Source organism: Rhinatrema bivittatum, chromosome 10 (genome assembly GCF_901001135.1).
Source record: "Rhinatrema bivittatum chromosome 10, aRhiBiv1.1, whole genome shotgun sequence".
NCBI classification, from domain to species: Eukaryota; Metazoa; Chordata; class Amphibia; order Gymnophiona; family Rhinatrematidae; genus Rhinatrema; species Rhinatrema bivittatum.
The window spans coordinates 775434-1063791 of NC_042624.1; the positions used below are offsets into that span (position 1 = coordinate 775434).

General features: G+C 41.9%; 1 protein-coding gene across 3 annotated transcripts; it reads left to right on the forward strand.

Annotated features, from left to right (window-relative positions):
* The first annotated feature begins 41397 nt into the window (after window positions 1-41397).
* Window positions 41398-208730, forward strand: PLA2G4A (phospholipase A2 group IVA). Of its 3 annotated transcripts, XM_029618209.1 has the most exons (18): window positions 41398-41673; window positions 85592-85731; window positions 87649-87730; window positions 97463-97611; window positions 101213-101326; window positions 118619-118656; window positions 121023-121167; window positions 125527-125663; window positions 130364-130586; window positions 135466-135580; window positions 147602-147739; window positions 148903-148995; window positions 166218-166289; window positions 176433-176675; window positions 191465-191649; window positions 196367-196562; window positions 200308-200465; window positions 208063-208730. In XM_029618209.1, the coding sequence occupies exons 2-18, from the start codon at window positions 85699-85701 to the stop codon at window positions 208192-208194; spliced, it is 2253 nt and encodes a 750-aa protein (XP_029474069.1). In that variant the 5' UTR covers window positions 41398-41673; window positions 85592-85698; the 3' UTR covers window positions 208195-208730. The 3 variants fall into 3 exon arrangements, with proteins under 3 accessions (XP_029474069.1, XP_029474070.1, XP_029474071.1); XM_029618210.1 differs by lacking the exons at window positions 41398-41673; window positions 87649-87730 and having other exon boundaries at window positions 85606-85731; XM_029618211.1 differs by lacking the exons at window positions 41398-41673; window positions 85592-85731; window positions 87649-87730; window positions 97463-97611 and adding an exon at window positions 117515-117553 and having other exon boundaries at window positions 101226-101326.
* Window positions 208731-288358: the final 79628 nt, after the last annotated feature.

Sequence of the window (288358 nt, forward strand, 5' to 3'; positions counted from 1 at the left end):
TTCTTCTTAAAGGTGTAAACTCCAGAATAAGGCTGAAGCACAGGAAGTGAATACTGAACATAAGAACATGCCATACTGGGTCAGACCAAGGGTCCATCAAGCCCAGCATCCTGTTTCCAACAGTGGCCAATCCAGGCCATAAGAACCTGGCAAGTACCCAAAAACTAAGTCTATTCCATGTTACTGTTGCTAGTAATAGCGGTGGTTATTTCCTAAGTCAACTTAATAGCAGGTAATGGATTTCTCCTCCAAGAACTTATCCAATCCTTTTTTAAACCCAGCTACACTAACTGCGCTAACCACATCCTCTGGCAACAAATTCCAGAGTTCAATTTGTTAATGCTAGGATTGCCTGAATGCACAAGAGTCCTCCAATTACTGCAGAACTCGGCTGCTCAGGTATTGATGGGATGTTCAAATTAAAATATGACCACATCATTCCAATATTATCTTCATTGCACTGGTTACTACTTCATTTTTAAATAAAATACAAACTATAACCTTCATTCATAAAATAATCTTCAATAAGGACATACGATGGTTGGGCACTTCCCTTCATGTCTATACACCTCAAAGAGTACTTAGATCTGCCAACAAGGTCCTATTAATTGTACCAACTGTATACCAGATACACTTAGGAGAGGTTCGAGACTGTATGATAATATCAGTACCTGGGCCCATACTGTGCAATTCCATGACTGAAGAATTGCGATTATTGTCTGATACAAAGGAGTTCAAAAAGAATTTAAAGACCTGGCTCTTTAAACAAGCATTCTTGAGCTGACTGCAAATTTCCTTTCTCCTTTATAATCCAAGTTATTGCAGAACAATAATTGTGCCGTGTCGAATGAAGTTCATTTGTATTGTAACTCAGTTTTGATTGTACCATTTTATATTTGTTTTTATTATTGTAACTCGCCATGATCATTGGAGTAGTGAGTAAGAAATACGATAGTCGCAACAGTAGGATGGCTACTAAAATAGTCAGGGGTCTTCCTTCTAATGCATATAGAAGACTTAAAGATCAAAACATGTATACACTAGAAGAAAGGAAGATAGAGAGATATGATAGACATTTAAACATCTCTAAAGTTTCCATGCACAACAGGTGAGACTCTTTCAATGGAAAGGAAGCTCTAGAATGAGGGGTCATGGGATGAGGGTGAATGGGGTTAGATTCAGGAATAATCTAAGGAAATATTTCTTTACAGAGAGGGTAGCGAATGTGTGGAACAATCTCCCAATGGAGGTTGTGAAGACAAGAACAGTATCTGAATTAAAGAAAGTATGGAATAGGATCTCTGAGGGAGTGGTAGGAATTATAAAGCTGAATAAGTTGGGTATTTATTTATTTATTTATTTGGAGATTTTTATATACCGCGGTACGTATAGAAATACATCACCTCGGTTTACAGATAACAATAACTTAGCAACAGGCTTTACATATAACAGGTTATTCAGTAAGTAAACAATAAGTTAGCAACAGGCTTTACATATAACAGTTTATACATTAGGTAAACGATCAAGAGCTTCAGGTTTTATATCAATAACAGTCTCCAGAGACTGCTATAGCTTCTGTCATAAGATGGGCAGACTAGATAGGCAGATGGGTAGATGGGCAGATAGGTAGATAGCTAGATAGCTATCTACCAGATAGCTAGATAGGCTATCTGGTATCCAGCTATCTATCAGATAGCTAGATATCTGGTAGATAGCTATCCAGCTATCTCCCAGATAGCTAGATAGGCAGATAGGTAGATGGGCAGACTAGATAGGCCGTATGATCATTTACTGCTGTCATGCTTTTGTGTTCTCTGTTGCAGCATTCCAACTTGGTCAAACCAGGGAGCAGAAGACAGGACCCAAGAATCAAACCCAGGTCCTCCTCCAGGCATTGCACAGCACTTCCCACAGATCCACCCATTTTTTTTAGGTTTCGGAAATAATATGCACTATTTTGGAAATAGTGTGCATTATTTTTGCAAAAAGTGCAAATTATTCCGAAGACTGCTCCCTAAAAATGAAAGAAGGAAAAATACAAAATTCTATGGTTTTTCCTATCATTTCATTTTGAAAATGACTTGAAATGACGTACATAATGTCATTGACATTGTCTATGTCATTTCAAATGAATGCCTTTCCCTACATATAAATATATACTTTTAAAAGAACATACTATTCATTTTCATGACTTGAGATAATTTCAAACCACCTTTAGCAGTTAGAATGTGGATGTCCTTTATAATTGTTCAACAAATCAGCCTGCAGGCCCCTAGATAACAGGAAAACTCTTTAACATTTGGTTGACTAATCAGAAAAAAAAAACAGATTCTAAAACACATCTGAGCAAAATGCAATAAAACAGAACAAACTGAGATGATGGGAATTATAGGTGCAGTACTTTGTATATGAAGAGTTCAGCCAGAAGCCTTCTATTACCCAAGAAGTTCAATTATCCTCATAAATGCTGATCCTGGAACATTGCATTGCTATTAAAAAGTTGTTTTTGGAAAATAAAACTACAATAAGAAGGAATTAAAAAGCCCTTTCCTGTTTATTGGTTATTCTGAGTTAAACAGAATGGTTTGTTAGTTTCTGAGTAAACTGATTGACACAGGATGTTAACACTTTAGACATATCACTCAACATAAAGAGTCTCTCAAACTGAACGCAAAGTAGAACAAATACAGTATTAAAAGCATTCAAATTATAATTTGTTATGATGTTATACCAAATATTTGTGCAGTACTGAAACGGGACCTTCATAACACCTAGCAAAGGCTTTTAATCCAATCCTGGAATCTTTCTTTACTTTTTAAAAACGTTATCGTTGATGCAATGAAAATGAAAAACAGTATTTGCCTTGAATTTAAAAGCACCTTAAATGTTAAACACCAGACATGATTCATTGTTTTGTCTCCTACATCAGGGGGCACATATGACACTTTCACCAACCTTGAATGCCACCAATTATAATTGTGTTTGTAGATGCCTGAAAAGCACAAATGATGGGTTAGTGAAAAGCTATAATAAATTTATTTTATTTTATTTTATCCTATGGTAAAAAATTCAAACCTCAACAGCAAGAGATAATGTCAGCATAAACAAGGGCCCTGACTTTTACAGTTTGAGAAACTAAGTAAGTGGGTGACTTGTACGGTGTGGCGGGTGCTGCCGTGGGCTTGCTGGGCAGACTGGATAGAACATTTGGTCTTTTTCTGCCATCATTTATTTTCTTTTTTTTGTCAAAATAATTTTTATTCGTAACAAAGGAACAGCGGCCACAAATAATACATTAAAGAAACACAGCCAAAAGTACACGAATAGGAATCTTGCCACAATAGCCAGTAAGCAGATCTCCTCATAATTCGTGGCAGCATGTACCCCCATTATTTTATATAAGGGATAAACTTCCCCCTCCCCCTCACTACCCACCCCCTTGTTTTCAGTATTGAAATATTCCAGGTTCTCAATGCATGGAACAAATCATAGTGGCAATCTTGCTATCATCAGTGCACTATAATGGACTTTAAATACCACTGATGACATCACACAGGGATGTCTGGGATGGCATAGAGTCCAACAGGATAAAGATCCTGCATGAGACTAAATGTACAATCAAATCTTTATGGGTAGAAATTCCTTGTGTGCTGGGTAAGAGAGTAGTGATAGGAGTATACTACCGTCCACCTGGCCAAAATGGTGAGACGGACAGTGAAATGCTAAGAGAAATTAGGGAAGCTAACCAAATTGGTAGTGCAGTATAAACTTCAGGGCATGCTAGAGAGATAAAGTTCCTGGATGGAATAAAAGAGTTTTATGGAGCAACTGGATCAGGAACCGATCAGAGAGGGAGCAATTTTAGATCTAATTCTCAATGGAGCACAGGATTTGGTGAGAGAGGTAATGGTGGTGGGGCCGCATGGCAATAGTGATCATAATATGATCAAATTTGAATTAATGACTGGAAGGGGTCAGTAAGCAAATCCACAGCTCTAGCGCTAAACTTTCAAAAGGGAAACTTTGATAAAATCACCATAGACAAAGATCTTTCATTCAAAACCCACATAACCAACAAAATTAAGGAAGGATACCACAAACGACTGACGCTCAGACGTCTCAAACCCTTCCTTGCACATGATGACTTCAGAACAGTCCTACAACTACTCATCTTCTCCAACCTAGACTACTGCAACGCTTTACTCCTTGGCCTACCACTTGCTACCATCTATCCTCTCCAGATCCTACAGAACACAGCCGCCAGAATTCTGACTGGATCGAAAAAACATGAGCACATTACACCAACCCTCATCTCTTTACACTGGCTCCCAATAAAATACCGCATAGAATACAAAGTACTTACAATCCTACATAAAATAATCCAAGGACACCAAAACAACTGGCTAAGCAAATCCATCATAATCCACGCTCCAAAACAGAACCTACGCTCAACAAACAAAGACCTCCTCAAAATACCTCACGCCAGAACCACAAAACTAAACACAACCCGCGAAAGAGCGATATCCATCGCCAGCCGCACGGTATGGAACTCAATACCAATGGAAATAAGAAATCAACCAAATATCAAAATTTTCAAAAAAGACCTGAAAACCTGGCTTTTCACCAGAGCATATTCAAACTCACTCAATCAACAAGACCACCATCCAACCATGCAACCCAACACCAAGAAAAACGCTCCATTCCTCAATCAATCAAATAACTCCTACCATTTAAACACCTAAGTCAAGGTGCAACTGACCTCACTCACTACCCCTAGCCTATATGTAACAACATTTTCTTTTTATATGTATCAACATTACCAAATGTATGAACATTGCTGCAATATTAGATTGTTAATATATAACAATTATTTTATATGTAATCAATTAACAATCAAACCCCAAAACCTTCCTTCTTTTTGACATTTTGCTGCATTGACTTTTGTAACCAAGTTTATTTCACGAGCGCTGTAAACCATTCTGATGGCAAAACCGAATGACGGTAGACAAAACTCGTCAAATAAATAAATAGATAAATACATAAATAAATAAAAAAATAAATAAATGAAATGAGAAAAAATAGAAAAAAACTGAAAGGAGCAGCTACAAAGGTAAAAGGTGTGCATCAGGCATGGACATTGTTAAAAAAAATACCATCCTAGAAGACAGTCCAGATGTATTCCACACATTAAGAAAGGTGGAAGGAAGGCAAAACGATTACCAGCATGGTTAAAAGGTGAGGTGAAAGAGGCTATTTTAGCCAAAAGATCTTCATTCAAAAAGAAAATAGAAGAAAATAGGATAAAGCATAAGCATTGGGAAGTTAAATGTAAGACATTGATAAGATAGGCTAAGAAAAAATTTGTAAAGAAGTTGGCCATAGAGACAAAAACTCATAATAAAAACTTTAAAGAATATATCCAAAGCAGAAAGCCTGCAAGGGAGTCAGTTGGACTGTTGAATGATCAAGAGGTTAAAGGGGCACTTAGAGAAGATAAGGCCATCATGGAAAAATTAAACAATTTCTTTGCTTTGGTGTTAACTGAAGGGTATGTTTGTTGCGCTTGGAGGTGGACCCTTGCCCTGAAGCAGTGTCTGAATGCTCCCTAGTTGGACCCAGGAAGCTCCTGCCACCAGGAGGCAGAGCACAGGAGGAGACAGAGGCTAGCTGGAGCTTCACCACTGGAAGCCCGTGATGCTTGGACTTAGGTGGGCCTCGCAGGGTCTCCCTGAAAGGAAGTTCAATGGTGTGTCCACCAGGATCAAGGGTGTGCGGTCGACGTCAAAGGTGGAGGTCTGTGGAATCGGATAAGGCCAGAACAGGGTCTGAAATGACAAGGCTAGGAGCAAGGCCAGAATCAAGGAAGCAAGGTCAGTAGTAGCAGAGGTCAAATTCCAAAGGTCAGTCCGAGAGTAGTCAGCCAAAGCAGAGGTCAAATTCCAAAGGTCATTCCGAGAGTAGTCAGCCAAAGCAGAGGTCAGGTTCCAGAAGTCAGATGTGGTCGAGTAGACAGGCAAGGTCAGTATCCAGGCAGCGATCAGCGTAGTCACAAGCAGGCAGAGGTCAGTATTCGGGCAGCGATCAAACGTAGTCAAGAGCAGGCAGAGGTCAGTACCAGAGAATCAGTTCAAGAGGTACTATCTGGGGAACGTAGAACAGAGAAACACTGGAACAGAGGGATGTTGGACAGAAGGACACCAGAACAGGACTGGTACAAGGCTGGAACAAGGCTGGAACAACGATGAGACATGGAGGCAAACTAGTACACACACGGTGTCGACCCGATTGCCAAGGCAAGGAAGTGCAGGCAGGCACTTCCTTTACTACTGTGTTCAATCAGGGTGTGCCATGGAGCTAGGACCTGCCCTTGGCCCTATAAGGGCCCGGGCGGTCCGTGCGCACCTAAGGGCGGGGCTGATGCCATGGAGGACACCGAACCCCGCCGTGAGGCCTGGTGCGCTGAGGAAGGCCCAGCAACTGCCGCCATGGGACGCCGAAGCCTGGAAGAGCTTGCGGCTGCTGCTGGGGAGGCCGACCCAGGACCTGCAGGAGAGTTGGAGAGGTGAGCAGGCCCGTGCACGGGCCGAGCTCGGATGGGGCGCGCAACAATGTTGGATACCGTTCCGGAGAAGATTTTCATGGGTGATGATTCTGATCAACTGAACCAAATCACGGTGAACCTAGAAGATGTGATAGGCCTGTTGAAGAGTAGTAAATCACCTGGACCAGATAGTTCTGAAAGAACTAAAAAATGAAATTTCAGAACTATTAATACAAATTTGTAACCTATCATTAAAATCATCTGATGTACCTGAAGATTGGAAGATGGCCAATTTAACCCTATATTTAAAAAGGGATCCAGAGGTGATCTAGGAAACTATAGACCACTGAGCCTGACATCAGTGCTGGGAAAACTTGTGGAAATTGTTATAAAAAATAAAATCACAAAACATTTAGAAAGTCATGGTTTGATGGGACACAGCCAACATGGATTTACCCAAGAGAAGTCTTGCCTCACAAATCTACATTTTATTTGAAGAGGTGAATAAACATGTGGAGAAACGTTAAATGTGTTATATTTGGATTTCCAGAAGGCATTCGATAAAGTCTCACATGAGAGGCTTCTAAGAAAACTAAAAAGTCATGGGATAGGAGGCAATGTCCTTTAATGAATTGCAAGTTGGTTAAAATACAAGATGTATGAATATGCACTAGAATATGTATTTGCTGCAATGCTAAATGAATGTACAACCAGAATGCAAATGTCGATCAAGAATATGAATACAGATTTTATAAATTGATGTGATCTTCTTTTGGAACAACGGTATATAAAACAACTAACTAACTAACTAACTAACTAACTAAATAAATAAATATCCCCTGCTTAAGAAACACTGCTGACATTGGATATCCCTTGCTTAAGAAATGATTGGATATAACTTTGGCCTGATATCTAAGTTTACAGATGTCAGAGCATAGACATCTAATTCACAGGAATTTCCCACACAGGAAGATTCTTTTCGGAATGTTGATGGATGAAAGCTCTGCTACAACAATAAGTTGTTTCTTTCATTAGGTTTCCTGGAAATGCTCATTAACAGCTGACATTGATTTTTTTATGATAATATTTCTTCTCAATGGTAATTTATTGTAAATCTTAAGCAAAAACACTGCTTATTCGGCAGGATATGAAAGGCCTGAAGGGATCCTTCCCAAATGATTAATATATTATCAATATACCTGTTATGTTTTAACTTGGTTTGTGAGCCCTTGGGTCATGGAGAGAGCTGACTCCACCCACAGGGAGGAGCCCCATGGGGACTCTCCATGACAGGTGGGGTCTCAGCAGTGATGGACACAAGAGTCAGAGAATATTTATTATACCACAAAGAGAAACCAGAAAAGCGGGTTGTAAACTCAGTCCTGGAATTAGAAGACCTGAGATGGATTCTCCAGTGATGGTCCGCAGGGAAGGGTAACCCGGGGAATCCTTACTTCTTGAAACCTTGTGAGTGGTAGCTCCAGTAGTGAACCGTAGTGCGGGGTAGGCCGGAGGCAGATATGAGTAACTGGTACAAGACAGTGTAAATCCATTAGTGGTCAGCAGAGCGGGGTAACCCAGAAAGTACTTGCTTCTGATAGCTTGTGCGATGTAACACTGGTAGTGGTCCGCAGCATGGAGTAGGCCAGAGGTAGACACAAGACAGCGTGGATCTGGTAGTGGTCCACAGAGTGGGGTAACCCAAGGATCCCACACAGCTGAATAGATGAGATAATGAAGACTAGGTCTTTTACTCACAATGCAGCAGAGAATACGTGGTAGCAGCAGCGGAGGTCCAATGCAGAAGAACTCACTTGCTGGAGAAGGAGAGACAGACAGCGGAGGCTCTCCAAGGAACGGATATCCCTGAGTGCAGCAAGGCCCCTGAGGAGCGGATACCTGAGTCACTCAGCCAGGAATGCCGGTATAGCGATGCGAAGCGTCTCAGAGAAAGGAATAGCAAGATGGAATCCTTGCTAACTCATAGGTAGGAAAGTCCGGTTAGCTTAAGTACACGTAGGCAGTAATGTCATGCGGAGGGGACGTCCCCGAGGTTCCCGCCATGACGTGCACAAGAGAGAGGCAGGTGCAAACATGCGTGCCCTAGGTCACTCCGGGCAAGATGGCGACTGGGATCGCCCTTGCCATCCTGGGAATGCCACGGAGGTTTGTGTGTAGAGGCAAAGACGGCCATCTTAGCCAGAATCAAGGCTACTGGGCAAAATGAGGTGAGCAGCAAAGGTCGCAGCCGTCTGCGACTGACGAGCGCAACAATACCTTTTCCAACAGACCATATAATCCTCCCACACACTGCCATAGATATGCTTATCCTTGAAGGAAGTAGCAAAACTATTTGCTACATCAGGAGCCATCGTGGCACCCATTGCATAGCCTTAATTTACATCTAATATTAGCCCTTAAAGGTAAAGTAGTTTTTATTCAATGCTATTTATGCCAACTCTAAAACATATGCTGTAGATAATCTTTAAATCTGAGCTCGCTGTAATAAAACCTGCTCAATCACCTCTAAGGCCCGATTTTGAGGTAGCGATTCAATATCAAGTGTAGTCAAAATAATTTCTGTTGAAATATGTATTTGACTCAAAAAGACAAGCACATTCATACTATCTTTAACATAAGATTTGGCCTGAAGAGCATATGGTTTCAATATTCTATCTAGAAAATAGACAATGGCTCTAGCTCTGAATCTTCAGCCGATACAATTAGTCTTCTTGGTGGTGTATTCAATGATTTATGCACTTTAGGTATGTTACACACAATGGGAGTTTTTGGATATTCTTTATCAAAATGTGTTTTTCCTTTATCTGTAAGGTAACCAACTTCAAATCTATGTTGAACAGTTTTTAACAGAGCTGATATTTGTTCTGTGGGATCTTCCAATAAAGACAAGTAATACTGTGCATTATTTAACTGACACTGAAAGACATACTGATCATGACTCATCACAGCAATCCTGCCCCCTTTATCAGCAGGTTATACCACAATGTCTGTTCAAGTCCCAAGTTCTCAGGTATCTCCTTTATACCAAATGTGAGATGTTAAAATAGGTTTTAAAGATATTGCAGGTCTGTTCCAGTTTTTCCATGTCCTGTAAAACTAAATGCTGAAATGTCGACTCCATTTCTATTTAGGTTTTACCAATGATCTATTCAAGGAAGACAGTGGATTATTGTTAAAGAGCACTTTACTTTGTAGCTGTCAGATGAACTTAAAATAATCACAATGAAAAACAAATGGGTTATGGACCTCTGTAGAAACAAAGGATAAGCCCTTATAAGAAAATTCTCTTGTGCACAGGTCAAACTTTGCTCTGGGATATTGATAACAGCTGATTGGACACTAATTGCACATGATAAATGTATAACCATATTCCTACATTGACGACCAATCTTATCATCCACTATGTTTGCATCTGTGATGTGGTCCACGGGCACTCCACATTGTTCTGTAAATGTGACGACCTACGTCAGCCTCTCACCAGATGACCCCTCCAAAACTGTCAACCTATCTGTGGTTGAATAAATCCATAATAGAGAAGAAAGTAACCTTTGACCTACCAACTGATATCTCTTTGGGTAGTGACAAAGATTTCACCATATTCCATAATAATCTAGACATAGTAAATCATGTTTCATAGCATTTGTCCTACATGCTTCTAGATCCATAAGCTCTCGTCATTCTTCATATTGAAATTCCTACATTCTCACATTACATTTTAATCCTCATGCTTCAAATTAATATCTCTCATCCTTCATGATATTGTAGTTCTCTTACACTCTGATGATTTTAAGTTAGGATATATGCATTTTTGAATAGCCATATTTTTAGCTCACATTTAAATTTCTTTCTATCTGGTATCAAATGTAACACCTCCGGTAGTGAATTCCAAAGCTTTGGACCGGCTGTAGAAAACACACAATCTCTTATGGGTTAAATGTGTACTCCTTATTGTCAGAATAGTAAGTAGTCCTTTATTTTGAGATCTTAGTGCTCGCTGAAGTGTATATAGCTGTAGTGTCACGCCAATTTAGACCAGAATTACTGGAATGAATGATTTTGTATATTAACAATAACACTTTGTAATAGATTTGAGATTGTTCTGGCAGCCAGAGCAGTGAAATCAGCGAATGTGTAATGTGATCAAATTTCCTAGTTCCTAATAAAAGTCTAGCTGAGGCATTTTGTAATAATGAAGTGGCTTTAAGAGATATGTGGGAAGACCAAGTAATAGAGAGTTACAATAGTCTAGGTTTGAGACAATAAGAGTTTGCAGTATAGTACGGAAGTCCTCAAAAGTTAATAAAGATTTCAACCGATGTAATATGCACAACTTGGAGTAACCTGTATTAACTAATATATTGATGTGCTTTTTTATATTAAGATTTTCATCTAACTGGATATCTAAATCCTGTACTTGATTTGAGGGAGTAATTTGAAAAGTATCTAAGTCTAGAACCAGTGTTTTAACTGTAGAAGAATTTCTACTTTACCAAATAAATTCAGTCTTATTAGGGTTTAATGTTAGTTTAAGCTGAGCTAGTTCTTGCTGTATTGATTTCATATAGGTTGATAGTGTTGATATTGTATGTTCAAATTGTTATGTTTTTGTAAGGATGTGAACCCTGGGCCGAGATGAGGTGTCTCCACCCACAGGGAGGAGCCCTGTGAACCTCACCGTCAGTAGGAGCGGTCTCAGCATTGTAGGACACAGCTGTATGTTAGAGACTTTATTATGAAGGAAGGAAAAGCAGAGCTCGCAGAGTGAGAGTTGCAAATAGTACAGTTCTGAGCAATGGGGTATAGCCAGGGTGATACCACTGATGTGAAGATCCGATAGTGGCCTGCAGTGGGGTACGCCAGGATGTCCCTTCAGACGAGTAGAGATTACCTCAGAAGTGCAAATACGGTAGTGGCCCGCAGAGCAGGGTACGCCGAGGATGTCTGTACTAAAGATAATGATGAAATAGTCTGAGGTGCAGGAACCCAGAAGTAGCTGGTGCGGCAATACCATGCAGCACAGGGTATCCTGGAACAACTTCACTGAAGAGGAACAGTAGTGGCCCAAGGCACGGGGTACACAGAGACGCTACAGCAAGGCTAGTATCGTTGAAGTCTGTAGTAAGTACGCACAAGTGGTAGTTCCAGGATAGAGTCCGGAGAAGCCAGTCAGGTAGTAGTCCAAGGCAGGAAGGCCCTCCGAGGAGCAGATAGCCAGGAACATGGGGGGCCCCCCAAGGAGTGGGTACCCAGAGTCTCCACACACCAAGAGAGGAATCTGGAACCAGAAGTGCAAGAATGGAGCTGATTCAGCAACGAGAAAACAAAGGAGGCCCTTGCGCACGCATGCCTTAGGTGATTCCGGAAACAAGATGGCAGTCAGCAGCGCCCACGCCATCCCGGGGACGCTGGGGAGGTCGGTGGTGGTTGGCGGAGGCCACCATTCTTCCTAGGATTGATGGTGCAGGGAAAAAGGAGGTGAGCATGTGGTCGCAGCTGTCTGCGACCGACGGGCATAACACAAATGATTTAGAGAATGGAATGTAAATCTGTATGTCATCAGCATACAAGAAGAAAGAAATTCCTAGATCAGCCAGTAATTTACCCAGTGGAAGCATATAAATATTGTATAATATTGCTGAGAGGGATGAACCTTGAGAGACACCTGAATCAATATGGAAAGTATCAGAAATGTGATTGCCCAGTTTGACTTGGAAAGACCTATTAGATAGAAAGGAAGAGAACCATCTGAGAACGTTACCGTCGATCCCAATGTTGCTCAGCTGATGGCATAACAAGGTATGATCCACAGTGTGAAAGGCAGTTGTTAAATCAATTAACACAAGGAAATAAGATTCATCAGAATCAAAACCTTGTAAAACAGAGTCCATTAAAAAGAGGAGTAAGGTCTCAGTTGAATGATGTTTCCTAAATCCAAATTGATTTGGGAAAAGAATATCTTGGTCTTGCAAATGATTCATAAGTTGGGATAATAGAACTTTGTCAAGTACTTTTGAAAGAAAAGACAAATTGAATATGAGAAAATAGTTGTCCCAATCGTCGATTCTACCAGATTTATATTTTAGAATTGGCTTTATCACAGCTTGTTTTAAACCAGGTGGAACAATTCCTTCTGAGAGAGAACGATTAATTAAGATAGTGATTGTAGGAGTGATAACACAGTGTCCTTGCTTCAAAGAGCTGGCTGGAATTGGATCAAGTGGGTGAACAACAGGATTAGTTTTAGAAATAATTTGACTTGATTTCAAGATTAGTTACTCTGTTGAACGTAATCCATTTAACCAGGCTATGGGAATCTTCAGGTGCTTTTGTGAGAGAACAGACAGGGAAATGATTTGTTAACTTATTAATTTTCTTTAAGAAAGATATAGCATATTCACTGTAAGCGGCCTTTGAAAAGTTATAATTTCTCAAGAAGAAAGATGGCAGGTTCTTAATTAAATTTTAATAACATCAAAGAGTAATTTAAAATTAAATATTACTCTATGAATCTGTTTAGAATAGTAATCCTAACAAAGGCATTTCTTTTGCATATAGACAGGTCATAACCTATTTGTTTTTCATTGTGATTTTTTAAGCTACAATGTAAAGTATTCTTTAACAATAATCCATCATCCTCCTTACATAGGTCATTAGTAAAACCTAAATCAAGTGGAGTCTTCTGGGTCGAATATACAGCTTGGTTTGTTATGTGAATTTAGGACAGCTGGCTCACAAATTTTGAAAACAATTGTGATGTGGGCATTGCAGAGGGAGCAGCATGCTGAGAGGATGGTATTCAAGGTAGGGATGTGCAGAGGGACTCCATACATTACATTCGGGATTCGGATTCGTCGGGGGGCGGATATGTTGCATTCGGCAGTATGGCGCCCCAATTCGCTAATACGTCCATTTCGATTCATTCCCCTGCTAAAATTAAATTAACTACAACCCCCACCCTCCTGACCCCCCCCAAGACTTACCAAAACTCCCTGGTAGTCCAGTAGGGGGGTCCGGGAGCCATCCCCCTGCACTCACACCCTCGGTACCGGTTTCAAAATGGCGCCGATAGCCTTTCACCTACAATGTCACAGGGGCTACCGGTGCTATTGGTCAGTCCCTGTCACATGGCCAAAAAGTCAAACACTTCAACTGTAATCCAAACCCTCCAAAATACCAGTTAGAGGTTCAAAAGTCTAAATCCTTCTCTTCATCCAACCTGTTAACTGGTCGAATGGATCAAAGGATCTTTGTCACAGCCTTTGGGATAACGGAGATATACCCTTCCCTCAGGCACTAGTCAATCAAAATCCAAAAAATCTTCTAAAAAATCTCTTCCTCAATACCTCTTGAATTGCTTTCTGTGATATCCAGGGGGACTTTCCAGCTCTCCATCCACCTTGCTTTAAGATCTTGGGGAAATCTCTTGCACTCCATTTCTCTCTCTCTCTCTCTCTTGAAACCCAGGGAAGGTTTCAGCTCCCTCTCATCATTCTTGCTTGGGATCTTGGGGAAATCTCTTGCTCTCCATTTCTCTCTCTCTCTCTCTTGAAACCCAGGGAAGGTTTCAGCTCCCTCTCATCATTCTTGCTTGGGATCTTGGGGAAATCTCTTGCTCTCCAATTCTCTCTCTCTCTCTCTCTTGAAACCCAGGGAAGGTTTCAGCTCCCTCTCATCATTCTTGCTTGGGATCTTGGGGAAATCTCTTGCTCTCCAATTCTCTCTCTCTCTCTCTCTCTCTCTTGAAACCCAGGGAAGGTTTCAGCTCCCTTTCATCATTCTTGCTTGGGATCCTGGGGGAATCTCTGTACCCCCTAGCTTTGATATCCTGCTTCTTTCTTTCTTCTTAGCTCCTGACCCATTTAAGTACTGGGCATACTCCATATGACTTTATGCCCCAAAGAGCATATCTCCCCAAAAGGTAGGGTTTTAAAAATGGGAGGAATAAAAAAATGTGAAAACCCTTTCTACTGCCCCTAGATATAAAAAAAATCACATAGAAATAATTTTAGTGACTGGGGGAGACTCATCACATATGCAAAAGTCTACCTCAAAATCACAGATATCTGAAACAAATCTAAAGAAATCCACATGGAGTGCATGGGAAATCCAAAATAGGCTTTTGCACTTGCAGCTGGGCAAACATCTGTGGATCCAGTGAGAATTTGAATAAATCTTCAGGGAAAACATCTGACAAATGTTTCTTGCAAAGCTGGAGGAAATTCATTGATTTTCTTTTGAACACGAACCAGGCTGAAATCTGCCGTGGGACAAATTCAAGACAAATCAGTTTGCAGTTTATCAAAGCTCATCCTACTTACTTAGCCACTACCATTTCAATGAAGCAAAATAAATTGAGCTTTATTAATATACTGCTATGCTATGCTATTATAAATTATGATTGCAGCACAGGCAGTAGAAGAATGACCAGAGGGAAGGAACCTATTACAAACAGGGGAGAAGGCCATCATAATACTTTACTCTCTAAAAAATGTAACCTATATCTTTAGATAGAAAGTGAATCAGACGTCAGGGAAAAGATCAACAGAGGAAGAAAGAGAGAGAGCAAGAAGAAAGAAAAAATGCTAGGCAATGTAGGTAGCTCAGTTACTTACACATCTTGGGGTACTTTTGCTAACCTGCATACTTGTAAGGAATGTAAGTCCCTTTATTTTATTTATTTATTTATTTATTTATTTATTTGTCGAGTTTTATATACCGTCGTTCAGTTTCGCCATCATAATGGTTTACAAAGTTTCGATGTTTAACAGAGTTTCCAAAAGATTCATGTGATTGTTAATATAGATATTGTAGGCTTTATAAACGTAGTTCGGATGTCAAACTATACAGTTTCAGTTATGTGTTGTATAACGTGCTTGCACTGGTTCCACATGTTTGCATAGGGCCAGTAGGAGGGAAGTAGTATCTGAGAATCATTGGGTGTTTTGGTAGGCTTTGGTGAACATCCAGGTTTTTAGTTCTTTTTTGAAGGTTTTTAAATTTTGCTGTGTTCTAAGTTCGGTTGGGAGGGTAGAGTTTGGGACTTCCTAGGGATATGGCTATCTTCCGAGTTGAGGTGAGTTGTTTAGAACGAGCAGGTGGCATCTTTAATAGACCTTTGCTAACTGAGCGGAGGTTTCTGTTTGGGGAGTGTAGTTTTATAGATGTACTTAGCCAGTTTGTTTGTTTTTCATATATTATTTTGTGTAATATGGTTAGTATTTTGTATTCTATCCTAAATTTTATTGGGAGCCAGTGTAGTGATATAAGTATAGAAGTAATTTGATCGTGTTTTTTAGTTCCAGTGAGTATTCTGACGGCTGTATTTTGGAGGATTTGGAGTGGTCGGATGGTGTTAAGGGGTAAGTTGAATAGCAGCGAGTTGCAGTAGTCCAGGTTGGAGAAGATGAGTAGTTGAAGGACTGTTCTGAAGTCGTTGGGGGAAAGGAAAGTTTTTAGGCAGCATAGGGTTAGGAGTTTGTGATATCCATCTTTGATTTTAGTAGTGATGTGGTTCTTGAAGGATAGTTCATTGTCACTTATGACTCCTAGGTTGAGGGCATGAGTGACAGGGGAGATTGCAGCTTTTTGGCTCATTAAGTTGAGAGGTAGTAATTAATAGGGATGTGAATCGTTTTAGGACGATTAAAATTATCGTCCGATAATTTTAATATCGTCTTAAACCGTTATGGAACACAATACAATACAGATTCTAACGATTTATCGTTATAAATCGTTAGAATCGTGAGCCGGCACACTAAAACCCCCTAAAACCCACCCCCGACCCTTTAAATTAAATCCCCCACCCTCCCGAACCCCCCCCCAATAACTTAAATAACCTGCGGGTCCAGCGGCGGTCCGGAACGGCAGCGGTCCGGAACGGGCTCCTGCTCCTGAATCTTGTCGTCTTCAGCCGGCGCCATTTTCCAAAATGGTACCGAAAAATGGCGGCGGCCATAGACGAAAAAGATTGGACGGCAGGAGGTCCTTCCGGACCCCCGCTGGACTTTTGGCAAGTCTCGTGGGGGTCAGGAGGCCCCCCACAAGCTGGCCAAAAGTTCCTGGAGGTCCAGCGGGGGTCAGGGAGCGATTTCCCGCCGCGAATCGTTTTCGTACGGAAAATGGCGCCGGCAGGAGATCGACTGCAGGAGGTCGTTCAGCGAGGGTTCCGGCGCCTCGCTGAACGACCTCCTGCAGTCGATCTCCTGCCGGCGCCATTTTCCGTACGAAAACGATTCGCGGCGGGAAATCGCTCCCTGACCCCCGCTGGACCTCCAGGAACTTTTGGCCAGCTTGTGGGGGGCCTCCTGACCCCCACGAGACTTGCCAAAAGTCCAGCGGGGGTCCGGAAGGACCTCCTGCCGTCCAATCTTTTTCGTCTATGGCCGCCGCCATTTTTCGGCGCCATTTTGGAAAATGGCGCCGGCTGAAGACGACAAGATTCAGGAGCAGGAGCCCGTTCCGGACCGCTGCCGTTCCGGACCGCTGCTGGACCCGCAGGTTATTTAAGTTATTGGGTGGGGGATTTAATTTAAAGGGTCGGGGGTGGGTTTTAGGGGGTTTTAATGTGCCGGTTTTTCGATTTTTCGATTTTTAACGATTTTTAACGATTTTTTCACGATATTTTACCCCCCCAAACGGCAACAATACGATTCCCTCCCCCTCCCAGCCGAAATCGATCGTTAAGACGATCGAGGACACGATTCACATCCCTAGTAATTAAGGAGCGTTGTTCTTTCTATCCAATATGATTATTTCTGTCTTATCGAAGTTTAGAATGAGTTTCATGTTGGTGTACTTTGTAGCTAGTTTTCAAAGAGAACATCTGGGTAATTTCTTTTTGAAAATTAAGTAGCATAAGTTAAACATGTGTAGGGAACCTTTGGTTTCCCTAGCTAAGAGGAGTGAACCAATTTTCTGGGGAACTTCTGTGAAGGTTTGGGTTTTGCTCCCTCATGTGAGAAGAGCAGATGGTGTGTTCTAGCTGTTTATCGTCCAAATGCACTGCTGTCTATCCTCTTGGATGTTAGTTCAGCTTTTGTTCAAACTGATTGTGGATTTTTAGTTACCGTTTCAAGGAAGCTGGAGCTCTGTCTCTCTTGCGTTGCAATTTTTTCTTAATTTATGGAAAAGGAGTAAGGAAATCTTCCCATTTAGGGGTCACCTGCCTGTTGACTCGTCTATCCAGCCATTAAGTTTGCTTTGGACTCCTTAAGCCATTTTTGAAAATTCCCTGTTAGAGGCAATCCCCCTTGTTGCAGGGGATTGGGGTGCCCCAATATTAAAGGCTGGATTTGGGTTAAGGAAGACCTGAAGGGAGCTATCTCTCTTTCCGAGGACTGCCATACTAAGTGTTACAGGAAGCGAGTGAGAAGTGCCCACAGGCCCTGTATAAGGAGTTAAAGAGAATTCAGGATTAAATCTGGGACTAAGTTCTGATAAGGTATCGGGACTATATTCTAACCACCTTCAGTAGGACGAGCTGAGAAAGAAATTGGGGATTTAAGAAGGATTGAACAAATTTCACTCTGATGGACTTGGCTAATTTGGAGGAATTTGAAAACAGAAGGAATTCACTGTAAATAGAGGGCTTCCAGTAGAAGAAACTTTGCTAGAGAAATGGAGTCATAAGTTTATTCTGTCTTTCTGCGGTCTTATTATTTATTGACTATAATCAGGAAACAAACTGAAGCTGTAAATATTATTCAGTCATCATTTCAACTATCAGTAAAGAAGTTGGAATCCACCATTCTTCACATGTGCGTTTAATGGATTCAGAGACAGTGTTAAGTGTCAGTGCTGTGTACAGAGGACGGAGAAAGGGTTGGTCTTGCAAAGAGCAGGGTATAAGAACTCTTGTTCATCCCCACATTGGAATCCTGGAATGGGGTGAAGGAAAGACTGAGAGACAGTGAAGGAGGGGTGTGCAGAAAGGGTCCATCTCTTTTTCCAATGTGCCCGGGGTGCATGTAAAAGGATCCATCCCACCCAGGGGTTACACATGCAAACACTGCCCAGTTATTTACACCTGCCATTTATGTGTGTGGCCAGGGATGGGACGGGATTGTAAAACAAAATTGAAAATCCCATGTCTGCATGCTGCTTTAGTTCCCTCCTCCCCCCAAAAAAGCCTCTTTTTAATCTGGCTGAAAGAATGCAACCCGTACCTTTAGACACTCTGAGGAGGCCCGTTTTCCGACAAGCCAATGCACCTGTGTAGGGACCCCGTGGGGATTTTCATTAGGGATTCTGGCCTAGTGTGTGGGCCAAGCCATGTAGGGTAGAGGAATGCACCGTTCTGGCACAGCACCTCCAGTGGCGGCTGCTGCAGTGGTAGTTTCCTGCCTGCAGAGGAGCAGGTGACCTTTAGATTCAGTTTGACAGTTTTTGGTTTGAAGTTGGACGCATAGGATCTGAATCTTTGGAGTTCCCCTATTGTTACCCAGTAGTGGCTATAACCCTGTGCTGAGCAGGTTAGGGAGTGAGTAAACCCGCATTTTCTGACCAGCTCCCAGTGATTAGGAAGTTAATTGCTGTGATGGAAATGGGGGTTTTTATTTGGGAGGATATTTTCCTGCCTGAGAGAGAAGAGGGGGGGGAAGAGGAAGGATTTTTCCCCTTGTGCAGAATGTTTTGGATCCTTCACAGAAAGCTCCCTGTGCCCTTTAAGAGAGCCGTGAAGAAAAGGAGTGGATAAGGACTGGACTCCGGAGCTGGGAGGAGAGAGGAGAAAACTGGAACCTTGCATTGGACTTTCAGCCGGGAGAGCAGGAAAGGACTTTTGAAGAAGCGAGGATCAAGCGGTGGACCCCAGGTATTGTGCAAGGGAGATCCTTAACAGATAGAAGACCCCATTTCAGTCCCCGCCTCCAGGCAGCCTGCTTTCCATGCAAAGGAAGATAGGAGACTCGGGGAGACCCAGATCATATCGAACTTTGCTACTGCTGTGACTATGGAAGTGAGAAGAAGGAATTTCCACTGAATAAATGAACTAGTAAATGTTTTGTACTGGAACACCCTACTTGCGTGTCCAGCTTGTTTCCTGGCACTGGGAAGTTTCAGAGGAAGACTTTGAGCTTATATCCACTTACACGACAACTTGGAGATTTAGCCACCCCTCCCCCTTTTGGAGAATCCATGCCAGGGATTTTGCTGTGTGACCTCTGCCTTCACAGCTTCAACTAGAAAGTTGGGTTACAGCTGGATAAATCATATTTAGCTGGGTAAATGGCTTTGAAAATTGTCCTCTTTAAATCAAAACATTTAATTTTTATCAAGGAGAAACGTGGAGATCAGAGTTGGCTCAGCAAACCTGGAAACTCCGCATCTAATCTGGCAAGTTGCCAGCATAGAAACAATGATCTTGGATAAATGCAGAATGAACATTATTGTTTCTAAACTGTGAGAAATCTCATCTCTTGCAAATTATTCTCTCCAACTTGATTTCTGGTCCCAGAGAGCAGTTTCTCCTTGCAATTAGTCCAGTTCTGCCCCTTGGTGTGGGAACGAGGGCAGGAAACCAATAGAAATCGTGCAAGGGAAATGGACAATTCCATGCTGAGTTATACTCCATGTGCAACATCTCTGTTAATAAAGAGGAAGTAGTGCCCTTGTGTAAGTCTGTGTGAAGGAAACAGCTCGGGCGCCCTCAGCAGACGTCCCACTGCGTTATGCAATATAAGGCAGGATATGATTATAGAGGCTGGAGTTCTGTTATTGTTTGACCTCGAATAAATCATATTGCTTCCTTATTTTTCAGTTTATGCAGCTGTAACTCGATAAAACAGGTATTAACGTAATTTACTGCACTCTTGTCTATCGAGTATCTACATGGTCATGCCATGTGAAAAACAGTAGGGTTGATTTTGAGCTTTCACTTGGCATACAGTGGCAGATATTTGGATTTTTCCTGAATAGCAAGGATTTGTTTGGGTTATCTGAATACCTGTTCAATACAACAGGAAAAACATATTCCTTGCGTACAGGAGGCAAAGATGTTCTCTGCTTCACTTCCTATCCCACCCACCAGGGGTTGTTTACCAAAAATGTATCCGACATTCATTAGCCTAGTGGATCCCTTGACCCAATAAAACCTTAAGAAATACCATGCTGGGTCACACGAAAAGTCCATAGAGCTTAGCATTGAAGCATCTTATCTCTCACAATGACCAATCCAGGTCACTGGGAATGACCCATCAGATCCCAATGAGTGAATACAATTCCTTAAGAACATAAGAGCATAGAACTATGGATTATGTGGCCTATAAATATTTAAAATAAATAAATAAGCGTAAGATATCCATGCTGGGTCAGAACAAGGTCCATCAACTCCAGCATCTTGTCTCTGATAGTAGCCATTCAGGTAACAAATATACCCAACAGATTCCATACATTTTTTTCTGTTACTCACTTCGAGAATTAACAATAGCTTTCCTTACTCTACCTGGCTAATGTTTTATGGACTTATCCAAATCTTTTTTAAACCCCGCTATGCCTGTTCCCTTGTATTGGAAACGTGGACCCTTGAGCCGGCTCGAGAGTTGGAGGGTCCACTGAAGGGAGGCCTACAGAGGCACTCGTAGCCGGGAGGCGGACCTGGACCAGGAGACCTGACAGGAGCTTCACCTATACCAGCCCTCGTTCCCCGCAGGTTGAGCCCTTGGGTGCTGGGGCCGGCAGGACTTAGGCGAAGGTCTCCTGGCGGAGGAAGTCCGGGGGCTGTCCGAGTCGGGGCTGGCTGAAGTCTGAAGAGGTGGCGATGGTCCAGGAGTCGTGGCGGGCAGCAGAGGTGCAAAATGAAGAACCAGGCCAGAGGTTGGGGCAGGCAGAAGACAAGCGGAAGCTGGAGAACACGCCAGAGGTCAGGACGGGCAGAAGACAGAGGAATTCAGATACCAGGCCGGTCAAAACCGAAGAGGCAACTGAAGGCAGGAGCGGGAGCAGGAGCGGAACCACAGGAACAGGAACGGAGCTGGAACAAGCAGGAACACTGGAATGGAGTCAGGAACAAGCAGGAACACTGGAATGGAGTCAGGAACAAGCAACTAGCTACTCAGGAGAGTCGACCTGTTGCCAAGGCAAAGCAGAGAAGTCTGAAGTGGCCTTATATAGGCCTCAGCTGGTGACGTCAGGTTTGGGGTCGTGCCGAGGTTCCTGCCGCGGCCCCTTTAAATTACGGGCTTCTGCGTGCGTGCCTAAGGGGGCGGTGCCCTTGAAGATTTTGGCGGCATCTCCCTCATGGGGAAAAGGCCGTGGTAAGGCCCTGGAGCAGCCTGCCCCGGAGCGAGGAAGGCAGCGGAGAGATCCGGCGACTATGGGTAAGGGAATGGAGGCCCGGTTGCGGGTTTCCCAACACCTTGACCATGTCCTTTGGCAACATATTCCACAGCTTGATTGTGCACTGAGTGAAAAAGCACTTTCTGTGATTTGTTTTAAATGTGGTACCTGCTGGTTTACAAGGAGTTTAAAGATGGTACTCTTCCGAACTGCATTCACTATGTCACAATAGGTAATGAATCCTTGATCATTTCTGTGTATGATTGTTTGTTCTGAAATGTGTGAAATGTATATTTTTTTATTCTACTTCTGCCCCAAACCATAGGAAGGGGGCAGGTAATAAATCATTCTCAATCATTGATTGAGAATGATTGAGAATGCCTCTCCTGCTGCTACCGGCCTCCTGCTATCTTCGGGCGTCGGGCTGTACTGCCCGCCGATCTTCCTGCTTGGGGGGGGGGGGGAGGGAGGAAGCGGACGCTTCCGCTACCCCCCCCTACAGGAAGTTCGGCAGGCCATACCGCCCGACGCCCGAAGATAGCAGGAGTCCGGTGGCAGCAGGAGAGGCAGCTGATCTTCCTGCTTTGGGGGAGAAAGCGGAAGCTGTGCACGTGCTTGAATGTGTATGTGTGGATGAGAATGGGAGTGTGTGTGGGTGAAAACTGGAGCCTGGGTGTGTATGTGGGTGAGAATGGAAGCTTGAATATGTGGGTGAATGGGAGCTCGAATGTGTGTATGTGTGGTTGAGAATGGGAGCCTGGGTTTGTGGGTGGGTGAGAATGGGAGCTTGAATGTGTGTATATATGGGTGAGAATGAGAGCCTGGGTTTGTGTGGGTGGGTGAGAATGGAAGCTTGAATATGTGGATAAGAATGGGTGCTTGAATGTGTGTATGTGTGGGTGAGAATAGGACCTTAAATGTGTATATGTGTGGATGAGAATGGGAGCTTGAATATGTGTGGGTGAGACTGGGAGCATGGGTTTGTGGGTGAGAATGAGAGTCTGGGTTTATGTGTGTGGGTGAGAATGGGTGCCTGGATGTGCGTCTGTGTGTGCATAAGAATATAAGCCTGGGGAGGGGTGAGAAAGTGAGAACTTGAATGTGAGCTTGTGGGGGGGGGGGGGGAGAGCATGTGAGAGCTTGAGTGTGTGAGAGGGAGTCTGTGAGAGAAAGCGTGTATGTGGAAGGGAAGAAGACAGTAATAGAAGAAAGACACTGAAAAGGAATTAGGAAATGAGCTATAAGGGAAAAAATGGGAAAAAGAGACCAGGACCAACTGATTAGAAAAATACAAAGATCAGACAACAAAGGTAAAAATATATATCTATATTTTGAGATGTTTGCAATTTAAATATAAGCAACACAACCGCTCTCTCAAAATTTATGGACAGGTAGGAGCCGTGTATAAAATCGTAATAATAAGAAGGCTAAAGTACCACAAATCACCGTGAATTATGTTTGTATCATTAAGTAAACCTCATACTTAGGCGTAGATGTGAATGCTATGCTGCATAATTTGGCATTATTTATCAGTAAAAAAACAACTAGTAGACCTGCATGCCTACAGCCCACCCATGTTAACCTTGTGCCCACCCAAAAAATCAATTCTGGCTACGCCACTGATATTGAGAGTGGCAGAGCAGCACCAATTACTATGGCACGCTCCTCTAGACGTCTTTGGTAGGGTTAGAAGAGTCCAAGCAGATTCTAGTGAGAAGGAAGGGCTTGCAGGAAGAGAGAATTCCAGCCTCTCGTTTCCCGATGAGCATGTGATGTTTGGGAATAGGTAAAAACCTGCCTTCCTCCCTGTTTGCTCCATAGTTTGTAACTATAATGGGCCAGACAGATAGCTCCAGTGGGGGGGCTTCTTATACTATAAGTATATATTTCTATGGCATAACCTAGTCTTATAATTAGCAACTATATATTTCTATGGCATATATATTTCTATGGCATAACCTAGTCTTATAATTAGCAACTGTTTATTTAACTTAGGCCTCCCCTTATAATTAGCAACTGTTTATTTAACCTACATTAGGCACTGTATCTTTTACTTATACCTATATTAGGCAATGTATCTTTACTGGTTAACCCCATATTTACTTATCCAAGTTATATCGACCTGTTCTTTGTAAGACATTTACTTGTCAATGTTATTGTTCTGTTAAAATGTAAACCGAATTGATCAGTAATTCTGTTATTGGAAAGTCGGTATATAAAAATGCTAAATAAATAAATAAGTAGAGACCTTCGTTTTCAGTTTTTATCTTATTTTTCCTGAGGATTTCGATGTGCATAAAAAAAATTAGTGGAAAAATAACTTTTTCCACAGATTTTTTTCCTTTGTGCTTTATAATAAAGTAATTTTTCCACAGATTTTTTTTAACACATTAAAATTCCCAGGCAATATAAAATAAAAATGAAGGACCCTGACTTACTGTAAGTAACTGTGCTTGGGGGAATCCAGCCGTGAACTGGGGAATATGCCCACTTTGAGGGCAGCAGGCTGGCTGCAGATTTGCTGCATTCCAGCTGTGCTTCTGCTTCCTGATCCAGCCCCTCCCAACCCAAGTAGCATGCAGGGGACAGGAGGAGAAGGGATGAGCTTGCAGCATACACAGTAAAGGGGGAGATCATTTTGGAAAGGTTAGGAGGGGCTGAGGGCTGAGGGGGTATAATGAATGGTAAGGAGAGAGGATTAGCTGGGGTGGCGTCTTGTATGTGTGTGAGAGAGGATATTTATTTATTTATTTATTTAAGTTTTTTATATACCAACATTCAAGACAGTGGTCCCATCATGCTGGTTCACAAGAAACAGGGGTGAAATTATAATAAACTTTACCATTTAAACAATAGTGCAGAAAAGCAGTTACATATAACAAGGAAAACAATAACTTGGAATGAGAAGGGAAATGAAGATTAGAAAGTTATATATATGTATAAATAACATTGTGAGAGGTGGCTATTAACGCTAATACTAGCGGAGCTTGTTGCATGAAGGGAGTTAGATGGGGTTGGAGTTAGGAAAGGCCTGCGTGAACAGCCACGTTTTGAGTCTTTTCTTGAATGTTGAGATGTTGGGTTCCATTCTAAGATCCGGGGGAATGGAGTTCCATAATGTTGGACCGGCTGTGGAGAATGCCCGATCTCTAAGCGTGATGTGTCTGGTAGTCTTGGCTGGAGGTACTTGAAGTGATCCTTTGTAAGCATCTCTTGTCGGTCTTGTGGAATGGTGTAATCGGAGGGGAATATGGAGATCGATTGGGGCTAATTGATGGATGTTTTTGAAAATGGTGAGAATGGCCTTGTAGATTATTCTGAAGTGGATGGGCAGCCAATGGAGGTCCATCAAGATAGGTGTTATGTGTTCTCTTCTCCTGGTGTTGGTGAGTATACGGGCGGAGGCGTTTTGTACCATTTGTAATGGTTTGGTGTGTGATGAAGGGAGACCAAGCATGATGGTGTTGCAATAGTCCAGCTTTGCGAAAATGATTGATTGTAGGATCGTTCTGAAGTCATGGATAAAGTCATGGATAAAGGGGGAAAGAGGGTGAAGTCTTTGTTTGTGTGAGAGAGAAGGAACTGGTGCTAAGCAGAGCATTTTGTGAGCCAGATGGGGATGTGAGGGGAAGTTGAAATGGTGTATGGTAGGACACATGCCTCCTCTCCCTTCCCCCATGTGCAATTCAGATCCTCTCTCACGTGATCTTGGATTCTATCCTCCAGGTCCTGGAACTCCCCCAATTCCAAACTTCTCCCTTTCCCCCTTCCTCAATTCCAGAACCTCCCACTCTCTTCCTCCTCTTCCCCATATCCTGACAGGCTCGGCGCGACTGGGTGTGCAAACTATGCAATTGCACGGGGCGGCACACCCAGTAGGATGGCAGCTGCAAAGGAAGGGGGCCCGGGAAAGGGATTAGCCAAAGGCTGGGCGGTCACCGGAGGCAGCAGCAGAAGAAAACAGGGAACTCATTCTACGATCCCTCCTTTGTGCTGGCTGGCCCCCCAATACTCAATGCTCATGGTGCTACCACTTCCTGTACTGTCATCTCACAATGCATGAGATGATCAACACACAATCAAGCTGTGGAATTTGTTGGCAGACGTGGTGAAGGTATCTAGCATAGCTGATTTTAAAAGGGTGTTGGTCACATTCCTAGAGGAATAGTAAATAAATGGCTATTAACCAAATAAACTTAGGAAAGCTACCACTTATCCATGGAAGTGAACAACAAGGAATGGATCTACACTTTGGGATCTGCTGAATAATTCCTAATGACCCAGACCGCACACTGTCAGAGACAAGATAGTGGGCTCAATGAACATTTGGTCTGACCTAACATCTTATGCTGTTATATGTTCTTATAAAAAGAAACAAATTAACGTACATATGGCCATAGAAAGGTATAATGCATAAAATAGAAGACATAAAATGTAACAAAAGACGGAACAGGTTGTAGCTCCATGACAAACACTATTCAGTATGCAACAGGGAACTGAGCCAAGAGAAATAAAATGATGCCCCAGCACATACATAGAATCACAAGCAACAGAAGTGCACTGTTGTAAACCTGTACATTTATTTATATTCTGCTTTTCAGGCACTTCAAAGTGGATTACATTCAGATATTAAGTCCTGAGGGCTTACAATTTAAGTGGTACCTAAGGAAATGGAAAGTGAAATAATTTGCACAAGGTCACAATGAGTAGTAGTAGTGGGATTTAAACTGAGGCTTCCCTGAGTTCTTAGCTTGCTACTCTAACCACTATCTATTGAGTACATAAAAGTCACCACAATAGAACACCTGCCACACCAGAATGTCACGCAGACACAGCAATCACATGATATCACACTTTTTGCCTCATGCAAACAGCTAGACATGCAAAATAAAATATTGACAGGATAGCTATCCATGATCTGACAGAGCTAATTCTCTGGGCTCTTATACCCCGTGCATTTTCCAGATGCCATTAGGGGCCCCCCACAATTTAACCATCTGGCTCTCCTGGTAATTATGAGAGAGTGCCCATCTCTGAATTCCAGATCAGAAGCAAGATGATGATGGGACCAGGATGGTCAGAAAAAATATAAGAAAAGAAAATACACTATTTACTTCCTGCAATACAAATAGTTCCCAGAAAACTACTAATCCATAGTAACATAGTAAATGATGGCAGATAAATGCCAAATTGACCCATATAATCTCTCCTGTTGAGTTTCTTAGTAGATGTGCATATACATTTCCATATAAATCCCAGCACCAACTTTTTCCACCTATGTCTTTTACATGACCCATGTCCTTTATATGATTTTCTAACGACTGCCCTCAATATCTATTCCAAACATGCCCAAAATCTGTTACAGTGATGGCCTCTACCATCTCCAGTAGTAGGCTCTTAAAGGCTTTGCCATCTTCAACTTTGCTTCTTACAAAACTGATATTTATTTAATCCAATATTGGTGTCCCCGTCTGTGTCTTATTGTCAAATTTTGTAATAATCCTCACAGTCAACAGGGTTAGTGAAGTTATTGTAAAAATCCATTAAAATTACTCACTCTCACCTTGATGGCACATATTAGACCAATGATCACTGTGTGAAAACCTTACATATCTCACTCACAAAATAGAAGAATATATAGACACTTACCCAAGGTAAGATGTAACGATGATCCACCCAGGCTAATCGTGTGGATCCCAGTTGACGAGCTGTAGAAAGGCTGGCAGAAGAGGGATGAGTGCAGTGGAAGTGGCAGCTCTTCGAGATGCTATTGTGGCTCTCGTTTGGTCCAATGAGCCGTGTCTGGTACCATATCAAGGGTGGTGCATTAGAGTCCTGGGGACCCCACAGCCATTTGGCTTTTCAGAATATCCTCTATGAATATGCATGAGATACATTTGCATACACTAGAGACTCAGTGTATCTCGTGCATATTCACAGGGAATTTCTTGAAAACCTGACTCCCTGTTGGGTCCTAAGAACAGGTTTGGGGAGACCTGCTTTAAAGGGATCCCTTGGCATGCTGCTGTGCTCCCTTTGAGGTCGATTTTAAAAGCATTGCTTGCGCAGCCATTCCCATATATGCACTTAAGTGGGCTGTGCACGAGCAATGTGTATTTAAAAAAAAACATAAAATATGCATGTATGAACCCATCCATGCATAAAGAATAAGAGGTGGAAAAGCGGTGGGGCACGGGGATTCTAGGGAGAGGCCAAGACTTACATATATAACTCCAAATTTTAAAACTGAAAATCGCAGCGCACATATGCTAGATATCCATGCAACTTTACTGCTGCTCCTGATGGGGAGCAAATCTGTAAATCTTTACTTTTAGGGCTTATAGAATGGGGAGAGGGTCAACTGGGGGGAGGGGAGGAGGGCAAGTGTGGGATGAAGAACCAGAGAGATCTGAAAGACCTCACGATTAACTGGAAGGGAATGGTGAATAAAACGGAAAATGCCATAATGCCTCTGTATCGCTCCATGGTGAGATCGCACCTTGAATACTGTGTACAATTCTGGTCGCCGCATCTCAAAAAAGATATAATTGCGATGGAGAAGGTACAGAGAAGAGCTACCAAAATGATAAGGGGAATGGAACAGCTCCCCTATGAGGAAAGGCTGAAGAGGTTAGGGCTGTTCAGCTTGGAAAAGAGACGACTGAGGGGAGATATGATAGAGGGTCTTTAAGATTATGAGAGGTCTTGAATGAGTAGATGTGACTCGGTTATTTACACTTTCGAATAATGGAAGGACTAGGGGGCATTCCATGAAGTTAGCAAGTCGCTCATTTAAGACTAATCGGAGAAATTTCTTTTTTCACTCAACGCACAATAAAGCTCTGGAATGTGTTGCCAGAGGATGTGGTTAGTGCAGTTAGTGTAGCTGGGTTCAAAAAAGGTTTGGATAAGTTCTTGGAGGAGAAGTCCATTAACTGTTATTAATCAAGTTTACTTAGGGAATAGCCGCTGCTATTAATTGCATCAGTAGCATGGGATCTTCTTGGTGTTCGGGTACTTACCAAGGGTCCATCAAGCCCAGCATCCTGTCTCCAACAGAGGCCAAACCAGGCCACAAGAACCTGGCAATTACCCAAACACTAAGAAGATCCCATGCTACTGATGCAATTAATAGCAGTGGCTATTCCCTAAGTAAACTTGATTAATAGCCATTAATGGACTTCTCCTCCAAGAACTTATCCAACCTGTTTTTGAACCCAGCTACACTAACTGCACTAACCACATCCTCTGGCAACAAATTCCAGAGCTTTATTGTGCGTTTGGTGAAAAAGAATTTTCTCCGATTAGTCTTAAATGTGCCCCATGCTAACTTCATGGAATGCCCCCTAGTCCTTCTATTATTCAAAAGTGTAAATAACCGAGTCACATCTACCCGTTCTAGACCTCTCATGATCTTAAACACCTCTATCATATCCCCCCTCAGCCGTCTCTTCTCCAAGCTGAACAGTCCTAACCCTGACTTCCCCCATGTCCCAGCCAGTGAATGGTGTGTAGGTGAGGGGGGGGGGGGAGGATGGTGAAGTCTGAGACAGCTCCCTCCCTGCATTACTAGTGAGAGGCTGGCTTCACAGACAGGGGGGAGCTGCCTGACCCTCACTCCTCCGGGGTATTGTGATCTTCCTGCACACAGTGCCCTATCCCTGATACCAGGGGTGTTGTGATCTTCCTGCATGCAGTGCCCTATCCCTATTAATACCAGGAGTGTTGTGATCTTCCTGCACGCAGTGCCCTATCCCTAATACCAGGGGTGTTGTGATCTTCCTGCACACAGTGCCCTATTCCTGATACCAGGAGTGTTGTGATCTTCCTGCATGCAGTGCCCTATCCCTGATACCGGGATGTGTGCAAGAAGATCACAACACCCCCGGTATCAGGAATAGGGCACTGTGTGCAGGAAGATCACAACACCCCTGGTATTAGGGATAGGCCACTGTGTGCAGGAAGATCACAACACTCCTGGTATTAATAGGGATAGGGCACTGTGTACATGAAGATCACAACACCCCTGGTGCCAGGGTTAGGGCACTGTGTGCAAGAAGATCACAACACTCCTGGTATTAATAGGGATAGGGCACTGTGTGCAGGAAGATCATAACACCCCTGGTGTCAGGGTTAGGGCACTGTGTGCAGGAAGATCACAACACTCCTGGTATTAATAGGGATAGGGCACTGTGTGCAGGAAGATCACAATACCCCTGGTGCCAGGGTTAGGGCACTGTGTGCAGGAAGATCACAACACTCCTGGTGTTAATAGGGATAGGGCACTGTGTGCAGGAAGATCACAATACCCCTGGTATCAGGGTTAGGGCACAAGTTCTAGTCACATTGACTGATCACATTACTTGTTTTGTCAAGCTACCAACTGTTTCCATTTCTCATCCCCCATATACTGTCAGTGGGAACCTTGGTAACATGAATAAATAAGAGGGCAGCCAATAGGAATACATATTCATTCCTAAACTGACCTTAACTGACCTGAAAAGTGTCAAATTGTATCATTTTCAGTTAGTGCGCACTAACTCCCAGTTAGTGCGCACTAACTCGAGTTAGTGCGCACTAACTCGAGTTAGTGCGCACTAATCGGAAAAAACGAATTTTAACGATTTTTAAACTAAAAAATCGTGCCTAACACGATTTTCTTGCCCTGCCACACGATTTCTATTGTTAAGACGATATGGAAAACGATTCACATCCCTAGTTATTTATGCTTTGCAGCTTGCTAAATCATTGGCTAGATTTTTGGGAATAGTAAGAAGGGAGTTTACATATGCATGTGACTGGTGCTTTCTCCCACTGATTCTCAATAGGTTGAGCCAAGGTGAATAAGAGTTTGAGAAAGTGCGTATATGAGCCAGGGTGGAGACTGGACAGTCTTTTTTGACTTCTTGTCCTTTATTTGCTATACCACCTCATAGAATTCTCTCAGAGGTTTGCAATAAAATAACATACACAATACGCATTGATGACATTCAGCTGGCATGCTCTCTGCTTCTTCAGTTTTTCTAAAGAGCACCAACGTCATCAGAAAAGCTTATATATCCATAAAAGGATAATGAATCTCATGCATAATGTGATTCAGAGTCAGTCTGCCACAAAAGATACATTTTCTGCTCAATATTGGCCTATTCACCAATATTATTCACTCCATTCTCCAACTCAGAATAATATTTCATCTATTTGCTTGACTCTCCCAAATAGCTATTCATCACGGTCCCTTTTCTGGACTCAAATTAAGGGGGTCATAATCTAAAGGGATCGCGTGCGATAACTAAATCGGGGCGGAGTCAGGGCAGCGTCCAAACTGGAAGGGGAGGAGTCGGGGCGACTTCAGGGCGGACTCCGCAATGACTTCGCTGACAGCGAAAAGGTAGGACACCTTATCGCTGCCAATAGTGCGCCCAATAGCACCTTTCACGGTGGCGCTATTGGGTGCGAAAGCCGGCAGCGATAGCACTGCGGAGGTGCAATCGCACAGAGCCGCGATAGTTTAGAAAATCCGGCCCTAAGTGACTCAAACTCAGTGTATATGGCCATAGATGAAGGAGGAGGCTACATGCACAGTCTATATCTGAAGTGCATGTCTGGACCTGTGGCTGAAATTGCATGATTGAATTTGGTTCCAAATAGGGATGTGGAATCCAAAACTCCCAAAAACATTTTTGATTTGGTTCATTTCCAATGAAACAGATACCAGGTGCCTCCAAAAAACCGCCAGAATATTGTTTCAACAAATAGGGGTAGATTTTCAGAGGGTTACGTGCATTACGCGCGTAACCCCCAAAAACCTACCCCAAGCCCCCCCTGCGCGCGCCGAGCCTATCTTGCATAGGCTTCCGGTGCACGCAAAGCCCCAGGATGAGCGTAAGTCCCGGGGTTTTCCTGGGGGAGGCGTGTCGGGGGGCGTTTTGCGACTGGCGCGTCATCAGGGGGCGTGACATAGCCGGCGCGTCATCCGGGGGCGGGGCCTCGGGCGTGGTTCCGGCCCACAGGTGTTCTGGGGGCTTGGCTGCGGCCTCTGGACCAGCGCGTGCAGGTGTTCCAGGAGCGTGACCGTGGCAGGGGGGTGTAGATAGGGCCGGGGGGGCGGGGGGGGTGGGTTAGGTAGGGGAAGGGAGGGGTAGGTGGGGGGAGGCCTAAGGAAAGTTCCCTCCGAGGCCGCTTCAATTTCGGAGCGGCCTCGGAGGGAATGGAGGCAGACTGAGCGGCTCGGTGCGCGCAGGCTGCCGATTTTGGGCAGCCTTGCACGCGCCGACCCCGGATTTTAATGGATACACATGGCTACGCACGTATCTATTGAAATCCCGCGTACTCTTGTTCACGCCTGGTGCGCGAACAAAAGTACGCGTGTGCGCAAATTTATAAAATCTATCCCAGTGCGTGTGCTTTTTGCAAAAAAAATGTATAAAAACATTTCCCCCTTCGAGGTCTCCCACTGTTGCCTTACCCCTTTCGTGGTTCTCTGAGAATGAAAGAAACAAGAGCAATCCCCAGTTGCTGCTGGCCCCGCAGGTTCCTATTTAAAAATGGTACTGGTCTGAGGGCCGGCTGGAGCCAGCTTCTTTTGTGGCTATAAAGCAATACAAGAGAACATGTCTACACAATAACAGAGCCCAACTTTGATAGGATAAACAAATGCAGTTACTGTATTCTTTCTGGAGGATTTTATATTTTTGGACATTAGGAAAGAGCTCTCTAAAGAGAGAAGGAGTGGCCTAGTGGTTAGAGCAATGGGCTGAGAACCAGGGGTCAAATCCCCTTTCCTCCACTGATGCTCTTTGTGACCTTGGGCAAGTCACTTTATCTCCCATTGCCTCAAGTACCCGCTTGAAGGTGAATTTTAAAAGCTCGACGCGCGCATTAATAAGGGGATGCATGAATGTCGGGCTCGCGTGTGCCGAGGTACGTAAGTGTCTCCCGGAGCACGACATCTCAAACGTTTTCAAAAAAGGGAGGGGTGGGGCACGGTCTGGGTGGGGCACGGGTGTTTTGGGGGGTGAACCAGAGATGTGCAAATAAATACTTACAGGATCTGGCACGCACCGAGCCTCCCTGCCGTGCAACTTCTTCTGCTATGGAGGAGGTGGAAGTTAAAAAAATAAAGAAAGTTAAGCAGATCTGCAGGGCTTTAAGGGTCAGGGATAACTGAGGGGGGTGATGGCTATTAAAGTAGGAACGTTTGGAGGACCTATCTCTTTAACTGGGTGAACTGGTAAACGTGGGAAAAGCATCACGTGCACCCCTTTTAAAATCTCCTGATTTATGCGGTAGAAGTGGCCCTTGCAAGCAAATGCACATGCCCACTTAAAATGTGACGCACATGTGCACATGCGGGCCAGGCTATTTAATAACATGCGGGCATATACGCACGTAAGTTATAAAATAGCTGCATTCCTGGGCACAGGCCGACGTACGTCAACACGTGTGTCAACCCGGGCACTGGTTGGAAAGTTACCGTCTCTGATTGCAAGCTCTTTGAGGAAAGGGACTTCCTGTACCTAAATTCTAATAATCTTGTAAACCTTATACATCATCTGGAAGGCTAGCCCAAAAAAAAAATAAAATAAAATAAACTGAAGTAAATGGAAGCCCTAGTGCACCTATTATATTTCAATATATTTTCTTGGGCCAGAATGAGGCACAGTACTGTCAGAGGAATTTGCATTGAGTCAATCAGACATTCAGGCCAAAAGGAAATGATTTGCGCTACAGATATATATATATATATATTTATAAATATATATATACATGACCAATAGACTGTAGTTATGCACAACTGAGAACAGAAGGCAGCAATGGTGAGATGATGCCATGATAAACATATCAGATTACAGCTTTCATTTGCCTGCGTAGTAGAAGTTTCCCAACTGATTCACACGGTTTCATCACGCAAAACCTAAAGTCAAGCATCCTTCTATCTGAAAGCAAAAGGAGCCGGATAAACATCGTTTGCATGACTCAGCGCCTTGTGAGCTCCATGGGCTGGGGATTGCTTTTCAGAGGGCTTCACTGACCGGTGACAACAATACTGACTACGTTGATGAGCAAGTTCCCCCGTCTGGGGAGCGATTCTAGCATTTCAGAACATGATGGTAGTCACCTGTCTGCAAGGCACATCAGCCCTGCTGCTCATGCACAACCTTTTATCCAATTCAGCTTCTACTGGGAAACAAGGGAAGAAGATCACGTAGGAAAAAGTCTGGCAGGTTTTAATGAAGCTGTCATCTACCAATATTTGGGGTTTTTTTTGTTACCAATGAAGTTTAACCGCCAGTCACTAATTCATAGTAAGACACATATCCTCTCCATTTTCCAATGCCAGCTTTTGAAAAATGCATTTACTTACAGAAAACACTATTCTCCGTCATTTTTCTACACAGTTTTTTTTTTTTACAGTTACAGGAGAGAGGGAAATATTACCTATTATCATTTCCTTCTAAAGACATTAAGCTGGCCCTTTGGTTTTCAGAGAAAGACGTTCAGAACGGGACCTATTCCTTTACAAGTCTCCCCTGCCTCTTATCCTTCTGAGGCTAGGAACTGGCATTCTAGCATTTCCAAGAATTCTTAGTAGCTGATCTTCATTTCATTGCTGCAGTGATCAATGCTAAGATAACACGCTGTCATTGGAATTAACACTATGTCATATGCTTGCATCTGCATGTATTGGGGGGGGGGGGAGGAGGGGCAGGAGTGCGTGTGATCATTTTCAGAACTTCAGGAGCTCAGCCTCTTTCTTTGAAGGTGCACTTTTGAATGGCAGAGAAGAGGCTAGGGCAGAGCTTTCCAAACTTTTCATGTTGGTGACACACTTTTTAGAGAAATATAATTTCACGACACAGTAATTCAGTCTACCAGCAAACCAGAGGTTAAAGGTTAAATGAACAAAATGTATTTAGACAATTTATGTGTATTTCCTTAAATATATACATAAATAACATGTTTCATGACACAACCTATCTCATATTAAATATTTGCGGGCTTCTGCTTCCTTCTTGCCGGTCTCGTACATTGCGAAATCAGCATAGAAAGTGCTACTCTTGCACATTCCCAAACATGTGCCAATCACTAAAATGTAATTTTTTTTTTTTACCTTTGCTGTCTGATCTTAGTTTTCTAATCGGTTGGTCACAGGCTTTTTTTTCCCACCTTCCCTTTCTTGTTTTTTTTTGCCAATTCCTTTTACAGGGTCTTTTTTTTTTCTATTTCTTTTCTCTCCATCTGTCTTCTTCCCTCAAACACACAATCAGGTTCTCATTCTCACATGCTGTCTATCTCACACACACACACACACACACACAGGCTCTCACACTCACATGCAGTCTCACCCATTCACAGCTCTCTCACATGCTCTCTCTCATACATACATACATACATACATACAAGCAAACAGTCTCTCACTGGCACATGCTGTCTCACTCTCACACACACAGGCTCTCTCGCTCCCACATGCTCTCTTGCTCAAGTACAGGCTATCACTGTCACATGCTGTCCCTCTGCGCGGGTTGCCAAAGGATGGGCTCTGCAGCGGCCCTGATCTTCTCTGGCCGTGACGTGGGATCCGCAGCGGCCCTGCTATCGGGTTTCCTTCTCTTCTCGGGCCACCGCAACGTGGGATATGCGGCTTCCCATTAACGCTGCTCTTCTTCTGTACACAGCAGATACTCCTCCTCCTTCCTGTCCTCGCGGCTCCAGCAACGTTTTTCTTCCGGGGCTGCGCAGGCAGGAAGGAGGCGGAGTGAACATGACCCTTTTCTTCGGGCCGTGGTGAGGTAAGCTCCACCATGGCCCTGCCGATCTTCCTGCTGTAGTTCCCTGCTTCCGCTGGCCCTGCGGACCGGGCGACATACCTGCACACTACAGGCAACACACTAATGTGTCGCGACACACACTTTGGAAAGCTCTGGGCTAGGGGATGGATCGGATATCAGGATCCTTGGAGAAATATTGGTCTCCCTTGTAAAGATGAGCAGCAATTGCAAATATGTATTATTTAGTATATCCGTAGCATTATTCACTTATTTGAAGTTAAGAGGATCATATCACTCAATGTTTTTAATTACAATAATTGTCGGTATGGTGTGATAGTAAAATTTATTAGGGGCATCTGTTTAGTCGAAATTTACCAGAAGGGTTCCAGGAGGCACTGCTAGTCTCTGAAACTATCTCACATTTAGATAACAGAAGAAATAATGTATCTCTTTGTATTTTTAGGCAACATAATGAAGAGTTATAAAATCAAGATTAGTTAGAGTTCTCAGGAACATACACTTAGGAATGTTAATGTCAGCAAATGTTTTCCGCCTTGTGATCTTAAATCAAAGGAGGGTTGTACTAATCTCCTGGGCAAAAGTGTATTTAAGTAAAGTCAATTGGATATCTGATTAAGTCAGTCTCTCAAACTTAGGAGCTGACTTCCTTATGCGCATAAGAAATAAAAACTTTTGATCATGAGAAATACACTGTCTATGTTGTCCTCTGTGTCCTTGGTAAACTTTTTCATTGCGATGGTTTCCAAAGGTTTCCATGCAGGGCTTGTCTTCAAAATGTAAAGTTTGCAGAGCCAAACATATAATAATGTTATTTCAAAAAATAATAAAAAGTTGCAAGTGATACTTTTTGGATAGGATAATTTCAGATATTTGAGAACCACTTTTAGGAGCTACACTTCCTCACCAGGTCAGTGCATGGGGCATAACTCTTGAAAGCTGATCACAAATGGATTAAGATACCCAATAAAAATACATCACCAATATGATTATTGACATTTGGTTCTCTCTCTCTATATATATATATCTTATAAAATCCACACCACAATGTGATACTTTTCACTGCTATTTTAGTGCTACATAATTTAAATTAATTTATATTCCGTCTCCTTTTTTGCTTTTTTTTCCTTGTAAAATGTCAGAATGTGTGGCTTTTCTGTGTCTCATCTTTTAGTGCTTTGCTTCTAAAATCAGGGCTTAAATATGAGTGCAATCAGTGATAAAATTAAAAAGGAAAAAATAAACTAATGAAATCAAACAATTTTTAAACCAATATCAATTTTTTAAAATAAAATGTTGTTATATATTTTTAAAACACTATTCTTAATGAGTATCTCTACATTCCTTATAAGACTGCACTAATTTTGAAAAGGAAAGAACTTCAGACAGCCCATAATGAAATCACAACTATTTTCAATGATTTATAATAAGGGTTTCAGCTTGCCACCATAGGGAAACCTTTTCATGTAAAGACTAAAGTCCAAATTTCCAAATCAAAACAATTTTTGTGCACCAGATAATTACAGATGACTGCAATGTTTTAATGTACCCAATGATTACTATATGCTCTAGCTCCAACCAAACGTTATGTGACACGTGCAGTACTTATCCGTAGAGAAGCCAGGCCATCGTCGCAACTCGCTATCATCAAGCTGCTTCATGGCCAAGGAACAAGATTAAAGTTCACAAGGGTGACTCATGTGTGTGCAGCGGTGAGATTTTAAAGTTCACAGTAGCAACTGGTGTTTGCAGTGGCATCTCGGTTCTGCTCAATCTTAGGCGGCCATCTTGAAACTCATTGGGTGAGGATGGGGGAGATAAGATGGGAGACCAGGAGCAGGTCAAACTCCTCCCGCTCAGTTCAAAGTCAGGTTAAGATTTCTGAATTCATGATTCAAAATGACTCAGATAAGCAGAGTCAGCTTTGCCCCTGTATGATTTTTCCTGCAAACTCCAGATATGAAATAAATTGCAGTTATGCAAATATTAACAGATTTGAAAGGCGGGTGATCTAAATGACAGTAGAATGAAAGGCAGTAACAAGTAAAGAGAAAGTAAAAGCAAACAATTCAAAATAAACAGAGAAAAATAAGAATACAACAAAAGAAACTGTAAAGGAGAGAGATGAGAAAAGAATTACAGAAACAAAAAGCAAAGATGATATCAGAGAGCAGGAGAACGATATATATTAAAAAACCAGGAAATGCAACAACACAGAATTAAGCTCTGGGATTTGTTGCCAGAGGATGTGGTTAGTGCAGTTAGTGTAGCTGGGTTCAAAAAAGGTTTGGATAAGTTCTTGGAGAAGTCCATTAACGGCTATTAATCAAGTTGACTTAGGGAATAGCCACTGCTATTAATTGCAGCAGTAGCATGGGATCTTCTTAGTGTTTGGGTAATTGCCAGGTTCTTGTGGCCTGGTTTGGCCTCTGTTGAAAACAGGATGCTGGGCTTGATGGACCTTTGGTCTGACCCAGTATGAAAATTTCTTTAGTTCTTATGACCTGATAAAGAGACCTGTGTAATAACAGTTTTCTCCCTCTTTGTATCTATTAGGGATATGCATTCATTTGAAATGACGTGGACATTGTCCTTATCATTTCTAGTTGTTTTCATAACAAAATGATAGAAAATGTTATGTTTCCACTTCTATCATTTTTAGTGTACACCATCTCTGAATAGTGCACACTATATGAAAAATAGTGCATAGTTTATAAAATGTTAAAACACAATAAAAACAGAAAACATTAACAACAAGGAAAATCAACCCCTAAACAACACGTCACAACACAACATTTTTTTGGCTTGCACTCCCCTAGTGTTTATTACTAAAAAACAATACATTGGGCCGAAAGTATTTGTAAAGAATGTGTTAGTGTGTTGTATTACAATATCAAACACAAGGGAGGCCAATGGGATTAAGGAGCAGGGATGCATCAGATGAAGAAGAAGAGTGATTATTTTGCTATGTTCTAGTGAAGCTCTGGACAAGATGGCTGAAAGGAATTGTCATATATATAGAGCCTTTTTTGATAGGTCACTGGTTCAAATATTGCTCAGATCAGCAAAGACTTTAAAAGGCTCATTTGAATTGAGCTGATGGTCTTTGTCAAGTTCCAGGGGCTATAATAAGATGTGTCGACATAACAGTCCCTGTCAGATTCCTACAAATCTGTGAATTCTGCTGCATTGCTTGGCACTGATGTGTGACAAGGACACAGTAGAGAGTGTAAATTGTTGTGAATGTATTTAATATGAGAGGCATAGATCATTTGCCTTTATTTGTGTAAGTCCCTTTGTCTAGTACAGTCCAGTGCACCCCTCTGGTGTAGTGTGATCCCGCTGGTGTGAGAACTGCTGGTTCTAGAGACTCTGGGGAGAGTCAGCATACAGAGGCCTGATTCAGCATGACTTCCTAACTTCCTTTTTTGTGCAGGAGACTCATCATCCACAGCCCTTGCAACGAGAAAGGCTGCCTGTAATACCAAGGATCAGATTTACCAGTACTTTTCATCACATTTCCAGGGGGATCTATGAATGGACTATACCTAGGGAGCGACACCTCTGACCCTGGACTTTCATCATGCTACAATGGGAGGGGAGTGAAAACCCCAGTGCTTTGGTATGGTGGTATGTTATTCCACATTTTGCAAAATATTAAAGGGCTCGTTATTTGCCCAAGCCTTCTTTTAATGTACTGTTTTCTTCTTAACTGTCTTTACATTTAATTGTTTATTGTATGGATATATTTATGTATTTATTCTTATGAACGTATCATAAGAACATAGGAACATAAGAAATTGCCATGCTGTGTCAGACCAAGGGTCCATCAAGCCCAGCATCCTGTTTCCAACAGAGGCCAAACCAGGCCACAAGAACCTGGTAATTACCCAAACACTAAGAAGATCCCATGCTACTGATGCAATTAATAGCAGTGGCTATTCCCTAAGTCAACTTGATTAATAGCCGTTAATGGACTTCTCCTCCAAGAACTTATCTATATTTATGTTGTACTTTACTGAGAACAGATTACTAGAGTGGTAATATATTAAAATAAAATAAACAATTAAATGAAATAATCTTTTCTGTCCCAAACAAAAAGATGTCCCCTGAGACCTGGGATATAAGAACATAAGCACATAAGACTTGCCATACTGGGGTCGATCAAGCCCGGTATCCTGTTTCCAACAGTGGCCAATTCCAAGTTGCTTATCCCAAGAATAAGCAGTAGATTTCTGCAACTGTACCTTAATAATGATTAATGGACTTTTCTTCCAGGAACTTTTCCAAAACCTTTTTAAACGCAACTACACTAATAGCTTTTACCACATCCTCTGGAAAAGAATTCCAGAGCTTATGTGTTGAGTAAAAAAAATATTTTCTCTTATTCGTTTTTATTACCTAGTAACTTCATTGTGTTTCCCCCCAGTCTTTGTACTTTTTGAAAGAGTAAACAACTGATTGTTTACTCGTTCTATTCCACTCATTATTTTATAAACCTCTATCATATCTCCCCTCAGCCATCTCTTCTCCAAGCTGAAGAGTCCTAACCTCTTTAGCCTTGCCTCATAGGGGAATCATTCCATCCCCTTTATCATTTTGGTTGCCCTTCTCTGTACCTTTTCTAATTCTGCTATATCTTTCTTGAGATGTGGTGACCAGAACTGCACACAGTACTCAAGATGAAGTCACTGCATGGAGTGATAAAGAGGCATTTTGATATTCTCTGTTTTATTCTCCATTTCTTTCCTAATCATTCCTAGCATTCTATTTGCCTTCTTAGCTACTGCTGCAAGCTGAGCAGTAGATTTCAACGTATTATCTAAGATGACCCCTAGATCCTTTTCCTAAAAGGTGACTCCTAATGTGGAACCTTGCACTGTGTAGCCATAATTTGGGTTACTCTCCCCTAAGTGCATACTTGTCCACATTAAATTTCATTTGCCATTTGCATTCTCAGTATCCCAGTTTTGCAAAGTCTTCTTGCAAATTCTCTCAATCCCTTGTGATTTAACAACTTTGGATAATGTTGTGTCATCTGCAAATGTGATCACCTCACTTGTTGTCCCCATTTCCAGGTCGTTTATAAATATATTTAAAAAAAACAGTGATCCCAGAGCAGATCCCTGGGGCACCCCACTGCCCAAAACTGCTCCCCAAGACTGGAATTAAACCTGCTGGGAAAACATAGAGGAGCAGGAGGCGAGGTGAAAGCACATGTTCAGCACCAATTGTAAATTCTGTCAGTGTCTTTGAGAACTGTGCTGCAATCATTGGTAGCACAGCTCCTCTGGATAGAAACTGGAAGTCACTGGGAACACCAAATGTCAGGGCGGAGCACCATTTGTGGCAAGGATAAAGTGCATAGGGCTAGAGGCCCAACTCAGCAGGTGCCAGTGCCTGCCCAGTACACAAAAGCAGGCACCAGCTACATTTGCATGCCAAAAGACTTTTGCAGGATGAGTTGTTATTGTATTTTTATTCTGCTGTTTATTATTCCAAGTATATTTGTATTAACTTTTGTGCTTGCACTTTGAGCTTGGATTTATAAATATAAGAAGCTGAATGACTTCAGAGCACTCTGTTGCACGATTGTGCAGCACTGCCATGTTTGCCTCTTCAGGTGGGGCTTTTCAAAGCTGGATTTGCAAACCCCACCCTGCCACGAGCTGTGCTTGCCGAGCTGGGCTACCCGGACTGAAAGGCTTCAGCCAGATCCAGTGCCGCGGATGGCCGGAGGGGGCCGCGCCCCCTTTCCCTGGCTTCAGCCGCCTGGACGGGGGGGGGGGACCAGGACCAGTCCAGGCAGCGCCGTGCGAGTCTCCGCCGGGAGGATTTCGCCAGCTCCCGGGCCCCGTTGCCAGGCGACCGGGCACGTGACCCTGGGCCGGAAGTGTCTCGTCTCGCGCCGCGCGTCAGGGCCGGAGCCTCCTCGCTGCCCCCCCTTCGCTCGCCCTTGGCGGGGCTCGCGCCGGCCGGGAGAGGAGGTCGCGCGGCAGGCAAAGCCCGCGAGCAGGTCCGCGAGGGAGGCCCGGGACGGCGCTCCTTGCTGTAAGTGGGGAGCTTTGCACTGCAGGGGGGGAGGATGCATGCAATCTTCAGCGGGGGGGATCGCGTCCATCGGGAAATCGGCGGCAGCTTTTCCCCTTTTCTGCTGCAGATAGAAAGCGAAATGAAAACCTTTAATCAGCTCTGATGGGACGAGCAGTGTCGGTTCACTGAAAGGCTAGGGGGCGAGACTTGCTTAGGTGCCGCGGCTTATACCAGCGCTGTACTACATGCACAGCCACTAACACGTTCTCTCCAATTAATGCGATCTGTGGCATTGCCCTGGATTATTCTCAGACTGCACTATACATGAGCACTAGATATTTTAACAGGCAGGTAGATGTAGAACTTTAAAATACTGTGATGTAAATGTTAGCAGTTTTACAGTAGGGCTCACATTTTGTAAAATACACTTGCACTTTACATTTGATGCCTGGAAATGTTTATCTCGCCACTTTTTTGTTTTTTTTACACAGCTGATAGCTTTTTGTGACAAGACATTAGCCTGTGAAACAAATAATTTCAGAGATCGCTATTCAAACATGCCAGAATTTATTGTCCCATGAGTTAGTAAAGGGTTACAAAATGTAATGCACTGTACAAAAAACAGAGGAGCCAATACTCAGCACCATTTATCCAGATAAATTCAGATTTATTTGGCTAAGTGGCACTGTTTCAATATTTGGCTGCATTCAGTGGCCACCACTTAGCCGGGTAACTTCTTATCTGGCTAAAATGTTATTTGGATTAATGTTTATTTATTTATAAACTTTTCTATACCGATATTTGTGGCAACATCATATCGGTTTATATTACATTATAACAGCAAGGAGGAAAATACATTGAACAGGGGAGGGGGATACATGGGATAAATAGGAACAATACAACTTAGTAAGGGAAGAAAGTGAACCAAGCAATAAAATCAACACTAAGAGATAACAGAGGCAATAGATGTTCAACAGTAATTGTGGTTGTAATTAAAATTGCAGCCACCATCACAATAGAAGTAGTTGTGAATGAGATTGCAACTACACTCAGAAACCAGTTAATAACAGAGGTTGTAACAGATATATGTACAGGTACTTCGAAGAGCTGGCATGTTGGGAATAAAAAGGGAAGCAGGGCAGAGGTTATTGGGGGTACGCTTGTTTGAATAGCCAGGCCTTGAGGTTAGCTTGGAGTTTGGATGGACATGTTTCCAGTCGTAGGTTAGCAGGTAGGGAGTTCCAATGAGTGGCTCCAGCTATAGAAATAGCTCGTTCCCTTGTGGATGTGAGGTCTGCGTGTTTTAGGGTGGGCCATGAAGAGTCCCATTCTTGGAGGCTCTAGTGAGTCGTTTAGAGCGTTTTGGTTGAAATGGTTCTTCCAGCCAATTGGAGTTGTGGATGTGTATGGCTTTGTGGATTATTGTGAGGGTTTTATAGAGAATGCGGGAGGGGATGGGGAGCCAGTGCAATTCTTTGAGGATAGGGGTAATATGGTCATATTTACGGGCATTAGATATAGTTCGTGCTATTGCATTCTGCAGTAGCTGAAGGGGTTTAAGAGAGGTGGAGGGGCCTAGAAAGAGTGAATTGCAGTAGTCAAGTTTTGACGTGAGGGTAGCTTGTATGACCGTGTGGAAGTCACTGGTATGCAGGAGTTTTAGTTTTTTCATGACGTTGAGCTTGTAGTAGCCTTCCTTTAGGATTTTGTTGATATGATTTTTTAGGTTCAGTTGCTGGTCAAGTTGCATACCAGTGTTTCGTGCGCAGGGCTCCATAAGGTAGGAGTTAAAGGTGGAATCGTTTGCAAGGTTGGGATTAGGGGGAATATTAAAGAACATAAGAATATGCCATACTGGATCAGACCAAGGGTCCATCAAGCCCAGCATCCTGTTTCCAACAGTGGCCAATCCAGGCCATAAGAACCTGGCAAGTACCCAAAAACTAAGTCTATTCCATGTTACCATTGCTAATGGCAGTGGCTATTCTCTAAGGGGCGGATTTTAAAAGCCCTGCTCCCGTAAATCCGCCTGGATTTACGCGAGCAGGGCCTTGCGCGCCGGTGCGACTATGTTCCAGAGGCGCACCGGCGCGCGCAGAGCCCCGGGACTCGCATAAGTCCCAGGGTTTTTCGAGGGGGGTGTGTCGGGGGCGGGGCCGATCGGCACAGTGTTTTGGGGGCGGGACGCGGCGTTTCGGGGGCGGGCCCGGGGGCGTGGTTTCGGCCCGGGGGCGTGGCCGCACCCTCCGGAACCGCCACCAGGTTGCGTCTCGGCGCGCTAGCGGCCCGCTGGCGCGCGGGGATTTACTTCTCCCTCCGGGAGGCGTAAATCCCCCGACAAAGGTAGGGGGGGGGTTTAGATAGGGCCGGGGGGGTGGGTTAGATAGAGGAAGGGAGGGGAAGGTGAGGGGAGGGCGAAAGCGAGTTCCCTCCGAGGCCGCTCTGATTTCGGAGCGGCCTTGGAGGGAACGGCGGCAGGCTGCGCGGCTCGGCGCGCGCCGGCTACACGAAATCGGCAGCCTTGCGTGCGCCGATCCAGGATTTTAGCAGATACACGCGGCTACGCGCGTATGTACTAAAATCCAGCGTACTTTTGTTTGCGCCTGATGCGCCAACAAAAGTACGCAAAGGCGCGCTTTTTTAAATCTACCCCTAAGTGAACTTAATAGCAGGTAATGGACTTCTCCTCCAAGAACTTATCCAATCCTTTTTTAAACACAGCTACACTAACTGCACTAACCACATCCTCTGGCAACAAATTCCAGAGTTTAATTGTGCGTTGAGTGAAAAAGAACTTTCTCCGATTAGTTTTAAATGTGCCACATGCTAACTTCATGGAGTGTCCCCTAGTCTTTCTACTATCCGAAAGAGTAAATAACAGAGTCACATCTACCCGTTCTAGACCTCTCATGATTTTAAACACTTCTATCATATCCCCCCTCAGCCGTCTCTTCTCCAAGCTGAACAGCCCTAACCTCTTTAGTCTTTCCTCATAGGGGAGCTGTTCCATTCCCCTTATCATTTTGGTTGCCCTTCTCTGTACCTTCTCCATCGCAATTATGAGAGCTGGTGGGTGGGACAGTAGCATTCTGGGGAGGAGCCATTTATCCAGCTTACTTACGGGCCGATACAGTACAGTGCGCTCCAATGGAGCGCATTGTTAACCCTCGATTGGACGCGCATTTTCGACACGCTAGTGTCACCCCTTATTCAGTAAGGGGCCGAAAACGAGCGTCCAACCCCCCGAACCTAATAGCGCCCACAACATGCAAATGCATGTTGTGGGCGCTATTAGGTATTCCGGCGAGATTCAGAAAGGAAAATGTGCAGCCAAGCCGCTCATTTTACTTTCAGAAATTAGCGCCTACCCAAAGGTAGGCGCTAATTTCTCTGGGCACCGGGAAAGTGCACAGAAAAGCAGTTTCTGTGCACTTCTGTGCGGGTTTGGAAACCAGACGCCGACAGCCGGCGTCTGGTTTCCAAACCCGTGGCTGTCAGCAGGCTCGAGAACCGATGCCGGCAAAATTTAGCGTCGGCTGTCAAACCCGCTGACAGCCGCTGCTCCTGTCCGAAAAGAGGCGCTAGGGATGCGGTAGTGTCCCTAGCGCCTCTTTTTACCGCCGGCCCTAATTTAAATAAATTAAATTACTGTATCGCGCGCACAGGAGAGTGTCCTGTGCGTGTGCTGGGAGAGCGGGCGTTCGCCTGCTCTCCCGCGATTTTTACTGTATCGGCCCGTTAATTGGATAAGTTCCGATATTCAGCATTATCGGGCTAAGTAACATCTGCTAGTCAGTTGGCCTTAAATTAGCTGAATAAACTTACTTGACTAATTATGGGATAGTTGAATATATTCAGTGGCCCAGCTGAGCCACTGAATATCTCAGCCAACTTAGCTGGACAAGTTTATGCAAAGGCATGCAAAGCAGCTCATTACTAGGCAATTAAATGTAAATAAAATGGCATGGCTTGCCAAAAAAATCTGACGTCGTGTTACATAGAAATACGATGTCAGAAAAAGTCCATATGGCCTATCTAGTCTGCCCATCCACCCAACAAATGTAACTTTACAGATACTGCTTTTCTTTCCACCCCGTGCACTGGGAGGGCATTCCATGCGTCCGCTGCCCTCTCTTTAAAGGAATATTTTCTGAGATTACGCCTCATCCCACGACCCCTTGTCATGGATATTCATTCTGGATATCCTGAAAACTTGGCTGGCTGGGAGTCTCCAGAATAAGTTTGTGACCCACTATTCTAGAGACCTTTTTCCCCATTGAAAATGGTTCACCTCCTGTGCATAGGACCCTTGAAGATATTTAAAAAGCTCTCTTGTATCTCCCCCATCTCGCCTTTCCTCTGGGGTGTACATGTTTAGATCTAAGTCTGTTCCCATAAGCTTTAGAGCAAAGAGCACTGATCATTTTAGCAGCCACTCTCTGTACCGACCCCAATCAGTTTATGTCCTTTTGCAGGTCTCACCAGGGACCCACACAGGGGCAATATCACCTCCCTTTCCTCTCCCTAGGCAGCCAGGCAGAGTTATTTTAGGTACAGCTCAGGAGCTGCTGACTTTCCCTGGCAGCATGGGGATGCTAATGCATGTCCCGATGCGCCCCAGACCTGAAATTTAAACAACTCTTCCTCCATCTGTTTTGTGAGTCCCCCGTCCCACCCCTCTGCTGCCTCTAGTGGTGGCCCACGGGGCTAAAAAAGAGAGAGAGAATTTCATAAATGTCACGTGGTGAAGGCCACTCCCCCCTCGCCCCTGTTACCTTTAACATCAAAGGCCTCCCCCAGATAGAGGGTACACTTTGATATGTGGCTGGCCGGAGCTGTTTTCATTTAGATGGAGCCTAGGGGGCGCTGCAGGTCCCAGTCGGCCACCATGGATGTTTAAGATTAGCCCGGGAGGGATCGGAGTTGGGTGGGTGATGGGGGGTGGGGGGAGTGGCCACACTTAACATTAATGAAACTGTTTTCCTCTTTCAAGCCTTACGCGTCATTTCAAGAGCTGGCAGGAAGGGGGGGGGGGGGATTGCTTATTGCTGCTGCTGGCCCTTTAACAAGATGGCGTCCTGGCAGAAGGGGCCACCGTCACTCGGCATATGGGGGGAGTGCTGAGCCACCGAGGAGACTCCCGTGGCTTAGTAAATGACCTCCTTGTTCTTATTCTTAGGCCCCTTTTCCTGTGCCTTTCTCATTGGAAGATGTTGATCTTTTTGTCAAGTTTTATTCTTGAATCTCACTTCAGAGCTGCAGTCAAACGTTTGCTGCATTAGGGTGGGTTCAGGAATGGGGTTCTGATAATGATGATGGCTACAAGAGAAAGTGCAACATTTATATTTATATATATATATATATATATACCAGAAAAAAGACCTCTTGCACTTCATTAAATTCATTTCAAGAAAGATATCTCCGTTTCCTTTCACCAATTTTCCCTGAGGCTTGCAGCTTGGCTGACGGCTGGTTTCGACCATCTCCTTCCAAGCCTTGCTGATCAGCCCAGTAACCACCCTGACCCTGGGAATGGCTACAGGAGGACATGTTTGTGAGAACTTGCAAACTGATGTTGCATCTCACCTCTATAATCCTGTCCCCCACAGTCTCTTCCCTGCCCACTCCCTCTGCAGCCCTCCGGTTCTTCTCTCTGCCTCTCGTCCCACACCTGTCAAAGGTCCGGGCGAGTTTCTTATCCAGGTTCCAGGGCAGCAGGTTTCTTTCCCTTGCTTGAGTTCTGCCTCGCCCTGCCAGTGGGCTCTCTTATTACAGAACGGGAATGCTCTTTTAAAAGGGTACCAGGCTGGGGGTGAAGCAGCGGCCCTCACCTCCCACTCTGGCTTATCCAGCTGAAATGGAGAAACCTTCTGCAGAGTGTAATGTGTAGCAGGGGACGACGAGGCTACAGGTAGCAGCAGTTCCCCCCTGGCTTTTTCACTGCACAGACTCAGTAAGTGCAAGTCTCCTTTCAGAATGATTTATTAACCTGAACAGAAACTCGGTCAAATGTATGCGTGCTGCTCAAGCAGCCCCAATATTGCCTCCTGCATTTTTGTAGATTGTGAGCCGAAAGGTCCTTCCTGCAGGGCTGGGGGGGAGGGCATTGAGTACTTCTCTCTCCTTCCTACTGCTCCCCTCCCTCCCCTCCCCTCCGCAGCCTACTGCCTCGCCAGAGGTCCATCGAGCCCAATATACACTGCTTCTGACAGTGGCCCCAGAGGCACCAGAGTCCATCTCCTTGTAGCCCTGTAAAAGTGCGAAGCAACGTGGCCTCCATCCATTCTTTCTAATATCTGTTTACGCTCTCTTCCAGGAATACATGTAAGGTCCCTCGTAGACCCGGCTGTGCCGCTTGCTGTGGCTTACATCTGGCAGCAGCAGATTCCACACTTTAACCATCCACCGATAGTTATATTTCCTCACGTTTGTTTTGAAACTGCTAGCATCCAGTCTCATTGGATGTCCTCCGGCCCTGCTATGTTTGGAAAGGGTAAACAGCCACTTGCTTGTGGTTTTTGTTCTCTTCCATTCATTAACTTGTAGGCCTCTGTAATAACACCCCTCAGTCTTCTCCCTTCCCAGTTACAGAGGCCTACGATTGTTTGTTTTTTACTATTTCTTCCTATGAGAGAGCCCCCGGTCCTCTCAGCATTCTGGTTGCCATTCGCTGTGACTTCTTGAGATCCTGCCGCTTTCTTTTCGAGATGGATTGTCCAGAAGGGCATTTAATGCTAGAGGTGTGGTTGCAGCAGAGCTCCGTGCAGGATAATATCCTCAGATTTGTCATTGATGCCTTTCCAAATTATTCCCAGCACGGCTACACACCGTGCCGATGGTTTCAGTGTGTGGTGCACAGTTATTCCAGGATCTCTCTCTCTCTCTCTTCATAGCAGTTTTTCACAGTGGACCTCAGCAGCGTGCACTAGCGGTTTGGATTTTTTTTTCTCCCTACATCATCAGTGCCTACATTAAATTCCATCTGCCGTTTAGATGCCCAAGGTCACCGTCTTCCCGGATCTTCCTGCAGCCTTACAGCTTGTGTTTTACCTACCCTGCACAGTTTGATATCATCTGCACATTTTGCAGCCTCACTTGTTACTCGTCTTGCAGATCGTTTGGAAACAAGTTGAATAATACTGGGCCTAACGCCGCCCTTGGGGCACATATCACCAGTTTAAGAAGCTGCCGGTCAGTCCCTGTAAGCAGTTACTGATCTATGAATGTCCATGGCCCCCGTCACACAGCCTGGCAGTTTCCAGAGGAATCAAATGCCTTTTAAAATCCAAATATTCTATGTCAGGGCTTTCCAACCTTTTCAGAAGCATGAACCCCCTTTTCAGCCTGCAAAGATTGTGTGGAACCCCCACATAAACATCTCTTTAATTTTCACATGCAGTGAAATACCATGTGGAAAATGAATGTTATAAAGAATAAAATGTAATATTACGTAAGGAATGGTTTCAGGTATAAGCTGTGCTCTCTCTTCTGCCCTCCCCTTCATGAGTGCTACTCCACACCTCCACCATGGCCCCCTCTCAAATACCCTCCCTCCTGCCTGCCCTCGTCTGCAGACCCTTCCTCAGGGCCCTCCCTGCAGTTCCTTCTCTGGTTGTGTCCCTCCTGCCTTCCTGACTGCTCACCTTCTTGCCCTCTTCCCTCCCCGAGTGCCTTCCCTCCTGCCCTGCTTGCACCCATCCTTCCCGAGTGCCTTCCCTCCTGTGCCCCTCCGCTCCATAGCCCCTTCCCTCCATCCTCCCCATGCCCCCTTCCTGAGTGCCTTACTTCCTGTCCTCTTCCCCTTGTGGCTCCTTCCCTGGTCCTCTCCCTCCTTCCCTCTATCCTTGGTCCCATCCCAGTTGTTCCTTTAGTTATTTATTTGCATTTACTACCTGTCGTTTTGCTTAGCAGAGGCCAGAAATGCCCCTCAGGGCTATCAGCCTGTTTGCTGTTGCCTCTGATCATTTGGCGAATGGGCTGTTGAAAGTGCACTTCCCATACTTTCAGATTCCTTGTGGTAGCAATCAGCCCCACGTTTCCCTACCTCCTCTCCACGCCGGTTTGGGCTTTTTGAGACTGCGATCTTCAACTCTTCCTCCCCTCGGCATGGGATCGGGCAGTTGGATTAGGCAGGAGGAGCCTTAGAGCAGAGCTCCTCAGAGGTGAGATCAGCCTAATCTGTTTCTCGGTGGTTGTACTTGTGTTGATTCTCCTCTGGTGGACCCTCCTGGAATGGTCTCACAGACCCCACCTTGGGGAATCCGTGTCCTATTCACCAGCATCCATGAGCCTAGTTACAGTTTCAAAGATTCGTCAGGCATGACTTGCCTTCCAAAAACTCATGCTGGCTGATCCCAGTTATACTATTCCCTTCTATGTGCTTGATTTTGTTCTTGATAATTGTCTCCACTATCTTGCCCGGTCTTGATGTTCGGCCTACAGATCTACATTGTTTCCTGGTTTCTCCTGGAGCTTTTCTTAAAAACTGTAGTCACACTGGCCATCTTCGTCTTCTGGTATAGCAGCCGTTAGTGACAAATTGGAAACTGGCGTTTGTGTGACTGCAGGTTCCAGTTTCAGTTCTTTCAGAACTTTGGGGTGGATGCCATCTGGCCCTGGGGACTTATTAAAACCTATCTATAATTTTTATCACTTCTTCCTGCTGCACGGTGATGTCTTTTTTAGTGTGCATCGCCCTTAAGGAAGGCTTCTGGTCTGTCCCCCCAAATGAATCATTCAGCTTCTCTTCTGTGGCCTTTTCTTGCCCTCTTGGTCACCTGGAGGGCTGACTGCGTTCCTGGCTGTCCTCTTACTTCAGATATATGGGAAAAGGCTTACTATTATTTCTCCCCTTCCTGGCGAGCTTCTTCTCAAAATCCCTTTTGACCTACCTTATTAATGATTTACACTTACTCTAGCATTGTTTGTGCTCTTTTCTATTTTTATTGCTTGGATCCACAGCTTACCCCACCTTCCCTTCAGCAGAATAGCTTTCAACTCACCAGCAGTTCCCTGCAAAATACCTTTTATGGTTTATGCAGTTCCCCACGAAGCTACTTTTACTAGACCCTAGCAAGTTCTCAGCAACCCCTCCCCCCTTGAAAATTTACAGGCCCTGTTGACTCTTTCAATGAATGGTCCTTTTGCTGTGCTTGGGATAGGGCAAGCCTGTTTGATTGGTCTATTTACTGTAGCTTAGCTATATGATATATTTCCAAGGGCATGAAAAGAGTAAAATAAGAAGCTTAGCTAAAGTCTGGAAAATCACAACAACTCTCTACCTGCAGGCCTATTTTGCTTCTGTCAGCAACACATACATTGATGTGCATTAATGACATGCATCTCTGACAGGTAAGAAATAACTAGGTTGTGATAGCTTGGGTGACAGTGGCATGGGAAACAGCCAGGAGGAATAAGGAGGCAGTCTCTAGCTGTGTTCTTCTGTACAGTTTTATAAAACAGAAAATAATGCCGTTCACCTTGAAGTTCTGGTAGATATCAAACATAGCAGGCCTTCGCATAGACTGGGTTCCTGCCTGTTCCCCGGGGCCTCTCCAACCCTTCTGAGCTCTGATTCCTTCCCATATGGGGAGCCTCCACCCAGAATTCCTTGTGGGGCTGGTCCTTGAGCTAGATTGCTGTGGTGTTTCCTTAAAGTGTTCTGAGGGAGTTTCCTGTGCATTCCCTCACATAGCTATTGAGCAAGCATTCAGATTCTTTCTCATTAGGTATGTTGAATTTGGATTTTAACCTCAGGAAAAAATTGGAATCATCATAGTGGATCTATCTGGGGAGATGGGATTCTTGTTGGTACAGCCAATTATCATCGTGCCATCCAATGCTTAATTTGCTTAACTCTGCTTAGCAACCAAAACTGCTTCTGGGTACTGACAATGCATTTCAGATTATTTATTTATTTTATTTATTTAGGCATTTTATATACCGTCGTTCCAAATGAAGACGGCAACGGTTTACAATATCACCATTCCTATTCTTGGTCTACAATCGTATATTGTGGGTTCACATTCACCTTTAGGATAAAATCACAATACATTTTGTTATGGTTCATATTCATAAAAGTTCTAGGTCATCATAATAGTGAGGATATAATCGAGTTCATATTTATACGTTTTTAGGTCGACACAACTCAACATATACCGTACATTCTAATTCTACTTACAAAGCACTTTACATTGTGCATTACTTATTGCTCTCTACACTAACATTATTTTCGGTCTTGACGCTTGTGGTATTAACATATTGGCATAACACATTTTATAGTAGTAAATTTAGACGTGAACAGTGCAGAAGTTTTCCAACCAACATCTCAACTAAATTCAACTTAGAGTTTTTATTAGAACAAATCTGTTACAGTCCAATGATGGCACACCTATATTATGTTAGCTACACTAATCAATTTTTACTTCTATTTGTGCCTTTTTGTAAACTGTTGGATGGTAATCTAACTTAATGACGGCATAGAAAAGTTTTTAAATAAATAAAATAAATAAATTTTTGTCCAAACAGACAGTCAAGTCATGATGCTTTACATGAACAAACAAGGAGGCACAGGATCTTATTTATTTATTTATTTATTTTTAATTTTTATATACCGAAGTTCTTGTAGGGACTACAAATCAATCCGGTTTACATAAAACGAAGAACTGCTCAACAGAGAGCGGAGCTTTACATGGAACCGAGGAACATATGGAACATATCTTGGACTCTTGTCCCAAGAAGCTATAAAAATATGGGATTGGGTATGCAGACATCAAGCTGTACTGCAAGTGATCTACCTTCCCAGAATCTCCAACACGTTGGCAGATTGCCTTGGCTGAATCTTTCATGCACATGAATGGCCCTGTTCAACAATCCACAGCCAACAGAATGTTCAGTCTTTGGGGATTTCCAGCAATGGACCTATTTGTATCAGAAGATAACAGAAAACTATAAACATTTTGCTCCATTCTTCCCAGCAGACTTATAACTGCTCAGGTCACTTTTCTGCTTGAATGGAATGTAGATTTCATGTACACTTTTCCATCGAGTCTATTAATAGTCAGAATGGTGTAAAAAGTATAAAGGACAGGGCCCATCTGATCCTCATAGCGCCAGTGTGGCTAAAATATGTTTGTTTTACATGTCTAGTACTGCTCTTCGGTCATTGTCCAATACCTCTTGAATCAGATCCATACTTATTAACTTAAGAAGAGGGACATCTGTTTCATCTGAACTTTCCCGCCCTCAACTTGACAGTTTGGATGTTGAATGATCTATGATAAGACTTGTCCTTACCTTTTGAACCAGTGCAGACAGCCTCATTCAAGTTTCTAGCATGGAAAGTAATATTCCTGTTCGCAGTATCTTCAGCAATAAGAATCCGTAGACTTCAGGCTTTAGTTCATTATCTTCCTTATATGCAATTTTTTCATAATGGGTTGGTGCTCCGCACCCACCCAAAGTTTCAACCAAAGATTGTGTCTGCTTTCCATATTAACCAAGCCATCATGCTATCTATGTTCTTCCGAAACCTTATACACATGAAGGCGAGAGAGTCCTCATACCTTAGATTGTAAACTGGTCTTGGCTTACTACAAGAGAAGAATTCCGCCTCATTGTCAGAATTCTCAACTTTTTTCCTCTTATGGTCCCAAAAGATTGGGAATAGCAGTGGCCAAACATACATTGTCCAACTGGCTGGCAAGACCGCATCACGCACTGCTATAAGCTTGCAGGCCTACAAACTAGACACTGTTAAGGCTCATCAAGTTAGAGCCATGATTTCATTAGTGGCTGATCTGTGAGCCATGCCTCTGAAAGACATCTGCAAAGCTGCAATGTGATCGTCAGAATAAACCTTCACGTCTCATTACTGTCTGGACAATCTCTCAAAGAGTGACAGTAAATATGTCCAAGCACTTTACTCTCCATGGTGGAGTCCAGGTTGCTTATTCAGTAAATGCTCCACTGCAACCCTCAACTTGGGATTCCCCACCTGTTATGGCTAATTCAGCCTTGCTTATTGTCAAAGTATGTTTGCTTATCGTAAGTGGTGTTTTCCATAGATAGCAGGATGAATTAGTCATACTAATTACCGGCTTGCCTTCTGGGAGAGTTGATTTAGCTAGACTTAGCTCTAAAATTAACTGAGGGGGCTGACGAGGCAACAGCTGAGCTGAAATTCCTGTACATGATCAGTAGAGCAAAATGTCTACCATCTATGAGAGCGGGGTCTGTTCAGTGCCACTGGATGATGGTCACCACATGTCATGGCTATTTCATCCTGCTATCTATGGAAAACACCATTTACGGTAAGCAAATTTGCTATCCTATGAGTTTCTTTCTTTCTGAGAAATCCCAGATCTACTTAGGTTTATTTATCTGAATTTATGCCAGCATTTTCCTGTTTGATCCATTGTTAGTGTGAATCTTTGGATACTGGAATATAAATACAGTTGTATGAATATCTGCATCCAGACTGGGTCTAAAAGATCCAGACCCACCACATGTGAAATCTGAATTAATCCATAAATTGCTTGGATATACTTGCTTTCTATCCTGTTCCAGCTCAGTTCTATTTCTTTATTGGCGAAGACTTCATCATTTTTCTTACTCTAGACTATCACTTTTTTAATTCATGATTTTTGTCTTCCAGTACATTTTGAGATGGAAAGTGCATAGCTCACATCTAGGGTCCTTCATTTTCAGTTTAAACTGATTTGGACCCCTAAATTCACGATTTTTCCAAAAATGAAAATCTGTTTAAACTGATTTCCCCTGCCTAATTTTAGGCTGATTAAAGAGCAGCTGCAGAGCTCCAGATGCAGGGTCTCAAGGAACCCAGGGTGGGCCAAAGCACCTACAGTGTTTCACGTTCCAGCCCTCCTGCACCAGCGGAAGCTTTGGCCCTCCGGTGCCGCTCGTGTGGCATTTCAGATCCTGCTTTCCCTTCCCTCTAGGCTCCCAAAGGACCACCAGTGCAGCATTTGAAGCAGGCACGTCCCAGCAGGCTCCCTGGCCCCGCACAGAAGCAGACGTGCAGGGCTGCGGAGCGCGGGAGCGGCTGAAGGAGAGAGAGACGCCTGGAGCCACCTCTAGTAAGGATGACTGCTGTTACAGTAGGGTGCGGGGGGAGAGGGAGATTCTCAGGGGATGGGAGCAGAGATAGGAATGTGGCTGAGAGGGAGAATCTGCTTAAAATGTTATTGTCCTGGCTTCTGTCCACCAAAATAAACTCCGAGAATTAGCCAGAAAAATGAGTCGTATTTTTCACTGATTTTCTTTTCTTGATAAATTCCCAGGCAAAATGTAAAAAAATAAAACCCCAAAATGAAGGTCCCTAATTTATATCTGAGGCAATTGAGGGTTAAGTGACTTGGCCATGCTCATATACAGTATTTGACCCCTGACCTCCCTGATTCGCAGTTTGGCTGCTCTAACCATTAGGTGGCCACTCTAAGGAGTCGCATGCCTGTTCCATACATTTCCTCTGTTGTGTAATTGATCTGGAATGTTTGTTATTTTTGTGAATCCAGAACCAAAATGCTATAACTATTGCCTACTCCTAGGTGTAACCCCACCAGACCATTCCAATTTAGCTGACTTTTGGGTCCGCAGTTTTAAAACACTGAAAGGAACCAAATATCGCATGAATGTATTTTGCTTTGGGGGTAGAGAAGTTTTTTTTTTAAAGAGGTGAACATTTCCATCAAGTTTAAATAAAATGTAAAAATTTGGTGAACATCTCTGTTTAGGCAAACGGTGATGAGATGGCGGAAAACTTGCAAAGCTTTGTGGGACTCCATGGGTGATGCTGGACCTTCTGCAGCAGCTTAATGACCTCGCTCCTCAGCATCCTACCTGCTTTGTTACAGAGACCTAGGCATGGCAGTGCTAGAGAGTCGCCACTCGTAAATTTGGTTATCTTCAGCGGCTACAACACACAGTTCTTGTCAGCTGGTTTACATCTATGTATTTACAAAAACCGAAATGTCCATCCATATATTGGGCATTTGGTAACAGCTACACAAAAGGGTTGAATTGTCAGAGCTTGAAACTTTAGAGCAGTAATGCCAGCCTTTTGTCAGCATTTGTAATCCAATTTCCCTAAAAACATACTAGTAAACATACTCAAAATGAAAATAGATATGATTTTAGAATCGCCCTTCAAGCCCTCATACTATCCAAAATAGATTACGCCAACGCATTACTCCTAGGTCTCCCAAAGAACAGCACTGCACCTCTCCAACTACTCCAGAACGCTGCAGCACGCATTTTAACTGGCTCCCGTAGAAACGAACACATAACACCTGTTCTTAAACAACTCCACTGGCTCCCCATCACTGCCAGAATTCAATTCAAAACCCTCACCCTTATACATAAGGCCATCCACAATCCCGAGATGCTTTGGTTCCCAGACAGCCTTATCATCCGTCCCTCCTCCAGACCCACCAGAACACCCTACACAGCATACATTCACACTCCTTCGCCCAAACTTTTTCACCTATCTTCCACCAAGCAACGTGCAATATCCCTAGCTGGACCCTCACTATGGAACTCCATGCCCACCCAACTACGCCTGGAAGCCTGCCCCAGAAAATTCCGACAAAACCTCAAGACCTGGCTCTTCTCCCGAGCCTTCACGTGAACACCCCACCCCCCCTCCAACCTTCTGCTCCCTCCCCACACCTCCCCCCCTTAACACACACCCTCTTCCCCCCTGCCTCCCCTCGTCCCCCTAAGTAATCATCCTATCCCTCCCTCTAAACGCCCCCCCCAGATAAATAAGTCTATAAATAAGTCTCCTGTACATAATGCCCTCCTTGTATATATACATCCCTACTACATCTCTTGTTAATTTGTACAGCTTACCCTTGTCTATAAATAAGTCTCCTGTACATAATGCCCTCCTTGTATATATACATCCCTACTACATCTCTTGTTAATTTGTACAGCTTACCCTTGTTCTCTTCCCCCCACCTTCCCTGATACCCAGTTCTCCTATCAGTTCATTGTAAAGCCCAGTTGGCTACTTTTATGTTATATGGAAACCGATATGATGTTCCCCGAACGAATGTCGGTATATAAAAATTGCAAATAAATAAATAAATAAATAAAAATGTCCCTCGTGCCATGCTTGGACTGAGATGACGAGCCTCAGATTGGAAGGCCAGCATTCACAACCGTTCTCAATCCAAGCCTGAGGTAACTGAATGAAAGATTGACTCTCACTTTCTTTGAATTTATATTAAAATCATGAATGTCCACGAAAGATGTGCGACTGGCCAGTGACTTTGATTAAAGCCTTAAGGGTAAATTTTAAAAGGCACGGGCGGGCGTCCATGTGCACGCAGTTCCCAGCATGCACACATGGATGCGCCGATTTTATAACATGCGCGCATCGCCGCATACATCGGTGTGCGCACGTTATAAAATCTGATACCCGTGCGCACGTGTGTGCCCAATTTTACATGGGTGCGTGCACGTTATAAAATCTGATACCTGTGCACACGTGTGCCCAATTTTACATGAGTGCGTGCACGTTATAAAATCTGATACCCGTGCGCACGTGTGTGCCCAATTTTACATCGGGGCGTGCACGTTATAAAATCTGATACCTATGCGCACGTGTGTGCCCAATTTTACATCGGGGCGTGCAAGTTATAAAATCTGATACCTGTGCGCACGTGTGTGCCCAATTTTACATCGCCGCGCGCACGTTATAAAATCTGATACCTGTGCGCACGTGTGTGCCCAATTTTACATCGGGGCACGCATGTTATAAAATCTGATACCTGTGCGCACGTGTGTGCCCAATTTTACATCGCCGCGCGCACGTTATAAAATCTGATACCTGTGCGCACGTGTGTGCCCAATTTTACATGGGTGCGCGCACGTTATAAAATCTGATACCTGTGCGCACGTGTGTGCCCAATTTTACATCGGTGTGCGCACGTTATAAAATCTGATACCCGTGCGCACGTGTGTGCCCAATTTTACATGGGTGCGTGCACGTTATAAAATCTGATACCTGTGCGCACGTGTGTGCCCAATTTTACATCGCCGCGCGCATGTTATAAAATCTGATACCTGTGCGCACGTGTGTGCCCAATTTTACATGGGTGCGTGCACGTTATAAAATCTGATACCTGTGCGCACGTGCGTGCCCAATTTTACATGGGTGCGTGCACGTTATAAAATCTGATACCTGTGCGCACGTGCGTGCCCAATTTTACATGGGTGCGTGCACGTTATAAAATCTGATACCTGTGCGCACGTGCGTGCCCAATTTTACATGGGTGCGTGCACGTTATAAAATCTGATACCTGTGCGCACGTGCGTGCCCAATTTTACATCGGTGTGCGCACGTTATAAAATCTGATACCTGTGCGCACGTGTGTGCCCAATTTTACATCGCCGCGCGCACGTTATAAAATCTGATACCAGTGTGCACGTGAGTGCCCAATTTTACATCGCCGCGCGCACGTTATAAAATCTGATACCTGTGCGCACGTGTGTGCCCAATTTTACATCGGTGCGCGCACGTTATAAAATCTGATACCTGTGCGCACGTGTGTGCCCAATTTTACATCGCCGTGCGCACGTTATAAAATCTGATACCTGTGCGCACGTGTGTGCCCAATTTTACATGGGTGCGCGCACGTTATAAAATCTGATACCTGTGCGCACGTGTGTGCCCAATTTTACATCGCCGTGCACACGTTATAAAATCTGATACCTGTGCGCACGTGTGTGCCCAATTTTACATGGGTGCGCGCACGTTATAAAATCTGATACCTGTGCGCACGTGTGTGCCCAATTTTACATCGCCGTGCACACGTTATAAAATCTGATACCTGTGCGCACGTGTGTGCCCAATTTTACATCGGTGTGCACACGTTATAAAATCTGATACCTGTGCGCACGTGTGTGCCCAATTTTACATCGCCGTGCACACGTTATAAAATCTGATACCTGTGCGCACGTGTGTGCCCAATTTTACATCGGTGTGCACACGTTATAAAATCTGATACCTGTGCGCACGTGTGTGCCCAATTTTACATTGACGCGCGCATGTGCGGGTGGGTACCAACTTTTGTGCGCAAGGAGGGGAAATGTTTTAAGCAACGTGCGCCGACCCGACTTGGCCTTTCCCCAGTTCCCCCCCAGTCCACTGTAGTAAAGGTGCGGACTGGGAGGGAACCTTCCTCCCTTTTCCACTCTCCACCCCAACCCCTAAACCTCCTCCAACTAACCTAATTTTAATTTTTAACTCACCGGTCTCCCGAGCAGCAGTAAGTTCTGCGCATCGGCTGGCTGCCGGCGCGTGCTTCGCTGGTTCAGGCCCCGCCCCCTTTTCCAAACCCGGCTCTTCCGTGCATACCGGGAGATATGTGCGTGGCTGGCCTGCTTTGAAAAAGCGCGCGCCAGGGTTTAAAAATGAGCCCTTTAATTAATGGCTGGTGCTACCGCTCACAGGATTCAGACTTGTGCAAATTCATCTTCATTCCGTGTGCATATCTGGGAGAGAACATTTCAGTATTAACCTACAGGAAAAAAAGAACCAGGCACAACTAGGAAAAGGTGTAACAGTGACCTGTATTGAAGTCAAAACAGACCCTAATGCGTGGTGACGATGATGGCATTTAACGAGAAAAGATAATCATAATCTTGTTTGTTTCAGAATTGAATTTCCTTCTGTATTTAATTTGACTTCAAAATGTTGGATGCAAAATCAATGGGTATGCCTTATCAACATGTCCTCTGCTTTTCCTATTACTGAGACTGTTTTGTTTAGCAGCAAGTCTTCCTGGATGATCAACTTATTTAACCATCTCGTTTCCTTCTTTTGCTATTGCACCATTCACCATAGCTTTATTGAAACGATGCAGTGGTCAGAGTGGTGTTGTTATTTGGGAGAGAGGAGTCTGAGGCTGATAGGGGTATTGGGTCAGGGTGAGGAAGTCAGAAACATGACTGAAAGGTGTTTTTGCTTGGGATGGTGAGCAGTTCATTGGTGATAATGCTGCTGATGCTTGGGGAGAGCTGTTTTTAACCTGTGTGCTACAGGTTCGGTCATTTAGATTGCTTTGGGCGATGTGAGCACTGGGGAAGTGATAGGGTACAAATTATATCACAGTTGGCCAATGCAACATGGACGTGCTGAAAACGTGCATCCAAACTGGGCATGTGGTTTGTTTTTTTAATGCGCCCACAGTCGCCTCTCCTAGGTGTCCGATGCAATAAGCAAGTGAGCTGCCACGCTGAAAAGGATGCGCCCAAGGGTAAATTGTGCATCCCTAGCACGTCCACGGAATCTGGCGCCCAGGAGACGTGGCTATGCGTGGGTTAGGGAAACGGACTCTCAGTTTATCCCGTGACAGCTGATTTACTAGCACAATACGCACACGCAGTATACACTGCCCGACGCGTGTATATTGTGCACTTCAAATTTTTTATTTTTTTTTTTTTACATTAAGACTTTTTTTTTTTGCATGGTGCTGTTTTCTGCGGCTCTTCCTGCTTAGTATTGTGATGCTGCTAAATAGGAGGAACCACAGAAAAGCAGGTTTTTTTTGTTTTTAAGTTGAGCCTTTGATATGCGTGAAGACTTTAGTAAACATTTTATGGGTTAAAAAGAGTGCCTTGGGCACGGGGATTTTTTGCATCGTGGGGTAATAGCTGATAGCCTCATCTACAGGGAATTTATACGTGATGAGCGCTATTATAATCACTCCCTTGTTCATTGTAAGACATATGTTGTCATTGTTTTCTACTTGTTATAATGTAAACCGGAGTGATAAGTAATTCTGTTACCTGAACTTCAGTATAAAAAAAGTTATAAATAAATAAATATTAGCTACGTGCGAGTTTGGATGCGCTGATCCCCTTATTGCATTGGGGGGTTATGGATTCACGTCCAAAACATGCGTCCAAACGCTCGTTAACCTGTGCGCTGGACTGGGCACACTTTATTGCATCGGCAATAAAGTGTGCGAATCAAATTAGTGGTAGTGATGTGTGTGTGTGTGTGTGGGGGGGGGGGGGGTTTGGGGGCGTTGTTGGTGGCAGCCTTCAGGGGCGTGGGGTGACTGCTGAAGCCGGTGGTGCACCAGGAAATGTGCTGCTGCTATGAGCCCTAGAACACAGTACTTCCTCCTTTATTACCCTGTGAGCACTACTTTCTTTGATGCAAAAAGCCTATCAAATTTATGCTCACAGCAACCCAGACCTTAGAGGGAACATTAGCTAATCCCTTAAAACAGGGGTGGCCAACTCCGGTTCTCAAGCTCCACAAACAGGCCAGGTTTTTAAGATATCCACAATGAATAAGCATGAGAGAGATTTGCATGCACTGAAGAATGCAATATGGATGTGCACTGAAGAATGCATGCAAATCTCTCTCATGCATATTCATTGTGGGTATCCTGAAAATCTGGCCTGTTTGTTGCTCGTGAGAACCGGGGTTGGCCACCCCTGCCTTAAAATAATCACCCAATCTACTAACAGAAGTTACAATAAAATATGGGGTAGATTTTCAAAAAGGGCGCCCTCGCGTACTTTTGTAGGCGCATCAGGCGCAAACAAAAGTACGCTGGATTTTAGTAGATACGCGCGTAGCCGCTAAAATCCTGGATCGGTGCGCGCAAGGCTGCCTATTCCTTGTAGCTGGCGCGCGCCAAGCCGCGCAGCCTGCCGCCGATCCCTCCAAGGCCGCTCCGAAATCGGAGCGGCCTCGGAGGGAATTCGCTAACGCCCTCCCCTCACCTTCTCCTCCCTTCCTCTACCTAACCCACCCCCCCGGCCCTGTCTAAACCCCCCCCCTACCTTTGTTGGGGGATTTACGCCTCCCAGAGGGAGAAGTAAATGCCCGCTGGCGCGCCTAGACGCGACCCCGGGGGCGGTTCCGGAGGGCGCGGCCACGCCCCCAGACCGCCCCGGGCCGAAACCACGCCCCCGGGCCCGCCCCCGAAACGCCGCGTCCCGCCCCGAAAACGGCACGCCGCTCGGCCCCGCCCCCGACACGCCCCCGAACGCCCCCCTCGGAAAACCCCGGGACTTACGCGAGTCCCGGGGCTCTGCGCGCGCCGGTAGGCCTATTGAACATAGGCGCACCGGTGCGCAGGGCCCTGCTCGCGTAAATCCGGGTGGATTTACGCGAGCAGGGCTCTTAAAATCCGCCCCTATGTGAATGAAAAAATATTTTCTGCAGGAACATTCAAAACTGCTTTCTGTATGCAAGTGAACTTTAGAAAGAGCAAACTTCTGTTTAAAATAGAAATGAGGAAGAGAGAGCCAGAATTTCGTAAAAGCCAGTGATAAGTACCATCATTTTCACAAGAATTAAAGTTACACAAGAACTGGACATTTAAAATACACAGACCCTCACCTAATACAGAATAGAAATGTGCCAACAAAAACTGAACTGGAAACCACAAGCCCATCTGTGTTATGCAGTGCAAAAATGGAAAAGCAAACATCATCATTCCTCTGAAAACATCAAGCGATAACATCGGAAATATAAAAAATCATTCATAATATTAAAACCATGCTAATAATAAAAAAAATATAAAATCAGCCGATGAACATCTAATAATTAAAAAAAACTTGCATAAAGTTGTTCTAAAATTTCCCAAACACCAATAAAATATTTCAAAATCTCTGAGTAAAACATCCAATAATTAAAAAATATTATAAATTTCCCAAAACAACAATAAAATATTTCAAAAAATCTTATGAATAAAACATCCAATAATTAATGTTCTAATATTAAAAACAAATATATTTCAAAACAATAGAAACATCAAATTACATCCAATAATTAAAACTAATAAGGATTAAAAAATCTCCTGCTGTCCATACCTGGCATCTTTTGATTTCCCTAATGCATGTGATATAATGCAAATTAGGGGGAGGGGAGGAGTTGGGGCAGGGAGGGGAGGAGTCAGGGCGGAGTCGGCGGTGTCTTCACTGCCGGGGATAATGTTAGTAACGTTATCATCGGCAGTAGCGCGCCGAATAGCAGCACCTTTCACGGTGGCGCCATTCGGTGCAAAAGCCGGCAGCTGGCGCATTGCTGCCGGCTTTCGCACCGAAGAATGCGAAGAATGATGAACCCAGGCCTTAATGTGCACAGCTGAAAAAGTGATACACATAGGGAAAAATAAATCCAAACTAGTTCCACAATGTTAGGTTCCATGTTAGGAATAAACACCCAGGCAAAGGAGCTAGGCATCATGGACGGTACATTGAAATCCTTGACTCAATGTGTGGCGGCAGTCAAAAACCCCCAGAATGTTAGGAATTATTAGGAAAGGAATGGAGTATAAAATGAAGATACCTCTCTAGTGCTCCATGGTGTGATGCCACCTAGAGTACTATGTGCAATTCTCGTCTCCACATCTCAAACAAGATATGAAAGAACTAGAAATGGTTCAGAGAAGGGCAACCAAAATGCTAATTGGTATGGAACGGCTCCCCTAGAGGAAGGCTAAAGAGGTCAGGGCTCTTCAGCTTGGAGAAGAGATGGCAGAGGGGGAGATGTGATTTGTAGACCTCTATTATGAGTGGAATGAAACAGATAAATAGGAATTAGTTGCTTACTCTTGCAAAAATAAAAAGACTAGAGGATACGCCATAAAGTTGCTCAGTAGCAAATTTAAAACAAAGCAGAGAAAATACGTTTTCACTCTGTGCAGAAATAAGCTCTGGAATTTGGTGCCAGAGGATGTGGTGAAAGCTATTAGTGTAGCTGTATTTAAAAAAAAAAAGGTTTGGACAAGTTCCTGAAGGGAAAATCCATAAATTGTTATTAACCTTGTGGATTTGGGGGAGAGTCAGGGCTTATCCCTGGGCGTAAACAGCGTGAGATCTGTCTCCTGTTTGGGATCTGGAGTAGCCACTGTTAGAAACAGAATATGGGCTTGTTGGATGTTTGGTCTGATCCAGTATGTCAGTTCTTCTTTTTTAAGCGGTCAATAAATATTGCATGGGATAGCTTCGGGAATGCTTTATAACTTAGAGGTGACGTAGTTCTTGCATTCATGCGTTTGAGTTTATGCTCTGCTTTGGTATGATTTGTTCTCTTGCAACATATTCCACTTGCTGGACCCCTGTGATAAGGGTTGAAAGAAGTGGCTAGAGCAGCTCGGAAAGCACCCGTGTGTCTGTCTCTCCTTATTTGCACGGGTGGCCTTAGGTAGCAGTTAAATGTTGGCAAGCTTTCCGTTCTGAACGCTTGTCCTCCCCCTACCCCTGCAGCTTGTCCCAGAGCAAAACTGATGCAGTATCTCGGTGTTCTCCGTTATTACAAAACATTGTTATAAATCCACCTTTTAAAAAGGAAGCAAGGAGAGGGCTCCATAAACAGATGTGCAGAGACGGACACACCTGCAGGAACCGTGCTACATTTTGGATGTGTGGATGGGGGAGGCTGGAAAGGTGCCTTTCGTTTGCCTTATCCAGCTGCTGCAGTTTTTCCTCCCTCTCTCTCTCAACATTCTGTAGCCCTTAATTACATCTCAATGAGGTTTTTTTTGGGCGTGTTTGTTCTCCGAAAATATTGAACCAAACTGATCTGAGAGAGTACCATTTTTTTTCCAGTCAACCAATTTGGTAACTTTTTGTTGCCTCTCTGGAGATTTAATTTGCCCTTAGGCACAGATGCCTTTCACATAATTCTTCTCTGTCAGCAAGCAGGGTTGCTGCTATCCGAGTGCACTGATGGAACCAGCTCTCCAAGCTGGTTCCATTCAGTGCACTCCATCTCAGATTCCTTTCAATGAGCATGTGCAGTGGTTCCCAGGTGTATGTTGCCTTGTGAGCTCCTCAGTCTGATTTTTGTCTGAACCTACGCGTGGATATATGTTCCTCTGTCAAACTTTCTTCTATATTTTCTTACCTGCCTCGTGGCAGTTCATTTTTTTTTTTCGTGTTTCATCTTTTTTATTCAATGAAAGAACAGGTAACACAAACATCTCCTCCAGCTACTGTGTTTTTTGAGTACCTAGAAGGCAAATAACACTGGTACATTAACATTTTTTTCCCTCCATTGAACATCCTCCCCACCCTTGCCAAAATAAAGCAATAAAATATAACATTTTTAACCCAACAGATAAGACTACAGGTAATTTTCTACAGACCAGTGCACTAATCAGAAAAATTGTTCATGGCCCACTATTATTTATTTATTTTTATATTCCACTTTTCACAGCACTTCAAAGTGGATTACATTCAGATACTGTAGGTATTTCCCTATCCACAGAGGGCAGGGAGAGAGAGAGAGAGGGGTGGACGCTCTACCTGGGTAACATCAAGCTAGGTTGAGAGAATATTGCACAAATCTCATTTTTGGCTCAGTTTTCTCACTCCGAAGGTCATCAAATCTTCACAAGAGAGCACTGTGCTGTTCGTATGTCTCACTTTGAATGTCAAAGTGGCCCCTAAACTCCTACACTATAACTTAAACCTCACCTCGAGTTACTAGGTGGGCTTCCCATTGAGATATAAATACCTATCTAGTGTGAGGGCATTATGGCTAGTCTCTCTCTCTCGCTCGCCCGAGGCAGGCGTAACTCGCGCGCACCGGCCCGAGAGCAGTTTCGGAGGCCTCGACCACGCCCCCGGGGCTGGAACCATGCCTCCGGAACGCCCCAGATGACGCGCCGGCCGCGACACGCCCCCCCCAGAAAAGCCCCGGCACTTACGCATGCCCGGGGGTTGTGCGCGTCGCCGAGCCTATGCAACATAAGCTCGGCGTGCGCAGGGGGTGGAAGGGGCAGCTTTTCGGGGATTATGCGCGTACCCCTTTGAAAATCTGCCCCATATTCTTTATGTGCCCTTTTAAACAATTTCTTCCTACTGCCAACTACAAAGTTATTTCCTCATCAAGATATAAAAGACTTTTTGTATAAAGTTTTCTCATCTATTTCCAACAATACTATCCTCTTATTACATTTCCTCTATGATGTTATTTCCTCATTTAATTCTTTTTCATTAAGGGTTATTTTCAAGTTCTTTTATCATGTCTGAATCGGGAATATAAAGAGGAATTTTTTTTTTTAAATTTTTAATTTATGCATTTTCACATTACAAATAAGATTGATTTGTATTCATGAGTTTAAATCTTTATCAAGGTAAATAGTAGACTTTTAAGGCTGTCTTAGTATTCATAGTTAATTGAAAAAGGTAGTATTAATGTTATCACATGAAGATTATGTAAAGGAGCACATCAGAGGAAAAAATAGTAGATTGAACCATACTATATGAACAATTGAAATAATTGAGAATACCAACAGACAATATTTCTTTTAAGCCACAAGATCTACTGTCGCATTTTCTTGAGGTCTAGAATCTAAAAATACTCGTAATTGTGAAACCCCAAAAAATACATTTTTCTGTTGTATTTCCACCTCACATTTACAGGGGAATTTCAACAGCATTTTCCCTCCTTTTCTTTCTACATCTGCTCTTAAATCTAGGAATTTTCTTCTTCTATCCTGAGTTTGTTTGGATAAATCTGGATAAATCCAAATTCTACTTCCATGAAATAAATTCATTCTGTTCCTCATATATGATCTAAACACATTATCTCTGTCTGTAGCAAAAGAAAATGATATATGTAATACAGACCTAGCAGATATAACTGTGTCTATAGTTGACTCTATCACTCCTGTTAGATCTAATGAGGATTCTGAATTGGGATTCTGCTGTAATACTAATCCTTTCGGTTCAACATAATAAATTTTAGAAATGGTAGGAATAACTTGTGGGATTTTCAAAATTTCTTTAAACATATCATAGGGGGAAATTAGATTATGTTTTGGGAAATTTAATATTCTTAAATTCAAATATTTAAACAAATTTTCCAAAATTTCCAGCTTTTTATCATAAACTATTTCTGCTCTAGCAAACTTTTGCTGCCACACTTCTAAATTTTCAAATCTCTTCTCTACACGTTCACATTGTAAATTAAACTTAGACATCTCTGTTTCTATTTTATTGAACCGTAGATTAGAGTCCATAGTTATCTTTGTCAAATTTAAAACAGCGACTTCTAATGCTTTGATGGCATCCCATAGACTTTCCATTGTTATTGAGGATGGTTTTTCCAAATGTAAAGATAATTTCACTGATGTTCCAGAGTCTAGCTCTCCAGATGTGGCAGATGCTCCTTCCCCTTGCCGCTGATTATCAAACTGTAATCTTAAAAAATCTGTGGAAATCTGTAATGGAGGAGGAGGAGAACTTGGGACACCGGGACTTAAAGTTGTTTCGGCCAGGGATGCAGGTATTTGCTCCATATCACTGCCTCCAGCGGCCCGTTCCACCGGTTCTATACCCGTTGCAGGGGCAAAGAAAGCTGGAATCCAAGGTTGGGAGTCATTCAGTACAGGGGACGACGTTGACATCTCCCTGACTCTTGCCTTCTGCTTGGTATGAGGTATTATGGAGGAAATTAATAAAAAGTTTACCTCGGATATACGCTCCTTGACCCAACTTCTCAAAGATATATTATTATTTTCTTCATGCAATGGAGGCGGGTGGAGGAATCAAAATTGGTTTTAGTTACTCACTTTTTAGGAATTTATATCCTTCTCTTGTTTTGTGGCTTCCTGTGGGACTAAGCCGCGCGCCCCTTTGGCGACATGACGTCAACGTGCCGTAGGGCATCGATCTTTATGCCCCTCATTGGTCCCTCCTCCTGACGTCAGGTACCCGGAAGTGTCTCACAGCTGTTCTCTCAGTGCAAAAAACCACTTGAAAATTTCTCAGTCCACAACGTTCAAGGAAAATGAATTCAGGAAATATAAGTACTCAAATAATTCTCAAGCAATCTTTCCTCCACCTATAAAGAGGAATTTATGTGAATACAAGAGCGACTGTGAGAGAGACACGGTTAGTTATTGAGGATGACCGGCTTCAAGCTCCAGCGGCCATTAGGAGGTCCTCTCAATGTCTTTCCCAAGTTTCTCCACACATACAAGGGCGCGTTTGGAGGACTGAGTACCAAAACTTGAAAAATAGGGAAGGGAACTTGCATTGGGAATCAATCTGTTCATACTCAATCCTGAAAGCTGACACATCTGTTGCAGCTTACCCGCGATCTGCGTATTTGGTACCGCCTTTGTCAGCATGTGGAGTGATAGTTGGAGGTCCAGGTGATTTGTATCGCAGACTAGGTTGACCACTTGGAGTCTCCAGTTCGTGCAGAGTTGTGTGTGTAGCCCTGGAAGAGACTTGGGAATGGTCATCCCACGTGGTCTCTATGTGCTGACGTCGTAGAAGTATTGTGCTCGTCAGAAGAGATGAAGACGGCAACGCCTAATATAGACTTTATTAAGCCCCTTTGGGTTGCGCACAATGGACAAAGTTAACGACTCATGAATTAACAACAAATACCCGATGGAATCAAACAGTGCCGCAACGAGGATCAGGTAAATGGAAAAGAATAAAGGTTTTAATTGTACATACGCGTAAGCTAGCTGCCCCATTTTTCAACTTAGATTCTTTCATGCCAGTCCGTCTAAGAAGGTTTGCGCAGTGGTTGGGTTCTCATGTGATTTGTGTTCTCATGCCAAATCTTTAGTTTAGCAGGAAATTGTATTGCAAATTTAATTTGTTTAGCGACAAGGACAGAGCAGCCCGGGTTAAATAGCTTGCAGCTCTGGGTCACTGTTGCTGAGTAGTCCTGAAACAGTCGTACTGAAGCTCCTTGGAACTGGAGGTTGCGTCGCTGATGGTATAATCTTAAAATTTCCTGCTTGTGGGCACTGTTGAGGAATTTAGCAATGATGATACGGGGTCTGGACTCCCCAGGCTTATGGATGCCCAACCTATGGGCTCTCTCAATCTGTAATGAGCAGCCCACGAGGGCAGCTCCAGTGCTTCAGGAAGCCATTTTTCCAGCATGGTAGTTAGATTGTTTCCTGGGATGGACTCTGGGAGACCCGTAAATCGTAAATTGTTTCATCTAGATCTGTTCTCCAGATCTTCAAGTTTATCACAGCAATTTTTGAGTTGAGATTCCAGGGTTGTTTTTGACTCGCGGTCGAGGTGGAGTCAACCTCCAGTACTGATACTCTCCCTTCTATGGCCTCTATTTGTGGTTGTATTTCTTCTAGCGAGGACTGGAGAATTCTTTAGATCTTTAACATGGCGTTTCCGCGTTCAAATGCCATGTTAAAGATCTGAAGAATTGAACTACAACGCTGTTATTGAGCCCTTGAAAAAGAATGGCTTCGTTTGAAACATGGACCCATGTCAGGCGTGTTGAAATTGTGAGGCTTCATTGTCAACTCAGAACAAACAGCGTGCATACTTAAGTTAAGTTGGAATCACTCTTAGCAAATATAAAAAACAAAAAAATATATGTTCACTCAAAATTGACCTATGATTATAAATAAGGCTGAGTCGTATAGCGATACTGCTCCTATGATGAAGCCTATTATGAATGGTCAATCGCATAACTAAGCATCTTTCACTAATGTACTGCTGGCACTTTTGGCAATCTTTGATATATGGTACAGTACTTACACAAATGTATTGATGAAACCTGTTACAGAGTCCCTACACCCTTTATTTATTTATTTATTTATTTATTTATTTATTATTTTTGTTATACCGAGTTTCATGATAGGGATCACATCAACCCGGTTTACAAATAACAATGTGTGCAAAGTATAGCGTAACGTAATAAATATTTCCAATACAAATTTGAACTTTAAATACAGAGAATCAATTAAAAGGTGTGAGAAAGTTACAATATAACAGGGAAAATTAACTTGGAACTGGAAGAGGGGAGAGGTTAAACAATGTAATATTTACATTTAACACAATTAATGTTAAGGGAATTAGTAAAGACCTTCTTGCAGTGGAATTGGGCTCCAACAATATCAGCCCTGTTCATCCTGGGATACTTGGCAGAAGCCATTCATGTCATCCCATTGACCCTGCTGCATATGAGAAACATTTGCAGCAGGGTCAGTGGGCCAGCTGTGGCAATCATTGGCCTTCAGTGCCAGCTGTGACAATCATTGGCCTTCAGTGCCAGCTGTGGCAATCATTGGCCTTCAGTGCCAGCTGTGGCAATCATTGGCGCACCGAATGAAGGCGACTGCCGGAATGAAGACTGCTCTTTGGTGGTGGTGATTGAAACCATTGGTTCAACCAAGTGTGTGTGATTTTGGCCAGACTGTGCCCATTCTTCTGCCCAGAAGACAAATGAATGCCCTATGATCTTTGCTGTTCGTCACTGCCAGCTAAAAGAAGGGAGGGAAGGTAGAAGAGACAAGATTAATTTTAAAGGAAGCCAAGGTTAACAGTCAACCTGTCTGACATAGAAGGCGTAAGCTCTAGAGCGCCAGTGGCCTATTTGCTGTATCCCGCAGCTCTGGATGCCACTTCAGTCCTAAGTGAGTGTGTGTGCCATACCTCCCAGTCTGTAGCCCTGTGTGCTTAAACTGGAACCTGCTCAGAGGGGAGGCATCAGCATGGACCTGAGAACTGCCACCCTCTCCCCCTAGGCTTAAAAAAAAAAAAGGTAATTTTTTTTTTTTTTTACATTGGAAACTGGGCAAGTGGCCAAACAGGGAATCTCAGAGAGCATTTTGACGCGTCCCCTCCCTAGCTGATCCATTTGGGTATATTTATGCTCTTTTGCACACGTACATCACAACCACAGCATTTTCTTATCGCTTTGCAAAGCAGCTCTGCAGAACTGTTTTGTGCTGTACGAGCCGTGATAAAGCATGCCGGCACTGCTGCTGAGAAACAGCCTTTGTGGTGAGGAGCGTTGGATAAACCCGTTATCGTGCAGAGCCGAGGATGGCAAAAGCAATTAGGATTTTCATTAGAATTTTTAAAATGAACATTTCTGCTGTACAGAATAGCATTGCAGATGCAGTATATTATGCTCTTCATGCAACATTTTTTTGCTTCTTTCATCAGCGATGGAGACGGCGAGCAGGGCTTTCTCACCAGCATGACTTGCTTGTTGGTTTGTGATGGAGGAAAACTGAGAAAAAAAATAAATGACAGCCTGTTGAAGGTGTGTTCAGAAATGCTTGTACTGTCATGCTGTGAAGTGTCTGAAAGGAGGAATATTAATCGTAAATAAATAAATGAGTGTTTGCTGTTACTTGCCGAGCACTCTGCCCACATAGCACAGGATTGGCCAGAAAAGCATTCTGATCCCCATGAGGGCTTTTAGCTCATTAACGGACGGACGGATGGAGGGCTTTATCTGTTTCTTCTTCGCCACGCCCTTCGCTGTATTTAACTCACCAACCAGCAATACTTTCCAGGAAGCCTCTCCATCAGTCGCACATCTCATAGAGAATAGAGCAGTCCTAGCCAGCACATGCTTAGTAATTAGAACTAAACGTCTGGGTCTGATTCCAGATGTGGCTGATGGCTTAGAGATAGCTGGGAGTTCTGCCCTCAGGCTCTCCTAAAAACCAAACCAAAACCTCACAAGCAAGCAGTGCCGATCTCGATGCAGTCACTCCCCTCCTGAAGAGAAAATGGGTTGCCTCGCGTGCCTTGGATCGTGCTGCCGCAACTTGTCGTTTTGCCAAAGCACTCCTTCTTGTAAATAGTTTTGCGGTCGTCCCTTGTTTTCCGCTGAGTTGTCACTCAAGCCTAGTCAGTGCTGTTCATTTATTTAAAGTTCAGTCCTCATTGTACACCTTGATGTTATTGAGCTGCTAATGGCTTTGGATTGTATGCCGCTGTCTAATATACAATACCCCACTTAAGGTGAATACTTTATTCACAAAGGCAGGAAATCAATTCAAATAATAAATAAAATGTCCACTTCTTTGCTGCTGTTGGCTCTCCCCTCCCCTTTAGAAAATTCATACCTCCATTAAAAAAAAACAAAACCCATGAAGAGGTTGATTCATTCTTAGAGGTTTGGCCTCAACTAGGCGAACAGCAGATGAAGAATGTCAAGTTTTCTGAGTATCTGCTGTCATAAGAGGGGATTTCCAGTCACCATTTGTGGGGTTTTTGCAAGAAAAAATGTTTGAAACACTCAGAAGTGGGTTTAGGGTTGTAAACTAATCCGGTCCTGGTTTTACCGGATTGCATTCATGAATTTGTACTGCTGCTTGTCCTATTGATTTCACAAAGAAAATCCATGCGTATGTTAGATAATCCCAGGACTGGGTTGCCCTCTCCCTTATGACATGGACCCAGTTGGCCACCCTAAAGGGGGAAACTCTCTCTATATCTCTTATTAAGAAGCTGAATTCAACAGATGGCACTTTGACCTGTTTTATTGCATTTCATTATTTTTTTATTGTTAGGGCGGTCCATATTCAAAAGCCATTAAGACAGAGATAAAGTAATAGTTATCCATCTAAATGATTTACCTGTCTATATTCAGGCCTTATCCAGCTATATTCTTACCAGCTAATAAGATAGGTGGCATAACTGGAAGTAGTTGTTAGCCGGCTAAGTTAACTGTCCATCTCCAATATTCAGAGTAAGCTGGATGACTTGTAGGGTCATTTTCCAAGGTGCGATAGCCCATTATCTCGGCAGTAAAATTAAAATTAGGGGAAGGGGGTGGAGTTAGGGAGGAGTTTGGGGAAATGGACAATATCGCCGGCAGTAGCGCGGGAAATGGCACCTCCTTTTAGCATGGTGCTAAGGGAGCGGTAATATGCGGCACGCGAAACTGCACCGCCGTGATGCGGCCGGCTGCACACTGGCGCCCTGCCCCCGCCCCCTTTACCACGGCAGCGCATCATTCTGCAGGAAGGATGAATCTAGGCCTTAGCCGGCTAAGTCTGGTCAAGTCAAAGGCCTATCCTAAAATTAGCCAGCTAACTAATTAACAAGTGAATTTTAAAAGTCCTACGTGCGACAAAACCGGGGAGAATATCTTGGGCCACTGCTCGCTGAGCGGATTTTAAAAGCTGCCCGAGTACGCACGTGTCTCCTGCTACGCACGCAAATACGTTTTGCCCAAAAAAGGGGGGTGGGATGTAGGCAGGGCATGGGCCTTCCTGGATTTATGAATGAAACCAGAACGTAAATACTTACGCACAGAAATGCAGTGTTGAATAGGCCTTCAAAGTTAGCCGGATAAGTTTATCTGGACTGTGTTTTAATATAGACCTCTTAATGCTCTTATTTGGTGATTCTTTTGTTTGTGCTGTTTTATGTATTTATTGTAAGTCGCCTAGAGTTTGTCGTCAGGCACCTAATAAATAAATAAATAAGCACAGGGTAGGTGATGCAGTGATGGACTTTTCCTGCACCTTAGATGAAGCTTCAGCCCCCAGTTCCATCTCTGCAGCTGTGGGAAAGAGGGTTGTATGTATGTGCGCGTGCCTGTATATGCGCGTGCCTGCATGTGTGTGTGCCTGCATGTTTGTGCCTGCAGCGCCTGCATGTGCGCGCGCCTGCATGTGCGCGCGCCTGCATGTTTGTGCCTGTATGTGCGCGCGCCTGTATGTGCGCGCGCCTGTATGTTTGTGCCTGCATGTGCGCGCGCCTGCATGTGCGCGCGCCTGCATGTTTGCGCGCCTGCGTGTGTTTGCGCGCCTGCGTGTGTGTGCGCCTGCGTGGGCGCGCGCCTGCGTGTGTGTGTGCCTGCAGGCCTGGATTTGTCAATAGGCACACCAGGGCAGCAGGAATCTGGGGGGCAGCGCCTTACCTCACTGAACGGAGAGCAGCCCTCTCCTCCCTGATCCAGCGCCTCCCCTCCAGGCAGCACGCAGGGAGCAGGAGAGGCTGCAGCAAACAGAGCAACGGGGGGAACATTTTGGGGCGGTTGGGAGGAGCTGTGTAGAGATCAATGGAGGGTGGGAATGAAAGGGGGATTGGCTGGGGGGGGGTGTCTGTGTGTAAGGGAGAAGGGGGAACAAGCGTTCATGTGTGGGAGAGGAGTATGAGTGTGTGTCATAGCGGGAGGAGCAGGACTGGAGCTTGGTAGGGTCCTCTCCCTCCACAGCAATTCACATCCTCTCTCCCTTGATCTTGTATTCTGTCTCCCAGATCCTGGAACCTCTCTTCCTTCCTATCTCTCCCTTCTCCCCAGATCCTGGAAGTCACTCCCCAACCCTTCCTACTCCCTCCTCCCCTTCCTCAATCCAAGAACCTCCCTCTCTCTCTCCTTTTCTTTCCTATCCCAGTCTCCCTTCCTCCCCATCCCTAGTCCTCTTTCCTTCTCACTCTCCTCTCCCTTTCTCCTCACCCCATTCCTGATCCTCCTCCCTTCCTGTCCCCATTCCTGAGCTCTTCTCCTTGTACGGATTCTTAATAATGTTTTTCTTCACCCAACAAAAATTAAATGAATAGTGCAAATAATTAGGGTGCCCGACTACCGTATTATTATGATGGAAATGTCTGCCAATTTGCTTCAGAATTTTTTATCGTTTGTCACAGGATCTACCCATGATGTCCAACCTGGGGGGAGAGGGGGGGCATTAGAGCGATGACAGGGGGTGCAGCACCAAGACGGCCTGCCTAGGGGCGCCAAAATCATAAATCTGTCACTGCCTGCGTGACGTGTGTGTTACGCTGAGGTGCGCTTTGACAAGGCAGCTTTGAGTGAAAGACGAAGAATAAAGAATGGTGCAGATTGTTTACAGTTTGGTGCTCGCTGATCTTGCATGCCAGCGTAACTTGCTAGGGCATTGGCAGTATTTCGTTCTCATTGCAGTAAGCAGTTTAGTATCTTCTAGTGAGTTTGTTTTACAGACACCGTGACAGGAATGAACCTCACTCAGAAGCCCCAGGGTGCATTGCATCCAGTCTCAATCGTTCGGTTTGTTCATTTATTTAAAATGGGAAATAGAGGCCGCAAACACAAAAGGAAAAATGGAACAAAATCCATAAAAGTGTGGGGTCTGGGGGCCGGCTGGCGCCATTTTGAACGGAAGAAATTAACACTGGGAGTCGGCTCGGTCTGCGCACGCTTCCCCGCGCACGTCCAGCGGGGCTGGGGGTGACCAGAGATATCTCATGCACTGCCAAGAAAATGAAAAACTACGGTAAGGAGGTTCAGGGAGAATGAGGGGAACCCGAGAGGATTTTGTTTTGGTCGATGGCAGCATTTTAAAAACAAAACGAGAGAAAACGAACCCCCTTTTTTTTAATGAGTCAAACAAAATGTGAAATGTTGTGAATTTGTTTTTGTAAATGATTGCATGTCCCTAGTGCTTACCACAATACTTGCATAGGCCAAGGAAAGCTTTCCTCCTGGAGTTCCTAGAATGTGATCTGCATGGTTGGAAGTTGGCAGGCCAGTGGCCCCCAGTATTTGGGACACTTTCTGTATCTGTCTGACACTCATTCTTAGCTTCTGATTGGCCGTATTGGTACTTCAAGATCTTCTCTCTCTCCACATGTTATATAGAGTAATTGCTTACTACTGACACTTTAGTTATCAGCACTGCTCTTGTGTCTTTCCTCTTTACCACAATATGTGGTTTTCATGCATTGAGCTTCTTATCGGTTGTAATGGGCATGCTTGGAGGCCTATTATAGCAGCTCTACATGTATTTATATTGTTTGCAGTGTATTTGTGATGTTTGTGTATTGTAACATGCCGTTAGGTACAAAGGAATCGTAGGATATCAAGTACAAATATTTCACCATGTGATCTAAACTTCTGCATTCTCTGCAGTTCTCTCTGGGTAATGATCCCAGTATTTTGTTTTTGGTACAGTGAAGTTAGTGTTCACACAGCTTCCAGTAGATCAGGCATGCCACTTCTATTGATCCTTCCTGTGTACAGGCTTTCTGATATCAACCCCGCACACCCAGTGACGAGATGTGCAACTGTTTCCAGCTCTGTTTCATAGAATCTGCAATCATCTGTTTTACTGATTTGTTTTTTCCGTCTTGTCCGTGGTCCACTGTCCTACGCTGTAGTTATCAATGCATCGTCTTTAGGTTTAAGTACACCTCCTTAGCGCTTCCTGTGTCTGGTTTTGATCTAAGTGTGATTGCTGAAGAAACTCATATTTCCTTCTGTAGTTACGATTTTATCAATTGTTTATCCTTGTTTGCTGGTTTAATTCTACAAAACATTTCTTGCTTGTTTTGCAAATTGCTCCCTCTTTCTCCATGTGCATCGGTAGATTCTCATTCCTTGTTCTCACTGGAATGCTTGCCTATGTTTAAGGATAGATTTTGGCTGTTCACGTTCATACTTCAGCACTTTTTGAACATTTGACTCTGAGGATGCCTGGAGGCCCATTATAGCAGCTCTACCTGTGTATTTATACCAACGTATTAGTTGATATAAATACACAGGTAGAGTTCTGTATTAGTTGTAAGTTCTTGTATACATAGTTATTGTTCCCTGTAAAGGCATTGCCGGAAAGTTTTAAGTTACTTGTAAACCGATACGATGTGCAAACGGTTGTCGGTATATAAAAAAATTCTAAATAAATAAATAAACGTCAGCTCTTGGGATGCACAATCTCAGCAGACTCTTGTTCTTTTAGATTACCTGTCAGGTAGGCATGGAGGAGTTTTCTTCTTACATCCAATTGTTCAAGATCTTAGTAAGGCCAATCTACAATTCTAAAACTATAGGAAGGTTCAGTGCTTGCAAGTTCATAATTTGATTCTTATTCTGTGCTGTTAAAAATGTTTTCAATATTAGTTTTGATCTCTGGTAGTATTCTTTGCTAATCTTTTTTCTCAGTAACTTGTCCTGGATTTTGCACCTTTTACTCTTAGATATTTATGTTCACCCTTATGTTCAAGTTTTTGTTAGTCTTCAGTCAAAGAGGTGTTCTCAGGACCTGGTGCAAGAGATGAAAGTGGTGGATCTGCTTGGCAATAGTGATCATAATGTAATACAATTTGACATAATCAGTAGAGGATGAATGCTAAGAAAAATGACTGCAGTATCATTTAACTATAAAATAGATATTATGATAAAATAAGGAAATTTTGTTAGAAAGAAACTGAGAGGAGCAGTCCAGAAGGTTAAAAACCTCCAGGAGGCGTGGACGCTGTTTAAAATTACCATCCTTGAGGCCCAGACAAAATGTATTCCGTGCATTAATAGTGAGGTGAAAGAGGCAATTAAAGCCAAAAGGGCATTATTCAGAAAATGGAAATCAGACCCAATGAGGACAGTAGGGGACGAGCATAGGTAATGGCAAATTAGATGAACAAAATAATTAAGTAGGCTAAGAGAGAATTTGAAAAGAAATTTGCCGTAGAGTAAAATCAAGTAATACAAATTTTTTCAAGTACATTTGAAGTAAAAAGCATGTGAGGGCATCAGTTGGGCTGCTTGGATGACTATGGGGTAAAAAGGGTAGTCAGGGAGGAAAAGGAAGTAACTGAAAAACCAAATGAATTATTTGTCTCTGTCTTTACTGAGGATGTTGGGGCCATACCCACACTGGAAACATTTTTTAATGGTGATGACTGCAAGAGATTAGATTGAATCACTGTGAAACTGGAGGATATAATAACTCAGATTGATAGACTAAACATTAATAAATCACCAGGACCAGATGGTATTCACTCCAGTTATGAAGGAACCGAAAAATGAAATTGCAGACCTGTTTCTGGCAATTTGCAACCTATCATTTAAAACATCCATGGTATCAGAAGACTGGAGGGTGGCCAATGTGAAACCAGTTTTTAAAAAGTTCTGGGATGATTCAGGAAACTGTAGACCAGTGAGCCCGACTTCAGTGCCAGCAAAATGATTGCAACTCTTCTTAAAAATTCTTTACTAAATTGTTGAATCAACAGTTTTTTACTCATTTGATATATCTTCTTTTTGCAATTCCCATTAAAAGTGATAGTACTCTTTTAGAGTTGATTAGCCATGATTTCACAAAATATAGGATTTAACGTTGTGTTCCAACAATCAAAACAACAAATGATCTTCAGCCGATTAGCTCCACAGCCCCATTTTTATCAATGCTCAGAACAGAAAAAGGTTTTAACTTCAGAGCTCAGTTGCAAGAACGAAGAATACTTTATACGTTCTAGTATGTGAAACTTATCCTGACATCTTTAAACAGCAAGGCACTTATCTCTCAACTTGCTCCATATTATTTGTTTTCCTTTGGCAAGTGCATGCCTTCCAAAATCACCGATTGTTTGTTTGGCCGCCGCCAATGTTGCCAACGTTTCGCTTTAACGCTGCATCACGGCGGACTCTACAATTCGAAAAACACACCAGTCAGATTTATTTTTACCTTTGTTCATTAAATAATGCTGCATTCGATTATACTCACAGTTCTTTCTCAACCCTCAGTCTTGTTGGTCGGGCTTAGTCTAAATGCTAAAACATGGCTGCTCAATTTAAACAGCAAACTTACTTCAGAAGTACACAGTTCTGAAACACATATTGATGTGTGTTACCATATGATGTAAAGTTTAAATGTCCCCTCCTGCTATTAACTTGGTGCATGCTCAAACCAGATGTTAGATTCCTTGCCTCTGCCATTCGATCTGCCATTCGATTTTGCAATTAAGTCCATTTGGTTCTTCAGAACGCAGCTTAAAAATCCATTCTTGTTCCTTTCTATACAGCCATTTCTCACGATTACCTCCTCTTGAATCCTGTGTATTGTGATCTATAGCAAACCAACGTCTTCTGCCGTGATGGAAGCGCTGGAATTGAGGTGTAAGTCCTGAGCTTCCCTTTGCGTTTCGGAGGCATTTTGTTTATTAGAAATTCTTTCAACGAGAAAAAATTCCGGAGCAGTATGCACCGTGCGACCGCTCTACCCCTCTCTGATTAGTTTTAAATGTGCCACATGCTAACTTCATGGAGTGCCCCCTAGTCTTTCTATTATCTGAAAGAGTAAATAACCAATTCACATTAACCTGTTCTAGACCTCTCATGATTTTAAGCACTTCTATCATATCCCCCCTCAGCCATCTCTTTTCCAAGCTGAAAAGTCCTAACCTCTTTAGTCTTTCCTTATAGGAGAGCTGTTCCATTCCCTTTATCATTTTGGTCGCCCTTCTCTGTACCTTTTCCATTGCAACTTTTTTGAGATATGGCGACCAGAATTGTACACAGGTGCGGTCTCACCATGGAGCAATACAGAGGCATTATGACATTTTCCGTTTTATTCACCATTCCCTTTCAAATAATTCCGAGCATTCTGTTTGCAGAACTGACCCAGTATGGCATGTTCTTATGTTCTTAAGGTTTTGGATTCACCTGTCATTACTAAAGAAAAGGAAATTATCAGGTAAGTAGTAATTTCTCCTTTGTCCAGGTCAAATATTATCCTTTTGTCATCTAAGAAGATCTTTACTATTCTGAGTTATTCCATTAAGTGACAATTATAGGAGCTGTAAAGCTTTAATTCATCCACAAATAGTTGGTGTGATGTTACCTGTAGATCATTAGCATCTCTAGGATTAAGGCTAAACCCATAGCTTAAGGAAATGTGTACTGTGTGCATTCATTGCGATGAGGAGAGCTGACGTAAGCTCCCTGGAATATTTCTTGCAGGATCTTGATGTTAGGAATGAAATACAGGATTATCCGGACTCATAATTCAGATGGAGTGTAGTCTACTAAATTCCAGGGTTTACATTGTACATTTTAAGGCAATTTATTAACCAAGAATGTGGGATAGTATCAAGCTTTTTTCTTTCAGTTAATCCATTCCCTATGTCAGTTGTCATCAGCATTGAGATTTATTGTTAAGGGATATATCCATAGGCGATATCATCCCATAAAGCTCCTTACAAATTTGTGTATCTAAATGAAGAGAGCTCATGATGGAACTAGCAGTCCATTGTGGAAGTGCATCTTTCCCACACTGGAGGGACACACTTCTAGTCTTAGACATATGAACATATTTAAAAAGTTACTCATTATACCCCCTTCTCTACTACATCTGAAATGGAACTGGATGTAAATGCAGGGGTCCTCAACTGGCCTCATGACACAGTGTTTGCTAGATCTTCAGTGGATGCTTTTATGCTTCATGTTGTTTTTATATGTTTGTTTTCTTCCTATTTAAAGCCAAATACTAATAGATAGTTTTTAAATCTTGCCTTCTTTATTATAGTACATTATATCATAGCTTTAGTGGTAACTGGACTACCTCAGACTCCAGAGCCAGACTCCAATTTTCTTGCTACTGGTGGACAGGAGACTGGATTCTGCCATGTTCTTGTTTATAAATACCACAGGATCAAATTGCTGTAGAGACTGAAGGTGTTTCCAAAATCCAAAGAAACCTGGAAAGCTTGGCGTGAGGGTCTTGCTTCTTACGGACATTGACTCCCATCGCTTTGCCTAGCTTGTCCAGGAATTTGGAGCACGAGAGTGGTGCTCTGGTGGATCAGGTAGGGGTCTAAGGACTCCTCAAAGAACTGAGAGGCAAAGGGACAGTAATCCGTGACCCCAGTGGTGATGAAGGCGATTAGGGCAGGATCCTCAGTCATCTTGGAGGGGCATGTGCCACATGGTGGTACCCCTGTGCCCTCCTTCGACTGGCTAGGTTCCTTTGCATAGAGGAATTATTGGGGGCTAGATCCTGCTACCAGGTCCTCTGCTGAGTACTCCCAATGCATGGAGGTGAGAGCAACACCCCTTTCTGGGTATTATTACTGCTTAGGTTTATTTTTTTCTAAATTACGTTTTTTAACAATTACAATTACAATCAAGAATATATATATATATATATATATCAAAATCTCCTAGATATCCCCTCTCCCAAACAAGCTAGATTAGACCTCACCAGAAAAAGGGCCTTTTCAATAGCCGGGCCAATACTTTGGAACTCTTTACCAAACCCCCTACGTTCAATATCTAACCCTTCTCATTTTAAAAAATCTCTCAAAACCCACCTTTTTCAACTTGCATTTAACATCTCATCTAATTAAACGATTACTCTAATGCCAAACTATAATTGCATAGTCATCTGCACCCTTTTTAACCCTCATTTTCCATTTTTTCAATTTGTCATTCTCCTCCCTACTCCCCCCCCCCCCTGCAATATTAATACAATCTTTATTTTTTCTATTATTTCCACCCCACCCCTCCACCTAGAAAAAATTAAGCCCATGGCATCAAATCTCTTATTTTATAAAAGTCTTTAATCCTAGCATTCTGACTAGTTATTGTTTATTTTATGTATATTTGAAACCTCATTTTATTTTTGATTATTTTATGTTTATTTTACTCTTGTAAACCGTTTTGATAAAATTTATTTTTAAAAAACAATATATAAATGCTTTTAAATAAATAAATAAATATATACTTGATATAGAAAAAGGCAATAGTCTAGATCAAGGAAAGATGGAAATCAGTTACTTACAGAGTTGGGCCCAAATTCTTACCTAGGGCTGCGCCCCCGCATGGCTTCTGCTGTGCGTCACGGGGCATCAGCTTTTGTAGATGATCCTGGCGCCGCTAGAAGTCAGCCACCACCCACAGGACTGGAGCTGAAGACTGCCTCTCAGTACTCGGGTAAGACCAGGAAATGGTCTCTCTCCATTACTGCTTAGGTTTAGACAAAAAGAGCAGAAGGGAAGGACTTGCCTTGCTCTTATTTTTTTTCTTTTCTTTTTTTTTTTACCTCTGGGTTTAGTAGGCCAAAGGGAAAGGTATTGTTTGAAGCCTTGGAATTCAGTGTTAATTGTATGTGTTAATTGTATCAGTGTTAATTGTATGTGTTAATTGTATCAGTTATGGTTTTCAGTGTAACATGTCTGTCTGACAGCCATTACATCCAAATCAGTTTCTTCCATGACTGCCTTTAGATCTAGGACTTCATATGAGCATTTAGAGTAGCTTTACAGATGTTGCTCTTTTTTCCCATTTCTATACAAGTATTTAATGTTTTACTTACCTTAGGTTTTGTTCACCCATCCCTGATGATCTTAGTTTAAAGTCCTCCTCAGAACATTTGCCTGTCTGTGTTGGAAGTGTGTTGCACCCCCTTTTAGACAGGTGGATACCCATCTCTGCTCAGAAGTCCTTGAAACATCATCCCATTTTCCAGGAAGCCAAAATGCTCTCATTGACACCATCTACTCAGCCATTCATTTATCTCCAGAATGTGAGCTTTCCTGCCTGGGCCCTTATCTTTGACTGGGAGGATGGAGGAGAATACCACCTATGCATCTATCTGCTTTTCCTCGCTCTCATAGCATTGAAGTCACTTTTGATATGATCTGTGTGGTATCTGGTAGTATCATTTATGCTAACATGGATGAGCAGCATCAGATAATAGTAAGTAGACTAGGATATTCGGCAATCTCTCCATAATGTCTTGGACATTTGGCACTCAGCAGACATTTCCCAGAACATGTCTATTGGCAGATGGATGCCTCAATGCCGCTCAGAAGCGAGTCACCTATCACTAGTACCCTCCACCTCCTAGATGCGGTGGTTGATGAGCTTCAAAACATTTCATCGGCATTATCCCGGATGCTTCTCAATTTTGCCAGCACCTGTCTGAGCTCTGTCACTTGTTTCTTTAGGGAGTCGATCTACAGACATCTTTCACATCGAACCAGTTCCTTACTGTGGATCAGGACAACATGTAGAAGTGGTAATAGCAGTGACAATTTAGGTGATACAAAGAAAGAAAGAGAAAGATCTGCCAAAGTCCCTGCCTTTTCCTCAACTGTCCTGCAAGTAAAATTAGTTTGCCTCTGGAATCTAACTTCTACCTCTACAGTCAGAATTCCTGCTTGTGGGAATAATTACTGTTTAGGTTTAGAAAGATCTACATTTTTCTTTTTTTTTCTTGCCTTTTCTGTTTGGTGCTCACTATGGAAGGGCCAGTATCTGGATCACATAAAATGAACACAAATAAGGTTGGAAATGAGGAAAACCTCAATTAATTTTCAGAAATGTGTTCTTGAGGAGCTAACTAATTAATGGAATTGCTGCTAAAATAGAGGTTAGTGTAGCTCTGGAATTTGTTGCCAGAAGATGTGGTTAGTGCAGTTAGTGTAGCCGGGTTCAAAAAAGGATTGGATAAGTTCTTGGAAGAGAAGTCCATTACCTGCTATTAATCAAGTTTACTTAGGGAATAGCCACTGCTATTAATTGCATCAGTAGCATGGGATCTTCTTAGTGTTTAGGTAATTGCCAGGTTCTTGTGGCCTGGTTTGGCCTCTATTGGAAACAGGATGCTGGGCTTGATGGACCCTTGGTCTGACCCAGCATGGCATGTTCTTATGGAATCCACTGACTTGCAACATCCGAAGCAGCATGTCTTTACAAGAGATAAATCTGAAAAATTTTTTGATTGGGTGACCAGAGAGTTGCAAGGGAGTATGCTATGGGGCGGATTTTAAAACGAGCGCGAATAGCCTACTTTTGTTTGCGCTCCAGGCGCAAACAAAAGTACGCTGGATTTTAGTAGATACGCGCAGAGCCGCGCGTATCTACTAAAATCCTGGATCGGTGCGCGCAAGGCTATCGATTTCGTATAGCCGGCAGCGCCGAGCCGCGCAGCCTACCCCCGTTCCCTCCAAGGCCGCTCCGAAATCGGAGCGGCCTCTGAGGGAACTTTCCTTTGCCCTCCCCTCACCTTCCCCTCCCTTCCCCTACCTAACCCACCCGCCCGGCCCTGTCTAAACCCCCCCCTTACCTTTGTCGGGGGATTTACGCCTCCCGGAGGGAGGCGTAAATCCCCGCGCGTCAGCGGGCCTCCTGCGCGCCGGGACGCGACCACGCCCCCGGGCCGCCCCGGGCCGTAGCCACGCCCCCAGAACGCTCCCGACACGCCCCGAAAACGCAGCGCGGTTCGGGCCCGCCCCCAACACGCCCCCCGACACGCCCCCTCCGAAAACCCCGGGACTTACGCGAGTCCCGGGGCTCTGCGCGCGCCGGTAGGCCTATGTAAAATAGGCCTACCGGCGAGCAGGGCTCTGAAAATCCGCCCCTATATGTAGTGTATTTAGATTTCAGTAAGGCCTTTGACACATTTCTGCATAGGTGACTTAAAAATAAATTGAGCAGCCTTGGCATTGAACCTAGAGTGATTGACTGGATTAGAAACTGGCTGAATGGGAGGTGACAAAGGGTAATGGTAAATGGAATTTATTCTCAGGAGTGGCTACTAAAATGGCCAGTGGTCTTTGTTCTAAAGCAAATGGGGATAGACTTAAAGATTGGAATATGTATACCCTAGATTAAAGGCAAGAAATGGGAGATATGATAGAGGCATTTAAATATTTCAAAGGTTTCCATGCACAGGAAGGGGGCCTCTTTCAAAAGTTAGGAGACTGTAGAATGAGGGGTCTTGGGATGAGAGTGAAATGAGGTAGACTAAGGAGTCTTCTTAGGAAATATTTCTTTGCAGAGAAGGTAGTGGATACATGAGCCTTCCAAAAGAGATGATAATGAAAAAAAAGGTTTCTGAATTCAAGAAAGCATGGGATAAATACAGAGTATCTCTGATAATGGTAATTTTAAAGCTAAATTAGTTGGGCAAGTGGGCCATAATGGTGTTTTTCTGCCATTATGTTTCTTGAGGGAACAAATCCTCTACTTTGGACAGGAGAGTTTAAAGAGTTCCCTCTTTATCACTTGCTGCCAGCAAGGCAAAGAGTTTTTGCCAATTTAGTCACCTGGTCTATGGGCTGTTGTGTTCTCTGAACTAGAGTTGGGAAAGAGAAATCCTCTTCTGCTTCCAGTATGGGGTCATCCTCCTGTGAATCTGCTAGTGGCCTCCATGAGGGGGCATCCTCCTGGGTTAACCGCACTGTTGATTTCAGATCCTCGGTTGAACTGGTGGGATGGATATAAGGACATCAACATGGAGGGAATTAAATGCAATGAAACATCTTTATAGCCTCTCAAAGTCTGTTCCTGACTCGTGCGTCGAGTTCACTGATGGGACTGGGGACTGGTGTGTCAACAGAGTAAATACTGTAGACGTGTCGCCTATATTGAGGCCCAATGTGCTGACAGGAGCTCAGGCCTGATGCATTAATGGTACTGAGGGCCTGTGCACCAACAGGCACATAATAATAATAATAATAATAATAATAAATAACCCATGTTATTTTCACATCGCACTGTAAAGTAGCAGTGTTTTATGTCAACAAGCAAAGGGTCTATAGATTAGCTTCAAGTATATATAACACCTAAATCCACCCTTGAAATGTTTAAACAGTGATGAGAAACCATTGAACTGTAATGATGAAAAAAAAGGCATTCATTAAGTACAAGGTGATCCTAATGGAGCACCTCTATAAGAATCTGTTTTTGTGTGGATATGTCATCATAAGACTGTCCTTTTCTCTGTTGCATATTTTTTTTTTTTGTCAAATTATCTCACTAGATGGTACTGATCACTGGGAAACCACTGCTGGTTATATCAAGTGGAAACATCCGCCTGAAAGTTACTTCATGGAGGAAAATAATCTGAAAACAATTCTTAAAATATTTTGTATGCTTTGCTTCTATTTATAGATTCATTTGAAACATATGCCCATATGAAGGATATCAAATGAATACATTATTATTATTATTAGTAATAGTTCATTCAGCCATTAAAAGACCCAGTGAAGACTTTTAAAGCTCAGTTGTAGAAAAGAAATGTTCTTTATAGTTAAGGTAAAATATTTCACCACTGTTTTTTAAAAATTGTTTTGTTGATCTGTCTTTTGACTCTGCTGCTCTCATTCATTCTGTATTCCTTTTCTTATAAGTCAGAAAAATCTGACGTGGGCTGGGTGGATGCTAGCGTGTTTACAAGGGTTAAACAATGTGGTTTTCATATCTGAAAAGGTCATCTAGTTCTTTTCATGAACATCCCATCAAGGCATGATTTAGAATCTGAAACTCCCCTGTGGTAAAACTTGTAAGCATGATTCAAGTCATCAAGAACTTTGTAGCTTGTGGTTGAATACAGTCAGAATTATACTACGAAGGAAGGTGAAGTCAGCGAGAGTTCAGAAGGGAAAACCTGGTGAATTTTAACCATCAGTGTATGTTTCTTTGCAGGGGTGAATGAATGACCGTCTTCCAAAACACTGCAATATCTGTAAAGACAGTGTGAGACCAGACCCGGGGCCTTTGGTAACTGTGAGAGATTTCCTTCCTTAAAACAAATGGCTTCCATCGATCCTTACCAATACATTATAGTAAGTAAATCCCTTTAAATCTGTTTCTAAACCTATTTGTAATGAAACGCATGTTCTTATATAGCACTTCAGATTGAATGATTATCTTTTATAGGTCAATTTTCAAAGTCACTTGGGGAAATGGCAAGTTTGAGCATTGCCTTCCCTAACTCAGCTAGCAGCTTCTGCGAGCTTCCACCGAGCAGGCACGCTCTTAGGTGGATTGCAGTGAGATGCTTCAGGGGGTGGGAACTTGACATATCCAAAGGATGCAGGCCGTCTTCCGCCACTCGGCTGCCCACGCACGCCGCAGGTGCAAAGTAGGCAGGTGCTTTGAGTGTGCGTGCGTTATGCTATTTTTCCCCAGGCTTTTTCCCTTTGAAGATCATGCATGTGCTTTGCATGTAGTGAGTTGTTAAAATTGTAACTCCAATGAAGGCAATGAAGATAAACTGTATTTGCTTCATGCTTTTCCAACCAGCAGAGCTCACGCAAGCTAATTTTAAAACGAGCATACTTGCTCCCGTCCGAGCGCGTATCGGCGCACAAGTAGAGATACGCGGAAATTTTAAATCACGCGCATACTTGCGTGCATATGATTGAAAACATGCCGACTTGTGAGTAAGTATGCTCCTAATTTTAAGAGGTTACTCGAGCAAACCCTACGTCGCGTATCTTCCGTAGGACTTTGCCGGCTTTACACACGTGTGTAAGAGGATTTTAAAACCTGCTCGCGCGAGGGACCTTCCCAGTTTTTCCAGTGACTCCACTAGTTTGCCCAGTCAGTCTGGAGGACACCCAGACACCTCTGTTTCTTTATCCTGCATGCCCCTTACCCCTAATGCGAGATCAGCAGGCTTGCTCCTCCTCCGGAGCAGCGGTAAAGTCACGTGCATAGCGAGTCTCTGCGTGCTGCGGCCTCTGGTTTTAAAATGCAGACGTACATGTGTAGCAGTTAAACATTTACTCGCACATTTCATTGAGAAATCTGGGAGGCCCATGCTTCGCCCAGATGATGCCTATGCCTGCCTGCTTTTTTTGCAAAACATTTTGTGCGTGTGCCGGGAGATACGTGCACACTTGCGTGCTTTTTAAAATCTGCGTGGTACGCACCAGCCAGGCTTCTGCGCGTATCTCTCCCGGCTTTGGTATGCGTAGAGGTTTTTAAAATTCGTACGTGCTGCATTTCTTTAAAAAAAGAGAGAATGTGAACTGTATATGTAATCCAAGTCATCACCAAAGAGTCAGTCTCAGAGGATTAGCTGCCTAATGTTGGGAGTTAGATGACTTAATTTCCCCCCTATCAAAATTGAACTGGATTTAGTGACTAAAGTTAGCCATCAAATCTCACTAGGCAGTGACATTTTAGCTGCTCTAAATGTGGGTGGCCCTGGAAATGGGGGGGAGAAAGTTAGGTGGCTAGTGCTGAATTTTGGTGCTAGTCACCTAACTTGGCTGACCAAACCTATGCACAGAGGGTTAGCTGGCTCAAATCTAACTGGCTACCCCTGTGCTTGGAGCTGGAGATCTACCTCTTCCTTCCTGTATTACATGTGACTGGGCAGTCAGTTAGATTTCAATACCCTCCAAGGCTGCTCCGATTTCAGAATGGCCTTGGAGGGAACGGAAGAAGGCTGCGCGGCTCGGCGCGCGCAAGGTGCACAAGTGTGCACCCCCTTGTGTGCGCTGACCCTGGATTTTATAACATGTGTGCGGCTGCACATGCATGTTATAAAATCGGGCGTATGTTTTAATATCTGTCCCAAGGTGTGGATGGAGACCTCTGACTTGCATTGCTGGTAAGGGGCAGAATTGGGCACTCCATCACCATAATATATGTTTATAGAACATTTTTGGATCGAGAATACATTTGCAGTTTGGAAAGATCTCTTTTGGGAGGTGGATTTTCTTTCAGAAATGGATCTTTTTCATTTTCAGGTGGAGCACCAGTATTCACACAAGTTTACTGTGACGGTGTTACGGGCTGTCAATGTCACCAAAGGAACGTTTGGAGATATGCGTGAGTAGTCGCCTATTCACTGCTTTTCACCCGCTTGCGTCATTTATCCTGGAAGTAGAATATACCAGGACCTTCTATTCAGAAAGAGCAAGATAAGTAAAAAGGAGGATAAACAACCTTGTATATATAAAGTGCTTCCGAAATAAGGTTCCAGTTTTACAGGGAATATAATTACCCTGGAGCCTCTTGTTAGGGGCTCTCTGTGAAAGCCATTGAGATATCAAGTGAGCAAGGAGCCGCTGACTTTCTGTGCAATGTCTTGAGCAAACCTAAGGGATTTATTAGAGTTGCAGGTGTAATTTCTATGTCAAGGGAAGAGGTGGATTGCAAAGGTGAGATGCTGTTAATGGGGGACCTAAATCGACCAGATATAGATCGGACAGTGCCAGCTGCCGGATCAACCAGAAGTGATGGGATCCTGGAATCCTTACAAAGAAGACTTTCTCGTGAAATCAGTTGGAGGTGGAACTGGACCCCCTGGTACTGACAAGTGGAGACTGTATCTCCGAGGTTTTTCTAGAGAACGAGCTAGAATACAGCGATCACTGTACTATGTGAGTCAGTTCTGGATCAGAACCAAACTATATATGTTAAGAAAGCCGTATGAAGATTATGGGAGCTAAGAGATACAGAAGATCCATGGATAGCAGTAACAAGGACAGGCAAAATTACCTGAAGAAACAAATGGAGGCAGGAAGGGCCATTATACCAGTAAAGGCTCAAATGGAAGTATTGAAGAATCGGTAAAGGCAGGAGCTAAAACTTTCTATGGAAATTGAAGGTAAAGGATTCAGAGGAACGCAGGTAGCTTAAGGGAATACTTCTGCTCAGTGTTCACACTATAAAGAGATGGGAATGGCCCAAAAACACGGGACTGTGAAGTAACTCATACCTTTGAAAGCTTGTCAAGCAGGAGTGATTTTGATGATGACGTGAGGGGTGAGAGGGATGTGAGGTCGCAGTAGATGTGGTGAGGGTGATGTGACCAGTCTCGTGCTACCGGGATCACTATTACTTCTAGTGCTCTCCAATGCCGTTATCTGTGAAGGGTTAGCAGGGAAACTGTACCCCTGTTTTGCAAATTTTCATTTCATTTGCCCAGGGAACACAGAAAAGAGAAAGAATGACTTTAACAATTTGGAAAAATGATGAAAGATATGACAAGTACACTTTTAATTTAAAAAGATTTGGGATTATTGAGCCATTTTTAGGCCCTGAAGTGTTTGCATTTTCACTACTAGACAGATCTGTGAAAATCCATAGCAATTTTGGGGGCTCCTTCAGTGGATTTTCACTGATGTAGTGGAGCTCTTGTTACTTCTACTAATACTACTACTATTTATAATTTTTAAAGCACTATAGACATATGCTATGCTGCACAGATACACATGAGAGACCATCCATGCATGGAGTTTACAAGCAGGTCTATTGGAAGTGTATTTATTGAAGAGAATTGGTTAGAATTTGAAAGCAGCCTCAAAAAGGTGAGTTTATAGACTGGATTTAAATATGGCCAGAGGGGGAACTTGACACACTGACTCAGGAAGTTTATTCCAGGTTTATGGTGCAGAGATGGGAGCTGGCAGTAGAAGAGAAGGGCACAGATAAAAGCAATTTGCCCAGTGAATGGAGTTCATGAAGAAGGGTGTAGGAACAGAGAAAAGAAGATAGGTAATGAGGAGCTGCAGAGTAAATGTATTTGTAGACAAATAAGAGAAGCTTGAACTGTATGTTGAAGTGGATGGGGAGCCAATGTAACTGCTTAAGAAGAGAGGTTACTTGGTCTTAGCGAATATGAAGGAAAAAGAGTTGTACAGCTGAAGTTTGAATAGGTAGCAATGGATAGACATGGTTCAGTGACAGGCCGCGAAAAGCAAATTCCAGTAATCGAAATGGGAGGTAATAGAGCAGATGAATGTTTTGGTAGCATACTCAGAAAGAGAGCGGGTGGCTTTTAGCAATGTAATAGAGGAAGGAATGACACACTTTTGCAGTGTTATGGATATGCATAGAGAAGGATAAAAGATGCATCAAAGATGACCCCAGACTTATAGGAGGATAAGAGCACTATCAACAGAGACAGAAAAAGGGAAGAGGGGAAGCAGGTTTGTGGTGGAATAAGAAATTCTGTATTGGCCATGTTAAGTTGAAGGTGGAAGTGGGACATCCAGTGATGATGTTAGACAAGCAGACTAAAATTTGGGACTGGATTCTAGGTAAAATGTCTGCTATAGAGAGGCAGATCTGGGAGTCATTAACATAAAGTGGTACTGAAATCCATGGGAGGAGATCAGAACATTGAAGGAAGTGTAGTGACAAGAAGGCCCAAGACATAGCTTTGAGGAACACCAACTGATAACTAAATGGCAATGGAGAAAGAACCACCAAAGGATACAGTAAAAGTACAATGAGAGAGGTAAGAAAACCCCCCAATATAGAACAGAGTCCCCAGATCCAGTTGAGTATAATGTGTCAAGGAATAGATGTGATCAACAGTATCAGAAGCAACAGATATATCAAGGAGGATAAGAATTGAGTTCAACTTTTGGCCTTAGCAACAAAGAGGTCACTAGAGCAGCTTCTGTGGAATATAGAGGACGAAAGCCAGACTGGACTGGATCCAGAATGACTTGAGATGAAAGAAAGTCAATGCAGCGGAGATGCACTTTGGATGTGAAAGTGAGGAGGGAGATGGGATAGTAGTTAGCAGGGTAGATAGGATCCAGCGAAGCTTTATTGAGGAGTGGTTTGATCACAGCATGTTTGAAGGAAAAGGGGACAATCACAGCTACAAGTATTCAATTGAAGATATGACAGATGGAATTGCAAGGGAGGTAGAATTGAGTAGCTGGGTGGGAATGGAGTCAGTGGAACAAGTAGTCTGGTCAATTTTAAAAGCCAGGAGATATCTGCGTGACTCGGCGTGGTGCACGCCGTGTGGATTTTAAAACCCACACGAGTATGTGCATATCTCTCAGTATGTGCACTAGAAAACATTTTGCCAAAAGGGGCGGGGCATGGGCAGGCTAGAGTTGCACAATAAAGTCTGCACCTAAGTCTTTACGCGCACAAGTGGGTGCAGGGGTCCCCTACTGCGTAACTATTTCTGCTGTGGATGGTGTGTAAGCTGTAAAACAAAGAAAAATAGGGTAGTTAATGAGGTTTTAAGGCTCGGGCCTAATAGGGTGAAAGGGGAGGCAAGTTAGCTAGGGGGTTTATGAAGTCCTCTCCTTTACTGGGACGAACTGGGGGCAAACTGGGAATAGAGGTAATTGCATTGGCGCACATGTCTAGTAAAATCCCTCTCCGCTTACGCGAGCAAGGCAGCATTTGTGTGCACATGCGCGCGTCAATAAGAAATTATGTGCATATGTACGCATGAATAGCCGATTACGTGTGTGTGTGTGTGTGTTTTAAAATGGCTGTGTCCATGTGCACGTGCCAGGAAACATGCTCACGTGCACCCATGCGCGGCTCTTAAAATCTACCTCAGTGTGTTTAGATGAACAGTTTCCACCTCTGTAATTTTAGAAAAGGAAAATGTGTGGCAAGGGTGAAAGGAAGGGGGACTGGAGGCGGCAGTCAGGTGATGAATCCATGCTTCAATTTATTGGTCTTTTCATGGAAGAAATCCGCCATAGTCTGGGAAGAGAGTGAAGGGGGCATGGGAGGTGGAAGCAATTTGAGAAGGCAGGAGAATGTGGCAAAGAGAAGATGGGGTTGGAGGAAAGGGTGTTGGTCAGCTGGACATGATAATTTGGCTTGGCAAGTGTAATAGCAAACTGGAAGAACGTGACCATGAATTTGCAATGAATGACGTCAGCATGGGAACAAGGCTTCAGCCAGAGATGCTCTGCAGCGTGGGTGCAGAAATACAGGACACATAATCCAGAGGTGAATCAAGGTTAGGTTTTATCACGCCTTGCAGGAGGGAGGAAGAGTGGAGCAAGTGTGTCCAAAGCAGAAGAAACAGAGTGTTAGAAGAAGAAACTGCCATAACAACATATTTTGACAAGCGTGGAGAAGAAAGATGAGACAGTACTGAAGAGGATGCAGGGGTCAATAGCTTGGATATATTTAAAGATGTTGGTGGCCATTGGATGAGACTTTAGGGGGATGGTAGTTAAGTGTGAAAGCTATCAGGCAATGGTTAGAGAAGGGAAGAGCAGAAGTGAAAAAGCCTGAGAAAGTACAGTTGGACGTAAGGTCTAGGTCAAGAAAGTGGCCATGCTGGTGAGTGGGAGCAGTAGAGCATAATTTGAGATGAAACGAGGAGGTTAAGTTGAGGAACATTGAGGCCAAAAGGTCAGAGGGTGATCAACATGGAGGTTAAAGTTTTCAAGAATAAGGGAAGGGGAGAAAAAAGGAAAGTCAGGAATCAGTTGGCAAGAAATGAGGAAGGGGGAATTATCAGGGGGACAATAGATGACAGCTACCTGGAGTGAAAGTGGGGTGGAAAGACAGTGGGAGTGGCCTTCAAATGAGGAATAGAAGTGGGATTGTGATGGAGGGATTGAAACTTGTGGGAGGAGGAGAGTAAGCAGCCTGACACTGCCATTGCGACCTACCGAGCATGGTGTGCAGGAGAAATGATCATTTCTATGATCAGAGCAGCAACAGAAGCAGAGCTGTCAAGTCTAAGCAAGAAGATGGAGGGAGTGAGAGAAAGCGAGGTCATGAATGTGGGCAAGCTTATTGGAAATAGAACGGGTGTTCCACAGGGTGCTTGAGAAAAGGAGAAGGGGAAGGGAAAAGTTTGGAGGGGGTGACAAAGTGAAGTATTCAGATGGGGTGAGGCTTGCCTTGGTGGGCCAGGACTGAGACTGATGTCTGCAGCTGAAACGAGGAGGAGGAGAAGAATTTGGAGAGAAAGAGAAGTGCAATGATAGTGATGAGCATCAGATGCTCTTGGGGAGGCAGGTGAAGGGTGGATGAGAGAATATTTTGCAGTTTGAGAGCGTTGGTGGGACAGAAAACAGAAAGAGCGGGAGGGGAGGTGAAAAATTGTATACAGTGGGGAATAAGATTGGGGAGAGGAAGCATCAGGAAGAGGGAGGTGGGGAGAAAGAAGAAGGCTGCTGACCTGAGAGGTGAGGATTTGGTTTGCTTGTTGAAGCAGCATGGGGTGGCCCAAATCTCAGTGGACTGTGGCGACCTCTGGGCTTTTTAACTGCCCCATTTTTTTTTTCAGAAAAGTTTTACAAACCAATTCCCTATAGTTGACAAATTAGTTTGCAGACTTCTTCCAGATAAGTTTGTGCTTCCCTAGTTAGAAGTTTCAAATACTTTTCACAGTTTTTTTTGGTACCACCATTTTCAGATACCAGTGGGGCAGGATCTTTATTACATTGATTTAAGGCTATCTGAAGGCTTTCACTTCATATCTGCGTTTCTGAGAATGATTGCTCTTCTATACATTTTAACTCCTACTCTACTTGCCCCCAAGGATTTGAGACAGGAAAAACACTTAAGCCATTTCATGACTTCAGTTCCCAGGTATGTCGATTAGATAAAAGCTTCTAAGGCACTTTCTCCAAGACTGGGCCTGCAAGCCGACATAATTATAGTTAACAATAGCCTTCACTTTTAATTAACCGATGAGTGGAGCTGCATTAAGGAATTTTCTATTTGAATATATGCAAACAGTTTGAACAAAATGCAGTCGGACTTTTGAATGCTATGTGGAGAGACTTTATGCTTTGTAAAAACATGTTTTGTAGCAAAAGTTCCATTGCTCTTGCAGAAACATAATACGGTCTTATTAAGGACAAATAGTTCCTGAAACAGAGTACAATGCTTTTGAAGCCCAGGCTCTCTATCTCACCATCTTTCTTGTAATCCCATGCATAGCTAGGAAGGTTGGCCAATGTGCTTAAGCCGGATGAACACATCTAACAGTCATTTTTTTAATGATCTTATTGTCAAGTCTAGAATAATCCCAAAACATATTGAATTTTCTAATCCAAAAATTTTCAGAATGATATTTCAAGGAGATTTACCTAATTATTAAAAGTGGAAGACAGCGTAATCAAATGTGGTAAGGATTTGGGGGCATTGATGAATGCTATTGGACAGACCATGACTACATTTCCTTTGGGACTATTGTAATGGTGCTTGTGAGTTTATTTGCATGCAAGGTTGCAGTTAAACTCAGAGACGAAGTGCGGGAGGAACCCAGGGGTTAGAGCAGAAGAGCCAGGGAAATTGGGGTTAAAATCCTGCTTCTCCCACTAATGCTGCTTGCAAACTTGGGTAAGTTACTTCACCCTCCATTGCCTCAGATACAAGCTTGGGGCTTGATTTAGAAATGTTTTTTTTTCCTTATTCTCTTTCTATGGGAAAAAAGTTTAGTAAATCAGGCCTCTAGATTGTAAATCCTCTGGGACAGGGAAATACCTGCAGTATTTGAATGCTTTGGGCTTAGGTCTGCATAAATCTAGAATCCAAATCCTAAAAGCATCTTGAAAATAAAAAGTTATTTATTTTATTTATTTATTTGAATGTTTTTTTTATACTGAGGTTTGGTGTCAGCCTTCACTCCGGTTTACAATTATAACGATTTACATTAAAACATCAGAGAAATAATTAACATTAAGTAACATGTATGACGTGTTACTTAATGACATGTTAGTGTAGGACATTCAAGCTGTGATACTATTTCTCATAAAATAGGAACTTGGAACTAATATTCCCAAATATGGAAGAATTGGAGGGTTTTTTTCCTTCCTAAAATATGCCGGGACCCCCAAATACAGAAAGACATAACCTCTAACTCATTGCTCCTGGATATTAAAAGAAATGACTCTTATTACTTTAAAATAGTGTGGGTGTTGTGTTCGTCCATTTGATTGCATGGCAAAAAAGTCAAGCAAAAAATATATAAGGAAAACCTTTTTATTGAACCAAATATATTTTTTGACTGGTGTTAACTCCCGAATGTTAGTCAATAAAGGTGTCAAGTTAGTTCAATTAAAAAGTTATTAGCTTACGGGTAGAGTTTTAAAAACGGGGGTCATGTGCCTGGTTGGGTCTTGCACAAGCCGCGCGCATTTTCAAAGGGGTCTGGCCACGCGTGTGACCCCTGTTACGCACAGACCTGCCGGGCCTGGTTGAAGGGGGCGGGCCGGGGGGGCATGTTCTAGGCGGGTCGGGGGGGCAGGCCGGGACGGCGCCGTTCATCGCTGTCCCGGGGCCTAGTGCGCCGGCTGGCTACTGGCGCGCGCAACTTACTTCAAGTTAGGCCCTAAAGTAATTTGGAAGACAAAGGCCAAAAAAGGGAATGGTCCGATTTAGGGGTGGGGAAGGGAGGTTAGAGTAGGGGGTAGGGAAGTTCTCTCCCAGTCTGCTCCTTAATTGGAACGGACTGGGAGGGAACTAGGGAAGGCCGGGATGCGTCGCTGTGCGAAGTTTGCATTAATGTCCACCCCCCTCCTTGCGCATGCAGCCCAATGACTTTATATCTTGCGTGCCGGAGTGTGCACGCTATAAAATTGGTGGATCCCATGTGTGGGCGCTGGGAAGCGCGCACACCTTTTAAAATCATCCCGTTATTGTATTTTGTTTCACCTTTACTTCTCACTCCAATTACATTTTTAAACACGAGAAGGCCATCAAATTTGAATATTAAGATGTAACCACAAGGTCTTAATTTTTAGTAAGGAAAAATTGAAATGTAGATCAGTTAAATCATTTTATTGTTTCACATATGTTGTCATTGTTTTCTACTTGTTATAATGTCTGCTGATTTTGTACTGTGCACTCTCATGTATATAGTTACAGTTACAGTTCTATTGCTTTGCATCTACCCATTGATGTTTGTTATATGTAAGGGCTGCTCCCAAAAGTTAATTGTATTTTCCTAGTTCACTAAGTTATCTGTTACATGTAAGGGCCCCGCCCAAAAGTTTTTGTTTGTTGTGAACCGATGCGATGTGCGAACGGATATCGGTATAAAAGAGATGTTAAATAAATAAAAATAAATAAATAAATAATGTAAACCGGAGTGATAAGTAATTCTGTTACATGAACTTCGGTATAAAAAAAGGTTATAAATAAATAAATCCTGCCCGATTTATCAATGTTTAAAAGATAACTTTCAAGTAGAAAGAGTTAACATATATGTATTGAAGTGAGGTGGATAATGGGATAATCCTACAGGGCCTTACTTTTACAGCACCTTCTGTAACTTGTATGTTGATTCAAGAAAAAGTGTGTTAAATAACATAACTAAAGCTTAAAGAGTTAGGGGCAGATTTTAAAAGGGTTACGCGCGTAAGTTACGAGTGTAACCCTTAAAAAAAAAAACAAAAAAAACCCTGGGCGCGCTGAGCCTATTTTGCATAGGTTTGGCGGCGCGCACAAGCCCCGGGACGCGCGTATGTGGGCGGGGCTGTGGTGCGGGGGCGTTTCCGGGGGCGTGGCTGAGTGCCCTGACATAGTGGCCTGTGGCGGGGCCTGCCGAGCCGGTGGACAGCCGGCGTGCGCAAGTTACGCCTGCCAGAGGCAGGGCTGGGGGAAGGGTTAGATAGGGGAAGGGAGGGAAAGGTGTGAGGGAACAAAAAACAAGTTCCCTCCAAGGCCGCTCTGATTTTGGAGCGGCCTTGGAGGGAACGGGGAAAGCCATCGGGCCTCCCCTAGGGCTCGGCGCGTGCAAGGTGCACATGTGTGCACCCCCTTGCGCACGCCGACCCTGGATTTTATAACATGTGCACGGTAGCACGTGCATGTTATATAATCGGGTGTACATTTGTGCGCGCCGGGTAGCGCGCACAAATGTACCCCCCCGAGCGTAATTTAAAAAATCTGCCCCTTAGTGAATAAGACAAGTTCATATAAGCAATGGCCTTTCGAACTGTTAACATTGATTAGTGGAGAATAAGAAGCAACCTGTTTGTTAATAGTTCATTATTAGTGCTCTGCAGTGTGGTTATGATAAACCACACTGCAGGTCTCCTAAGTCTTAGGAGACCTGCAGTGTGGTTTATCATAACCTTCTGTACCAACCTCCTTTCACTATCAGTTACTGTGCGATTCAGATATCGTTTTATTTGAGTTCCCTCGAGCCTTCCTTCACTCCTTACATGTGTGAGTGCTCCCGTGTCGTTTATCCGTTACGGTATTTACAACGTGCCAGGGATGAATGGCGGAGTCCAGACGCGGGCGGAATAAACTGAAGCAGCAGAGGCTCCTTCTGGCAAAATTCATATTAAGCCTGAGCTTGCCTTAAGAATGAGCAGTGGGGCCTGCAGCCTTTTCTCTCCTTCCTGCTTTTCATGCAGATCCCCAGCTGGGAGTTTCTGAATATCATGAAATGAAGTGAAAAAATAAAAAAGAAATAGAGAGAGTCCACAATGGATCTGTCTTTTTATTTTCTGTTTCTAGTGAATTCACAGCAACTACAGTTTTTTTTAATCTAGAACAAGACCATTTTAGTTTTGGGGAAAAAAAAGTCTCCGAGGTGTTTTTTTTCCCCCAACTTTGCCATGGCTGCTGCATCAATTAACTTTACTTGGAAAGCTCAGTGGTGTAAACTGTGACTTTCAGAAATGATTCTTTTTTTCTTTAAAATTTGTGCTCACCGTCTCGCTTTGGTTGTAAAAGTGAGCAGGCTTCCAAGCGAAAACAATCAGAAAAGTGAACCCCATGAGGCTCTTTGTGTCCTGCTTCTCGGCCCATTGGGGAAAATCAGCTTCATTACCATTTTGCCTTTTTTTTTTGTTTGTTTCCTTTCAGTGGACACCCCGGACCCCTACGTGGAGCTTTTCATTTCATCGGCTATAGACGGCCGAAAGAAAACCAAATACTTCAACAACATCATAAATCCAGTGTGGAATGAGACTTTTGAGTTTATCTTGGACCCCAACCAGGACAACGTTTTAGAGGTAAACGATTCACGGTTGGAGCAAATAATATTTAGAGTTTGGCTGCAATTTTGTCTTCCTGAGACCTGTGATGGGGGCAAAGGTTTGGCTCCGGCTAGTTGGTGCCATTTTGAATTATGGCAGCGTTGGGCCCAGAGACCTAGAGATGCTCTGAACCCCCCACCAGCACACCAGGGATATATGGAGAGGGTGCCGGAGGTGAGCTTGGGTGGGGAGAGGAGTAAAAGGGGAAGAGTTTAGGGAGGGGACAGGGCATGCACCCTGGGGCAGGAAATTGGTGACATAGTTTTTCTTTTATTTCAGCTGCTTCCAGGGGCAGCAGATGGGACAGGGGCTCCAGAAACTCATGGGGTTTTTGACATTACTGGGTGGGGGGGTCATTTCAGCCCACCTGGGCCCTTTGGGAAGATGGTGGCCTCACAACCACAGGCTGCCACTGTCTGATTCTTTAAGGATCTGCTGAGCTGCAGGGAGTGTTTTTCCCAATTATACTGCAGAGTTTACTAAGCTGCGATACCAAGTACTGTGGTTTAGTGAATGAGCCCCTAAGTTTGTACCTGAGGCAGTGGAGGGTCTTACCCAAGGTCACAAGGAGTGTCAGTAGGATCTGAACCCTTGCTTCCCTGGTTCTCAGTTTGCTGCTCCAGCCACCAGGTTACTCCTCTTTCCCCTTAAGTTTTTAGAGTTTTTTCCAAATTGAGTGCACATACTTTGCAGTATACTGAGGTGAGCAGAGTTAGCTCAGAAGTAAAAGTATGCTTGGCATTTGTAGAACTTGCCAGCTATGAACAGTGCTGATAGTTGGAGTATTTATTAAAAACATAAATTGTTTAACTGAAGATCCTTTGCCGCTTCTCTTGGATTTCTGCTCACGTATCTGCTCAAACCTTTTTTTTGGCTTGCAAGGCAGTTCCCAAAGCTGTCCCTTTGTAGAAACACACAGAGAGGGAGGAGTAAGCAGCACCCACATATAGAGAAAATGCAACGTAGTTAATGTGTGGCAAACATAATTCACTGGTCAAGACATATGGACAAAATACTGACAAATATTGTAAATACAGTCACATCAGTGGTACACACGTAAATGAAAATGTGGTTCCTGGTGTAGAAACAAGGACCCCCGACACGGCCGTGTTTCACATCGGGGCTGCGTCAGGGGGACAAAATGCTCCATATATCGTAAATAAATAATTAGCAAAAGGCACCACCTATGAGTAATTTTTTCGGTGGCTCTATCACTACCAAGAATCCAAAGGATATAACAAACAATGGGGTAGATTTTCAAACCGCGCGAATTGGCGTACTTTTGCTGGCGCATCAGGCGCAAGCAAAAGTACGCGGGATTTTAGTAGATACGCGCGTAGCCGCTAAAATCCTGGATCGGCGCGCGCAAGGCTATCGATTCTGTATAGCCGGCGCGCGCCAAGCCACGCAGCCTACCCCCGTTCCCTCCGAGGCCACTCCGAAATCGGAGCGGCCTCGGAGGGAACTTTCTTTTGCCCTCCCCTCACCTTCCCCTCCCTTCCCCTACCTAATCCACCCGCCCGGCCCTGTCTAAACCCCCCCTTACCTTTGTCGGGGGATTTATGCCTCCCGGAAGGAGAAGTAAATCCCCGCGCGCCAGCGGGCCGCTAGTGCGCCGGGACGAGACCTGGGGGCGGGTACGGAGGGCGAGGCCACGCCCCCAGACCGCCCCGGGCCGTAACCACGCCCCCGGGCCCGCCCCCAAAACACTGCCGACACACCCCCAAAATGCCGCGCCGACCGGGCCCGCCCCCCGACACGCCCCCCTCGCCAAACCCCGCCAAACCCCGGGACTTACGCGAGTCCCAGGGTCTGCGCGCCGGTAGGCCTATTGAACATAGGCGCACCGGCGCGCAGGGCCCTGCTCGCCTAAATCCGCCCGGAATGTTTTGAACCAGGCCAGTGCCGTGCCTGTTATGCCGATGTTCGATAACTGATTTAGGAGGATAGAGTGGTTAACAGTGTCAAAAGCGGCTGAGAGGTCCAAGAGGATCAATAAATAGGCATCACCTTTATCGAGGCCCATGATGAGGTAATGAACTACTTCGCTAAATGACTATGTCTAATGATATATTGTAACCGAACCTTTGATGGCACCTGTTAGAATGTACTATAGTACACTTTTACCTATATTAAATATGTGCCTACATGTAAACCGTTGCGACGGTATTTAACTTAGCAACGGTATAGAAAAGTTTTTAAATTAAATTGAATTAATCTGTCAAGGATATGAGAAGTGATTCGGTACTTAATGCTTTCCGGAAGCCATATTGAGTGGGGAAGAGAATTTTGTGATCTTCGAGGTAGATCGATAATTTAGAGTTAACTAGTTTTTCCATGACCTTGGCTATGAAAGGGAGGTTGGAGATTGGACGAAAGTTGGTAGGATCTTCAGGATCTAGGTTTGGTTTTTTTAAGAGCGGTTTGATAGAGGCCATTTTAAGGTCGTCTGGATAGATTCCTTGGGATAAAGAACAATTGATAATGTCTGCCAGAGCTTTGGCGATGGTGTTCGGAATTAGCAGAAGCAGTTTGGTCGGGATATGGTCGAATGGGTGAGACGAGGGTTTCATTTTTTTCAGTACTGTTAGGATCTCTGAAGTTGTGATAGGTTCGAAAGATTTGAGAGAGATGTCTTTGTTAGGGTGGAGATAGGTGCTGGATGGAGAAAAGGTATTAGGCGTCAACTGTGTTAGAAGGTTAGAGATTTTATTGCTGAAGAAGACGGCCAACTCATCTGCTTTTACTTGAGCTTGGTTAAGCAGAATGTCCGGTACATTGATTTGTGTTAGGTTGGATACGTAGGCAAAAAGGGCTTTAGAGTCGAAAATAAGGTGATGGATCTTATAAGTGTAGAAGTCTCTTTTTGTAAGAGCAAAAGTGTCAGTTGGGAAACCCAGGCAGGTTATACAGGAATAAAGCAAGTTTAGAATCATAGTCTCCTGAAATGTATTTATTTATTGGAAATCTTTTATATTCCACTCATATTGAAAAAATTCATGCTGAACGGATTACAGTAAAAGTGCACGTAACATTAAAATTAAATAAACTTTAGAAGAAATATAAAAACATTCTAAATAAAACAAACATAACATTTCATCGTATATCATAGACTCCATGCTGACATGAGATCAGTTGCAGAACACAAAAAAGAGAAGATCAAGAGCCCAACTCAGGGAAAGCCTGAAATAGCCAGACTATTAGGGGCTGGCCTCTTGTTGGACAAATCCAGAAACAAGAAATGTGATAGGCACAGACATAGAGCCAATTGGAAAACAGCACATAGAAACCAATATGTAATGCTGATCAAAGCCTAGGCAAGTCAATGTCTGGTAGTTTGCAGATATAGGAAGAGTCATATCCATGCACATTTGGTCGGAATTTATGGCTAAAAGATGACCGGGCTATAGGTAAATCGTGATCCCTTGCCCATACATTTCCAGTTTTTAACTGAAGATGTTATTCCTGATGCTAAGCATTAATGCATTTTTTTTCCAGATTATTTAAACTGAAAGTAGTTTGTGACAAGGGGCGCAGCACGCACTTCTTTAACTCTGCATGTGGTCTTTATTCTTAGATCACGTTAATGGATGCCAATTATGTCATGGATGAAAGTCTGGGCACCACAACGTTTAATATATCCTCCATGAAAGTGGGAGAAAAAAAGGAGGTTTCGTTTGTCTTCAATAAAGTAAGCAAAAAAATTGCATAGAATGAAAGTATGCATTGCAGCTGGATTTTGTCCTAAGACACTTGTATAGAAAATGTGATGTTTTCTCTTAAATCTTTCTGGGAAAGCTATGCATATCTGTAGTATCTTGAACATGCAAGCTCTGTCTTATTCAAAGGCAATACTGTATCTTTGTAGATTTTCAGTCTAAACAAATGTCAGCTGTGCTGCATCATTTTCTTTCCGGTACATAATGGTATACATAGTAATGATTGCCGAAAAGGACCAAACGGTCCATCCAGTCTGCCCAGCAAGCTTCTTATGGTAGTATCTGCTGTGCCATGCAGGTTACCCCCATGTTTCTCTTGCGTAGCAACTGCTGCTCTCTACAGTTATTCCTAAGGCTTATGATAATCCATAAAAAGTGTACGGCTAGAAACATTTTTACTGTGTGATGAGCCTTCTTGAAAATTCAGACAGTGCTGATGTCTTTTACTTATGGACTGGACCTTAGAAGCAGTCCTGGGCTTTCTCCCTTATGTCTGCATATCAGTACCCCAGACCATGAAAGTCAGGGCCCGTGTTTGTTGTCGTCTGAATCCAATTCCTTTTCCACCCACCTCCCCCCACCTCTATCAAAACGGAGAGTGATGTTGTAGTCAAGGCTTATTGGTTAAGGGTAGTAATCCCTTTGTTTCTGTAAAGGGTAGTAACTGCTGCTCTGTGCAGGTTACCCCATTGCTTATCAGATGCCCGGACTGTAAAAGTCTGGCCCCTTGTTGGTTGTTGTCTGAATCCAACCCCCCTTTCTCCAGCCGTTGAAGCAGAGAACAATGTTGCAGTTGCATCAGAAGTATCAAGGCTTATTAGTTAAGGGTAGTAACTGCCGCACCAGCAAGTTACCCCCATGCACTCTTTTCTTCATTCCCATCCCCATGCCATTGTATTTATTTTATTTATTTAAAGTTTCTTCTATACCGATGTCCGTTCACACATCGCATCGGTTCACAATGAACAATAACTTTTAGGCAGAGCCCTTACATAAAACAGTAGATATACAGGTAACTATAGGGAGGAGCCCTTACATACATCATGTGGAGAACAAAAATCAGGGTAGGGGAAGGGACCGGGAAAGAGAAAGCCAAAACAATGAGTTAAGGAGTGAGACATATATACAATTATATACAATACAATACAATTTTAAATTCTTTAATTGTTTTAGACTTCACCTTCTGCTCCTGAAGGGCATTCCAGGTAACCACCACCCTCTCCATCAAGAAATATTTCCTGATGTTGGTTCTGAGTCATCCCCTTTGGAGTTTCATTTCGTGACTCCTAGTTCTACTGATTTCTTTCCAATGGACAAGGTTTTAAGTTCATGCATCATTAGAACCTTTTAGGTATCTGAAGGTTTGTATCCTATCTCCCCTGCACCCCCTCTGTTCCAAGGTATTCAGTACATATTTAGATCCTTCAGCCTCTCCTCATAAGTCTTCCGATACTGATCCCACACCATTTTGGTTGCCCTTTTCTGGATCGCCTCCATCCTGTCTCTATCCTTTTTGCTATACTGGCTCCAGAACTGAACACAGTACTCCAGGTGAGGCCTCGCCAAGGACCAGTACAAGGGCATTATCACTTCCTTTTTCCTGCTGGTTATTCCTCTTGCTATGCAGCCCACCATTCTTCTGGCTTTAGCTATTGCTTTGTCACATTGCTTTGCAGCCTTCAAATAGCTAGTCACTTGTCACCTCAAGGTCCCTCTCTTGATCCATGCATTAGGGATGTGCATTCATTTGCAACAAAATAGGAAATATAGACGATATTTCCTATTTCATTGCGTTTCAGGGGGGGCGACGAAATGATAGGAAAATCTACGAAATTTCGTGAAGTTTTCTTATCGTTTTTTTGGGGGGGGGAGAAAGGGCACATTAAAAACAAAAGAAAACAAAAACTCTTTTCATATAGTTTTTGTTCCATGTAAAGGCTGTGCCTAAAAGTTCCAAGTTATTTGTAAACCGATACGATGTGCAAACGGATGTCGGTATATAAAAAATTCTAAAGAAATAAAAGAAATAAATAAAAGAAAACCCAAACCCATCCCAACTCTTCAAATTTAATTAATTGCAACCCCGCCCCCTCCCGCCCCCCCCCCCCCCCCGCCCCAAGACTTGCCGAAAGTCCTTGGTGGTCCAGCGGGGTCCCGGGAGCGATCTCCCTCTCTCGGGCTGTCGGCTGCCACTAATCAAAATGGCGCTGGTGGCTCTTTACCCTTACCATGTGACAGGGGCTACCGGTGCCATTGGTCAGCGCCTGTCACATGGTAGGAGCAATGGATGGCCCGTGCCATTTTTTAAGATATAAACTTTAGATTGTAAGCCCTCTGGGGATAGGGAAATACCTATAGTACCTGAATGTAATCCACTCTGAAGTGCTGAAAAAGTGCAAAAAGCGGAATATATATCTAAATACATAAATAAATAAAAGGTCTCTTTTTCCTTTCTTGCACTGCATACAGAGACCCTGGCTTGTTGAGGTTTTCAGTTCAGTTTTTGTCTGCATGCTTCTGTTTATGCTTTATGGTCTCTTTATTCTTTGTTAGGTGAGGGTCTGCACATATGATTGAGGTTAGGTTTTCTGCTGCATGTAGTTTCTTTGTAGGGCTCTATAGCAGCCTGGCTTGTTCCATTTTCCTAACAGAAGTATTGGAGTTTTAAGGCCTGGTGTAATATTTTCAGTGTTGCCTTTTCTTAGGTAAGGTGGTTACTGTTTGAGTGCTGGAAGTTGGTGCTGTTCTGGTATGGGAGGTTTACTATTTATATAATTTATGTTCAGACAGAATAATCTTATTTTTCCCTCGTATCATTCTTAGTTGTGATGGAGAAGGTACAGAGAAGGGTGACCAAAATGATAAAGGGGGTGGAACAGCTCCCCTATGAGGAAAGACTAAAAACTTTTCAGCTTGGAGAAGAGATGACTGAGGGGGGATATGATAGAGGTCTATAAAATCATGAGAGGACTAGAATGTGCAAATGTGAATTGGTTATTTACTCTTTCAGATAATAGAAGGACTAGGGGGCACTCCATGAAGTTAGCATGTAGCACATTTAAGACTAATCGGAGAAAGTTATTTTTCACTCAACGCACAATTAAACTCTGGAATTTGTTGCCAGGGGATGTGGTTAGTGCAGTTAGTGTAGCTGGGTTACAAAAGGTTTGGATAAGTTCTTGGAGGAGAAGTCCATTACCTGCTATTAACCAAGTTGACTTTGAAAGTAGCCACTGCTGTTACTAGCATCAGTAGCATGAGATAGACTTATGGCCGGATTTTAAGATGTACGCACGGGCGTACATTTGTGCGCACAATCCAGCTGGATTTACGCGTGTAGGACTTTTAAAATCTGCCCCTTAGTTTTTGGGTACTTGCCAGGTACTTATAGCCTCGATTGGCAACCTTTGGAAACAGGATGCTGGGCTTGATGGACCCTTGGTCTGACCCAGTATGGCAATTTCTTATGTTCTTATGGGGCCTTTTTTTTTTTTCCCGCTGTAGATTGTAATGAGCAGTGTTTCACACATATGAGAACCATCTGTCAGGTGTGTCCCGACCGAAAAACGGTTGAGAACCACTGGCACAGACTAAGAGCATTTGTGTTATGTTTCCAACTTTCCTCCTTTGGTTTGCTTCTCCTCATAGTCACCTTTTCTTCTCCTTTGCTTAAGCATGGAATGCGGAGCTGATTGAATGTGTTATCTACGCTTGCTTCCTGTATTACTTGGGGATGGCATTCCAATTTCATTAGCACCTTCTACCACCCCCAACCTGTAGTTTAAATGCCTGATGATGTATGACTGGAATTTCCTACTTAGGATCTTCTTTCTTGCTAGTTTCAAATGTAGACCATCCTTATTGTATAGTCTTTTACTGCTCCATACACAATCCCAGCCTCCAATGTATCTAAATGCACTTTCTTTACATCGTGTTTTGAGTCACGTACTGAAATTTTCTATCTGGCTTATTCTTTCCTTTCCCTTTCTGTGAGCACATAATATTTCAGAAAATGCAATATTCTTTACCATGGGTTTAATCTCCTTCCCCTGGAATCTTTCTGTACTGCCTGGATACTGTTTCTAGCGTTGGTACTCATATGGATAATAACATTGATATTAGAGTCTTTATTTTGTACTATAATTGTTCCTTTTTTATTTATTTATTTTTATTTTGCACTTTTATATACCGATTTTCCAATAACAGAGCTACTGATCAATTCGGTTTACATTCTGAACAGAACAATGACAAGTTAATATCTTACAATGAACAGGTAAAAGTAACTTGGATACAGCTATATGGGGTAATAACATAACATAACGTAAATGCTACAGAGCCTAATGTAGGCTAAAACAAAGAAGCAAGGTATCAATCTGGGAATGGATTTAAGTCTGTTAAGGATTTTGCCTAGTTTGCGTTTTTACCAGCTGAAGATCCTGGAAAGCATTTAATTTTTGTGTCGTCTTTGAAAAGAGACCCCAAATTAGTTCCTTTACTGATTGAGTCTCGTATCAGAAGGAGCTTTCTTTTATGCGGTTTGATAAATGCTAGTTTTTGGTTGCATTGGGTGGCTTCTTCCTTTACACACATCCACTTATTGTCTGTTGGAGGAGCAGCTTCAGTTTTCCATGCAGCTGTCTTTTGATCCTGTGCTGGAGCTCATGTCTGAGATAGTTGGTCCTTCAAAAGACCTACTATCGATACAAAAACAACTAGCCAAACATCTAGACAACAACAGCATACTTTACCCCTCACAACACGGCTTTAGAAAACACTATAGTACTGAAACATTACTTATCTCTCTAACAGATAATGTATTACATGGGTTTGACAGTGGAAAACACTACATCATGATATTATTAGACCTATCAGCAGCATTTGACACAGTAAATCATAACATACTACTAAATAGGCTTGAAGAAATAGGACTTCAAAACAAAACAATTGAATGGTTCAGGTCCTACCTAAACAATAGATTCTTTCAGGTACAGATAAAAAAACACTATTTCAGACAAAATCCAGCTAAAAACCGGAGTCCCCCAGGGATCAGCACTTTCGGCGACTCTATTTAACATTTACATGCTGCCCCTATGCCACCTCTTAGCCGGTCTAGGTATCATACATTACATATATGCGGACGACATCCAGCTAATTTTACCAGTAGACGAAACAATTGAAAAAATGTTGAACCTAGCAATGCTATACCTAGGCATAATTAAACAACTGCTGTGCCAAATGGAACTAGTAATTAATATTGAAAAAACAGAATTCATACACCTTGAATGAAAAACAACTGAATTCATCCAGAATCCCATCAAACTCAGAAACAATCAGATAGTGGAACTAACCGAAAAAACTCGAAACCTAGGAGTAATAATTGACAATGAAATCAACCTCAAACAACACATAATATTGAAAGTCAGAGAGGGGTATGCGAAACTAATGGTCCTTAGAGGGCTATTTTTATTTATTTATTTTTTATTTATTTATTTAATTAGAAGGCTAAAAACACTACTAACCCAAGCACACTTTCGAACTGTTCTTCAAGCACTTATTTTCGCTAGCGCAGACTATTGTAACACACTCTTCCTTGGATTACCACATTCAACGCTAAGACCACTCCAAATATTACAGAACTCTACAGCCATAATCCTAACTGGAAAAAGTAGAAGGGACCACATCACTCAAACTCTTGCCGAATTACACTGGCTGCCAATCGAACAAAGAGTACAATTTAAAACACTTTGCACAATCCACAAGTTAGTTAATGAAGAAAATACTGATTGGTTAAACACTGCATTAAGACTACATGTTCCCCAAAGAAATCTCATCAGCAAATAAAACTTTACTAACCATACCCTCTGTAAAGACAGCTAAACTAACACAAGTAAGGGAGAGAGCACTGTCGTTAGCCGGCCCTATATTATGGAACTCAATACCACCCGAAATAAGACTAATAAGGTATCAAAAACTTTTCAAAAAAGGCTTAAAAACATGGCTTTTCAAAAAGGCTTTTCAAAGTGAGAATGGGAAATAGGTGTTACTAAGAAACAAGAAAAGGCAAAAGTCACCTGAGAACATATGTGTGTGTTTATTTTTATTTTATCACACTTAAGTATTAAGTTAAAGAATTACAGTATACCGCATTTACGGTTAGCTCATAAAGAGAACTTTAATACACTGTACATACAGCTTATAATACCGAATCATGTATCTGAACAACTACAGCACCCTCTGGTTTAAGTAAATCCATGTCGAACTTATTTATGTGCCTATTTGTAAACCGTTGTGATGGTATATCACTAAACGACGGTATAGAAAAGTTTTAAAATAAATAATAAGGAAGATTGCACAAAGCCAAGGAAGCAACAGGCTTTTTGGCATGAAAGTAATTTTAAAAAGCACATATCCTAGGAAAGGTGGATATTGTTTTGTAATAGTGCTGTTCATCCTCAAGAAACAGCTTAGTACATTTGTGATATGATCAGAGATCCCTTCAGTTCGACATGCTAAGTTGTTTAGTACGAGGGAGACCTCTTTTTCCATAGCAGCTCCTACTCAGTGGAATCTCATTCCTGTGGAATTGAGGTCTTTGGATGATGTTAAAAGATTTAAATTAGAATTTAAAGAGTTTTTACTTCGCCGTGCTTATAATATGTAACAGCCTGAAGTATGTGTAATTCAGTTTTCAGTGAAAAGAATATGGTTATTAGAAAAATGAGAATAATGTGAGTACAGTAATTGCTATGAGCTTTCGTTAATATCAACTGACGAATAATAAATAACTTGATCTAGGGACATAGATACCATTATTTGGTAGTATTTTTCCCCCAGTTTCTGTGAACCAAAAAATTTTTGTCTGAAGTGTGTGTTTATTATTATTTTTATTATGTATGTATTTTTGTTCATCGCCTAGGCCTATTCTGCGTTAGGCGATCAATAAATTTTTATAAATGAAAAAAAAATGAAAATGAAAAATGATTCTTCTTCTTTTCTATGTAAGATTGAAACTATGTAATCATTTTGCTGAAGTCGTTAAGGACATTCCTTCAAGTGACTCTTTATACTCGACATACATTTTTATTTATCATATTTCTAAACTGTAATCCCAGTATCAAAAAATCATACAAAAATATTCAAATTAAAACCAACCCATTAAAACAGACCAAGACATTATAAAATATAATACATATCAATACCCACACAAAACACACCAAAATAAAACATAACAGACTGCAGTAACAGTCAAACCTGAGAGAAAATTATTGCTACCATGTGTCAAGGTGACAACCATCAAATTCCCTACCCCTTCTTCCTAACTTCCAACTAGCAAGCTTCTATGCCAACCTGAACTCTATATCTTCTCAGAAAATACACTTAATCCTGTTATGTGTGGGGACTGCTAGGAGAGCGATCCCAACGAGGGGAATGTGTAACCTTGGACCTCAGCACGACCCCAGACGAATCCAAGACAGCACCGAGGGTTGGCGAGGCGTGTCCCAGCATGGGCGAAGACAAAGTCTGACCCTCTGCTGGACCTGCATGCTTCTGGAAGACCAACACCATTATGTTGGTTAGTGAACAGTCCTCCGACCATTCCCAGCCCTTTCGGACCTGCCGCTAGGTATCGGCAAGAAGCAGCAGGCCGGACTGAGGATGAGGGCAGATGGAGGCCTTGTGACACAGAAGACTCAAGACAAGACGGGAAGACTCTGGATATGGACCAGGAACTTGGAAGACTCTAGACGAGACGAGGAGCTTGGAAGAGTCTGGACGAGACAAGAAGCTTGGAAGGTTCGAACATTGGCACTGTCTCTCAGGGCGCCCTACACAGCCCACCTACATGTGCGGACCCAATGGGCTGGTCGCTGACCACCCTGTCCCACTGCACGCCCTACACAACCTGAAGAGGCTGGTCACGGACCACGCGGAGACGCGGGACAAGCGCAGGAAGGGAATCCAGCTGAGATGAAACTCCAGTGACGAGACTAGGTGTCATCTGGAGAACCACAGGAGCTGGAGGGTCAAGAGGACTCAGCAGGCCCGCCGTGCCAGAGAAGCACCCCGAAGTCCACGGCGCCTGTCGCGGCGAAGAGGACAAGTTGACTGCGGCTCCTGCTGCGAAGAACGTTGGCAGCACAGGAAGGTGAGAGGCCTGCTCGCGGGGAGTAGCTCTGCGGGCAGGAGTCATAACAAATCCTTTACCAAGGAATCATCCATATCTTAGCCATTTTCTGAAAGGTGAGATTTCTGTTTTAACTGGATGTCTAATGGAGACGGAAACTAGAAGAAGGCTCTATCATTATCTTCCTACATCACAGTTATTTTCAGCATGACTGGCTTTTTGGTGTAAATAGAACTGATGGCTTTACCTATGACTATTATAAAATTCTGGAAGACAAGGTAGTGGAGCCTCTTTGTTCATTGTACAAGCATGCCCTTGATATACAACAGTTTCCTCCCAATTTCAACAAAGCTTACATCACTATCCTCCCCAAACCCAGCAAGGACCATTCCCAAGCAGCCTCATATAGACCCATCTCTCTGCTGAATTGTGACCTAAAACTATTGGCCATTGTTCTAGCTTCCAAACTGGGTGTGGTTTTGCTGGGACTTATTTCAGAAAACCAGGTGGGTTTTGTTAAGGGATGGTTTGCTAGCTCTCACATTGCAAAGCTCATCACAGCCATTGCTTACTGTCAGAACAACCGGGTTCCAGTCATGGCGGCCAGCTTTGATTCAGAAAAAACATTCGACCGGGTCTCTTGGGGGTACCTTTTTTCGGTTTTGGCCTGCTTTGGGCTTCAAGGAAATGTGTGTAACTATATATCCCTCCTCTACAAATCTCCCACCTCCCATATCTTAGCCAATGGACAAACCTCACAAGCCTTCATCCCACAAAGAGGGATACGCCAGGGCTGCCCGCTTTCCCCATTACTATATATACTAGCTATAGATCTCTTGCTCCGCATTATCTCTGCAGATAAGACTATATTTGGTCTAGAGAGACCTAAAGCTCCTTTTAAGGTGGCGGCCTTCCCCGACGATATCTTAATTTTTCTCACTCGTCCAAGGGAATCCCTTCCGAAAGTGTTAGCTTACCAAATTGCATATGGGAAATTTTCGGGATTAAAAATCAATACTGATAAGTCCGAAGCTTTAGATATTTATGGGAACCTCACACAATCCTGGGGGCTGGACTTTCCACTACATTGGGCACCAGGACTCATCAAATACTTAGGGGGTACTCATTCCTAGTCCATAGACACTATCTATCATGCCAGTATTCACCCCATGCTTGCCAAAATGAAGCAGAGGTTTGATCAATGGTTATTATTACCCCTCTCACTGACAGGGAGTATACACTTGCTAAAAATGCTAGAGCTCCCCAAGTGGCTATACTTATTACAGATGCTCCCAATATGGCTAAAAGGCCAAGACTTGCGCTCCATTAATGGCATAATCAGGCATTTTGACTGGAAGGGAAAGAAAGCTTGGCTAGCTCTACAACACTTATTTAAACCAACAGAGCAGGGGGGGGGGGGGGGTCTAGCTTGTCCAGACTTTCAAACTTATAATCTGGCTTGCATGATGAGGCACATTCGTGATTGGGTCTTGGGCACTGAATATCTTTCTCCCACCTCATACCTCTCTAGTTGGTGGCAAAGGCTTTCACCTTCTGCACTTTTACAAATTCAGCTACAACATGTTCCCCCAACCTGCAAAAATTATCTTATATTATGTTCAGGGAGACAAGCTTGGCAATTTTTATGCAAACGACTACGGATACCACAAACCCTGAACCCTTTACTGCCAATAAGTGGGAACCCTCAATTTGAACCTGGAAGGGGCTCTTCGATGTTTAATAAATGGGTTCATGAAGGGCTCACATGTATTTCGCAACTGTACCCACCTAAGTCTAATGTAATGTATAGCTTTCAAGAATTGAGAGACCACTTCCACCTTTCAAGAGGGGATTTTTTTACATACCTTCAATTAAGGCATTACGTCTCACAACTAGATCTCTCCAATTTTCCCGCCGACAGCAGATCATTATTATCTTCTGCTCACGGCCAACTACGAAGCTTTCATGTCCCACGTTCAACTCCCTACTTAAACCACACACAGATATGGCCCCTTACATAGATATTTTAGCTAAATGGAACACGACTTCTGGGATAACTTTGACCCAGACTAAACTGAAATATTTTCAGAAAAATGTCAGAACTACCGAAAACATCAACCTGAGAGAGATGCAATTTAAATTTATCTGGCATCTTTATTTCTCTAATGTTAAAGCCTTTCGCACAGGGGTGTGTTCATCCCCCCCTTTGCTTAAAATGCAAGGTAGTAGAGGGTGACTAAATACACTGTTTTTGGTCCTGTCCTCGCATACAAGCCTTTTGGTTGTCAGTTGCCAAGTACTGTTCTCAAGTTTGTAATTCTCATATACCTCTAGATGCTATGATATGATATGGTTATTTGGAATCTATCCAGCTAATTTAAACTCGTTCACTACCTATCAAAAAGCTTACCTAGACAAAGCTGGTCTAATGGCTAAGCAGACAATATTGAATGTTTGGATCTCTAAAGAACTCCCAAGTTTTACTCACTGGGACAGGAGAATGATGCGCCTTGTCACCTTTGAGTATATGTCGGCAATCACGCTTAGTATACACAGGCAAAGAGCGACAGAGCGTATCTGGTCTTCTTTTCTCCAACAACACCCTGTTGATCAGATCAAACACTTATACCTCCCAGTTGATAGGCTGACCTCTTCTAGTTCTGATACGATCCCTTGATACCAGGATGGACATGGAGAATCTTTGGTTCTAAATGGTAGGCTTGGATCAGAATGGATTGAAATGTTTTCTGTAATTCCCCAAAGCACAGAGATGGGAGGATGGGGGGGGGGATGTTATCTTAATCATAGTTATTGGTCCTGGTAGATTCTAATTTATTATTAAAAGTTGTTTGGCATTCATCAACAGTGTCTCAAATGGTGGATCCCTGGTTTAGCTAAATAGCGTTCCCTGGATACTTACCTCTTATGCCATACTACTTCTTTAATAGTCAAGATTCCATGACTACATTTCACACTGTTCTACTATTCAGCACAAGGTCTACTTTAATGATTAATGATTTAAAAGTCATTCCTTTGTTATATCACATGAGACTGTGGTATAATGCTGTTTATGTTATACTTGTGTATCTTATATTGTCTATTCTGAAAATGAATAAACATAACAAAAAAAAAAGCATTTACGTGCTTAAAACTGGATTTTACACGTGCAAATGCACGTTACCTATGGAAGCGGGCTTTTGGAAATTGCTACAATGTATGCCATTGAATACAATATATGCCATTGAATTGCCCATAAGTTTTATTTGTGTTAAGAGCACAATGCAGGTACATGGCTTTCGAAAATGACTAGAATAGTATGGTACATTTACATGCCTAACTCCAATGAAAATTATCCTCCTAGACGATTTAATGTAAAGTGTAAGGGCCATTGTAATAATGAAAATTCTTGTGAATCCAATAAAAATAATTTAATACTAAAAAATGGACACTGCACTTTCTTTATCTGCTATAAAATTTGTACCAAAAGAGGTTCTGGTCCGCTTTCTCTCTCTTTGGTTTTAGGTCTCTCTGGTGAGACTTGCATGTTTAGCAAACTGAAGTAAAAATGGCAAGAAAATCCAGCAAGGACAATTTTGAAGTCTGTCTTATGCTCATCAGCACTTTATTTTGTCTCTCTCCATGGTTGAATAAAAGTTGTCCTCCTGGCCGTCTCTCATCTTATATTTCTTCCTACTCACCGAAAACTGCCTTCGTTAAGTGAACCAAAGTAAAGAGAATGCAGTACGATTTCATTACTTCTGCAATTCTTTTCCATTGGGGATGCATTGTTTTTTTCCATTTGCTTTCAGTAGACCGCTCTGAAGTGACAAATGAGGGCATGCTAAATTAAAAAGCTTTGTTCACCGTGCATGTACTCCAGCGTGCTCCGCACTGCATGCCTTGGAGTGTCTTACTCCAAATATAAAACAGATGAACAGAGAGGCTGAAGCCTGCAGCCCAGGAATAGCTTACAGTAGTTTGGACAAAGGCCCTTTAACATAGCGTGCCTCCGTGTAAACAATCTGAAATTTCAAGGCAACGGTTTGGAAGCTGCCCCCACGTTCTCCAGTTAGAATGAGAGCTAATCACTTGGGGATAACGTTAGCTATTGTCAGAAACGCTTGTAAGTCATTGCCACTTGGTCATCACCAATAAGACCGCAGGATTCAAATTCTGGTTACATTTTTCAAGCTATACTCAGTATAAACTTATTTTAAAATAGTTTATTAACTGGATAGAAATATATGTTTATAGTTTTGAAACTGAGGTGTTTATTTAATGTATGTCAAAAGGCAATCATTCACAATAGCCTGAACTATATAGTCATAAAGTGCCGGTTACTCTAGGCAAAGTATTTTTAATAATAAATAAATAGAGATAATATAGTAAATTAAATGTAGCAATACAATTATTTTAGCTTTTTTTTGACCCTGCACTTCTTCGGGTAACCAATCAGAATCAGGACTGGGATCCTGATGCCATGAGCCTCCATTTGCATCCACCTGAGGATTTTTCCACTCTTTTTTTATATATTCCTTCTGCCCCCTGCCCCGTCCCACCCAGCGTACCTAGTCTGTTCAATGCTGTGAGGGTCCTGGGTTTGGGGCTGTACATCAGAACCCTGCAATCACGAACCTTGACTCTGGCCACTAGGGATTACTCTTGAGTCCACTTACCAACATCTCTCTCTATATATATACAGGGTCAGCAAGCTGATAACCCATGTCAGACCGTCTGTGGTCACTGCCAGTCTTCTCTATCATTCATCCCACTGATAACCCATGTCAGACCATCTGTGGTCACTGCCAGTCTTCTCTATCATTCACCCCAGTAATATTTTAAAGTTTTTCTATGCAGGTAAAAACTCTTCTGGAACCGTACTTAATAAATCAATGAACCCACTCTGTACCCCAATTTCAGCTGAGGTTTTCTTTACCATTGCGTCATGGAAAAATAGTAAGAAATAACTTATCTTTCCATAGTGTTCAAGCTCAGACGATCATCTCTCATTCTCACCAAACAACATCCTTGTTGTACGTCAACGAATGGAAAGTTTAAATGTCTTTCGTGTGATATCGTCACTGATGTGAAAATGAAATCCTAATGTGATTATCTGATCACCATTTAGGGTCTCATTTTCCAAGCAGTTTACTGCATGCGATAAATTCGCAAATCGCGCTAACAGCCGTTAACGCGAATTGCGAATGCAAATTAGTAATTTGGTATTCAGGGGGCGGAGTTGGGGCGGAGCATATGTACAGCAGGAACCAGTTTATCGTGTGCGGCGAAACAGCCGCAGTGTTAGCGCGGCTGCTATCGCGGGGGGGGGGGGGGGGGGGAGAGAGAGAGAGAGAGATACTCCTGGCTGGACACTTTCGCGAAAACATCGTGCACCGCGATAAAACAACCAATGAATCATCGCGGTGCACAATGTTTTCGCGATTTGCGACTCCAGTTCCGCGAATGGCGAAAACATCGCGTGCGGCGATGTTTCCCCACTGCACGAAAAATGCCTTATTTGCATAGGACACGCCCCCTCATGCGTTACTGCTGCGATATTGGAAAATGAGGCCCTTAATGTTTTATAAAAAACAAAAAAAAACCCCAGGATAAATCTAGTTCCACATCCAACCCTGCTGGAGTAATAGTGTTTAAATGAATCCAAAATTGTTCCTTCCAAAGTAATTTGACAAATAAATCACCTCCACTCCACACCAACTCAATAATTTCTATAGCACAAAATCGCAATTCATTGAGTTACCCACCCAATACGGTGGGTAACCAGAGGTGCTGTCATCTTTTAGTTCTTAATGTAGATTCTATGTTCAGTGACTGATCTGCCTACCTTTCATGTGACCTTCCCTACATACTTTTTGCATAGGCAAAAATGTTATAAACTAAATTGGATATTTTATTGGTATGGTGACATAAAGCAATAGTATATTTGGCTGATGGTACAAATACTGTACCTGTATCTAAGGATACTGAACAAACCGTACACTGCCACATGGCTCGTGTTGACCCTTTTTTGCCATTGGCTGTTTGCTGAAAACAGATTTTAGCAATCTGTCCCACATATTCACACCACAGGTATAAACAATTTCTGGGGCTAAGTACATTCTGGGAACAAGTGTAAAAAGGTGCCAATGATGCAATATAGCTTACTGTATAGCATGCACCCATGCTGAAAAAGCAGAACACATGTCAGTCTCTGTTCATCTTGAGACATCTTTGGCAAAAACAGCTACTCCCAATTATAGTACTTCACCCACAAGTATGCTTTTAGATTACCCTTCTCGGGTACCCTCTGTTAACAAATCTCTCAAGCATAATATGTGTTTGATGTTGAAAATCTCTGGATGTCCAGATGCATTACAACCTTAAAAACTGACTGACTGGGAGACCCAAGTTTCAAATTCCTTGGATGCCTGCTGAAAAATCTTAGCAAATTACTGCTTTCTGTGGGTTTCTGAAAAAGCGTAATCTAAAAACAGCCAATGGTTTTATTAATCATAAAATCTAAAAAAGAAATCCGATATTCATGTCTAACTGCTAGGAACTTCAGATTCAAGTTCAAACCATTCAACCAATCAATAGACTGTTGAAACTCTGGAACAGATCCTGTCCAAAGGATGAAAATATCATCAATATAGCATTTTAATTCGTTGACGTTGTTGAGAATGTGACACAATCATCTGAGCTCGAACACTCTGAACAGATAAGTTGTTTCTTGCATTTCCCCCCCGATGCCCTGGTAAATGAAGCATCAGCTGATGTCGGGTTACAGAGCAGGTTCGTTGATTCGTTCAGTTTTGGCTACAAGAAGAGTTTTTAACCTTCACAGAAAAACTTTAAAATATTATTGGAGTGAATGATAGAAAAGACCCGCACCGACCACAGAAGGTTTGAACTGGGTACCAGTTTGTTAATGCCCCTCAAAATGCTACACTGTTAGTATGTGGACTGTTTTGTTGTTCTTGTTGCTATTGATTTAGTTCCTTCATGAACAGGAGTTGGCACTTATTGTTATTTAGATGATGACTATGTCTTTTTCTCCCAGGGGGGCAGTCAGTGCTGCAGAACTGACCCTGGGATAAAGCCAGGGACCTTTCAACAAAGTGAAAATTCTGAGTTTTTCCTCATGCGACTCGCTGGTTTTCTGAGTTCATCAAGTTTCAGCAGCTGCTTCGTCCATCTACACGACAAAGCTCTGTTAACGTCAGCACCCGGGGAGGGGGGCGGCAAAAACACAGAAATGAAGCAAAGTCAATATTGACCCATTAGGCTTCAGAAAACCAGCAAGTCACAGTGGGAAAGTTCAGAATTGTCACTCTTATAACGCAGCGCTGAGGCGCAGTTCCAGACGGAGAATCCCGTAAACCAAGCATGACATGCTGACGTCTCTTCAGAGCTCTCCCTTTAAAGTTCCTCGTTAGATTTAAAGCAGAGCGTTCCTCATTTCCTATCCCCCCCTGAAGTAAGTTTCTGGACTGCATCATGTCCAATACTGGAATGTTTGTCTGTCTCAATTGCTCAATCGGCTGAATAGCTGCTTATACTCTGTATGTGGTCTGATTATAATTCCACAAATCCTAAAGAGCTATTGTGCTGCAATACAACATTCGCAATGAACTCATGCCTTGTGAGCAGTGCAATGTTACAGCAGGGAGGCAGCTACTGTAGGGGCGTGTTAAAAAAAAACCCCTTATCGAGGATTATTTCTTGTTTGTTTTTCTTCCCCATGACACAAACCTTTGCATTTGCAGCCCTAAAGAAAAAGAATAAACAGTTCCATGAGTGTAGGAGAAAGACCCTTTGGATATTCAAAATGTCTTCCTTGATCTTTTACATTTGTGCTAGTATGAACGATGTCAAATCTTGTTAATGGTTAACTTGCTTTTCATAAGTACTCATCGTGCCTTATTCTATACAAGATGAAATGGGAATCCTGTTATTGAAAATCAGGTCTCCAAATGATTTCTCTCTTTCTTTTTCTGTCCTCTCCTTGTTGCCTTGCATTCACCTCTTCCTGCAGCCCTTCTACTAATGGAAGTCATTTAAGGATCAGATACCTGTAAGTGTCTTCATATTTTCCAACTTGTGTCTGCATTTTCACTTGAAAATCCCTGCTAAAGCCAGTATCAGCAGCAGGATGGTCAGTGGTCATGAATGTAAATTAGTGGTGGGCAGTAAGCCAGCTAAATTCCTTCTGTTTATAAAAAGCTTAACCTCTGAAATATTTTGAAGGAGGCTACCTGGCGCGCACACATGTACGCCCGATTTTATAACACACGAACGCAGGCACGTGCATGTTATAAAATCGAGAGTCAGCGTGCGCAAGGGGGTGCATAATTGTGCACCTTGCGTGCACAGAGCTGCGCTGCCTTCCCCCATTCTCTTCCCCGTAGCCTGACCTTCCCACCCATTCCCCTAACTTTTCCTCCCCCAGCCCTACTCTAACCCCCCTGACCTTTGTCTTACCTTTTGCGCCTGTCGGCACACAATGCTCCAACACAGCAACAATGGCCCCGCCCTTTTAGTAAAGCCCCAGGACTTACACGCGTCCCGGGGCTTTACGCGCGTTGCCGGGCCTTTTTAAAATAGGCCCGGCCCGCATAACCCCTCCCTACGCGGGTAAATCCTCTGGTCTTATGTGTAGCACACAAATTAAAATGGAAAAAATGTGATTGGCTATTAGATTTTGGCTCTGGGACTTGAGAGGTTGATAGAGATTAAATCTCAGCTCTACCACTTACTCTGCAAGTTAAAAAAAAAAATCATGCTACTTTTTCAGTGTTTTAATTTACTTATGTATTTCAATAACAAACTATAATATAGGTTTACAGTTACTAAGAACAGTTGAGTCACTCGATGGTATAGAGCACTTTTTACATCCAACATAATTGTGATTGTCTTGGAACCTTGTCTGATGACTTATGAAGGAAGAGCTGTGATCCGGCATTCTCAGTCATTGATGGTAACGTCTTTGGCCGCATCATTCGGTCAGAGTGACGCATGCACACCGAATGTGGAAGAGAATGACGTTGCATGGTTGTGCTCCGTTTCATTTGTGCGTACCTCTCGAACTGTTTTTCATCCATAACCTGTACTAACCGGACCGATGTGTTTTCTTCTCTAGGTCACAGAGATGTTTCTGGAGTTCTCCCTTGGAGTTTGGTAAGTCTCTTGCTTTATCAGAGCAAGAAGGAAGATTTATGTGTTTAATTTCTGTTTTATATCAGTTTCATATACTTAGAAACAAGGACATATCTCAAAGCAGTTGTAGGGGCCAAAGCACACGTCTATGATCACAAGTGTTAATGTGCCTTAAGAGTAGATTTCAGCAGCTCGCACATGGCTGAAATCTGTGGATACTGAATGTATTTATTTATTTAAAGCTTTTTTATACTGAGGTTCAGGTAACAGAGTTACTAATCACTTCAGTTTACATTTCAACCATCAGACAAATGACATGAGATATGTCTTACAGTGAACAAGGAAGAAAATAACTTGGAAACAAAATAACATGGTAGAACAAGGAGTGACAAGGTGAGGGAAATGATCCAGTGTGGCCTAAGCCAACTAGAATGAGGAAGGTGGACTGCGAGAGGGGTAGAAGGAAGGTGCAATTCTAGCTATATAACATAAGTTAATGGGTTGCTCTGGGTAAGGGAGGTCCGAGGGAGCTGTGGAAGCTGAGTATTGTTAAGAGAAGGCTTGACAGAATAACCAGGTCTTGAGTCTTTTTTTGAACGTGATTGGGCATTGTTCCAGCCTGAGGTCAGGTGGGAGCGAGTTCCACTGTTTGGGACCAGCCGTGGAAAGAGCTCTTTTACTTAATGTCGTTTTGATAGGTGGAGCCTGTAAGGTGCCTCTCTATGCTAATCTCAGCGGACGGGAGGCGGCATGAGATTGTAGAGGAATCCTAAGGTCCAGTGGAGTGATGTTGTGAATGACTTTATGGATGATTGATGTACATAACTCTAGTTTGAAAATTCATGGGACGTGCTGGGCACGGGTGTAGACATCTGCACTGAAAGTTGCACTTGCTCCAGAGTGAAAAGTAAGTCCATGAATGCTTTCCCCACTCCAGCTCTGCCCCCCTGGAGTGCCTACCAAGATTTCAGGGAAAAGTACTCACATGATCGAGTCATGCACATAACCCTTCCCTGCATAACACCCTCCCCCAATAATTTTCAAAAGTCAATTTATACAAATAAACGTGGTTTATGCAAATAAATCCTTTTCCAGATTGCCCTCCAAAAATGCTGGTAGCACACGCAGCCTAGTTTATGCATGTGTACTCGCTTTTTGCACACGTTAGTTATAGTTAGCTTGCAATAGTCTTCGTGCAAAATCTGTGCTGACGAGGTAATGAGATGCATTCAGAATTCATTAGTAAAACTCTGGGAGGTGTACTTAGGTTTTTACAATAACGTGGATTTGTATTCTATATTCGATTGCTCGACTTTCCCTCCCCGAGCTCAAGGTGAGTTCCATTTCAGGTACAGTAGGCATTTCCCTTACTATTTGTACCCAAGGTGACGTGACTTGCCCAAGGTCACAGTTCAGCTATATTTTGGGTACAGTTGGTGTTTCGCATTAATGTGCCAACTTTAACATAAAGCTGATTTGCATGTCAGCATTGGCTGTTAGCACAAGTTGATTAACATTTCTTAATGGCAGACGTTAACCCACTTAAGGGGTAATTTTGAAGTGTGCCTGGTTGCCCCTGCTTACATTGGTAGTCCTTTATACCTAGGACTACATTGGTAGTCCTAGGTATAAAGCAGTTACTTGCATAAAACATGGGTTTCTAAGCATCCAAGGTTTGCTGTAAAATTGCCTGCGGTTTGGGTGCATAAAAGCAGGTCCATCTGCAAAGCGGAACTGGGATTTATGGGCTTATAAATGAAAATGTACAAGTTAAGCCCTGCAAAGGACAGGGGGAAACTGCGTGGGCGAGTTTATAGGCAGCTCTTTTGGATCATTTTCAAAGCCATAGTGTACACAAGTCTGCTTTGAAAATTGGTGCAACTTCCACGTGTTTTACAGACTTTTTCTTATGCAGGCTGTTTGAAAGTTTACCTTCTTAATACGCTAACTGTAATGCTTGAAAAGTAATGCAGAGCCCATTTGCATATCATTAACATCAGCCGTTAACATGTGTTAACACATGTGTTAACACATGTTAACATGTGTTAACAGCCTATGTTAATGCTCTCTTTAGCTGGAGAAGTTTACACCTAACCAGTTAAAGGTAGCCAGATAACTAATTGGGGATATTCAGCAGGATATTTATCTCACAGAATATCTTGAGTAACTTGTCTGGCTAGCTTTAGCCAAATAAGTTATCTATTGGAGACGTTTATGGATATTGGCCTCACAGATTTTGTGGATGAAACGAGTCCATAAAATCTGCGTATCTTTTTCCACTTTTACTTTTGAACCAGTCACCTTGTGAAACCGCGTGGGTACCGCTGTCCTGTGTTGGCACGGCTGAGGCTGACTCTAACCCTACACTTCTGTGTTTCTCGCACTAGCTCTTCCAGTGACCTGAGGTTCAGCATGGCTTTGTGTGATGAAGAGAAAAATTTCAGGCTGAAACGGAGGGAGAAAGTGATTGAAGGCATGAAGTCACTTCTGGGGGGAGAGAGCACCGAGAGCTTGAAATCGTCCCCACGAGACGTAAGTCAGAACTCGGTATGAACGAGTCCCAGCACATCGCTGTAGGCGCTCACTCGTAAAGTAAGAAGGGAGACTGGCAGATTCCGAAGGTTTTCTCGCCCATGAATAGAATTCAAGCTATTGAAAAAAACCCCCCGTATTTAAGAGTGTTTAATATTTTATTTATAGAATGTTCTTGACCCATAGGACTTCAACAAGCTTTGATGCATCTTACAAAAATCCAGCAGATTATAAATGCACAGAGCCTAGCGACAGAGTGCAGCCATGTAGTGCAAGACTACCAAATCTGCTGTGGAAATGCAGCCAGAGCTGTAACTGCTAGAACTTTAGTACGCTAAAATGCGTCAATATAATAAAGTGAATTGCAATGCATTAAACACATGTTACTGATGATGCCCGAGTGAGCATTACCGATAACGCAAAAATATCAGGCAACGGTATGGCAAAAAATGAATGTATTGCATCACATGCAAAGCAGCTCATTAATATTAAAAAGGCGCTAACGCCGATCACGATAAACCTTGCACTCTGTGCTAAGACAAGTAAAGTTAAATGCACCTCTTGAAGTCAAATGTAGCTCCTGTTCAACCTTTACATCAGTGGGATGACTCGTCTGCCCAAGTTTCTGAGACAGTTCCTCTCTCCCTGCACCCATCTCCTCCCTTAGCTCCGGCAAATCCTAACACATTTGGCATCGTCCTGCTCACAGAATCCAAATGTGCCCTCCTCACAGCCAGGGATTCTCCTTCCCTGCCCAACGCATCTCCCCCTGGTTACCTTTCCGGCCCTCAGCTACCAGCACTGTCCCCCACTCAATATCAGGAAAAAAAAATAGTCCTCTCTTACCTAAGGAGCCTCAGTTCCCCCTTTGGGCAAGAGTGAGCCTTGATCACTTTTGCTCCTCTGGTGCTGTAATTCAGAATAGCGCTGGCTGACCAAAGGCTTCTCCTTGCCACTCGCATGATGGACAGAAGGGGAGCCATGGGTCATCTGGCACCATTTTGAATTACAGCACTGGTAGAGAAGTTGGCAGGCTCCATAAGTTAAGATGAGAAGTATTTTATAGCCAGGGGTGGCACTACTGGGGTGGAATTTGTGCCGTGATGGAGGGGGCATGTTTGCATTCGGGGTGGGGGGAGGGAATTGGAGTCTGTAAGAGAGGGAATGACACTCAGGCTAGCTGCTCTTTTTTTTTTTTTTAAAGATCCCAGCCTCAGGATGCCAGAACTACACCAGCGTTACTGCTTCTGACATTGCCCGCACTGCTAACTGCAGGAATGTGGACTTTATGACATTTATGGTCTTCTTTTACTGCAGTTTAGCAATGAGCGCACAAATGCTTCTGCCGCATAAATCGAGGGGTTTTTAAAGGGGTGCATGTCGATGCTCTTCCCAGTTTTACCAGTTCATGCCCAGTTTGCACAGTTAAGAGACAGGTCCTCCAAACCTCCCGAGTTAATAGCCTTCACACTCTCAGTTATGCCCGATCCTTAAAATCCCACAGATCTGCCTGTTTTTCTTTAATTACGGGGCAGGGGGTCTTGGCACATCCCGGATCGCTTTACATGCACATCTCAGGTTCACGCCCCAAAATACCCATGCCCTCCCCAGACCATATCTATATCCACCCCTTTTTGAAGTCTTCCGATATGTGCGCGCTCCGGGAGATACAGGCGTATCTCGGCTGCTTTTAAACTCCGCTCTCTGTGCGCGAGCCTGACATTCACCTTTAAGCATTTTCCCCATAGACACAAAATGGGAGAAAACCCTTCGTAAATAACCCCCATAGTGTGATGTAATAAGCTTAATGTGCATAGTATAGTCATTGAGCGTGCATGCTGCCCATGAAAGAGTCAATTTTAAAAGGGGTCAACTGGTGCCATTTTGGACTGTGGCGTTAACAGTTCAGGAATAATTGGGAATAATTAATACCTGCATGTGTTGGGTCTCCAATGTTTACAGATTTATTCATGCATATTCATTATTGATATCCTGAAAACCAGACTGGTTAGGTGTGGCTCCAGGAAAGGGTTGGGAATTGCTGCTGTCGGCTACCCAAAGATGAGTTGTAAAATGTATAAACCCTTTCCGGTTGCTGAGGCCAGGAAACACTCACCCTTGCCTTGGTAGAAAAAGTAGGTCAGCTCTGGAATAAGTTACTTGGTGAAGAAAAAGGGGGCCTGGAATCATCACCATTGGGTGTCTGCACAGTGCACCCTTTCTGATTACATCTAGCGATCCTATCTAGCCCTGTCTTTCTGTGGTTTTGCATTCGTCACACAGTACCAGTCTGTTGTACTTAGTAACTCAGGCTGCAATGAAGGGATCCCGTGTCTGTCAAGTATTACTGGAGGTGGGACGTTTTGGCAAACGAAAATACTGAAGGAAGTTTCTTGTTGACTTTGTGGATTTCCTCCCTGGATTGTGTTGTGTAGACTCCAAGTAATATTTTTTTCATTTTCCAGTAGAAAATCAGTGTGAAAAAAACATTATTGCCCAAATTTTCAAAGGCCCACATGTAACATATGCACGTGACTGGGCCGTGTGGGCGCCGTGCACATTTTAAAACGGGCCCGGCCACGCGCGTAAACCCTGCTATGCGCGCGTGCCAGATCTCTCCAGGTGGGTGGGCCAGAGGGCAGGATCTGGGGTGGGCTGGGTCAGCGCCATTGTACACTGTCCTGGGGAAGTGCGCGCCGGCAGTTGGCCAGCGTGTATAACTTGTTTCTTCTTTCCTATGAGGAAAGGCTGAAGAGGTTAGGACTGTTCAGCTTGGAGAAGAGATGGCTGAGGGGGGATATGATAGAGGTCTTTAAGATCATGAGAGGTCTTGAACGAGTAGATGTGACTCGGTTATTTACACTTTCGAATAATAGAAGGACTAGGGGGCATTCCATGAAGTTATCAAGTAGCACATTTAAGACTAATCGGAGAAAATTCTTTTTTACTCAACGCACAATTAAACTCTGGAATTTGTTGCCAGAGGATGTGGTTAGTGCAGTTAGTGTAGCTGGGTTCAAAAAAGGATTGGATAAGTTCTTGGAGGAGAAGTCCATTAACTGCTATTAAGTTCACTTAGGGAATAGCCACTGCTATTAATTGCATCAGTAGCATGGGATCTTCTTAGTGTTTGGGTATTTGCCAGGTTCTTATGGCCTGGTTTGGCCTCTGTTGGAAACAGGACGCTGGGGTAGCTAGGTAGATGTTAGGGGTCAGGGTGGAGTGGGGAAGGGGAAACAAAGGTTAGGCAGGGGGTTAGGGAAGTTCCCTCCCAGTCCGCTCCTTAATTGAAGTGGACTGGACCTGGGGGAGGCCTGATTCCGTTGCCACGCCTATCAGTGGAAAATTCGCCCCCTGCACCCGCCACCTGCACATGTGCACGCAGATTTTAAAATCTGGCGTGCATGTGCGCGCGGCGATCAGATTTTATAACATGCGTGCGCCAGCGTTCACATGTTATAAAATCGTCGCATCCATGTGCGCTCGCCAGGAACCGCGCTCACATGGACGGTTGCGCGCTGTTTTGAAAATTGACCCCTAAGTTAATATAATCATACAACATGTAGAAAACAGTCTTCATTCAATACATTATGGGAAATTATATTATCACGGTACGCTGTGAAGACTTACGATACCAGTAAAACTGCTTATATTCATTCCTCTGGTAGCCACTGATCTTTATAACTGTGGTTTATTTTAAACATTTTTTTCTGAGAAGTGGGATGTAGGTCAAATGAAATGACAATTTAGGGTGTAAGACTGGCTATTATTTATTTATTTGTTTTATTCTTTTCTATGCCGACATTCATAACACATGTTACATCACATCGGTTCACATCGAACAAGGGTAAAATAACGTTAACTTAATTGTAGCTAAGGAGCTACTGATATAGCTGAGAGAAGAGATGAGTTACAATGAACGAGGGTTGCTGAAACTTGGAGGATGGAAGCGAGTAGAGAGAAGGAGCAAATGAGTAGCCTATAAATATATATATATATATATATATATATATATATATATATATATATATATATATATATAGGTAACATCCCCATCCTGAGACTAAAGAGGTACACGCAATGGCTGTATGGTTTTTGGCAAATGACCTGAAATGTTCGGTAGTTATCAGCACGCACTCTAAAGCATTGGAAAGGTTGGGAGGGGACGGTTTTGCTGACGCATGCTCTCCGGTCCCCAGCTAAAAGTCGCTAAACCATGTCACTCATGAGCCAAAATGCATTTGGAAGTGAAGACTCCCGTGGGATGGCTCTCTTAGAGACCCAGAATTGTGTCCTTCCTGTTCGAACAGGTTGCATGTTAGCCACTGCCGCAATCTGATGGCTGTCTGTCTGCCTTAGGTGCCGGTGATAGCTGTGCTAGGCTCGGGGGGTGGATTTCGTGCCATGGTGGGATTCTCCGGTGTGATGAAAGCGCTGTTTGAATCGGGAGTTTTGGATTGCGCGACTTACGTTGCTGGGCTGTCGGGCTCTACATGGTAAGTGTAACTGCTGCTTGTAATGGAATTATACGGTCATATGTTAAATCTAGCAGTAGTATTGAATATTCAGATTTAAATGCATCTATTTATATGTAATGGAATTATACGGTCATATGTTAAATCTAGCAGTAGTATTGAATATTCAGATTTAAATGCATCTATTTATAATGGCATCTGTCCAGGAGTCTAATGGAGCTGGAGTTTTCTGGAATATAATTTGTGACCGGTTCTCCTGTGTCGCGTAATGAATGAAACATGTCTATGTAAATGAAACTTACCCTGACTTTTTCCTTACATGTGATACCATTTGGAGAGGATTTCCAGTGTGCTGAAGGACTGCTTCATTTCTCCAGTTCACGCAGATTTTCCACCCAGTCAGTACTACACAATAAATACATTTAGTGTCACTTATGTCAGATAATTAGCTAGTATAAAAATATGAAAGTAGGTTGGAAAGTGTGTGCGTGTGTCTTTTAAAATAGCAACTTATATGCGCAAGGCCCTGCCCAGAAATGCCCCTATGCCCCTAGATCGCTCCTTTTTTCCGATTGCATTTGTGCATGCAAAAGTGAAAATACACGTTTACAGCTTTTAGAAAGTACAGCGTACGTGAGCAGATGCTACTTATGCGCTTACATACTAATTTTTATGCATGTAATGTTTTGAAAATTCTGCAAAATGTAGGGAAGTAAGACATAAGGCAATGAGGCACTCACAAGGAAAAATGGGTGAGAGGTCTGAATAGTGATTTAATGACCTCAAATAATCATAGTGGGGGTGTTAGGGTAAAAGGAGTAGTAAAGGGGGGCATTGGGTGATGGACTAGGGTGAACATATTCTCATCTACCTACAGAACTGAATGTAATCTGCTTTGAAGTGGCTGAAAGGTGGAATATAAATCAGAGTACAGTAGAGGGCCAAAGAGAAGAGATGACCAGCTTGACTGCACCAAGTGTTGGTGTGATTTCAAGAAGAGGGAGGCAAGGTCAATCAGCATATAATCCTGGCATGACCTTGGTACATTCTCAGACGTAATTGGGGCGCACATATATGTGTGTGTATACATGGGCATGGTGCGGAAAGCTTCATCTGACAACAGATGGACTTGGCTACACTTCCCAACTATGGATATAAAGGAGGAAGGGTCTGCTGGTAATCAAATTTGTGGAAGTGACAGCTGAGAAATAGAATAATGTAAGCAGGGGCAACCAGGCACACTGGGAGGGTCTAAAGGCTCTTATCTATCGGTATTTACTATGTTACTATGTTCCATTAGAGGACAGTAGAGCGAGTTAGTGGCCTACCAGGGAGCATAGCAAGGGATACGCGCCCCAGGAAAGCCCCGGGACTTTACGTGCGTCCCGGGGCTTGCGCGCGCACAGGGGGAGCTTGGGGCAGGTTTTCGGGGGGTACGCGCGTACCCCTTTGAAAATCTTGCCCCTCTGTGAACACTGCCGTCCATCCCAATGTTGCTCCGCTGATGGCATAGCAGGGCATGGTCCACTGTATCGATTGTGCCTCCCAGCCCTCTAAGATGTGATGATTGGGCGCTTCCTTTTTCTGATCATGTAAGAAATCTTGGGGTCATGCTTAAAGCTTCCGATAAAATCGGTGGTGCAAAACTCTTTCTATAAACTTCATGTTTTAAGGAAGTTAACCCCTTCTCTCCATCTGATTTTTGTACCATGTTGCGGACACTTATATTGAATGACGACGATTACTTTAATGCTTTATACCTAGGACTACCAAGTTCTTCCTTAAGGGCTCTCCAAATAGTACAAAATGCCAGCATGAGGGGCCTAACAGAAACATGGCTCAGATCATATTACTCCAGTATTAGGTTCTCTGCATTGGTTCTTCATAGCTTCAACGTATCAATTTCAGATTCTAACAGGAGAACACTAAGGGCTGGATTTTAAAAAGGTTTCGTGCGCCGGGCCTGTTTTAAAAAGGCCCGGCGACGTGCGTAAAGCCCCGAGACGCGTGTAAGTCCCGGGACTTGTAAAAAGGGGGCCGGGTGTGGGCGGATGGGGCAGTCCGGGGCGGGGTGGGGTCAGGCTCCCAGCACAGTGGCCATATTTGCCGCTGTGCCGGGGATCGCGCGCTGGCACTTGGCCGGCGCGTGCAACTTACTTCAGCCCCAGTCATCAAAGGTAGGGGGGAAAGGGTGGGGGAGGGAAGGTGGGGTTGGGGAGGGGGGTAGGAAAGTTCCTTCCGAGGCCGCTCCGATTTCGGAGCGCCTGGGAGGGAAAGGGGGAAGGCAGCACAGCTCGGAGCGGGCTCGGCGCGTGCAAGGGGGTGCACAATTGTGCACCCCCTTGCACGCGCCGACCCCGGATTTTGTAACATGCGCGCGCCTGCCCACGCATGTTATAAATCGGGGTACATACGTGTGCGTCGGGTAGCGCGCAAGCTTTTAAAATCTACCCCTAAGTGAGGAAACCTCAGTTGTGTTACCTCACTATTACAGATATACAAACTTTAAGAAATTGTTAGTCGCTCCTTCAATATGTCACATTCTCTTAGAGCAGTGCTGCTCAACCGAGGTCTCAGGGCACAACTAACTAGTCACGTTTTCAGGATATGCATGAGAGAGATTTGCCCGCATTGCCACCATTGTATGCAAATCTGTTTCATGCATATTCATTGTGGATATCCAGAAAACCCAAGGACTGGGTTGAGAAGCAGTATCTTAGAGGACACCTGAATTAAGACTTTCCTTGTTGTAGCACTACAATTACGGAACTTACTCCCTGATGATATTAAAACTACCACAGACACACTGGGCCTTATTTTCCAATATCGCATTGGTAACGCATTAGGGGGCGTTACCAATGCAAATGAGGCTTCTTTCGTGCAGTAGGGAAACATCGTGTGCGGCGATGGTTTTGCCATACGCGATGTTTTCCCACTGCACGATGATTCTTTCAGTGTTTTATCGCGGTGCACGATAATTGCCGGTTTCTGTTATCGCGGTGCATGAGACAGCCTGTTTCAGGCTCCTGGAGAGGGGGAGAGAGAGAGAGAGAGAGAGAGAGACACTGAGACACTAAGACTTACTATAGTGCCTATGCCCTACATAGGTATTTTAACCCCTATGGGAGGGCCACCTACTAACTCGGGGTGGGGATTAGGTATGAGCGTCGGGGGTTGGGGGCCACTTTCGCATTCCACATGAGACCTACGGACTGAACAGTGGTCTCTAGTGCAGATTTGCTGGCCGTCGGAGTGAGGACGCTCACTCCGAGCGGAGATTTGGCCAACATTCTCTCCACCTAGCATGTTGTTGCCCAGGTAGAGTGTCCATCAAGCTAGGTAGAGAGAACGTTGCCCAAACCACTTCTTGGAGTGAGCGTCCTCACTCCGACAGCCAGCAAATCTGCACTAGAGACCACTGTTCTGTCCGTAGGTCTCATGTGGAATGCGAAAGTGGCCCCAACCCCCGACGCTCATACCTAATCCCCACCCGAGTTAGTAGGTGGCCCTCCCATAGGGGTTAAAATACCTATGTAGGGCATAGGCACTATAGTAAGTCTCTCTCTCTCTCTCTCTCTCTCTCTCTCTCTCTCTCTCTCTCTCTCTCTCTCTCTCTCTCTCTCTCTCTCTCTCTCTCTCTGAGCCTGAAACAGGCTGTCTGAGACTATCGTGGATGGCGGTAATCCTTTTCAGGCCTGTAACGCGAGGTTGGAGTTGTAGTTAGCAGCCGCGCTAACACTGCGGCTTTTTCGCCGCACACGATACACAGGTTCCCGCTTTACATATGCTCCGCCCCCTGAATACCAAATGACTAATTTGCATTCGCAAATCGCGTTAACAGCTGTTAACGCGATTTGCGAATTTATCGCACGCGGTAAAGTGCTTGGAAAATGAGGCCCACTGTCTCTCAGGAAAAAATGAAAAGCTTTCTTGTTTCAACGAGGTATATGATGCTGAGTAAGGTTAGTCTTTGGTGTTTCTCAGAATTGTTGAGCTAACATACAACCTAATTTACTAAGGTTTTCCCCCATTCTGTGCTTATTGGGAAAATGCTTAGTAAATGAGGCCCTTAGGATAAAGAGATGGTTAATAATCATGAACTCTCTGAGGAAGTCACTGGGACGTGGCATCATGTGATGTGTTGTTTAATTTTGTTGTAAATATTTTTACGGGTAAACTGCTTAGGATTGTAAATAGTGTGGTCAAGAAATTCATTTAAATTTCAGGAGACTATATTTCTAATGTTGTTCTCTGAACTATATTTCCTATAATGCTTAGAGAAATTCATTTTTATTTTTATGATGGCACAATGTGAAGTTCTAAACTTTCATTCTGGACTAACCAGCCAATAAATTGCATCATAATAAAACTGTCTTTAGTATTTGTAAACTCATGACATGGGGAGGCATTTATTCTGTTCAAAAAGCCTGTGAGAAAAATCCTAGGAAGATTATTGTAATGTCTGTTTTTGAATTTCTGCTTTGTTTTATTTTATGTTGACGTTTAACATTGATTTAATGTCTCTCTTGTTACTATATTTATATTTATTAACCACCAGCTTGTTTTTATGATCTGTGTGTTCCTGTTCACCACCTGCCTTAGACCAATTTAGTTGATGATATGTGGTTTATAAATATTTAACTAACTAACTAAATAAAATACATTTTGTAAAATGAAATAATTTGCTGTTTCATGTGTCATCGATTTCTTTATTTTGTCAGGTACATGTCAACTTTATACTCGCACCGGGAATTCCCAAAGAAAGGACCTCGGGAAATCAACAAGGAATTAATGCACAATGTCAGCTACAATCCACTCTTGCTGCTCACACCTCAGAAAGTGAAGCGCTACGTTGAAAGCTTGTGGAAGAAGAAGAGCTCAGGGCAGCCCGTTACATTTACCGATGTTTTTGCGATGCTAATTGGAGAAACTCTCATCAAAGATGTAAGCTTCTCTTTAAATAGAAATGTAAATTATGATGCAGATAAGAACCACCAGGTTCATCTAGTTTGTCCATTATCCTTTCCTGTTGCAGTACCACAGAGCCTATAGTCTGGAGATTATTGAGGTTTCGTTCACCTTTGATCTTGGAAAGTGTTAAACTAGCGATAAAGAGTCATGGGATAGTATCTGTGACAAAGAATAGTGTTTTCCTCTCTTGGTACCTTTAGGGTTCTTAGCCTATTCTTAGATGAAGGTTCTTTGCCATATTAATTCAGTCCTTTATTACCGCTAGATTTAAATTACTGCAATATTATATTTATCTATTTATTTATTTAATTCTTTTCTATACCGACATTCATGACACGCGTCATATCACATTGCTTCACATCAACATGGGAGTTTAACTTAACAATAATCATAGCTAGAGAGCTACTGATAGAATTAAGGGGAAGTGGCCAGTAGTGAGTTAGTGAGTTACAAAGAACAAGGGTTACAGGAACTTGGAGGTTGGACGAGAGGAATAGCTGAGTTACAGTAAATATATGGAACAACAATAACAGTAAATATATGGAATAACAATGGTAAGAAGAACAGTTAAATGATATATGTTATGACAATAATATATATAAAATAAATATGTAGAACAATATATCCAATATAGAATAAAAAATACAGAATGTAACGTTACCGCTTATATGGTTATTGATCGGCTTGTTTGAACAGCCACGTCTCTAGTTTTTTTTTTTATAGGTCAGTGGGCAGTGTTCCTGGCGTAGGTCAGGAGGCAGGGTGTTCCGTAGGGATGGCCCAGCTGTGGAAAAGGCACGTTCCCTAGTGGAGGTGTGAAGAATGGATTGGGGGGGGGGGGGGAAGGGATGTGTAGGGTTCCTTTATAAGCAGTTCTAACTGATCTTTTTGAAGTGTGGAGTGGTAGCGAGATTTTTAGCTCAAGCAAGTGCAGATTGTGGATGGTTTTGTGAATGATACTGAGAGACTTATGGAGGATTCTGAAGCTGATAGGGAGCCAGTGGAGATTCCTGAGGATGGGTGTGATGTGGTCTCCTCGGCTGAAATTGGTTAGGATTCTGGAGCATCTGCAAGGGTTTTATGGTAGTTGCGGGGAGTCCTAGAGCAGTAGTCGATTTTAGAGAAAAGGGTAGCTTGGAGGACAGTCCGGAAGTTATAGAAGTGGAAGGGGGGGGGGGGGGGTTAAGTTTTTTCAGAATTTGAAATTGGTAGAAGCAGTCCTTTGTTGTGTTGTTAACAATTTTTTTTTAAGTTTAGGCGGTTATCCAGTACAACGCCCAAGGTCTCTCGCTTGGGCAGCTGTGGCGGATGAGGGGGTCAGGGAGGGAAAATTTATTGTGGTCTGAGGAAATAAGGAGTAGTTGAGTCTTGGCCGTGTTGAGGATGAGATTGAGACTGGAGAGGAGGAGGTTGATGGAGTCAAGGCAGCTGTCCCAGAACTTGAGGGTTTTGGGGGAGGGAATCTGTTATGGGAATCAGAGTCTGCACATCATTGGCGTATATGAAATGAGTTAGGTTTCGTTTTGCGAGGAGCTGGCAGAGGGGTAAGAGATAGATGTTGTAGAGAGAAGAGCCTTGGGGTACTCCAAGGGTAGAGCTGATGGGAGGGGATTCTTTATTGCTTATTCTGACCTTATAGTATCTGTTGCTGAGGAAGGACGCAAACCATCTGAGGACTGTTCCTGAGATACCTATGTCTGAGAGGCGGTTATAAAAGCAATATTCTGCTTATTCAGAATATGGCAACATATACCTGGACCAATTACATTGGCAGCCTGTTCAGTATAGGTTAATTTTTAACGCTATAACTATATAATTTAAGTCCCTCCACAATTCTGAGCCCTTTCTACCTTGGAGATTGTTTAGTAAGTTCTCTAATTACAAGCAGGATGCTCCGTCCTCACATAAGGGTGATGTAATCTGAGAGAGCCTGGTGCGGAAAGATTATTTTAAAGCTTCTAGAAGCTTTTGGATTGCTCAGTACAGCATGTGTGACTTGACCCATATCATTGTGTAGCACAGGGAAAACCCCTTTCACTGGACTACCAGTAGTGAAAACTATAAATGTTACAGATTTGAGAAAGGTCCAGGATAACAACAGACAAATGGAGCTAGAAAATAATAAACAAAAGATATTTCCTAAACTTCAAATCTGCTGATTTATCATCAGCATTCAATAGGTCATACTATGGAGGGTGTTGAAATAATTTCAAATAAAGACAACTTGGCCAGCTCTTCCATCACAACAGGGAACAGATTTTTATTCCAGGGACTTCCTGACTCTGAAAAAAAATCAAAAAACAAAACAGGAGAACTTCACTGAAGTGCTAGATCTCAACGATTTAAATACCTGTCTCAAGACAGAGACGTGCAAGATGAATTCTATAGGTACCATATTACCACGTCTACAAAGGGGAGACTATCTAAAATCCATAGACCTAAAAGATGCCCGTGCACACGTTCCAATCAACAGAGCTCATCGGACGTACCTAAGGTTCATTGTGGAATATGTTAACTTTACCAGTACAGGGTGTTGCCTATCAGTCATGCATCAACACACAGAGTATTCACCAAATGCAGCTCACCTAAGAATACAGAGCATATTAGTATTTCCATACTTAGATGATTGGCTGAAAAGGCATAGCTGTCAGAAAACAAACATTATCAAGGCTTTTTGTATTTTTACGGTTTGGACAACCAATACAAGAACATCAAGTGCTGAGGGTTCGTGCTCGCTTTTTCCCTATCCTTGGGTAAACAATTCAGGCTTTGTTTCGGCTTGCCAAATAAAGGCCCAGCTCTCTCTAACGATCTAAATTTTAAAAACTGCTGCCCCCTCCACCTCCGAATCTTCACCCCCTCCCCTGGAATCCATGGCCAGTGCAATGGTATTAGGTGTCCTAGGTGAACTTTATAGCCCGGTCCCCATCTCTCCCACACTCCCCAGCCCTCTCTTCAGACACAATTAAGAATTATGCATTTATAATAATAAGTTTTACATGCAAAAACGTTGAAAGTGCAATCTTCTGAAGTAAAAAAAGAAATGTCTTACAACCATGTGCATCGGTGTTCCCAAACCTTTTCAAACAGAAGGCACACCTACATTAACAAAAATATTGTGTGGTCCACCAGCCTCCTAGGAGCAGTCATAGAAAGAACCCATGTGGACAAAAGAAGAGCTAGGCAAGCAGTGAAAACATCCACCAACATCTCTTCCAAATTTTAAAACAAAGGGAGAAAGAGAGTGAAGACGCCCATGATCCCCTCACAAAGTGCAGGAGAAGGGAGGAGCTGGTGTGGGCAGAAGGCTCAGTTAGTTACCACCTGACCCTGCCAGATCTCCTTCACTGTTGCTGCTCGTGGCGCTCAAAGTGACTCCCATCCAGGGCTCAGTACACGTTCTCCCTTCTCACTCGGCTTGGGGATAAGACACAGGCTCGAGGAACTGAAAGATGGGGGAAATGAGGAGATGCTGTGTGCACTGTGTGTGCTGCACAAAGTAGGACCCAGCCACACATGACCTGGGGGGGGGGGGCGCACCCAACCCCCACTCCAGGCCACCTCAACCTTTCCATAGCGGGGGGCCAGAGTGCCCTTTGGCTCTGGGCCCATTTGACGTCCAGTTGCCCCTGTCACAAGATAGGAGCAGTCAGGCTGCCACCATTTTCGGCGGGCCTGGCCCTGGAGCAGGGGTGGGCAAGTCCGGTGCTTGAGGGCTGCAAACCAGTCGGGTTTTCAGGATACCCCTAATGAATATGCATGAGAGAGACCTGCATACACACAGCCTCAGTTGTATGCAAATCTATTTCATGCATATTCATTAGGGGTATCCTGAAAACCCGACTGGTTTGCAGCCCTCGAGCACCGGACTTGCCCACCCCTGGTCTAGAGGATGATCAGGCCCCCCACTATGCACCAATGATACTTCAGAGAGGCAGGGAAGCCAGGGGTGGTGGTCTGAATGCCCCCCGCCCCCACACAATCAGGGTCTTTTCTTGTGGTAAGGGATAGGGGAGGGGTTTGAGCCACAACACCCTAAGGATTTTCTTATATTTGGACCCAAGAGAATGGGGGGGTTCTGAGGTGGGGGGGGGGTGGAAGGGAGGGTTTTTTTTTACAGGGCAGGGATACTTTGTAAAAAAAAAATCAGGCAAGGAGTTTTGGGAAGGGGGAGGGCCATTGCTGCATGGTTTTAGTGGCAATTCCTTTTTTCTGATTGGGGGGGTGGGGCAGAGCTTCTAGGAAGGGGACGGGGGCAGGCGGGAGTCTCAAAAGACCCCCTCGGAGGGAATTGTGTGGTTTGGGGTGGGCAGGAGATTTGGGTCAGTTGACCTTTATCATGATGGCGGCCCTGGCTGCAGTTGAGCCTCCAGCGTGCGGGTAGGCACTGTCCCATGATAGAGCCACAGTGTTTTGTCGGGGAGGGGCTCAATCTGGTAGAGATGCTCCATAAACAATTATTTGCAGATAGATTTGGGAATGCCAGCGCTTACCTCTGAGAGTTAGATGCAAGAAACAGATCGACTATTGGGGATCTGCCAGGTACTTGTGACCTGGACTTGGCCACTGCTGGGAGCAGAATGCTGGGTTTGATGGACCCTGGTCAGACTCAGCGAAGCTGTTCTTATATCCACCATTAATTCTCCATTATTTGGGGGAAAAGAATAGGAAGAAATATTTGAGAAAAGTGCAAGCTGAGTGCTCATGCAGAACATTTATTTTTAACTTCTGTAGTGAAGGTTTCTGCCGCAAGGCAGCAAGATTGACTCACCATTATCTCTTATGTCCTGTAGACTGCTGAAGCAGAAAGCTTATTGCAATATATTTATTTCCATCCGTCCTTTTTTTGTAGAGAATGAACAGCAAATTAAGCCACATGAAGGAGAAAGTGAACAATGGGCAGTGTCCTTTACCACTCTTTACATGTTTGCACGTGAAACCTGATGTTTCTGAGCTCATGTTTGCAGGTATGTTATCATGTATTCTGCACTTACTGCTTCTTTTCAGCTTAGCTTCTACGGTTAAATTTATGGACATGAATATTCAAAGCTGCTATGTTATGCCTGGCTAAGTTACAAGGTATATTCAGTGGCACAGCTAAGCCGCTTAATATCTACGAATATATCTGCACTTAGCTGTACAATTTATCACCAGCTAAGTTAGACCTGCTCTACGGCAGGTCTGAATTAGATACATAACCTATGCAGCTAAGACCGAAGGTTGCTAGTTAGCCGCAGAACTTATGTAGCTAACTTGCTCCGCCCTGATCTGCCCATTACCACGCCCAAAATGTATGTGGCTAAGCAGTGGCCGCTGTACATAGGTACGTATTCAGCGGACACTACTTAACTGCATTCGTTATACTTATGCAGCTAAATAATGCTGACTACGTTTTGAATATTGATCTCATAATATTGTTTAACATTTTAAACCATAAGTGAATCATAAAAGGCATTCCATTGATGGGAAGGGGGTTGAAGGGTGATAAAACGTTAACAAGCAGTAGAATTTCATGGTACGTAGTGTGATAAGAAACCTTGGCCCCAGAGTCATTTTTTGTCAAAGTGTCCGATCATTTTAACTTCAAAAGTCTTGCATTCCTGGATTGTTTTTTAAATTTTCTTTTGATTATCCTGATCATAAGTTCATTGATGCAGCAGCCTGGTTCAAAAAAGTGCTCCCCACAGAGCTGTCGACCTGTCTTCCCTGGAAGTTTGAATTTATGACTGTATGAATTGGCTCTTGCTCCTGTTTTCTACATTGAATAATATTTGCTAAATTAGAGGATGAGCATGCATTATTGACACTTTTTAAAAGATTTTTGAGGGAGTCAGAGCTGTCTCAACCGGTGGCTCCTGGTTGAAACGGGAGGCAGCACTGGACCCCCTGCTCAACCTTCCCTTTCGGTTGTGATTTTTTTTTGTGGAGCCAGCAGCCCATTAAGTTGATGGTGCTCCCATGAGGTTGATGCCACCATCACGATAAAGACCACTCGCCATGTTCTTTTGTGTTGCAATGTTTGGCCACAACACAAAAGAAAGTGCCATAGAGCCACAATGCTTTTTCGGGGAAGGGGCCCCACTATCACAGCGACACCCCCTGCAATAGTGGGACCCCCTCCTGCAGGAAAATATCATGGCTTGATTAATCTAGGCCATAGTCTGCTTAAACATTGTCCTTTCCAAGTATCTCAGCTGGCATTTGTTGGACCCATGGGAATGGAAGTTGAGCAAGATGGCCTTCCAGTTAGTGATGAACTGATGGGGATCTCCACAAATGGATCTCATGGCAACAAGGCAGAATTCCAAATTAAGGAGAAAAAGAAAAGAAAAAGGCTATAGGGGAATAGATGCTCTGATTCAACCATGGCTGAAAGACAACGTTCTTTGTGTTTCCTCTGTGGCTATTCATAGGTGTACTAAAACACTAGAGAATCATCTGTCCTTGGCTCTAATGGTGGCATTGGATTGGGCAAGGAGATCACAGTATATTGATCTGATGCAGCTGAGGGTTAAAGAACCTCTGTGGTAGCTGATGGTCAAGGGTTTATTCGATAGGGCCCAATTTTGCTGGAATAGCCGGCTCAGTTCTCATTTATGGTTTGTCCATTTGAAAGAGCTTATTTGTACAAATGAGGTTTGGGTTTTTTTATTATTTATTTATGAATTTTAATTACATTTTTAATATGAATTAAAAATTCAATACATATATTCAACATTTCATTGAATATTCCTGAGGTATTTTGATCCCAATGATTGTGACCACGTTGGATATAAAATTGTCTACCTCTTGAGCATATGTACAGTTCTGGAGGATGTTTGATGCCTGGTGTTATCAACAGGGCCTATCTTCTGCTTTTCTTTTATACAGAATGCTTTGATAAAGGGTTATGTGTCAGTTCCCTATAGGTTCATGTAGCTGCCTTATGTTAAACTGGGAGAAGTCAAGTTTCTATGGTAGCAGTGCATCTGAATGTGGTTCAATAGTTGAAGGGGGTATAATAAATAGAGATGTGCATTCGTCTTTCCCGAATTAGACAATTTCAACAAAATTGCCTAATTCGGTATGGTTCGGGGGAACCAAAAAATGAATAGAAATTTTCCGAAATTTCGGAGAAATTTGTTTTCAGGTTAGTGCGCACTAACCCGAAAATCGGGGCCCTCGAAAAAAAACCCAGAACCGTAGGAAAAACAAAATTTCCCACAGGGGCCCCAAAATGAAGCCCGAAACGATCAACAAAAATGATGCATATCTCTAATGATAAATCTCAGTCCCACATTTCATCCGGTAGTCCATTCTTGTGATCTCAGTCTGGTGTTGAGGGGTCTAGTAGGAGCTCCCTTTAAACCTGTCAAGCAGACAATTCAAGGCTTGTCCTTGAAGTCTGTATTTCTGGTATCAATCTGTTGAGTGAAATGCGTCTCAGAATTACAGGCCCTGTCTTGCAGGGATCCTATATGTCAATTAAGAGGAAGAAACTATGATCCATCCTGTGCCCTGTTCCTTACCTAAGGTAGTCGTAGACTTTCATCTTAACTAGTCAGTTTCCTTACAATGCAGCTTTTAAACTATAACAAAGTGGAAAGCCGACAGTCGCTCAGCAGCGCATGGTTTGGAGGGAGGTATCTTCAAAGGATACTAATGATGCATTAGAATTAGAGCATCCCGACAGTGAGGTTCCAATAACAAGAAAAGAGTCCAAGTGCCTGTAACTAAAAACTCACTTAAGCTAAAAAATTCTAACTTATCCCTGTCAATTAAAAAGCAGAATGAAAATATACACAAAAAACAAACTTTGAAATGTTTGTATGCTAATGCCAGAAGTCTAAGAAGTAAGATGGGAGAATTAGAATGTATAGCAGTGAATGATGACATAGACTTAATTGGCATCTCAGAGACTTGGTGGAAGGAGGACAACCAATGGGACAGTGCTATACCGGGGTACAAATTATATCTCAATGACAGAGAGGAGCACCTGGGAGGCGGTGTAGCGCTTTATGTCTGGGATAGCACAGAGTCCAACAGGATTAACATCCTGCATGAGATTATATGCACAATCAAATCTTTATGGGCAGAAATCCCTTGTGTGTCAGGGAAGACTATAGTGATAGTATACTACCATCCACCTGGTCAAGATGGTGAGACGGACAATGAAAGGCTAAGAGAAATTAGGGAAGCTAACCAAATTGGTAGTGCGGTAATAATGGGAGATTTCAATTACCAAGAGCACAAAGGAGAGCAAAACTGCACTTGAAGCTATATCGCAGAAAACAAAAAGTGCAGATACGTCTTTCAATCCTGACAAGGCACTCACACAGTGTTCAAAAGTCAAAAAATGTTTTTATTACTTCAATTAGGCAACTCCACTGGTTTATGAAGCATATAACTTAACAGCGTCCCCCGACACGGTCCCGTGTTTCGCCTCGGGCTGCATCGGGAGGGCACGCCACCAGGAATTCATAAATAAAATACTGAAAAGAAGAAATACAATATCAGGAAGCAATATAGGACTTACAACCGAACATGTATATAAACAAATCAAATTACAATTTTACCTGACAGCTGGTATGCTTAAGAATGACAGGGAGCGCACTTCCCCTAGACACTGACAGGTATTTAAACATAGCAGAAGGCGCCAAAAACTACAGGTGAACCAACCACGTGGACTCCGGTCAACGTCCTCCCGATCCCGGCATTTCCTCCAAACCTATCCGCACCACTCGGACTCGGGGCCGAGCTCAGCAGTCTCAACGGATCACCAGAGCGACCAACCAAGTTCCCGACCTGTGGCTTTAGACTTACCTTCAGTATTTAATCTATCTTCACTACCCCTTTCACCCTCTGAATTAAGGGTCTTGGCTAAGGGATTATCTTTTGTACCCACGGTGAAGTTAAATTTATTTGATTTCAAAGTGCATTTTCATCGGTTTTGTCGACTGTTAAGGATTAAACTGTTCTTTACAGATGTACCTCCCAGCCCAGATCCTTCTCTAGTTCGTACAAAGTCTAGATGGGTTCCCCCTGGTCCTGGTGACCCGCTTCTCTTAGCTTTTGAGAGGCTGGTCGATCAGGATATGAGGGAGCTCGCCTTGAATTGACATTATACCCAGTTTAATCTCTCTAAATCTGAATATCAAGCTGTCCTGTCCCTTCAGAATGACCATTCGATTGTAATTAAACCGGCCGATAAGGGGGGTGGGATTGTAATTCAGGACAGGGATCGGTACATGTCAGAAGCTTTGAGTCAGCTTAGTGACACCTCTTTCTACCAACCCTTATCAGAGGACCCCACTCCTCAGTTATACCAGCAGATTAAAACTATTGTTGAACAGGCAGTGGAACATCGTACTTTAACACCCCGTGAGGCTAAATTTTTAATATCAGAATGCCCGACTACTCCTGTTTTTTATACCTTGCCAAAGGTTCATAAAGATTTACAACAACCTCCAGGACGGCCCATTGTGGCAGGTATCGGTTCACTTTTAGAACCCCTGTCTCAATTTGTTGACCTCTTCTTGAAACCTTTCGTTCCCCTGATTCGTTCCTATATCAGGGACTCTGCACACTTCATTACTCTTTTGAATGCAACACCGCTCCCTAGTGAGCCGTTTCTTTTCGTAACGCTTGACATAGTTTCTCTTTATACCAGCATTCCTCAGTCCGCTGCCTTACGAGTTATAGAAAATGTTTTGAATACCCGGACTGGTCCTCAGCGTGTCCCTACCTCTCTGTTAGTCACGCTAGCCAGTTTGGCGCTCACTAAGAATTTTTTTCGGTTTTTTGACACTTTTTATTTACAGGTGAAGGGGACGGCAATGGGGGCCACTATGGCCCCTAGTTTGGCCTGTCTCTTTGTGGCAGATTTTGAAGATTCTTTTACATATTCTTCTGAGTGGTTTCAGCATATAGCGATTTGGCTAAGGTATATCGACGATATTTTTCTAGTATGGCAGGGCACGGAAATACAATTGTTTATGTTTATTGATTGGCTTAACACCCGTAACCCTAATCTACAATTTAATTTTTGTATGCATCGTTCTCAGATAGCATTTCTGGATATTCTTGTTTCAGTGGATGATGGCCGTTTTTCGACCACCATCCACTGGAAAGAGACAGACAGAAACACTCTGTTATCATTTCAAAGTTAACAACCAAAAATAAACAGTGTACTAGTTTGAAAATTAATATAACACCCAAAACGCCAAACAAATTTTGTAAGACCCTCTATTCACGGGCAGACATATCTGGGACCTTTTCAGTGCGGATAAGTACCCGTTTTTTATCTTGATTGGCAATTGCCTAAAAAATGTTTTTGAGGAACTTTGAAAAACTTTGAAAAACAAAAATTGAGTATATTAATGATTAAAGTAATAGTGACCCCTATGAGAAACGAGTTGTACACATGATATGTCTGCCCGTGAATAGAGGGTCTTACAAAATTTGTTTGGCGTTTTGGGTGTTATATTAATTTTCAAACTAGTACACTGTTTATTTTTGGTTGTTGACATTGGTGTGTACTGGAGTACACCAGTTGGTGTGTGTGGGTTTTTTTGTGTGATTGATATCATTTCAAAGTTGTCATCCTAGCACATTGAGAAAGAATATTCCAACTGGCCAATTTTTTAGGTTACTTAGGCTCTGTTCTACTAGGAGTGAGTTTATTCAACAAGCTGAAATAATGTCCCGTTTTATTTCCAGAGGGTATCCTAGGCGGGTTGTTAAGAACGCTATGAAACGTGCGTTGTTTACGAATCGCGATCTGTTGTTTCTTCCACCTTCTCATTCTGATACTTCAGTCACAAATTGCATTTTACCTTTTTCCACTCTCAGTCGACAAATCACTACTACGATTCGCAGACATTGGCGGGCCCTGTCCTTGAATACTGTATTTCCTGGTCCCCTTCGGTTTACCTACCGTAGGGGGAAGAATTTGCGAGACAAGCTTGTCCATACTGATTTACCTCAGTCACGGCATTAGGACATTTTCCATGCGGTCATTATACTATGTGCTCTCATACGGTATCTACCACTTCTTTCACTCACCCTGTTACTCAAAAAATATTCCAGCTTAGATCACATTCAGACTGTACCACTTCTGGAGTCATTTATGTTATCACTTGCCCATGCCCTTTGATATATGTAGGGAAAACCTCCCGCATGGTCAAAACTCGCATTATAGAACATTGTTCAAACATCCGCCACTCATGAGATAATGAACCCCTTGTTGACCATTGGGTAAAAAAATCTCATACTCTTTCAGACCTTATGTATAGTGTTATTGAGGTGTTTATCTTGATTGATTGATTGAGTTGTTCAGCATAGTTGAGTTGTTCAGCATAGTTTCCACCCCTTCGGGGTGGAAACTATGCTGAACAGTTTCCCCTAAGGGTCTTAATCGGGAGATAGAATGGTTTTTGTTTACCTAGGTTTCCCCTAAGGGTCTTAATCGGGAGATAGAATGGTTTTTGTTTACCTAGGTTTCATCACTAGTAGGGTTGGTTGTCTGCAATACTGTTTAGGTGCACTACAGGAACGGGAACCAATGAACGGGGTCCTTTGACCCACGTGGTTGGTTCACCTGTAGTTTTTGGCACCTTCTGCTATGTTTAAATACCTGTCAGTGTCTAGGGGAAGTGCGCTCCCTGTCATTCTTAAGCATACCAGCTGTCAGGTAAAATTGTAATTTGATTTGTTTATATACATGTTCGGTTGTAAATCCTATATTGCTTCCTGATATTGTATTTCTTCTTTTCAGTATTTTATTTATGAATTCCTGGTGGCGTGCCCTCCCGATGCAGCCCGAGGCGAAACACGGGACCGTGTCGGGGGACGCCGTTAAGTTATATGCTTCATAAACCAGTGGAGTTGCCTAATTGAAGTAATAAAAACATTTTTTGACTTTTGAACACTGTGTGAGTGCCTTGTCAGGATTGAAAGACGTATCTGCACTTTTTGTTTTCTGAGATTTCAATTACCCCAATATTGACTGGGTAAATGTATTATTGGGACCTGCTAGAGAGATAAAGTTCCTGGATGGAATAAATAACAGTTTTATGGAGGAATTGGTTCAGGAACCGATAAGAGAGGGAGCAATTTTAGATCTAATTATCAGTGGAGCACAGGATATGGTGAGAGAGGTAACGATGGTGGGGCCACTTGGCAATAGTGATCATAATATGATCAAATTTGAATTCATGACTAGAAAGGGGACAGTAAGCAAATCGATGGCTCTCGTGCTAAACTTTCAAAAGGGAAACTTTGATAAAATGAGAAAAATAGAAAAATACTGAAAGGAGCAGCTACAAATTTAAAGTGTGCAAGAGGCGTGGTCATTGTTAAAAAATACCATCCTGGAAGCACAGTCCAGATGTATTCCACACATTAAGAAAGGTGGAAAGAAGGCAAAATGATTACCGGCATGGTTAAAAGCGGAGGTGAAAGAAGCTGTTTTAGCCAAAAGAACTTCAATCAAAAATTGGAAGAAGGATCCAACAGAAGAAAATAGGATAATGCATAAGCATTGGCAAGTTAAATGTAAGACATTGATAAGACAGGCTAAGAGAGAATTTGAAAAAAAGTTGGCCATAGAGGCAAAAACTCACAGTAAAAACGTTTTAAAATATATCCGAAGCAGAAAGCCTGCGAGGGAGTCAGTTGGACTATTAGATGATCGAGGGGTTAAAGGGGCACTTAGAGAAGATAAGGCTATCGCGGAAAGATTAAATGATTTCTTTGCTTCGGTGTTTACTGAAGAGGATGTTGAGGAGATACCTGTACTGGAGAAGATTTTCATGGGTAATGATTCAGATGGACTGAACCAAATCATGGTTAACCTAGAAGATGTGGTAGGCCTAATTGACAAACTGAAGAGTAGTAAATCACCTGGACCGGATGGTATACACCCCAAGGTTCTGAAGGAACTCAAAAATGAAATTTCAGACCTATTAGTAAACATTTGTAACCTATCATTAAAATCATCCATTGTACCTGAAGACTATAGGGTAGCTAATGTAACCCCAATATTTAAGAAGGGCTCCAGGGGCGATCCGGGAAATTACAGACCAGTTAGCCTGACTTCAGTGTCAGGAAAAATAGTGGAAAGTGTTCTAAATATCTAAATCACAGAACATATAGAAAGACATGGTTTAATGGAACAAAGTCAGCATGGCTTTACCCAAGGCAAGTCTTGCCTCACAAATCTGCTTCACTTTTTTGAAGGAGTTAATAAACATGTGGATAAAGGTGAACCGGTAGATGTAGTATACTTGGATTTTCAGAAGGCGTTTGACAAAGTTCCTCATGAGAGGCTTCTAGGAAAAGTAAAAAGTCATGGGATAGGTGGCGATGTCCTTTCGTGGATTACAAACTGGCTAAAAGACAGGAAAAAGAGAGTAGGATTAAATGGACAATTTTCTCAGTGGAAGGGAGTAGGCAGTAGAGTGCTCAGGGATCTATATTGGGGCAAATACTTTTCATTTATAAATGATCTGGAAAGAAATACGACAACTGAGGTAATCAAATTTGCAGATGATACAAAATTGTTCAGAGTAGTTAAATCACAAGCAGATTGTGATAAATTGCAGAAAGACCTTGTGAGACTGGAAAATTGTGCATCCAAATGGCAGATGAAATTTAATGTGGATAAGTGCAAGGTGATGCATATAGGGAAAACTAACCCATGCTATAATTACACAATGTTGGGTTCCATATTAGGTGCTACCACCCAAGAAAGAGATCTAGGCATCATAGTGGATAACACATTGAAATCGTCGGTTCAGTGTGCTGCGGCAGTCAAAAAAGCAAACAATGTTGGGAATTATTAGAAAGGGAATGCTGAATAAAACGGAAAATGTCAAATATTTTAATATATCTATTATATTCCTCCTTTCCCATTGCTAGTCCAGTGAGTACATTTTGAGAACCCTAAGCCTCTTTGTAGGGTTTGTGTTTCAGGCCTTGTATCATTTCAGTAGTTCTTCCTTCTTCTCAAGGTCCTTACACAATTACAGTCTCCAAAATTGAGAACAGTACTTAGGATGACGGTCTACATATTCCTCTGCTCTCCTGCAAAAATACTCAAAAACAAAACAATCACAATTGTTGGACATTCTTTTTTTTTTACTCAAAGTAAGTTTGAGGCAGACAATATTAGAGCCATTCAAAAAGTAATCTCCTTACACTGTGCTATATTCCAAGAACTAACTCCTAACTGGCCTCTTTTCTCCTATTGGGGCTGACTGGGGAAAATGCTTATTGAGAGTAGGCCCTCTGAGTTAGTTTAGGGACAGTGAAAATGTCTTGGGTCAAAAATGGTATGGGACCTCTAACTTACTTTTTAACTCTATGACTCTGTCGCACTTTATAACAGCAGCGTGCATATGCAATATTATATTGCAGCATAACGGACTCTTTGGTCTGCTATGTTGAAATGCTGGTGCGTAGGCTGCTCGGGGACCCCCAGGTCATTTGGTGCATTTGAAATGCCTGTGGGTTTCATGACAGTGTTGCTGGTGACTCGGTGAATGGCACTTTTCAAGATTATTTGGATAAAACAAAAGTGGCAACAGTTTTGTTTACTTTGGCACATTTTATATCATTGGGTAGAAAATCATTTTTTATATATGACAAATATTGTTCTCAATCCAGGCATCACTCTCCATGTTCTATAAAGGGAAGAATGCAGCTAGATTTCTCTGTCATCTTTATAGAATTATAAAAGTGAATGCCATTCTATGTTAGTAATTATTGTTTGCCTTCTGTTGTGTACTAGCATCATCTGGGGTTCATTACACTCCAAATAAATTGAACATTTATAGTAAGGTATGTTTGCTTCACACCCACGCAGTGACATTTGAGTTGTATGCTTCTGTGTCACTTGCTTTATTTTTAGCGGTGGAATTTTTACATCATTTTATCTAAACATTTCATGTTAATGACCCAGGTCTATATATTTCCTGTAAAACTGTGGCAGGTTAATGGGCTGGATAGGTTATAATTTTATTTTTTTTTTGTTGCTAAGATGTGGCTTCTCTTAGATTTAGAAGGGCATTTAGTGGGCTTTGTGGGTTGTTTTTTTTTCCTGTTGAATAAGATACCAAACAATCAAGGGGAGAGACATTACGAACCAGAAAGGAAACCCCCTGTTTTATGCACGTAAACCATGCTTTGAAAATCACCCCCGGGTTGTCTGAAATCTGCCTCTGCACGTGCTTTTACCCCCAGTAGGAAGAAGCGTCCAAGAGGCAGAGTTGGAGCGGGGAAAGGATTTACGCACATTCTTCTGATTTTCAGAAACATACAAGGCACCAAGGCGTTGGCTCACGGAGCAGGGAAACCAGCAAACTTCCAAAGCAGACTTGTGGGCACAAGATCGTTTTGACAATTCAAGCCCTGTGCGGGCTGTTATGAAAGCGATGAGCCGGTTCTTTTATTTCTCTTTATTTATTCCTATTTCCTTTATGGTTAAATAGTGATGGATGAATTATTTTTGTTCCTGTCTACTGTACAAGGGAGCAATATTTAAAAGTATCGGTAACTTAACAGAGTTTGTAGTCCAAATATACTTACTGTGTATGTTACTTTTCATTTATATTTGCATAATGAAGATCCAGGAATTAGTTACTTGCTCAAAGTTTCACACAATCGAAGTTATGGAAGCTTTCGTGTACTCAGAGTATTTAAGCAATCGACCTATTGTGTCTATTATGAGAACGTGAATTGTGAAGTACGACTGAGGAAACCCTCCATATCTATTTCTTTTTTGTTCTTGTTGCTTCCTCTACACAACCTTTCTGTCACACCGCATACACATCCGTGATATTTTTCAACTCAACGAGGCATGCCTGATAATTAGCACACATTTACCAAATAAATGGCACTAAATGCCCTAAATCTTAGACCCTGATCTGTATCCTAACTAAAATGTCACTTCTTTTCTGCTCTATAAGACGTCTTTCATCAAATGTTTAATTGTATTCAGTACAAGTTTTGTTCATCATGTATCCATATTTCATTTGAGATCTGTAAACATGAAACAAAAGATCGCATTTCATATGAGCACTCCCGCATCCAAAGCTCACCTACAGAGCCAAAAAATATTATTGGACAAACATTTGTCAAGGGTTCTCATGACTGATTGCCTCTTGGTTCATATCTAGTGCTTTGTAGCTGGGTGGTCCGTAGGTATTTGTCTTCATCTCTTAGGATGAAATAGCCAGTTTGCTGTAAAACTGTATGGAAGGGGTTTTGATTCATGCAACAACGTTAAGATATGGTGGATATGACTTCCCTGCTGTGTGTTTATTTATCAGAAGCAGTTTCTTAAAGGAAATGAATGAATTTGCAAGTTTTCGATTAGGTTGTGCAATCATAATCACAGTGAAAGCAAAAAATGGCTGAACCTACATGTTTGCTTTTATGGAAAACTTTGTGTCCTGGAATCGAACAGGGAAATGTTTAACAAAATATGTAAAGAATGTCAAAATGTGCGCTTGTTAACCTCCTACTCCCCTGCCCACCTTTTCTTCTGTGTAGCTGGTGGATTTACCATTTTCTGCCTTTCTGTCTGGAGAATCCTTCATTTAACATTTCTGGTGAAGAGTTGCAAAATGTAAATTGATCTGGTTTGCACATCTTTTGGAAGTACCTGACATTGACTGGGATTACAATTCACTATCTCTGTTTTTTTTTTTCATTTCTGCTGCTAGAGTTGGTCTATAGGACTTTGGAAAACCAACCCATAGAGCAATGGGATAATCTCCACCCCTTTTCCTAAACTCTTGCCTGCAGATTGAACAGAAATCAGACCCTAGGAATCCATGCAGCATGGAGGGGGGGTCACTAAAAATAAAATCCATTTCTGTTTTCAAACTGCTTCCCAATTTCCCATTTTCACGTGCTACCAATCTCTTTATTGTGCCCTGCTTTTGTCGGAAGAGAGACTTTTTTTTCTATGCACGTGATGCCCATTCTCTATTTGTTATTTGCAGATTGGGTGGAGTTCAGCCCGTACGAGATTGGCATGGCAAAATACGGCACATTCATGGCACCGGATCTCTTTGGAAGTAAATTTTTTATGGGAACCGTGGTGAAAAAATTTGAAGAAAATCCTTTACACTTCTTAATGGGTGAGTAGGATGAATTGCTGGAGAATAGTGCGATAACAATACTGCGTAGTGACGTGACCTGACGGTTTGAAGCTTGCATCGGGAACTCTCTATCACTCTGATAGCATGACTTTAATTCCATTGGATAACATTTTGTTGTTATATGATAATGCATGGCACTGTATAGTATAGTTTAATTACAGATATTTATTTACTTATATTTAGCTCACACTTTCTGAATGGTAGCTCAAGGCATGTTACATTCAGGTGTACTGTAGGTATTTCCCTATCCTCGGAGGGCTCACAGTCTAAGTTTGCACCTGAGGCAATGGAGAGTAAAGTGACTTGTCCAAGGTCACGAGGAGCAGTAGTGGGATTTGATCCCTGGATTCACTGGCTCTTGGCCCATTGCTTTAACCACTAGGCAGCTACTCCTCCAGTCCTGACATACAGGTAGATATGAATATAAGCACTCACATGACGGAATAACACAACACTAGGTGCTTTACTGATATATATGTATGCTCTTCTCTGAGGAGTTACGAGGCACTAAACCCTCACCAGAAAGTCCTTTTGCTTCCAGGATGAATAGAACTGCCTTTTATGAAGGTGGCACTTTTCAAACTGTTTCCGTGGCTCCAGAGTCTGTACATGCTTGTCAGCTTTAGGCTTTGCACCAGTTATCGAAGAAAACGTCCGCGTGTGCCTTCACTCTGAAATTTGCCACCGGTACAGCGTTTGCCTGCTCACTTGTGCCTGCTTTCCCTGCAGGTGGATTTTGCCAGAAAAGTGTCTTGTGGAGATGCTGTCTCCGCATCTCACATGCATGGGGATGCCTCCTCCGAGCTGGCTGCTGGCTTCACAGAGGGAAGTTAGTTCTCAGATGGTGCAGCGGGCAAAATGCTTTTTTTTTTCCTGCATAGATCATTTTGAAAATTGACCTCCCCACCTGGTAGAAATAGAATGAACTGGGAAATAAATATCCCTCAGCATTGAGACTGAATGGAGAAAGGAGCCTAAGCACAGCTTAGAGGTGCTGTCAGGCAGTTAGAAAGCTGGCACACAGGAGTCATCTTCATTTCATTTCAAAATAGACTGAAAAATCATTAGAAAACAGATTTTTGTTTTGTCTTAATGTAAATAATTTGCAGGCATTTAATTTGTGTGTATATTTTGCTTTCTAGGTGTCTGGGGTAGTGCATTTTCCATACTGTTCAACAGAGTACTTGGAGTTTCCAGCTCTCAGAACACGGATTCCACAATGGAAGAAGAATTGGGTAATCCTTTGGCATTTAATGAGCAGATTAGCTAAGAAAAACAGCCAGCACAATATGTTTTCTCTTCAGTACTTGGAGCGCTCGAACAGTTTATAATGCTATTAACCGTTTTGTGCTTGCTCAGTTTCTTTTTAAACAATCACTGACTAATAAAGGTGATTAAACACTATCAGACGGCGATCCAGGGGGGGCAACCTGCTGCCTGAGTGACCTCGCTGTGCACTGCCTTTCAGATGCACCAGGTTCCACTCCAATCCAGGATCCTGCAGAAGCAGCACTCACAGCCCCTAAAGTTAGGGAGAGGGAGGGATCCAGGGGGCAACCTGCTGCCTGAGTGACCTCGCTGTGCAATGCCTTTCAGATGCACCAGGTTCCACTCCAATCCAGGATCCTGCAGAAGCAGCACTCACAGCCCCTAATGGGAGGGACTCTTGATTTTGCTCAATAGCAACAGTCTAATGGCCTGACTCAGGGTCCGTGTTAGCTCAGTTCTGAAGGGAGAAGGGGCTCATGGCCCCTGGATGAGGACACTCGCCGAGTTGGGAGGGGAACGTAAGTAGTAGCTGTGAGCAAAGGCTCATCATGTTCCAGTCCTGCAGAGGTCCGTTCCAACCCAACTGGAAGCAGGAGGAAATGAGCAAACCATGCGTAGCGACCTTACTGTTCCCTAGGATCCTTGTGACTGCTGCATTATATGTAAGCCCATAGTGCTTCAGCAGAGAGTAATGTAAAAATATATCCGTCTTCATGGTGAACCTCCATTCATAGGCCCTGTCAAATCTCAGAATGTCGTCATAATATATCGGTATCATTTAATATGTCAGCACATGATCGATAAACCTCCCAGTCTAATGGCATGACACAGGATTATATCCCAGCAATAAAGTTTCATTAGTAACCCTCCTTTCTTTAAAATTCACCCACAGAAATGATGAGCCTTAGCTTTCAGAGGCAGCGCTTCTTTTAGATGTCATAGAAGGAGGAATCCTGACTCATGTTTTGCACAACTTAAGCTGCATCAGGGAGAATGAAAGCCTGGACATCATAACCATATAATTTATTTTACATAAAGCCCTTACATCACAGAAAAAAAGGAATACTCGAAGGATCAGTGTGAGAAAACTGAGTATTTGGCTCAAAGCACTGCGGCCTTTTGAGTCTGGTCCGTGCTGTTTTTACTGTGCTTCTTTGAGATTTCCTTTTTCTGCTATTTAAGGGCTGATGACAGCGAGAGCCTGTGGAATTTCCTTCCGATTTTATATTCTCCTTCCCCCGTTCCCACCCTCTCACCAGTGTATCTAGTCTAGTCATTGCAGTGACAGTGCTGGGCCCGTGCACCAGACCTGCTTCCACAATCCTGCAATCATGGGCCCTATGGAACCAGGTAAATGACTTCCAGTAAATGCTCTGATCTAGTTTTTTGGTCACCCAGTCAAAGAAATTAATCAGATTTGTTTGACATCATCTTCCTCTGTTAACATTGTGCTGTTTCTGATCCTGCAACTTGTTGGATTCAATATACCACACTATCCTTTCCATTAGCAATGTCTCCATCAATTTACTCACCAGTGAAGTCTGACTAACTAGACTGTAGTTACCAACCTCCTTCCTATTACCATTTTTAGGAAGAGGGAAGCGATTTGCCCTTTTCCATATTGTCCCAAAAACATTTCAAGGTATATATTCTTTACTAAACCTTTTGGTAGATTTCTTTTAATTGTAAAGCAGAGTATATTTAAAACTATGGAGTGATGAAGATAGTAACATAGTAATATAGTAATGACAGCAGAGAAAAGACCAAGTGGTCCATCCAGTCTGTCCAGCAAGCTTCTTATGGTAGTAACTGCCGCGCCGTGCAGGTTACCCCCCAGCCTCATGTTAAGGGTAGCATTAATTACAAGCCAAACCAAGCAGTATCTTGCCCATTACAAAATTATTGCTAGCAACATTTTTATGTGCTTGAATGTGCTCTTCATTTGGACTTCCTGTACTTTGTTACTAATGTCTGCATAGCAATACCCCGGTCTGTAAAAGTCAGGGTCCAGCTTTGGCTATCATATGAATCCAACTCCCCTTTTTCCCCCCTTGCCATCAAAGCAGATAGCGATGTTGCAGTTTCATCACAGGCCTTTGTTGCAGTGTGGTCGCAACCATTTGTGGCAGTGGCGTCACAAAACTAGCTGTAGGGATGTGCATTTGTTAGTTTTGGATGTCCATTCGTTTAATTTGTTTCACATGTAAGCACGTATTTATTGTATTTATTTAGAGCTTTTCTATACCGGCATTCATGATACAATCATATTATGCCGGTTTACAGGTAACAGGGGGTGTAATAACCTTAAGCATTTAACAAGTGGCAAGGAACAAAAAGTTACAATAAAACAGGGTTGCTGGAACTGGGGGAGGAAGGAAACAAGAGTAGGAGTAACTTTACAGTAATAATGATTTGCATTGTGCTGAAAGGTCTCTTAATAGTTGTGGTGAATCAGTTAGACTCGGGAAAGGCTTGTTTAAATAACCTTTTTCTAAAAGTTGGTAAGCATGGTTCCAGTCTGAGATCAGGGGGTAAGGTATTCCATAGATAAGGTTCTGCTGTAGAAAAGGCCCGATCTCTGAATGCTAGATGGTGAGTGGATTTAGATGACGTATATAATGAATGGACGAATGTACACACAAAACGAATGGTATGCAAGTCCGTCTAAAGTGCATCCATTAGGTACACCCCATTCATTGTGCATACATTTGTTCACTCATTAGCTACACAATAGGCATCCAAGCGAATGAAACAAATGGACTCACGAATGCACGTTCCTACAAGTTAGGACACACAGCTTGTTCCGTTTGAAGTGTTGCAAAGAGCTGCTTTTGCTCTTTTGATCTCTCCCACATGCATAGTTGCTGCGAGGTGGGTTGGGTGGTGGAAGGCGAGATGTCTTCTCTCCTCCCCCTGGCACCTATAGAGCAGCTAGGGGAAGAAGTGATGTAGCAGCCCATCAGGCATATGCAGAATGTGGATTGCCTCGTTGTCTCCTACATCACCACCACCACCGTGCTCCACACACTGGTGAAAACACAGCTACAGACTGGTAGTTGAGAAACACTAATCTTCCACTTACATTGGCCCAAATGTCTTTTTTCCCCTGCTTTTTAAAACCTGCAACGACGGAGATTCCCGTACCCCTCATGTCTTATCTATATCTCTTCTGCGTTATGTTAAACCCCTTTTTTTTTTGTCTTCCCCTCGGTGGAGAGGGGGAACAATGAAAGCATCATTTTCATAAATTTAAAGACTGATTTCATGCTGCTGTAACTGTTCAAGTAGTATGGGTTTTGCTCTGCTGAGTTCTTCAAAAGCAGGTAAATAAACGTAATCCCTGTATCTGAGAATTGTGAACCTTACATTTGCTGCTGCAGTACTTGGGAACAGCACAATCCATGTACATAGCATTTTTAGGCACGCTAAACCTCGCCTAACTGAAAGGAAGAAAGAAATGAGATTCTATTGCATGAGGTAGAATTGCTCTTAATCGGCAACATTTGTAATGTCTGATACTTTAAGCTTCTTACCTAATGTTTAAAAGGTCAGTCAGAGACTTCACTGCATATTAGTTTGAGCCCCAAAACAAAGAATGTAGCCACAGGGTCATTTTTCACTTATTGTCCAGCCAAGACAAATATGCACTGTGTGCGGTGAATGGCGACTCTGGGAAGAGTCATTTGGTTCACAGCAAAGGTTGAGAATGCCAGAATCTCTCATTCCCATTGCTCATAGCAAGATTCATTGTCTCTGAAGGGTATCTGCCGCTGATTAATTTCCGTGTTTTCTGAAACGTGGAATACAGTCCATGGTAAGACAATGAGATCTCATGAAATCCCCACCACTCTAGAATAGCCGTGCTCGCCTTGATTCATCTCAGGATGCCGAACCCATGTCAGATGGGGAAAAAAACCATGACCGATCCAATTTTAATACATGTTGGGCCAAAGTCCATGGGTGCTTTTAACTCACAGACTTTGCACCGTTTTTGTAGCCTTGGATATTAAATTGCACCTTCTTTTTCGACAGTTACTTTTTTCCACCCCTGACCCAAGCACCTCCCTTAAACGTGGATGAACGTACCCACATTATGGAACCATGAACAGGCTTTTAATCTCATTGAGGGAAGACAGTTTTTAGATGTTTGATTAAAATGATTTTTACCCATGTACATCACTTTGAAAACTGTCCTCCCCCTGAATCCTAAATGCACATTTAATCTGATAAGATTCATTCAATATTTCCTGGTTGCATGCATGTGGAGTATTGAGATTTAAAAGTCTACATACTAAGCTATCCAGGCCTAATGAGGTCCATTTTAGTTTATGCAGACCCCCGTATTAATGTGCATTAGTGTTAATGCAGATGTAACAAAAAAAACAAACCATGTAAATGAGCTGCTTAGCAAATGAAATTCCCATTAACATGTCAGTAATGCTAAAATGTTATGTAGCCCCTATCTGGGCACAAGGGCTCATTGGGGAAGTCATGGGCCAGTACCAGACCCATGCCTCCAGGGTTTTCTCTCACCAGGAGCTCTTCTGAAACCAGTCCAGTCAGATTCAGTAGCTGTTCAAAAACTGAACTCCTTTATTGGTCATTGAATGCCGGAAAAACAAAATCCACATCCAGTGCACTAAAGCTCAAAGGTGAATAAGATAGACTGGCATGCGCTGAGCAGATAGTAAAAGGCACCGGGATATGTGTCTATGTGTCACTGCGTGCACAAATGAAAAGTTTCCAAAAAGCATGGTAGGGCATGGGCGTTCCATAATTTTAGCCTGCAATTTGTATATAAATACTGATTCGATCTGGCGCATGCTGAGGTCCCCTGCTGCGTAAATTTACTTCTGCTATGGATGCCATGTAAGTGATAAAACATAAAAATCCAGGCAGATCAGTGGGTTTTTAAGGATCGGGGCTAAGAGTGGGGGAAGGAAGGCTATTAAATCGGGCGGATTTGGAAGACCTATCCCTTAAGTGGGTGAACTGGGAATGAACCGGTTTTAGTGGCAATGTCGACATCCATCCCTAATAAAATCCCGCCACTTGCAATGGCGTCGACGTACGTCCCTACTACAATCCAGCCATTTACACGGTAGGAGCGGGATTTGCACGCCAGGCGCACTTCCACTTAAAATTAGGCACATTTGTGTGCACAGCCAGGCTATTTTATAACATGTGCACATATATGTGTGTTTGTTATAAAATAGCCGCATTCCCGGGCGCAGGCCAACGAACACGGGCACATGTGCGCCAAGGTGCTGCTTTGAAAGTTACCATCTTAGTGCGCAATCAGTACAGAAATAATAAAGTCCATTGGTCCAAAAATAAAGTCTCCATAACAATTTCTTTCATAGGCAGGTAAGTTCTCTGGGTCAAGCACCCCCTCTTCCTGGGCACTTCTTCTGTGGCTTCAGCTCTTAAGTTCAGTAGTTACGTGGAACTTCCTTTGAAGAAGTCAGGAACTGTACAGCTGATGTTTCCCGTTAGGCAGCAGCTCTTTACCAGACCTTTATCTGAACGTCTTCACTGGACGCCACCTTGAAACTCCACTCTCTTCCCAACCTAGAAGCAATTTCCCCGGACACATGATGAGTGCACTTAACGCCTCTCTTTCCTATCTCTGAAGTAGATCTTTTTGAAACCCAGAAATCCTCCTTTGGACCCCTCAGCAGAAGCTTCCTAATCCTAAAGGCCTAGGTACCTTGACATTGGGCCCCAGCCACCTTCCCAGGATAGGACTCTCCCCTTGGAGCGGGAGATCACAACACCTGTACCTTTCTGTTGAGACGGGCAACCTCCTTGGAAGGGAGAGCTGAAGAACCTCTCTCTTGGAAAGAGAGGCGTGAAGAAACGCAGGAGCTTTGTCAAACTGCTGCCATCTCCTACTAGGGAGAGACATCTACCATTCCTATTCTGACTTCACACCTTATGCTTTGTTGGAGTCCACTGATGCTATACTAGTAATTGGCAAATGTAGGATCCGTTTACATTTATGGCACATCAAGGAAGTGTAATTAAGTTTTAGCTTTACCACTGCAGAAACAAAGTGGCCTCATTTCTCCAGTCCTCTCTCTATGCTCCAGCTGACCTCAGGATGCAACCAATAAAAGTTCTGTATTTTGGCGAGTGTTTTTTTAATGAATATGGTGGGTCTGAAGATTTATAATTCTTTCTGGTAAAATTACAATGTACTTTGTGTGAGGAACTGGAGTTTGTCTTTTTTGCGGAAAACCTTTGACAGTTAACTTTGTTGGCTGTGTCCCATGCTCTTTTGTTGTAGCGTGTTTAACTGTTATCCCATGTGACAAACAACAAAGCTTTATTCGGTGTTGTGATCTTGGGAAAGGAAACGATGGCCCCATGTATTTTGAGTGTTCTCCCCTTGCATGTTATGCATTCTGCCTCTGGGAACTTCTTCAGGGTAGACTGGAAACAGGGAGGACTGTTATGCCCTGCTTATGTGACGTTAGTAAGAAAAGTAAGAGTGGAACTTTGCATTCAGTTCTCTGTCTGTAGGTGCACATTTTCTTGCTTCTTCCTTGTCTCTTTGTGAGGGAGGAAGGGCATGAGAAGTTTGATTATTTGCTGTTTTATATCAATTGTGTAATAAGACATTTGAATATATTTATGTACTTTGATTATGTATGTTTGATTATGCATTATGTAATTTTAGAATATATTTGATTATGTATTTTATTCTTTTTTTAAATAAATTTGCAGTATATATATATAATATCAAACAAAACTTGAAAGGTTATGCAACAGAGATATGCCCATTAAGGATTAGGAAAAAAAAATATAAAGAAAAATACAAACATAACACTGTAAATCAAGTTCACAAATGTCTGATTCCAATAACCAATGCTTCTTGAAGTAATCCAAGAAAGGAGAAGGAAAAAAACAGAAAAAGGTTCCAGATCAACTAGTGTTAGAATTGGCCACTCACGTGGGTTAACGTGCAGATTTTAACCTGGGTGTTGGCAGCAATTTTAATGCCTGAAGTAGAGTCTGCTTTATCTGCTACCTTGTTGGTCTCTTTAGCTAACAGGGATCTAGAAATACAGTAAGCTGAGGAGGGTTACAAAATTGTATATTTATCTGACTGAAATATAACAATACATTTGCAAGGGTATGTTAACTGCAAAACTGCAGGATGCATCAACAAAAACTGTCTCTTTTGGGTGCTCCTGGATACAACAGGGAACATTCTAAACGTTACAATTCAAAAGGTAAACAGTTCTAATTTTAAGAAAAAGTCAGAATAATAATTCCCTATCTGAATCCAGGGCTAAAGAGACCCACAAGGTAGCAGATAAAGCAGACTCTACTTCAGGCATTAATATTGCTGCTAACACTCAGGTTAAAATCTGCACGTTAACCCATGTGAATGGCCAATTTTAATACTACTTAATATATAGATCCCTAAATGTTCCTTTTTGGTTCCTTGAATCAGTTTGAAATGTTCATTTTTCAGGCTGGGTAACAATTTAGCCTGTTTACCAAAGGCCATGATTTCATCAAGCAATTTTTATTACACTTTTTTCTGGAATTTTGGAATCTGTCAAGAACAAATTAACCTTGTTTTTATTTAATAAAGCATTATTTATTAGGAAGGCTTGGCAAGTCTGTGTTAGCTTTATCTTCATGGATCACTGGAGCATGCTGTGCTCACTGATGAATCAACCATGCTGCTTTACACCAGATTATCCTCGGGGCTGGAACTGCCCTTCTCAGTCCCAGTTAGAGCTGTGCTTTCCTGTTTGCAGGATTATTCACTTTTTTTTTAACCCTTCTGGCTTCAGTTCTTTTTAGAATTGGACAATAGTTTCCCATAACCTTTAGCTGGTTTTATTTGGAATAAAATTCTAATTTAAACATATTAAGGAAACATAATAAATCTGTACATTGCAAATATTTTATCCAGAATTATACAGTCTACTTTGCATACGTCCACATGCTTAGCAATGCTATATCTATACAGACGCTCAGTATGTGTAAATCTATCTTTAATTTCATTCTTAAAACCTGAACATAACACTTTTAAACTATGTACTTAGCCCTAGATTCATCAAAATGATATAAATGTAGCAGAACTAGCACCCACAATAAAAAAAAAAAAAAAAAAAGTGTGGTTAGGCTAATATCCCTGCTACCGCATAGTTAATTTCCACAATGCATGATACATTCACATCGCACGCTGAGTAATCCACCGCAGACACGTTACCGAATGGGAAAAGGAGTGTAGGGGAGGGGGGCAATGTTACATACACAACCATCATCTTAAAGGCCCTCTAGCTTAAAAAAAGAATTGCGGGAATATGGGGAGGTTGAGCAGTGGTCAGAGCTGACCCCAGGTTCAACCCTGGGCCGCCACTTGAAGCAGCTGTGACTCCCCCAAACACGAAAAAAAGTTAAAATGTAGCTGTGCGGAAATAGTCCCAGCCCCCCCACATAGTAGTTAATATAAGCATGTCCTCCCGGCCCCATTCCCCCCCACATAGTAATAAATTGAGGCAGCACCCCCTCACTCCCTCTCCTCCCAAGATCAAAAAAAATATTTGAGTCCCAACCCTCAACCCCCCTTCCTGTACCCCCAGAACCTTAAATGCAAGGTACAACTCCTGTGTCGGGGCCGGTGCACACCCTCAAACCCAGCCATGTCAGCGCCATTTTGCAAAATAATGTCGACTTAACCTTGCCCCAACCATGTGACTGGTGCAAGTTCCAGGGATTGGACCCAGGCCATGTGACAGAGATCCGATCCCAAGATCTTGCCCCAGTCACATGGCCGTGGCAAGGTTAGGTCGGCGCCAGTTTGGAAAATGGCCCCAACCGGGCCAGATGCACTCTGCCCCCCGATACAGGAGCTGCAACTTGCATTTAAGATTCTGGAGCGTGCAGGAAGGGGGATGGGGTGAGTATGGGAAGGGAGTGCTGGAGCTCAGGACCCTAATTTGTTTTTTTTGTTTTTGTTTTTGCTCTTGTGGGTAGGGGCCACTTCAGTTTACTACTATGTGGAGGGAAGAGAAGATGGGTGGTTGCTTATATTAACTACTATATGGGGAAAGTGAGCCTCAAATTACTACTAAGTGAGGAGGATGGGGGAATGCTAAAGTAATTAAGAGATATTGGAATCGCTAATACTGTGCTAAATTGGTTTGCATCTTTTTTTGAGGAACAAACCCAATGGATCATCCTGTCCAGATCCAAATCTGAAGCCTTTAACCTCAGGAGAGGGATTCTCCAGGGCTCAGCTCTGTTTGTTTAACATGTACATTGCTCTGATCTGCTGTGTCCTTGTGAATCTGGATGTGGGATATTTTATTTTCACAGATGATAGACAATTTTTTATTGCCATCAAGAACTCTCCCAAAGATTCACTAGATAAAATTTTGTCCAGCTTGAGAACACGCCAGGCCTGGCTAAGTGCCAGTAAAGAGCTGCTTAACATGAATAAAACAGAGATGATACATTTATCAAGATGTCCCAAAAAAGACTTTCCTAGTTCTTTGACAGTGGTTGGGATGTTGGGCCCATAATCTAGGGGTCATCATGGACTCTAGATTATTCATGAAACATATCAACAAAGTAGTTAAGGGGGCATATTACAAACTTCACCTACCATATTACAAAGATTACGCCCTTTTCTGTGCAAAAATGATGTAAAGATCATTGTCCGTGCGCTCATCATGTCATCTCTAGACTATTGCAGTGTATTGTATCTTGACCTTCTACAGACAACCTTATTTCAGTGTATGCAAAATTCAGCAGCTTGTACAGTGTCTGGCATCTCAATTCGGCAGCATATTTCTCCAGTCTTGTCAAAACTTCACTGGCTGCCAGTTTGTTGGTGAGCCAAATTTAAGGTTCTCATGCTGGCTTTTAAGGGTTTAAATGGGCTTGCCCTGTCCTATTTTAATGCTATACTTGTTTTACTGTCCATCAAGGTCCTTGTGATCGGCCTCACAGAATCTTCTTGATTTTTCTTCTTTTCTTGTGATTAGTCTACTCTAGACGAAACACAAAAATGCCTGTTTTATGTGCAGGGCCCTGAATTATGGAACCTACTATGATGACATAAAGGAAGAGAACTCACTATAAAAATTAAGGAAATTAGTAACTTGTTTCTTTTTTAAACAAGCTTTTAATTAGAAAGAGGTAGGTCATATTTGCATTGGTTATATTCATATTATGTTGTTGTTGTTATTATCATTTTTTTTATCTTTTAGCTCCCTTGAGGTCAGCCAGGTGCATCAAAGTTTGGATAACTGAATATTATATGGCAGACACTAGGGCCCTGTCTTTTGCATTTGTTTTAATCTAGCTTTTAAATAGAGGCCAGATAAGTATTTCAAGGGGTGATTATTTGATTATATTATATGGTAGAGTGGTCTCATTTTTTTGTATTTGGTTTTATGTTTTAAGTTACTGCATGTTTTTGTTACTTTTATGAATCTATTTATTATTTTATTTATTTATTTTATTTTCCAAATTTTATATATCGTGCATTTAGCAAAAGCTGATCAGAATGGTGCACAATCAACAACTAAATATATAATATGCAAATACAATAAAATCATCATAAAAATAAAGCTGTGCACTTTAGACCTAATTCAGAGCTAAGACATTCAGGACCCCCCCCCCCCTATTACTTAATTTTAGCAGCCCCCCTCCTCCTGCAAAACCCAGATCTTTACCCTTTTCCTGTAGGCCAGATAATTAGATTGAAGCTTAACATCCAAGGGTGCAGAATTCCATAGTTCAGGACCCTTCACCATCGTCCTATATCCCACTGTATGCGCCTCCTTAGCAGCTGGAATCAAGAAAAGAGCTCCCTGTGCAGAACATAAGCTCCTATTAGGCACATAGGGCTTAACCAGCTGTTTTAACCCAGCCCAGACGCCCCTTGAGCTTAAACATCAGAACCAAGAGCTTAAATTGGATTTGTTCCTTAATTGACAACCAGTGAAGCTGTATTTATAGTGGCTGCACGCTGACGCGCCTAGGGCTAGAGTTAACCAACCTTGCTGCCATGTTCTGCATTATCTGTAGTCACTGCAAAGCTCTCTTAGAGATATCCAACAACACCCCATTACAGTAATCCCATACTGGGGCTACCAGTGCTTGAACCACCGTTTGAAATGCAGCAAAGCTCAACGCATTTCTCACTCTCCACTCCTGGCACAATTTAAAAAATTAGATACTCAAAAGACAACTCTTCATCTTACACAACTCCCAGATTCCTCACCTTTGATGAAGGCATTACTCTCTCTTCATAATGTTCTCAATTATATATGCTTTTAGGCTTAGGAAGTATGATAAGTGGTCTGTACATTTTTAATAAATAAATGTACTGCTGGGGGGGGGGGGGAAGGGGTATCAGTTCGAGGTTGCTTATATTAACAACTATGTGGGGGGGTATGGGAGTGGTGGCCCCGGGTTGAACCAGGGTCAGTCCTAACCTCGCTCAATCATCCTGTTTTCCCACAATTTTTTGTTCTGGCTCTTTAAATGTGAGGCCGGAGCCTCGGGGCCTGTGTTATGTTCTCGGGCCTTCCACCTCACATTTAATGCTTTTCAAAGAGGTGGTATTTTATTGTTGCTGACCACCTTCTTTGTCCCATTTGCATGGGATTGCCTATTAATAACCTTCTTTTCATGCATTTGCATTATTCATGCATGCAAATCACATGCAAAGAAGGTCATTGTAATAAGGGAGGGAACCTGGGCAGGGAGATGCAAAATATTGCATATAATGCGTGATATCGCTTGTGATAGTTCTCTATTCACGTGATATACGCTGTTTAATGTGTTAGAGCATTACCAAATCTTGATGCATCTCCCAATCAGATTGTAAGCCCCTTGGGGAAAGGGAAATATCTACAGTACCTGAGTGCAATCCACTTTGAAGTACCGAAAAGTGGACTATAAATGTGTCTGTCTGTCGGACTGTAATTGTAACATCCCATCATAGCAATTTAAAAAAGCCATTTATGTGCGTAAAGTGCACATACGCCTGAATATCCTAAGGACAATTCAATGGAATACTGTATATTGTAGCAATTTTCAAAAGTCCACTTACACGGGTAAAGTGCATTTACACGTGTAAAACAATTTTAAGCATATAAATGTTTTTTTAAAATAAGGTCCATAGTGTCTCATTTTTGTTCTGTTTCATATTGTCTTTGTTACCTAGAAATATTCGCTTCTTTAAATTGTTTGATTCCACAACTTCTAAAATATTGGAGTACAATGTTAAACTGGTTAGTGCACATATTTTCAAGATACATTCTTAAAGCACAAGAATTCTCATTCCTAGTTATTGCGTTGGATTAAATCATGTTTGAACCATTAATATTTATGACTTTGACAAGAAAACTGTCTTATGTATTTTTTTCATTTGCAACTATTATGATTCTTTAGGGAATGCAGACATGTTTACAGAAAGGAGGAGACCCACAAAATAGATAAGGCAAACATTGCTTTAAATTTCTGTTTCTTCCTAAGCATTTTGCAAAATATCGTAAAAAGGATTAGAAATGCCAGACATGGTGCATTCTGCAAGTTAAAATGTAATTTTATTAGTTGACATTCTTTCCAAAAATTCATAGTGAATTCCAGAATATCCACTAATCTGTGAAATATTGTCTGTTTTACCCCTTTATATTGTCTGCTCTGCTGTCTCTTCTGTTAGGGAAATTTTAAGACAACAGGTAGCCAAAGAGAAATCTCATTCAAGGCAGCCCCTTGCCACAGTTGGCTGATAGGGATTGAACAGACCAAATCTGCGCGATCCCACCCTCAAGCATCCTATTACCTTACTGTGTTCCTGTGATAGCCCTCTATAAAAGGATGCCCACTATCCAATTTTCTGCATATCAGCCTGCCACCCCCAATGCGTGCCACCAAGGTTCAGGCTTGATAGAACTGTCCGTGCTTATAATTCTCTACAAGAATTTGAACAGAAGTACCAGGCGATAAAAATTACTCAGAACAATGCAAATTTGCAATTGGTGAGCTGGCTACAACCTATTTGAAATTCCAGCTCAAGTGGACAGTTCCTGGTTGCAATATTTACCAGATAGGTTTCAGTCAAATGAAACATCATGCACATATTTTTGAGGAATGTCTCAAACTAATAGATTTCTGGGGAATGTTCCAAACAGTATGAAAAAACATAGACAGCTTTACTAAGGGCGCCTTTATACAGTGGTACATTGTTGGGAATAGAGCCACCCAAATTCAACAAGTAAAATATTCATACAGGATCTTTATTTTAGCAGTTAGAAAATGCATTGACTAAAGCTGGAGCCACTCTTGTATAATGAATCCCTAAATAAGTTCCAGAACTTACTAAACATGTAAAAGATGACAGCACAATAGCAAAAAAATACGTAAATAATATCCACAAAAAAACAAATGAGAACTAGTAACATGAATAATAAATTATAAAAATTATATGGAACAAAAAATTCAAATCTCATAAAAATAAATCTTAAAGAGATATCTCACAGAACAACATTATTAACACTACAGTGCACATTATATATATAATAGGCTTTTGTTGTGTCAATCAGTCACTTAGGGGGTCATTTTCAAATAGGATTGCACAGGAAAAGGGATTTTTTGCGTGCGATACCTAGATTGGGGTGGGTTCTGGGCGGTGTCCGCACCGGAAGGGGAGGAGTTGGGGCAGCACCGGGGCAGACGCCGTGAAGATTTCGCTGACAGCGAAAAGATAAGGAGCCTTATCGCCATCAGTAATGCGGCCAATAGCACCACCTTTTACGATGGCGCTATTGGGTGCGAAAGCCCGCCCCCCCCCCCCCCCCCCCCGCTTCACTCTGTTATTGCCGGATTTTCTAAGGTCTGTGACCTTAGAAAATCCAGGCCTTAGTCACACTGTCTTGTCTGTGTTTGGCCCCCAGGTGGCACTTGGAACTGTAGAAGGTGCATTGTGCAAAGACAATCTTCTCCATCTGCAAAGCCCTGTCTGTCAGGTTTCAACACAGACACACACACACACACACACATATAGACACAAGTGAACAAACATAGGCACACACACAGGCAAAAACACGCACGCACAGGCAGGGACATACACACACTGGCACATGCACCCACACTCGCACACTGGCTGTTATAGACCAGATTACGCCAGGAACTTTTCACTAGTATCTTAATTGTAGCAAATGTGGTGCAGAACAACTGATCTTTTATCCTAAAAAGGACTAGGAAAAATATGAGTGTTAATTTGAGTCAGCTTAATTGGGAAATTGGATTCAGACAGCAAATAACGAGGGCCCCGACTTTTATAGTTTGGGGAACAAATAAACATGGGGGTAACTAGCTGATGCTGCATTTACTACACTTAATCACTAAGCCTGATACTTTTGATGCAACTCCACCATTGCTCCCTGCTTTCATGGCAATGGTTGGGAAATTGGATTCAAATAGCCTCTGAGAGCCCTGACTTTTATGGTGTAGAAAACTGATTTGCATGGGGGTAACCTGCACAGCGCAGCAGATACTGGCATAAGCTTGTTGGGCAGACTGAGGGGATCATTTGGTCCTTTTCTGCCATCATTTCTATGTTTCTAATTGCAGAAATATATTTCAAAGTATGAAATTTGATGATTTATGAAAAACTAGCATAGCTGTGAAAGGACATCTCAAGATATGAAATAGTTCCCAACGCTTCTGAATTCCACCAGTATTCTCTAAATTCCAATAACCGACTGCTGCCATTAAATGAAAAGCTACACCTATTTTTACCCGCATGCTTTGTACCAGTTTTCAAAATGAAAGTACATGGGTACTTCTGCTTTGAAAATTTGCTGCGGGTATGAATGTCACATGTACTGCATTTTCTTGGGTAGTTTTTTGCTGGAAAAGTACATGCTAGGATTTTAAAATGTCAGCTGTGTGTCCTTTATCTTCCCTGACCCAAATATCTTGTCTCAATGTGGCAAGCAATGCTTAGAATTATGGGAGTAAAAGATTCACCACAACATTCCAAATTTTACAAAAGCACGCAGATAGTATCGCAATATTTTGCTTATTGATAAGCCAAATGGAAAATCCAGTTAGATGCAAGTCTAAAAGCATGAAATGCTTCAAGAGAACAGATATTCTTCAGAAGCAAACGTTTTGCATTAAGAGTATTCACCTCGACCTACATTGATAAAAAGGATCTGCAACATCTACAGTTGAAATGTCATTTTCATTGAGGTCACTGTTCAGAGAGCTGTTGAGCAGGAAGGGCAGGCACTGTAACTTTATCCAGATATCTGGTGAGACTTGAGTACATAACTCTGCCACTGAATATACCCAGATCAATTTATATGCAGAACTTTATCAAGCTAATTTTAGGACAGCTATTTTTCTGTATTCTCCAGCTAAAGTTACATGCTATAATTATGCATGTAACTTTAGTTGGAGAGTACTCAATGGGCCTGATCTTCAAAAGCATTTACACACTTAAACTGGATTTTGCAAGAGTAAATGGAAATTACTCATATAAGTGGGCTTTTGAAAATTGAATTGTCAATTGGTTTTACCTGTGTTAAATACACTTATTTTTTTATTTTATTTATATACCACCGTTCTGTATATAAATATAAATAGTCATGGCAGTTCACAAAAAGACATTCATAAATTAACAAAGTAAAAAGACAATAAAATAAAGACATAAAACAGAATTAAAAACAAAACAAAAATCTAAATACAACGACTTGGCGGTGCAGCTGCTGAAATAGAAAAACTTCTTTCTATTCCATATTACTTTCAATTTGTTTCTGCAATACTCTTTCCACCTGGGCAGAAAATTAACTTGATTCAAAAGCTGTTTTGAATAATCAAGTGTTTAACCCTTCTTAAAAGTTCATCTTCAGGTAAGGTGCTCCATAACTTCGGACCTGTGATCGAAATAGCTCTCTCCCTGACTTCAGAGAGATGGGCACTTTGCGTAGATGGGAATAGATAACAGACCCTTATTAGCTGATCTTAAGTTTCTTTGTGGGATTTGGAAATGCAGGGCAGCTCCTAACCAAACAGAGTTTTCATTATTTACTAATTTTTGAATAATAATTGCATAGAGACAACCTTCTCTTTGATTTTAGCCAAGAACGGTAAAGTAAAATTGGGCCTGAAGTTGTTCAGGATTGAGATATCTGTCTGATGAGATTTTAAGATGCAATTTTAAGTCCAGATAAAGATAGATTAGTTAGTTTTACGGTACTACTAGAGGTAGTCCCAGCTAGTAGTTTTAAATATTTTGTTGGAATCTGTTTTCTCAGGCGTTGTACTTTAAGGTGGGATACCAGTTCAAACTTGGACCAAGATGTGGAGCAAAAGGATTGAGACTGAATATTATTTCCATCATTTAAGACAATGGTGTTAGATAAGGTAGAGATTTTGTCCATACGAAAGTTAGCAAACTAGTTACATCTAGAGGATAGTCCCATAGAAAAGAAATTGTTTTTAGCCAAGTTATTTACTGTAGTAAACAGAATTTTGGGGTTGAATTTTATGTCATGGCCTTTTTTTTTTTTTTTGGAATAGTAATCTTTTTTGGTTTTATTGAACAGATTTCTGTATTGCCCCAGACACATTCTATAGGAAGTTACATTTTGTAAAGTAACATTTTTTTCTTCAAGGTCTTTATTTCTTAGCACTTTTTAAAAATTTTGTAATTTCTTGATTGTGCCAAGGTGTAAATGGCTTTTGAAAATTGCTACGATAGTATGTTACATTTACATGTATAACTCTTTTGAAAATTCACCTGAATATGTGCGGTTTGGGCTAAAATTTGGCCCTCTCCTCCAAATGCCTCTGCCACCACCTCTGTTTTTTATCTGTTTAAATTTTGTGCATGCAATATTTATCTGCTCAGTGGGGGGGGGGGGGGCGAATATTTCTATCTTGGCTCTTGTCTCGCTGATCCCACCAACTAGTGGGACAAAGCCTTCAAACGTCGACCTCTGTTATCTAAACATATCTCAATGAAAAGTGAGCTAAAAATGCTAGTTAAAATGAATTTCACAGTTTTAAAGCGTCCACTCTTTGATTAATTGAAATTTTTATAAAATGAGGAATCTGTAAAGTCAAAAGGATATGAAACACAGTTCTACAAGTCCTTTTAGTAATAGCTGACCTTATATCTTTCTTTTTTCAATAGAAAATATTAAGCCAAAGCATATTGTCTGCATGGACAGTTCAGACAGCGACGATGAATCACAGGAACCAAAAGGTATGACAGTTTTTCGTTGGATGTTTCTCATTTGTGTGGGGTAGAAAGGTCAATAACAAAAACATATTGTACAGTATAAGGTGATACCTTTTTATTGGACTAACTTAGCACATTTCTTGACTAGCGTTCTTTAGATAACAATCCCATCCTCAGATGTGTTTTGAACTGAGCAAGAGAGTGTTGTCTCCTGAAGGCAAGAAATATAATATTACATAAGGTAATATCTTTTTACTGGACTATTTTTGTTTTTGACCTTTATTTCTTAACACTCAAGTGATCTAATAAGGCAAGCACGCCGTTTTTGTTTGAGAAGGGGATGATTAAATGCTTATTATTATAATCTGGGTTTGAACAACTCCTACCCTCTATGTAGTAATGCAAATATGTATCAATATGGATCATATAAATATCTTCAGAATTAAGTTAATACAATTAATGTATTTCATGTATTAAAAAAAAAGGTTGAAGGAATATCAAATGACTGCCAGTAGATTTTAATGGCAAGGTGAAAGAGGCAATTAAAGCCAAAAGGGCATCTATCATAAATGGAAAGCAGATTCAAATGAGAAAAATAGTCAAGAGCATAAACACTGATAAATTAGATTGTTAGGAGGGCAACCCTTGCTGGTGTCAAGGGGGTAGCCCTCCAGCCACTCCATAAGCCCTTTCAGATTACAGGCAATGATATGGACCCCTGTGTGGTGAGGCAACAAGAAGCACCACCGATGAGCCTGACCACAGGAGGATCCCAAGACACAATCAGGCACAAGCAGAAGCCAGGAGGCAGTCCAGGGTCAAGGCAGGCAGCGGGCAAGCAGAATTCAGAAACTGATCCGGGGTCAAGGCAGGCAATGGGCAAGCAGAATCCAGTAACTTGTCCGGGGTCAAGGCAGGCAATGGGCAAGCAGAATCCAGTAACTTGTCCGGGGTCAAGGCAGGCAGTGGGCAAGCAGAATCCAGTAACTTGTCCGGGGTCAAGGCAGGTAGCGGGGAAGGAGACTCCAGTAACTGGTCCAGGGTCGAGGCAGGCAGTGGGCAAGCAGGATCCAGAACGGTCTAAGCTCGAGACAGGCATCAAGCAAACAGGAGCAGCATCCTTGTCCAGGCACACAGCAAGTGAGGCAGGAACCAGAAACAGGCCAAGGAACCGATTTCCAAGGCAAGAATTCCAGGTCTAGACAGGCTAAGAAGTCTTGAACGTGTGACATTATCATCGGGGCAGCTACTTGACTCTCCCACCAGATGGGCATGCATGCCCTATGTGTCTCTTCGCCGGGTCCTAGTAATATGCGCGTCAGAGCATGCAGTGGCAGATCCCTGCTGCGCCATGAGCTTCTGAAGCTGAGGAGGCGTCTGAAGTCTAACAGAGATGTAAAGCTCACTGGTTTATAGTTTCCCAGATTACCCCGCGAAACTTTTAAAAATCGGCATTACATTGGCCGTCCTCCAGGCTTCGGAGTAACAGATAATGCAGTTTGATGTTTGAGTTCTTTTAGAAGTTTGGGGTGGATGTAATCCAGTCCTGCTGAGATGTTTCTGTCAGTTTGATCTATTATATCTCCATTTCACAGTGATTCGCTTTAGTTGCTCAGAATAATCACCATCAAAGAATATTTTCGGCGTGGGTATGACCCCCAGCATCCTGCTCGGTAAAAACCATGGCAAAGAATTCTTTTAGTTTTTCTGCGATTTCCTTTCCTCCTCCCCGAGCATCCCATTTATTTATTTATGTATGTATGTATGTATGTATGTATGTATGTATGTATGTATGTATATCTCCATTTCACAGTGATTCGCTTTAGTTGCTCAGAATAATCACCATCAAAGAATATTTTCGGCGTGGGTATGACCCCCAGCATCCTGCTCGGTAAAAACCGTGGCAAAGAATTCTTTTAGTTTTTCTGCGATTTCCTTTCCTCCTCCCCGAGCATCCCATTTTATTTATTTATTTATTTAAACGGTTTTATATACCGACAACCGTTTGCACATCGTGTCGGTTTACATGTAACTTACAACCAATGTATATATAGGCATTGCCTTGACAAAGAACAATAAACAATAGAACGCAGTAACAGGGCAAAAACTAGATAAATTAGAAAGGAGGGATTCAACTAGGAGTGACATAGGAAGGGGCAGGGAAGGAGTAAAACAATGACACAGAGGGAAAGGTTATGTACAGGGTTTAGCGAAACATTTGTTATATACAAGGTTATATACAAGGTTATATAACCCCGTATACAACACTCGTAATATATGAGGTTATATACAAGGTTATATAACATTCTTTATATACAAGGTTAAGTGATGCATTTGTATTTATTTCTGGTTCTTGATTAGGAGAGAGAAGACGGGAGAGGAGGGCTAGAGGGGGCAAGTGTTAGATGTGATCGAGAGGAGAGAGGCCTGCGCGATCGGCGCCCAGACCCGTCGGGGTAAGGCCATTCGATTCTCCCTTGCCCCCGGCGAATCCGGCCACCGATCACGCTGCCGACGTCAGCCCGAAGTCCCGCCCACTTTCTGATCTCGGCCTATCAGACGCTGAGAGGGACATTTAAACTCACTGCTCCCCAGGCGCCGTTGCTAACATCTACGGACCTCCGCTGCTGCTGCTGCCGCTGCTGCCGTGATCGAGAGGAGAGAGGCCTGCGCGATCGGCGCCCAGACCCGTCGGGGTAAGGCCATTCGATTCTCCCTTGCCCCCGGCGAATCCGGCCACCGATCACGCTGCCGACGTCAGCCCGAAGTCCCGCCCACTTTCTGATCTCGGCCTATCAGACGCTGAGAGGGACATTTAAACTCACTGCTACCCAGGCGCCGCGCGCCTGCGTCGCGCACCGAAGGAGCACAACAAAGGGGCCTGCCCCTTTGTGTGCCCCTTAGTGTAGCCCCGCAGGACAGCCCCTATATAGGAACCTGATACGGCTCAGCCCTTCAGGTTCTCAAGCTGGTCAATCTCCCCACCCCACATCATTGAGAGTCCAATCGCTCCCTCCAACTCGGAGCTGTTGAAATCTATCAAAGGCCCATTTACAACCCTAGTTCCTGCTCCTACACTGCAGAACGTCCAGAAAAGTGTACTACCGCACTCAGCTTTCAACCAGCATCAAACAGCAACCTCCAAGCACTCAGCTTTCAACAAGCACGTGAAGTTTGATCCTGAACATCCACATCTCATCTTCAACTACCAGTTCTTTAATTCACTCATCTACTCTCTAAGTCTACAAGCTACCCTCAATCATACTCCACCTCTCACTCAAGCCTCAATCACAATCAACCACCGTGAATATTCCTACCTCTCTACACCATTCACATAGCAGATCTCTAACATTACTCTTCTACAATAACAATTAGACCTCTGACATACTCTAACCATCATGCTCCGCGGTCTCCCAATTCCGATTCTTCATCACAGAAGACACAATGCAATTAGTAATTATCTTGGGACTTCTCATCCTCACACCTATAAAGCCCTCATCCCCATCATGGCTTCCCCTTTTACACAATTGCTTGGACTAACATTATTCTCATTATTTCTATTCAACGCACAATCCATCACTAAGAAAACCCCCATTCTCAATGATCTTCTCCTAGAAGAAAATCCAGACGTTTGCGCCATAACAGAAACTTGGCTCAAATCAACAGACACTGCTCTAATTAACCAATTACCTACTCATTCATATGACTTCTTCTCCATTCCCCGACAGAAAAGAAAAGGTGGAGGAATTCTTCTTGCTACCAAAAAAGATTTGAATTTCACCCAATACTCTGTTAACTCTTCTACCAAACTGGAAACAGGCCTTTTCAAATCAAACCATCTCCAAATCCTTCTTGTATATGCTCCCCCAGGCCTTCTTGACTTAGATGCCTCTCCTCTTCTGGAACTAATAGTCTCCCACATTAATTTAGATTCTCCAGCAATTATACTTGGTGACTTCAATTTACATGTCAACAATCCATCTCTATCTACAAATGGGAAAACTTTCATTACCGCCTTGTCTGCTTTAGGTTTCAATCAGATTATCAAGAAACCCACCCATAAAGCAGGTCATATATTGGACCTTATCTTCACCAATTCTGGTATTGCTAATTCAACTCAACCGATCTGCAAACCAATACCCTGGTCGGACCACTCGCTAATCTCAACCACCATCACACTGGCACAAAAAAAACAGCACCCCGCCCCTCCTCAACAATTCTCCTACAGGAAAATTTGTGCATCCGAGGACCTCCACAACCACCTAGTCTTAGAACTACCCCACATGGACCTTTCCTCTCCAAATTCAGCACTTCACTCATGGAATAATATTACAGAAACTGCAGCTAATAAACTCTGTCCTCTAATAACAAAAAAACTAAAACACAACATTCCAAAAAAACAACCTTGGTTTAATGAAGAACTACAAAATCTAAAACTTTCCCTCAGACGGAAAGAAAGCAAATGGCGCAAATCTCCTTCAGCGTCCACCCTTTCTACCTACAAACTTGCTCTCCACAACTACAAAAATTCCTTGCAAAAAATCAAAAGAGACTTCTATGCTCATAAGATCCATCATATGATCTTTGATGCTAAAGCCCTTTTTACCTACGTCTCTAATTTAACTCAAATCCAAACTCCTGACATTCCATTTAACAAAGCACAAGAAAAAGCAGAGGAGCTCGCTCTCTTCTTCAACAACAAAATAGCTAACCTCCTTTCTAAAAATTCGCCCAATACTTCTTCCTCACACAGCACATATATACACCATAACAAACACATCTCACTCAATTCATTTGAACCAATTACAATTTCTGAGATCCTTAGAATACTGAAAAAGATGAAACCATCGACACACCCATTAGACCAAATCCCTTCCAAATTACTCCTCCTTATTCCGGACACCATATCCAAAGCTCTGGCAGACATAATAAACTGCTCTTTATCTAAAGGACTCTACCCTGACGACCTCAAAATGGCATCAATCAAACCGCTCTTAAAAAACCCAAAGTTAGATCCAGACAACCCCTCCAACTTTCGCCCTATCTCAAACCTCCCATTCATTGCTAAAGTCATGGAAAAATTGGTTAATTCTCAATTATCAGACTACCTGGAAGACCACAAAATTCTCCACCCTTCACAATATGGCTTCAGGAAATCGTTAAGCACAGAATCTCTACTAATTTCCTTAACAGACTACCTCATCCTAGGCCTAGATAAAGGCCAGTCCTACCTTTTGATTCTCTTGGACCTCTCAGCCGCCTTTGATACTGTTAACCACTCCATGCTCCTTAACCAACTATTGAACATCGGCATAACAGGCTCTGCACTGTCCTGGTTCCACTCATTCTTGAAAATAGAGGCTTCAAGGTAAAAATACACAGTAAAGAATCTAAATGCTACCCTTCATCTCAAGGAGTTCCCCAAGGTTCATCCCTCTCTCCCACCCTCTTTAACATCTACCTCCTCCCTCTCTGCCATCTATTAAATAATTTGAACCTTAAACACTACCTTTATGCAGATGATGTCCAGATTGTGATACCAATCAAAGAATCCATAAAAAAAACCCTCGATCTTTGGGAATATTGTCTGCAAGAAATCAACTCCCTCCTTTCCAGTATGAATTTAATCCTAAATTCCTCAAAAACAGAACTTCTTCTCATATCATCTGAAATAAGCCACACCCCCTCAATCTTTCCAACTAATCTACAAACAATAAAAGTAAGAGATTTGGGCGCAATAATCGATAATAGGCTTAACCTAAAAGCTTTCATAAATCAAACCACTAAAGACTGCTTCCATAAACTGAATGTTCTAAAAAGAATAAGACCACTGTTCCACTTTCATGACTACAGGACTATCCTACAAGCAATAATCTTCTCCAAGCTAGACTATTGCAATTCTTTATTATTAGGTACCCCATCAGCACATACCAAACCGCTACAAATGGTTCAAAATACGGCAGCTAGAATTCTAACAAATACAAGGAGAAGAGAGCACATCACCCCGATCCTTAAAGATTTACACTGGCTGCCAATCCATTTCAGAATTCTTTATAAGTCAATCACCATAATCTATAAATCCATCCAACAAATCGCTCCTCTCAACCTACAAATCCCTTTCATAAAGCATACTTCCTCCAGACCCATAAGAGAGTACTACAAAGAGTCTCTGCAGGTACCGCCCTCCAAAACTTCCTTCCACATAACTTATAGAGATAGGGCTTTCTCCACAGCAGGACCCACTCTTTGGAACTCCATACCAACGGAACTTAGACAAGAACCCTGCTTATTGACATTCAGAAAAAGACTCAAAACATGGCTTTTCAAACAAGCCTTCCCAGACTCAGACTAAAAATAATTCTCTCTGATTTTCAAATTCCAAGCAACAATTTTCTTTTATAACCATCCTGATAATCTTCTTCTAAACTTTATAAACACCCAGTATCTTCATTACTTATGATTTCTTCTTTATTATTAAAAACTGCATTTTTGAACTGAACAACTCATTGTAAATTATACAATTAATTTTTTTTTTTTTTTTTTTTTTTTTTTTTTTTTTTAAACTTTACCTTCTACAGGTTTATACACCATGTTAAAGTTACTATCTTTTCTTCTTCTTACTCCCAGTTGCATGTTTCCTTGTTTATTGTAACTGCATTTATAATATGTATATTACATATTTGTTCTTGGTTCCGGTTATTACCCCATTGTTTATTGTAAACCGGCTTGATGTGATGTTATCACGATTGCCGGTATAGAAAAAATTAAAATAAATAAATAAAATAAATGTGGGTCCTGAAAGGGGAGGGTTAGTAAGTGATGATGAAAGGGGGTAGGCTTGGAGGAAGAGCCAGGTTTTAAGTTTCTTTTTGAAGTTGGATGTGGAGGTTTCAGTGTGTAGGTCAAGAGGCATGGAGTTCCAAAGGGTGGGGCCTGCGAGGGAAAGGGCTCTGTTGGTTGTGGAAATAAGTCTAGTAGATTTTATGTCATTAGCCCTTTGTCATCTAGAAGTCCAGCCGATTCCCTGCAGGCTTTTTGCTTTTTTCTTAGTTATTACCTCTGTCTCAAGCTTCGTATCAAATTTTTTCTTGGCACACCTTAGTAATGAAAAGTTGAAAGAAGACCAAATGACTGCCAACAAAAAGGCAGATGATGCAAAAGTCTTCAAAGTTATTAAATCTGCAGCAGATTGTGAGGAATTACAGAAGGGACTTGGGATATGAGGAGACTGGTCGTCTACATGCCAGATGAAATTTAATGTGAACAAGTAATGTACATGGGGAAAAATAATTGCAATACAATGCTGGGCTCTTTATTAGGAATCACCATCCTGGAAAAGGACCTCTGAAGCCTTGGGGTCAGTATATTGAAATCCTCCGCTCAGTGTGCAGCAGCAGCAGCAGTGAAAAAAGTAAATAGAATGCTAGAACTTTATTTGGAAACGAATGGAGAATAAAACTGAGAATATCCAGCACAGCTTGAGTATTGTGTGCAGGTTCTGGGCACCCCATCTCCAAGACATTGTAGGAGCAGAAAAAGTACAGCGAAGGGCAACAAAAATGATAAAAGGGGTGGAACAGCTACCTTACAGATTTGGAAAAGAGATGACTGAGAAGGGGATATGATAGAGGTAAATAACCGTTCCCTGTTTACCTGTTCCACCGCACTCATGATTTTATAAGAGTGGGGTGGAACAGGTAAGCAGGAAATCGTTATTTACCCTTTCAATTAATATTTAATCAAGCTGACACAATGAAACCAACAGCCAGACATTTTAAAACAAACTTTAGGAAATATTTTTTCCACTAAGCATGCAATCAAGCTGTGGAATCTGTTGCCAGAGGATGTGGTCAAAGTAGGGTTTAAAGGAGGTTTGGACAAGCTCCTGGAGAAGAAGTCGATAAACGATTGTTAGCCAGTGCTTACCCCTGGGAGTGAGCAGCAGGTACTTGTGACCCCTGTCAGATAGGATGCTGCGCTCAATGGACCTTGGTCTGACCCGGCATGACATATCATATTATTTGCTCATTTTGGTATAAACGGGTCTGATGAGGTTGTCCTAAACTCAGTGGAAAGAGTCCTGTTTTGCTGATAACCGTAGGTGGCTATAAGGATACTCCATTCCTTATCAGCTATTGATAAATTAGAGTTGCATAAGCTGCTGCTGCTGCTACTGAACATATTGAACACTGTCACTGTGCCGACAGGGATCTTTGAAAATAGGTTGGGGGAAAACATTTTTTTCTAATTTAGAAAGATGCCATCAGTAAACATGTTATACCCATGAGGACCACAGATGTTAAGGTATTCTGTTCTCATGTCCATGCCAAAGAACCTCGTGAACCTTAACATTTCATCATATGCTGCGATTCGGCAAAATATAAAAATCAGATGCAGGGTAGAAAACAAGCTGCCACCTAAACACAATCAACAAACATTCTTCAGAATTGTAAACCGATATAGACATTTTATTTTTAAAACAGTCTTCAACCACAGTCCAAAGGACATTTGCCCTGCTAAGCCTTAGAAGTGTTAGAATATCTTGCTTCTGGAACTCAGTCTGGAAAAGTGCCAACACCCACTACAACTCCTAGAAACCTCGGGGCTCTCCCCATGCACGGGCAAAGAGTGGTCATATAATCATTCCTAGCCAGGTATGGCATGGGGCAGTATCTCACTGAATGGTGGACCAGGTTACTAGGTTTCCAGATTTCTTTAGGCAATCCACAGGAACTCCATTGATTTGTGTGGAGCTATCCAGATAATCTCACAAAACTCTGGAATCATTTAGAAGGTACAGAGAAGGGCTACCAAAATGATAAAGGGAATGGAACAACTCTCCTATGAGGAAAGACTAAAGAGGTTAGGACTTTTCAGCTTGGAGAAGAGACGACTGAGGGGGGATATGATAGAGGTGTTTAAAATCATGAGAGGTCTAGAACGGGTAGATGTGAATCGGTTATTTACTCTTTCGGATAATAGACTAGGGTACACTCCATGAAGTTAGCATGGGGCACATTTAAAACTAATCAGGGAAAGTTCTTTTTTACTCAACGCACAATTAAACTCTGGAATTTGTTGCCAGAGGATGTGGTTAGTGCAGTTAGTATAGCTGTGTTTAAAAAAGGATTGGATAAGTTCTTGGAGGAGAAGTCCATTACCTGCTATTAAGTTCACTTAGAGAATAGCCACTGCCATTAGCAATGGTAACATGGAATAGACTTAGTTTTTGGGTACTTGCCAGGTTCTTATGGCCTGGATTGGCCACTGTTGGAAACAGGATGCTGGGCTTGATGGACCCTTGGTCTGACCCAGTATGGCATTTTCTTATGTTCTTATGTTTACTTCAACAATTGAGTCAATAGACACTGTACTATAAATATTCTTGCAAGAGATAATTAGGAGGCTATAACCTTATTAGGTTCAAAATAGAATTTCTCATTTTTGCATATACAATATGTATCCGTTGTTGAGCTCTTTACATCACCTTGGACAAAGGACCTATGAAAACCAGCTAACGATGATATATGATTCTTGCTATAAAGATCTTGCAATAAATTTGAAACTCGGCATGATGAAGTCATTCAAGATTTTAATCACAGTCTCCAGGTTTTACAGTTTTGGGTTCTAATTGCAGCACTACACAGACGACACTCACAAGCTAGTTGCCTTATGAGCAGGGAGAGCATGAAAATCTTTCCTAGTGTAATGCATAGACCTCAAGTTAATCTCTGGCTCGCCCTTCACTTCTTTGCAGCTACAGATCTTCTGTGTCTATCCCATACATTCTTGAATTCCGTTACTGTTTTTTGTCCCCATCACCGCCACTGGAAGACTGTTCCAGGCATCTATCACCCTGTCCATGAATAATTTTTAATATTACTCCTGAGTTTCTCCCCATGTGCTCTTTTGTTCTAGAGCATTCTTTTGGTTTGCTTCTAGTGCATTATTTATACCTTTTAGGTGTATTTTTATCATAGGCTATACATATTTAGGTCCTTAATTGTCTTCTTATAAGGATTTTGGTGCAGATCCTACACTATTTGGATAACCCTTCTGTAGACCAGCTTATGTTAACAGATCGAGTCCATGTACCCTGTTGTGTGAGTTATTCATAGCTGAGTTGTTTTGTCATGTCACTCATTACTGCAGTAATTTTGTATGCAGGCACTGAAAACACTGAGGCTGAAGAGGAGTACCATAGGAACAACCAAGCAAGTTGGGTTCAGCGAATGCTAATGGCCTTAGTGAGTGACACTGCTCTTTTCAACACCCGTGAAGGACGAGCAGGCAAAGTGCATAATTTCATGCTGGGCTTGAATCTCAATGCCTCCTATCCACTGTCCCCTCTGTTGGGTTTTGAAGCCCAAGAATCTGTGGAAGACGATGAAATGGATGCCGCTGTTGCAGGTTGGTGATAATATTTTCTTTATTCCTACTGCAATATTGATGGGAAGATTTTTGTGTTGCAAATGTAGACCTATAGAAGAAAGATGCTTATATTCTAGCTAGAGAATAGTAAAATTACCCTGCTTTTGCTGTAACACATGACCAAGCTATTATGTCCTATTTTATAGATATTTCTTGTGTTTTTGGCCTTCCTGCTGAATACATTTAGAATTTGTAAACCAGATCCTTGATAAGAACTTCTCTTAATTATTTGATTGCTGACTCTGGCAAGGTCTTTTTCTTGTAGGCCTAATACCTCATTGAAGTCATATTTATAACGAGCAGGTCTAGAATTTCCAATAGGTACACTGGACCCTTGCCTAGGATAACACAATACTGGGAGCGGCAACGTTTCTTCCCATTCCCCATCCCACCCCATGAACCTTTAATCTTGCTGCCTTTGTTCCCACCAATTTGACCAAATTGATTCCTGCATGGACCTGCTATCCTTGATCTCCAGACTTTGACTCTAGCTCAGCTGTTATTAGATGGAAGTGACCACATGGACTTAGTCAGGCCACAGCCCTGTACTTACAGCTCCTGTCTGACCCAGAAGCCAAGAGGAGAAATGGCCTGGGAGCACCCAGCCTGGTGTGACGCCGACCCTGGGCTCACTCATTTCTGGAGCAAGAGCAGGAGTCCTGAGGTCTGTGATGGGGCTGCAGGAGGGATGGGTGGTTGGATATCAAGTTGTAGATCTGCAGAGAGGAGTGACAGAGGAATTTGGGATTCATGAGATATGGTTGGGAAATCGGAAGTCCATGGGGCAGTGCATTGTTGAAATTGTGAAACCGACAGTGCCTAGGGGCAGCAAAAGCACAAATGTGTCCCTGATATCTGATCAGGTTACTGTTCTCAATATACTGAGGTATAATTTCCACAATGTAGATTAAATGTCTAGTCATTATACATTATCTTACATTACGTGATGAAAGATAACTGTGCAACTTGGAGAGAAGTTTTTAAGAATTGAAACTTGGTTTTGTAAGTGATTTTGTTTTTCCTCTTAGACTTGGATTGCCTCCTGGGTTTCAGTGCCTATTTAATGTTTTTCGTATCTGTTGATATTGCTGGCATAGCTACCAAGTGATTTAAACGTCCGTGGTAGTGATAATGCTGAATGAACACTGTTTCTCTTGGCACAGGCTTTATCTTAAACAAGCCTTATTCACACAAATGATATTGTACATGAGCTTTTGATATGACATCCTTCCCTTTCCACATCTGAAGCAAGGAATTATATCTGTGATGTTGGTCCAATAAAAAAGGAATAAGCAACCTTCAAATATATTAGTTAATAGAGAAGAGGTAACAGCCCCAGTGACTTTGGTTTTATAGTCCAGGAAGAGGGGTTTAAAATGTTTTATGAAGAAAAAGTTCAAATGAAGTTTGTGTTGCATCATAGAAAAAAAACCTCCAAGGGCCAATTAAAAACATTTTAAGTAAGCTGAATGCTGGTCCTTCTGCTTTTCTTTAAATAGACATTTTGGTTAAAATGTCCAGTATGTTTATGGCAGGGGGCGGGTGTTGGTTGTGATCAGTTTCTTACACTGTGCCAATATGGAAAACATTAAAAGCTAATGCTCCTTTCACAAACTGTGTAACTCTCTATTCTGCTGAAGAGAAATCTCAGTAAATCGGTGCTGCTCTCAGAACGTGACATGGGATAATCTTGAATCCAACCTACATAGATTATACAGTGATCCAGGTAAATCAAAAACCGCATATTTCTATGGGATTCCATCAGTGGCTTTCATCAGTCTGAGGAGCTCCATATCTCAGGTAATGGAGTTGTCTGTGGGTACTCCCCTTTGTGCACCCCTTCGTGTTATTTCTTTAATATGCTCGTTGTTATACCTTTTGCTTAATTGTTAAGAACTTTGATTTTGATGGTTTTATTTTTGTAATCTCTTAGCCTCAGGTACAAAAATTTTAGATTGTAAGCCCTTTTAGGGGATAGTGAATTACCTATTGTACCTTATTGTAAACCGATGTGATATCTCTTTTTGAAATGAACGTCGGTATATTAAAAAAAAAAAAAAAAAAAAAAAAAATCGTAAATAAATAAATAAATAAATAGCCCAGTGAATCCCCAAGGTTTTTAGCAGTCTGTGTTCTACATGATTCAATGTTATGCTTTGCCTTTTTCAGTAAATTGTTCATAGCTTTTACTTATAATAAACATTCCAGGAAGGGGGTACTTCGTAAACTGGCGATGGGTTAAACATTTCCTATTCTAGAAGATTGTCATTTCCGTACATTGCTATTTATTTTATTTTGATTTCGCTTCTGCCTTTAGACACTCTGAAGAGGATTATATTCAGGGACTGCAGGTATTTCCCTATTCCCAGAGGGTTTTCAATCTAACTGACTAATGCATCAAGGAATAACAGGGCTCTAACCCGCATTAAACAGTGTATATCGCGCAATATACGTGATTATTTGCATAGCCCTACCCAGATTTCCTCCCCTATTTAATGAGCTCTTTGCATGCAGGATCCTGGGCAATTTTTTAAGGTTTGGGGATACAGAAAAGGGAATCGGGGGGTTCCACTGAAGACCAATGATTTTTTGTAATATTTGGAGAATGGGAGAGAGGGGAGGCATTTGGGGGTCACTATACCCTCAATGATTTTGTTTGAATATTGGGGGAATGGAAGGAGTAAGGGGCCAGTGACAGCCCTTATTTCAAAGTAAAAGGGAGGTGTAACTACAATGTCGGCTACTTTTCCCTGTGTCCTTCACTTGTCCACATTAAATTTCTTCTACCGTTTGGATGCTCAGTCTTCCAGTCTCACAAGGTCCTCCTGAAAATCACAGTCCGCTTGTGATTTAATAACTCTAAATAATTTCCTGTCATCTACAAATCTGATCACCTCACTCATCATTCCCCTTTCCAGGTCATTTATAAATATATTAAAAAGCACTGGTCCAAGTACAGATCCCTGAGGCACTCCACTGTTTACCTTTCTCCACTGAGAAAATTGACCATTTAATCCTCCTCTCTGTTTCTGATCTTTTAGATAGTTTGCAATCTACAAAAGGACATCACCTCCTATCCCATGACTTTTTAATTTTCTTAGAGCCTCTCTTGGGGAACTTTGTCAAACGCCTTCTGAAAATCCAAATACGCTAAATCTACCTGCTCACCTTTATTCACATGTTTATTAATCCCTTCAGAAAATATAGCAGATTTGTGAGGTTCCATATTAGGAGCTACTGCCCAGGAAAGAGATCTAAGCATCATAGTGCATAATACTTTGAAATCGTCAGCTCAGTGTGCTGTGGCAGTCAAAAAAGAAAACAATGTTAGGAATTATTAGGAAGGGAATGGTGAATAAAATGAAAAACGTCTTAATGTCTCTATTGCTCTATGGTGAGACCGCACCTTGAACACTGTGTATAGTTCTAGTCACCGCATCTCAGGAAAGATATAGTTGCAATGGAGAAGGTACAGAGAAGGGCAACCAAAATGATAAAGGGGATGGAACAGCTCCCCTATGAGGAAAGACTAAAGAGGTTAGGGCTGTTCAGACGGCTGAGGGGGGATATGACAGAGCTCTTTAAAATCATGAGAGGTCTAGAATGGGTAAATATGAATTGGTTATTTACTCTTTCAGATAATAGAAGGACTAGGGAGCACTCCATGTAGTTAGCATGTAGTACATTTAAAACTAATCCGAGAAAATTATTTTTCACTCAATGCACAATTAAACTCTGGAATTTGTTGCCAGGGGATGTGGTTAGTGCAGTTAGTGTAGCTGGGGTTAAAAAGATTTGGATAAGTTCTTGGAGGAGAAGTCCATTACCTGCTATTGATCAAGTTGACTTAGAAAATAGCCACTGCTATTACTAGCATCAGTAGCATGGGATAGACTTAGTTTTTGGGTACTTGTCAGGTACTTGTAGCCTGGATTGGCCACTGTTGGAAACAGGATGCTGGTCTTGATGGGACCCTTGGTCTGACCCAGTATGGCAATTTCTTATGTTCTTATATTCTTGCCTTGAACTCCAACAAGGGTTTTCTTTCCCCATTTGAAACACAGTTCCAGGGTAAGGGGTTTACTTTCTCAGATCGGGGAAACTTTCCACCCTAATGATGAAAACAGGATCAGTTACTTTTAATAAAGTATCAGAAGTACCACTACAGGCCCTCTATAGTCATCATATGACTTTAAAGCACTGGGGACAGATGGCAGGCTTTAACTCTTCTCCAAGCTCCAAACTCATTGAAAGGGTTGAGATTCTGGACTTCTCTTATCCCCAACTTCTGACCAGAAATTTTATAGGTTTCTTTCACCAAACCTTTGATGGCACCATTGTGGCCATTTCTACAGTAGAGTGTCATAGCAAATTGTTTAGTCCACTCGCTACTCTGACTATCGCAATATGTCCCCTACAAGAAGGAGCACAGATCTGTGTTGTAATGATCCACTTTCTGCCTCTGCATGAGGCAATGCTCCTCCCACTGAAGTGCTGTAGATTACAAATATATATAAATTAAGGGTCTGCTGTGCAAATCCTCATCAAAACCTAATTTCAACATCTTACTGGAAAGTGCAAAGAAGGCATGCATCACAAACCAGCTGAAAGAGATTTTTAAAAACAAAAGTGTGTGATGATGGTAAAGGTAAGGGAGAGAGAGTCACTATCCAGGAAAAGGACCTTGGAGTCCTTGTGGACAATATGTAGGAATCTTCTGCTCAGTGTGCGGTGGCAGTCAAAAAAGCAAATAGAATGTTAAGAATGATCCAAAAAGGAATGGAATATAAAACAGAAAATATCATATCGCCTCTGGAAAGATCCATGATGCGACATGGTCACCCCATTTCAAAAAAGATATAAAAATAGAAAAAGAACAGAAGGCGGCAACAATAATGATAAAACGGATGGAATGTCTCTCCTACGATGAAAGGCTAAACAAGTTAGGGAAAATAGACGACTGAGATGGGACATGATTGAAGTTTCCAAAATGATGAGTAGGGTGGAGTGGGTAAAGGACAGTTATTTACCCTTTCAAATAATACTAAAACAAGGGGGTCACCCCATGGAACTAACAACCAGCAGATTCAAAACAGATCATAGTAGGTACTTTTTCACTTAGCAAACAATCAGGCTGTGGAATCTGTTGCCAGAAGAAGTGATCAAGGTGACGAGCATAGCAGTGCTTCAAAGAGGGTGAGGCAATACCAATCTGGAGGAAAAGTCCACAACATATTATTAGCCACATCGACTAAAGAAAGCTATTGCTATCCCAGGGAGTGAGCAACAGAAGATACATTTACTTTATGGAATCTGCCAGGTTCTTGTGACCTAGACTGGCCAATGTCAGAGACAAGATGCTGGGCTTGATAGACCTTGATCTGGCATTTCTTATGTTCTTAGGGGAAGGAAGACGTTTCAGGTCTTGTAATATGAAATATTCATTTTGGACGGCTCTGAGATCTTTCACCGAGTGTGGGTATGGGGGATTGGGCCATAAGGCACATTCGGGAGTTTAGTTTTTTTTCTTAATAATAATCACTGCTTAATCATTAATATTCTTTGAGACGTCAGAGTCCTTAGTTGACCAGCTAGATCCCTTTCCCTTATAACAGCAGATAGTGATTACAAGGCCCATCTAAGCTACACCTTGTCCCTTACTGCTGAAATATCACAGACCCTACTTGATCTCTGACTTTACCCTCACTTGTTGCAACTAAAGGTCGGTATAATTGTCCCTTCCTTCCCCCACCCACCTTGGCTTCTCTGACCCCAGCCAGATGCACTGGAAGGTTGCATGACTCATTCTGTGTGAGAAACAAGTATAGTGAGTTTTGACATTCAGTGAATTTTTTCATTATTCACAAGCTAAGCTGAAAAGATCTCTTTTATTGTCCAGAACGTGTACTTTTCACAAGAGTATTTGTGAATTTGCAGTACGTTATATTTGCATTGAAACAGATCTAAAGCTGCATAGCCCTAACTCTTTGACTGAAAGAAGATAATTGCAGGAAAAAATGACTGAGGCTGGTGACACTTGTAGACTTTTGCTACTCAGACTAACACCTTTCTGGATAGTTGTGAGGGTTGAGTTAAAATGCACGGCCAGTTGCTGTTAGGATCATTATCAACCTCAGAACTGGGAGTTATTATGATAAAGTCTCCCGTGGCTAATTAGTTTCAACTTATTGGCCATGACTGTGTCTTTAAGTGAGCTTAATGTGTGCTGCAAGTAAGTTCTTTATGGGATGCAGTTTTGCATTGTTGGATTTCAGAATTTCTGATAAAGAACTCTACCTCCTTATATGACTGTTAGGAATCATCTTCACAATTTGAATTCCCAGTTCTAAATATTTTTGTCACTCTCAATGTGTGTATCATCAAAGGTAAATATTTGCTGTGCTTCCAGTATAGTACAGGATGAAACCAACAGTTTTATGCAAACTAAAGGCACTTTAAAAAAAAATCATATGCATCTCTTGTACAGAATCAAATGTTGAATTCCATCTGGTGGTCAAGAATTCTCAGATGGAAGGGGAATGGAGAATTAGGTGTGGTCTGGATTTTTACAGGAAGCTGTGTGGAAAAGGCCAATGGACCTCATTGTATATAAAGGATATTTCACTGTTTCCCTGCAGATTGTTCTGTATCTGCTACATTTTCATGAGAACCAAAACTGCTCTCAAAAGAAAAATAGCCAGTGGGTTAACTGTCCTATCAGTAACTGTTATCGCCAAGACAAAAAAGCCTGTACCTCCAATTATAGGACAGTTCTTGTATAACTTTTGACCTGTATTTCATCCCCTTATGTGTAACTGAGTTGAGACTGAACCAAATGTTTTTCTAAGTCATTTACGGGAGGTGTTTAAATGAGGACTGCAGTGAAATAGATAGTGACACCACTTGATCTTCTCAAGTAAGACAGCCCACTTTTCCCCTTTTATATTTGTGTGAGTAAAATCGCACACTGTAAAAAGGTTTAGAAAGTAAACAGCAGTACGTGCAGTCTTCTTGCACTTCTGTTCACTTTTGATCTGTTTCAATGCATTATAATGTCCTATTCAACTTTGTCCCCACATCACTTAAATGAGCATAATGGAAGAAAAACATGTCCAGACTGGCTTTCCTTTAGACTATTTGAGGACATGGTTTCTTGGTGATGCCACGTCAGTCCTGAATTCCCTTTAAATCTTTGTGATTTTGTTCATGCTTGGAGTGGTTTGCTGTGACAAGAAGCATCTGGTCTGAAAAGCACATTCCAGTTCTCAGCCAAAACATAATAATAGGTAAAAATACCATCCCTTCTATTGATGCAACCGAATGTCACCCACAGATCCTCACCAAAGAAGACAATGTTAAATTCCGCCCCCGCATATTTGAAAGAGTTAAGCCTTCTCATGCTCCCCATCCAACTTCCACCAGCCACCCACTTATTTCAGGGCAAGGCGAGGAGTTTAGGAGCAGGAAGGATGCTAATTGTTCCTGTCCCACCTATACGAAAATCCAAAATAGCACAAGGGAGGCATACTCATACTCAGTCGAAGAGCCACTGGGATAAAAACACAAAGACTATAGGCACAAACACTACACACCTGTTTTTTATATACCGAGGAGAACTTTAAAATATCTGTGCGCACACATATATATACTTGTACATGGCCATGCGCAGATCTACCCCATATACATGTGGCTTATAAAATATGCATAATTCTTCCCTGCAACATTCACGCTTATATAAAAAAATATGAATGAATAGATATCAGGTTAGCCAGATAAGTTCCAATTAGCCAGATACATCGCAAAAAGTGTTATTTATCTGGTTAAGTAATGTAGCCGGATGAATCTCAAGTAATGCTACTTATTCAGATAAATAAGCATTATTTGAGACTTATCTTGCTATATTACTTATCTAGATAAGAACTATATCATTTGGGCAAGGTTCTCTCCACCTAGCTTGATGGACTCTCTACCTGGGTAACATCAAGCTAGGTGGAGAGAACATTGCCCAAATCTCATCTTGGAGTGAGTTTGCTCACTCCGAAGGCCATCAAATCTTCACAAGAGACCACTGTTCTGTTCGTAGGTGTCACGTAGAATGTCAAAGTGGCCCCTAAAACCCACCTCGAGTTAATAGGTGGGCCTACCATAGGGATACAAATACCTACCTATGAGAATGACATTATGGCCAGGCTCGCTCTCTCTCTCTCTCTCTCCCTCCCTCCCTAAGGCTCTGGACCCTTCAATTCACCTGAAATAGGCCTTACGGGAGACAATGCAAAGGGCGATGAAACCTTACCGCACGGTCACGGCAGCTAGCGCACAGCCTAACGCAATTCAAACGGGTGTAGTTAAAATCGGCGTTATGGCTGTGCGATAGCTCTTCGCAGACAGGCTAACCCAGCCCACTCTCCGCCCCTAACTCCTCCTATTTTCTGAATTTGCATCGCACCATACGATATGGTGCTATTGCAGGCGTTAAACACGTTTTCGCATGAGATAAGCCCTTAACGCATGCGAAAACGCCTTATCACATTTTGATAAATGACCCCCTATGTGGCTCTAAACTGCTGAATGTGTGTTTTATTACTTTATATTTTAAAAATATATGCATGGAGATTTTACTTATGAAATTAAGTAGCACTTATCCCGGGTAAGTCAATTTGTATGCTTGTAAGTCCACAAATTTTATAACATGGATGATGAAATTAAATTTGTGGACTGATATGTATTGAAGTTAATGATTTGTATTTTCTTGTTGATTAAATACTTATTTCATTGCTGGTGTCTTAACAAGATGCATTTCTTGGAATAATGTTTAAAAACATAGAACGAAACTAAAGATTTGGATGTTGGACTTTATTAATATGGCATTCTCAAGGGGAGATTTTGTTCGTGTTTGATTTGAAGGTGTTTTTCATTTCTGCGATATAATTGGTTATACCTAATGGGTTGAATTGTCTTGTATCCGTTACAGAGCTTGACTGATATTCAGATAAGATTGATATATAACTATCTGTTATTAAGCTTGTTACTGTTGATGAATAATCATGTTAAATATTTGGGAGACAAAAAGCTGTAGAAGTCCTAGCAGAAAAGCAGGCACTTATGTAACGGGTTGGTGGTGATGGGATGCCAACCAGGAAGGCCTCAAGGACTTAGGAAGATGATGTTTGGGTAATGGCTACACTGATGTTGGGGGCTTTTTGGACTATTTTGAGACTTTGTGGTATGAAAGGAAAGGAAAGGTGTGCTGGGTATAAAATAAAACTGCTTTCTTTGCTCATCTACTCAGGAGGGTACTGTACATTTGGAGGAAGGTGACAAAGGCTATCTTGGAGCATCGTAACATAGTAAATGACAGCAATCAAAGACTAAAAAGGCCCAGCCAGTCTGCCCAAAGTAGATGAAATTCCTACGTGGAACCCAACCCCCGATCTCATTGTCCGCTCTATGCGGGTAACCCTATGCCATCCAGAAAGATCAATGCAGCCATCTTGCTGCTTTCTTGGGCTGCAGCTGTTGCTCAGTGAAGGTTTCACCCAGGTCTTCATTACCATTCATTTGCCACTAGGGATCCTCTGTTTATCGAATGCTTTTTGGAAGTCCTTGCCATCACCACCTCCTCTCTGTGAAAAAAAATATCCCAACATTATTCCTGGCTTTACACCCTTGGAGCTTCATATTGTGACCCCTAATTCTAAGCTGTCTTTCCATTGAAAGAGCAAGAATTCCTGTTCATTAATACGTTTCAGGTATTGAAATGGCTGCAACTTATCCCCCCATCTTGTCTCTTCTAAGGTATTAAGTTCCTTCAGGCTCCTCTCATAAAACATTTGGTACAAGCCTTACCCCATCGTGAGTGCTTTTCTGTGGGCCATCTCACATTTCTTTATATCCTTTCTGAGATATAAGCCTCCAGAACTAAACATGCTACTCCATGTAAAGCTTCACCAATGACCTGTAAAGAGGCATTATTAGCTTGTGGTGGTTGAGATATGTCTTAGATAATAACTGATATCCTATAAGTGATCAAGCTGTGATGCTGGGATATGTTGTTGCCAGTATGCACAGAAATCACTGGGCAAACTGGATGGACCAATTGGTCTTTTTCTCTCTTAACTTACTATGTCCTTAAAGGTTTTATTGGCTAAACAACATTGGTGTTTTTGCTTGCACGAGCATGTGTTCATGTATATGCAAATGAATGCACTGTTCGCTGGGCACAAAAAGCACCCATGTAAAAAAGAACACGGATGGGTATTTAAATTACATGCATTGGAGGATAAGGAGCTCATTTCCTAATTTCTCTCTATTCATTAACATTTGCAAGCTGTGACAAAATGTTGCACCCACAATTTTGTTTCATCTCTTCAGGTAGCACAAAGGATTTAGCCACATGTCATTCTAGCCCCTTATTAGCCATCACCCCAGCTGCATCCTGAATCCCCTTCAAAACTTCCCTTTCAAACAGAACCCTGTCCCACCTCCGTGGCATCTCCAGTGTCCTCCAAATCTTTGCTTCCTCACAACCCTTGGACTGAAAAATGCTGCCTGTCAGGCTCCTTCAACACTCATTTTCTCCTCCCTCACCTTTGACTCCTGCACTATCACTCTGAGAGCCCTCTGCCCCTGCTGGCACCCGCATCTTGTCGGCTTGGCTGTCTAGCCCGTACTTGTGGCACTGGGTGCACCTTGATTCTGTGGCTGAGGCAGGAAATGAGCGACCATCTTTCTGCTGGTAGAGTAGGGGTTCTTCAGGACACCAGACTGGATGTTAGTTATGGGCTTGGGGAAATGGTGCTGGAAGATTACCATTTTTTTTTGGGGGGGGGGAGGGAAGGGGTATTGGGAGAGGGGAAAGGGGAAAGGGAAACGTTTCTATCTAAGGGTTTGGAGTAGGGGAAGGAAAGACATTAGAGGGAGGAAGTCAGATTGGGGGAAAGGTGATAGGAATTTTCCCACTATACTAATTGAGCTAGAGGTAAAGGGCCCCGTTAGTATGGGGATAAATGGGTTACTGTGGTGAGAGGTGTTTCACATAACATTTATCACTCATGCTGGGCAGGATCTTGAGCAAACATTTTATCTAGCTTTTCACTTTTGGAGATTTTATATTGTCTGATTCTACAAAATGTACCGACTGGTAGTCAGGGACTGGTTACTTTTAACAGACACTAAATAGATAAGGGATCAGTTAGAATCCAATTCAAAATACCTATATAAGCTAATTGTTAAAGGATCATGAGTCGCCAATTTAAATCCCTGTTAAAAATATGTAAACTTTATTCAAAATATCAATTTTTAATTTTATTTATATTTCAATTTTTGTATTTTTTTATATATTTTGATATTTTTTATAATTAAGAGACAAGGCCTGAGAACTGGTATCTAGGGTCCGAAGACCTAAAATTATTTACCCAGTAAGTTCAATCACTGGCTCCTTTTTTTGGTCTCTTGTTATTAATTATAGTAAAATGCTGATATAACAAATTATTTTAAATTGTTTTGACTGCTGTAATATCAATTTTCTTTGCTAAAAGTAACTTTTCTGTGCTGAAAATAACAACAATTCTCCCTTCTGAGGAAGTCATCAATATTTAATATTGCCAATGGCTTAATATGCAAAGTTGGCCAATATCTTTGCCTATTGTAACAGGAATGCTTCACATGATGAAAAAACATCTATCCATATTGGCAGCTTATATCCCAATTATAAGCCCAAAATCTTCTAGCTTTCGAAGATGTGTTGTAGTTTCAGAATGTTAATGACTCCGATATTACAAAGTAGCCGAACATAAACTTGCTCTGATGTAAAAAAAAATTTCGGCAAACAACTTGCTGCAGAATTGAATTTAAGTCGGCAAGTAACGGCTACAAAGTATCAAGGAGGCATGTTACAAAGTCTCAAAGCATGTTGCTGATGTCTGACTGTGGCAATTCAATGCCTCACTTGAATTACTGTTGTATCTGCTAATTTGGTGCAGCAAAAAGCACTTATCTGAAACTTGTAGCGTTATTCTTGTATTCTTAGCTGTGACAAGTCGGTGCCGCACTCCACTGCCATCGTTAACGTTTTGCTAAACGCTGCCTCAGGGCGGATTCTGTAAGTTATCTCTCAGCTTAAAGCTGACTTGTCACAGCTAAGAATACAAGAATAACGCTACAAGTTTCAGATAAGTGCTTTTTGCTGCACCAAATTAGCAGATACAACAGTAATTCAAGTGAGGCATTGAATTGCCACAGTCAGACATCAGCAACATGCTTTGAGACTTTGTAACATTTATTTATTTATTTATTTTTAAATTTTTATATACCGGTATTAGTGGGGACATCATACCAGTTCACAATTGAACAAAAGGACTGAAATGACATGATAACAGGGGAAATGAACTGGGAAGGCAATAAATTAAGCGTAGTATAGAAGGAGGGAGGAATACAACAACAGGAACTCAAAAACGAGTAACCATGTTTTTAACTTCTTTTTAAATTTGAAGGAGCATGGTTCGAGTCGAAGGGCGGGTGGGAGAGTATTCCAAAGGTTCGGGCCAGCTATTGAGAGTGCTCGGTCACGTGTAGTTGTGAGGTGAGCTGTTTTGAGAGGGGGAACAATGAGGGTGCCTTTGTTGGCTGTTCTGATGGGTCGTGAGGAATGGTAGGGGTTGAAAGGCAGGCGAGCCAGTTGGAATTGTGGAGATTGAGGGATCTATGTATAATGGGTCAGGGTTTTGTAGTGGACGCGAGAAAGGATCGGGAGCCAGTGTAGCTCTTTAAGGATGGGAGTGATGTGATCGCCCTTGCGGGTATTGGAGAGGATGTGTGCTGCTGCGCTATGCAGCATCTGTAGTGGTTTTAGCAAAGCAACATGCCTCCTTGATACTTTGTAGCCGTTACTTTCCAACTTAAATTCAATTCTGCAGCAAGCTGTTTGCCGAAAACATTTTTTACATCAGAGCAAGTTTATGTTCGGCTACTTTGTAATATCGGAGTCATTAACATTCTGAAACCAACACATCTTCGAAAGCTAGAAGATTTTGGGCTTATAATTGGGATATAAGCTGCCAATATGGATAGATGTTTTTTCATCATGTGAAGCATTCCTGTTACAATAGGCAAAGATTTGGCCAACTTTGCATATTAAGCCATTGGCAATATTAAATATTGATGACTTCCTCAGGGAGAATTGATATTATTTTCAGCACAGAAAAGTTACTTTTAGCAAAGAAAATTGATATTACAGCAGTCAAAACAATTTAAAATAATTTGTTATATCAGCATTTTACTATAATTAATAACAAGAGACCAAAAAAAGGGGCCAGTGATTGAACTTACTGGGTAAATAATTTTAGGTCTTCGGACCCTAGATACCAGTTCTGAGGCCTTGTCTCTTAATTATAAAAAATATCAAAATATATAAAAAATACAAAAATTGAAAAATTGAAATATAAATAAAATTAAAAATTGATATTTTGAATAAAGTTTACATATTTTTAACAGGGATATAAATTGGCGACTCATGATCCTTTAACAGTTAGCTTATATAGGTACTTTTAACAGACAGACAAAAATGGGTTTTATAAAAAAAAAAACCCGATAACCCCTGACTGAGCAGCTAGTTAACGTGTTTGGTTTTCCAAACTGATTTAGTTTTAAAAGAATTTAAGAAAAGAACTCCCTGAGCTGTACTTATTTTGCAAGCAATAGTAATTGCTCTTGAAACATAAAATAAAGTGAGTTTCCCTCTTTGCCTAGAGTTTGCTGCCCTCTACAGTTCAGTTGAGAGGAAACATAAATCCACTGTACGGGTTTTCCTTTTTTATTTATTGATCAAAGCAACAAACAGACAACAAATGTTAAACTATTTTTATGTAGGTCTTGTAAGTATTTTCTTCATATACTACTTCCATAGCATTGTTTAAAACGAGAAAATTCCAGGATCCAAATACTTGTAAGTATCCCAGTCTGGCAGGAAACCTGGAAGTAAATGGAGAACATCAAGCTTACACTTGTACCATACAGTTCCCTGATAACGTGCAGGTAAAACATGTACTGAATTTCATTTGTCATAGAGAAACGTTTTATTTGCCCTTATAATAAAATAATTTACATTTTCTGCTGCTTCTACTGGTCTGGATATATTTTTCTAATGGTCTATGACTGGCTTTGGAGGGTAATTTTAGCTAACCTTTCTTCCACTTGTTTTCTGCAGGGTCACTTTGTGTATCAGCGACAAAGCAGTACTAGAAATACATTATTCCTATTTATAATGGTATTTATAATGGTGTCGGTATGCTGCTGTTTTTCCTTGGAACACATGATCTAATTTTAGAATCCTATAACAGACTGACAAAAAAAAATGGATTAAAACCAAATCTTTGGATTCATGGCTCATTCTGGTAGTCTGTAATGCCTTCAGTGCACCATCTTAACAGCTCCTTTGCAATATTTCTAAACTTGCCTGTTGATTCTGATTGATGCTAATCTGACGTATTTGACATGAATTGATGACCTCTGTTGTAGAATTGCAGCCCATAGTCTGTAGATACAAATGCTTCCTGCTTTCAGCCTTTTAATCACACCTGAAGATAGGAGTCATGTGACCTTGAGAGTGTTACACAACATCTTTTGGTTTTTCTTACGTTAAGTCAATAAAAGATATTACAACCTAGAAGTACATTTTTTTCCAGGACCAATACGGCTTCTACACCTCTCTCTCATAGTAAGTAGATCACAGTGGCATACTTGGAGTTTAATAGTGAGCTCTCTTTCAGATCCTGATGAATTTGAGAGGATATATGAGCCTCTGGATGTGAAGAGCAAAAAAATTCATATAGTGGACAGCGGATTGACTTATAACTTGCCATATCCCCTCATCTTAAGACCTCAACGAGGAGTGGATCTGATCATATCATTTGATTTCTCTGCAAGGCCTAGTGACTCCAGCCCCCCCTTCAAGGTAAATGGTGAATGACTGCATAGTTGTATATTATCTTTGGAATCAAAGAAGAATGTATTATCACAATAATCATGAGTATAAAAAGGACCTTGCACGTTGAGAGTCCTACCGTATCTGTTTTATAGCAGGTATAGGAAAAATAGACTAAGTAAAGTCATGGACATATGAAAGCTACCTTGGGCAAGCTTTCCTTCCTTTCAGACCTCTCTTCTAGGTTTGCAAACCGTCTCTGCTGTTGAGAATATCAGATAACACAAGTGTAGAACCGACTTGTTGGCATGTCATCTTCTAGACACAATGGGTCACAAGTGGCCTACGTCATTCTGTGACTGTGACTGATTTGGAGGTAAAGTGTTTTGCCAGGGTCACATGGAAAAGAGCACTGTCAAGGTTTGCAGTCTCTGTGCTCTCACTCCTGGTATGTAACTCCCAGAGACACGGGGAATCCTGTTTAACAGTTTTGGATGCTTTCCTCCTTGGCCGTCTTTCGGTGTACTTTGTTTAGTCATATTGCCTAAATGTTTGGATTCTAACAGCTGCATTCCATTTGGGAAACCTTCCTTGTAAGCAGCCCCGTTATATTACTTGCTTCTTTCCACACTGAAAGCTGTGGTGTCATGGGACTGCATTCCTCTCCTGTTATTTTACAGCCCCTGCCTGCAACATGTTATATTATGTTTACTTCTTTCTGTCACAAAGGAAATGCTCGCGTTTCATACTGGTAGTATTTAGATTAATTGTAGCTGTGCTGTGGAACCTTTTCTTTTTTTATTCATCCAACATAAGAATTAGCAAACTACATTACTGAATATAAGGTTTGAAGATCACATAGTTAGACCTGCAAAATAATATTAGCCACCTGCAAAGAATCGCGTTTTCCTGAAGATTCATTGGCTGCTGGAGTCCTGCCCTGGTCGGATTATATAAATGCACAGACTGAATGCCTTTCTTGCAGGCTGTCTTCGTCATCACTTATTCTAATTACAGACTGCTCCTTGTTATGGAAAAAAAAAGTGTCAGTCTCCAGATGTCTCCGTGTTGTGATGTATAATGTAAGCCTGTGCTGAGTGAAGTCTGGAGAGCCGAAGAGGCAGGCGTTCTTCTTGACTGACAGTAGCCTCCAGCCCCACAAGGAAACAATATTGTGCACCTCTCTCCCAGATAAGATGACACTCTTGTCAACGATTTTTCCAAAGAGCACACGTCAGTAATACATAAAAGAGACTGGGGTGATGGATTTGCCTTACACAGACCAAGCTAATTTTAGAGTCAGTTTCTTGTGAGAATAGGTATCTATGTGTTTTCATGTAAATAGCAACTTCCTTGGGTATATTTGCAAGGTGTTACAGCTATTTTTAGCGCATTATCAGAGGAAACAGTAAGGTTAAGCATACTAACATAGTAAACAACAGCAGCTAAAGACCAAAAGGTCCATCCGGTCTGCCCAGAAAGGTGTTTAGGGCAGTAACTACCGCTCCATGCAAGGTCATCTCTCTGCAGAAACGTTACAATAATGTTACCACCTATTCTCTCGATGCTTCATTTCCTTCCTCCCGACACTGTGGATTCTCCTCGTTTAAGCCATGCTTTTTTGAATTTTGCTACCATTCTCATCCTCACTACATCGTCCAGGTGGGTATCCCACACACCCACAACCCATTCTGTGAAAAAGTAGTTATCAAAAGGTGAGGGTATGCATGAAATACCCAAACAACTCGGAATGGTATATCAGTCAAACTGCCACAATATGAAGTCAAAGAGCAGAGCTCAAATTAATTCTGTAAAGGCACCGCTGTATTAACTATTTAATGGCAAAGAACAGTCATTTACCAATTTGTCTGATTAAACTTTTCACGTTTTTTATAGATATGCACATATTCCTTAAATATCCACTTAACATTTGCAAAAACTTTCAATGCTATGTAAAGACACAATCATCATATACTTAGTTTCTTATTGAATTACAACTCACTAGCAGAATCATGATTACCTCCAAGATGAAATAAGCAGGAGGGGAGGGAGCCTCTGTGTGTGTGTGAAAGAGAAAATATGTGTGAGAAAGCGAGAGCCTGTGGGAGTGGGATCTTCTGTGTGTGTGTGTGTGTGTGTGTGTGTGTTTGAACCTCTGGGAGTGAGAGCCCATTGGGGGTGAGAGCCTGTATACATGTGAGAGACAGAGCCTGTGGGAGTGAGAGACTATGTGAGAGCACATGCATGTGTAAAAGTATGTGCATAAGAAAGGGAGTGTATATAAGAGTATGTGTGTGTGTGAGAGAATTTACATGTGTGAATGTGTGTATATGACAGAAGATAAAGCTTTGCGGCTGCACCTTACCCCACTAATGCAAGACATTTCAGGGTAACTGGAAATCAAAATTCTCAGAAATGGAGAGCAAAGGGTTATTTTTATCCCTCTTAGTTTTAATTATTAAGGTTTAAGGTTTATTCTCATTTATATTTATTTATTTAATTATTTTTTTATACTGATATTCATGACAGGTCATATCACATTGGTTTACATCAAACATTAGAAAATTACATTTAACAGGGGGTAATAACTTGGCCGGTAACACGGGTAAAGACCCTGGTGAGAACAAACTAGAGCTAAACAACGTCGAAATTGGAGTTACCAAGTGAAAAAACGAGGGTAAAATAAGAACGAGGTTCATAAAAACCAGAACAACATATCTTATGTATCACACGCTGTGGTATCAAGGGGTAAGGGTGAATGGGAAGCCAGGTAGGAAGGGAAGGGTGGGGGGAAGGGGTGCCCATCGGGGGAACAATGGAACAATGTGAGTCAGTGGAAAGACCTACAAGTTTTTAAGGAAACGCTTGTTTAAAAAGCCAAGTCTTGTTTTTTCTTGAAGGTCAGCGGGCATTGTTCTGGGGGTAAAGCATTCCATTGAAAAGGTCCAGCTGTGGAGAAAGCACGTTTCCTAATGGATGCGTGGAGGGAGGACTTGGTGGGAGGAGCATGAAGGGTGTCTTTGTACGCTGCTCTAACTGGTCTGGTGGACGTGTGGAGGTGAAGAGGGATATAACTACTTCAAGTGAAGACTGCTTGTGGATAGTCTTGTATATAATGGTGAGGGCTTTGTGAAGGATTCTGAAGTTAATGGGAAGCCTAAGGGGCGCCCGCGGCTTGGTGCGGCTTAGTCCGGACTAGACGGACTGACGGACTGACTGATGTTCGTCCCTCATTCTGAGTTGCACACGAGATCACATAGACTTGAAACGCTTACATTTCTGGTTTGATTGATTTTGCCTAAAAGAATGCCAGCGAAAAGGAAAGGTAGGGTAAGGACTTTTCCTTCAGAGCCCTTGCCTCCCCTTTACAACTTGAAATTAATCGTGTCATGACTCAGCTGGTAGATGAGATTAAGACCCCCCCCAGGAGGAGAACGGGTGGATCTTCTGGACGAGGCTTCTCTAAGTCCGGAACAACGCTCGCCTCCGGCACAGCGGGCAGCAAACGGAAATGCAGCTGAGCTAACCACCAATGGTGTGGTTAGTATTACAGCGAGTGAAGGTGCAAATTCCGAGCCCGGAAAAGAGGGAAGAGGCTCCCAGGGAGTAACTTCTTCGGAGGAGCCCCGCCCCTTGGAAGGAACTGCTGAAAATCATGCAAGTATCCATCGTGAATCTCAGCCCCCGCCATCTATACCTGAGACGGTCACTTTGCGAGCCATATGGGATCTGGTTAGTGGACTAACTGTAACTGTGAACAGGCTTGAAAGTAAAATTGATGTTGTATCTAATAATTTCCAGCAACAGTTTCATGATGTGCAACAGCAGGTGGATGAGGTTAAAAATAGAGTTCAGAAAGTGCAAATTTTTTTTATACCATATTTATACCATATTTGGATCTAGTTAAACTAAGATATGTAAAAAAGGGGCATCAGGAAATAATTCCTTCAATGAGCAGGATCTAAAAGGTTAAGGAGACATGATAGAGACGTTAATACTGTAAAATAGAGATTTCAAAACATTGATGAAATTCAGATAATATGAAAATCATTTTAACTGCAAAGTTGTGTTTTCCCCTCAAAAATTAATATTTATAGTGCCAAAATGCCATTCAAAGATGAATCCACAATCTCTTGCATTGTAATCCTGACATGGCAGGAACTTCTGTAGAATATTTGAGACTAACTCATGATCACTTTATGCATAGGAGGAGGAACAATCCAATAATGCAATTTACAGTCCTCACTAACATAATTATAGGTCCAGATTTTAGTTTTGGGAAAGACAGAACACACAACTTGCAAGCCAGTTTGTTTATACAATTTTGAAATAAACACTTTTACAAAATATGTGCTAATTACCTGTTTTCTCAGGAAGGGAAAATCCGTTTGCAGAAAACATTAAGGGCCTGAGTTAAAAAGTATTTGCTCAAATAAAACTGGGTTTTACTCCAGTGGGCTTTTGAAAATTGCTACAATTTATGCCATTGATTTGTCCATAGTCTGAAATTACTGCCTAGGAATGCAAAACTTGTACAAAAAACCACTGTGGAACTTTTACCCGATTCTTAAATGTAGCGTATTTAGACAACATTTTTCAGGCTTTTTTGTAGGATTTTCCCTTCTTTTGTCCAAAACTTATTTTTTATCCATAACCTGTGCAACTTTGCTTCTCTATAATCAATAAGCAATGGTTTAATTCTTGTTCAGAGGAATTTTCAATGCCTCAAATATTTTCTGTCTTCCAGGAACTTCTGCTTGCTGAAAAATGGGCCAGAATGAACAAACTTCCATTTCCAAAAATAGATGCCAACGTGTTTGATCGGGAAGGACTGAAAGAGTGCTATATCTTCAAACCGAAGAACCCAAGTGTTGAGAAACATTGTCCAACCATCATCCACTTTGTTCTAGCCAATATTAACTTCAGGAACTACAAAGCTCCAGGTGGATAATCGTTTAGAATATTCTTTGTTTTATTCTGAGGCTTTCCTGCAAGGAAAGGACGTATCATTTAGTGTCTTTTAGTCTTGTGCCTGCTGCTGATCAATATTCCTCAGATATTCTGTTTATGTAGCAGTATCCTAGAAAGATGGATGTCTTCAGTACTGAGCGTGGATTCACAATGAAATAACGTTTAGACATGCAAGTTCCTCACATACACATGCAACAATGAATTCATTATGAAATTATGAATTATGAAATCGAATTCATATTGAGGTAAATTTTAAGACCCATGCCCATGAGTGTGCGTTTGCCGGCTCACGCACATAGACGCAGCGATTTTAAACATAGGCACACATAGCCGTGTATGTTACAAAATCGGCATTAGATGTATACATGTGTGCTAATTCTATATAGATGCGTACATGTGCACGTAAATGCCGCATTTACCGCTTACGTGGGGGAATTTTATAAGGGGTGCGGGCCGAGGCTACTTACGCTTTTCCCAGTTCTTTCCCTGTTCATCCAGTGGAGTAGGACTAACCCCCCCTCCCCCGAGTTTTAAAGGCTCCCTGTTTGACCCGACCCTTAGAACCCCACTGACGAGCCCTGAGTTTTGGACTTACGTGCCAGCAATAGCAGACTCCCTGCATGCACTTGTGTGAGTAAGTACAAATAAATAAAAATATCTCATGGCCTTCTCCCGACATGCCCACGCCCTGCTCCTTTTTTAAACGTTTGGATTTGTACGCGTACCGGGAGATACGCGCGTACATGGCCGCTTCTTAAAATCCATGCTGCATGCACGGCTCAAGACACGCGCATATCTCCTGGCTTTGTTGCACGTAGGGCTTGTAAAATCCACCAGATTGTGGGCCAAGAGATTTATAGATAACTAGTACCTTTCAAGGTTGATGTATAGAATAAAATCTCCTCCTGGAATGGCCGTCCCTACCCCTAGCAACTTATGGAACATTATACAGAAGATTATTTTTCTTTTTGTGATTTTTTTAAAAATTAATATTTCACCTTTAGTGACTCTTCAAAGCAGATTACATTCAGATATTGTTGGTAGTTCCCTAAGCCCAGAAGATTTACAATCTGAGGGGCTCAATCACTAAGCCACATTAGGCCGTTTACCATATGAAACTGTATTTTTTCCATGGTAAATGGCCTAATGTGGGGATAATGTGAAGTATTTGAAATATCTTGTGTTAATCCAGCCCCAGCATCTCAGGAATTGAATTGAGCTCAATAGCGGGAACCGCGCGCACATGGACAAACGCGCAGCCCGTTAAACATTTACCCCAAAGCTTGGAAGTGGCTATTGTGTACATTTTTAAAAGTCACTTTGTATACTTGGTGCAAGCCCTGTCTCCAACTGCAAATCTCTTCCTTTCACTAAAATCATCCGGCCCCAGCAGCCAGTTCCCCATACCACTGTACCCTCCCTGTTTTTCTAAAAAAAACTCCCTGGTGGTCCAGTGAACCCCAACTCTTGTTCCTCCCAGAAAAGGATCTTTGGTGATCTAGTGGCCCTCCCCATGTACCTTCCTTTGCTCACCTAGGTCCTTGGTGGTCTGGTGTGGGTCCTTGGTGGTCTGGTGTGGGTCCTTGGTGGTCTAGTGTGGACATCTCCAGGGCTTTGCCCCTTTGGGGGACACTCATTTGGAGCCATTGACCATTTTAAGTGATGGCAGCCCCACAGTTCTGGGCTACCATCACTTGTAAATACAGGACCATTTACTGCCGTGGTAGTTTTCCATGCAATATTTTTCCACTGGGGGAAAATACCATGTGAATCACAGCCCCTAAATTTATACCTGAGGCAATGAAGGGTGAAGTGACTTGCCCAAAGTCACAAGGAGTGTCATCAAGATTTGAATTCTGTTTTCCCTGGTGTGCAGCCTGCTGTTCTAACTGCTAGTTTACGCCTCCAGTCTGCTCCACATGACTGACTGCATCCTCCACAAGGTAGGCCTGGTTTTGAGGAACACAGGAGATCTAGAGCAGAAACAAAAGACGTAAAAATGATAAAATCATCTGGAATCTGGAATGTCTCAAGAACACCTACATGAAAATAGAGTTCCAGACAAATTCACAGTAGTTTTCTAAAGGTTCAACATCATGCTTGGTGGTCGGACACCTCAAGCAACATAGCATCTGTACACCTGGATAGGGGGGAGAACCCAAGCACTCTTTGCTGCACCAATAGCTACCTTTTGATGCTAGTCACCACATTTCTCACTCTGGGGTTGGTGAGGTGGTAGTCGGGCTGTGTATTCAGCCAGGGAATCCTGGCCTTCTGCTACCGCCAGCCTTGCAACTTGATGACAGCATTGGTCTGGACCTCCTGGGATGAGTTCCGGGCCACCCCTAATTCCCCATTTTCAAAGTGCATACCAGAAGGAGGAGCAATAGACTCCGCGTCCTGGCTCCATTGGACGACTTCAAACCTCGACTAAGAGGGATGGCACGGGAGCTTAAAAGCAGGTGCATCCTGCAAGCTTGATAGAGGTCAAAAGAGATATAGATCAAGAGATGTATCATTTACATCAGTGGTATGACTGCATCATGCTTCCAAGAAGGCTGGGGTAACATGCTTAGATTGGCCACAATTACAACTCTTCACCAGGACAATATCTTTATCAGGTGTGGTTACTTTGGATTCAGAGGTTGGTGGTAGGACATGTGAGGGGTCTTAGATATTGGAGTAAATGTGTGTTTTGTAAGAACCAAAGAGGAAGATGACAGCAACTGACTTGTATAAGCAGCAGTATTTTGCAGATGGTCAAATTTCTATGACTAACAGTTGGACCATATCCTTAGAGAATATGACTAGAATGACCAGATAGACTAGATGGGCCGCTTGGTCCTTATCTGCAGTAATCTTCATCAACTTTTAAATTCAGAGGAAACATAAGTTAGTGGGACCATCTTTAATTGTGATGAATTAATGTAGTACTATTCTGTCAAAATAATAATCCCTTTTATATGTGATTTTGAGAAAGTGGATATTTTCACCAGTTAACACCATTATAATGTAAAACTGGTGCTCTGTACTTTTTAGTATTAGAAAAATTATCATAAATAGTAGACATTAAACTGCATATACATTCTTTGTTTAATGTGGAATTCTGTCATGATCCATGCATCATGTTATAAGGGGTTAGGGGCTAATAAGGTAAAAGGGAGGCTAATTAATTAGGGGGGATTAGGAAGTCCTTTCCTTTGCCTGGGCTAACTGGGAACGAACTGGGAAAATTGGCAATTGCTTTGGCACGCATGTCTACAAAAATCCCCCCACTTAAGTGTTAGAGACAGCATTTGCGCACACATGCGTGCATCCGTATGAAATTGTGCGCACATATACGCGTGTGCAGCCTATTCTATACCATGCGTGCATATATGTGTGTATGTTATAATATGGCCACGTCCTTTGGCGCAAGCTGGCTTATACGTGGGTACGTGTGCACCCATTCAGCTGTTTAAAAGTTACCATTCATCTGTGAAAAAAAAAGCTATAACTAAAATAGGACTAGAGAATTATGAGCATGAAAGGACTTAAAGTGAACGGGAATTCAGAACTAATGAAGGTTGCTTCAGGTTATCTACACTAATATGACAAAATTGCAGCTAAGTAATGCTTCTGACTTGATGAATTATGTGTAAATGGTTGACCACAGTTCTTTCATGGTTCACAAAATCTTTCTTAAAGAGGAAATTGGTTCTGTTTTTTTCTTTCTAGGGGTTCAGAGGGTAACAGAGGAGGAGAAGGAGTTTGCGGACTTTGACATTTTCGATGATCCAGAAACACCATTTTCAACATTCAATTTTCAGTATCCAAATGAAGCTTTCAAGAGACTACATGATCTGATGGAATTCAACACCTTAAATAACATAGATGTATGTATGAGAACTTTGTTCTTAAAGATTGTTTTTTTTGTTAGAAATACTATCTAGCATATGGACTAGAACTGGGTGCATGCATAGTAGATTCCAAAAGGAATTGCAGTCTCTGACTTCTCGCTAAGGACTGTCGCTACAGTAGATGGGTTAGGGAAGGTTATAAAAACAGGGAAGTTCTCCAAACAATTGCGAATGAAATCTCATTGCATCATCGTCCTGTAGAATCCACTTCAGACTGAGCCGGAAGCTCAGAGGAGCAGGAGGAAATTGCTGGGCCAAAAGAACAATTAAAAAGAAATAGTGCCGTAGTGACTGAGAAATAGGATTACCAGCTCTTTCCTAATCAAAATCATGCCCTCTATTGAAGAGGTCAAAGCCATTAAGCCAAGAGAATATCTATGTTTTTTACAACATTTTATAGACTTTTTAAATTGACTTATATTCTCTGAGCTGTAATTTCTGAGTTTGTATGTGAAGGTTTCTCTCTCTGCTAATTTCCAGACATTATACTGGATTCATAAAGTAAATTTCCTAGTGAAATCTATAAAAAAGTTATCAAGATTACATTAATGAAACCTCAAAATTTTTTGTGCTTTTGATCCTTGCTGAAAGCAGGCAGATTGATCAGAGGATCCCTTCAGATCCTTTCCAGGCCTATCACTTTAGGGTCTGACATTTCATAAAACATTAACAACATCCAAATATCCATAAAAATGTATAATCCACAATTCATAGTTGTTGCGTGGAGGTGGACCCTTGGGCCGAGGTGGGATTGACAGGATGGGTTCTATGGGTCCCCACCGTCGGCAGGCGAAGTGGGCTGATGGACGGAGGACGGCTGGCGCTTCACCAATACCAGCTCTTGTTCCCCGCGGGTTGAGCCTTTGGCTACTGGGGCCGGCTGGACTTAGGAGGGCCTCCATATGTCGCCATCGATGGAAGGATCGAGGTCAGCCCAGAGAGATAGCAACAGAGAAATGGTACAGTCTGTACTGGAAGAGGTAGAGTCCCGGAGACCTGGGCGCCAAAGGAACAAAGTCAGACAGGGGGCGCCCGAGCAAGAACAGGCCGAAGCCTGAATAGGCCAAGTCCAGGATGTAGACTGAAGAAGTGTCGTAAGGCAAGCTGGAGACAGGGCTGGCAGTAATCAAGAATTGTTGGCAAGCCAGGCTGAGGTCTGGGCACGGAGATAGTCAAACATAGTCAGGCGATGCAGAGGTCCGGGCTTGGAGAGAGTCAACGGAGTGGTCAGGCAAAGCAGAGGTCTGTGCTTGGAGAGAGTCAACGGCATGGTCGGGCAAAGCAGAGGTCGAAATCCAAGAAAGCAATCCGAGGGTAGGTTGGAGAACAGGAACACAGGAATGAGGAAAGCAGGAACAGGAGTCACCAAGTATCAGGAACACAGGAACGAGGAGAATCTCTCAGGAAGCAACAAGTACTCGACCAGTGAGGAGACCTGTTGCAAAGGCAAAGCTAGGGAACGGAGCCCGGGCTTATGTACCCGTGCTCCGTTGACATCATCATCCAGAACCGCGATTTGGTTCCCACAGCGGGCCCTACTTAAGTCATAGTGATGCTCGTGCCCAGGGAGGGGCGAGGCGCCGAGTAACAGCTTCTCTCCACGGGCCAGCAGGGTCTGTAGCTGAGCCGGTGGCACCAGGGGTGGCCCGAGGACAGAGCCAGCGGCCTACCGCCACCAGAGAAGAGGGACCAGGCACTGGAGTTACTTGAGAGAGGTGAGGGGGCCGAGCCGTGGGTCTGCCGCAGCTGGCACGCATAATAATAGTTCAGTTCTTTCAAGTTCATTATATGTTAAGTGGATTTATCCAAAAACCCTGACATACAAGTTTTGGTTTGCAAACACCAGTTTCATTTGGATTATTCTACATATGCATTTTGTGCAACTTGAGTTCTAAATACTGGAGTAATTTTCAAAGAGCTTTCACACACAAGTATCATTTTTGCGTGAATATTCTAGTTTATAAATATTGAGACTAAATGCATAGTTTTGGCTTTACATGTACATTTTACCAAGGGGAGAAAAATGGCATAGTCTCGGGACGTTCTGGGCAGGCTTCAGAAGTACATGTGGTAAGCACTTTTACACCTGGTAATTGGCTAGCACAAGTGAAATCAAACTTGTCTGTTGGAGGTCTGGGAAGTCCTAGAGGTAAACTGGAGAAGGACTGGGTGAATTGATGATTCCAAGTATTCACACATGCTTTATGAAATACCTGCTCTGCATATAATTCTGGGTGTTTGCGCAGTACCCCAATTTTTTTTTTTTTAATGTTTTAAATATGCATGTGCATGTTTATAAAATAGATAGCGAACATAAGAACATGCCATACTGGGTCAGACCAAGGGCCCATCAAGCCCAGCATCCTGTTTCCAACAGTGGCCAATCCAGGCCACAAGAACCTGGCAAATACCCAAAAACTAAGTCTATTCCATGTTACCATTGCTAATGGCAGTGGCTATTCTCTAAGTGAACTTAATAGCAGGTAATGGACTTCTCCTCCAAGAACTTATCCAATCCTTTTTTAAACACAGCTATACTAACTGCACTAACCACATCCTCTGGCAACAAATTCCAGAGTTTAATTGTGCGTAGAGTAAAAAAGAACTTTCTCCGATTAGTTTTAAATGTGCCCCATGCTAACTTCATGGAGTGACCCCTAGTCTTTCTACTATCCGAAAGAGTAAATAACCGATTCACATCTACCCGTTCTAGACCTCTCATGATTTTAAACATCTCTATCATATCCCCCCTCAGCTGTCTCTTCTCCAAGCTGAAAAGTCCTAACCTCTTTAGTCTTTCCTCATAGGGGAGTTGTTCCATTCCCCTTATCATTTTGGTAGCCCTTTTCTGTACCTTCTCCATCGCAATTATATCTTTTTTGAGATGCGGCCACCAGAATTGTACACAGTATTCAAGATGCGGCTCCCTCACCTCTCTCAAGCAAATCCAGCGCCTGATCCCTTGTCTCTGGTGGTGGTAGGCCGCTGGCTTCGTCCTCGGGCCGCCCCTAGTACCCCCGGCTCACTACAGATCCTTGTGCTCTGTGTCGGGCCTCTGCGTGGCACGCGGAGAGATGCCACCACTCAGCACCATGCCCCTTCTAGGAGCACGCGCGCACATCACTGTGTCTTAAGTAGGGCCTGTGGCGGGAACTAAGCCACGGCCCCAGATGATGACATCAGCGGAGCTACGGTATTTAAGCCCGGCCTCCGCTCTCCAGGATTGCCTTTGCAACAGGTCTCCACACTGGTCGTGTACTCGTTGCCTCCTGGTGCTTCTCCTTTTGTTCCTGGTTCCTGATCCTCGTTGACTCCTCGGATTGTTCTCCTGTGTTCCTGATCCTCTGCCTATCCTCGGATTGCCTCCTCGGACCTTGACCTCTGCTTTGCCTGACCACGTCGTTGATTCTCTCCGCTTTGCCTGACCACATCGTTGATTCTCTCCAAGCCACATGCACGTCACACTTTTCCATAGTCTAAGGGAAGCAACCAAGACCACCATTGCCCATATCATTATCAGTACCCTCTCCTGCTGCGCAAGCTACTGCTAATGCCCTCCAGACCCGGACCTCTGGATTACTTGACTACGTTCTTGACTCTCTCCTCGTCCATACCTCAGCCTTGCTTGCCACCACTTCCAGGTTGCCGCTGGCCCTGACTCTAACTTGCTCTACGATGCCTCTTCAGTCTACGTCCTGGACTTGGCTCATTCAGGCTTCGGCCTGTTCTTGCTCGGGTGCCCCTTGTCTGACTTTGGTTCTATTGGCGCCTGGGTCTCCGCCTTGTCCAGTACAGACTCCTCCTGTTCTCTGTTGCTCCCTCGGGGCTGACCTCGATCCTTCCATCGACGACGGCATACAGAGGCCCACCTAAGCCAGCTGGCCCTGGCACCCAAAGGCTCAACCCGTGGTGACCCGTAGGATCCTCCCTATGGGTTGCGTCAACCCCACCTCATCCCAAGGGTCCATCTCTGGTGCAACAGTAAATGCGTCTAAATAATAATGTAAAATCTACTCACGTATCCCTTTAAAATTTGAAGTAAAAATACATAGGTATATCATTTGTGCACACTTACCTTACTAAATTCCAATTTATTTGGCTAAGTAGTCAGATAAATAGTAGCAGAATATGTGTTTCAGTATACTCATGGTTCACAGATTTAAATCCAAGCACGCCAGCTCAGCTTTTCTTCCTTAAATATGAGCTATGATTTGCTAATAATAACCATATTCTATAGCTTGCAAAACCATTTCATTTAAACATGCTATATATGATACATACTGTTCACTGAATTCAAACTATGAGGTCACCGGGAATGCAACACTGTTCCATTATGGTAGTTTGATAGCCCAATGTTCAATAAGCTATGACAAAATGACGTCCTGCTTTATCAATCTACTAGATTTTTTGAAGGTGATAATAAACATGGATAAAAAGTCATGGGTTAGAAGGCAATGTCCTATTATGGATTGGTAACTGGTCAAAAAAATAGGAAACACGGTAGAACTAAATGGTCAGTTTTCCCAGTGGAGAAAGGTAAATAGTGTAGTGCCCTAGGGATTTGTGTCGGGACCAGAGCTGTTTAATTTATTCATTAATGATCTGGAATTGGAAGGAATGCGTGAAGTGATCAAATCTGCAAATGACAAAAGCCTATTGTAATCATATTTTATAATTATTTTATAAAGTATGACTCCGTGTATGAAAATACTTGTGTACCTACTTATCCCAGATTTCACATCTCAACAGTTTTAGACAAAACACAAGTGCAATTTCATTTCCATGAACTACCAAAGCCCTCCCCAGAATGCCACTACCCATTTACGTGAACACTGCTAGTATAAACATACTGCAGGCTTTTATAAAAAAAATACTTGCAAACAGAATAACGTTCAAACAAATGCATGTGACAGCATATACGCATTTATATGACCACATGTGGTTTTACCATAGTATTAACATATGTATATATAATATATGCATGTTTTATGAAATATGCAGTTCTTTACCACTCAACATATGGATGTATATAGGCTTACATGCAATGCATTGAACACGTATACCGTTCCTACCTATTTTTAAAATATATATATTTTATGCATGAAAGTAAAGTTGGACTTGCAAATATTGCGATTTATGTGCATAGGTCAGCCAATTTTAAAACATGTATGTGTCAAAGAAATTACCAGTTTTACCAATTAGTCCACCAGTTCACCCAGGTCTTTGAGACCCTCCTGGTTCTTTAGCTTGAAGTCTCCTCAGTTTACCCAGATCTCACACCTGGTCGATAGTGGATAATAAATATGTTTAATATCATGCCAGATAAGTAGCCTGCGTATTTTTATAGCAGGTCAGTGTTTATGGCTAAGTGCCTTTAAAATAGTAATTTACATGTGTGTTGGCCCTGCCCTGGAGCAACCCATTTTTTTTCTGTGTATATGTGCATCCAAAAGTGAATATACTCATGTATTTTCTACTTTTATACAATACAGAATGCGTGAACAAAGGTTACTTACGTGCATATATGGACATTTTACATGCGTACATTTTTTTAAAACTCACCTATCTTCTAATTTTAAATGCTGAAACCTTTTGAAAATTGCCTTTAATAGTTTTCAAAAGGAGTTACACACGTAAATGAAACTACTATAGTAGCAATTTTCAAAACCCATTTCCTTGAGTAAAGTGCACTTAAGCGAGTAAATTCTGTGGACATTTCCAGGGCATGTATTGTACAAATTTTGAAAAGGCCCACGAGTAAGACCCAGTTTTAAAAATCAGGCTCTTTATGAGCAGAGCCTCATTAGTGGGACATAAGGTGGCCATAGATGGTGATGCATAAACTTATGAAAGATGAATTTTGCTATAGAATTCTTAATACTTTCAGAATATTGGCCCAATTTTAAAAGGACCACGTGCATAAATAACAGGGGTTACACACGTGGCTGGGCCTTGTGCGCGCTGCGGGCATTTTCGGTAAAACCCAGCCATGCGCTTAACCCCCGTTACGTGCCAAAGTGCCGGGCCTTTCCAAAGAGGGGGGGGGGGCCAGGGGCAGGGAGGGGAGCAGGCTGGGAAAAAAAAGGGGGGGTTAGGTAGGGATAGTTTAGAGGTCGGGGAGGAGAAGGGAAGAGGGAGGAAGGGCAGGGTTAGGGATGTTCTCTCTCAGTCCGCTCCTTAATTAGAGCCGACTTTGACGCGCATGTGTAATAACATAGCCTCGTTGATTTTAAAATCGACCCCTATTTGCTTTTCTTGACAGTCATAGCAACATATATAAATGGATAGTAAGTAGGGAACGTGACTGACGTCTTACATTATACTGTAGCACCCCGTGCTTTGAATATTATATGTTAGTAATTAATGCATGTCTCTGCCATACGTCTTTTTATCATTCTTTCTGCCTGTCTGTAACATCATAGTTTCAATAATTCCACAGGTTCCAAATTACAGTAAAAAATATTTGACCAACTTGTGTTTAATCTGTTTTCCTGCTACTGAATAGATGAAGCAACAGTGTAAAAAATAAAAAATGCTACATATACCAAGAATACAATTTTTTCTAGCTAATAAAAGATGTAATTGGATTACAGTGCAATTTGTTGAGGTTAACATCAAATTATAACCACAAAGGAAAACATTTTCTTTGCTTTTTTTTTGAGAATTAATGCGTCATGTCGAATTAAAAGTTTGCATGTATTGTACAGGTGGAACAATGGCATCCTCCAGACTGCTTTCTCGGAAAAGCTGTTGTCTTTACTAGTACTATGAGAGAGTTGCTTACCCTGTGACGACACTACTTGGAAATTAGTATTGAAACTGAGGACTGATGCTTTCATTATCCTGTTTTGACAAATGATTTAAAAGGGGGATTCTTTTAGATAGAGACTTAATTTGAACATTCAGTTTTGTTTGCCATCATGTATTAAAACTCTTTTAAAGTGGATTCTGATTACATCAACACAAGTTGATGACTTAATATCGTTTGCTAGACAGGATTCTGGGATGGGGCTTGCTGAACTGAATTAAAAGCAAACAGAGCTGCCACCTAACTCTTTGCCCTCAGGGACAATTTAAGGAAATCTTAGATTTCAACTCCCTGTTTAAGCATTCTGGGATTTCTGGTTCTATTTTACGCATTATTGCTGATAGTAGTGCTGGAAAAAACACCGCCTGTTGGTGTGGCGCTATGGGGGCCACAGTGAGCAGCCCGGCTGCAACCGTGGCGGGCAAAAACGCACCGCCCGCGATACGGCCGGCTGCCCAGTATCGCACGCACACACACGCCTGTTTTTTTCCACAGCTCGTCATTCTGCTATAAATATAGCAGATTGATGAATCTAAGCGTTAGAATGGTCAGAGATGGTAATTTAAAAATGAATAATAATAATTCTAGTAAAAACTGTCTGCGACTGGAGCCATTTCGGCTGCTGTGAGTGAGGCCATTATTTATTTTTCTTCTTACACTCGTGTCAGAACATAGCACGAGATTTGCAGCTAGGTTATGCCTCTACAGTAGGTTGCGTATGACCAAGGTCAGGCAGTATAAAAGCATTGTCTTTCTGTTTTACAGGTGATCAAGCAAGCCATAATGGAGAGCATAGAGTACCGAAGATACAATCCATCCCGTTGTTCTGTATCCCTTAATGATGTTGAAGCAAAAAAGTTTTTTAAGAAGGACTCACAATCTAGACTCCATAAATAGGCTGCTGTAAAGCATATAAATAGTCTTGGGCAGCTCTAAATACCTTTTACAAAAGGATAACATTGTTCCAGCCCCTGCTGGTGCTGTACTAAAACAGAACGCTTTTGCTAATACACGAAAGGACTGCCGTCAAGAAATTCCATTATTTAATGCATCCGTGCTTTAATTGTGTATTTATAAAGTGGAAACTTACTAACAGTAGATGAATATTAATGCCTTAGTTTTTGAGTAGTAATGCCCAGATGCATAAACATTTCTGAATGTCTGAAATAGCCAAGATAATGATACATTTTATATCTTTTGAAAAGATTTTTATTATTTTTTTTCTTGATGGGAAAGGTTTTGAATCAGCGATAAGAGACTACAATAACATTTCCTATAATACATTATCTTACGTCGGTGCACTTTGTTTGCATTTTAAAAACTCATATTACACTGAGATGATGTCAGACATTGTGACCTCAGCCATCTTTTATTGTTTGAAAAAAAAAAAAAGCTATAATGGATGAGTGGAGCAGCACAGTGTAAGAGCCCCTTGCTTAGAAATTGGTAGTGTATCACTAAAGTGGCTGCATTACAGCCCACCTCTCACTGTTAGAATTAAAATACTAACGTTATCTGGCCAATTAATTTGCATGTCTTTATTAGTGCATTTCCTTGGCAGAGACATACTGCAGAAGTATGTTAAAGTATGTGCATGAGCTTTTTAAATCAAGCTCATGCACTGGGAAACACTCTGGCTACAGTAATTACGGAAAAACGTATTAGTTCGTGTCTATGATCCTTCCAGCCGCGCGCGCATGTTATAAAATCCAGGGTCGGCGCACGCAAGGGGGTGCACAATTGTGCAACTTGCGCTCGCCGAGCTGCGCAGCCTGCCTCCATTCCCTCAGAGGCCGCTCCAAAATCGGAGCGGCCTCTGAGGGAACTTTCCTTCCGTGTCCCCCCGCACCTTCCCCTACCTAACCCGCCCCCCAGCCCTACCTAGAACCCCCCCTTACCTTTGTTGAAGAAGTTACACGCGCCAGCTAGCGGCCGGCCCTCTGTGCCTGGAGGCTCAGGCTCCGCCCCTTTTTGCAAGCCACGGGCCATACGCGCGTCCCGGGGCTTGCGTGTGCAGGGGCAGGCGTGCAGCTTTTCGGGGGTTACGCGCGCAACCCTTTGAAAATCTCCCCCTTATTATGTAACTGGATACCCTTGGTCAAATGCACGAAGCAGTTTTCACATAGACACAGAGGCAAAACCCCTTAGCACATCTGACCTGCTGGAGGGTGTAATTACTCTTCTAAAATAGATTTAGTATTCAGAATAATAAAGTAATACTTTGTAAAGCAAAAGAAGAACAACTTTAGAAAGGGTTGTAAAATAGACCAGTCAAATTGCCACAGGCTGCTTTTGCTTCCTCTCTGCTTCTTGATGTGATGTTTTTAGTGCTGTTCTTTTCTAAAATCCTCTCTTTTTGAAAGTGAACACTTGCATTTTCCTTATTTTACCATTCTGAAATACGGTAGGAAAAGTTTGATAATGCCATCAAACCTGCAGTTGCCTAGTTCGTGTGATTTAGATGGAGATTTGTTGACCGGATCACACATGCTAGCCCGAGACTCCTTGGGCTATTCAGCCTGTTTTCTCATGCGCCAGGTTGGGAGTCTTCTGTCATCTGTCCCCTGGGGGTTTGCTCCCATGAGTAATTTATGAATTTAACAGAAGAGGGACACACTGAATAGATTATTCAGTAAGAAGAGTAAGTATAACTAGAATACTATGTGTGATAAAACTACCCGTGTACGTACCTTGCTACAATTGGTCATGAACTACTTTGCTAAATGACTACGTCTAATGATATATTGTAACCGAACCTTCGACGGCAGCTGTTAGAATGTACTATAGTACACTTTCACCTGCATTAAATATGTGCCTACATGTAAACCTGTTAGAATGTACTATAGTACACTTTCACCTGCATTAAATATGTGCCTACATGTAAACCTGTTAGAATGTACTATAGTACACTTTCACCTACATTAAATATGTGCCTACATGTAAACCTGTTAGAATGTACTATAGTACACTTTCACCTACATTAAATATGTGCCTACATGTAAACCTGTTAGAATGAACTATAGTACACTTTTACCCACATTAAATATGTGCCTACATGTAAACCTGTTAGAATGTACTATAGTACACTTTTACCTACATTAAATATGTGCCTACATGTAAACCTGTTAGAATGTACTATAGTACACTTTTACCCGCATTAAATATGTGCCTACATGTAAACCTGTTAGAATGTACTATAGTACACTTTTACCTGCATTAAATATGTGCCTACATGTAAACCTGTTAGAATGTACTATAGTACACTTTCACCTGCATTAAATATGTGCCTACATGTAAACCTGTTAGAATGTACTATAGTACACTTTTACCTACATTAAATATGTGCCTACATGTAAACCTGTTAGAATGTACTATAGTACACTTTTACTTACATTAAATATGTGCCTACATGTAAACCTGTTAGAATGTACTATAGTACACTTTCACCTACATTAAATATGTGCCTCCATGTAAACCTGTTAGAATGTACTATAGTACACTTTTACCTGCATTAAATATGTGCCTACATGTAAACCTGTTAGAATGTACTATAGTACACTTTCACCTGCATTAAATATGTGCCTACATGTAAACCTGTTAGAATGTACTATAGTACACTTTCACCTGCATTAAATATGTGCCTACATGTAAACCTGTTAGAATGTACTATAGTACACTTTCACCTACATTAAATATGTGCCTCCATGTAAACCTGTTAGAATGTACTATAGTACACTTTTACCCGCATTAAATATGTGCCTACATGTAAACCTGTTAGAATGTACTATAGTACACTTTTACCTGCATTAAATATGTGCCTCCATGTAAACCTGTTAGAATGTACTATAGTACACTTTTACCCGCATTAAATATGTGCCTACATGTAAACCTGTTAGAATGTACTATAGTACACTTTTACCTGCATTAAATATGTGCCTCCATGTAAACCTGTTAGAATGTACTATAGTACACTTTCACCTGCATTAAATATGTGCCTACATGTAAACCTGTTAGAATGTACTATAGTACACTTTTACCTACATTAAATATGTGCCTACATGTAAACCTGTTAGAATGTACTATAGTACACTTTTACCTGCATTAAATATGTGCCTACATGTAAACCTGTTAGAATGTACTATAGTACACTTTTACCTGCATTAAATATGTGCCTCCATGTAAACCTGTTAGAATGTACTATAGTACACTTTCACCTGCATTAAATATGTGCCTACATGTAAACCTGTTAGAATGTACTATAGTACACTTTTACCTACATTAAATATGTGCCTACATGTAAACCTGTTAGAATGTACTATAGTACACTTTTACCTACATTAAATATGTGCCTACATGTAAACCTGTTAGAATGTACTATGTACACTTTTACTTACATTAAATATGTGCCTACATGTAAACCTGTTAGAATGTACTATAGTACACTTTCACCTGCATTAAATATGTGCCTACATGTAAACCTGTTAGAATGTACTATAGTACGCTTTTACCTGCATTAAATATGTGCCTACATGTAAACCTGTTAGAATGTACTATGTACACTTTTACCTACATTAAATATGTGCCTACATGTAAACCTGTTAGAATGTACTATAGTACACTTTCACCTGCATTAAATATGTGCCTACATGTAAACCTGTTAGAATGTACTATAGAACACTTTTACTTACATTAAATACGTGCCTACATGTAAACCTGTTAGAATGTACTATAGTACACTTTCACCTGCATTAAATACGTGCCTACATGTAAACCTGTTAGAATGAACTATAGTACACTTTTACCTACATTAAATACGTGCCTACATGTAAACCTGTTAGAATGAACTATAGTACACTTTCACCTACATTAAATATGTGCCTACATGTAAACCTGTTAGAATGAACTATAGTACACTTTTACCTGCATTAAATATGTGCCTACATGTAAACCTGTTAGAATGTACTATAGTACACTTTTACCTACATTAAATATGTGCCTACATGTAAACCTGTTAGAATGTACTGTAGTACACTTTTACCTACATTAAATATGTGCCTACATGTAAACCTGTTAGAATGAACTATAGTACACTTTTACCTACATTAAATATGTGCCTACATGTAAACCTGTTAGAATGAACTATAGTACACTTTTACCTACATTAAATATGTGCCTACATGTAAACCTGTTAGAATGTACTGTAGTACACTTTTACCTGCATTAAATATGTGCCTACATGTAAACCTGTTAGAATGAACTATAGTACACTTTTACCTACATTAAATATGTGCCTACATGTAAACCTGTTAGAATGTACTGTAGTACACTTTTACCTGCATTAAATATGTGCCTACATGTAAACCTGTTAGAATGAACTATAGTACACTTTTACCTACATTAAATATGTGCCTACATGTAAACCTGTTAGAATGTACTGTAGTACACTTTTACCTGCATTAAATATGTGCCTACATGTAAACCTGTTAGAATGAACTATAGTACACTTTTACCTACATTAAATATGTGCCTACATGTAAACCTGTTAGAATGTACTGTAGTACACTTTTACCTACATTAAATATGTGCCTACATGTAAACCTGTTAGAATGAACTATAGTACACTTTTACCTACATTAAATATGTGCCTACATGTAAACCTGTTAGAATGTACTATAGTACACTTTTACCTACATTAAATACGTGCCTACATGTAAACCTGTTAGAATGAACTATAGTACACTTTCACCTACATTAAATATGTGCCTACATGTAAACCTGTTAGAATGTACTATAGTACACTTTCACCTGCATTAAATATGTGCCTACATGTAAACCTGTTAGAATGTACTAAGTACACTTTTACCTACATTAAATATGTGCCTACATGTAAACCTGTTAGAATGTACTATAGTACACTTTCACCTGCATTAAATATGTGCCTACATGTAAACCTGTTAGAATGTACTAAGTACACTTTTACCTACATTAAATATGTGCCTACATGTAAACCTGTTAGAATGTACTATAGTACACTTTCACCTGCATTAAATATGTGCCTACATGTAAACCTGTTAGAATGTACTATAGTACACTTTTACCTACATTAAATATGTGCCTACATGTAAACCGTTGCAATGGTATTTAACTTAGCAACGGTATAGAAAAGTTTTTAAATAAAATAAATAAAAGAGAGGGTCCATGCAGGTGGGTGCTTGACTGTATGATTTCTTACCTAAATTTAAACTGTTGTTATTGGTCAAAGGGCACTAATACATATGTTTTCATTTTAGACTGAAGGCTAAAATGCTTGTTATAATTAGTGTTATAATTAGTGTTTGGTTTTGCAAACCATTCAAAAAAGGAAGGAAAAAATACCAAGAAAAGTGACTTAGCTGTAACGTTTGCAATATATAAAAGAACTGTATGGGAAAAGTGTATTTTGTAAAATAATCATATTCAAGTCCTTAACGTAAGTCTGGAAAAAGGCCTTACTGAATAGACTTCTGCATTTAGAAATGCATCATTCAATGTAATTGAGCAGTTCTAAAATGCCTGCTCTTCAGTTACAAAACTGTACTGTAACATTATGACATTAATCTGAGGAAACAGGAACTGCTTTGAAATTTCACAGGTCAAAAAGATTTGTATCTTTGTCTGTTTCTCTTTGAGATATATTCTAAACTGAAGCAGGATTTGTATGTGCTTTCTTCATTTCCTAAGGATTTGTTTTTCTGTCTGCTTGTACAGACCTGCCAGAAAGTCTCATCCTGCTTTTAAAGTGAATGCATAAAACATCTGACCCGTAGCGCATCGTGAATGAAATGGAGTATTGTGTAGTCATTAAAATTGTCATGGGCACATTTTCTATGTTCCTAGCATCCAATTCAGATACCAAAAACGTTCTCTGTTTTTAAAAAGTGGGGTTTTTTTTTTTGGACTCAGGCTCCATACGGTTTTTATATTTTTTTGAAATCCCCAGTTATCCACTGTAAGGAATAGTTCCTCAAAAGAATCATATTCATCTTAGCTGCCTCTGTAATAGTTCTTTCTCGTAAAATAATCCGCCAAGTGCTGGCCATCAACTTTCCCCAAAGCACTAGGATGCAGCAGGAGGCCTGAAAACAAATGCTGGCTGAGGCAGGAGGTTTCACTGTTAAATGGGCAATATTACATCAATTCTTTAAATACTGCATTCATTGCTTCTTGTTTATTGTATCTTCCTTTGGCCTAGATCATCTTTCTTTTTGTGCTGATTCTCTATACTTTTTATATATTTTTATTTATTTATGTTTTTACAATAAAATTGTATATTATATCTTCTATTGTGGCAATTTCCTTGTTTTATTCGATTTTTTTTTCTTCTGAAATCATCTGATGCCGTTCCCTAATTTTTAATGCCGTACTTATGTTTTGCCAGAAACAGTGTGATATCTGCATGGGGATTTTATACGGATTAGGAAGTAGCTTCATAATGACTGGAATGAATTAAAAACTAATATCGCCTCAAAAACAAAATAATAAAAATTACCAAAAAGAGATTCAAAGCTAAAAAAATGAACGCCCTCTTCTAGCAATTTGCAACAACTGGCCTGGGGAAAGAGACTAAATTTAGATTAATTTTCACCTGAAAAATTAGAGTCCTAAATTTGGCTGGAAAGGCACTTAATTCAGGACTAGAGCCACTAAACCAAGATGTATTTTCGCAGGAGAGGTTCCACTATCGCAGGGGGGTTGTCACCATGATAGTGGGGCCCCTCCCTTGAAAAAAACATTGTGGCTGTATGGCACGTTCTTTTGTCCCAGCCAAATACCGTGGGACAAACGAACAGAGCGGCCCTTTAATGCAATGACAGCCCCAACCTCAAGGGTCCGCCATTGCCTTAAAAGGCCGTTGGCCCCCTAAAAAATGTCACATCAAAACGGGATAGTTGAGCGGGGGTCAGTGTTAACCTCGGCTCAAGTCGTACCAGAAACTTGAGGTGGCCTCAACTCCCCAAAGGTGTAAAAATAAGTGAAAGTGTCCACATGGGGATGGCTCCAGCCCACCCCACCTCCCCCCCAAAAGTGAATTAAAAATCAATGGTCTGGGCTCCAGTTCCCCCCGCCCCCTCAGGTGCCCTCCTGCACCCACGAGCCTTTGAAAGGAATATGGAATCCCACTGTGTGGCCAGGGCATGACCTCGCACCAGCGCTGGTAGCGCTATTTTTCAAAATGCTGCTGACCTGATCTTGCCCCAGCCGTGTGACCGGGTCCAGGTCTGCGAATCATACCCAGGTCATGTGGCTTGGTTTTACGTGTGTAAAATACTCTTTACCTGTACAAGTGGGCTTTTGAAAAATGCTACAATATAGGCTATCAAATTGTCCGTAGGATTTACCGGCATAAAAGTGCCTTTTGAAAATTGCTACGATAGCATATTATATTTACATGCATAACTCCTTTGAAAATTTGCCTGTAAATGCATTTAGCATATTTAAATGTAAGTCTTCTCTACTGGTATATTCCATATTTTATAAAAGTAGAAAATCCATGTACATTTTCACTTTTGTGCATACATATACACCGGGTGAGTGGTGTTTAAATTTAAACTCACCCTGGGCGCCCCCCCTAGACACCAGAGCACCGTCAATCAGCCAGTCCCCACTCACCAGCTCCCGGGGTCTCATCCAGCACTGCCAGGCTCATCTCACATCTCGCTGTCACCAAGCTACGCAGGGGCCCTCCCCAAATGCCTCCACCAGCAACAAGGGAGCCTAATGAGCCGACCCCCCCCCCCCCCCTCGAAATCACCTGCAACCAGCAGCACAGGCCTTGGAAAGGCCTCCTCTCTGCAGCACCACCCATCTCGAAGCGAAGCCAGCGCCTGACAAGCGAAGACAGCCCCCTGATGTCAGAGGAGGGGCCGGGTGAGTGGTGTTTAAATTTAAACTCGCCGAAGGAGCACGTCCAAAGGAGCAGGCCCCTTTGCGCGCCCCTTCGCACAGCCCATTCATCGCAGCCCTCAAAGACACCCCCTTCCTAAACCTTGCCTTCTCAACCCGCTCTTCCCAAACACTAAAAAAAAAACTGCATCACTAACAACTGCCTTCCAAAAGCAAGCTATACTCTCATATTGCTATCTCAATCAACTTTCAATCCAAAAACTCAAAAAGATATGAAGATGAACAACAAGATTTCATCTCCAAATAATCAACCTACATTCTCCAAGAAACATTCATCCTCGAAACCTCCACACAAACTAAATCAACCAATAAACTACAAAAACAACACACATATCCAACTCTCAAACTATATGCTTCTCTCATCCATACTCATCAATACTCGTTCTATAATAAAAAAAAAATCCCTCTATTCAATGACCTACTCAGTGACCACAAACCAGATTTCATTGCAATTACAGAAACCTGGCTCAAAAACACGGATTCCGTTCTAATAAACCAACTATCCAACCAAGATTACAACACCTCTTCAATCCCCAGAAAAAATAAAAAAGAGGTGGCTTAATGCTTATATCTAAAAAAAAAAAAGCCTGCAACTAATACTTCGCCCATCTAACATTCCTCCACCATTGGAAATTGCTTTATATGACTCACCAAAACTGCAAATATGCCTCATTTACTGTCCTCCAGGAGCACTCGATAAAAACTGCTCACCTCTAATTGAATATATTATGAACAACATCTCCCTCAACAAACCCATAATTATACTTGGTGACTTCAACATACATTTCAACTTACCAACTCACTCAAAACCCTGCCAAACTATCATTGATGCACTATCAACTCTATATCTAGAACAAATAATCCAATCTCCAATTCATAAAGCAGGCCACACAATTGACCTCATTTTTGTCAACACTGAAATCTGGAAATCATTCTCTACTCACACCACAGAGATACCCTAGTCCAACCACCATCTAATCCAAGCTAACTTACATACCAACATCAACCTTAAACCTCCTCAAATCACCCCAAACAAAATATCCTACCGTCCACCATTCAACATAGAACTTTTACAAAAAAACTCTTCAATCCAAATTAAACAACATCAATCTAGCTCTGAGAACGCTACCTCATCATGGCTAAACATCACAAAACAAGTTGCAGACAACATCAATCCCATTATTACAAAGACTAAACAACAACCCAAACACAATAACCAATGGTATAACGAAAATATCAGAACTGCCAAACGCATACTCTGAAAAAAAGAAAGAGAATGGAGAAAAAACAAAAATACTACCACACTAAATAATTATCGGAACAACTTAGCTCAATATAAAAATATCATCAACAATGCGAAAAAGGAATTCTTCTCCAAAAAAATCTCCAAATTTCATCATAACCCCAGAATGTTATTCACAATAGTTCACAAACTTACCAAAACCACCCAAGAGTCTTCATGCACCAAACATGGAAGCGATGACTTTGCTGATTTCTTCAACAACAAAATATCTCATCTAATCCAATCCAACTTAACCAACAACAACCAGAACACCAAACTTAAAAACAAGATAACCTCATCATGGTCAAACTTTGACACTGCCTCCACCATTGAAATTCAATCTATAATAAATAAAATGAACCCAGCCAGCCATCCATTAGACAACATCCCAATAACAACCCTCAAATCAATTGAACCTACCATATCAAAAACCATCACCAAAATTGTCAATTTATCACTGACCGAAGGCAACTACCCCAAATACCTCAAATCTGCTGTCATCAAACCAATCCTTAAAAAGAACAACCTAGATCCGGAAATCCTTACCAACTACCATCCCATATCAAACCTTTCATTCATAGCCAAAACCATTGAAAAAGTCATACACACTCAACTAGATTACTACCTGGAGACAAACAGTATCCTACCTCCATCCCAATATGGTTTTAGAAAAAACCTAAACACGGAATCTCTCCTCATCTCCCTAAATGACATTATTATAAGAGGCTTTGACAAAGGTGAAAAATACTTGCTCATTCTTCTTGACCTTTCAGCCACCTTCGACACAGTGAACCACAATATACTATTGGAGCGACTATCCCAAATTGGTTTAACTGGCAATACCTTATGTTGGTTTTCTTCCAAGCATTAATACCAAGCATTAATCAACAACAACCTATCAAAAATAATCAACCTCAACACTGGAGTCCCTCAAGGATCAGCTTTATCAGCCACCCTTTTCAACATATACCTTCTCCCCATCTGCCAACTACTACAAGAATATGAAATCACACATTTCCTCTATGCTGATGACATTCAGCTCCTCATTCCCATACAAAATTTGATTGAAGACACCTACAAGAAAACCTCAGAACTACTTATCTCAATCAAACATCTCCTAAATTCCCTGAAACTCATAATCAACTTTGACAAAACTGAAATAATACTCATGGATAAAAAACCCAATCCAACTCCGCCACCCCTGACAATACTTGACAAACAAATGATAACTATACTCCCTACCACCCACACCAGGAACCTCGGAGTTATCATTGATAAAGAACTTTCTTTCAAGAACCACATAGCAAATAAAACTAAAGAAGGATACCACAGATTCCTAACCCTAAGACACCTGAAACCATTTCTCAACCCCTACGATTTCAGAACTGTACTACAACTTCTTATCTTCTCCACCTTCGACTATTGCAACTCCTTACTAATTGGAATACCTATTTCATCCCTCAAACCACTCCAAATACTGCAGAACTCAGCTGCCAGAGTCCTAACTGGAACAAAAAGAAGTGAACACATAACACCGATATTGACCTCACTTCACTGGCTCCCTATTACTGCACGTATTGCTTACAAATCAATGACCATAATCCACAAAATCCTAAACAATGATCATCAAGGTCTTAACACCCTAAACATAATCCCTCAAAATCCTCCAAGAAACCTATGCTCTAGTAACTCAGGTTACCTAAACATTACCCCTATCAAAGATGTGCATCTGGCAACCACAAGAGAAAGAGCCTTTTCAATTGCCTCACCTAAACTTTGGAACACCCTACCTAAATTCCTGATAACCCAACACGACCTAAAAACTAACTGATAACCCAACACGACCTAAAATACTAATGTTCCGCAAATTCTACATTGACCTTCAGACATCTGATCATCCCAACTCTCAACTGAACTCTCAGTTGTAAACCTCTTAATACATTCTCTTCACCCTGAACCTGCATACCCTCCTCATCCAACCTAATAATGTTCTCTGGACTTGATATGCTTATTTCTGATATTGTTCAAATTGTTTTTACTGTTGCACAACTGCTAAGAAAATGTATAACATTCACATTGCTTTTCTGTTACACAACTGCTAAGAAAAATATATACTTTTGTAAACCGTTATAATGGCTCTACCGAATGACGGTATATAAAACTCAACAAATAAATAAATAAATAAACAAATAAATAAATAAATAAATATACAAAAAAAGGGGGCATCTAAGGGCATTCCATGGTGGTGCCACACTTGCATATGTAAGTTGCTATTTTAAAAGACACAGACACACATTTCCCAACTTATTCGTGAATTTTTACAGCTGCTAATTATTTGGCGCCAGTAATACTACATCTGTTTATTGTGTAGAACTGACTGGGTGAGTGAACTGGGAGGAGTTCAGGCTGAAGACCCAGGAAGGTAACTATGACCTGCAGAAGGTCTGGGCTAGCTAGTGGACTAATTGGTAACTGGTTAATTTAATTTAGTCGTGCATGTTTTAAAATTGGCCAAATTACATGCATGAATCAGGACTTAGGCAATTAAAATATACATGTGTATATTTTAAAAATAGATAGGAAAAGTGCACACATTCAGTTTGTGTGTATGTTGCAAGGTATAAATATGCTTATTTTATAAAATGCATGTTTATATACATGCAGGTTATAAAATATGAGCTTAATTTTAAAAGCCAAATGTAATTTACTCATGTATAGTTATTCCTGCTCAGTATAAGTGTTACGTGATCATAAACATCTTTAAAGTGAAAAAATGAATGGGTGAGGGGTTTAGGTGAAATGAGGGGAGACATCAGGCTAAAAATCCAGGAAAGTCTTTGCGAGCTGCAGATGAACTGGATGAACTGGTATACTAATTACTATTAACTGGTTATTTTACTCTCTGGCGTTGTGGTTACTGACCAATTAACTTTGATACTTTTTGGTTTTTTTAACTTTTTATTTATTAGATGTCTTAATACAAATTAAAGTAACTTTGTAACCTCATGATCCAGTCTTGTGACATCTGGACGCAGGGCTCTGACTTGGCTGTGAAAGTTCCCCTGCTTGATAAGCCCACCTTCTTGGACTGGTGTTCCTGGTCTCCAGGCAGATTTGGGCTCTGCTGCAGATCTTAAACTGTCCGTATACACACACACACCTGGCCTGTTTGTCACAGGACCTCTGTTTATGGAGAGAAGTTGTTATTCCTTCAGAGAGGGCTTGCTAAACAGGCACATCAGATAATTCAGACACATATTGCTAGTCTGGCCAAAGTTCTTCATCTCTGTAATTCTGCTTGTGAAGTCAGTGCTCATATTTTGTCACATATAGTAATGAAATGTATGGTATCTCCTTACATATACACCCATTGCCATACTGTTAACCATCACACAGGGAATTTCTATCCATAAAGATTCCACAGTGCATTCTGTTTCTTGCAGGACTTTTATGCAGCTTGACTCTGTCATCGTTTACAAAGAGTGCCACCAATTTGATCGACTGTAATGTTGATATAATTTATACCATGGTGTCATATTGGCCCCTTAGCTATTGTTGGAAATGTATTTCATGTCACTCTGCTGGACTATATTGAGTTAGCTATTATTGAACTGTTTTGATCTACTAGGGCTTCATACTTCTTCTATGTTTATTTACGTCCTATTCTGTGTGAGTTGTGCTACTGTTTGCTTACAGCTGCATTTTACCTTGTTAATAAAAGCAGTGCTGTTTTATTGCTCTCGCAAAAATAAGCCCTCCCTGGCTCATTTATTTTTCTTTTAGAAGGCATTCTCTTATCTAAACAAACTCAACTGTGCAATAGATTTTTCAGGAGTCTAAAAACCTATATAGCACACGTACCTCTGGTGACATTTCTCTTACATACTGCCAGCAAGTGTTCCTTGATGGTTTTCTTTAAAAAAAAACCCAAAAAAACAAAAAAAAACCATTTTTGGCATGGGCCACCATATTTACTCTTTTGATAAATTAACATCTAATAGTTATTTGGATTTATCTTCATTACAAAAGCATACCCCATTAGAATATGGATGGAGTGTACGCCACCTCCCCCCAAGTTATTAAAATGTTTTTTTAAATCAGAATATGTATCATGTGAATGTAGATGGTTCTTTGTCATAGCTTTAGTGTCACTTTGTTAACAAGCTGTTAAGATGAGTGAAAAAAAGATGTAATGAGAAATCTAGATGTAACATTCCCACTTTGCTTTCTGAGATCACAGACTTGCCTTATAAATGGTCCACTGAAGCTGGAAGAATCCTCCTCCTCGTCCTTTATTTCTTATTTGCTTGTCTAACCAAAGAGTTCAAAGCATGTACAGCAGGATTAAATACATGGTTTACAGAGACTATAGCAGAAATCTAAATATCATTGATCTATTAAACTCTGTTTTTATAGCTGATACCTGGGGTTTAAATCTATCGTCGTTATTGACGGTTACTTACAGTATTAACTTAAAAGCAAGCACACAGGAGCCATATTATGTCACCAGAGATGGCCACATCCGCTAAACATTATCTGGAGTCACACACAGACTTGTATCAACCATACAAAAATAGAATGAAATGGACCACAGATGTACAAGTTTGTCACTTCACTTTTCTTATATTCAATAGGATTTTGAGAAAACTGGAAAATAGCTATTATTTCCTCTTATTTCTCGAGAGCCTGTGAAGCTGTAAATTGTCTTCAGTGAACAATAAATTGCTCACAGTTTTTATGTTGCTCTTGAAGTATATAAGTGTTTGTGAAATAGCTTTGCTTGTTTACAGAGTTGTATACATAAAAAGGTCAGATGGTTTAAACAATCAAGTTACTGAAATTTCTCCTTTTTGGTTTAAAATAAAGTCGGGAACATGTAGCACAAGACAAAACACTGCTTTTTGTTTTCATGCCAGATAAACTGTGCAGTCCTAGTATTAGCAACCTACAGTTCAGCCCCACGGGCCACCTCAAACAGCGCATGGAAAGTTTGCAGAAAGTTCAAAGGAGATCAGCAAAAAGCTAAATGTCCGGTCACTGTGACCTATCAGAATAGATACAATAAAAGGGGGGTAATTAGCTTAGATAAAAGAAGACTTGATAGAAGAAACCAAATATTTAAGGGAGTGATGTGAGGAGAGAGTTCTAAGGAGGAAGGCGATGGATTCCCCATCTCTACTGAGGAGGAGGGGACAAAAGGTCATGGGGCTTACATTAATTACAGCAGGGAGGGCTCAGGCCAGACACCAGGAAGACGTTTCTGTTTAACAGTTGTATCCGGGCTAGGTCAGATAGTCTGGAGTAACTTTATCTGAATCTGAGTGCAACAGAACCAACAAGTTCTGCACCAAGGCCTTGTGTAAGGAAAAAGCCTTCCCTTAAGCACCGAGAACGTCATTCGCTCCACTGCAGCCCTTTCCTCTAAAATCACATTCACTCGCAATGCATTGTTAATTTCTTCTTATCACAAGAGGGGAGGGATTTTTAACCCCCCAGTCATCAATATTTAATAGACTCGGGCTACAAAACCAATTCATTTTATCTTGCTGCCAAAACTGATTGTGGCAGCTCATGCTTTTCTGGTGTTCACAGTCTTTCCCTATTCGATGGTTCCTGAATATCTAGAAAAAAACGCAGTTCCACCTCTGGGTGTATTGCCTTTTAAACCTCTTGTCCTGGGCCAGCACTGCCAGTACAGTATCCTGGTTTGGAAAGTTAACACTAAGGTGCCTCAATGTTCCTCTCTGCTCTGATAAGGGATACAGTTTCCCATAATTCTCTGGGCTCATGTTGATCACAGGGATCCGCCTTTTCCCATGATATCCAAACTTGAATTCCCCTCCTTTATTTACCTGCAGTGCCTTCCATTCCTCAGTGCTTTGACATCTCGCTCTAATCATTCAGGTCACTCTTCCCTTGGTTAAAAGTTTAAAGGCAAGGGCAGCCCAGAAAATGCATGGAGAGTAAAAAATTCTTTCAGTGATCTTGATCCGTCCCTGCAAAGAAAGCCACCATTAGAACCTTCAGACCAGGAAGAAAAAGCAAAAATTCAGGCCAGTGAGCATTCAGACTGAGAAGAGAAAAAATAAAAGAATAAATATCTATGCTGTTTGGATTGATTCAGCAAGCTACCAATAGTTTTAGCAGTTTCTGATTAAACTATTTGTACTTTTATTTTATTTTTTGCCATATTTTGCTAGTACACTCTCCCAAGAGAGCAATTTTCAAACCCCACCTTGCACCTAATTTTCAAAGGGAAGCTAGCATGCATACTTGCCCTTTGAAATTTGCTGTGGGTACAAAGTATCTTTTTGTGTGGGTAAAATTTCTGTGGAAAATACCATTCATAGATTAGTAAATACAATCTATGCATGTTATTTTCCCATCCTGCCTAAACCAAACCACACTACCAGGAATGCATCCCATGAATTTGGCTAAAAGTGCATGTGTTATAGAACCCTGACCATTCTTTTAGCAAGATTGAATGAGGGTAATTTTCAGATGGTCAGCTTAGCTGAGTAAATGGCATTGAGAATTGTCCTTAAGGGCTTAGGATATACAATTGCAGAAGCAAAATCATTAGTGAGGGCAAATGTTTAGTTCACTGTGATGATTCCCTCTGCTCCCTGACTTGTTGGCCACCCAAACACAATGTACTTCCTATGCCATTTCTCATCTGCAGAAAGTAGGCTGGGTCTGTAGAAATCTTGATGAAAATTGTCAAACATGATTTTCACTGGGAACCCCAGAGAGTGACAATATCTCTATACCAACACAAAACAAATCCCATTTTCAGAACAAAACATTTGTAGGGGGTTCTTTCACATGCTGCCTGTCTTTCACTGATAGGTCCAGAATAGATGCTCAAAAAAGACCCCAAAACTCCTTTTTGTATTTCAGTTCCTAAACACAAACCTAGTGGTCTTGAAGTCACTCCTGCAGCTCCCCTGGGCATTTTGTATCAAAGAAAAGTAAATAGAAAAAATGTACACTAGACTTGGCTAATGACTAAAGGTGGCAACTAAAGAAGGGTCTTTGGAGATAGGCTGAGCTATTCTGTATTTTATTTTTATCTTATGTTTATTACAGATGTTGAATGTTTTGTTGATGGTTTTATTTGACTGTTGTACATTGCCTTGACTGATTTATTTAAATTGGTAAGGTAAGAACATAAGAACATGCCATGCTGGGTCAGACCAAGGGTCCATCAAGCCCAGCATCCTGTTTCCAACAGTGGCCAATCCAGGGAGGCCATAAGAATCTGGCAAGTACCCAAAAACTAAGGGCCAGATTTTAAAAGGGTTACGTGCATAAGTTATGCACGTAACCCTTAAAAAAAAAACCTGCGCGTGCCGAGCAAGCCCCGGGATGCGTGAAAGTCCCGGGGCTTTGCAAAGGGGGCGTGTCAGGCATGTGTCGGTTGGGCGGCGCGAATTTCCCACCCTATTTAACATATACCTTCTCCCCATCTGCCAATTACTAAAAGATAATGGAATCACCCACTTCCTCTATGCCGACGACATTCAACTTCTAATTCCCATCCAAAATTCGATCGAAGACACCTACAAGAAAATCTCAACTCTACTTATCTCAATTAAACATCTCCTAAATTCTCTGAAACTCATAATCAACATAGACAAAACTGAAATAATACTCATGGACAAAAAACCCAATCCAACTCCGCCACCCCTGCCTTTACTTGACAAACAAATGAACTCTATACTCCCCACCACCCACACCAGGAACCTTGGAATTATCATCGATAAAGAACTTTCATTTAAGAACCATATATCAAATAAAACTAAAGAAGGATATCACAGACTTCTAACCCTAAGACACTTAAAACTGTTTCTTAACCCTTATGATTTCAGAACGGTCTTACAACTACTCATTTTTTCCACCTTCGACTACTGCAACTCCTTACTAATTGGAATACCTTATTCAAACCTCAAACCGCTCCAGATTCTGCAGAACTCAGCAGCCAGAGTTCTGACAGGAACAAAAAGAAATGAACACATAACGCCCATATTGATCTCACTTCATTGGCTCCCAATTAAAGCACTCATCGAACACAAATCAATGACCATCATTCATAAAATTCTAAACAATGATCATCAAGGACTAAGGGCCTTATTTTCTAAGGCTATCGCAGGCTTGTGCTAACGCCTGCACTACCTACATCAGGGTGGAGTCGGCCCCGGAAGAGAAGGAGTCAGGGCGTCACTGGGGCCGACTCTGCGACGACGGCGCAGACAGCGAAAAGGTAAGGGCCTTTTCACATCCTATTTCGCGCCCAATAGCGCCACCTTTCATGGTGGCGCTATTGGGTGTGAAACCGGCAGCGATCACACCACAGCGGTGCGATCGCTGCTGGCTAGCACAGGACCGCCCCCCGTTTTGACCCCGCTCCCAGTTAGCGCAATTTTCTAAAGTATCGCAGGCCTGTAATACTTTAGAAAATGAGGCCCTAAATGGCTTAAACATAACCCCCCAGAATCCTCAAAAGAAACCTACGTTCAAACAACTCAGGATGCTTAAACATCACCCCCCATCAGAGATGCGCATCTAACAACAAGAGAGAGAGCCTTTTCCATTGCCTCCCCTAAATTTTGGAACTCCCTAGCTAAAGATCTAAGAACCCAACCTCAAAACATTTAAAAAAGACCTAAAAACATTGCTGTTTCGCAAATTCTACACTGACCTTCATACTTCTGAACATCCTAACTCCCAATCAAACTTTCATCCAAAAACCTCAAAATAACTTCTCTCCAACCAGAACAAACAATCCCTCCTCCTCCCACATAATGATACTTTCTGGACTTGAAATGTTTAACCTCTGTTTAATATGCACATTGTTGTACTTTTTCCACAACAGAGTTACAAATTAAATTTTGTAAACCGTTATGCTGGCTTTACCGAATGACGGTTTATAACACTCAACAAATAAATAAATAAATAAATAAATAAATAGGAGCAATGTCAATTACTCAATGTTTCAAAATTTGAATTACCTTTTTATAGACTGAAAAAACATGGCTTTCATAATAATTCCTCTCCCTTCACTCATCTCTTATGTCAGCTGGTCATGCGCATTTCAGACGTCACACATTCTGCTTACGTTAGTACTTTGTTTCTTGTTTAACTTTTCTCGGCACCTTTCTTATCTCAATCATTTCTGCACTCACATTCCATTCTCAGCCTCAGTTGTTCTGTCTCTGGGCAGAATATTTTCCCTTCAGGCTTTGTTATTCCAATTACTAGTCAACATGAGGTAGATTTTTATTAAAGCAGCAATTAACAAATAACCTAAATCTCTACATTCCCCTCTTGATGATTGCGGACAATCATCACCCTCAGAGCCATGCAACTGTCTTAGGTTGCCAGAGGGCATACTCTGATCTTACTTGTCTTTGTCAACATGACTCATCCTGAGGAGGTTTCTTACAAGGGAAGCTGCTGTATCAAGAGAAGCACAGAGGTTCTGTGTCATACTTGACCTCTGAATGTTGACTGTATTCAAAGTAATAGGAGACGTTGTTTTAGGCCCAAAAACAATAAACAGGTAGGCAAATACATTCACATGGCAATCACAACTATAAGATGAACCAGAGCAAACCACAAGAAACCCTTATCAATTCCCCCTAAGGATGTGAGCCAGTTTACCAGTTTTTCCCACCAAGTAGACCAAATCCATTACTAATTTTATTATTTATTTATTTATTTTATTATTTTCTATACCGGCTTTCATGACCAGAGGTTGCATCAAGTCGGTTTACATTTAACAAGTCGTGCATTGAACATAGAACTAGAGGTAATTCAAAATTACTAGAGGTAATTCAAAATTATCATCAATGGAAACACAACTTTGTCCTTTTACAATAACAAATACTTTGCATTGGGATACATATGTCTATGATAATTCATTAATAGTTTTGTTAAATGCATATTCAAATTCATAAACCATAACTTCTTAAAAAAATGGCTTGTAAGCACTGTATTTTTGTACCATAAATTGGAAAAGGAATCCCTGTAACTAATAGAATGATATAATGGATATAGGGAGGTTTTGTTAGGATTTAAGGAAATCAAATGACTGTTGCAATTCTCTCTGCAATCAGAAATAAGTAGAACAAACATTTATTTTTACAGCTAAATTCAGATAATGTGTGTGTAGGATAAAACACTTGCACTGGAATGCTCTGTATGCTTTGTGTCCACATATAAAATAATGTCTTTGAAAGGCTACTAAACCTGGGCGAGTCCCTGCACAGGAAAGTGAAGAAAGTCAGTAAAATAAAACAAGAAATAAGGGAGAAAGAATTATATACCCCTCTTGATCCCTCTTGAACCTTGAATGTGATCAGACTAGCTTTAAAATGCTGCAAAACACTTGGGATGTAGGTTGTAATAAAAGCTGCATTAATTCAGACTGTATCGGGAATTTGGAAATCTAAATAATGGCATCTGTAAATAGATACCTAACCAGATATTGACTAGGTCATAAAACAAGGAAAACAGCATCTAGGTAAAGCATAGAACAAAACAAACAAAGAGAAATTCAGGCATGAAATGTCACATAGAGAATTCTGTAACAGGAGCACATGGCTCTGCATAGTTGGGTTTGCACAATGGTCATAATCTCGGAGTTGCTGCAGGCATGAGCAAAGACATGGGAGACAGAAACATAGCAATAAGCATAGGGCAAAAAATGACCAAACTTACAAGGTCTCGCAAATGACTGCTTAAACTAGAGAACCAGGAAAAGAGTGTGTCCCACCATCCTCCCTCAAAATATTCTGAACTGTTTAAAATAGTGCATAAGCCACCTAGTGCTGCAAGCATATAATCTAAGCCAACAGTTTGTTGCAAAGCTTTCACTACATGCACTACTGATTGCAATCTTCTAATAGCCATTCCTAATTTCAGCAGCTACTGCGGGTTGAGCAAAGGGTAACCATGAAGTATACCTAAGTGCATCTAATAAAGGATAATACTGATTGCAATCTTTGAGCAAAGGGTCATAAAAGCAAAGGAAACAATCATCTAAGTAAGGCATAGAGCAAAACAAGCACAAAGATAAAATGAGGCAAGAAGTAGTAACAGTTCAGTTCATATAATGAAGGGTGCAAGATGTCTTCCGTGGCAAAGATGGAATGATTTCTGAAAATCAATGGCGAATTCAGTTCTCTCAGTATGGTGTATTTCTTTGACATCGAAGCATAGCCTCTTAATTCTTTATTAAGTGAGATGTTTGTCAAAAACCCTTCCACCAGCACTGTTTGTAATTACAGTGGTTTACAGTGCTCTGCACAAATATTCCAGGAATGGAAGATGTGCAGTAAAAAAGACATCATGGGCCTTAATCCATCAGATCTTTTTTCAATAAACATAGAATGGGAATAATACTGTAGTGAACTAGTCTATATATGAAAGCTGTCCAAAGCAAAAGGTTAGAAGAGGGAGGGGTGCTCCATCTAGATATATTTAATCAGCTTAACAGATTCTATGAAAACAAGAGCTGGAAGAGTGAAAACTTAGTTACAACTTTGATGAGGAAAGGGGGGAAGCTTTCATGGCTCCTGGAGTAATTTCTGTCCCATCAAAATGACATTCAATCCTTGTCCAAACAATCTCATGAGGTGGAACTACACCAAGACATCAGTATAAATGGTCTGTACTCTATGACAGGAGTGTTTAGCTGCATCAAACTTGAGTAATACAAGAAAAAAAAAAAAAAAGGCCAAGGCCATCATCGCTTTGCCATCTACCAACTGCTGATTCCCTTGTAATTGAGTCAGAGTAAAAGATGACTCTACTGACCACATATTTTCATCACAGCTATAAAACTGTCTGGAATCTGAAACTAAATAACCTTGAAGGACTTTGATATTGTGAATATGCATGCTCATTAAAGGGTCTGGATGTATTTAACAGAGATGTACACAGAAAAATGTTCATTTCACTTTATTCATTTGTTTTGTATACCTCCAAAATTCATTTGTTTCAATTGAAAAAAAACTTTCGTGTATGTCATTTGTTCCCCTTTAAAGTCAATGGAACAAGCAATGTAACTATTCTGGGCTCCAAAATTTTGGTTTTCAAAATAGTTGTAATGGCACTTGTGGGTAGACATTATCAGAAGATGGAAAAGCAGTCCAAGATACCAAGACTATGTCAAAGTGGCATCCAAAAGTGGCATGGATAGCCCAAGGCATCATGACAGGGCAAAGCAGCCCAAAATAGAGGTCGCCCACTTCAAGACTCCAGGAGCGGCAAGCCTGAATTTGTCAATAGTCCCACACTAGGCCTATGTGTAGGGCAGCAGAAATCTGAGGGCAGCAGGCTAGCTGAAGATTTGCTGCCATTGAGATGTACCCCAAAATCTACCCCAAGCCACCACAGGAAACTGTAGTGTTGTGCTTTAGACTTCTAGCCCATATTTTCTGAGCTCATGAAGCTAGGGGATGAGGGTGGCAGCACCAGTGAGAGGTGCAAAGTAGCAGCAACCATACAAGAACTCCCCCAGCAAAAAGAGAGATAAAGGGCTCCAACAGTAGTGGAATGAAGACCCCAATGTACTAAAAGAGGTGCATAGCAGCACCAAGATTGGAATCAACAGGCAGAAGTACCATGGAAAGAAGCACAAAAAGTGGCAAGAAATAACCAAGGCACTTATAGAGGGTAAAAGTAGCACAAACAGTGGCATGAACATCCTAAAGTACCATGAGAGGCACAAAGCAGACGCCTAAAATGGCAAGAATGCCTGGAACGCCCTTCCGGAGGAAGTGGTGAAGACCAAAACTGTGAAGGATTTCAAAGGGGCGTGGGATAAACACTGTGGATCCATAAAGTCTAGAGGATGTGAATGAAGTGAAGAAGCATTGGGGTGGCTTGCGAGAATGACAGCTACTACCTGGAGATTAATATGCTTATTCAGTAAACATACACACGGTTAATGCGACTCCAACATTGCTCTAAGCTTCAACGGCAAGAGGAAATGTAGAAAAGAAAGATTTGCATCCACAAAAAGCAAGGGATCCGGCGGTGGTCCGGAACGGCCCCCTCAATAGAATCGTGTTGTCTTCAGCCGGCGCCATTTTTCAAAATGGCCGCCGCAAAATGGCGGCGGCCATAGACAAAAACGATTCGACGCAGAAGGTCGTTCCGGACCCCCGCTGGACTTTTGGCAAGTCTTGTGGGGGTCAGGAGGCCCCCCCAAGCTGGCCAAAATTTTCCTGGGAGTCCAGCGGGGTTCCGGGAGCGATTTCTTGCCGCGAATCGTTTTCGTACGGAAAATGGCGCCGGCAGGAGATCGACTGCAGGAGGTCATTCAGCGGGGGTTCCGGACCGCCGCTGAACGACCTCCTGCACTCGATCTCCTGCCGGCGCCATTTTCCGTACGAAAACGATTCGCGGCGAGAAATCGCTCCCGGAACCCCGCTGGACTCCCAGGAAACTTTTGGCCAGCTTGGGGGGGGCCTCCTGACCCCCACAAGACTTGCCAAAAGTCCAGCGGGGGTCCGGAACGACCTCCTCCGTCGAATCGTTTTTGTCTATGGCCGCCGCCATTTTGCGGCGGCCATTTTGAAAAATGGCGCCGGCTGAAGACAACACGATTCTATTGAGGGGCCGTTCCGGATCGCCGCCGTTCTGGACCACCGCCGGATCCCCAGGTAATTTAAAGCATTGGGGGGGGGGGGGTTCGGGAGGGTGGGGGATTTAATTTAAAGGGTCGGGGTGGGTTTTAGGGGGGTTTAGTGTGCCGGCTCACGATTTTAACGATTTTTCACGATAGTTTACACACCCAAACGGCAACAATACGATTCCCTCCCCCTCCCAGCCGAAATCGATCGTTAAGACGATCGAGGACACGATTCACATCTCTAGTAGAGAGTGCTTTGTACAAATCAACTCCTCTTGTACCTTTCATCAATTCAAACAGCAGAAATTCTTCAGTGAGGTCAACTTTGCTATTTGTACCTCCTAATGAGCATGCAAAACTGCCCCCAAACTTACCCCACCCCCCCAAACCACACTCCGAGTTAAAAGTGCCCCCTGATACAGTGGTATAAATAGTAGAGAGACAAGGTGTTCTCTACAAAGGTTCTCTCTCTCTCTCAGAAACATGTTTTCATTGACCCTAAATCAACCCTTAGTAGGCAACTTAAATTATACTTATGTCTTTATGTTGTGAAAAAAGAACAATCAGACTAGGGTTTATGCTTAAATAGTTTTGATTTTCTTCAGAATAGAAAAAGTAGCATTTATGCTTTTGAAAAATAAATCTGAAGTTGGCATTGCTCTTTGGATTAAAGAACTTTCATATATGCCAGAGCAGAAAAGCATGCAGGGGTGGATGGGCCTAACAGAGGGATCGGGTATCCTCACGTGGGGCGGTTGATCTGGTCACGTTATTTCCTCTCCTCAGCTCCTGCTCATATCACCCACCTGTGGCAAAAGAAAAGAAGAGGGAGCACGGCAGGACAGGGCCACGCAGAGCCTCCCCTCCCCCCACCACAGAAGCAGTGAGGGGCTGGAAGAAGAAGGCATCTGCAATGATTACTCTTCTGATTGGTGCACATCAGCTTCTCTGCCCCATCTTATACAGCTCTTTTGGATTTCTATACCCCAAATGCATGACATTGCACTGAATCTCAACTGCAAAGCACGTGATTAACTAGTGTTGCCAACTGGCTCCAGATTTTCAGGAAAGTTGATCCAGTCCTGGTTTTACACCATTGCATGCTGGGATTTATTCCCTATTGCAATATGTAAGAAAAGCAAGACTATAAATACCTGCATGCAGGTGAGTAAAACCAGGACTGGATCAACCTGTCCAGAAAATCTGGAGCCAGTTGGCAACTCTAGTGATTACTCATCAAGCTTTCTTAGATCACCTCTCATTTTGACTACTCCCTCAGGTGTGTCCACTTTGTTGCAGATTTTAATGTCATCCATATAAGGATACATTTTTCCTTCTTAATCCCTTTTAGTTACAAAATACCAGTTTATCAATTCCACATCAGAATTTTATGAGCGCCATCAATCACTCGCTGGTAATGGCAAGAGTTTCCCTGCATGTCTGAGAAACTCACAGCAGTCATTCTTAAATCCACTCTTCAGTGCCCTGGAAGCAAGTTTATTTTTCAAAGTGACAAGAACATGCAGATTTTATCCTAAGTATATGCAGATCTAACCATGAATATTCATGTTGGACTTTCTGAAAAAGCCAGACCTTGTTTCTGGGGGTTGAGGATCATATTTCAAAGCCACTGATTAAATAAGCTCCAAGTTCTTAGGCTGGCTTCTGAATGTTTTGTATAGAAATATTATCAAAGCATAGTGCATAACAATTTTTTTTATTTTGAACTTTATTGATGTTTCCTGGGTACAGCAAAGGTAGAAAATTGATCCCCTAAGCCAAAAAATGTCAGCACAGTTTGTAAAATCTTTCATTTTATTGAAATATTTCAGAAATGTCACAAGAGATTGAATAAGATGAAATAAAATAAAAGCAGAATAAATGCTTACCTTCCATTATATTGCCGTGGTAGATCATTCCAAATGTGTTTGTGTTTCTAAAAGAGGAAAGACAAGCTTCCCGATGAACTCTCAGGAAATATCTCCATAATGAGGCTGTAATCACCAGAAAACCTCAAGCGGGTCAATTAGCTTGATGATCTCTAAAGTATCAAAACAGTGCATTAAGGCAGTGACCCGACCCAGAGGAACGATAAGGGAAGGAATTTCCAGTACTAAAAAAGAGTTAATGCTGCTGTGCAAGTCATTCTGGAGATACTGACGCAGTGCAGGCTGTGAAAGGCTACCAAATGAAAGGCTACCAAAAATGGCACAGAACATGCAACTAAATGAGACGAAAGAACTAAAATATATAAACCTAGAGGAAAAGAAAGAGAAGTGAGATAAAGGACCTCAAAGTATAAATAATGCACAAGAAAAAAACTGAAAGGAGCAGCTACAAAGGTAAAAAGTGTGCAAGAGGCGTGGTCATTGTTAAAAAAAAAATACCATCCTAGAAGCACAGTCCAGATGTATTCCACACATTAAGAAAGGTGGAAAGAAGGCAAAACGATTACGATAGTTAAAAGGGGAGGTGAAAGAAGCTATTTTAGCCAAAAGATCTTCATTCAAAAATTGGAAGAAGGATCCAAATGAAGAAAATAGGATAAAGCATAAACATTGGCAAGTTAAATGTAAGACATTGATAAGACAGGCTAAGAGAGAATTTGAAAAGAAGTTGGCCGTAGAGGCAAAAACTCACAGTAAAAACGTTTTAAAATATATCTGAAGCAGAAAGCCTGTGAGGGAGTCAGTTGGACCATTAGATGATTGAGGGGTTAAAAGGGCACTTAGAGAAGATAAGGCCATCATGGAAAGATTAAATGATTTCTTTGCTTCGGTGTTTACTAAAGAGGTTGTTGGGGAGATACCCATTCCGGAGAAGGTGTTCATGGGTAATGATTCAGATGGACTGAACCAAATCACGGTGAACCTAGAAGATGTGGTAGGCCTGATTGATAAACTGAAGAGTAGTAAATCACCTGTACCGGATGGTATACACACCAGAGTTCTAAAGGAACTAAAAATGAAATTTCAGACCTATTAGTAAAAACCTATCATTAAAATCATCCATTGTACCTGAAGACTGGAGGATAGCTAATGTAACCCCAATATTTAAAAAGGGCTCCGGGGTGATCCGGGAAACTACAGACCAGTTAGCCTGACTTCAGTGCCAGGAAAAATAGTGAAAAGTGTTCTAAGCATCAAAATCACAGAACATATAGAAAGACATGGTTTAATGGAACAAAGTCAGCATGGCTTTACCCAAGGTAAGTCTTGCCTCACAAATCTGCTTCACTTTTTTGAAGGAGTTAATAAACATGTGGATAAAGGTTAGGGATATACAGAGGAGCCGCATATGTTTCATACGGCATTCTTATTCGTTGGGGCCAGATACGTTGTATTCATTCATAGGGGCCCCCTGATCCATTGATACATGCCATTCTTATTCATTTCCATTTTAATTTAATTAACTACAACCCCCCACCCTCCTGACCCCCCCAAAACTTGCCTAAATTCCCTGGTGGCCCAGCGGGGGTCCCGGAGCGTCTCCTGCCCTCCCAACGTCGGCTGCTGGTGCCATCTTGTGCTCCTACCATGTGACAGGGGCCGACCAATGGCAGTGGTAGCCCCTGTGACATAGTAAGGGCAAAGGCTATCGGCTGCCATTATTTAAAATGGTGCCGATAGCCTTTGCGCTCACTATGTCACAGGGGCCGACGGTCTGAGTGCAGGAAGTCGCTCCTGGACCCTCGCTGGACTTTTGGCAAGTCTTGTGGGGGTCAGGAGGGTCCCCCAAGACTTGCCAAAAGTCCCTGGTGGTTCAGCGGGGGTTCGGGACAAAGTCAGCATGGCTTTACCCAAGGCAAGTCTTGCATCACAAATCTGCTTCACTTTTTTGAAGGGGTTAATAAACATGTGGATAAAGGTAGATGAAGTATATTTACAGGTGAACCGGTAGATGTAGTTTATTTTGCACTCCTGTTTTATGTGAACCAGCATGATGTGACTGCTGTCTTGAATGCCGGTATATAAAAAACCTAAATAAATAAAATATTTGGATTTTCAGAAGGCGTTTGACAAAGTTCCTCCTGAGAGGCTTCTAGGAAAAGTAAAAAGTTATGGGATAAGTGGCAATGTCCTTTCGTGGATTACAAACTGGCTAAAAGAAAGGAAACAGAGAGTAGGATTAAATGGACAATTTCTCAGTGGAAGGGAGTGGGCAGTGGAGTGCCTCAGGGATCTGTATTGGGACCCTTACTGTTCAATATATTTATAAATGATCTGGAAAGAAATACGACGAGTGAGATAATCAAATTTGCAGATGATACAAAATTGTTCAGAGTAGTTAAATCACAAGAGGCGTGTGATAAATTGCAGGAAGACCTTGTGAGACTGGAAAATTGGGCATCCAAATGGCAGATGAAATTTAATGTGGATAAGTGCAAGGTGATGCATATAGGGAAAAATAACCCATGCTATAATTACACAATGTTGGGTTCCATATTAGGAGCTAGCACCCAAGAAAGAGATCTAGGCGTCATAGTGGATAGTAAATTGAAATCGTCAGCTCAGTGTGCTGCGGCAGTCAAAAAAGCAAACAATGTTGGGAATTATTAGAAAGGGAATGGTGAATAAAATAGAAAATGTCATAATGCCTCTGTATCGCTCCATGGTGAGACCACACCTTGAATACTGTATACAATTCTGGTCGCCACATCTCAGAAAAATATAATTGTGATGGAGAAGGTACAGAGAAGGGCGACCAAAATGATAAAGGGGAATGGAACAGCTCCCCTATGAGGAAAGACTAAAGAGGTTAGGACTTTTCAGCTTGGAGAAGAGATGGCTGAGGGGGGATATGATAGAGGTGTTTAAAATCATGAGAGGTCTAGAACGGGTAGATGTGAATCGGTTATTTACTCTTTCAGATAATAGAAAGACTAGGGGGCACTCCATGAAGTTAGCATGTGGCACATTTAAAACTAATCGGAGAAAGTTCTTCACTCAACGCAGAATTAAACTCTGGAATTTGTTGCCAGAGGATGTGGTTAGTGCAGTTAGTATAGGCCTGGCTTGGCTCACTGTCACAGCTTAAAAAGGATCTGTCTATTATGGGCTAAACAGGTGGACTATTTTGACACAAGTGGTGAGGTTTTCCTTTTTTCAAAAGATTCTGTGTGGGGTAATCCAGCTGTGAGTTTCTGTGTGAAACGACTCTTAGTTGTTTGGCAGTGTGGTGGTGGTGTGAAGAGAGATTGTAGGAAGTGCATTTGGTATGTAGAATTGTTGTTTATCTCAGAGCATCTGTCAGGGTGTATTGGTCCTACTTTTCTGAATGGCTTTTACATTTGCTTTTTTTCGGGGCCATGGGGGTGGAGGAACTAGTTTCAGAATTGGCAGCATGACCAGGCCCTTGGGGGTTTGTTAGTTGATCATGTGTATGTGTTTGAGGACCAGGTATGCTTATACATTCACCAATCTAAAACTGACAAGAAGGGGAAGGGGCAATGGGTTCGGTTGGGGCAGGCAGGTCATGTGTTAGTATGTCCTGTGCAGTGTACACAGGCATTCTTATGGTTGAGATCACAAAAAGGTGGTCATTTTTTGGTGAACGAGGATGGCTCTTTATTACGCATGCATGCATCTGGCAACTGGGAAATTGGGTTGGTATGTTAAATTGTATAAAACACATTCTTTTCAAATAGGTGTGGCTACTAGTGCAGCAGAAGCTGGGATGTTGCAGGAGCAAATACAAAGGATCAGTTGATGGCAGTCCAAGGCATTTGCTTCTTATTGTAGTTTGGGGAGGTACGCTGGTTAAAGGGAGGGGTGAAACATAGAAACATAGAAATGACGGCAGAAAAAGACCAAACGGCCCATCCAGTCTGCCCAGCAAGCTCCCACACTTATTTTCCCATACTTATCTGTTACACCGATCACAATTTCAGGGCCCTTGTTGGTAACTATTTGATTCGAATTTCCTGCCACCCCCTGCCATTGATGCAGAGAGTAATGTTGGAGTAGTAAACACTACATCAAGCGAGCTATCCCGATGCTTGTTTACCCAGGCTGCACAAATCAATGCATTGTTGGATGTTTTCTGAATGTAAATCCTCTTTTCCACATTTCCCCCTGCCGTGTGAAGGCTTATTGAGAAAGGGTAGTAATCACCAGGTAGTAGCCATCACCATTTCAGCAAGCCCCTCCCCCTTGGCTCTTCTCCTCATTCCCATCCTCTTGCCTCTTTGGATCCACAGTGTTCATCCCATGCTCCTTTGAATTCCCCCACAGCTTTAGTCTTCACCACTTCTTCTGGAAGGGCACTCGAGGTGGTATGAAGGATGAGTGTTTAATCAATGTGTTTGTTTCTTGCAGGGTTTAGGGTGGGTTACATCATTTATGAGTGTGCCTATGTCGTGGGCCACTCATTTGTACATTGGGCTCACCAGAGGGTCTTGGTGAGACCTTACAGTGAACATTTAGGCTTAATATCAGAAGGCTGATGTGTTTGCTGGTTTGGCCATCGAGGAATGGTATGGAATCAGCTCTTGCCGGTTATCATGGACTTATGAAATAGACATCAGAATCTGACAGTCTTCGTTGTGCACCTCGGGGGTAATGATTTGAGTACATGGTCTTGTAGGGACCTGGTTGCAGCAGTGTGTAAGGATTTTGGGCCTTTGATAAACATGATGCTGACTATTCATTTTAGGTGGTCGGACATTGGCTATGGTGGAAATTTAGGGATCGGCCACTTTGGAAGCACGGGGTTAAAAAAGTCAACAAGCAAATGGGGTCATGGGTAGAGGGGCAAGGAGGTTTTGGAATCAGGCATGATTGGGCTTCAGATGCATCCTCAGGATTTTACAGGTCGGATGGCATTCATCTGTTGGATGTGGATATTGACTTACTTAACAACCCGCTTCAAGAGGCATTGGAAAGGTAGTTCTTGTCTGTGGTGGTAAACCCGAGCCTAAGTTGGTTTATTGTTAACGGAAGGAGGTTTGCACTTGGGGAAACATGGTGGGGACAAGTGATAGCTGGAGGGGTTGCTACATCTGGCAGCTTTGCTGTGCGGTCAAGGCATTGCTGCAGGTGTTTCCTGCTGGGACTTGGCAGTGAGGACTATTTATTTATTTATTTAAGAGTTTTTATATACCGTCATTAAGTTATTCACCATCATAACGGTTTACAGTAGGGCACCTATATCAAAGAAAAATATGGCTCGCAAATTACATGGGTGGTGCCATTAGTATTTGGTAACAAACAGGAGTTTATATCAAAAGACATTTACTTGGGGGATTGAGTGTTTCATAGAAATTCGTCCTGATGGTTGACTACAGTTAAAAATAGGTGGAACTAATTCTATAAGGAGCTGGGAATTAGGCATTGGGTGCTTTATGCCGCTTCTCCTTATTTAATTGCCTGCATCATTTTCTTTCTTGAAGGCTTGTATGTAAAGCCAGGGTTTGAGCTGTGTTTTGAAAAGTTTATGATTGCTCTGCAGTCTAAGGTCCAGGGGCATGGAGTTCCATAATATGGGACCGGCTAGAGACAATGCCCGTTCCCTCACTTGGGTAAGTCTTGCTGTTTTCACAGAAGGAATGGGAAGGAGTGCTCTGTTTGCTGACCTTAGATTTCTGTGTGGGACATGTACTCTAAGTGCTGTGTTCAGCCATTCTGCTTTATTGTCGTGGATAAGTTTGTGTATTAGGCACAGTGCTTTGAACTGTATTCTTTGTTCTATGGGTAGCCAATATAGGGTGGCGAGAGTATCTGTTATGTGGTCTCTTTTGCTTTTTCCAGTGAGAATTTGAGCTGCAGCATTTTGTAAAATCTGTAGTGGTCTTACTGTAGTGTTGGGTAGGCCTAGTAGCAAAGCATTGCAATAGTCTGTGCTGGCGAAAATCAGCGATTGAAGCACAGTACGGAAATGTGGTAATGATAGTAATGGTTTGAGTTTTCTTAATATCATGAGTTTAGAATATCCTTCCTTTACCTTTACTAGTGTGTGGCGGAAGTGCCACTGGTTGATGTACTGTTGGGGTGGGGAAGGGATATACAGTATGTCACTGGGGTGTGGTGGCATATGGCCTGGAGGATTTTGAGGGGGTTGGTTGATATTTTATGTTAGTAGGCTCGGCTATAACGTTGTTAATTGATCCTGATGGGGTAGATCATCAAAAATTCAAAATGTGAGTCAAATGCCTAAATCAAATAAGTTCTGGTTCATGATGCAAAATCACAGAAATGAACTATTCTAATTCAGGGAGAAGGTATAAGAAATTGCTGTAAACTATTTATTAAGCATTTTTCCTATATATGCAAAGTGGAAGAAAACGTTCAGTAAATAGGCCCCTTATTTTGTCTCACCATTAAGGATGCTTGCAATATCTTATAATATACAATAAAAAATACACTCTTTCTTCATTGCTATAAAGCTGTATATATAAATCTTGACTTCTAACCTAGCTCTCTTTGCTATGTTTATGTTCTATCTCAGTTTGACTGATTTGGCCACTAAGCAAAAGATAATAAAACTAAAAAGCAGTCTGTAGATTCCAGTGGCAAGGGACATCAAACTCTCCATTTCAGAAGAAATGGGATATTGACATTTTTATGCTCATCTTTATCTTACATTTGGCCATGGTGGGTGGGAAGAAAATTATACATTAAACCGCCACGTTGTGAGAAGTGAAAACCATACAGTAAAATGGGAACATTGTGCTTCTGAAACAGCTGCCAGTAACAATAATGAGACTTGTTGGCTATGAGGCAATATAAAATCCTCTAACTAGAAGCAAAATTTAGCCAGAATAACTCTGATGTCATGGCAATCTTACAGACTGATATTATACCAACTTTACCATTGTAGCTAATGGGAAGATGCAATAATTCTGTAGTGCAATTTGATTATCCTTCCCTATAGCAGTTTTTTCATTGCCCTCTGAACCTACATAGACCCTACAGGTGACGTCATTCTATCATTTTTCAGAGATGAAACAGCAAAATTATAATAAAATCTGGAGTGGATGAAATTGCTATTCCATGGAAGTCTTAACGTTTTCTTTGTCGGCATATTGCTTTTATTCTTGTCTGCTGAAGCACTTAGTCTGGGGCCACCTTCAGTGAGGATCTAGAGTCAGCAGATTAGATTATAACAAATGAGATGGAGGCTTAATTGAACAGCTAGGAAAACCGATCATGAATTTCAGGACCTTCATGCACTTTGAGAAGACAACTTTAAAATGCAATTACGTGGGTAAATAGATACTAAGGATTTGCATTTACGGAAAAATGTTAACAACTTTTCCCATTTCATTTCATTTTTAAAATGAAACAAAAGAAAAACAAAACTGTGTTTTGTTTGTTTTCATTCATTTTGTTTTAAAATATAAAACTGCCACCCTGAGAAAAAAATGAAACTAATTCCTGGCCCTCTCCCAGTCCTCTTACTCTCAATGTTCCTTGAAATTTTCTTCTTGGGGCAGGAAGGATTCCTGGTCACTGCTGCCCCACCAGTTAGTGAATTGCAAATGGTGCCAAAGACCGAGGGGGCAGGGTCATTGTTCGTTTCTGCCATAGAAAATGCTGTCGGACAGGGCCTGGCCACTGAGGCTGAAATACACATGTATGAATGCAGCCATAAGCACTACCAGCATTGGGGAGATATCCAGACTGCTGTAATGACTCAAGTTTTTGAATATTAGCAAGGTTCATTGGACAGAATAACCAATGAGATGACAGAGTTCAGGTGATCAATGACACCATTGGCTATGGTTAGAGCAGTGAAGCCTTGTGCTAAAGCAAAGCTGATGGACAGCACTCATATTGTGCTGCAATATCACTGGAGCATAACTGCATTACAGATATTTTTCATATCCTGATGAACCATGCTGTTCTGACCACATACCTCCTTATGCATGCTGGCCAGGCCTTCCGGCAGAGGAAACTCTTGTTGAGTTGCATGCTTTGTTACCCGCTGTGGCTGATGACAGAGTACAATGTGGGTGGTTATGCTGCTGGGAACTGTCATGAGTAGTTGGATTTAGGTCCAGGTGCAAGTTCCTTCCAGATGAGTGATAACATCTCAAGGATTATGTCCATGTTAGGTGGCTCATTCTTCAGCTTCTGCAGCATAAGGAGGCAGGGCGGGGTGGCTAATATCCCCGAACCCTCCAGCAGCATCTCAGAGCCATGTTTCTCTTCACTGCTATCATTTCCTTAGCTCCAGAGATAGCGGGGGTTTCTTCCTTGTTCAGCACTGGCTAGTCTGTTCTGGCATCTGTATCAAAAAGAATGAGATAAAAGTATACTTTATATAACAAGCAGACCTTTATTAAAAATATTTATTAGAGTTGTGGTCATGTGATGCCATGAGAAAAGAAATATATATGTCCTGAACTCTCTGGGGGCCTCTCCTTTCCAACTATAAAATTGGTGCAATTTGCTTTACTTGTTACTGCTGAAACTCACATAAAACTGGTAAACAGGTCCTGCTTGTGAAACATTGTTTGCTGCTGCTGGGAACCATTGGTATGCCAACGTGGGCAGCAAAAAGAGGTAAAGACAAGCCTTCCAATATGGCAGACACATAAAAAGCATTAGATGGCCAGGGCAAGACCAAAAGGCATCAAGTATCATGAGGAAGTAGATTTGCAAAGAATCTTGAAGATAGCTTGAGCAGAGAAGGAAGCACCCTAAGGTGACAAGAATGTCTTCCCCTTTGGGTCCCCTAGGGAAGTCCTTGTGGCATGGAATAGGGAGACACAACCAGGGTCTGCTATGGCACAGCAAAGCTGATTTGTCCAGCAGCATTCTCGGATCCCCCAAGTCAGACCTGGACTAGCCCCATCTCCTGGCAGCAAGGGTGAGGAGAGAGTAAATATCTGGCTCACACATGTTCCTCCAGTTTTTGTAACTACTCTTTCTTTAGAGTATGGGACTCTTTAATCTTCAACTTTGAGGAGGCAAAGGTGGCCCTCATTTTTATTCTCATGCTGCAACAAGGAACTCCCTTCCACTGGAGAGTGAAGGGTGGGACCCTGTCCAGTGGATGGCAACCTTTAGCTTCTATCAAAGATTAATCCATGCACATGTTCAGTCTTTAGAATTGGTGTAGTGGGACTGTGAATGGCTCATTAAAACAGTTCAATATGATCTTAGGAAACTGTGGTAATTGAAGAACCAATACATGCTGATGAGTGTTCACCCTCAAAAGAGTGTGGGGAATTGCAAAGAGCATGAAGGCATTAAAACCCCCAAGGCATAGAATGTAGGGAATCACAAATAGCACAAAGACATCAAAACTCCAAGGTTTAAAAGTGTAAGGGATCACAAACATCACAAAGTCCTATATAGGCCTAGACACAAGTTGGAAAATCAGAAAATAGGAGAGGTAGATGAAAAAGCATGTATTTTTTTCTTTCTTCACATTTTTATTTTTGTGCACAAACATCCCAGTATAAGCAAGATGGGAAAACTAGCTAGAATTGTAGAGATGTACAGCAAAACAGTAAGGTTGAGAACCAGAAAAGAGGTGGGGATAGAAAAAATATGTGTAGGGTTTTTTTCTTTTTCACTTTTTTTTTATTTTGGAGATAAAATATCCCAGAATAACAAAGCATGAAGAAAGGTGGAGAGCTATGCTTGGTTCTGAACAGCAAACAACACATAGGCATCAAAATGCCCAAGTTGGTACAGCATGGACATTGCAGCTATGCAGAGATGCAGCAAGATCTCCAAGATGGTACAACAGGGGAATTTCAGATATGATGGAAGCAAGACCCCAAGGTGATGTAACAGGAGCAAGGCAGTTAGAAATCTTTCTGCCAATCTGTCTAAGGTACTTTCAGTCATCTTGCCACTAACATGCAAATTCTAGAAAGCCCAGCAAAAGCTGATTGATTTTCAAAAAACACCAGCTTTTCTAGCAATGTTTATACCAGCCTTGAATGATGAGAGCTCACAATGTTCCCTGCCATTGGATTGTAGGCAGGAAAGATAATGCTGGACCACCTTGACCAGGTCAGGCCAGATCATTAACTTGTGTGCCCAATATGCCAATCCAACTGTGTCCATGTTCTCGATGGACTCTGTTAGATAGCATGTCATTGAAATTTCTGCTAGGGTCTCTTTTGGTGGAGTTGCTTAAGTGTCTTTCTTGCCAGCTGCTTTAGTTATGACCTGTGTCTGAAGAGAGATGGCTCTGTGGGGGGCAAAGTGGCTTTGACATATTGAGGTGGGGGAGGAAGTGCAAGCTGATAGAGTGATGCTCATGCCCGCACTAATATATGGGGGTGGCCACGCTATCCTGCACTACATCCCCACTGTGACTCTGCCTCTGGCACTCCGGTTCATATATATATCTCCTTCATGTATGTGAGACACTGGGTCTGGAGGGCAAGTCTCCCTTTCACCTGTGGATCACAAAGTGTGGCAAGCATGCATGTCTTGTTCTGTGTCACGGATTTCAGTCTCATTTGCACCTGCTGCTGCAAGGAATTCACAAATTGTAACATCTTGGCTTATATTAAAGCTCCTTAACTAGCCATATCCTTTTAATATAACCAGTTAAGTTAAAGTAGTCTAAAAGTAGATACCTTGAACCCTCCTCCTGCACATTGCTAGAAATAGCTGAATAACGTATTCAATTAACTCCTAATATCGGAGTTAATTGAATACGTTATTTGGCTACCTCAGTTTTGTTCCGGAAAGTCCTTACATGCCTTACATTTACAGGTGAATTTTCAAAGGAGTTACACGTGTAAAGGCAGCATACTATCATAGCAATTTTCAAAAGCCATTTATGTGCATTTAGGAAGTAATTTTCAAGGGAGTTACACGTGTAAATGTAATATTCTATCTTAGCAATTTTCAAAAGCCATTTACTCCAGTAAAAGTGCACTTAAGTAAGTCCTATAGACAATTCAATGGCATATATTGTAGCAATGTTAAAAAGCCTACTTACTCAATTAAATGTTTTTTAAAATCAGGCCCTTAGACAGTAACTTTGAAAGCGTTGTGGGAGTGCACGTGATCTTGATTTTCAAAAGCATTTACACACTGTTAGCCCTGACTTTTAAAATCCCACAGATCTGCCAAGATCTTTATTTTATCACTTACACATCATCCATGGCAGAGGTAGAGTTACGTGGTAGGAGACCCTGGCGCACACCATTGCGCGTAAGAATTTATGCACAAATTACAAGTTAAAATCCAAGAATGCCCACGCCCCATCCAGACCCTTTTAAAAAATGTTTCAATTGAGAGTTCAGTGGCACTTACGTTCATATCTGGGCGGGTTTTAAAATCTGCTCGCCGAACGCCGGTCTGACATTTGCGCGTCCCCTGATTGATGCATGAGTCGAGCTTTTAAAATTCACCTTTTAGATGGGTAAATCCTATGGACAATTCAATGGCATATATTGTAGTTATTTCCAAAAGCCCACTTTTGAGTAAAGTACATTTACATGTGTAACACTAATTTTTTAAGTGTGTAAATGTTTTTGAAAATCAGGCCCATATTCAGATAAATTTTATTTGGCTAAATAATGCAGATATTAAAAAGTCATCATTTATCCAGATATCTTTGGTTCTTCCTCCCAGGCCTCATGGCTACATCCAGGACTCCCTGTGCTCAGCTCATGACTTAACAGAGCTTGCCAAATGCTTACATTATCTCACCTTTGAGTCTTTTTTCAAACCATATGGCTGCAGTTAGTGGAATGGTGCAAAGCATTTTCTCCAAGTGTTTCTGGCAGGTATTAGAAGTTATGCATAGAAGGGTTGGCATGTTTATTCACTCTGCTAAGCATAGGCAGCAATGACAGTAACGTTAAAGGGATCTATAACAATGCTGGTCTACCTAGTGATGAATTCAATAGATTACATGAATGTGGCAGATATATCACTTTGTAAAAGGAAGGTGCTTCTAAGAAATGCAAATCCTTCCATTCCCTCAATATGCAAATGGTGTGTGCAGCACATATGCAAACATTGAATGTGATGCTAGATATCCTGTGGCCTCCATGACTCCTATATGCCGTGACACTGCAATCTGAGTACCGGTAATTCAAATACCCTTACTCTGCCTCTTTCACAATTTCCAACCATATATCTACTAGAGATGTGCTTCGGGTAAAAATTTCGTGACGGGCTTTGTTTCGGGGCCCCCTCCCGTGGGAATTTCATTTTTCCCGTGGTTCGGGGTTTTTTTTTTCAGGGGCCCCGATTTTCGGGTTAGTGAGTGCTAACTCCCGTTAGCGTGCACTAACTCAAAAATGAATTTTTCCCGAAATTTCGGAAAAAATCAATCATTTTTTGGTTCTCCCAAACCATTCTGAATTAGGCAATTTCGTTGACATTGCCTAATTCAGGAAAAATGATTGCACATCCCTAATATCTTGGGCAACATAGCCATGCAAGTCTCACTGGTCTAAGAGGAAATCACTTTTATGGCTCACATCAACTGGATTACTGTAACGCCATTCTACTAGGTCTCCCTAAAAACACTATACCACCATTACAAATGCTTCAAAACGCGGCAGCACGCTTACTCACTAATACACACTAGAGATGTGAATTGTGTCCTCGATCGTCTTAACAATCGATTTCGGCTGGGAGGGGGAGGGAATCGTATTGTTGCCATTTGGGTGTTTAAAGTATCGTGAAAATCGTGAAAATCGTGAGCCGGCACACTAAAACACCGTAAAACCCACCCCCGACCCTTTAAATTAAATCCCCCACCCTCCCGAACCTCCCCAAAATGCCTTAAATTACCTGGGGGCCCAGCGGGGGTCCGGAACGGCCTCTTGAAATCGAATCGTGTTGTCTTCAGCTGGCGCCATTTTGCGCCGCCATTTTGCAAAATGGCGGCGCAAAATGGCGCCGGCCATAGACCAACACGATTCGACTGCAGGAGGTCATTCTGGACCCCCGCTGGACTTTTGGCAAGTCTTGTGGGGGTCAGGAGGCCCCCCCAAGCTGGCCAAAAGTCCCTGGGGGTCCAGCGGGGGTCCGGGAGCGATCTCCTGCCGCGAATCGCTCCCGGACCCCCAGGGACTTTTGGCCAGCTTGGGGAGGGGGCTCCTGACCCCCACAAGACTTGCAAAAAGTCCAGCGGGGGTCCGGAATGACCTCCTGCAGTCGATCTCCTGCCGGCGCCATTTTCCGTACGGAAAAACGATTCGCGGCAGGAGATCGCTCCCGGACCCCCAGGGACTTTTGGCCAGCTTGGGGGGGCCTCCTGACCCCCACAAGACTTGCCAAAAGTCCAGCGGGGGTCCGGAACGACCTCCTGCAGTCGAATCGTGTTGGTCTATGGCCGGCGCCATTTTGCGCCGCCATTTTGCAAAATGGCGGCGCAAAATGGCGCCGGCTGAAGACAACACGATTCGATTTCAGGAGGCCGTTCCGGACCCCCGCTGGGCCCCCAGGTAATTTAAGGCATTTTGGGGGGTTCGGGAGGGTGGGTGATTTAATTTAAAGGGTCGGGGTGGGTTTTACGGTGTTTTAGTGTGCCGGTTTTCCCGCCCTCCCCCTTCCCCCGATTTACGATTTTTTGACGATAAATCGGGGGAATTGTTATTGTATCGTGGCCCTAACGATTTTTGACGATTTAAAATATATCGGACGATATTTTAAATCGTCAAAAAACGATTCACATCCCTAATACACACCGCCTTGAACACATTACACCAGCTCTCATGTTCCTTCACTGGCTTCCTGTAGCATCTAGGATTTTATTCAAAGTTCTCACCCTCATTCATAAGTCGATTTATAACCAAGATATGCAATGGTTCTCTGATCACTTTACCTTCCGCACTTCAAAGAGACCAATAAGAAAAATTCACCAAGCCAAACTTACTTCCTATTCACTTAAACACATCAAACACGTATCGACAAGAGATCGCTCATTCATTATTGCGGGAACCAACATCTGGAACAAAATGCCTACAGATCTGCGCCTTGAACCCTGCCATAAGAAATTCAAGCAGAACCTCAAAACTTGGTTGTTCGAACAAGCTTACACTCAATAATCTTGCTGTTTCTGTAATGCCAATCTCTTGTCCCTGGTTTTCTCTGATCCATTTCCACTCGCCTATTTATTTCCTGGCTCTTACATCCCACTCTCTATTAGTCCTACCATTAACTATAGTATATGATTTTCATTAATTTATTTGTTAGTTGTTATTTGTTAATTGTTTTTATTTTTATTTATATGTGTTTTTGACATATTATGTACACCTTATTATCATATTGACTGTAAAGCTCATTGCTGAAATTATTGTTTATTGTAAACCGAGGTGATGTTATTAACGTGCCGCGGTATATAAAAAATTTCGAAATAGATAAATAAATCAGACTCCTTCCCCCTCTCCTCCTGCACCCACTCATACTTCTCACTTGCTGCCTCCAGAATGGGTGCAGGGGGAGGAGCACAGGTGGGAGGTTTGGTAGGAAAACCACCCTCAAAGGAAATCAACACATATGGGGACCAGATTTGGAATCTCATGGCTTCCTCCACGATGACACAGGATATGGGCGTCAGCCATGGCGTTTCACTTTGGTGAATCTGCCAAGGACATTTGGGGCCTGAATTACTAAGCTTTTTCTCCCATTCTGTATTTTAGACTGCTAAAAAGCCGCCAGGTATCTGGATCACTCGGCTGAAGCTCTACGATACTCCCCAGAAAATGTGGCTAGGATTCTGCTCACCTGATTCATGCTTCACAATATTGCAGGAAGACACCTCCCAGGAGATCCCACAGCCCCTCGGTTGGATGTTGGGATAGCACTGTAAGAGGGAAGCAGACTCAGGGCAGGTTATTTTTTTCTATATGTGGCACAAACGTAGTGAAAAAATGTCTGTTTTACTGGACACTTTCCTCCATCTTAGCTAACTCAGCTTTCCTTTCTATATTTTCTTTTTTAGAGCGGGCGTGTCTTTTCTCTGGGTGTCTGATTGCTGGCTTTTTATCCAGTATCTATCTGCTATGATCAAATGTTTTAGAGATGATGTAAATGAATCCAAGTTATGCTTGAGATTTAATGCAAGCGATTTTTATGCTTTTCCCCTTAGATTGCATAGATACCACTCCTTGAGAATGCTCCTTGCACATCCTCTGCCCGTTTCCAGATGTTGCTGATGTCATGAAAACAACCTTGTATGTCTAGAAAGTGCTAATCATGTATATTGCAGTCAGGCAGATAATGCATTTGGCTTCTTGCAGACGGATTTGCGTAAAGTACCTGACTTTCAGATTATTCACTGTTATTCAGATTGACAAATATCCTCTTTCCAAACTGAAGATGACATAGGATATTCACTCAGCTCCTCTGAATATGTCACTCATCTCTTCAATGATTTTCTGTTAGAGCATGTATGAAGCACTAGTGTTTCATGTGAAATGTCATTCTGGCTTTTTTGACTTATTCTTATGGAGGTGGGGGTTTTTTTGGTGCTATACACGAGTACACCAGCTTTGCCGAGTGCAGGCACATCAATTCAGTTTACCCTTAGATAACTGTGCTGAACAAGTACATTAGATCAAAATGACAGTAGACATGTCTCGCAGGTCTGATCTGCTGGCACATTCCTTTTCAATTTCCGAAAAGCCATTTGCAGTTTGCTCCCAAAGGCAAAACTCTTTGCAGCAGGTTTAATGAGATTTTTCTTATCTTTGAAAAGAAAATTTCAGTAATCATTTATTCATATTTCAGGCTCATGCATTCCCGGTGACGGTGAGAATGAATGCATCAGATGGAGGGCCGAAGATCAGATGCTCCTCATGCTCGGTAATACATTTTCTCTCTTTCTTTATTCAAATATAACAGGTAATCGAAAAGTGATCAAGCAGCCAGACAATAAAGGGCGAACAATTAGGGGAAGGAAGGAATACGGTTGGGGGAAGATCTGACTGCAAGTGCAAGATGAAACTTTAAAACGAAATTGCTTACAGGCTAACAGACATTCAACCGATTTAAAAGCAAAGCATCTGCTTTTCCAGGTGAGAGGCCTTGCACTTTCTAGGAACTAAAAGGAGAAAGCAATGTAATTGATCATTCTTTTCAGTTAAAGCTTGATTTGCCCCTAAATCTTTTAGGCTTCCGATATCCCAATAAAATGGAAAAATATTTGGGCTTTGCTAAATAGCAACTGCCATGAAAGGAGATGTTCTGTGTCAAAAACGATATTCAGATTAGCAAGGGGGGTGGTCACACAACATGCAAAATACTGGGATGGGCAAGGCAATTTTGGGGACATTTTTATTTGTTTCTTTTCATTTCATGGGCATTGTTTTTTCATTTTTTCATGTTTTTGTTTTCATAAAATAGCACATGATGGGGTGGATCTTAAAAAGGTGTGCGCGGGCGTACATTTATTTATTTAAAAGCTTTTCTATACCGGTATTCGTGGGTACGTCATATCGGTTTACAGAGAACTTAATGTAATACATGGAACAAGGCGGAGAGAACTGGGAAGCAACGGGCTGGAGCAGGATAACGAGATGTAAGGTTCATGATAACATGGGGTAATATGCAGGATGCAGGAGGGAGGTCACAAAGGGGGGAGACAATGGAATACATAGAACAGGAAGGGGGGAGCAGGGAAGCAACAGGGTGGAGCAGATTAATGAGAAATAATGTATATGATAAGAGATAATATGCAATATACAAAAAAGACATGACAGGGGGAGGGTAAGGGGTGATGGGAGGAACTGCTAAGGAGGTGGGAGAAGGAAGGGGCAAGAAAGGGAGAAGGAGGCAGGGGGAGGCGGGGGAAGGGGCTGAGAAGAAGGGGGAGGGGATACCCGGCACGCACACATGTACACCTGATTTTATAACTTGTGCGCACAGGTGCGTGCAAGATATAAAATCAGGGGTCAGCGTGTGCAAGGGTTGCACAATTGTGCACCTTGTGCATGCTGAGCCGCGCTGCTTTCTCTCATTCTCTCCCAGCCTGGAAGTGAATTTCCCTCCCCCTAAACCTGACCTTTCCACCCCTTCCCCTAACCTTTGCCCCCTAGCCCAAGAACATAAGAACATAAGAACATAAGAAATTGCCATACTGAGTCAGACCAAGGGTCCATCAAGCCCAGCATCCTGTTTCCAACAGAGGCCAAACCAGGCCACAAGAACCTGGCAATTACCCAAACACTAAGAAGATCCCATGTTACTGATGCAATTAATAGCAGTGGCTATTCCCTAAGTAAAATTGATTAATAGCCATTAATGGACTTCTCCTCCAAGAACTTATCCAATCCTTTTTTTAACCCAGCTATACTAACTGCACTAACCACATCCTCTGGCAGCAAATTCCAGAGCTTTACTGTGCGTTGAGTGAAAAAGAATTTTCTCCGATTAGTCTTAAATATGCTACTTGCTAACTTCATGGAATGCCCCCTAGTCCTTCTATTATTCGAAAGTGAAAATAACCGAGTCACATCTACTCGTTCAAGACCTCTCATGATCTTAAAGACCTCTATCATATCCCCCCTCAAGCGTCTCTTCTCCAAGCTGAAAAGCCCTAACCTCTTCAGTCTTTCCTCATAGGGGAGCTGTTCCATCCCTTTATAATTTTGGTTGCCCTTCTCTGTACCTTCTCCATCGCAACTATATCTTTTTTGAGATGCGGCGACCAGAATTGTACACAGTATTCAAGGTGTGGTCTCACCATGGAGCGATATAGAGGCATTATGACATTTTCCGTTCTATTAACCATTCCCTTCCTAATAATTCCTAACATTCTGATTGCTTTTTTACTGCTGCAGCACACTGAGCTGACGATTTTAAAGTATTATCCACTATGATGCCTAGATCTTTTTCCTGGGTGGTAGCTCCTAATATGGAACCTAACATCGTGTAACTACAGCAAGGGTTATTTTTCCCTATATGCAACACCTTGCACTTGTCTACATTAAATTTCATCTGCCATTTGGATGCCCAATCTTCAAGTCTTGCAAGGTCCTCCTGCAATGTATCACAGTCTGCTTGTGATTTAACTACTCTGAATAATTTTGTATCATTCAGAGTAGTTAAATCACAAGCAGACTGTGATACATTGCATCATGTATTTCATGGTCTGAACGGGCATGGGTGCAGGGTTAAACAGGGTTGGTGCTGGGGCTAGAACTGGAAGTTGGACCTGAACGGTGTCCAATCGCTGGGCCAGAGCCTGAAGTAAACCAGTCACATCCTGAAGTTGCTGCTGGGCTTATTGGGTAAACCCTTGCAGGAGACCAGCCAAAGAATTCAAATCACCTTTTTGTTCCTGTGCTTGGGTGGTCAAACCAGCAATGGCCTGTCATGGAAATGCATTCGCTGAGCTCATGGCTTCAGCAATCTGTAAAGAACAGCGTGAGCATGATGCTGCAATGCAGTTGATGCTGCCTCATGAGTGGACCCACGAGGCCTGCTCTGATGGCTGGAGAACGTGCTTTGATACAAGCCAGGCTAAGGCTTCACATGAATCAGCTGCCTCTCTTGTGGGTTGGGCACTTGGGTTCTTGTGGCCAGCAGGACTTAAGAGATTCAAGGGCAAGGCAGTGCAGAGGCAATCCAAGTGTTGAGACTGGTGGCAGACAAAGTGTGGTCCAGGTTCAAGGCTAAGGTCAAGTCCAGGTGGCAAGCAAAGGGTAGGTCTAAGTCCAAGGCTGAGGCTAGAACCAGAGAGATTGGACAAGGCAAACAAGAGACACAGAGGGGCAGATAAGACATGACAAGACACCGAAGACAAAAGTAAGACATAGACAAGAGAAGGAAACAGAGATATGGCAAGGCTGGAAGACAGGCTAGGGACCTGTTGCTGAGGCAAGGTAGGGACATCTGCTGTGCCTTTTTATAGGGTTGAAGGAGATGACATCATCCCTGGGCACTGCAGTGTTTTCCCGATGCAGGCCCTTTAAATACAGAAGCGTTGGGTGGGTGTGCGCCTAAGCAGGGGCTAGAGATGGCGGTAGCAACAGTATCCTGCCAAGCATGAAGGAAAGTGCTGGTGGCTTCAGGGTAAGTGCGGCGGCTTGCGGGGGCACTCTGAATGCAAGCTGCCAAACGTAACAACAATGAGGTATGATATGTATGAGGTACATATTTATAATAATTACTGAGTTTGGTTGCACCCTCAAAAAATGAAAATTTGTGATAAAAATTGGAAATTATTGTCATGCTGGAAGACACTGTAATCTATTCAAAGCAAAGATTTATGTCAGATGTTAATGGCAATAAAAAGAAAGAAAAAAGTTGAGTTGTATTGAAAGAAACTTATTGCTATCATACATCCTTTGTCACAGTCATGGAGGTTTTATCTAAAACTCCATGCAACTTAATAAAAGAAAACTATGCTAAAGTGGAAAAAAGGAGACATTTTTCTGATCCTGATTGATTTATTTCTACAAAGGGACTTATTGTACAATGTGAGTCTGAAGCATAAGAAAGAACAATGCTGTAGGTGCAAATTGAATCAAATTGTACTTCCAGATAATAATCCTTTTAGTTTTAGTCCTCTGTCAGCCCTCTTTGGAGTTATTTTACATGGGACAAAATAAATTCAGTATATATAGGGCCTAATATTGAAAGCTAGTTGGGTTTGTAAGTTAGCTGTAAATAATTTATTTGGCTAAGGGGGCATTATCATGCGCATTACAGCATTATCCTACGCGATAACGCCGTAACACATGCGATAAATAGCACATCATGAAATGCATATTCGAATTAGAAATTAGTAGTCAATTGGGAGGAGTTTGGGCAGGGTTAATGGAAATTAGGAGGTGCCAGTGCTGCGTGTGATAGAGTATCATACATTATCGTGGGATCTATCGCTGGAAATAACTACACCTTTTTTTTGGGTGATACGGGGGGGAAAAAGTAATAATCACGGGCCACTATCAAGGATCACGCTATTATCACTACGAATATCGCACGAGATAAAAACAGCAATGCTAATGGACACACCTACCAGGCCTTCCTAGGCCAATAAAAACACCAGTGTTTACCTCCTCTACCTTCCTAAAGCCATATTATTTCTGGCAAGCATAATTGTCACGGCATACTGGATGCCTCAGCAGGCTCACCGCAGATGACATGGAACCAGAAGAACCTCGAGAACAACCAGGGCCTGTTCCCAGCCTTCCTAGGGAAGTAGCAGCAGTGCAGGTACCGCCAAAGTCCCACAGGCTCAGTACCCGAGCCAGCGTCTAGCACGCAGGCTGCCAAGGTGAAGGAGATACAGGAAGCGTATCTTTCCTCCATGAACATCCTTGCTGGGCATGCCAGAGGAATTTGTGGTTAGCAGGTATTGGCTCAGCTCTCGGGCATTATACAAAGATATCCAAGGGGATCTGGATCCGGTCACTGAAAGGTCCTACACTGTGCCTGTCCTCACCAAACTATTGGCCGCCTTGCATTTCATAGCAAGCGGCTCCTTCCATCGACAGTAGGGACAGTAGGGGGAATGGGGGGGAATGTCACAAAGCACTTTCTCACGCTGTCTCTTCCAGGTCATAGAAGTAGTAACTGACCACATTCCTCCCTACTTAACATTTCCTCACGACAGGCAGGACTTGATGGAATTGAAGAGAGGATTATTTTTGCCTTCGCACACTTTTCCAATAAGAACATAAGAACATAAGAATATGCCATACTGGGTCAGACCAAGGGTCCATCAAGCCCAGCATCCTGTTTCCAACAGTGGCCAATCCAGGCCATAAGAACCTGGCAAGTACCCCAAAACTAAGTCTATTCCATTTTACCGTTGCTAATGGCAGTTGCTATTCTCTAGGGCTATTCTATTATTCTAGAAATGTAAAATAGGGCTGATATCGCCCTATTCTCTTGGTTATCTGGAAACCGATGTGATATCTCGATCGAATGTCGGTATATAAAAGAAATAAATAATAATAATAATAGGGGGTAGATTTTATAAATTTGCGCGAGGGCGTACTTTTGTTCGCGCACCAGGCACGAACAAAAGTACGCTGGATTTTATAAGATGCGTGCGTAGCCGTGAGTATCTTATAAAATCCAGGGTCAGCGCGGGCAAGGGGGGTGCACATTTGTGCAACCTGCGCGCACCGAGCCCGGAGCGCGTTGCCTGTTCCCTCCAAGGCCGCTCTGAAATTGGAGCGGCTTCGGAGGGAACTTTCCTTCGTCCTCCCTCCACCTTCCCCTCCCTTCCCCTCCCTAACCCCCCCCCCCGGCCCTATCTAAACCCCCCCCCTACCTTTGTTGCCAGCGGGCTGCTGGCGCGCCATCACCCGACCCGGGGACTGGTCCAGAGGCCTCGACCATGCCCCCGGGCCAGTGCCACACCCCTGCCCCGCCCCAAACCACCCCTGACCCCCGGTCCTGCCCCGGCCACGCCCCACTCCGCCCCTTTTATGATGCCCCAGGACTTACGCGCATCCCGGGACTCTGCACGCGCCGATGTTACATGAAGTATTTAGCTACTAGAAAAGGACGTAACATTAGAGATCATTTGGTTCATTCACAATTGAAAGATTTTTCTCCGGTTAGAGAAGGAGCACATAGACGATGTGGACGGTGCTCAGTTTGTGAGTACACTATTGAAGGTACCACTTGGACAGATTGTTCGAGAAAGAGTAACACCGATTGTTTAACACATACAGTTATTTATGTCGTAATATGTCCGTGCCCCAAAGTATATGTGGGTCATACTAGTAGAACAGTGAAATTGAGAAATATGGAACATCGTTCGCGGTTGAACACTTTAAATCTTTCAGCATCCATAGTAGCACATTGTGTGGATTTCCGGCACACCTTTGAGCAATTAACGTGGAAGTGATAGAACATATGGCAGCAGGATCGGGTGATTCCACAGTGAAATTAAACAATCAAGAGCAGTTTTGGATATATAAGTTGAGAACAGAACAGCCCGAGGGGGGGTTGAACGAGGAACTTGACTGGATGTCCTTGGTATGAAAGATTCGTTTTGATTGGTTCTCCTTGAAGGCCCAGGTGACTTTAAAATTCAATAGTGGAACATTGAGAGCCAGACCGCCATTAACACGCTGGGGAGGAGGCTATCAAGCACCTATGTTACACCAGAGTGGAACAAACTGCAGCTTTATATGAACAACGGCTCATAATGATAAGATAACCCTTAGAGAAGAACTTTATTCAAAACGTGTACAAGTTGGGCGGAGTGATGGATGAATGAGTTTAAGGAGATGTTACAATCCACAGCTAAGTAACTTTGGCGGTGGTCATTCAATAATAAGGAAGCCATGCACGGCTCAATACAAGCACAAAGAGTCTATTTAGGTGGCACATTAATATAACAAATTTCCAAGCATTTGGCACAAAGTTGAAAACTGAAAATATAAGTAGGAGGAGGGTTGGTGTGTTTATGATTACAAAAAAAAGAGCAGCATAATCTTGATGGTGGTTGCCATAAGAGTGTATGAAACCATTACATTCACCCTATAAAAATGTTACTTTGAAGTGTATAAGTTTAATTACACGTCAAGTGCCTCATGTGTTGAAATTTAATAAATTCGAAGGTTGGGTTTTATAATATACATAGTTGAAAAGCTATTAAATGGCAAATTACTCAAAAGCTTAAAAACACACGTGAAAGGTACAGGTAGACAGGTAAATGTTACAACCTCATTCCAATGTGCAAAACTGTGTGCATGAGAGGTGCTACCTCTGTACTGGGTCTGCTTACTGTCACATGGCCATAGGAACACAGAGCTGACATCACAGCCTTACCACTTAAAGAGCCACTGCAGACTAGGAATTCCAACTGCACACACATTGACAGCATATGTAGATCCAGTCCTGGTCTCTCTGCCATGCTTGCAGGTATTGACAATCTTGGTTTGGCTTGCAAAACCTATAGGGAAATCAGAGGAAATGCCTGTATGTAATGGCTTACAAAGCAGCACAAGATTCACCAGTCCCAAAAATTGGATCTAGTTAGCAAGAGTAATGCATTCATCATAGTGCTGTAGTTGCATGCCTTCCATTACAACCTTGCTGAAAGCGCCTGTGCTACCTGGTGCTGTTTCCACTATGTGCACAGCTCCTTCCAAGCTAGCCTTCCTCTTGGTGGCTGCATGCACCCAAACACACATCATCCGACTACCCTTAGCAATGCTATTTATAAATAATAATGTGAAAAAGGTGAGGGCATTGTCCATCATGATGTCATGCAGGTTGTGTAAGCTTCTTGGGAAGCCTACAGCAGGATGCACATTACGCTCAGTAAAGGTAGGATTAGGGATCAGATAGTGTTCTCTGCCTTCACTTATATTTTGCAATGACTTATGACATGTCACTGTCACAGTATATTTTCAAACCATTCTTACAGCATCCACATCTATAACAAAATCATTTGATAAAACATCTCTAATTTCAGAATATATGATTAAAATAAAAGAAAAACTAACTCAATGGAAACTCTCAATGAACCCCAATAAAACTGAAAGTTTTTGGTTGAGCCACAACCCACAAAATACTATACCCCCAGGGATTGATCTCAGAAGTTGCCAAATAACCCCTGCAACCTGAGTTGCAACCCAGATTCAGGAGCACCCTCAGCACAGAAACTCTTCTACTATCCCTCTCAGACACAATCCTCAAAGGCCTAGACAACAGCCAAAGATATATCCTCGTACTCCTTAATATATCGGCAGCCTTTGATACCATCAACCATAAAATTCTCCTAAACAGACTAAGAGAAATTGGGCTATGCAACATCACCATCAGCTGGTTCACATCATACCTATCTAACAGATCATACATAGTCAAAACCAACAACATAAAATCCAGACAAATACCCCTTTCTACACGGCGTCCCACAAGGATCCTCATTATCATCCACCCTCTTCAATATCTACTTCCTACCTCTATGTAAACTCCTATCTGGACTCGGACTATCATACTACATATATGCCGATGATGTCCAAATTTTCCTCCGAATAAGAGACCCCTTGGCTAATACCATAAAACTCTGGGGCACCCACCTCAAAGCAATCCAACAACTACTAACACAAATGGCCCTCACCCTCAACCACAACAAAACCGAGATACTCTACATAGCCAACAAAACCTCACCCATACCTGACCCAACTCAATAACTGCATAATAAACAATGAAATCATCCTCACTGCGAGAGATCTAGGAATCACTCTAGACACCAAACTAAACCTCAAGAAGCACATTAACAATATAATAAAAGAATGATTCTACAAACTCCAAGTCCTAAAGAAGATCAAGCCTCTCTTACACCTCCAGGATTACAGAACAACATTACAAGCACTCCTGTTCTCCAAACTAGACTATTGCAACGCAATCCTCCTAGGTCTACCAGCTTCTACTCTTAAATCACTTCAGCTCCTACAGAACGCAGCAGCCAGATCACTCACCAGCAGCAAAAGTTCTGACCACATCACCCCAATTCTCAAAGAGCTACACTGGTTACCGATACCCTACAGAATACAATACAAAACTGTATCCCTCATCCACAAAGCATTGTACAATAACAAAATGGAATGGAAGAATGTCGCATTTCACTTCCAAAACCCACAAAGGACTCTATGCTCCACAAACACCAGTCTTCCCACAACCCCCTCCCCAAAACTAGCCCACCACAACTCAACCAGAGAATGTACTTTCTCCATAGCCAGACCCCCCCTATGGAACACCCTCCCCACCGACCTAAGACTCGAACCAATGCCACAAACTTTCAAAAAGATACTAAAAACATGGCTCTTCCAAAAAGCCTTCACAACATCTTGAGGATATCACCACTCAACTCACTCACACCCTCTCCTCCCCCACCCCCATGCTATCCTCCCCCCGCTCTTCACTCACCCACCAAACCCTCCACTCACCAACCCATTTCCTCCATGAAATGCCCAATTCCCCATTCTCCACTATCCATGCCATACAATCTTACACTGATCCTGTGTGACTCAACACACAATCCTGATTCTCCACATGCCTAAATGAACATAAGAGAAACCCCCCTCCCAAAGTTATTCTTTATCTGCTTGTTAAATTTTCTTTATTTGTCTTAACTCCCTGTTAAATCTCTCTCCCCCTGTTTTGCTCCCCCAGTTACCATAAATAAAATAAATAAATAAATCTAGGGGTCCAAATCGATGAAAATTTAACAATAAAAACCCACATAAGCAAACTGATTAAATCTGGTTTCCACTAGAGATGTATGAAGCCCGAACCTATTGGACCCCTAGATTTATTTATTTATTTTATTTATTTGTTTTTATATATCGATATTCAACGCATGCTATCACATCGGTTTACATAGAACAAGTTAAGAAAGTTACATTGCAACAGGGTATGGTAACTGGGGGAGCAAAACAGGGGGAGAGAGATTTAACAGGGAGTTAAGACAAATAAAGAAAATTTAACAAGCAGATAAAGAATAACTTTGGGAGGGGGGTTTCTCTTATGTTCATTTAGGCATGTGGAGAATCAGGATTGTGTGTTGAGTCGCAGGAAATTTCATTTTTCCCGCTGTTCGGGCTTTTTGTCTTCAGGGAACCCGAAATTTCGGGTTAGTGCGCACTAACATTTAAATGTTGCGCTTGCTAATGGGGAGTTAGTGCGTGCTAACTCGAAAAAAAAAAGTTTCCGAAATTTCAGAAAAATTCTGTTTGTTTTTCGGGTTCGTTGAAATTGCCTAATTCGTCCAAAATGAACGCACATCCCTAGTTTACACAGACTGCGTATTCTGAGCCAATTGAAACCTCTACTAAACACAACAGATTTCAGAAAAGATTTACAATCTCTCATTTTCTCTAACCTTGATTTCTATAATTCATTACTTTTAGGTTTTCTGACTAGTCCCTGCAACTTCTGCAAAATGCTGCAGCTAGACTATTGTCTGGAGCAAGGAAATTTGACCACATCACCCCAATACTGATGGCTCTGCATTGGCTTCCTGTACAGTCAAGAATTCATTATAAATTCCTAACAATAATAATATTAACCTGAACAACAACGATCTTATAGGAATAACATTTAAACCTCACAACTCCCCACAAACTCTCAGATCACAAAACAAAGGCCTCCTAAAAATCCCAAACGAGAGACAATGTGATTTCAATTGCTGGCCCAAAACTTTGGAATTCCATGCCAGAAGAACTTTGAACACTAACAGATAAAAAGAAATTCAAAAGCAAATTAAAAACTTGGCTATTCAAAAATGCCTTCTACTTGACTGAAGCACCCAGTTCCCCATGACTCAGATAACCTATATATATCTTGTAAAATTACCACCCCTCACAAACCCCTTTAATGTAGCTCTATTTTCATGTTAGATATCTACTATTGTATTACTTCTGTCTCTATAAATGTTTATCCATCTTGTAACACTCATTTTATTTTTTATGAGACCTTCAGGGACATAGTAGCCAAGTCCCAAATCCAGTCTGGCAGCCCCAGTGCTGCCTTGGATCAGAAAGGTCTCCCAGTAGGAGAACATCACCCTGGTTTAGCAGGAAGTGATCCTGTATAAGGACCTGCTCTCCAGGTGATCTATTGTCCTCTTGCACTGAGGACAAGTCTCCGAGGGCTACTGCCCAGGAGGGAAAGGTTAGACCGACCATCATAGTTGGTGATTCGATTATTAGAAATGTAGATAGCAGGGTGGCTGGTGGACATGAGGACCACCTGGTGCGAAGGTGGCAGACCTCACGCGTCACTTAGGATTATAGACAGTGCTGGTGAGGAGCCGGCTGTCGTGGTACATGTGAGCACCAATGACATAGAAAAATGTGGGAGAGAGGTTCTGGAAGCCAAATTTAGGATTTTAGGTAGGAAGTTGAAATCCAGAACCTCCAGGGTAGCATTCTCTGAAATGCTTCCTGTTCCACGTGCAGGTCCCCAGAGGCAGGCAGAGCTCCGGAGTCTCAATGCGTGGATGAGACGATGGTGCAGGGAAGAGGGATTCAGCTTTGTAAGGAACTGGGGAAACTTTTGGACAAAAGGGGAGACTTTTCCGAAAGGATGGGCTCCACCTTAACCAGAATGGAACCAAGCTGCTGGCACTAACTTTCAAAAAGGAGATAGAGCAGCTTTTAAACTAGAACAAGGGGGAAAGCTGACAGTCACTCAGCAGTGCATGGTTCGGAGAAATGTATCCTTGAAGGATACTAATGAAACAGGAGAGTTAGGGCATCCCAACAGAGAGGTTCCATTAAAAGAAAATATAGTCCATATGCCTATATATAAAAAATCACCAAAGCTAATGATTTCTGAATTATCCCAAACAACTGAAAAGCAGGTTGTTAAAACAAACAAAAAACACACTTTGAAATGTCTGTATGCCAATGCCAGAAGTCTAAGAGGTAAGATGGGAGAGTTAGTGTTAAGCAGCAAATGATGAGATTGACATAATTGGCATCACAGAGACTTGGTGGAAGGAGGATAACCAATTGGACAGTGCTATATCAGGGTACAAATTATATCGCAATGATAGGGAGGATCAACTTGGTGGGGGTGTGGCACTTTATGTCCAGGAGGGTATAGACTCCAACAAGATAAACTATCATATAAGAGACTAAATGCTCAGTAGAATCTATATGGGTAGAAATCCCATGTGTGTTGGGTACGAGGATACTACCGTCCACCTGGACAAAATGGTCAAACAGATGATGAAATGCTAAGAGAAATCAGTGAAGCAAACCAATTTGGCAGTGCAATAATAATGGGAAATTTCAATTACCTCAATATTGACTGGGTAAATGTAACATCAGGACTTGCTAGAGACATAAAGTTCCTGGATGTAATAAATGATTGCTTCATGGAGCAATTGGTTCAAGAACCAACAAGAGAGGGAACTATTTTAGATTTAATTCTTAGTGGAACGTAGGATTTGGTGAGAGAGGTAATGGTGGTGGGGCCACTTGGCAACAGTGATCATAACATGATAAAATTTAAACTAATAATAACTGGAAGGGGGACAATAAGTAAATCTGCAACTCTAACACTAAACTTTCAAAAGGGAAACTTTTATAAAATGAGGAAAATAGAAAAAAACTGAAAGGTGCAGCTGCAGAGGTTAAAAGTGTTCAACAGGCTTGGACATTGTTTAAAAATACAATCCTAGAGGTGCAGTCCATATGTATTCCACGCATTAAGAAAGGTGGAAGGAAGGCAAAACGATTACTGTCTTGGTTAAAAGGTGAGATGAAAGAGGCTATTTTAGCCAAAAAAAATCCTTAAAAATTGGAAGAAGGATCCATCTGAAGAAAATAGGATAAAACATAAGCATTGTCAAGTTAAGTGTAAAACATTGATAAGACTGGCGAAGAGAGAATTTGAAATGAAGTTTGTCATAGAGGCAAAAACTCATAATAAAAACTTTATAAAATATATCCAAAGCAAGAAACCTGTGAGGGAGTCAGTTGGACCATTAGATGACCGAGGGGTTAAAGGCGCTCTTAGGGAAGATAAGGCCATTGCAGAAAGACTAAATGAATTCTTTGCTTCCGTGTTTACTAATGAGGATGTTGGGGAGATACCAGTTCCGGAGATTGGTTTTCAGCGGTGATGAGTCAGACGAACTGAATGAAATCACTGTGAACCTGGAAGATATAGTAGGCCAGATTGACAAAGAGTAATAAATCACCTGGACCGAATGGTATGCATCCTAAGGTACTGAAGACCTAAAAAATGAAATTTCTGATCTATTAGTTAAAATTTGTAACCTATCATTAAAATCATCCATTGTATCTGAAGACTGGAGGGTGGCCAATGTAACGCCAATATTTAAAAAAGGCTCCAGGGGCAATCCGGATAACTATAGACCAGTGAGCCTGACTTCAGTGCTGGGAAAAATAATGGAAACTATTCTCAAGATCAAAATCGTAGAGCATATAGAAAGACATGATTTAATGGAAGACAGTCAACATGGATTTACCCAAGGGAAGTCTTGCCTAACAAATCTGCTTCATTTTTTTGAAGGGGTTAATAAACATGTGGATAAAGGTGAACCGGTAGATGTAGTGTATTTGGGTTTTCAGAAGGTGTTTGACAAAGTCCCTCGTGAGAGGCTTCTACGAAAACTAAAAAGTCATGGGATAGGAGGCGATGTCCTTTCGTGGATTACAAACTGGTTAAAAGACAGGAAACAGAGAGTAGGATTAAATGGTCAATTTTCTCAGTGGAAAGGGGTAAACAGTGGCATGCCGCAGGGATCTGTACTTGAACCGGTGCTTTTCAATATATACATAAATGATCTGGAAGGGAATACGACGAGTGAGGTTATCAATTTGCGGATGATACAAAATTATTCAGAGTAGTTAAATAACAAGCAGCCTGTGATACATTACAGGAGGACCTTGCAAGACTGGAAGATTGGGCATCCAAATGGCAGATGAAATTTAATGTGGACAAGTGCAAGGTGTTGCATACAGGGAAAAATAACCCTTGCTGTAGTTACACGATGTTAGGTTCCATATTAGGAGCTACCACCCAGGAAAAAGATCTAGGCATCATAGTGGATAATACCTTAAAATCGTCTGCTCAGTGTGCAACAGCAGTCAAAAAAGCAAACAGAATATTAGGAATTATTAGGAAGGGAATGGTTAATAGAACGGAAAATGTCATAATGCCTCTATATTGCTCCATGGTGAGACCACACCTTGAATACTATGTACAATTCTGGTCGCCGCATCTCAAAAAAGATATAGTTGCAATGGAGAAGGTACAGAGAAGAGCAACCAAAATGATAAAGAGGATGGAACAGCTCCCCTATGAGGAAAGGCTGAAGAGGTTAGGGCTGTTCAGCTTGGAAAAGAGACGGCTATGGGGGGATATGATAGAGGTCTTTAAGATTATGAGAGGTCTTGAATGAGTAGATGTGACTCGGTTATTTACACTTTCGAATAATGGAAGGACTAGGGGGCATTCCATGAAGTTAGCAAGTCGCTCATTTAAGACTAATCGGAGAAAATTCTTTTTCACTTAACGCACAATAAAGCTCTGGAATTTGTTGCCAGAGGATGTGGTTCGTGCAGTTAGTGTAGCTGGATTCAATAAAGGTTTGGATAAGTTCTTGGGGGAGAAGTCCATTAATGGCTACTAATTTTACTTAGGGAATAGCAACTGCTATTAATTGCATCAGTAGCATGGGATCTTCTTAGTGTTTGGGTAATTGCCAGGTTCTTGTTGCCTGTTTCGGCCTCTGTTGGAAACAGGATGCTGGGCTTGATGGACCCTTGATCTGACCCAGCATGGCAAGTTCTTATGTTCTTACCTGTAAAGCATTATGAACTAGTGATTCTCACATGGAATGAAGGTATATAAAACATTTAAATAAATAAATAAATAAATAAAAACAAAGGTTTATGTTATATAGGCCAATGGTAAATTGTGTTTGAACCTCCTGCCTTCAACTCTCTCCTCACACATAGCCTTACTCAGATAGGAAGATGTCATGTACCTGCTAAGTCATTGAGCCTTATACGTCAATGATAGTCATGTGGCGCAGGTGTATGCAAATATGTATGAAACGTTAACATATGCAGAGTATTTACCTTTTACCTATACTTACAACCTCTTTCAGTGCTGCAGCGATCTCTGAGTACCATGAAAGAACATAGGCTAAGCAGTCCTGCCCCAAATTATTTGTAGAGAGTTCCGTTTGCAACATCATGCCTGCACACATTTCCATGCTTTCATGGTTGCATGCCCTTGCTGATGCACATTAGATATGTGCATTTGTTTATCATGAATTAGGCAATTTCGACAAATTTCCCCCGAACCACAAAATGGATTTTCCCTGAACTTCGGGGAAAATTCATCTTTTGGGTTAGTGCGGGGGGGGGAGGGGCACATTTATTAAAAGAAAACAAAACACCCAAACCCTTCAATTTTACTTTATTACAATCCCCCCACCATCCTGATCCCTCCCCAAGACTTACTAAAAGCCCTAGTGGTCCAGCGGGGTCCCGCGAGCGGTCTCCCTCTCGGGCCATCGGGCCTACCACAAATCAAAATGGTGCTGGTGCCCTTTGCCCTTACGATGTCACAGGCCCTTACCGGTGCCATTGGTCGGCCCCTGCCACATGGTAGGAGAACAAGATGGCGCCGGCCATCCTCCCTCCAGAGGAGCTCGCACATAACAAGATTGCTCACTCCTCCCCTCTCTGGAGTCATAGCATAAGAGATTGCTAACACCCTAGCAGATCCACAACAGATTACTAACTCTTATCTGATGTCTCCGCCCATCCTGCATCAGATCCATAACAGATTGCTAACTCCTCCCCTCTGGAGGAGTAGATCATAACAATTACAAATATTTTTTCCTTGTGTTCCTCCAGTATGAGGCACCATTAAGTATATGGAGCCAGCAGGAATGTATGAGCCACTAGTTCTTCATTAAGGTGTGTGTTTTTTTTAATATATTCTATATTTTATTTATATTGTACAATTTTTATTCCTTCTTACATATTCATTTTTTAATTCTTTGACCTTATATTAATTTTCTAATAGATACGTCCGTGCTGCGGTTCATGCATGAGAATTCATAAGAATAATTTTCATTTTGCTGCGAATAATTTCCAATTTGCTACAAATCTGAAGCTATTGGCAAGGTATACTTTTTAAATTTGTGACTTCTTAAATTTTGTGATTGTTTTAAAGATATACATAGGTCCTGTTTTACACTCTTTTAGAGTAATTTACATATGTTTGTTACACCGTTTTAGATTGATGTTGCCCATATGTTCTTTAATTCATTATGCTTGATATAACGGTATATCTCTGTGTTGCTTTTCTATTTTATACTGTTTTATATTTATTTATTTATGTGAGGTCTCTTTTTTATGTATTTATCCTTTTTATATATTTATCCATTTTATATATTATTGATTTCAGTTTTTTTATATATATGTTTTTATTTATTTATGATTTCGTATTATTCATTATTTATTCATGTATGTTTGTCTAATAGCCCCTGAGGCTGCCACTTGGATGTGACGAAACCTGGCCTGAGTCAGGCGTTTTTAATGCTTTCATATGTCTCCAACCAATAAAGATATTGAAAAAGACATTCTTTGGCATCTACTCTCTTATGTTTGCTCACAGCTTTTCTAGATTGCCTACCTTGTTGCTTTTTGGAACATAGAATGGCAAGGACTAGATAATGCTAGAGCTGTACGCCTGATTTAGATAAGTGGCTTTCCTCATGTAGCTTTACACGCAGCATGTACTGATTTACCAAGTGCAGGGATATGCGTGCATATAGGTGAGTTGGGGGTAGGTTAACTTGCCTGGTGGCAGAGGAGTAATAGAAGTCCTATTACAGAGTCCCTTTTTTGCTGTCTCTGCTCTGCTTTGCCTCCTCTCCGTGGATCATATCATGCACATTTCACATAGATGTTGGCAGCCCAGAAAACGAATATATTTTGTATGAACCGTATCAATTAAGGGGATTCTTAGATGGGAAGTGATGAGGTGTGATAAAATGTTTAAGGGTAACTGTATCTTGTGACGGTTTATTTCTTATTTTCATGTTTGATAAAGAGCTCCATATTGCCTTATATTATCTTGGCCCCAATATTACCTGAAAAATTTATTAGAGATCTATGTATTACAAAATTTTGTGATAAATCTACTTTTGAATTATATTATATTGTTAGATCTCTTATACATTTGAGTTGATATATGATGTAATATATCTGTAAATGCATAAATAAATAAATTAAAAAGATGTTGGCAGCTCGCAACTTTTGATACTCTCTCTGTGCTCTGTAAACCCTGGCAGGGTAGGCCAACCTTTTTTCTGCCATTGGAAGGACAGTACCTTTCCTGTGCATACATAGAGGTGGTGCGCCCATATCTGCAGTGAAATGTCGGGGACAGGGTTTGGTAGCCACTGTATGCACTTCACTTGTACAGTACCATAACAAGCTATGCCACACCGCTGAGTACTTGGTGAGTGTTGGAACAGAGTGAAAGCTGTTGTGTGACGAGTAGGGAGGAAGAGTGAGGTAGTACTATGTGGTCCACAATGTCCACAGCAAATAGCGCAGGGTGTAGAGGTCTGCTGCAGGGGAACAGGCAGACTTCCACAGACTGACTGCCATCCCTGTAGTGGGCTGCCTTCGGGATCTGGATGATAGCTGTAAGATTATCCTTACCTTACACGTATTATACAGACCCCCCAAGCCTTACCAGTAGAGTGGTGGCAAGCAAACTGTAGAAGTGTGTCTGGTCTCTAGCACCAGTACCAGCCCTCTATGCCCTCTGCTGTTCACCTTTGGTCATTGTGGACCACACAGTACTCCTTCACTCCTCCTCCCAACTTGTCACACAGCTGTGTCAGCAAGTACATTTCCTAGTAGGTTAGCAGTGAAAGCTATGTATGCACAATCATGATTACAACTAAGAACACAGAAAGCAGAAGTGGCACCCTGATAACCTCATCCTTTAGGGATGAGGTTTGCTCAACTAAGTGCACTTTACACATGAAAATTGCTAGGATAGTAGTTACATTTCCATGTGTAAATTCTTTTGAAAATTCACCTGTTATTCCTTTGTAGCCCCTGGGCCTCACTGCATGTCTCAGAGAGGAGAGATCCTAAAATCAATTTCCACATCAGGTCTTCCACTCCTTGGGTCTGGGGATGCTCCAGAGGCATAGAAGGCGAGAGGGTGACAGCCATTGTGCAATCGTGAAACCCAGCGACTGGATTTAGGGCCTATGATTTGCAGGATAACTTGAATCAGTACTACACTTAAATTCTATATTCTTCCAGTATCCTCCGCTCATCTCACCAAATCTGTTAGCAATTCCGTCAGCTGAATTGAGAGGAAATATAAAAATGGGAGAAATCGCCAGGTAATTGTGAATGAAGGATCGTTGAGCCATAATCCCAGCCCTGGCTCTGCTTGAACTGGAAGTCCAAAGAAGCCAGAGGAAATAGCTGGACCATCCTCCTCCCTCAAAATCCCAACTAACTGACCAGTTTATGTAAGTGTTTAAATAATTGTTTTGCTTGTTATGAACGCAGAGTCCAAAACCCTCATGCTTCTTCCTCCTGCTTTTTGGTCGGATGCATTCTTTCAATTTTTTTTAGTCCCTGCACTAGCATTTGCCGGCTTCTAAAATGATATTCTTCCATTTCTTTGCCTATTTGGTAGGACATCTTAAGAACAGGTACCATAAGAAATAAAACACCAGTAATAATAAAAGGAATAATATGACATCATCTGGACCTTTCAGCTTATAAATTGAATTGTTAGTGACTAGAACAAACTGACTGGGAGACAAATATTCCTTTGCTAGTCACTAATAACAACAGATTAACAGAGCTGATAATGTTCAGGAGTAGAAATACTTTATTTTTTCAAATAATCCATTATTCAAGGTGGGGTATATTAAAACATTCAGAATAATTGTACATATAAATGAGAAACATTATGAACACAGGACTCCCAATTGATAGTTTTGATGAAGCCAGTCATTATAAATTACTACTTAAGCTTGTTTAATTTGATTTAGCTATACTGCTCATTTTTAATTATATTTAAGAATATATTTTTGTTTTATTATTCTTGTAATTTTGATATATTTATACATTGTATTTTCTGATTTGTAGCTGTTTCAAACTACTTTGCTATATCTGAAAATTGGTATATCAAAGTTTATTAAACTAAAATAAATGAAAGATAATTTTTGAAATGCAATAAGGACTTTCATTTCAGGCTGAAAAGAAACTGAAATATCATACATTTTGAAAGGGAAAAAAACAGCAGGAAAAATGGGACAATTAACCCTCTTTAGGAGGCCTATTTGCCTGTGCTGTAGGAGACAAGTAAAAGCGTTCCAACTTATCAACTAAAACAGGTCTGGGAAAAAAAATCTGTAGTTTCCTGAACATCCACTAGATGTAGCCATTGTCCTGCAGAAATATAATGCACCGAGTTGTCACGGAGAAAACCATCCCGCGTAATGACTCTGTAAAAATCCAAAGAGAACGGGAGAAAGACGTGGAGGTAGGTAATTTAAGAATGTGACAGATGTAAATAAAGTGCTCCTTTTTAGATTCACAAAGATATAAAACTTTTGCCAGCATCGACTGTGACAGTCATTTATCATTCTAAACCATCGGAATGCTCATTAACTTTGTTCGAAATAAACTCAAAACACGGTGTGCTGGTTTTTTTTTTTTCCAGTGAGGAATGTTTTGAAGAGATGAGGCTGACATTGTATTGTTTATGAAGAAAAGAAGAAAGAAAGAAATAATAATGTGAAAAAAAAATTCCCATTAAAAGCGTCCTTCCCACAGCCTTGTTAAATGTATCCTCACGTAATTAAAAGAACACAATTCCCAAGCCTAGATGAAGCAAGTTTGAAGAAAAAACTACTAACTTCTTTTTCTTACGATGTAGAACTGTTTACCAAAATTTAAAAATACCCTTCATGCTTACATAGTTTTTGCATTATTTAAATAAGAATTGTTTAGAATGATCTATTTATTTATTTAATTACATTTATGAATCATTTTACCAATGAAAAAATTACCTAAAGCAACATACAGTCATAAAATAAAAAAAAATAAAAAAATAAGCATATAAAGGATTCAAGTTCTACATGTATAACCCATATCTGTATTCCCCAAAATGTATCCCAACATTTTTATTTTTCTCTGCCCACAGATCTTTTAAGCATTAAAGTTGTAGCCATCATCCAAGTTTTTAGTTTTTTCTGCAACTGTAACCCCCTCTTTTACATCAACTCCAAAGGGAGCATATTCTACCAGACTGGTATAGTTGCAGATAAAGATCTATTTTGCAGGTGTATCTGTCGAAATGCCCTAGCTGATGGTAACTGGAGTATATGTCTGGCATTAGATTTTAAATTCCTCCCAGACTCAAGCCAGTGAATTTGATTTCTCATATGAGGAAGGTCTATACCTCTCAGCATTTTAAATGCCATTACCAGACATTTATACCTGTAACATACTGCAAATGGTTACTTGCTAATGTATCTTTAGAAGCAAAGGGCTTACAGAATGATAGCCTCCTAAAGCTCTCTGTGACAATGCATGCTGCTGTATTCTGAATCATTTGCAGTTTCGGCATCAGGCTTCCGGGTAATTCCCAGATAAATGGCATTACAGTAATCTGCCTGGGCAAGCACTAACGCATATGTCACTGTCTTCAGTGCCTTATTCTCCAGAAAACAGCTTCAATTGCCCCACCATCTTCAGCCTGATATATACAGTCTTTGCCACCTGAGCTACTTGTTTCTCCAAATTGAAAACCGATTATAACTCCCAACAATGTTTACCTCATCGTTTGGTGAAAATGTAATATCCCCAAACATGGCCAACTCCTAATATTTCCAGCCCCTAGCTGTATCAGCTCTGTCTTACTAGGATTCAAAATCAGCTTGTTTCCTCTCAACCACTCACCTATGGCCTGCAAGAAGTTATTCACTTGAATAATAGTTTCCTATCTGTTCAGGCCTAATGGGGCTATTGACTGGATATCATTTGTGCATATCTATGGTAGAAAACTAATTGAGTGCACTAAATTCCCTAAGGGATTAAAAAATATTAAAAAGCAGGGGAGAAAGTGAGGATCCTTGGAGGCTCCAAAAACTCACATCCAATGGGGAGGATTTTTCACCTTGAAACATACCTATTCAAGTTCTTCCATGCAAAAACCCCTCCAATTATTTGACCACTCACCCTCAAGCCCTATCTCAAAATGATGTTTAATAAAATGAAATGATCCACCAGCTCAAGTGTATTGGATTAGTCCAGCATCACTAACCAGACAACCCCCCTGATATCCACTTGGGAAGCCCCTCATCCGTTAATGAAATCATAACAGAATCTGTGCGACAGCCCCGGCAGAACACTGCTTGAACCATATCCAATCTGTTTTGGCTTTCTAAAAAATCTAAAATTTGATTAGTTACAATTTTTTCTATAATTTTTGCAACAAAAGATCACTTTGAAACCAGTCTATAAATACCACATTCCTTAGGAACTATTCTATCATTCTTCAAGGGTGCTGTAACAATAGACTTTTAAAATGGAGGGAACTAATCCCCCAATAGAGAACAGTTCATCGTATTCAGCAGCCAATCCAACCCATTATCTGACAATTCTCTTATCAAATATGAGGGGCATGGGTCCAACACTAAACTAAATGTTTTCACCAATTTCACATAGGACTTTAACTCCAGCAATGAAATCTCTTCAAACTCACTCATGCAATTCTCTTATCTAGTTAGCCTTCAAAATATCCTCCCTTTGAATTCCTAAACCTTGCTCCTTGAATTCTATCTCAGTGCCATCCCATAATCACATAACCTTATTCTGAAATAACAAAGCAAAATTCTCAGTGAGATAGGCTGTCTTAAATCAAATATTTTGCTTTCCTACTACCTAATAATACACTCATCAGAACATAAGGTAAGTCATACTGGGTCAGACTAAGAGCCAATCAAGCCCAGTATCCTGTCTCCAACAGTGGCCAATCCAAGTCACAAGTTCCTGGCAATTACCCAAACATTAAATAGATCTCATGCTACTAATGCCAGCAACAGTCAGTGGCTATTCTCTATTGATTAATAGTTTATGGACGTCTCCAGAAATGTATCTAAACATTTTTTACACTAACCGCTTTAACCACATGCTCTGACAATGAATTCTAGAGCTTAATTGTGCATTGAGTGAAAAATAATTTTCTCCAATTTGTTTTAAATATGCTATTTGCTAACTTCATGGATTGCTTCCTAGTCCTTATATTATCTGAAAAAGTAAATAACCAATTCACATTTACCTGTTCAAGTCCTTTTATGATTTTGTAGACCTCCATCATATCTTCCCTTAGTCATCTCTTCTCCAAGCTGAACAGCCCTAACCTCTTTAGCCTTTCCTTACAGGGGAGCTGTTTCATCCCCTTTATCATTTTGGTTGCCCTTCTCTGTACTTTCTCTAGTGCAACTATATCTTTTTTGAGATGTGGTGACCAAAATTGCACACAGTGGGACCGATGCAAAACAGTGCGCTCAGTTGAGCGCACTGTTTAACCCGCAGTTGGATGCGCATTTTGGAGGCACAACCACAGCCCCTTATGCTATACACTTAGTGCTCATCACATGCAAATGCATGTTGATGAGACTATTAGTTATTCACCACACATGAAAAAAAAATGTGAGCTGGACCTGCACATTTTTATGCTCAGAAAAGAAATTAAAACCGGTGCCATATTGTGCTCCTACCATGTGACAGGGACTGACCAATGGCACCGGTAGCCCCTGTGACATCATAAAGGCAAAGGGCCATCGGCGCTATTTTGATTCATAGCAGGCCCGACGGCACGGAGGGAGAGATCACTCGCGGGACCCCGCTGAACCACCAGGGCTTTTAGTAAGTCTTGGGGAGGGATTGGGATGGTGGGGAGTTGTAAGAAAGTAAAATTGAAGGGTTGGGGTGTTTTTGTTTTTTTTTTTTAAATAAATGTGCCCCCCCCCCCCGCACTAACCCAAAAAACAAATTTTCCCTGAATTTCAGGGAAAATCCGTTTCATGGTTCAGGTCCCCCCGAATTTCGTTGAAATTACCTAATTCGTGATAAATGAATGCACATCTCTAGAAAATACTGCTTTTCTGTACATCCTCCATCTTAATATCATAGCAAAATTAAGTCAGAGGAACCAAAAGTTTAAAAAAAAAAAAAATTTTTTAAAGTGCGGACAATCAAGTTAGGGAAACAGACGCTCAGTTAACGAGCATCCATTTTCCTAACCCATGGCTGTGCACCGGTTAGGAAAATGAACAATCGTAAAATCGAGCATTCCCTTTCCTAACCCGCAGACAGGCAACCTCTCCTGGGCGCCCGCTGTCAAGAAGGTGCTAGGGGTATGCAGTCGACCCTAGTGCTTCCTTGGCAGGGCGACCCCTAATTTAAATATTGCATGGTGCCCCCAGGAGAGGTGCCTGGGTGTATGTTAGGAAAGTGGGTGCTCAACACTGAGCATCAGCTTTTGGCGCACTTTTATTGCCTTGGCCACAGTATTCAAGGTGTGGTCTCACCATGGAACCATTTATTTATTTAAATTCTTTTCTATACCGTCGCTATGTTATATACCATCACAACGGTTTACATGTAGGCACATAAATTAATGTAGGTGGCTGTGTACTATAGTACATTCTAACAGGTGCCACAAAAGGTTTAGTTACAATAAATCGTTAAAGACAATCAATTGTTTAATGAAGTAGGTCATGACCAAGGGTACCTGTAAGGTACTGTTCACGGGTAAAATCATATTTATAGTGTTTACGATTACATTTATTGTGAGGTAGAGTTCATACATTCTTAGAATAGTGCTGTGTGCTGGTGCTCTTCTGCCTATTTCTGTATATTTTCATTCTCCAGTCTCTATAAAATGCTTGTTTAAAAAGCCATTTTTTAAAACTTTTCTTAAAGGTTTTGAGATCTCTTTGCAACCTGATCTCTAGGGGCATTGTGTTCCAAAGTGTGGGGCCTGCTAAAGATAAGGCCCTTCCTCTAACTTGGGTTAGTCTCGCTGTCTTTACTGAAGGAATGGTTAAGAGTGCTTTATTTGCCGATCAAAGGTTTCTGTGTTTAGCCAGTCCGATTTTTCATCATGTATTAGTTTATGTATGATACATAGGGCTTTGTATTTAATTCTGTGTTCAATTGGTAGCCAATGTAATTCCGCCAGGGTTTCAGTTATATGGTCCCTCCTCCTTTTTCCGGTTAGTATTCTAGCTGCTGTGTTTTGAAGTATTTGAAGTGGCCTTAATGTTGTATTCGGGAGTCCTAGTAAAAGGGCATTACAGTAGTCCGTGCTGGAGAAAACTAGTGCCTGAAGTACTGTTCTGAAATCAGCTAATGTTAGTAGTGGTTTTAGTTTTCTGAGTACCATGAGTTTTGCATAGCCTTCTTTTATTTTTAGCGATATGTGCTGTTTTAGATTGAATTCTGGGTCCATTATTATTCCAAGGTTTCATACTTTTTCTGCTAGTTCAATTTTCTGGTTGTCTTTGAGGATTATTGGAGTTTGGATGATTTCAATATTTTTCCGTTCTAAGTGTAGAAATTCTGTTTTTTCAATATTAATCACAAGTTCCATTTGGTTTAGCAGTTGTTATATAATATCTAGGTACATGTTAGCTAGGTTTAACATTTTCTCTAATGTGTCCTTGATTGGTAAAATTAGTTGAATATCGTCTGCATAAATGTAATGTATGATTCCTAGACCTGCTAGCAGATAAGGGCAGCATGTATATGTTAAAGAGGGTTGCAGACAGGGCTGATATCCCTGCGGTACTCCTGTTTTGAGATTGACTTTTTCTGATAATACGTTGTTGATCTGAACTTGAAAGAACTTATTATTTAGATATGAACTGAACCAGTTTATTGTTTTGCTGTGTAATATGATTTCTTCTAGTCTTTTTAGTAGTATTTTAGGGTTTACTGTGTCAAAGGCTGCTGCTAAGTCTAGCATTATTAGAATGTAATGTTTACCACTATCAAAACCTCTTAGAATGATATCTGTTAGCGAGAGAAGTAGTGTCTCAGTGCTGTAGAGCTTTTGAAATCCATGTTGAGATGGATACAGTATGTTATTATTATCTAGGTGTTCAGCTAGCTGTTTCTGTACTGTTTTTTCTATTAGTTTAGCTAGTAAGGGAAGATTTGAGACTGGGCGATAGTTGTTCAGGATCATGGGGTCACTGTTTTTTTCTTTATGATTGGTTTTATAATTGCCCCTTTCAGTATATCTGGCATAGTTTCTTCTTCAAGGGATAGGTTTATGATCTTAGCTAATGTAGGGGAGACTGTGTTAGCTGTTTTCTTAAGTTCAAATGTTGGTATTAAGTCGATTTTGTGTGGTGCCGGGTTTATGTTTTTTAGTATGTATTCCACTTCCATCTTGGATATCTCAATAAATGATGACCATTGGTTAACATCTCTTTTTTGCATTTTAATTTCTTGATTGGTAGTGTTTGGAAGTTTTTCTCTTAAATTAGTAACTTTGTCACTGAAAAATTTGGCAATTTCGTTACATTTTGATTCTGGTAGATTTTGTGGTGATTCTTGTTTGTCATTGGTGAGATTTGATACTATTGAGAATAAGGTTCTTGGATTGTTAGCAAATTTTTCTATTTTATTGCTGTAGTATTCTTTCTTAACATTAAAGATTAGTCGTTTGTAAAAAGCTAGATGTTTTCTGTATTTGGTTAGGGTATCAGTTGTTTTGTGTTTTCTCCATCTTTTTTCCATTGATCTGAGAGTCCTTTTTGCATCTTTTACTTTTTTGTTATGCCAGGGTTATTTTGTATTGCTTCTTTTTTACGTATTGATTTGATGGGGTTTATTTCATCAGCTATTTTTTTTGGTTGAGTCTAACCATGTTTCCGTAGCAGAACTGCAGTTGTAGTCAATATCTGTTAGTTTTTCCTCTAGTATGTTGTTTAGTTTTTCAATATTAAAAGGTGGTCAATATTTAAATTCTAAGGGTTTATAATTTTTTTTTATTTGAGGTACCTATGTTGGGATACTGGGTACTCGCTCCCTAATCTGGTGCCTACCACAGAACAACTTCTGCCTGCAGAAGCATTATGATATCCTCTATTTTTTTTCCATTCCTTTCTTAATAATTCCTAATATTCAATTTGCTTTTTTGATCACCACAGCATACTGAGCCAAAGATCAATGCAATATCAACTATGATGCCCAGATTGTTTTCCTGGGTAGTAACTCCTAATATGGAACCTAACATTGTGTAACTACATCAAGGGTTATTTTTCTCTATATGCATCACCTTGCACTTGTCCACATTAAATTTCATCTGCCATATGGACGCCCAATCTTCCAGTATCACAAAGTCCTTCTGCAATTATCACAATCTACTTGTGATTGAAGTACTCTGAATAATATTGTATGATCTACAAATTGAATCACCTCACTCATATTCCTTTGTAGATCATATATAAATATATTGAAAAGCACCGGTCCAAGAACAGATCCATGAGGCACTCCACTGTTTACCTTTTTCCACTGTGAAAACAGACCATTTAATCCTACTCTCTGTTTCCTGTCTTTTAACCAGTTTGCAATCCACGAAAGGACATCGCCTCCTATCCTATGACTTTTTAGTTTTCTTAGAAGCCTCTCATGAGGGACTTTGTCAAACACCTTCTGAAAATCCAAATACACCACATCTATCGGTTCACCTTTATCACATGTTTATTAACCCCTTCAAAAATAGCTTAGCAAATTTGTTAGGCAAGACTTCCCTTGGGTAAATCCATGCTGGCTGTTTCCCATTAAACCATGTCTTTCTATATGTTCCACAGATTCTGTCAGTCCCATATAACTCCTCTTCATTATTGCAATTCTTTGTAAAGTATTCTATAGAGGTCTTCTTCCAAATCCTCTTATCCTAGTTATTCCCTGATTTCTTCCATTTTCACAACCGCCCTGGGGGTTGGAGCAGCAGCTATCTCTTCTGAGTATCATATTTAAATCCTAATCTTCTCAGATTTACATGCCTTCTTCACCACCCCCAATCATTCCATTCCTTGTCTTAAAATGTCATAACAACCCAATACTGAACTTGCCATCTCCTCACAACCTCTCCTTTTTGAAGACAGAACTCATCTAACACCTCTGAAAATATCTCAGGATCCACTTTACCTCATCTGGTTTATATCACTAACTAGACTATACCTCCTTTCCTTATAATCTCTATACTGAAAGCGTATCTGTACCATATAATGGTCTGACCACATCAGCTTCTCAGACCCTAAAAACTCCAAATTACCCTCATTGCAAGCAGCCCAGGACACAAAACTAAATCCAGTGAGTGTTCCTTAGTACCCATGGTCCTTCCACCAATTGAATGAAAATGATTTGACTGTCTTCAATTTTAGTTACTTTGTCAAATGTTGCCTAGATGGCTTGTTCACGATTTTCATCTGGTTCTTCTGTTTGTGTGCTGTTGGTAAATTTTATTTTTAGTTTATTGATTTTATCTAATAACGAGGTTGCATATTCATTGCAGGTGTTCTTTGAGAAGTTGTGGTTGTTTGTGACAGAGGAGGATGGGTCTTTGATTAGGTTTTTTACAACTTCGAAGAGTAATTTGGAGTTAAATAAGACTCTGTGAATCTGTTTGGCAAAGTACTCTTTTTTTGCTTTATTTATTAGAGTACAATATTTTGCTAGGAGAGATCTGTATTTTCCCAAGGAGTCTGTGGATGGCCGTTTTCGCCATTCTTTCTCATGTTTTCCAAATGAAAGTTTAGTTCGTCTTAGCTCATCGTTGTACCATGGCTTCTTCTGTTTAGTGGACAGGGCTTAGATTGTCATAAATTTCATTATTTTATCCCAAGACACAAATGCTGAAGAGGTGTTCCCTTGATTAAAATCTGAAAGTTTGTTTCTAATTGCTTCTGCTAATACATCTGATTCTATCTTTTTTCTGAAGGTGAAAGATTAATTCTAATTTGAATTTTTGTTCATTAGGTTGAGGAAGGTTATTGTTGCTTTAATTAGTTGGGTGGTCGGACAAGGATAGTATAGTGTGTGATGTACTAATGAGGCAATTCTTGTTATTGACAAAAATCAGATCAAGAAGGTGGCCTGCTTTATGATTGGGATTATTAACAAACTGGGACCATCCCATTGCTTCCATAGTTTCTAGAAAGGTTTCACAGGCTTTGGTTTTTTGTGTTCTGTCTACATGAAGGTTAAAGGCTCCTGCTATTAGGGTGGATTCAGGTGATGGAAATGCTTTTGTAAATATTTTGATAAGCGGTGAGCAGTCATTTTGGAGTATTCCAGGAGGGAAGTAGATCAGCCCTATGTTTAGTTGTGTTGATTTTAGTATTGCTACCTCATAGGATGGGTTAATCTCTATTCTGTAAGATTTTAGTTTGAGGTCTTTTCTTTTACTGATTATTAATAGTCCTCCTCCTTTACGTTTAATTCTAGGGAAGTAAAAGCCGTTGTAGTTGGGATGTGAAGTTTGATTTATTAGCAATTGTCACTAGCACATTGTCATTCAACCAGGTTTCAGTAATGCAGAAGATTGAAGGATTTAATTCCTCTAGTAGACAGTTTATCAGGGGAATCTTTTTTGATAGGGCATGAACATTCAATAATAGAAGTGTGAAAGTTAGGCAGGAGGATAAAATGGTGCCTAACCGGTGGAGCTATGGACATGTCTATTGTAAGCTAGGACCAATTCTGGCACATTTTCTGCTCAGCATCTTTTTTTCTCCTTTTCCAGGGCTCTTATCATACTATGCTTAGTACGATTAAATTCTCACATTGGGCGCTGTATGTCTCTTAGCAATGCCATAAATCTAACATAATTATTTGATGATAGTGGAGTCAAATTTTCTTCCTGGATCTATATTTCCTTTTGAGTTGGTAAAGATAGACTAGCAGGGAGAAAAATATCAGGAACAGGTCCACGCGGTCAAGATCTCCAACCAGTATATTCAAGCTGCGATTTCAAGTCTTGCATGCCAGCCGCATACATCAGTATCAATGATCACAAGCATTGATCCCAAGCTTCTCTCATAAGTAGAACTTTCCTACAGCACAATAAGAGGTCTATATTCAAAAGCATTTAGCCATATAACATCATTTAGACAGACGTTATCTGTCTAAATGATGATTTGGGCATTTATCCGGTGAAATTATAATGAGATGATAAGTTAGACAGCTAGAATTTAGCCAAAGAAGTTAGGGGCATTCCAGGGATAAGAACATAAGAAATTACCAAACTGGGTCAGACCAAGGGTCCATTAAGCCCAGCATCCTGTTTCCAACAGTGGGCAATTCAGGCTACAAGAACCTGGCAATTACCCAAACACTAAGTAGATCCCAAGCTACTGGTGCCAGTAATAGCAGTGGCTATTCTCTAAGACAACTTGATTAATAGCAGTTAATAGACATCTCCTCCAGGAAAGGGAATGGTGAATAAAACGGAAAATGTCATAATGCCTCTGTATCGCTCCATGGTGAGACCGCACCTTGAATACTGTGTACAATTCTGGTCGCCGCATCTCAAAAAAGATATAATTGTGATGGAGAAGGTACAGAGAAGGGCTACCAAAATGATAAGGGGAATGGAACAGCACCCCTATGAGGAAAGACTCATAGGGGAGCTGTTTAATAAAAGATGGCTGAGAGGGGATATGATAGAGATGTTTAAAATTATGAGAGGTCTAGGACGGGTAGATGTGAATCGGCTATTTACTCTTTCAGATAGTAGAAAGACTAGGGGGCACTCCATGAAGTTAGCATGGGGCACATTTAAAACTAATTGGAGAAAGTTCTTTTTTACTCAACGTACAATTAAACTCTGGAATTTGTTGCCAGAGGATGTGGTTAGTGCAGTTAGTATAGCGGTGTTTAAAAAAGGATTGGATAAGTTCTTGGAGGAGAAGTCCATTACCTGCTATTAAGTTCACTTAGAGAATAGCCACTGCCATTAGCAATGGTTACATGGAATAGACTTAGTTTTTGGGTATTTGCCAGGTTCTTATGGCCTGGATTGGCCACTGTTGGAAACAGGATGCTGGGCTTGATGGACCCTTGGTCTGACCCAGTATGGCATTTTCTTATGTTCTTAATCCTTTTTTAAACATGCGCACATTTTATAAAATCCGGGTTCAGTGCGCACAAAGGGGTGCACAATTGTGCACCTTGGGTGCGCCAAGCCCTATCTGAGCTGCGCTGCCTTCCCCTGTTTCCTCCCTCTGGGAGAGAACTTCCTTACCCCCCACCCCACAATTCCTTCCCTTCCCCTAACTCCCCCGCCCTTTCTCCCCTACCTTTTCCTTTTTGTTTTCTTTGTTCCAAAACTTACTTCTGACCTGGGGCTGAAGTAAGTTGCGCACGCTGGCACACCATCCCTGGCCCAGTGGCCGTGCGGAGTCCTCTGACCATGCCCCACCCCTTTTTTCGAGCCCCAAGACTTACATGTGTCCTGGGGGCTTTACACGTACTGCTGGGCCTTTTGAAAATAGGCCCGGTGCGTATAACCCCCCTATGCGCATAAATCTTTGAAAATCTGCCCCTTAGTGCCCCTTTAACCCCTCAATCACCTAAATGTCCAACTGACTCCCTCACAGGCTTTCTGCTTCGGATATATTTAAACAAGTTTTTACTGTGAGTTTTTGCCTCTACGGCCAACTTCTTTTCAAATTCTCTCTTAGCCAGTCTTATCAATGTCTTACATTTAACTTGCCAATGTTTATGCTTTATCCTATTTTCTTCTGTTGGATCCTTCTTCCAATTTTTGAATGGAGATCTTTTGGCTAAAATAGCTTCTTTCACCTCCCCTATTAACCATGCCGGTAATCGTTTTGCCTTCTTTCCACCTTTCTTAATGTGTGGAATACATCTGGACTGTGCTTCTAGGATGGTATTTTTTAACAATGACCACGCCTCTTGCACACTTTTTACCTTTGTAGCTGCTCCTTTCAGTTTTTCTATTTTTCTCATTTTATCAAAGTTTCCCTTTTGAAAGTTTAGCACGAGAGCCGTGGATTTGCTTACTGTCCCCTTCCAGTCATTAATTCAAATTTGATCATATTATGATCACTATTGCCAAGCGGCCCCACCACCATTAGTAAAAGAATACAAATTAAATATTAAAAAAACCCCCAGAATGAAGAGGGGCCAGCCCAGTAACTGTTTTCATAGGGCTACAGAAAAGTTAACCCTGGCCATGCATGGCAGTGCCGTGTGTTGATGCGCTGGCAGATGGGGGGACAGAGAAGGGGGAGAAAGAGGGGGCCACACTGGGGAGATAACACTGAATACTTAATGAAAGGAAGTTGTGGAATATAAGATTCTAATAGATAAATTGGCCCCCGGGCACCGGATACCCTTGCTGCACCTCTATATGCATCTCACCCCTAAACTCTCTCATCAGGGGCACTTTGCTGCAGCCCTGACCGGTCAGTCCTGGAAAACATGATGGTGGCTTCTCTATATCAATGGCTGACCTTTAGCATACTTTCTGCAATGTGCCTTGCCTGCTCACTCTGCCAGGCTGCAGGGTACGCTGCAGTTCTGGGACAGTGGGATAGTCAATCAACCTCAAGATGCCACTTGCTTGGTGAGCAGCCAGTTTACTAGCAGCAGCGGTAGGGAGAGTGAGCAGTTTAGGAGGTGGAGAAATTCCATGCAACTCCCTAAGGCTGTCAAGGTGAATCTGAACTGTTAAATTCCATCATTGTTGATGGGTATTTGGTCTGGTGATTAGAGCAGCAGGCATCATACTAGGGAATTGTGACTTCAAATACTTCTGACAGTGAGTAAGTCACTTCACCTTCATTACCTCAAGTACAAATTTAGGACCTGATTTACTAAGATTTTTCTCCTATTCTGTGTCTAAGGGAAAATGCCATGCTGCTGAATATTCCACTAAAAATGCCTAAATTATCTAGGAAAGATCACCTGAATAAATTAGGACAGTTCTTTGGTACAAATAAAGTTACCCGGATAACACTGAATATTGGTGTTATATGGATCAAAGTTCTGTCCTACAATTCCCCTGAAAATCTTTGACTTATCTGAATAATATTTACCCATCTGTACACTTAACCTGGATAAGTCAGGTGCTGTGAGTGTGGCAACATTTTAAATCCAGAAACTTGTCTGGCTTAAGTCCCAAGTTTAGCCAATCAAATCTTCCTAATCCTGTTTTGGCAACCTCACAGTCAGATTTTCAGACCATCCAAAGTGAACATGTATGAGATAAACTGACATACACTGGAGACACAGTATACACACATTTTTTCATGCACATTCATCGTGGATATCATGAAAACTGGACAGTGGGAGTCATCCAGACAGGTTTGGGAAGCCCTTTTATTAAAGGAATTGCACATCTGCAGCAGGAACATTCTGGATATACTCCTGTCCTGGACAGGATATATTTGGATTTGAGGGCATTAGTAAATCAATAAAATTTGTGTAACTCTAATGTAATTTAGCCCTTGTGGGTAAGTCCATGGGAAGAACTGAGAGAGTTAATGGAACATCTATGGTGGCTCTGCATCATGCATGCCCAAAACTTCTTGTCTTGAGCCTTATTTAATATGTTTCTGTTCATTCTGCATATATTGCTTGAATAAAATCTTTTACAACAGTTGCTATTCATCAAAAACTTAATTTCCTGCAATAGTCAATTTCCAATTCAAAAAAGAGTGAGGTGAATCAATCCTCATAACTAATATGTTACATTTGAAGTACTCTAGTCATAATAGGCCGGCCAATCTGGAGTATTGGAAAGTGAAAGAGACAGATTAATATACTATATCCAGCATTAGTGAATAGGAATGCTGTATGTCTCTTCTTGAATACTCGCTCCTACTATTTAGAATCCTACTCGATAAAGTATTTACACAATAATTGAATAATTTTAAGTTTCCAAAAATGTTAGGCAAGTATATGAAACTGAAGCACCAAGTTAAACAGTTCTAAGAAATGGAAGACTACTATAGATGTTAACAAAATATGAATTCACAGCTTCTCTCTAATTCTCCATTGTACATCAACCCTAGCTCTAATAATGTTTGCCCTTGGCTCTCTGATGTACTCTGCTCATCAGCTGAATGCTTTCATCTGTTATCTCAATAACAGCTGGCCTGGACATGAGGTGTTAAGCAGGCGTTTACAATGATCTCAGTTCGACCAATTGTCATGAAATATTAAGCTAGCAATCAACACCCTCAGAAAACTTGCTAATAGCTGTAATAGAGTGTGAATTTATTAAACAAACATGCAGATAACAGATTGTGAAAACTCAAGATAATCCCAGGTACCAAAATGGAGAAAACCACTACAGTCATTCATCTTGCTTGCATAGTAATTGAATTGGTACTGGGTAACTCTGTGTGGTGGAATTAAAACATTTTAACTCATTTTTCCAACTACAATTATGATTTCTGAATTCCTTATCATTCTGATTCTGTGAAACCTACTGTATGCACTAAAACTCTTGCTAAAAATATTTTAGCATGCACACTACTAAAAATGTAACGTGCAGGCAAAAATGTCATGTAACAGACCAAGCACTACGTTTTTAGCATGTATACACAAAAAATGACCTCCATAATGCGCACTCACAGGCAAATTTTAAAAGCCCCATGTGCGCCAAAACTGGGAGATATGCGCACAAGTTGTGCTGGCACACACTGAGCACATTTTATAAGTCTCCAATGGACACGTGTATATCTTGCTGCATGCACAGGGCAAAAGATTTCTAAAAAGGGGAAGGGCGTGGACATATCAGGGCCTGGCCAACAAATGTGATCTTGTGCGAGCCGAGGGTCCCCTGACGCGTAAATTTGCTTCTGCTATGGATGGCGTGTAACTTTTAAAGGAAAAAAAATCTAAGCTGGTCAGCAAAGTTTTAAGGGTCGAGGCGAACAGGGGGGAAAGGAGGCTATTAAATTAGGTGGTTAATATGCAAACTGGTTTCTGATACAACTGAATGATAATCAGACCTGATCCTTTAGGATGATTTCTGTAGTTTTCAGAGCTGCAGATCTGGATTTCAGTGGTATGTGTGTAGATATATTGTATTCCTTGCTTCTGATTTTATTTTCTTTTATTTGTGCTCTTTATTTTTTTGTAAAGCCTCTATGTCTTTTCTTTGTTGTATTTTTACAAATGTCGCTGTCTGGTATACTTTATTTATTTATTTTTTTAGAATTTTTATATACTGACATTCTTGAAAAAAATATCAAATCATATCGGTTTCCATTGTAACAGAACAATCACGGCTAAGGTGTTACATTAAAACAAGTCGTCAAATAACAAATATAAGTAGAACAGCGAAACAGTGGTAATAGGTAGCAAGACTTGATTTAGTAGTATTCTGGATTGGATTCGTTTTCTTCTTCTTGGCCTTTTTCCTACTGTGCTAACTTTAAAAACTCAGGCCTAGATTCATCATTCTGCCCATGAACAAAAAAAAAGGGGGCGATAGTGTGCAGCTGGCCGCATCAGGGTGGAATGGTTTTGCCTGCCGCGGGTGTGGCCGTACCACACACATCGCCCCCATAGCGCCACAGGAAAAAGTGTAGTTATTTCCCCCGGTGCTGCCGGCCATAATGTGAAGAGCATTATCGCCCGCAGCACTGCCGGGACATAACTCCGCCCAAATCCCACCCACCCAGCTCTTCCCCTCCCCTTAATTTGAATAATACTGCCACGATGCGGTCGGTATCTTGTGTGGTAGGAGACTATCAAACATAATAAGGCCGTATCGCAGGTGATAAGGCCACATCTCACCTTGATGAATAACCAGGCAGGAAAGAGTCTCTATCTCCCACTTGCAACCATACATGTAAGTTAATTTATTACACGTATAATTGGACAAGATTTGTGACATTAATCTAGTAATCTTTTTTATTTGAAACTATGTAAGCGAAACATTATGGCACTTTGATATTGATTTAGTGCCTAGCTGTGAACCGTTGTGATGGTATATAACTTAACGACGGTATAGAAAAGATGTTAAATAAATAAATAAATAAACATTTTCCGAAATCTAAGTTTGTATGCTCGCCGTATGAGTACTGGAACTTTGTTGTTCTGTTAACATTTCTAACCAATCAAATAAAACAGAAAAGAGCTGTTACCCTCACTAACTGCTTTATTATTTTTATTTACCTGAGAGAAATTAGCAAGGAATATTATTTATTTCTCAGAATCCACATTTGAATTGTGCTCCTGTTCTCGCCATCTCTTGTCTCTCTCATAATCTCGGAGCCTATTATCCTTTTTATGAGATCATTTGTCTCTGCGCATTTATATGCTTATGAAATTATAATTAGAAACCGGATGTTAAAGGTTTTGGATTAGAGATCAATTAATTAAATATTCTTTCAGGCAATCACATGAATTTGATCCTGAAATGACTTCCATTTACGTTTGAAATTATAATTTTAGCGCACATCACAAATCTCAAAAACTTCTGTACCACAAACTCGGTATTGTTCCTCCAGTTCTAGGAACCAGTGTAAAATGTGTTTTTTTCCTGCTGCTTTCCTGTTACAGAATCTGTGCCTCAGGCTAACTCCAGGACTGTAAAACTGAACCTTTCTATTCAGTGTCAAAAGCACCCACCACCTACACCTCAGGACCGGCTTCCGTTATTCTCCTCCTCTCTAACAGGGCCATCCATCAAAGTGAGCTGTGGCGTTAACGCCCGTGATAACTCTATAACGCATGCGATGGCTATCGCAGCGCAAATTCAGATTTGTTACATTTATTCACAGGGGTGGGATTGGGGAGGAGTTTGGGTGGGATCCATGAAAACGAGGGACATTATTGCACGCTTTTAACGCTGGGCGGGACGGAGGCCATTAGCCACTGTCCTGGGGAAGCAGGCGCTGGCAGCCAGCCGGCGCACAGAAAATACTCCAGAGGAGCAGTAGGTAGTACAACAAAAACATTTGGGATTGCTAGGCAGGGGTTAGGGGTCAGGGAGGAGAGGGGAAAGGGAAGGAAGGTTAGGCAGGGGGGTTAGGGAAGTTCCCTCCCAGTCTGCTCCTTGTTTGGACTGGGAGAGAACTGGGAAACAGGCTGATTGCGTCCCCACGCGTAATTTGAAAATCCCTCACCCCCCCCCCCCCCGGCGTGCACGAGTCGCTGTCCGCCCGCCCCTTCATGCGCAGATGCTAAAACTCCGGCGTGCGCGTGCTTGCGAGCATCGGATGTTATAACATGCACGCGCTGGGAACCAGGCGCACATGGACACGCGCACGCGGTTTTAATAATCACCCCCCCCCCCCCTTAGAGTGCTCCCTCCTCTTTTTGGGGTCTAATGCTTGATGTTAAAATTTCTTTTTCAAATGTCTTTTTTCCTAATATTTTGTTTCTCTTTTTGCCTTGATGTGAAAAGTGTTTTTTCCCCCCTTTGACTTGTAAAATTCAATCTTTCAATACATAAATGGTTAAAATTGAGAAAACAATTCTTCCCAGTGTCAGTGTGATTTTACCATTAAGTTCAATGGAACTGTTAAGGATATTGTCTCAGGTAAACTCAATAAAAGACCATTTCTTGTTCTTTCTCTGGCTCTTCTTCTTTACTCAGCAACGTTTCCTCAACTGTAACCTCTGGACTTATTGTTCCAGTGACCTCATCAAAATAGTTCCTGCCTTTTAACTTACATTTATGAGAGAGATATCACTAACTGAGAAACCTTCCAACAGCCTTCCGCAAGTGACTATTTTTTATACCTTTCAATAATTCCATTTAAAAAGCTCAAAATTCTCTATAATCATGTTTTGAAATGTAAAGAATGCCTTCCAAGGTGTCCTTCCACCTCTACAGTTTACGGTAAACATTTCTTCGACCCAGCGCAAGGATTCCAGTGCTTCAGAAGTGATGTCAGTGCCTATGCAGATTGGGGAGTCCACATGTGCAGCGTATTGAAGGTGTTTGAACGTAGGGAGATGTACGTGCACTTTATAACCTGCGTGCCCCTGATATGCATGGGTTATAAAATACTAGAGCTCAGCACTGCCATATATATGATATATATTATTATTATTTTTTTTTTTTTATATACCGACATTCAATCTCAATTGAGATATCACACCGGTTTACATTCAGGTACTGTAGGTATTTCTCTATCCCCAGAGGGCTTACAATCTAAGTTTTTGTACCTGAGGCAATGGAGGGTAAAGTGACTTGCCCAAGGTTACCCTCTGTATGAGAGGATACTGCAGAGCCTTCTCATGTCTAATTTGCCCTTCATTTTAATTTCTTAATGTGGCTTTTTTTCCAAGGATGATTACATTACTGGGACAGCACTGATGTCACTTCCTGTCCCTGGTAGCTAATGGTGTTACCCTCAAACTCAATCCTTCTCTTGGGTTCGGGGCGGAGGGGTTTCCTTTAAATGCCACCCTGGACGCTCACACTGGTCAGAGGACACTTCCCCAGTGCTTCTCCCGGGTCCTTGACATCACTGATGATATCAGCAAAGGTCCTGCGGTCTCCAAACAGTGACAGGAGCTTCCCCACTGCTCCCCACAGCTTTAATTTAGCAGCAGGAGCTCTCCCAATGCTCCTACCTTTGACCAGGATGCCCCCAGGATGAAGCAGCAGGAGCCAGCGCTTGCTTGCGCACTGCTCTCTTTCTGAGCCTGCTTCCCTGGTGCAGCGGCAGGAGCTCCCAGAACAGCTTCTCCATGCCACTGTCTGCACCCGTCCTGCGCTCAGCCTTCCAGCAGGAGGCAAACCTCGTCACCTGAAGCATCCTGTGACCCTTGGTGCCAACACCCCGCCCTCCTCACCCCTGGGAGTATTAATTTTTTTCACCTATTTACAGTGAATTGCAGGAACAGAAGGAAGCAGACTCAGTGGAGGGTGGCAGCAGTGAGGGACAACTAAGTACATCAGCTAAAGTCAGCACAACACCGTCTCTTTCCTTCTGACCAGCGTTTGCAGCAGGTCTTTGATTCAGATAAGTCATGTGAGGAATTGGAAGAATTAGAGATTAGAAGTCTAATAGCTGGGGGAGGGTTTGGAGAACCGAACAGCCATGGATGGATAGCACGGCTGTAGAGTCAGTAAGTGACACTGCCATGGACAAGTGCACCCAACAGTAAAAGCAGGCAGTGGATACCGTGAGAGTTGTCCTTGGCTGTTTAACTCCTGCTCCAACCTCAGCCCTAGTCCCAGCAGCAGTACCGAAGGATATAGAGCGGGGATCCTGCAGGACATCACAGGTGAGGCGGCACGTTATAGTTATTTAGGATAAGCATTTTGCAGAATGCATTCACTAATACATTACTATCACTAAAGGAAAAGCACCGCTCCGTCTGTCAATAAGTGGTACGCAGTAGGGATGGGCCTTCGGGAGAACTGAAATCGGAAAATGAGATGAAATTTCCAGTTTTGATTTGGATCATTTCCAAAATGGAACAATTCAAATTCCGATGGAATTTTGTTGAGTTCTCATTTTTTGAAAACCTATTTAAAAAAAAAAAAAATATGTTGCCCGTCAGTCCTAGGCCTGAAGCCACAGTCTCGCCTAGGGAGTCAAGGCGAGACCCACAGCAGGGATCCTGGCCTACACCTAAGCTCCTCTGCTGGCTCAGTTTAGGCAAAGGCTCGAAGCCTGGGCTTCACTTAGACATAGGCTGTGACCCCTTAAAGGGGCCGCGGCCTTCACCTGAGTGCGACGTTGGGGTCTCGGCCTAGTTCACGACCCAAGCAAAGCCCAGACCCAGGGAATTTCCCAATGACTCCTGGATATTTATTTATTTAGGAGCATTTTTTATTCTATTTACAGACTGAAGCAATCATTCAAAGTGTTGAACACATTTGGCATACAAAAACAAAATGCAAGATTCACATATCTAAATAACATAATCATTATAAAATCAAAATACTTGCCAAATCCATCGCTACGTTCTGTCCTGGTCCCGATGTCGGGCCCGGCCCCATTGCTTTTTTTTACCATCTGTTTTTTTTTTTTTTTTTAAAGTAAAGAAATAAAATAAACATTATACAAAATGAAATTTGTGGGGGAAAAGCCCCCCCAAAATGAAATGAAAAGCAAAACAAAACGTTCCCCTTTCCCATCCCTGCTATGCAGTATCATTTGCAAGAACAAAATCCATGCTCGGTGTTATCAGGAGAGTCACTCTGTGCGACCCGAGGCTGAAAGCGAGTATTGCCCTCCAGGCTCGTGCTCCAGTTTACTTGAAGAAGCTAGGACTAGGGTATAGGAATAAGAGTGCCAAAGGTAGAGGGGGGAAAGGTGTGGGCTCCGATGCTCTCTTGACAGCATCAGCAGCACCCAATCAGCTATCACTTCCTCTCCCACCTATTCTTTCCACCTCCTGTGGCCAAGGCAGAAAAGGCTCTCTTGACACAGGCCATATATTCAGTGGTTGGCAGCTGAGGCCAGAATGGACACCCAAGTGTGTCAGCATCAAATGTGGACCTCTAGCATATGATAATGACAGATTAAAAGCACCTTGGAGAGCCCATTAAGGTAAATGACACAGACCCATTAGTATACTGGACACACTAGGCCGTTGTCTTGCCAGACCTCATCAAGGTCACCAAGCATTTCTTTTACTGCTCACCAATCAGTGTGGCTAGTAAATGGGTATTCTCAATGGCAAGGGACATTATAAGTCTACATCATTCATGGCTGGCACCAGAGTCGGTCAAAAAGTTGACCTTCATTAAGATAAACTACTA

What these genes read in the sequence shown, in the direction of transcription:
- PLA2G4A (XM_029618209.1), top strand. Translation starts at nt 85,699, where the DNA reads ATGGCTTCCATCGATCCTTACCAATACATTATA. An exon ending in TTTCGTTTGTCTTCAATAAA is followed by an intron (nt 101,327 to 118,618) that starts GTAAGCAAAAAA and finishes TTTCTTCTCTAG; the next exon opens with GTCACAGAGATGTTTCTGGA. An exon ending in GAGTTCTCCCTTGGAGTTTG is followed by an intron (nt 118,657 to 121,022) that starts GTAAGTCTCTTG and finishes TTCTCGCACTAG; the next exon opens with CTCTTCCAGTGACCTGAGGT.